This window comes from Falco rusticolus, chromosome Z (genome assembly GCF_015220075.1).
Source record: "Falco rusticolus isolate bFalRus1 chromosome Z, bFalRus1.pri, whole genome shotgun sequence".
Taxonomy (NCBI): domain Eukaryota; kingdom Metazoa; phylum Chordata; class Aves; order Falconiformes; family Falconidae; genus Falco; species Falco rusticolus.
The window spans coordinates 43,306,877-43,595,234 of record NC_051210.1 but is presented as its reverse complement, the minus strand read 5'-3'; the positions used below and the strand labels follow the sequence as shown (position 1 = coordinate 43,595,234).

Below are 288,358 nucleotides of genomic sequence, written 5' to 3'. Positions count from 1 at the left end.
TGCTACTGTTTTGTGTCTTGAGCATGCGGAGACTGATGTAATAGCAAAAATAAATTCGCTTCCCCTGGGCAAAACCTGGCCTTTAGTAATGATTCTGTGGCTGGGCAGGTTCTGCCAAGGGGATAAGTAATTTGGAATTAACAGGTGAGCAGATATAAAAGGGAAGAATAGCATACAGGTGGCCATGAGCTGTAGCCCCTTACCTTTGTGGGTTGTGAAGCTAATACGTATTCCACTGTTCTTCACAGTGGGTGGCACATACTATATTCAGAAGTTAGTGTTTCTTCTAATTTGTACTGCTCACTTCAGATACACTCCAGCTTAATTTTACGTTGCTGCTTAGTACTCTATGGTTCTTTATTTTTAGTTCTTAGAATACATTTAGGAGGCTAAGATAAATTTTCATAAGAATACAAATTTATGCATTTTATATTTTTGTAACAACCCAAACACAGACACTAATTAACAGGATTAAAGCTCTAACCGTGATTGAGCAAAGCACAGAAAACAGACCTGTGGGTGGTCCTATTTACTAAAACATGGCGATCTCTAAAGTTAAGTGCTTGCTTAAGAGGTTTATACGATTGTGTACCTTAACAGTCACCTCTTCTTCCAGCCTTGTTTTAAGTTTCTTTCTTTCAAAATGCTAATAAGATTAGTAACAACTTATACACTCACTGAGGAACACAAAGCATAAAACCCCCAAAAAAGGACAAAGCACAGGTGAACTAGAAGTGGGTACTTGACTTCACAGGCTAGTCACAAAGTCTTTGCTGCCTGTCACCCATCACCAGCATTTTGTTTATTCCACTGAGAAGTTCTTTGGAACTAATGCTTACCTTCCCAAAGAAATGGTCTGATATACTGATATAAAATCAATAAATCAAGTATAATAGATGTTTAAATCAAGTACTAAACCACTGGTAAATGTCAATGTGATACCTAACACATAATTTCCTATTTAGCGAATTCATTTTAACACCTGTAGGAGCCTGTTGATTTTTAAACCAACTGACTGTAGTGTTTTAAATACTCTGCAAGAAATCTATTGTTACGAATGTTAACTCTCTTGTAACTACTCCTGGAGCCAAGTTTAATTTTAAAGTTGGAGTGATTAAGATATGAGCCTAGATGTCCAAGACACAGAATACATGGTATGAATTTAAACAAGACACAAGAAGTCTTTGTTTTCTGGTGATGACAAAAAAGTAAAGTAGTGGTGAGACATCACAGGATGGCAATTAATGCCACCTGATACATGAGGTAGTATCAAAGTACCTGCTATTTACTGGCTCAGTCTCTGTTCACAAGGATGATGCCTACTTAGATTTAAAAAACCTGAACAGAATGATGAAGTGTGAAATTACACATGAACCCTGAGATTTATTTGAATCCTGAATTTCTCAGACTAGGAAGCAACGTATGTCACAACAAAATGAGGCATCACGGTTATGGAGGAATGGAAGTTACTAAGATATGAAAATAGTATTTTACAGTATTTAAATTGGTCATCTTTATGAAAGCTGACATTGATGTTCAAATGTTGAAAGCACTGTGTACCTTTGTAAGTATTGCTGAGCATCCCCAGTTTGTCCTGGCTGCTTAACTGGATTAATTTTCTTCCAGTATTAGATTCACATTATCAATGTCCACCATTTTAACATGAAAATCTCATTGCCAATGGCAGCAAAATAATAGATATGGCATTTCAGAGTATACCTTTTACACCTTCGTTAATAAATGCAAGAAGAGAGGAATGAGAGAATGAACAAAGCCTTCAGAAATCACTAATGAAGGGATTGGCATGTAAGTATAAGCATAGAATTTCTTGCCTGTAATAGAGAAGGCAAAGCAACTAACAAACCAAAGGTTTTTGTTATGGGTTCACCCATTTCAGCATGCACTGCCAAGTTCTTTTTAGCTGTTCACAACAGGACTGTTTGTGACATAGATGAATGATATTTTCATTAGCATTAAGGAATAGGATATTAGAAAAGTTATCCCTAACACTTCTGATGGATGTTTGCCAAATGTAATCATGTTCATTACAAAATGAGGATCAGTAAGATCAACTTCAATGAACAAAGCGGGAAATGTGTGAGATCTTCACAAACTGCACAAAACAAGCTGCAAAGAGCTATCTATTTTTAAAGGAGGTGTTCTTCATATGTTTATTGAACAGACTTGAAGAAATTATGCTGTATTATTATAATGGCTTAGTGTCTTGTCTGGAAACAAATCACAATTGGGTTATGAAGGGTTGAGTTCACAGTACAACGATATGGTGCAGACATACCTGCACTAGTTTCAAAATGGTTTTGCAGATTTCCCTTTAAGAGGATAATATTATAATTTCAAGTTGGAGAGCTATGATTCCTCTCTTCTGCCTAAATGAAAAGTCTATTTCTCCACTTCCCCAAAATGCCATAGTCTCATACACAACAGCTGTGTATGTGTGAAGGACATCATAATAATTGTGGCAGCCTTCTCAGTAGTAGACATAATTGAATCCCTTCAGGAAGAGGAGTTGAGAAATCAGGTCATCTGACTGAATTTATCTATGTCCTGCATCTAAGTATGCTCTGTATAGGTGAATAATAGCATTCTTTCACCTGTGGGCATTAGTTAACAGGACAGTAGCTACAGCAGTATTTCTGGAGTTACTATTTTAGAAGCAAAAGAATATTGAAAAAAACATTTACTGAATATGGCTTTTCTGGGAACGTTAATTTTGAAGACTGCCTGGTTTGAAATTCCTGAGCAAGCCTTGGTATGGAAAAAGCATCCCAAAGACCCCAATATCCCAAAGCATATGCTGAAAGACATTTGGAAATTTCTCTTCAGAAGTCTTAAGCACCTGTAGACTTCAACATTTTAAGTTAGGAGATAAGTTTTAAGGCACTGATTCTTGGATACCTAAATTTTATCTAAATTCCATTTTACACATTAAAGCCAATTTTGCATTATAGCTCTCACCTCTCTCTGCACTAAAGCCTTTTACTTCTAAAATGGGGATAAGTGTGCTTTTCTTCTCATAGGGATGTGAGCATGGTTGCATGAAATACAGTTCTTAATTACCACATCATGGGGTTGTGTAGCTGCCTAGAGTTTGCTTGCAGTTTCACCTGCAGACGACAATACACATAGCACTGCAATGTGTAAAAAATCTCAGAACTAAGATTATGACTAAAGCTTTAATGGACAACGACGGGTTTTTTTGTGAATTCAAATAATGTTTTACTTTTAGTTGACTTAGAAGTAGTGAAAAGAGCTTTATTTATAGTTCTTAAAATAATATCCATTGTTTATCTGCTAGTGGCTGGATAGCAACATAGCCCAGAAGGTGGTAATCTGATCATAATTTCATTTTTTATTCTGTTTTATGATACCACTCAGGAACTTCCCTGGAAGCTTCCTGCTCTTCGGTCTTATATGCTCATGCAGTGCTGTAGAAAGACACAAACATGTGGGAGGGCAGAGGATGACCTCTCCTCTGACAGGAGCAGACACAGCATTTGGTAAGGTCATCAGGAAACTGGCGCTCCACAGCAGAGGATGTCCCTCACATCTGCAGGAGCTCCAGGGAAAGGTAAGCACACGGTCAGATCCTTGCCAGCTACCCTGAACAGGGCAGTGCAAAGAGGTGATGTGCTGGTGCACAAGGTGAGTGGCTTTCCACAGGCTCTGCCAGCCCATGCTTCACATCCTTCAGTCATTGGTCCTGATCATGGAAGACTGCACAGTCCTTCACCTCAGAGCAATGGGATGACAAGATTGGCCTATGCCTCAGTTCTCACCTACAGCCTATAGAGCCGATGGGAGAAGAAGAGTAAAAGTCTTCCCTCCCTTCAGGGCCACGGTGGACAAGAAGGACAGATACTGATTCTGTGATTTCCCTGGTGGTTCTCCTTACCACATCACACATGTACAGGGCAGGAGATTCCCACAGCTGAAGCCTCATCAGCTTTGCCCTTGACAGCAGATTAAAATTTCCCTGGACAACAGTTTTAATGTAAAGGTTGACAGGAAGTGAAGTTGTACCTTTTTATACAGCTTACTGGTGTGTTCATAAGATGCCCGCAGGGCAGTGGAGTAAGCAGTAGGATGCAGGTGCAGGCAAAATCTCTGTTTTAGTAAATGATGGGATAGCCCTAGTCCCACAGCAGGCTCTGCTCATCTGAAACCCAGATGCAACGTTTGGCCTTTAAGGCACTCTAATTTGAACACTAGGGATGTCACATAGGTCATGTGCACTCCTTCCTGAGAATGAATGACCAACATTCAGTCTAATTTTGGTAGCTGGCACAGGAATTGCTACATTATGACAGCCATACCCTATTATCTGGTGATAGTTCTGCCCAGAAAATCCATGGTGTCTGAGATGTTATCCCAGCAATTCTAGTTAATTTTAGCGTCTGTAGACAGGAGCTGAAACTTCAAAGTATGAAAAGAGAGCCTGACTACATAAATAAGCTTTATAGACGCATGAAGTGAAGTGAGACTGAAATTCTAATTCTTTATATATTGCATCCAATAATTGGCGTTTTACACCATTTCTATCAAAAACAGTTTTTCTATTTTACAGTTTCATTGTAAAATATAAAATTTCATTTTCTCAGGCTTTAGATCCTTTTATAGAAGAGTAAAAGTATACTTCATGAAATCTCCATACACATTACACTCTATCCATAAAACCTCCATATGACAAAACCAATAAATAATATGCACCCAGAAATAGCTCTGCACCATCCATTTTCCCAGTGATTTCTCTAGGAGCTGCTGAGTAGGACTTTTGTATATCACAGCAGCTACCAAGATGCCCAAACTAAGGTCCTGGAGTCTTGCTGTATGGTATTGAGGTTTTAAAATCTTGCTCAAATTTTTTAGACATTTTAAACTGATACACAATTTACAATTACTCATATTCAGGCATTTTTGAGACATCATTGCAAAACTGAGAACAGTGTTCTTCCTAAAATGAGGAAGCAAAAGATTTTTGGTGAGAAAGAGAAGTTTAAAAGCCATTGCATGGGTGAAAAAATACAAATTAAAAGGTGTCAGTCAAAGTTACAGCTGCATGCAGGATAGCCTTAGCTGAAATCATGAAGTTCAGGCTACTTTAAATAACTTAAAAATATCAAACTCAGTTTCTTCAATCTGCATTTCATGGATAAGTGGTCTACTGAAATCAAGTTGTAACTTCATGAATGCATTGATCAAGCGAAGTTGATGTGCCTCTGAAATCCCATCTTCCTCCTCACCTCAGCTACTTACTCTTGCCCTGAATGTGAGCAGAAAGCTAACCTAGTAAAAACAAATCATTATTTTTCAACCAGTGTTCTGGCTCACTACCCAGCAAGACAGGGATGAGCAGCCAAGAAAAGAGAGTATATTGGACTACTTCTTTCAGCAGTAGTGACGACTTACATTATTTTTCAAATTATGGCCCTAGCAAATTTTGGGATAGATGCATCTCAGTCTCAACTGATGCAGACTTACAGCAAGCATTTCATTAAGGATTTCACTGCTTCTTCTCTGCTCCAGTGAAGGAACTGTGAACCCAAATACTCATCCAGTTCTCTCAGTGATATCAATGGGTCTCATGTCAGATGTTTCATTATTTTTGTTTATTATACCAAGAGCATGTAGAGTTTCAAAGTCAAGGCAAACGTCAGGTTTCAAAATTCAATCATGAAACCTCTGTAGTTTTGCTCCACATTAAAAAAGAGAGCAGACATGGTTTTAAATGAGAATGTGAATTATGATTTTTCAACCACATTCAACTAAAAAATAGCTGCAGGGGGCTTTAAAAAGTACTTACTTTCAGGCAGAGATAAAAACTGTAAAAAATTGCAGGCCCCAGAAATGAATGTTCCGGGAAGTCATGAATATGCAAAGACAAGTAAGTATAATACAGACTTTTTTGCAATGTTAAAAGTAGCAGGTGCTACCCATAAGCTTTCTATAATAATACAAAAACATTGGTACATGAAGAAGAAAATAATATCACTAGGTTTTTTAGGAAGATTAATGGCAATAATATTTATGAAGACAATTTCTGTATTACTCAGATTTGTAGTGCTCTTGAATACTCATTCAAGTTTACTTCAGCAGCTGCTGTCTGTTCTCTACTTAACATCTGCCTTTCATGGACTTGATAGTTGTGTGGAGAGTTTATTTTCACTGCCCTTCTGCCCCCATCCATACCCCCCACCCCTCCACCCCCTTCTTTTGTATGTTGTGGCATTCAATTTTATATTGTTTTAATTTGCAACATTAAAACATATCATAATTTTAAAAAAGCCAGGGTTCTTTCTGCCCAAGAAATTTGGGTAAGTATAGTGGTTTTTTCTACAAATCTATCTTTATATGGGCAGCAATGAACTGATTGGGCTGAAGAACTGCTGTAGGAGTATTCCTTCCCCTACAGAAGCAGTCTTGGGCCAGTGCAGAGGTGGAACTGAGTCTCTTCTCCCTGGAAATGAACTGCCACTGGGGGCCAGGAAAGCAGTGGTCCCAGTCTGTAAGTAAATGTTATGCAGATTTCAGAAAGGCATGATCACAAACTGAGGAAGGGGCTTTATGTAGAAGAAGGTCAGATCTGTGGTTCTTCATGGAGGAAAAAATGGTTTGGTGTAGAAAGATGTTAGTTACGCAAAATCTACAGCTGAATGAACTGTTACCCACCAGGTGACCCAGCTGGCCCAGTTCCTTCTTTAAATGTGTCAAGCCCCAAAATGCAAGGTGGTCAGTAGACTTCTGTAGAAAGGCTGCTGTGCTGAAACAGAGTGGTTTGAGATGTTTCCTTAAAAAGAGATATTTATATTGGCATCTTTTTCATAGCAAACCAAAACTAATCACTAAGCCCCTTTGGGTGTGGTGTTCAAATTTTCCTCTGCACTAGCTGAAGCTGAACTCCTCCCTATCATATTCCAGTGACTGCAGCTGCAGCAGCTTTGGTGACTGAATTTGTTGGAGCACAGGACTCCACAAGGCCTGAACCAGGTACTTGTAGATAGTGCAGAGAGACAGCCACTATTTCCTTTTTATACTTCAGATTAATGAGGCACTGTTATTTCATGAAGTTAAATGGGAGCTGTCTATATTTGACTTACATAAAATGTATTTGAGAATCCAGGTCTATCAGTACCATAACTTCCTAAATAGTTACTTCAAGTAAATGTGCCAGCATTTTGTTTAAAATTATCTTTTAAATAGAAAAATCTAGAAGATAACAAAATTATTACCAACTTGGAATGTGCTGTATAGGATCACTTTCTCTGCAGGAAAAGCAAGGATGAATCTGCGTGCTGCTTCCGAGTCTGGTCCACACTCTGCATTTGAGCATAGGTGTCTATCACTGCACTCTAGTGGACTGCTTTCATGCTGATTTAGATGATGGAAGATGTTTCTGCTCCCTGAGGGTTGATAGGGGGTCAGGCTTGACCTGGAACAGAATCCAGTGAGATACTGCAAACACATCAATGTCATTTGGTATCTACTGGTAAAACAGCAATCAATGGCCTTGTCAAAGTCTACACACGGTCACTGCACTCTAAGCATGGATGTAATTTTGGGAACGCTTTAACAGAAAGGCAAGGCTGATATGGAGAATTGTGCGGTATTAATCTTTTCCTTCTTTGTCTACTGGAACGAGTTTTCCATTGAGATATTTCCATATAATAAGAGGAACCTTGAACATATGGAACATATGGAACATTTGGTGTATCTACAGGATACTATTTAAGATTTTATTTCTAATTAAATTTTAGAGTGTTTGAACCTAAATCTCATTATTAGTTAACAGGATTTGCCAATTAAAATTACGTACCTTGGAAGTATTTCCTCCATTTTAAAGTGTAGTCTTTGTACATTGCTGATTTATTCTTGTATCTTGAATTTTTTCAGGGAATGGGGCTAACCAACTATATTTTTAGCAGCATTGTAATTTCATGCATTAAATTTATTCATTTAGTAGTTATTTTAATGGGTTGGACAATGAAACCAGGACAGACAATTCCATCATTAACCTGAGTTTTCAATGGTTTTGGTTTTGTTCCCTCATTAAACATTCTTTAAGAGGATTTCACTTGATTTAGAATATTTAAATCACTGTGCAATACATCTATTCTTTTAATGAGTTTATTCCTGTTTTAAGGTATTAATTAAAGCAGATTGTAGAAGAGGTAAATACAGTAAATGGATAAAGAAGTGTCCAGGCAAAAGGTTAAGGATTTGCTGTCATTATACAAAATGAAGCTCTTTCTGGAGTCACCTCATTAATGGAAAAACCTTACTCTCTTACATGCACCAACAAGAAGTTCATTACTCAGTGAACCTCTGCTTATCAGGGATTATTAGTTCCTTTTTATTTTAAGAAAGACTTTATCCTCTAGTAACTAAGACATCCATGCCTGTGGTATGAGCTTGGCTTAGCAGTGTGAAATAGTCATGGATTCAGATTGTTTAGCCAACAGATTTCCTCACTGGATGGACTGGGAGGCTGGAAAATAAAGGATAACATCAGTAGAGAGACAGATGAACTTTCAAAGTGAAAAAAAATCTTGCAAATTTAATTTGCAGACTGGGAATGGAAATGTCATTGCCTCACTCAGAGGGTTAATCACTTTCTAATTTAAACTGGCAAATTTTATAATGACAGTGTGAAATTAGCAGCATTTTATTGTGTTAATTATCTGCAGGACACTACATCATTACTTCTAATAAATGTAAATGAGATTGCCTCTCCTAGGACAATATAGAGGCAAGGTGAATTTTTATTGGCTATTTACTAGATTTGAGACAAATTTTTTCTTCCCCCCCCAATGTAAAGCATATTCAATATATTTTACTGCACTGCCTTGTTTTCTGTGCATTTTAGCCAATAAACTATACAGTGGATTTTAAAGGTCATTACAACTCCTTGCTCATTTGAACTAATTTTCACTTAAGGCAAGGCTGATGGTAAAAAATCATGTCAGATGTATTAGAATTAGGATGTAGGATTGTAGAGTCTAAGTATATCAATAGTTAAATATTCAACTTTTTTTGACAGACTCAAAATGCCTACTAGCATGTGCCTTTGTCAAAACAGATGAGAGTGCTTTTCCAGTAGGCCTGTCATTCAGCGTGCTTGATGCTGCAATGTAAGGCAAGGCAATGAATGACATAAGAGGCATTTACAAAACTTTACCAAGAAGCGAATGAGTGGAGTATTCTGCTTTGGCAGAAAACTCTTTTCAGCCAGAGACATATTAAGCTATCAGACAACAAAAAATAAAGGTTTCACACACATAATGTGCAAAATTCACAAATGTGAAACTAAAGTCAGAGTCCCTTTGTGGATATACACTTTTCTTTACTGAAAAACAAAACAAAATTTGTAATTAAGGTAATGAGGTGATCAGGTGGGTTTTCTTGTTTGTTTACTTGTTTATTACTTTCTCTTAATCTTTGCCATCATATCAATCTCTGTATCATATATAATTCTCTGCATTTAAGGACTGAGCATGTCAAAGGAAAAGCTAATATTTTCCAAGGTAGGATTTGTGAAGGCGTTTCTGAACTTTTAAATGTTTTGTTTGATCCCTCTGGTTACCATTCTTTTTGTCTGAGAATGGCTGGGGAAAAGAGCTAGAATCAGAAACAAGAAATCTACCAATCACAGAATAAGAGAGCGCATCAACAGCACAACCACTAAAAAAGTTTTTTTTCTAATTCTAATTTCTGGACCACAATCACTTCCCTCCACATCATTGTATTTAGATGATGCCACTGCAATGTGACTCCATAGGTTTGCCTGATTAGTGAGTAATCCTGTGTTGACACTCGGTGCACTCTCTGCAAAGACACCTCTAAACATAGATGCTAAACAGTGTAAGACTTGAATCTGCTGTCTGCTAATGATACTCATGATTGCTTTATTGATTGCCTGTGATAATAACTGGTCATGAATCTTTTGTGATCTTTTTCTTTTCAAGTGTCATTACATAGGTAAGCATTTCCCAAGTTGCCATGCTGTTTAGGATGGTCTCCTTTCGCCCACCCAGATGGGTCATGGCTCACTATACTCAGTTCCCCAGGAATAACCTCCTTAAGCCTTTTCCCCTTGAAAGCATTTGTAAGCAGTTGAAGGTCATGATTGTTCACTCACGAGATCAATATACCATTAAATTGTGACAAAAAGCACTACCAGACTATTAAGTCTTCAGTCATACTCTCAATAATTCTGATAAAATGATGAGCTATTTTAACCTCACAGTGGCTATTAACAGTTGATTGAAAACCCAACCCAGTAAGAATGCATTGAGATAAACTTTATGGAAATTCTGCCTTTCAGACAATTTTGTCCTGAACGATCCACCTTATTTGCTTTGCACCCTTGTCTGTATTGCATTAGAGCCACACAACACCACTCAAAATCGAGGCTGAGTACCAGGTTCAACAGGGGCCATTTTGATAATGTCTTATAGTCCTGGGCTAACTTCCTACTACTTTGAGGCCTCCTGTAACTAAACTAGCCTCTTCTTACTAGAAAAGTGGTAGCATGTGTAGTCAACACCTGAAGATGTCTTGGAATAAAGAGGGTTTTTGGGGTAAAGAAGAGGCCACTAATGGGAAAAATGCCATACTTTGCTCCCATGAAAAATCCTATTGTGGCACAAAATGAAATGCAAATATGTTCCGTTTGTTGCCTTTCCATTTTACACCATACCAAAATGAGCATGTTGGATAAGATACCAGACAGCCCACTGTCAATGCAGTTGTATTAAATAAGTCCCTAAAAGAGAAAATGAACACCTGAAACTGTCTGATGTTCTGGCAGCTGAGGAAAAGCCCACTCTCTTTAGCCATCAGCCCTCCCTGGCCAGATCTCCCTGGACATGTTAATAGCCTAAATGTAAGAAAAAAGGAAACAACAAAGCTTCACATCGGCTTCCACTGATCTACTAGTGTATCATATGTAAAGAAGGAGCCTAAAATCTCCTGGCTGTATCCTAGTTACTGTCTTAGATACGTTAATTAGGAAAAGAGACCCTGCTTTAACGGTACTAATAAATTCATCTAATTTATCTTCAGGTTTTTTAGAGGATAGGAAGAGGCAGAATTTAATTTCATTTGCACTTCCCTGACATTTCTAGTATTTCAAGTCATCAGTCTTTTACCCCACTACAATGCCAAGCTTTCCTGGAGCATGCAAGCCCTTCCATGAGGTAGGGTACTGTTTCCGAGAAAGAGTGAAGAAGGGGAAAGTCTGAAACAGTATTCTGCAATTCAACAAGCAGCAATACAATATTGAATTAATTGATGGAATAAATACACTTTCCACTAATGTGGAAGACAGTGTCACAAAAGGCACAAAAGACACTGGAGCTGGTCACAGGCAGAGGGTCTGCACCTTGCAGTTGTGCCTTGGGGAAAGGATTGGTCGCATTTGGTAGTCCGAGTTCTAGCCAACATTGCAGCTAATTTTTTTTTCTTCTTTTAATACACAATGGCTTATTTAGCACTCAGACTGACAAATGGAGCCAGAATGAAGCTCAACACAAGCAAAAAGTTACAATATTTATGATAATTATTATGCACTGCCATAGGGTTGATATGCCTAATGTAACTGCTGGGCTCTGAATTTACCATAGAAATCTTGTGTTTAAAATTATTCAAATGTATAAAAGAACTAATGCTAAGGATGCTGTATTTCTGCCTGTACAATAGCCCCTATACTCATTAATGGTATTATACATTACATTATATTTTGCAAAGTCCTCTTGAAATCTTTCAACAGGATGCCAAGCCAAGTATCTGGCTTTGGATTGTTTCTACAAGGAAAGCATTGTTTACAGATATTAGCAACCAAATTGCATAATAGTTTACAGCATTAGCCAGTACTGCTTCAATGCATGCATGAAACAGTTTTAAAAGACTTATTGTTTACTTGTCATTTCTTTCAATCAGCACAAGCAGCCAATTGTGAATGAGAACTCAAAAGTGTAAATTTATGCCATCCTTTGTTTACATGAACAAGAGTATATTAAAACTTGTCTAGAAAGATATTTATGCTTGTATATGGAGACCTGGCATACCAATTTAGCCAAACAAATTTTTTTCATAAGGAAAACAAATAAACTCTAAATAAAGAGGATATTTCTGCAGGTCACAAGTAATGGAAAATGCAGTTCAAAAACCTCCATCTAATCTTAATATAAGTGGTGTCATTGGCTAATATAGGAAAAAAATCGCTGCTTTGCATTCCTTAAAACTTAAGGCTTATTTTACAGGAAGCCTTACTGCACTAATACGTGTTAGTCAGGAAATGAAATAGTCCTGCTGTATCAGTAGTCTGTGAATACAGACAGTGATATTACTTTGTACCATGCAGTCAAACCATAATACAATAGAGTCAGTGCACTTAAAGCCATATTGTCAGCACTTACTTTTCTGCAGTCGTGGGTCCTTCTTCTAGTTGTCCCACGCTTTATCGTAGTTTTCTACAATTGAGTCTTGTCTCAGAAAGATGACACTTCCCATTAGGGTCTAAATTAAAAACAAAGAAATGAAATGGAAAATGGTGATGTACATTTAATGGATAAACAAACTCCTTTGCTCGGAACTCATTTCTCCCATTATGAGTTCAAACAATATGGTGTTACGATACAAATGTACTTTTGGTACAAGGACCCCACTTGGAGCACTGCATCTAGCTCTGGAGTCCTCAGTACAGGAAAGACATGGACCTGTTAGAGTGGGTCCAAAGGAGGGCCACAAAAATGGTCAGAGGGATGGAACACTTCTTCTATGAGGAAAGGCTGAGGGAGTTGGGGTTTTCCAGTCTGGAGAAGAGATTGCTCCAGGGAGATCTTATAGCAGCATTTCCATACTTATACTTCAAGGGGGCTTTTAAGAAAGACGGGGACAAACTTTTTAGTAGGGTCTGTAGTGATAGGACAGGGAGTAATGTTTTCAGATTAAAAGAGGGTAGATTAAGAGTGGATGTAAGGAAGACATTTTTTATGATGAGGATGTTGAAACTCTCGAATAGGTTGCCCAAAGAGGTGGTAGATGCCCCAGCCCTGGGAACATTCAAGGTCAGGTTGGATGGGGCTTTGAGAAAGCTGATCTAGTTGAAGATGTTCCTGCCCATGGCAAGGAGGTTGGACTAGATCATCCAACCCAAACCATTCTATGATTGATTCTATTTACAGCCTGCTAAAGCAGAATCAAATGATGCTTTGAATACATATTTTGTTAGCTTCATTATATGAAAGAACGCTGTGTATAGTCATGCAAACTAATCTTCATTTCCTCAAACAAGGGATTGGGTATTTGTGTTATTTTACTGATTAGACTAAGAATTGCATTCTAGCTCTAGCATAACAAGGCTACTTGAGCTGTGTTATTTGTTTATTGTCTCTGAACTGTCTAGGTTTTTTTTTTATTTTGTGTCTCTCACAAAATGCAAAGCTCAGTCCTGTCCAACTGTAACTTCTTTGCTGAAAGCACACCATTACCCCACATTTCTCTTTTTTCCCTGTTTTTCTGGAGCTCTGGGTGATATCTAGGAAGGAAGAACATTTGCTGCTGGTTCCCTTTTTTTTAGCAGAAGATCACCGATCACCAGCTTTGTTCTTGCTGTTCTGCAAGGGACGGGTAAGGGTCAGGTGAGGATGCTTAATGTGCAATGGTTCTTCTCTATGTCCTTTACCTCTCCTTCTAATGCAGAACAGAAAGACACATACCTGAGGCACCTTTCTCCTCCTTCAAAGGAGAAAGACACAGTGGCATCTGGAAAAAGTAGAAGAACATGAATTGTGTAACAAACCCCTTTTTTCTGTCAAATTCTCACCTAGAAAAACAGCCAGCTAAGAAGATAATATGATAACATGGATGGGTAACGGAATGGAAATGGGTAGAAGGGTTTTTAGGTCTATTTCTGTTAGATGTGGGTTTGTTCAGTTACGTTCCTTTTTGGTTGAACAAATTGTCATTATGCACCTTTTTAGCAGCAGGCAGATCTCAGAGTATTAGGGATTTTGCAGTATTTCTGAAAACAATTTGTGTAGGAGTGTCATTCAAAGCAGAGTCAGAGAAAACACTGCACTGTTTTCTGTTGTTGTGTGTTTTGTTTCAAAAGTAAAAAGCAGGTTGATTCTATGTATTAGGATAAGAGCTTCCATATGCTACTTTCCAACCCCCAAAGCTCTCTGTCTAGTCTAGCGTATGTGTGTCTTTTTTTGTATGCATAGGAAAAAAAATACAAAAAATATAGAAGATACAGCATTTATTTTTATTCAAGCATTCCCCCGCTTAATTTCCCATTACATCAATTATCTGTTGATTTTTATGTCAATTATTTGCATAAGAAATGGTGCATGGGAGAAAAAAAGTCTACTGCAATCAGTTGAATACCAAAGTACGCTTGCCTTTTTAATTTGAGGAAAACTTTTTTTTAAAAAAAAAAAAAAAAAAGCCTTTTTTCAACTTCTTTTTTTAAGGCAAAAAGAAGTGGCATTTTACCTGTCATTGTACTGCATCCATAACTACAGCCTACTAAAGGTGTATCATTTCACAATCTCATCTGCATTGCTAAACAATATTTGAAACAAAGCATATTTCCCTATGATATAAAATAACACTATCAACCCCTCCCCAAACTGTGAGCAGGTTCTTGTTTCCAAAAGATTAAAATAATTATTACAGTAACCTAAAAATCTGCTGACTCAATACTTGATTTGAATGCTGATTGGATCCCTAACGAGCTAAAAGTGCATCTTTGAAAACTGGTTATCTCTGAGGAAAGTAATTAACAAAAAAGATGTAGCTGTCCATACATTAGCAAAGTGCAGAACCCTGACTGGATCAATGCTGTGGTTGGGGGAATCTGCTGTGTAATAATATCAGCACACTGTGCTCTGTTTATTTAGAAGTTCAGAGCCTGCGTACTAAAGTAGGTGGATATCATTGACAAGTATCTGCGATCTAGCTCCTGCTGGGCTTGTTCCTAGTCCATCAAAAATCTGCAGTGCCACGTGGCAAAAATCAAAATGATTAGAGCTCTCTACTCAACAGAGTCCCAGGTTGCAATAATAGTGATACATTAGAGGTCAGGTCCAAGATTCATTTACCGAACTGTGAAGGAAGGTTAGCCTGATGTGTGCTCTACTCTGTGGTATATAAGAGTGAGTTTGCTTCAGTTAAAGTAAGAAATAATACAAAGAATCACCTCTGCTTTCAAGCCAAACAGGCAGCATCTGAAGACAAATTCCTGTCACAAAAGAGCAGTTGGTTCCTAGCCTGTCCCCTCTGGAAAAACAGCCGAGCTGCTGAGTATGCAAATCAAATATTTATCTATTTATTTATTTATTTATTTATTTATTTATTTATTTATTTATTTATTTATTTATTTGTAATGTACATAGTAGCCTACACCTAGTGTAAAATCTTCTAGTTTGGGCACTTTACAGAGGAACCATGTCACTTCTCTAAAACACAGCCATTCTGGGACTGGAATGTAGTCCCAGTGCTACAGTCCATTAGTTTATCTATGACATCTTTTCTTTTTGCTCTAGTCATTTTTGTTACACTTCTCTGCATCTTTCCTCTTTCTGCTATTTCCTCTTGAAGGTAAGGCAACCAGATGGAACACAGTCTTATAAGTGAGGCCATATTGTCAGTTTGTATAATAACATCATAATATTTTGCTGGATTTTTTCTTTTCCCATTTCTCAATGCAGACTAAAAGTTTGTTTGCATTTTTAAAACCTTTTTTCCAATTGGCTACATTCTGCCTGGTATGTAATGGTTCAGGATTTTTTTTCCTTTCACTGTGGATTGACTTGTGAGTTTCTATATCTACTATTGTATTGACTAATCATATATGTCCAATCTAAAAAAAAAAACAAACCCAAACGAAGAACACTTAAAGTGTGTCCTTCAAGTTAGTCAGATACCTTAAACAAATGGTGTGGGAATGACTTTTAATCATCTGAGTGAGAAAATAAGTGTATGAAAATGTTCATTATTTGTTGTTCACTATTTTACTGTTTACTCCATGGAGGGAGTAAAAAAAATGTTAGAAGCTTTAGACAACCAGTAAAAATATCACAAATAACAATTAGTCATATTAGAGTGTTCTCTTGATTCACTTAATAAACTGGAAATTATTCATCCAAACTATGTAAAAATATAAATATTTATTACAGCAAGCAAAACAAGGATCTGATTGCAACTTATTAATTAATTGGGGCTTTTCTGAAATCAAATATTTCTCAAATATATTGGCGAATTCTGCTTTTACCTTTTTTTTTATTTGCTTGGGTTTTCTCTCATTTGAAGTTTTAATCTTGAATTTAAGCACTAGAAAGATAACAGACATAAATTTACAGCTAAATGCTCCATAAATACACACTAATTCCCTAAAACTCTGTTTCTAAACTCAGTATACCTGTCAGTGCTCAAAATTGCTAAGAATCACATGAACATGAATCACATGAACACTACAGAAAACTTGGGTCTTTTCAACTTCATAACCTCAATACTGGAAGAAGTCTGGCAGAATCTTGCAAGAAAAGGGCTAGCAGAAAAGTACACATACTAAAGAAAAGGATTGTTCAATATATATATTACACTGATTAGATTATTCCAACACATTTCTCTGAAATGGTTGAGGAAGGTGAATATTCAGACCCTGTCAGATGGAGAGGGCTGTGTGAGGTTCAAATTGTGAGAATACTTTTTTTTTCTATTTTAATCATAGGAAAATGCAATATCAGACGTGGAATGAGAATGCAAACTAGCATAGTGAAGCACAACTAAAGTATGGCAAATTGGAAACCTGGATGTAAAACTGCAAAGAATAAGCACAAGCAGGAAGACTCTTGGCAGTCAAATATGTTAGATGTCTCCTTGAAATGCATGACAGTGTGTTAAGTTCTGCCCAAACGGGAATGGTTTGTATAAAGGGGTTAACAGGAGAAAGCAAGCAATGCTGAAGCTGGTAAATGGTAGCACACTCAGAATAAGTCACTCTAAATCAATAGTATAAAGCTCCATAAAAGTACTAAAAGACATACAGGGAGGTCTGCGTGATGAGGTCAGCAGAGAGGAACTTCAAAAGGCGCAACACGGGAAAGGAATTGAACAGGGGAAAAATAAAGGAAAAAAAAGCAGACTACCAGGCAGTGAAATCAAAGTTTACCTTAGAGGCAAAAAGAAATCATAATAAATGAAAAAGAAATAGAGGTAAAAAAACTATGTATGAAAAAGCGATGTCAGGTAAAGAAAAAGTCTAAGGTGTCTATATTTAGATTTGAGAAACATGACAAAGAAAATAACTATTGCTAGGAGAATATGTTCAAAGAATGCAGATAAATATTTGAAATATATGAGGGAAAGTTTTATAGGGACAGAAACGGGGAAAAGTCAAGTAACTGCAATCTCACATTTACACAGCAACGCATATTGCAATTGCAGCTAAAGTGTTCTTGACTTTCTTTTCCAAATCAGCGTGTCTGTGTACGTGCATATGAACGTGTGACTGCACAATCGCTTAAATGCAAAAGGCAGTGGAGCAGAACAGAGCAGCTATTTAGAACTGCACAGCGACGAGACATGGCACTTTAGGACAGGAAGTAAAGGAGAATATGGTATCCAACTGAAGCTGCAGAAGGGATTTTATGTCAACAGAATGCAATTACCAAAACTGGAGTATTTCCAGGACAATAGAACTAGCATAAGGGGATAATCATTATTGCCTGAAATTGAATATAATAAAGAAATTAGTTAGACAGAGATAACTTTTCAGAGAAGGGAACAAGATGAGATGGCAAAAGAAATTGGAAATGGTAGTAAAAGGCATGATCTCCTAACAATGAGAGATTGCAGATATAAGCTAGGTCATACTGAATAAAAGGATATGAATCCAGCATTTCTGCAGGCATTAAAATTATTTGAACTTTTATACTCTAAAGAAAGGTAAAAATTTGGGTGAAACCTTTCTCTCTTCACTCATTCCATGAGCTATGGATGCATAAGAGAGAAAACCAGCATCTGGCTAATAAGAAAGATCTGAGTCTTGCCATAACTCTGAGTAATGCATGCATATGTGACAGTAGACTCAGAGGCTGGAGCTTTGCAAAACAACCACAAGCTGTTTAAGTTTGTCATTAGATCTGGAGACAACCCCTGTTCACATCCTGAATTTCCCTGTGCACATTTCAAAGAAAAAATACACAGAGAAAAAAGTTTAAGATTTGAAAGTTTAAAAGATCAAATAATGCCCAATTGCTTTTCTTTGAAACAGAAGCTAGGGCTGACAATTCTCAAAGCTAGAACAAAACCCAAAATGTACAGCTCCTTCATGTATCTCATAATTTCATTTCAATAGCTTTATCAACTGGTAAAGCAGAGGTCCAATTTCTCAGCTGCTGTGACTCTCTGTAGCATCTCCAGTGTTAATTTAATCCAGTTGAGGGCCCAGGCAGGACATTTAGCTATGTGCTTCATTCTGCCTGTGCACGCAGCATTGTAAATGCACCTTTCAATGGAGTGTGTGATTATAAAGGATTGATAATACATGCAGTGTTACCCTACAATACCAGAGAATAAATGTGATAACATTTGCTAAAGTAGATGAGCTGTGATCTTTCTGAGTCATAATAGAAATCACCCTTTCCTAAGACATTTTGTGCTATTTTGCTTTGTTTTAATTCTTTGAAATCTTAAGTAAATTCTATGTAAATAATCAGAAAAAAAAAGAAATTAAAAATAAAAAAGAATGAGGAAGGCAAAACAGAGAGATGTTCATGACAATGGAGAACTGTTTGAGTAAGTATCTCAAAGGCTTGACAGAGGAAAAGCTACGGACATACTTTACTTGGATTTCAGCAAAAGCTTTTGATACAATGCCATATAGGAATCTAATCCAACAGATAATCATTAAATTTATTATGAGGTGAGCTACTCGACTGGATTAAGCCCTGGTGTGTGAGTTGACTTGGTTTAGGGTAGAAGGACCAGTGGAATTTAGCAAAGAAACAAGTCCACTTGGCGACAGACCTCTTTGTTCCTGTCCCTTGTAGGGAGGTTTAGAAGAGAAAAGAAGGTTAACTTAGAGTGAAATTTTACCTTTCTGCTGGCATATCGGTCTTCTTTCATGGAGGCATTAGAACAGTTTCCTGTGAGCAAAATTAATGAACCAAGTCTTGATTTTTCAGAAGCTGTATTTTCTGTTGTTTTCAGTAACAAACTTGTATTGAACTAGATGGTACCTGCTTACAGACTAATGCTTTTTTAAGGGGGAAAAAGAAGAAAAATAGGAATATAAAGAGGTTTTAATAGTTTTTTAAAAAAAATTACTATTATGAGTGCTTTAATTCATTTTTCTGTTACGGTTTTTCACTTTTCTCTGTGGATTTCTCATATAGTTGGCATAGCTACATAGCTACTGTAGGTGTTATAGCTGAATTTTATCCATCTGCAGAAAACCATACATGAAAATAAGTATACTTCCAAACCTATGAGTTTCCACTCTGAGCATTTATGGCTTCATTAAGCCAGTGGATATTCAAGGCAGGACTTTGTGGTTTTGCAAGTGTGTGAAGTCCTTCAAGCTTAGAATGTGAAAGTGCTTGCAGAGATTCCTAATGAATTATTCCAGCTTTTCACTTGTATTTTCAATACCTCCAACGATCACCACATTTTGATAGCTTTCTCATCACTTCTATGTCAATAGATTGCCACCTTCTTGCTGATATTTGGAGACATAAATGGCAAGCCTGTATGTAAACAACTAATTCCACTTCAGCTGGAATTCCTCACTCATTGGCTAGCCAGGTAATGTGCTCCTACAGCATGTCTCCTGTGAAGGTTGAACCGCTTCTTAGTTTCTTCTTTCTGACCAGACATGGGACTGTTTTTACTTTCTACTGTATAATTCACGTCAGTCAGTAGTAAAAATCATAGGTATATGGATAGGGTTATTAAAGGCTAACATTGTGTGTTAATGATAAGTTCCACGTTCCTTTGGGTTCAGATTCTACCCAGTTTGCCTAATCAAAGTGTGTCACAGCCAGAAGCTTGTGCTTACTACCTGTTTCCAGGAACTACAGTAATTAATTACTTCATGTTATGCCAGCTCCTGGGGTAATGATAAAAAGAGGTTTCAAAAGTGGTCAATTCTTTAAATCATCCATGTAGTGCTTCTTCTTGTATGAAGGAGTGACATTCAAAAATAAAACAGACTGAAGTATGTTACGTATTCACTGCATTTACACGTTAGGTATTTGTGGAGATTAAACAAAGAGAAAGGTGAAAATTAAAATTTTGAAATTAGCATGATATGTTTGAAGATAGAAATCAGACTCGATCAAAAATAAAAATCAATTTGGGATTCATTTCTGACAACCCAACCCTTCCCCAATTAATTTGTCTTTAACAATATGGCAGGGATTCTTCACATGTTGCAGGATGTGGCTATCACTAAAAACTTTGTTTCTTCCAAAACACAGGTGTGCTTGAATCCTGCTGACACTAAAGTGCTTGTTTTCTACTGTTCAATTGCCTTCATATTGACAGTCCAGGAAAAAAAGCAAAACATGCAAACTTGGAACAAGTGCAGCTTAACTCATGCTCTGCGGCTGGCTATAGCTGGCCACTGACATTAACGCTGAAGGGATCAGGCACTACATCTGGGGACACTGTCCTGCATAAGCTCAGCCATAGATCCTGTAATGGTCCTTCTTATGTGTTTGGATTTATTCTGTGCTTATGTGTTCTGAGCATAACTCCTGCAGGAGAAACACTTTCTGATACAGCAGGACTTGGCAGAAAAATCACCTCTCACTCACCTGTAGAATTATTAAACAAGTCCTCAGTCTTACTTATTTATTGCTGACACCTACAGTTCTCCTTCTTCCTGTTTCTTGACTAGCAAATAGACCTTTCTACAGAACATGAGCCTTGCAATTCTTTTTAGTGTGGAAGCACATATGTTTTATTCAGTTCTTATATCTTTGCCCAGAGCACAAAGCAAGTCCTTAATAATTTAGTCTTACAGATGACTCAGAATCATCATATCCCAGGCTTACCCTTAAACCAAAGCTATTCATGGTCTGAACTTAGTATTATATCTTTTAAATTCATGACTTTGGGAGCAGACAGTACTTATAAAAGCACATTGTATATATTTTTTTTGCTAAATGTCAAACTATTAAGGTTTGTATTTCATAACTTTTCCAAAGATTAGGAGAAATACAACTTAGTTGCTGTACTTCACAGAGCTGAGAAAGCCTGAGAATAGTTTTTATGATTTCAGCCTCTCTGCAGCAGTCTTTCTAATGCTGCAAGAAAATTACTTCAAAGTACTCTTTTGACAGTCATTCTTGGATACACAGCAATTACTGTCATGCATTTTATGCAGTCGATGTATAGCACTTGGATGTATGTCCCTACTATGGGGCTTTAGAAGCCAATTCCACAGTTCCATCAGAAAGGATCACTCCTCAAGAGCTGCTCTGCCAGAAAGATCTTTGAACAGATAATTCATTCTTTTCTGGCATAAATCTCTAACCATAATCAATTCTGGAATTATTAGGGAAATGCATAAAAACCATAGTGCTCAAAATGTGCAACTTTTTCAGTTGAGTGACATATTTCTCAATTGAGGGACATATCTTTTTCATCTGATCCCAGATACTGATCTGTTTATGCTGCAGAACCTGAAGAATATTTTTTCCCTACCACAAGTACATGCAGACATTACTCTCATCGTGTGACATTCTAAATATTTTTAGAAATATCCAGAAGTGTCACCTTACTGTCTTTACATTAATAATAATTAATAATTATAATTATTAATAATTCAACACTTTGCAAGTATTAACAACTGAATGAGTTCTACAGGTCAATAATGTCTGTCATTCAAAAGTGGGAAAAATCCTGTTAGAGAATAAGTAGTCAGTTTGATGGCAAAGTCCTGGAGGATTACAGGTATTGTTTCTGATTTGCTCTTTATCTCGATGTGCCTTGTGGATGAACTGTAGCAAGATTACAATCATGACCATTCAACCAAAGCCTGAATCTTTGGTGAACAGCTAACTTAAGCTTTATATATTCATATCCTGGAGAAATCAATCTTGTTTCATCCTTCCATTGCATACTAACAAGTCTTCTCAAGGTACCTTAGATGTTTTGTATCAGTGCAAGTTCAGAGGATCAAAAATGAACTAAGAAAATCTATTTTGAAATTAAACTCCTGTTTAGTTTGTCACTGTGTGAACTAAGGTGGATGTTTATTCTCCATAACAGTGGGAGGTCCTTTGTAAATGTCGCTGAAGCAAAAGAGAAACACAAAGAGAGAAGTTACTTTATTCAAGCTGTCTTCCTCTGTTTGCATAGGTGTGAAACAACCATATTTAAATAGGAGCTACTAATATAAGGCTTTTAGCAGGTGGGACGGCATTCATAAAACTTCTGATGGAACATGAAAGAGTATCTGCAGACACTGGAGTACATGATTTTGGCTGTGCATAAGACTGATATGGCTCAAACACCTGGGGCTAGAGCAAGCCTGAATATTTTTGCTGGCTGGTAGCAACTGAATGCTGTTTTGCCAGTACAGTTCTGCCTACAGTCTATAAGAGAGTCTTCAGAACGTGATAATGTCTTCTTTGACCACCAGAAGCTCAACCTTCCTCTTGCTGTGTAAGATTTTGTGTCACAAAGTGATAGTTTTGTTTTGAAATCACGGAACCATTTATTAGCTAAGTCTTGCGTAGGATTTTGGTCCATAGTGGGTGGATTTGATGGTGTGTCAACAGGCATCATGACTGATTAGAACTTTTATTCAGACAGAAGGAAATCAACAAACCACAATAAGCCTACCTTCTCAATCAGGTCAGGCTGAGAGGCCGAGAAGACTGAATGAACAGAACTGGAATCATCTAGTCCCTTGTTTTTCTCCAGTGGGTGAACAGTCACAGGAATATCACAGGATGTGACCTGCACTCAACAGGTGATCTAAAGAACTAAACCAGTAAATATCCACTACTTAAATTAGCCAGGTTCTGCAGGTCTAAGCTGTGATGGCTGTTTTCAGGAGGCATAATTCAAGATGATCAGGGGGTTACTTCATATACATGTATTAAGGTGATGTTGTAGATAAACACCCAATATGTACATACTGCTTTGCTAAGAGCATGCTTTGGTCAGTAACTAAAGTTGTTTGTGAGTTGTCTTAGGTGGCTTGGCCCAGGGTTAATCTTACCTGACATCAGACAAATTCACTGGTAAGTTCCTTGCAGAGTTGTCAGCACAACAAAATCATCAGGCATACGAAGTGCTGTCTGTGCTGTTCGTATTCATCCACTCATGGAGGTGTGCAGTATGATAACCAAACATTACTCACACAAATATGCTATGCCACTCAAAGCCAGTTTTTTGTTAAAGGCTGGTCTGATGGGTAAATAGTAAATAAATACCATGCAATGACTACCCCTATTTCTAGGCTGCATGGAAATAACAAGAAATCACCTAGGTTATTTTTTTAAATCTTTATTTATTGAACTCAAAGCAACTCATAAATTTAGTTTCATTTTATTAGCTCAGTTTCACAGTAATGAAACAGTTTCACACAACCTTGCAATTATTTCTAATTCCTTGTGTAGTACTAGGTGTGCCACTGTGTTTACCTCTTTACAAAAGGCAAACCCACACTAGTACCATACTGTCTAAGGGTCTAATACATTTATCTTATACTGTTGTATCCTTAGACTGTGCTCTCAAAGGCTTGCCCATTTTACTGTGTGATATACAAGCTCAGAGCAACAGAGGTCTGCCCTCCTAAGGAACTGAGCTTAAAGAGATGTTTATAAAACAAAACTGACAATAGTTGGTAGGTACACTCTGTCTTCCCCAAGCCAAGAAGCCAGACCAAATGCCTCCTTTCCTGTGTACAGAAACATAAATATCTTTCAAGAGAAGATCATTTTCAATGAGAGTAAGGTATACATATCAAAATATATCTTTACGTGATGCCAGCAGAAAGTTGAGTGACAAAATCCCTGATTTTCTTCCTGTGGCCTTTCCAGAAGAAAAAGCCAAACCAGGGGCTTAAATGAATGTCTTTAAATTAGTATGTCTCTGTTTGTTAACATTAGTTTTCTTATAGTTTCTTATAGCAATCTTTTAGAAGATAGTTCATATTTTGAAGGAAAAAATATGCTTACTATGTACCAGATTAGAACTGGAATGAATATATTTGTTGGTTATCCCTGAAAAGTTGAGATCAAATGTTTACTCAGGTAAAAAATAACAGTGGGCTTGGTGGCAAAGTTTAGAGCATGGTCTAATGAGGTCATTTCAGACCAAGGCAACAAAATTCATCACTGTATGAGATTTAATCTGCAAATTCTGATTATTCATGAAACTGATTACTTTCTGTGACTTTTGGATCCCCTTCAGATATTGCAAGTGCAATTTAGTTGACTAATCAAAGGTGAAGACTGGGATTCTATTCTATTTCACCATAGCCAAATGAATACACGATGTATGGCTGTAAAAAGAAGAAGATGGAACTGGAATACCTTAGTTTTTGCTGGCAAACCTTAGTTTCTGCAGATGAACAGCAAAGGAAATGATACATAGCAGTTGGCTGCTTCTGTTACCTCTAATTCAGGTTGGAGCTCCGATCAGGGTTCTTCTCTCTTGTGAATACTAAACTCATCTTTGGAAGGTGTAAAAACTGACTAAAACTCCCAAAGAGACAATTTTTCATGCTAGCTCTCAGCCTTGTGCTTGCCAGGTGGACTTAGGTTTTTGAATTTATCCAGAGTGAAAAGCTGCTGCTGTTCATCATTCCATTTATTCTTCTTTCCTCTTCCTTTTTTGGAAGCTAAATGAATAACCTGGAACTTAAAGAAAGGGAAGTGTGGGGCGCGGAGGAAGCACGCTGCAATTTGCTGTTCTCTCCCTTGCTCCCTACTTTCTAACAACACAATGGTTTGACTTATTTTCATGTTTTCCAGAATATATATCACAACCACAGCCTAATATTATTTCATAAATCAAAGGTTACAGCTACACATGCAGTAGGGGAAAATCTCACTGCCAACTGCGACATGGATGTGTATGCTTGTGTATATTTGTATGTGTGTGTAGTTGAGACTTTTCAGAATTGTTTAGATGTGTATAGTTATTACTGTATATTTATTTCCACTTACTCACTTATTCTTACCCATATCCAAATAGATGTATGGTTAATTGGGTATGCACCTGCGTACAATCACATAGTGACACCTTAATGAGATGGAGTGTCAAGGAGCATGTAAATGCAGAAATACAGCTGGTCTTTACATGTCCCTGAAAAAAAAAAAAAAAAAGATCAGTGATCTCAGTCAACTATTTTTTAGTCCATTTTTCCTCAAACCAATACAATTTTAAAGTACTCAAACATTCACTAGCTGAACCCTTAGATTTTATCAAAAATGAAACAAACTTAAGAATAATTGAATTCTGACAAAATAGGAAATGTTAGCTGTTCCTTAAAAAAGGGATAGTTTTGTTGATTTAAACAAAAAATATTTTTAGATGGTTAAAGATTTAAAGTCTGTCTGTCCTTCCTTCCTTTTCCCTCCTTCCTTCCTTCCTCTTTCTTCTCTCTTTCTTTTCTTTCCCTTTCTTTCTCTCTCTTTTTCTTTCTTTCTTTCTCTTTCTCCCTCTTTCTTTCTTTCTTTCTTTCTTTCTTTCTTTCTTTCTTTCTTTCTCTCTCTCTCTTTCTTTCTTCGAATGTATTTTATCGTCTGTCAGTTTTGCCCTATGATATGTCCTCTTAAATTGGATCTGTAAGCCCTTCATAAAGTTTAATAAATCTTCAGCATTTCACCCTAAGGAAATTATATTAAAAACCTTCAAATGTGAAGTTGGGCCCGCAGACACACAGCACTGGGAATTATATCACCATAATCAGCTTGTAATGAAAGCCTCTGTCGCTGTTCTCTCCCAGTCATAATCTGCCTGTCTTTATGAAAAAAGGGGGGTTTGTCTGGGTTCATCTGCAAGCTTTAATTGGAAGATGTCTTCATTTCATTCCAGCCTACTGGGATAATAACTCAGCCCCATGTTTAAACACAGGCCCTTGCCGCTGATATTTTTTCATTTAGTAAAGCATGTCTCTTTAAATGATTTAGCAAATCACCATGAATGCCAAGGCGCGATGATTGGCAGCTCATTGCTGGTGCACCATTTGCATGACATTTGTTCTTCAGCCCAGAAAGCTGCGGCAGGTAAACAAGCAGGCCCTGTACCAACTCCCTTTGAGTCCTTCCCTGTTTATTTTCTCATAATCAAATGACATTTATGGAGAGGCAAATGCAGCTGCACATATATGGAGAAAAAATGCAATCAGGCCAAACATGATGACTTCATTCAGGTGATATTTTGATTAGAGAAAGGACATTTTTATGGCATAGGGTTTCTTGCAAGTGAAGTCAGTCAAATTTCATTTTACAATCTATGTTTTAATATAAATGTTAGGTTCAAATAGTTGATTGCATCCAATGGCACTGTCAGTGTTTCAATGCAATATGTAGAAGTGAAAGTTTTTTAAAAGTGTAGGGATTCTCTTCTGCACCTTTCTGAGTAACACTTTTTAAAGGGCCAAATCTCTTCTTCTATATCTACAGCTGTTTCATTGTGTCACTGCAGCTCTTTCGGAAAAGAAATTTCAGAAAGGAAGGTTAGTTCTGACATTCAACATTCTAAACTTATTTCCTAGTATATCGTGGTTTCAAGAGACTTGGCAGAGAACAATTTGAAGAATTAAAAAAATTATATAATATACCATACACACACATATATATATTGCATCATACGGTACTTGTACAGCAACCAATAGTGTCCTGCTGCTACAGAAGTTTCACTTCTATTTCAAAGGCCTTTGAAAACAAAGAAAAAATGGCAATTATTGAACATGTGAAGGGGATACTGTGAGGGGATGCAGCTACCCTGAGGGATTACACTCCATTTTTTAGTGCTTCTTAAGGAAATATGTTGTCATCCATTTGCTGATGCTGTATTTGTCATGTTGTCTGAAGAAGATTTTAAGCGAGAGAAACCATGACATCTGGGAGGCTCTTCAGTGGCTGTGTAAAAGAGGGAAAGCAGAATCACATGGTCCCCACACAGCTTGACCCAGAAAAGTTGAGAGTAGAAGGCAGAATTTTTTTAGCCACTTTCAGTCCTTTTTGAAACTTCTTAAATAACAGAACGCATAGGTAAGTGTACATAGAGGGAAGGGATAATGGGACCATAGCAAGCTCTCTATATAGTAGGCTGTTAATTGTTTGAAAATCTACTGACAAAGGTCCCACAAGAGGCTTCTGGGGGTTCAGCATGTTGTGAAAATTTGGTCATAGAGTAAGTGAAAAATTTGCTTTGGCAGAGAGGAGAGCAAATATGTTCCATAGAATTGTCTCCATCTTACCTTTTCCCAGAACAAATTCTACTCATGTATTTTTGTGCTGGGTCTTTCTCCAGTTTTTTTGAAAGACACACTCTTCCAACTCTATAAAGAAATGGATGTATTGCTATTTCAATACTCAGAGCTTCATCTCCCTGGATTGCCTGTCATTTATTTCATCAGTCATTAAGCAGACACTAAGTAGTCTGCATACAGCATCCAAAATCAGAATTGCTAATTGGACTAATAGGGTTTTAGGTGTTACACTGTGCTCAAGGTCCTCATGAAGAGCAGGGGGCAACTGCTTAGGCACTTGCTGTATTTTTGAGCATCTCAGGCTTATGAATTCCTGTACAGAACAACTGAGTTTAGTGTAAGAAAACACAATATACAGAGTGCAGCCTGAACTCGAAAGGAATCACTAACGTGGCTCAAGAAATTGCTGGGCCAGGTAAGTGGTGGAGAGCTGAAATAACAATTGTGCAGGGGTAATTGGCCCTGCAATTGGAGCTGAGCTGAGAAAGCAACGGGAAATATTGCTTCTACTTGGTAGCTGGGAAACAGTGAAGGAAAGATGGCAGGGATATACAGAGAAGCAGATGTGACAATAAAACGGATTGATCAGGGAGTCATTTGGGGAGTCCAGCTCTGTCCTGCCCAGTGCTGAGAAGGTAATTCAGCCTCAGGGTTTGGGAGGGGTAAGGATGATGAGATTCACTGCTCAAAGGGGATGTGGCTTGGGAGACCAAATGTCATGCCAGCTCCAGCTGTTGCCAAAGAGAGACTGCAAAACCAGAGAGTGGAGTCAGTCAGGAAGATTAATTAGAATTGCCAGTACTCACTAGCTCTAGTCATTTGAAGTCAGCAGAGGTAGCCTAACGAGTGGAACTCTCAGGGAGCTGGGAAAACAAGGCACTCCTTGCCTGCTCTTCCTCATTTATGCATTAAGATAAGTTGCCATGTTTCCAAATGTGTTAGATAACATGGTCTTTCGAAAATCTCAAAGTAGGAGTTGATGCATCTTTAGATTTTGAAAAAAAAAAATCTCTCACTTATTTAGGGATCTTTTAGAAGACATAATGCAGCTGTCTATACTTCCTCTTTTTATCATTCTGATTTTGAATTTTAGGCAGAAGAAAAAAACCCTTAGCTTGTGTAGCTATTATCAAATTAAGGTAGAGGTTGTCTAATTTACTTCTTCTACTTGCTTTACTAGAAGCTTGATGGTGCACATGATTTTAATTGCTAATACTTTCCCTCTTTTAAATTCATTTCTCTAAGCAGAATCATGTGAATAGTTGTGAAAAGAAAGTCATCTGAAATAAGGATAAGAGCCTGCAAATTACCACTGCTTAAGGATATTTTCAAGCTGTGGAAATCTGAAGGCACTTTGCAAAATTAGTATGTTTAAAGATAAAAATTCCACTCCCACAGCCTCTTTATGCCACTTCACCCCATACAGGTGCCAGGAAAAATAATTTCTGGAAAAATACCTTAATACAAGAAATTTATCCAGTTGTTGCCAATGTGAGCCTTCCTGACTTCAGTACAGGGGTCGGAAGGTTACTGCAGAAACTGTTTAGATTAACTTTTTTATTAGCCTAGACTGTGATGAGCAGAAAAGTCTTATAGGCAGCTGAGTAAGCATCAACTCGGTGTTTGACAAGACTGACAAGACAGTCTCTGCGGAGCTGTTTTAGTCATAGCTTGAATCCACTTTACCTTCTCAGGTCGAATCTAGAAAGCATCAAAAGATCATTATTATCTTTGCTTGCTACCTGAATGAATGCTTTGTTCTCACAGATATTTGGGGAATGGCTGCTACTTGCAACTGTTTCCCTACTCACAGGTATTCATGGTCTGCTCTTAGCTATTTATTATGTACAAAAAGTACATCAATTGGCCAGGGAAGAGAAAAATATTTCTGATTTAAAGGATATGCCCAGTGGCACTAAAAAAGAACAAGTAAAAGTTAAACAGTGTGCAAATGCCCCATCGTTTTATTCCTGTTTGGTCAGACTGCATGGCAAATAGACATTCAGAAACAGCTCACTAGCTAGAAAGTTGGGAGCTAAATGTTACACAGTAACTGCTGGAAATGATTTGAGCACCTCCTGTAGGAAGAATGCACATCCTGAGTCACTGCCAAAGCAACATCTCTGTGATGTTGTATAGGACTGTTTCATGTATAGGTTTTGGATCAGACTCAAACATCTCCCAAAGATTAGGGCTAATTGGATTAAAAAATGTTATCAGGTCTCCTTAGATGGTAACAATGATGTCCAGATTTGGTCAGAACTCCACAGGAGGAGGTAGATGGAAGGGGAGAAGGCAAAAGAGGTTAGGGGAAATGGATAAAAGAAGACAAAAAAGTCAAGGGGAGGAGGAAAAGAAGGAGGAAGGGGGACAGTAGAAGGGAGCAGAGAGAGCAGGAGGAAATAGGAAAGGGAAATGGGAATGAGAATGGGAAAGAGAAAGGGAGAGGGAAAGCGAAAAGAATAGAGGGTTCCTCAAAGCTCATATTCTATTTCCTCCTTGTCTGTAATGAGAACAGGATTGTCCTCTTCCAGTTTTATATGGAACAGTAAAAAAATACCCTTCTTTAAGCTTTGTTAAATCTTCTGTCTCCCAGAGACTTAAAAAACCAGCAATGCAAACTGAATTTTAAATAAGGTTCTTTAAGAAACTGAATCATAAAAAGTAACTTTCTAAAATTTTAAAACTTAATTTAAAAAATTGTGTTGAATTAGGTTACTGTCCTTTACAGCTGGAAATATTTTCATTGAAGGAATCAATTTTCCCCTAAAATCTATGTATTGGAATAATTTTCAGTGTCTTTACATTTGGTTAAAACAGTATTGTCAGAGTTCAGTGTAAGTTGATTCGTATGAATTTTTAATGACTCTAAAAAGGAGAGGACAACCTCTTACAAATTAAGCAACTGAGACAATACGAATACGTCTGTACTGCTAGAAATTACTGTAAAAGTTATGAAAATGGAATTTGATAATTAGACATTTCTGCCTTAAATATACAAAATTCTAGTAATAGATTTTCTCCTCTCTAAATTTTTGTTTTTATGACTGTATTCTCCACATGAAATTTTGTATTCTTCAGGGAATCTAGGCTTCTGAATGTTTTCAGATTAAAAAGATGTGATCCACTCTTCATATTTTTTGAAAACAGTAGATGGCCATGTGTAAAAAGGGAAAGGATTGCAAGCAGAAATATTAGAAGATTCAGTATTTCTTTTGGAATGATATTTGAAAGGAAAGGGACTTGATAATGCTATCATGTGGAAAGAGTTCCTGGGTTACAGTTTTGGCTGGAATTCTTTGGATATTCTAGTTGGCTAAAGATCATGCTGAAATAAAAAGTATTCATAGTGTCTAAACAGACTATGTATTTCAAGCATTCTACAGAGTACAAGGTCATATATCCTTTTTAACTTACCATGGTATAATTTGAACACAAGACAGAGAGCCAAGGAGATTGGCAGTGGCACTGTCTGGTCTGATCTTTTCATAGCAAATAGAGCTGCTCAGGGATGTGTTATTGAAATATTTTTTTTTAATTTAAAAAATATTATCAGACAAAAGATTCATCATTTTTCATGCATTTTAAACCAAAATTTGTCTGAAATGTAAGAAATAGTCTTTGGCAGGATAATACTTCAAGAGTGTACCACAGGATGACTAGTAATGGCATAATCTAAAATGCAGAAAATTCTGGTACCAGTCCCCACATCCTAGACAGGTACATCAAGCCATTTCTTCTTCTGAGGCATATTTCTATCAGCTTCATATAATGGAGCTGTTCCACTTGCCTAAATAACTAAAGACTGAAAGAAGGGGTTTGTTTCTTCTGTAATTTCTCTACCAATAGGTTTTGCAGCCAATATCCCTGTCATTGTCATGTCCACCACCACCACCAGCTTTTGTCCTATAGTTACTCATTTATACAATTAAAATGGTTTCAGCAGAGAAGACCAAAATACCTCTTTTCCCTGTCATGCTACATCCATAATACCAAGAGACTCATATCCAGGTCATGCAGCCGAATTTGGGTAGCTGCTGTTGAAGACCTTGGATTGTCGGAGGCAAAACAAAGCCAGGGATCCAGTCCTCAGGAGTGAGCTGTGTGCTGATCGGTGGGTGTACCGACTCTCACAGCCTGAAAAGTCTGGGTTTCACTTAGCTAATGAGCAAGAAAATGTTTGACACCGCTCCACTGCAGCAGTTTGGAATACCTCAGTGGTCTTTCTCCTTGGTGATATGTAGTTGACCTCTCCTGTTACAAATCAAGCCCTGTGTGAAATGCATAACCTTTGCTTAGTCATTTATTTATTTCTTCATGACAGCTTGAACCACAGTTAGCCCATCCATTCTTTCATATTGATTCAGTATGAATATTTAGGAAGCAATATATGCTTCAATATATAGGCTCACTCACTTTTTTTATCGCTTGTGTTTGATACCATTACTTAGATGTCATATTCTACATATGTAAAAAGGGAAAATCATGTAAGAAAGCCTGGTTTGTGTTACCTCCTGACTAAGAAAACTGTGTTGGAATCACATTAAAGTTTCTCTGTCTCCATTTGAATCACTGTAACCATATTCAGACAGAGAAGATAAAGAGAAACAGGGAAGCACTGTTTATTACCAGAACTTGATTGACTAAACATGTTAATTCAAATTATGGGCAATAAGGAAGCAAAATCTGTAACAAACCTGTATATAGAAAAAGAGACCTCTGAATTCTGAAGCAAGACATAAGAAAGGGCCAAAATGCCCTTCTAAGAGGCTACAGGTCCAACTCCTAGAAACCGAGTTGGATTTGATTGGATGTTACACATATCACTAGGCAATTATTTATTAAATATCATAATTGTTCATGACAGCTCTCAGACAAATAGAACATACTGGGTTTGTTCTGCACTGAATGATATCAATGGCAAAATTTCAAACAAACTTAGAGGGAACAGCAGCATGGTCCTTGTGTCTGTCTGAAGGATATTCATCATGAAATTCATCCAGCAGTGTAAAAAACTTATTTTCTTCTTCAGTTTTGAAGAACTCAGGTCCAATGAAAAGAGCTCTGAGAAGCACATGAGGACTGCATGGGCAGAATTCATAACAATGACCAAGTCACTTCTCTTTAGTGTTTTGGAAGACAAAACTTACTAATTTCTTTAAAGTACAGACAGCTGGGAATCAGCACAGCAGTAACAAATCAAGAACATAATGGCCATGAGCACTCCAGTAACTTTTTAACAGTATTTTCAGCAAATTATGATTTAAACTCTGAATTTTTTACTAGTTTTGGGAACAAAGTTTTAACTTTTCTGGGTATTTCCCAGAAGTGTCAGGTCTATAGATAGAAGAGTCTTAATTATAAAACAGAATTAATTCAAAAAGTATTCTGTTCAGCTTGTGAATGAATGAAGGTTATGATCAAATAGTAAATATTGTCTCAGCAGAAGTACAACAAAAGAGAGAAGTACACCATCACAGCAAGCGCATTCAAGCTGATTGACATCTCTGGGCTTCCAAACCGCTTGTGCCCAGCAGCTTAAACAGTATCTACCACAGCACTGGTTTTGGCAGCTGTTACTACACTGTTTTTCTAGGGGGCTGTTTGAATACCTGTGCCACATAAGTCATGATATATGGGACCTGGTTGAAATACTGCACCCACACAGGGTTGTTGGCATCCTCACCTCCCGCGACACACCACAGTCTGCCCAGGTCCCCACTGGTGGCTGTCTGCCCCCAGCCATCCAACTGACTCCCCTGGGCTAAATACCCACAGCAGCTTGCCCAGGGTCCTGACCCCTTGCGTGCTGGGCAGGACTTAGGGAGGCGGCAGCACAGATACCGACAGGAGGATGCCTGGGAAGGATGGCTAAGACAGCCGACTGAGAGACTGAAATGTAGAGGGTGCTGGAACAAGGGGTAGGGAGGGGGATAAAGGAAGGGAGGTCAAAGCTGGGAGAGGAATATGGATGTGGCTGTTGCACCACCTGATTGTAATTAGGTACTGCTATAAGGTAAATTCATTGCTGTAAATACCTGTGTATTTGCAGCCCCAGAAATAATCTGTTGCTTCATGGTGATTGCTTATCCCCAGAGGCAGCCATAACCTGAAACAGCTGGTCAGCAATGGCAGTTTAACTCCATAAATGCTGAAGAGGACGGTTGAGCAGAAGTTATACACTGCTCCTATGTTGCTGCAGCTGACAGGTTGTGACAGTTTGCTCCAAGTAGTTATTAGTCACTGCCTTGAGCTAGACAGCACTGATCCGGCCAACAGAAATTTGCTCCTGATGGTAAGAATCAAATATTTCTGCCTGAAGTTTCCTGGAGTTCAGTGCTTTCTGGATGCATCCTCCTTCCTGAGCACCCACCAAACGAAAGTCTTGCTAACGGGCTGATGGCATCGATATGCCCGGGGCACTCTGGCTGCCTGGCAGAGCCATTTAAGCTAACCTGTGCAACTCTGCTGTGAAATGGACTGGAAGCATTCGCGCAGTTAGTTACTAGGTAACAGCTGAGAAGAAGCAAGGATCAGCTTCCCAAATTGTTTCCATATGCAAGTCTTCTGGGTAAAAGGTCTGGCATTCCCAAGAAAGCTGATTTAAGTCTTGAGGTCTGAGTGCTGGTATACTTCATTGGCGACTGCAATTACCCTGTGCTCAAGCTCCCAGTTATCATTTTAGTTTCAAGAGCATTTGCTGTGTGGATGCTTACAGTAGTAAGCCTTAAATTTCAGCTTGCTGGCCTATTGTGTCCATGCAAACATGCCTGAGCATTTGTCCTGAAATTCAGCTTGCCCAAACTAATAACTCCTTTCAGTTTATTCTGAAACTGAATTTTAATTCAACAGTTGCAATAGCCGCTATAGAGACAAAGCCACTTGCACATGCCGTCTAAACTGTAAGTCCACACATCAGGTCACTTTCCTTGCAGTATTTTTATCCTGATTGCCTTAATGACACAGACCACTAGTTCATAAAGCTTTATGTATTCCAACTCTGTACAGTGTTAATTTATATTAATGGAAAGAAGTTATGAGTTCTGTTAAATAAAACTTCCGTTCTGTAAGCTTACACTTTCTACTTTAAAATTCATATATGCCTAAAGGAAGGAAATGTTTCACCGATTTGCTTGTTCTATAGGAAAACAACATTATGCAACAGAATTTGTCCTGCAGGACAGGAAGAATTTTAAAGTGCTGAGGCTGTAACTTCTCTCTAGTGATTCCAGGGTGAAAGTATGAGCAGCTGCTTTCAGCCAGAACTTCAATGTTGTTTTCTATTGACAAGAATATAAAATGAAAAGAAACAATTGACAAATTATTGAGTAGACAACTCCAATGCTGTTGATTCCAATCATCATCAGATGACAAAAATGGAGCGCTAATGAGTCAATTTACTTATTAAACCAAAATGAAATTATTTGGAATTTACTAGCTGCCTCTTTGTCTCTATTGAAAAAAAAATAGGTGAAGTATGACAGCCCGTGAAGGATTTAAATAACTCAGTCTCTATATAGTTCTCATTATTTCCTGTTCTTGCTGCAGTGGCCCCATACTACCAGGTGTCTTCTCTGGTGTATTGTGCTGTGCAGGCGCCCCCTTTCACAGCAGGTTTTTCGGTCTGTTGAGAATAAGTTACATTAGTTTCCTATGTACTTATTTTTTATTGACAGAGAGGGAAATGATATCTCTGCTCCCCTCTTTGTCTGCTAGTGTCACACTCCACCTCCATTTGGTTCTTCCCCAGACAATAGGTTAAAACTTTCTTGTTCCTGTTGGAGCAATTACAGGTATCCTGTGATTATTATCCTGGGTACCAAAGGTTCAAGGTAGAAACAGGAACCCATCCTTCTGTTCTCTGGTACAAGGTGGTGTCATGTAAGGCCATGTGTGATTTTCTTTCAGAGGAGCATATTGGTGAATTCCTGAAGCTTCTGCTGTTCCTCATCAAGTGTTTTCCAACCTACCAGTGCTGATACCAGTGAAAATATCTTGGTCATCTCTTTGACCTGCATAACCACATCTGAATTATTTCAGCTTTGGTTAGATTAGGACCAAGTATTTTTGACACAAAACACTGCTCAGCAGGCATGCAAGTTTCCTCTGGAATTCAGTTGGTCCATAATTTTGATAGCAATCATTTATATAGAAATGACAATTGGTTCAGTACTAGGCTTCTTTCAGGAAAATAATCCTCAGCTTTTGGCTTCTTGTGTAATGTAACATTCCAATGATCATTTTTCTGCTTCTTTTCTGCCTTGCTGCCTGGCTTTCATTTCTTATTTTCTCTGCATCTCATTTTACTGTGAACAGGACAAAATGCCTTGCTATTTAATGAAAATGTGAACAGTTTTGACCAGAGGGAATTTGGAGAGGTTTGAAGTTAGATGGCAATGTCCACTTTACAGAGCATCTCTGTGCTATATTTTTTTTTAATTATGTTATTATTTTTTTTTTCCCCCAGAAAAATGAAGTAGCTAATGCACTGTGTTGAACAAAACATTATGCACTGATAAACCTATGCTCTGGGGCAGGTGTGTGTGTGGGGGGGTGGGGTGGGGTGTGGGGGAAGGGTACTCTCATGGCTCTTCAGTATATCAAGAATCAGAAGAATGCCAAGAATGACGAAGGTGCTATGACACAGAGGTCTGTGTCTTCTTACACCAGTACTGTAGGCATAACTTAGAAGCATGCTGGATGACATGAGTGCTTGTCATGATCACTTTTCTTTTTATTTTATTTTATTTTTTTTTATTTTAGTCCAGTCTGCAGAAGTGATCTGTGGCAATGGCTTGGCTAAATATTAGCACAGTATTGAGAGAAATGTACAAGGTATGTTCTTAAACAGCTGAATTGTTTTGGCTTTGTTATTCTGGAGCTAAGGAGCTAGAGCAAGATGGGTAGGTCATAAGAACATTCAGATTGCCTTGTGAGATAGCAGTGAAGGTAGAAATGGTAGGCTGCTTCTCGGAGAAAATAATACCAGTTAGTCAAGCTACTGATATGTCTAACTCCAGTGTAACACTCCTCAGTTTAAAACCACACCTCAAAGAACACCTCTGCATCTGCTAATCACAGAAACTATGTCTACATAGACATATCAAACAGCTTTTTGTATCCATTCCACGATATTTTTCAACTTCAGGCCACCCGTATCAGTTTGTTTTCTGATGCCTACTAGTGTTTTGGTGTGCCTAGGCAGTCTTTTGCTTAGTCAGCTTTCCTAACTTTTTTGAGCAATTAGTTTTGAAGATTTTTTAGACTGTGCTCATGTGAAAAGCCGTCAGGCCTTTCCTTTCTTTTTATAATACGTCCAACTGTCTTTTTGTTTGTTTGTTTGAACTGGTTTTGGCTAGGTGGAATTTCTTTGCATTCTTGGATATCACAATGCATGTACTTTGGAAAAGGTGATTTGCTTCCAGAGAGCACAGTGGGACATTTTGGACAATGTTTTCTTTTCTGGTTAGGTTTACATGGCATACAATAGGAATGAATGACAAACTGCTGCTCAAGGTGAGAAACTCTCTGCCCATGGAGACAAGGCTTTGCAAGCATGTAACTTTAGTACTTTGGGATCTTCTTTGAATAATTAGACCAAGCAGAAAACAGATGCCAACACATATAGATATATATTGGCAGAGAAATCAGTAGAGTGTTTGGAAAATTTCTGAAGTACATTCGGGCATTTGGATAATTTTAAAATGTGAATGTTGTACACAGGAGAGGTTGGGTAAAGTAGCATCTTCCTGTAACACCAGCTTTGAGAACAGAGTTTCATATATGACCTGAATGTAACATGACCAAACTACTTTGGTCCCAGAGACAGGTTAAAGAAATACCATCTCACCAGCACCCACTATCAGGCTTCAAAAATGGGTTCATATAGAAATGCAGCTTCTGGGAGAGTAAGGCAGGCAGGCAAATCTCTTAACTTGCTCACAACATAAGATTTCAGGATTTCCCCAGCTTCTTTACTAAATCCAGCCTGTCTGGAGAAGTAATATCTATGACTCAGAAGGAGCAGCTGATTCTCATAAGACAACAAAGAGCTTTTTCCAGGCAAGTGCTGCAGAGAATTCTCCATTTAAAAAACAAACAAAAAATTATGGCTTACCCATTTCAATGCAAGATTAAGCATCTAAATATTCAAAGGACTTTCATCCAATCTCTTTTATTTCTTGCCTTAAGTGTTCTTACAGACGTTCTTTCTGGATACCTGTTGGACAATCAAAATGAAACTACTAAGATCATCTTTGTGTCTGTTCACTTTTTGCATGTCCTGTGTGCCTGTAATGTTTAATCATAAGGTCAAGCTTTGTTTCCTCAACATCAGTAACCAACTAATCCATAATCAGCTTCATATGATTATTTCAAGTAGCAGCAATCCATGCTGAGTATCTAAATATGTTATGTGAGACATCAGGGTGGCTCCATACTAGAGAATTCTTTGGATTATTTTTTTATTATTATTGAGGAAATTGTTTTTTAAATTATCACTATACCAAGATATTGTACAGTATATATTGTATAAGAAACAGTGTGGCCAGCAGGACCAGGGCAGCAATGGTCCCCCTGTACTGGGCACTGGTGAGGCCGCACCTCGAACGCTGTGTTCAGGTTTGGGCCCCTCGCTGCAAGAGGGACACTGAGGTGCTGCAGCGTGGCCAGAGCGGGCAGCGAGGCTGGTGCAGGGTCTGGAGCACAAGTCTGATGGGGAGCGGCTGAGGGAACTGGGGAGGTTTAGCCTGGAAAAAAGGAGGCTCAGGGGGACTTTATTGCTTTCTACAACTACCTGAGAAGAGGTGTAGCCAGGTGGGTATTGGTCTCTTTCCCAAGTAACAAGCAATAGAACGAGAGGAAATGACCTAAAGTTGTGCCAGGTGAGGTTTAAATTGGATATTAGAAAAAACTTCTTCACCAAAAGGGTTGTGAAGCTTTGGAACAGGCTGCCCGGGAAGGTGGTTGAGTCACCGTCCCTGGAGGTATTTGAACGACATGTAGATGTGGCATGTAGGACATAGTTTAGTGGTGGACTTGGCAGTGTTAGGTTAATGGTTGGACTTCATGATCTTAAAGGTCTTTTCCAACCTAAGTCATTCTATGATACTACATTTGAAAACTGAGTTCTCAAAGGGCAGGAAATGATGATAAAGTTTCTTGCTTCTGGAATAATTGCATGGGTATATATTCTGATATGGTTTTAATTATATTATATAACGTTTTCCCTGGAGCCAATGCCCAGAAGCTAAGGATCATTGCAACTCTCAGTGTTATCCTTTTCTCTGAAAGCAGTGTAAACTGAATTGACCTTGCTTCTTGCATCTGTACAAAAGCCATAACGGAAAAATAGATCCCACTAAACCAAAAACTCTGTTGTATATGTAATTCTATGTTTATGGAGATATTGAAAGAATAAATCATACTGTATTCTTCTGGAAGATACTCAGGGACCATACCAAGAAGTCCAATATAAGAAATTCTAAAGGATGGATGTGGAAACTAACACTTTCAAATCACAGGACTTCTGTACTGATGGTGACCATGTGGGAAGATAAATTCCCACATTATGGAACCAAAATTTTCCCTTGTTATATTCAGTATATTCGACTGAAGTTGTAAAGCGAAATGTTCGGACTTAAGAAGTGCCAAAGTAAAGGTTAGCCACACAACTCTAATACATTTTTCCTCTCAAAGGACACCTGCCTCATTTATTAGTGCTTCTGAGAATAAACCAGGCTTCTGTGTGAAAGGTGACTTAATCGAGAAAAGAAACGAGGCAAAGTTTTGAAGGAAAAAGTGGTATCATAGAGAGACACGGCTGTCCTTCAGGGAACACCTTACTCCCTGTTTCTCCCAGTAAGTTTGTGTGTGATCTTGGGCAAGACCTTTAAATCACAGTTTCTCCAAGGGGTTAATTGAGTATGTCCCTCATTTTCTGATACTAATTTAAGATTCCTAGATCCTGATTCTTAGGCATGCTGACCACTCACACCTGTGATTGAAATCAATGGAACCTGCATTTTGAAAAAGCTGTGTGCTGTGGAAAAGCAAGTCATTCCGTTTCAAGCTGGTTATACCATCCTGATGCACATTTTGGTCATTTTGCCTCTACTCTCCATGTATCTTGATTTTTCAGTTTTAAAATCCATATGGTAATAATAACAGCAGCTTTGGTTCTATAATAACATATACATATTTACAAAATAACATTATATATATAATAACAAGAGCTTTGGTGCTCTTTTAAAATAATGACCTAATAAGGTCAGAGTTTCAACAAGTTACAGACCTAAAAATGTAGATCAAAAAGATCTTAAAAGTCTTCTTCAGATGTTTCACTTAGATTTTGAAACTTTAAATATACCATATAATATTGAAGGGATTGTTGAAAAAATTTGTTTAAATAAAAGCTTAAAATGTATGTTTTTTAAAAAATATTGAAAAATTTTTTTATTGGAAGTATGTTTCTTAGTAAGGGCAAAGTGCTAGATTTTTAAGAACTAATTGAGTTTATTTTTAAATGTCTTTCAATGGAATGTTTGTCTTTCAATATTTGAACTTTTACCAAAACCTCCAAATTTTACATAAAATATTTTATGCAGTTCTAGTGATATAGCACTTAACAGGAGTGCTGTGAAGTTTACAAGTGCCTAGAAATCAAGGGAAGTAGATCTGAAAAGTGTTCAGGGTTTTATTTTATTTTCATTGTGACTACTTTTTAACCTTTTTAAAGTGCTAGGGATGTGATCTGCTGTGAGCTTCAAAACAGAAAGTGGGACGTTTTCATGTGTTTTATCTCTTTTTGGCATTTTATCCAGACTCACCGCATAAATGAGGACCATGGATACCACAGTGGTGTATTCTTTCATGATTACCTGTTCCAGACAGTGATGTTATTTGTGGTGAAAGGTTTCCTGGGCACTCCTCTCAGTGACAAGTATGATTTAGGTAGCCTTCCCCTCTTCTCCCCCTCTTCTCCCTGTCTCATCTCTGCTGGACATTTCCTACCAAAATGGTGTAGCTAACCAGGGAAATGATGTGCCAAACACCAGACACTTCTCAGGGTTGTCTGAAACCATGTTTTCTTCCTTTATACCAGACTGTGCAAACACTGTGTTGGGGCAATTAAGGGGGCAGTAGAGAGGGAACAGTGGCTGAAGAAAACAGCTGGGCAGTGAACAGGCAACATGGACTGACAAATGTTACCTTAAATAAATGCCTGTGAAACCTGGGCCTAGCTTAAACCAGAGCAAGTAGGGTGTGAAGTTTATATCTTTCTAGGAATAAAGTTTACCAATTCTTTTAAATAATGGATTGCTTTAGTGTTGCTGGGCGGGGGGGGAGGGGGGGGAGGAGATATTGTTAGAGAACAGAGCTGTAAATACCCTCAGGCAATTTCATATGGAGAAGGGAAACAAAAACAAAATGAGAAGTCATTGGCAATATGAACCTCTACTGATTAAATCTGATCTTTTGAGCTTTGCTGGGAAACACACAAACTACAGAGTAAACTTGCTTGAGAGTAAGTCTCTACATTGAATAAAGTTCACAACACTATGAATGGTCTTACTAAGAGAATGTGAAACAGCACTTCCAAAGAACAAAACCAGCACACTCTATTTCTTTATTCCCATAATAAAACAAGCAAGAATTTAGGGCCCAGTTGTCCACGGACTCCTTTTGTCTTAGTAAATATTAATGGCTCATGTCACCTGGTAGGATTAGTATAAAGGGATTTTTTTCTTATGTACATCTTAAAGACCCTTTACCTCACAGTTCAAGCAAAGTTGTTTCCACAGTTCAATATTCAAGATGCCCATCAACTTGATATTCAAATATTGTCATTTAGTCTTATCCCCAGTAAAATATTTTTAATGGGCAGTACTGAGGTGCACAGCAGGCAGATAATCACCCTTCCTCTAAATATACTAGTGGTATTATATTACACATAGCTAAGAGAATAAACTTATTTGAAGGAATGTTTATTTCATGTGTGTTCATCTTTTTCCTGTGGAATAGAACCTTTCCAGACCTTAAACTGCACTAGCAATTAATTTGGGGACTGAGGTATCAAACATTCTTAAAATCAGTGTGTTCCTCTTCAGGCATCGACAACACACTCCTCAGTTGCTTCCTTTCTTTGTATGTAATTATTCAGCCTCTATTCCAGTCAATTCCATGATCAGTTTGCTCCCGAAAAGGGGCTGATCTTAACCGATGAGTCTGCCGTGCATTCTACAGAATTACTCTAATAGTTGTAGATCTAGTCCTAGGTTTAATTTAATTATTGCCTGTATTCAGGATAACATAAATAAGGTCTTGGCTATGTATTAGCTGCCTGAAGCAGCAGTCTGGGTTCCAGTGCAGCCTGCACTGGAAGCCAGCCTTGCTGTTGCTACTGCTATACAAATTAGCTGTAGTTTCTCTATCTCTGCAGAAACTACAAGCGTGCTTTCCAGCTGCAGTCTAGACAAGCTTCAGCTGGAACAAGGAATATCTGGATTTAATGCATCACATAGTCTCAGCTGGACTGTAGGTAGCAGAACCAGTATGAAGGTATGTGGGTAAGGGAAAAGGCTGTGGTTAGAGATATTGTGGATGTTTTTTTTAAAAAAACAATATTGCTAGCCTTCATTTATTGCTGCTGAGATGGTTTGATTATCCACTGCCTGCACTTGTGTAATGTGAGCACATGGATAGGTGATAAGAAATGCAAAGGATTGACTGCTTGAAATGTACTGGAGGGAAGAGTCACAGCTCCTTCTCATTTATACTGTTGGGCATAATACACATGGACAATTAGAGTGCTCTAATTCTATTTAACATTTCAAGATGTGAAAGCAACAATAGTGACAAATACATCTTCAAGTATTTCCACAGGTGTTCACTGAGAAATATCCTCCCAAAAGGCTGGAATACTTAGTTCCTTGCTCTGATGTTGACTCCTGGAATAATCAGGAAGCTGATTAACACTGATCTGTCTGTAAATTGAAAAGTTTCAGTGAATTCTCTGAGAAATGTGTAGTAAAAGTTAATTTGGTAATGTAGTTTTGAGATCCCCATTTTACATAGATTTGCATTACACAAGATAATGTAAAATCATTGGAAAGTATAGGATTTCATAGCCTAATATACCTAAGCATAATACAATTCCCATATTCTCTTTCTATTGTTTGTTGATAGAATTTCAAAAGACTTCCCTTTTGAAGGCAGCTGGTGACCTACCATATTTGATGACCCTCATTGCAAGACACCAAGTAAGCACTGTCAGAGATTATCCTGATCCAAAGAAATAACATGTAATGCAAATTGTCAAAGAGAAATTCAAATTGTGAGTGTTTCTCCAGCTGAATTTTTGATCTGCGCTCTGGTGTATTTATTCTAAAGGTCAGTAGGTAAACTTTTAATGAACACGTGAACAGTAACACATAAAAAGGTAGAATTCCTACCAATGCAGACACAGAGTCCTTTTCTTTATTTCATGGACAAGGCCAGATCTAGCAGCATAGGGCCAGAAATCACACCTATTTGAGCCAGAGAAACTTCCAGAGCTGCAGGAAAGACAAATCTGTACCGACAACATAAAGCATCACACACATCACTTCTGTAGATTTTCTTCTTTCATACAATCTTTCACTGATATAAAGTGCCAAGCTGAGTTGCTGGTTCATCCACCTCTCAGGATGTTTTTGATAGTGCCATCCCTTTCCAACATTCCTGGATCACTTTTCCTGTTTCCCTGGAGTTTCTGAAAACCTCTGTGCTGTCACCAGGCAGCTGGAGCCTTGCAGGTGTTCCAGCCTGGGGGGTATCATGGCTTACCATCAAGACACTTAGAGTCTTCTAATTTTATCGGTTTTTAAAAGGTGCGAGGGATGGTGGTGGTGGTGTGGTGGTAGGGAAGTGTTCTGCTTTTCTACTATTCAGACTGAAAATATCTGTGATGTGTCAATGGATCTTACAAGGTGTAAAACCAACTGAAAATACCTCTGCATGTTTGCATGAGTGTTATACTGTAGCTCGTATGTTGTACCTTAGGTAACACCTAAAGAGTTCTGTAAGAAGAAAAAGCTTTCTATGCAACCCAACCTCTTCAGGTTATGTAAAGATTTTTTTTAAATTCTCCAGCATCCTAACCTGTACCAGAATTAGAATAATAGACATATATTCTGCAGGGGTAGTCCAAAGCAGATATTTTCCTTGCAACTGGAATTGTCTTGCGCTTACTTCAATTGAACTTAATTGAGTATCTCACTGGCTGGGATTTTGTTTTATTTCACTCATCTAAAGGATCTGCTGCATTCAGAGGAGAGAAAGAAGATGGCTTCTTAAAATTGGGTGCTGTTGATAAAGTGTGGAAAAGTTCTCTTACTGAAAACAATAACCTACATCTAATGGTAAGAAATCACTAGCAAATTCCATTATGTTTGTGGGCTTGACATGTGGTGCTTATTAAATGTAGGAACAAAGTCACTTTATATATCATAATGTTCACATTACAAATTCACTGCTTATAATAGTGCTGCAAGTGTGTATGCAATTTTTCTGAACTTATGAAATATATTTCTGACACCTCAGGTATTGATGTATGCATGTGCGATATTGTCCCAGTGCAGTAAGGGAGACTTAACTGATGTCTGCAAGATTTGATTTATTACAAGTAAATATGATTGCCTTCATAATCTGATTTTATTATGTTCGGGGCTCTCGCAGGTAAACTTTTAGTAGAAGGAAGACCAGTTTTATTAAACCAGTCTATTTCTGCAAACCAAATTGTTTCTTGAAAAAAAAGAAAAAAAAAAAAGAAAAAGGAAAAGAAAAAAGAAAAGAAGGTCAAGAAGGAGAAGGAGATAAAGGATAAATTTTTTATACCAAACTTCATTCCCTCATTTGAATATTCCGGAATGCTGAAAGTTACTTTCTGCCCCTGTTAGACAAGAAGATAGAGACTGAACCTGTCCATGTCACTGAACCTCTGCAAGATTGACACAAATGCTGCCACTAGAACTTCTGTAGTTGCAATATTACCTTGATATTGCCTCAGAATGCCTTCCTGTAAAGTGTGGCATCAGCTCCTAGAGTATTTGGTTTGCACTTCATGATACCAGATCTGTGCAGGAGATAATATTCCACACATACTTTGTGGGGTTTTTTTGGTTGGGTTTGTTTTTGGGTTTGGGTTTGGTTGTTTTGTTTTTAATATGTAAGATGTGGCAAAATTGCAAAGGAGGCTTCCTATCTGAGTGGGATATTTGATTACATATATTGACCCTTTCATATTAAAAAATGAAAAAGAAACATTCATAGTAGTATTCTGTGTCTTCCCATGCTGGTAAGCCAATTAGGTTATATGCAGTCTTATTCCCCTGTGCAAGCTAAAAAAGGTTTTCTTCAATTGTCAAAAAGTTTTCTGTAGAACTAATTATGTTTTGTTCTCTTTTATGTTAATGTAAATACTGAGCAACCCACTGAGGTCAGTATAGTTGTGGGCACCTTATGATATGAACAGAAGATGGATGAGGTGACTAGCTGAAAGAGCTGTCTAGCCAGTGTTTCAGTAAGCTGGAGAGCATCCATCCAGCACAAGCAGGCAGCAAGTTAAAAGTTGTTTACTCACATCAGTTATTTGATTTGAGAGGATCAGTGATGACACATTAATTACTGTGAAATACTCTTTCCTAGCAAAATTCTGAAATCATGGATGTGCATCCTACTATGCAATGCTGTCCAGTTGCGTGGCTTTTAAGACTACATATGCACTTTTTGGCTATAAACACTTAGATCACCAGATTTAACTCAATCCTTTAACTTGAAAAAAAATATTTTGGTGACATCATGGAAAGAAATGTTTCAGAGAGCTGGCTTCTTTATCTTTCTGCTCATGTTTTAAAAGAGAAGGAAAAAAAGCAACATGGTAAAAACTGCAGTTTGGCTTCTTTGAACTGAACTGGTGCTTCTGTCCCATCTGATTATTTATCATTAGGCTCCTTTTGAAACATTTTTGAAAAAAATGGCACAAAAGATTGTTGAGATACTATCCACATCCTCCAGCATCTACTTAGCTAGGCTAAAGACACTTTATGGCACTTCTTGGAACAGTTACTAACTTGTAAAGGAAATTGAGCACTCTGTGTAAATGAAGAAAATCTGGATTGTCACAGTAAGATCAGACAGGTAGGTAGGTTTTAGAAATGGAAAAGGAGCTTTGGTTTTGCATTGTTGCTGATGTGGATAGTAGGGCTGTCAATCTGAAAGGACAACAGCAAAAGAAAGGAGAGCTTTATAGTAATGCAGCTTATGCATACTGCATCTCTGTATGCAACTTATTGCATACTGCTATTCAGTAACATTGTATAGAGATGATTGTTTCTCACTGTTTTGATTACTACTGTATTCATGACCATTTGTTGCCAGCAATAACACACAGACCTGTTTATAGCTGATGTGTCTGTTTCAGTCTTGGCTTAATTATTGCTGTTATTTCACTGTCCTTTGAGTGAGAAAGGTGGTACCTATACCTCTATAGCTAAATCAGGGACAGAGGCCTAATTCTGTTTCATCGTAAGATGATTGCATGTTGTTTTTCAGGGAATTATTCCAACAGCAAGTCCAGAATCACATTCAGAGAGTGAAAAGATGTAAACCCCCAGATGTATAAATCTAAGGAGCAAAAATTCCATCATATCCAGGGGACAGATGAACTCATTCCAGTAGCTCTCAGAAATGGACTAGGAAAAACACCACATTATGAATGTGTGTGTATGTGTGTGTTTACTTGTATGAAATACATATTTAGACCCTGCCAGTGGGAAATAAAACCCAGCAATATATCTTTTTATTTCTTCAATGACATTAATATCTTCAGTAAAGGGCAACAAAAAGTTTAGTTACTCTGTAGACATAAGTCTCTGATATGGTATAAATATAATATGTGATGGTGGACAGTGTAATGGAATTTTATTTTCATCCAGTAGGGATGACTGTACAGAATCCATTAGTGGCTTTGTTTTGCTCTGCCACCTGTGAGTTATACAGTCATTCCTAACTCATGAAAATGAAGTATGCTGTCCTTCCCGCCATCAGAAACCCTATATTTATGAATACACACAATGCAGAATATATTACTGTGTATAGTACTGGCTCATCTGTGGGCCTTCAGGCACATGTGAACCTATACAGTATGTTCTTGAATAGGTCTTAATGTGTGGCTATATACCCATAATTATATAGCTTTGAGGGCACCGTTTCTACTATATGAATGAATAATTTCAACAGAAGGTATGCCAAAAGATGTGTTTTTACAGGGAACTCAACGAGCAGGTACTTGCCAATACATGAACAAAGACAACACTTTCTGTTCTAAACACTTGAATTGAAAAATTCAGAATGTCACATAATGCAAATGACACACAGAGTCATAACAACACATTATTATCATTTATATTACTTCATTTCATGACACAATCACTGATAAATTGAAAGTAAAATGACAATAACATCGTGAGTTTCTCTTCACCACCACCCCCCACCCCCCACCACCCCCCTTCTTTCTCTATATTTTTTTTGGTAAATAGAATCCTGGCTAACGTTTGAAAGAATTCATCATTTCCTCATTTGGTAATTTTTTGTAAATTAAAACACTGTGTGACAGGAGATTTTCTAATATCAAAACCAAACTGTTTGAATAGAAATAAAATTGTTCTCTGTAAGGTGCTTGTTCCCTGTCAATCCAGTGCTTTTCATATGCACTAAATTCACTTTAAAGAGAAGAGTCCATGGGAATTAGAATTGAGTTCTTGAGGTGAATTGCTGTGCTTGTTTTTTAATTTCTCTATAAAATACGAAGCCCATCTAGGACACTTGAGCATAGCAGATATTTGATGGGATAGTCTTCAGGATTCTGTTACAGGATCCAAAAGCTGTAGCATAGTTTTCTGTATACGTGTCAGTGTCCTACACATACTTTAGCAAGCCCTGGGTTTTGTCAAAGATTTTAGTCTCAGGCCTTTCATAGGGTACCATAAACTACAAAATCATACATCAGCTAAGGAAGAATGCAGTATCAAAAATTAAGGGAATGAATATTCTTAGCAAATTTTTTACCACTTGCACATGAACGCAGGAGATGTATCATAGCTTTGATAGCAGTTCAGTGGTGTAAAGCTGGGTCATCTTGTGATGTCTTGTGTTTTGGAAGCTCATGATAGACTATGTGACAGTAAGTGGTAAGTGTGCCCAAAGATGTGGCAACGGGCTTACTACCGCATTTTGATTAACATTCATTGATGTCCTATTGACTGCTCTGTTTACAGCAAACAACAGCAGTATGGACATTGGAACTTAAGATTTCAGGAAAATGGCAAACAAAGGATGGCTTTTTCAATCAAGGGAAAATTACTGTCCCTTTGCTTGCAAAAGATTTCTCTATGCGATACAGTAAGACTCTGGTGTCAGCTTTGGGAAAGTCAAGAAGAGGAATGGGCTCAAATGAAAGTTTGATCTACATCTTCTTTCCCTGGATGTTCCTGTGTGCTGCTTAATTTCCCTCTCTTCATTGATTTGATTGAAAGTTTTTTGGATTCGTTGTTTTTGCACTCTTATAATAGCTCACTCAAAAAAACATGGTCTCTCTCTACAGCTAGGTTTGCAAACCAAAATTGACTAAAGTTAAGAAAACAATAGCAATATTTTCAAAATATCTGTAAGAAGAGAATGCTTTCAACATCATATGATTGCAAGCACATAGAATTTTTAATGTATGGGGCTGCCAACATTGAAGGGCACTGTTTGTCCCCTGCCCTCAACACAGGCTCCAAAAGTAAAAGGCAAATTTTACACAAAAGGTCTATCACAAAATGACTTGCAGCACTTTGCTGTAAGATAATTTATGTCTCCTCCAGATAACCTTATTCATTCTCTGAAAATGTAACATACAGAACACCTTAAAATCAGACAGGAATGATAGCTCTGTAAGTAGTAAAATCACCCATTTTTCTTTATATTGCAAGATCTTCAAGACCATATATCTTTAATAGAAATAAGGTACAAATTCCATGGTTTTACATGTTCTGATATACTGCCTTTGGTAATGATTGATCAGGGAATGATTATTAATTGCTATGAAATGCCATCATTTGGTCACTTTCAGCATTTTGATGATAACTTAAATGACATTGAGGAGCATGGCAAGAACATATAGTCATAGACCAGATGTATTTCCTGGCCCCATCTAAAAGCCACCCACCTTTTTTGTCCTAAATTATTACTGGGCATTATTACCTGGGATATGTATATATATATATGTGACTTGCTGACAGTGTTCAAAGGGGTTATTAAACCCCCAGTTTCTGAGTCTTTAGCTATTGAAGCTTATGAAAAGATGACACAAAAGGTACCATCCAAAGCATACAAGATACAGCTAGTTGTGGTTACTCCTGTTTCCAAACACACCCAGATACATTTATATTTTTCAAGCATCTGGAGAGAAATCTGCCTTGTTACATGGACTTTGAAACTGAAATGTGACTGGAAATATCTGCCCTGATGTCAATTGAGGTAATTTCTCTAAGGGATAATTTCTGTGGGATAGAAGAACTTCTGAGCTGACTGGTGAGTCCTACACTGTGAGGCTGGTGGATGGCTCATACATACCGTGAAAGCATTTGTTTGTGTGACCATTCTGGGATAAGAGTCTATGTTAAATATAATTCTATTTTTGCTTGATCTAATTAATCATATTTCCTCCTTTAAGGTAACAGTCTAATGCTATGTCCACATAGTCTGTTTCTCAAAGATATGGGCTTGCTCTGCACAAACTCTTAATTGACTGGAAATTTTGTGCATGGGTTAGCTCAGGAGTGAACACAAGCTAATAAAACCTGCCACAGATTCCTGTATATTAGACTGGGAGTTTTGCAATTCTGAAGTATTATCAGGGCTTTCCATTCACACTGGTGTGTGTCTGGTCAAGGAGTGCATGGACAGACTAAGCCTGCTAAACACTTAAAAATCTGGCCCTCATGGTCACTGATTTTTACATGCCGTATCTATGAACATTTTACATGTACAAAACTTGAGCCTGTCTTAAGCATGTGACTAATGATGTTCCCATAGCTTTTTGTAGGTTTGGACAAAGTAAGAGGGTACAGCTCTATGTTCCCAAAAAATACAGTGAAGTTTGAATAGCCAAACCTCTAGACCTCACTATCTTTTACTGCATTGTCCATAGGCACTTAGAAATCTTCTGTTCAGTTAAGTAAGAAAGATGGTAAGTGTCTGAGAGCAGGGACTTATAATGGAAAATGTCAAGCAACCTTAACTTGAGGTAGCTTTATGAGTACTGTCCAGGAAAAAAGCTGAGGATATGCTGTTCTTTCTTTTTAGTTCAGTGGAGGACGTGGTTATGGGGCAGAATTACTGGAGGATTCTTTGGCCTAGACAGTAGTGAAACAGTCTTTTATTTTTTTGCTGTCTGTACAGAAGTGCTCAGGCAGGGAGTTATGGCAAATTACTAAAAACCCAAAGCATACGTTAAGATCTGGATTCTTCACCTATACACAAAAGGATACAGAAGACACCTGATACTATTTCTTCCAAAAGAGCATTCATTCCCTTTACTGCAAAATGCAATACTAAATTCAGACAAAAATATAGTATTTATTACATGCAAGTCTCAATACTATCCCCTGTCCAGTGGAGCAAACAACTTCACCTGAAGATGACTGATGTCCAACACTGTGAATCATAACTTAAAACAGCCATATGTAAGTCAGTGGGACACAAGCAAGAAAATATAAAATTAACTCAGCCCTTTTAATACAATGGAGTTGCCAGCTAAAGAAGGAAATTATATGGTGGTTTTCAAAAGAACTACTTTGAAGGCGTTATTGATCTCACAGTTGAGACTGAAGCACAGAGATGATTTCTTCAAAATGGAAGACTTGCATCCTCAAGTTCCCACAGGCAAGGCTTGACATTAAATAGGTCCAAGGAAAATCCTGTGTAGTCCTTCAATCAGGGAAAGAAATTGCCTCACAATATATAGCAGCCTGCCACAAGGGGAATCAAGAACAATGGAGGAGGAAGTTAGAAGATCGATCCTAACCACATTGTGAAGGCATCTGCCAAGAACAAGCTTTCTATATTGGATGTTAATCCTCAAATACATTTCAATGTCCTTTTTGGGCCTGATGTTCCCAATGTTTTCTGAAACAGACTTTTTACATAGTTAACACATGTATAGATCATCAGGCCAACAAATTTATGCTAAGCATATTTGCCAAGGTAAGGAAAGGGAGTGGGAGGGACAGGCATTTGCAAAAATGTATACATAAAGACAACAGCAAGAAGTTGCATGTTGTGCTTCTAGAGGAAAAATGAAGCTTTGTGATTTTTTTCCTACCTGATTATAACAGGCCTCTGCTTCTTACATGCTTGTCTTGCTGAAAAAAATGTTATTTTCCATTTTTCTTTGATAGTGTTTCTCCTTCTTCCTTTTCCCTTAGTGAAACAGGAGGTTTTCTGGATCCTGGTTTTAATCTGTTATTCCTGTTTATACGGATGTGGATGTTTTCAGGACATCCCTGGACAGTTATTAAGCCACTGACTGGTGGAGGCTCTGCTACAGATGGATTTCATTCAAGACTGGTGCTATTATATTAATGGGTTTAATTTAAACAGGACTAGCCTTGCTAGCCAAATTACTGCCATTTAAATCAATTGGCTTAGAGGAAAAAACAGCCTGACCGTAGCCATTAGACTTCAATTTATTGCTATATCAGTTTTTAAACCGGGTGAGGCATATTGCTCAGTGTCTGTCCTCCTGTCCTTTGGTGCTGCTTCCCCTCCCCCCCTGCCATACAGTAGTAAAAGACCCACAGGAAAAAAAAAAAAAATCTGAAACATCACATTAATTTAAAGTCAATTTTTCATGAGCAAAGACCAGGTATCTTGTGAAAGGGACTCTCCATAGGATCCAATACTTGTCTTTGATGTCACCTCATTAAATTGAAATCCAAATGATCTAACAGATGTATTAGTTTAAAAAGACATTTTACTGCATTTTTTTAAGATATAAGAAAGTCACAATGCCTTTTTTTTTAACACATTTCAACCTGATTCAAATAGAAAAGCAAAAGGGAAGAAAATGCTTTAGATGTGCTCTTTTGATTTTTTCCAATCTTGCCTGAATAAAATGGAATGGGAGATCAAGAACACTCAATTAATTTCAACACTGGGTGTCAGAGGGAAAAGAAGGGAGGGGGACACAACATTATAGATGCACAAGACTTAAGAAATGCATAGATTGAAAGAAGGAAATGGGAGGGGGTAGGGGAAGATAAAAAACCAAGTCTGTATTTTATTGCACTTGGTAAGCTTTTCGCTTGTATTTATAGCTGCAATTATATCTCAATGAGGTTTGTCTACAGTGTTGGCTTCACGCTAATTTTCCCCCTCACTGCATTCTTGGAATAGGCTCGGACTGTTTATGAACCAGACATATTGACCTCATTTACAGCTAGCAGTTTAAATCCATAATTTTTCCACCCACAATCCCTCTTTGACATTCCGGCGATGCGGCCGGCTCACTGAGACTGAACTAAAAGTCTCACACTTCATTGAACACCATTATGCGGCTTTATGCTTATAAGCCTGTTTCCCTCGGCTGCCTTTCAGCTTTGCTGGAGATCCGTTTGGCCACAGGCCGGCAGTGATTAACTGGAAGAATCCAATAAATCAGCCTGTCAGCCAGCAGGCTCTCCTCACTGTGTCTACAAATCGACATTTGGATTTGCACTCTTTTTCCTCCCCCTTCGCTCTCCCTCCCTCCCTCCCTCCCTCCCTCCTTGCCTCCCTTCCTCCCTCTCTCCCTCCCTCTGCCTGCCTGCCTGCTTCTGTCCTCTGCCCCCATCCTCAGCTCCCACCCCTCCACCACCCGCCCTTCCTGGGGGCTGCAGTGAGTCTCTTTTCTCCCCTTACAAGGTGAACTTGAAGGAAGGCTATTGTCGGCATGGCTGGACCTTGCAAACAGTCCTTTGGTGATACAAGTTGCTTTTGGTTCGTGTGGTATGCCAGCCTGCCTTTCTTTTCCCTTTTCAGTTTATTTCCCCCCATTAACTCTTGCAGTTCCTTCCATCAGCAGCCAGAAAGGGACGATGATGATTAAATGAGAGGGAGGAAAGACCAAATCTTTTATGCTGCCTTCCCCATCTGCTGTTAAAACAAGAGGGATATAGGGAGCAGAAACCTGGGAAACCGGCACTGTCTGCCACTGAACACATGAGCAGTGGCTCTTCAGGCTCTGTGCAACCTTTACTGATGCTTTTATATTAAAAAAAAACATAATTAAGTCCACTGCTTGTTTGTGTGAGGTTTTTTCTTTTGATTTCAGCTTTTTGCTAAGTGCTGCACCCTCCAGCCAGTGTGCTCCCACATCGGCGTGCTTGCAGACATCCTACCGGGTGGCTCTGCCTGGCCACTGCTGTTTCACAGGGACACTTGATTCCCCTCCTCACTCTCCCCTCCTTTGCTTGTGTCTCCAAGCAAAGGAAACACAGAGCCCAAGTGCCTGCTATGTTCTAGGTGCTGGATGCCCAGTTAGGGCCCTCCTCTCTTCCAGCTTGCTCCTGGGTTTCATTTTTGGGCAGTACTGGGCTCTCCTCCATTGGTATTCACACCATGGCCACGCTCTTCTTCTCTCTGGGATTACTCCTGCTCTGTAAACACAAACATTTGCTTGGCATCCAGAGGTCAAACAAAACACGCAGGCCTGCCAAGCAGCTGGTGGGACGGAAGGACACTATGGTTTTTGATACCTCCTTGGGCAGCCCATCTTGGGGCTCTTCCTCACCACCACAGCACCACCACATCTGGCACAAGGGTGGCACAGAGGGGACAGACATGGGTTGGAGTTAATCAGTTGCCTTCTGCCAGCCAAGTAGTTGCTTGATGATGCTGTTGGTGACACTCTGGATGTGTCCAGCATCCCTCCAAATGGGTCCGGAAAACAGAAAAAGCTGGACAGACCTACCTGTCACATCTTTGGTCAAAACTAAAAAATTAAACCCAAAATGTTTTGGGTTGTTATCTTAAATTTATACTATTGGAATTGGAAAAACTTGCAGGTTTATTTCTTCTCTCCAATTCGGTTGGTTAGGGACGTTAGCCCTCTCCTACTGATGTTGGCCATGCACAAGACCTGTGCTGGGATCCAACAGCATATCATAGGCCCTAATAAGCACAAATACAGGCTGAGTGGAGAGTAGATTGAGAGCAGCCCTGTGGAGAAAGACTTGGGGGTGCTGGCAGACAAGAAGCTCAACATGACCCGTCAATGTGCACTTGCAGCTCAGGAAGTGAACCATATCCCAGGCTGCATCAAAAGACACATGATCAAGAGAGGTGATTCTCCTCTGCTTCTAGGCTCTCATGAGACCCCACCTGGAGTCCTGTGTTCACCTCTGGGGCCCCCAACATAAGAAGGACACAGACCTGTTGGAGCAAGTCCAGATGAGAGCCATGAGGATGATCAGAGGGCTTGAGCACCTCTCCTATGAAGAGGTTCAGGTCAGAGAAGGTCAGGCTCTGGGGACATCTTGTAGCAACCTTCCAGCACCTAAAGGGGGCCTACCAGACAGCTGGAGAGGGACTTTTTACAAGAGCATGTAGTGACAGGACAAGGGGGAATGGCTTTAAGCTGAAAGAGGGTAGATTTAGTTGATGTATAAGGAAGAAATTCTTTACTCTGAGGGTGGTGGAACAGGTTGCCCAGAGAAGCTGTGGATGTCCCACCCCTAAAAGCGTTGAAGGCCAGGCTGGATGGGACTTAGAGTGACCTGGTCTTGCGGAAGGTGTCCCTGCCTATGGCAGGGGAGTTGGAACTAGAGGGTCTTTAGGGTCCCCTCCAACCCAAAACATTTGATGTTTCTACGATTCCATGATTCTATTACAAATACAGGGCGGGAGGGGAAAGCAGTAACTCTGCCTGTCCCTGTTGTCACAGTCATGTATTTGCTGGCCATCAGCTCCATTGCCCTGGTCTTTTTACTCCCAGCATGACCTTCAACTAAAGCTGTCATCTGGCTTTATCAGAACAGATTAGGCTGACAGTAAAATTAACTGGGACTTGGATAATGGAGTTACACGCAGGTCCAGAAGCAAGAGATTTACAGGAAGCAGGTGGGACTGGTAGCTCCTAATTAGACCACCACTAAGAAGGCAGTATGTCTCCCTGTGGGAGATGGGAGCTGCACCATCTCCCACAAGCTGACAGGCAGAATTACTATGTGGGTTTTAAGCAGTGGATCCTTCTCAGCTCTTATCTCCTCAGATGGCAGCCAGAATAACTTGTTCAGCAAAAAACCACTACTACCATAATTTTCTCCTCCTCTCCACAGTTTCATGGGAAAAGTGACTGACTGCCTTTTTTCACTTATTTCATCACTTTATTAAACATGGCTGCAAAAACATGTGAAATGTCTTGCTTCAGGTCAGAAGATAATTTTATGTAGATCTCAAGCAAACTTGAAAAATATATAAATATATAAAATGAAAAAAGACATCTTCATTGAAGTTCAGTACACTATTTCCCTTTTTGCAAGAAAAAGTAAAAAGCATGTAGTTGTCCTGAAATTTATGTCTTCATAAGAGTACATTTATACTCCATACAACTTCTGGCTATGCTTATTAACCATGTAAGTGGCCGAGCTCAAGATCTTGGTGAGCTGTTGTAGTGATGTATTTCCACAAATTAATTACAGACTGAAGGCCTTTCTGAAGTAGCTTCATTGCTTTCTGTTTCTACCTGCTTTCATGCTATTTGGAACTATAAATCAGAGCTGATGATTTACTTTCCTTAACTTGTTCTTTGTGCTTCTGACTCCATGAACTGAATAATCGCATTTTGCCTTTACATAGAAGTCTCTCCCCAATTCTGTTTTGTCCTTCAGCCTCTTTTTTTTTATTTTTCTTTCTCTCACAGGAAACATGGTTGGCTAAACTTGCAGGCTCTGAAAATACTTTTGAATCAATTTCTGTTACGATGTGAACTTTTTGAAATAACTGTCATATATGAGTTTCCTTACTTTGTAAAAATTATACCACCAAATTATCTACAAAAATTATTTTCTTGTGGTATTTCTATAAATGTAAACTTGCAAACAATTCTTAACATATACTGTAGTCAAAAGTATCAGGTTTTGATCATTGAAAATTGAAAACTTTAGAAATGTAATTTATTTTCTCTGATATATCTCAAATAAATTTTCAGTTTTCAACAAATCCTGATTTGTGAATATTTCTATCTTTGTGTGCCTAGATATGGGATTTCTGATTGGCTCTGCATTCTAATTGACTTCTTTGGGCTGCATGCCAGTATGTTTGTTTTAATTCCTGTTCTCTTATTTTTAGTATTTCTCACCCTTCATTCTTAAGTCCGGTTTATATTTGGTTCGATGTGAAGATGAAATTTCTGGCTGGACACTCTCAGTTAGAAATAAAATTAATTTTATATTTCATTGAAACATTTAGACTGTTCTTAGAGAATGAAAAATTGCAGTTGTGATAACTAGACGCGTGTGAGGCCAACAGCTCTCTCTGAACAGTTGTATGGGGCAGTAGTAACTTCAATGTCTTGCTACCTGTGTTCCACCTCCTGGTGTGAGAGATACATGTAATCCATATATAGAATATATGTGTTTTTTTTAATGTTTAAGTATATATTACCACCTTGTTAGTTGGAGACCTGGAAAAAAACAGTTCCAAGAGATTTCTTGACTAGGCTGGGGGAAATGAAACAGAAGATTGATTGCTTAAATTGTACTTGAGAAATGCAAGCTGCCTTCCTAAAGCAAGAACACAGCAGAAAAACCAAGCTTACTATAAAACCTGACAAGCCAGGGCCTGGGATTCCTTCCCCCTCATCCCCTTGACATATGAGCTGATCCTTAGCGGAGATCATATTTGGTCAAGGTCTGCTTGTTGCGGCTGGGCAACCCCTGGAGGGCTGTGTGTAGCTGAGGCCACCCAGGTGTGTGTCAGAGGAAATTAAGCAGCTGGAGCTGTGGTAGATGTGAGCAGAAAGAAGCTGTGGGTTATTTATTCCCCACAACAGATGGGCAAATGCTGTTTTGACTCTCCTAGTAGGGAAGTCAGGGCTGCTCAGGATTGACCATGCCTCTGGTATTTCTGCTGTTTGTAGCATTTTTTAGCACTGCCTGCCCTGGGGCATGGCAGCAGGTAGGAAGGGGTCAAGCTACCAGAAACCTGTCCCTGCCAAAAATGAGAGCTTGTGTCTGTACCTGTTGCTGTGCTTCCAATCTGCATGCTGCTTAAACAGGGTGCAAAAAGGTATTTCTGAGTATTGGGATGTTAGCATTTGTGCAGTTTTAAACAATCAAAAACTGATAAAATTGACTAATTAATAGCAGCCACTTTGCATTACTGAGCCTGAAAACGTTGGTCTTCTAGTGTCTACTATGCTGTCCAGGAGGAGTCCCCTAGCCAAATGGACATTTCCATGATTAAAATAATAAAATTCTGTCTGATTCATGTACACCTTCTTGTTTTTAAAGCTAGATGTCATTATCCCAAATAGCAGTATGCTATTTCTTTCCTGCTACTAACTTCTATCATTGATTGCCTTTGGTGACTCAGTCAACAAATATGCTTTCATCCTGGGTGGCCTTTTAAGCCAGATCTGATGGACCTAGGTTGCATCTGAAAACATGCTTAAGTAAGGAATTGACTGCCTTTTAACTATGCAGCTGGCAAGCCTTATTATTTCTGTTATTTCTGTTTAGCATCAAATTAAACTGTTTCCAGCAGCTGCTGCTAAATTTGCAAGGCTTCAGAAGCAGCTACACATCCTACTCTAGTTTGGATAGAAAGTTAAACCGTTGCATTTTTTTTTTTATTTTTTTTTCTTAACAGCGGAGTGCCTTCAAGTTATCTCATTAAGTCTGTGTTTCCCAGCTATGATGTTGCCACTTCCCTCTAGGCCCCAATATCTTTGATCAGAGATCCAGCCTGAGAAACGGAGGCCAGAGGCTGAGTCCCAGGGATGCTCAGTAATGTGTGTTCTTGGTCCCTTTTCCTGAAGCAGTTCTGTGTAGCTATTGAGACTTTTCCCTGTCGCAGGGAGAAATGTCTTCCTTCCCCATCCTCTGACACTTTAATTCAGACTTGCTGTTCTGCCTCCTTCACTTGCACCTAGTGGCATTCTGGCTGTCTGGGCAAGAACTTTAGGGCAAGACTAGCAAAAAAGACAGCGTTTCAGAGGTCCCTCTGACAGCAGCGCCAACTACTATAAGACAGGAGCTGCAGGTTTGTAGCAGTGGTAGCAATAGGTAGAAACACAAAGTGCAGCCTGTAAATAGGGGAGCACGTGTCCCAAGCACCCTCCAACCTGGCTGGACACTTGGTGCCTGCTCAAAGAACAAGAAAGCCACGTGCTTTTCCTCTGCTTAGGCCTCCTGAGTGATGTTTAATTCGTGCCTGTATCCATCAAAAAATTAACACAAGCTTTCATGAACTGATTGTCTAAGCATATAATTTTGGATAGTATATGGGCTGCTAGGAAACCACAGGTTATCTTGTAACTCTGATACCTCTCTAATAACCTGATTGGGGCACCTGTAAAGTCTGAATACAGTCATGTATGGTACTTTTTCTAATTGCTAGAGTGAAGCACTTTCAATTCTTGGCAAAGAGACTTCTGCTGCTGACATTAGAAAACAGTAATATGTCTATACTGTAACCACTTAATTATATATACAGGCATAATCGCATAATGTGTCACTACCCTGTAAAAAAATTTCTGCCTCTGAAACTTGTACAGAGAAACACACAGAAATATGAACAGCACTGCATTGTCCCAAAAGTAATTTTCAGAAGTCGCTGAAAAATCATAGCTTCCTTCCTGCAGGGGCTACCCAGTATCTCAAAACTAGCTTTGCTCTGAGCTGACCTGAAGACAGAACATCAAGGACCTTCCTAGAATGGAATATTACCTAGGAAATACCAGCAATTAATGTAATAAGATGCTTTATTTTTGATCAATGTGAAACACTGTCTCCTCCACCACTATTCAACAGAATTGCCAAAACCCTCAGGAAAAAAATTGTATATTTTCTAATGGAAAAAGCATGATTCAACACTTTTTGTTGTTGTTGTTTGAAAATTAACTTCGTTTTAAAAAGAAGTGAGGTGCTAGCAGTTTGCTTTTCTATCTCCATTTATATTCAGACATTCCATAAATAAACAAAACTATGTTCTTATTTTTGTAGTGTAAAAATCAATCCAATAGATCGAATGTGGTAAGCTATTTGAATACCATTAAGCTGTTATTTCTTAAGGTACCTCTCCCTCTTTTAGTGTCACTTCACAGGAAAGTAGGTTGTGGTGGGGAGTATTGTGAGGAAAAATGATTTTCATTATATGTACACAAAATTGCATCCTCTTTGACCTTTATGAAGGGACAGGCTAGGATATGAGTGATACCATCTACCCCAGACAAGAAATGCAAACAATTAAATAATACCTCATACTTAGAAGGTCATATCAAATACTGTTAACAGCTTTAAAAACTAATAGCACCTGTGCTGGCACCTAATTTATTAATTTATATTTGCGCACCACTTCAGGAGCCAAGAAGGCTAGCCAAATGTGGGTGTATGCCTCACTGAGATGGACTGAGGAAACCTAAGAGACGCCTTATTTTCATTGCCTAAATAGTATTTCATTAGAGGGAAAGAAGAGATGGAAAAGGACATGAACCAAGCCTTCCATTGGAATCACTTCTGGTGTTTCTTCTCTCCTCCAGCACAGTGTATTCCCCATTACTGGGCTTTCCTTGAAAGAGTGGTCAAAAGTCACGTTGATCAGAATCTTAATTACCTATGCCATGATATACGCATTCACGGCAAGATGCACATAAATAGAAGGAAAATAATCAGTAATTCTAAGCATCATGGTGATGATGAGACACCTGCAGGATAATCATCCAAATTAAATATTTTTCTCTGCTTCTTCAGATGATCTGTCTCTTCTTGCAGCCACTGAATGGCAGTGGAGGGGGCTGTGCTGAAAAGCAAGGGCGCCAGCTTGACAAAGGCAGGAATCCTCTTCCTGCATGCAGCGGCAAAGCCTTATTTTCCTGTCACTATCATTATTTGCCTTCAGTAGCAGCCTATATGTTGAAGAGAATCAGCAGTCTTCCACGGCATGAAAAAGGAGAATCTGATTTACTTAAGGCTTGAGAACAAAAACTTCCACATTCAGTGAATTACACAGCTGATAAATTGGTAGAAACTATTTTTGTCTATATAGCACTTTCTGCAAAGGATACTGGCTTCCAAAGGCTCTCAGGGCATATCAATGTGTGATATTTCCCTTCAGAAAACTTTTTCTCCTTTAGAGTCTTGTTTAGTATTTTTTAAAAGTTTAATCAAGAAAAGACTAGCTTGAAGATAGGCCAAACATAGAACAATGTGTTACTTTTTCTCAGATATTTGGGAAAATAATTAAGTTGTATTTCCCACCCCACACACACACACACCCCCCCACACACACACCCTGCCTCACTCACTGAAAGGGCGTATTCATTGACTAGGTGTTTCAGCTGTGTCTGGGTTGGTCAGGTATATATTTTCTGGAAATTAGAGGAAATGCTAGATGATCTTGAAATAAGACATCTGAAGAGTTTTTCCAAGTGTGGCCTCAGTGCTGCCCTTCTCACCAGAGCCATGGAGATCTAAGGCAAACACACTGAACATGATTTGTTCTTTTTTTACAAAAAAGTAGAATTGGCACCATTCTGTGTCAACAAATGTTGCCACGCTAGAGGAAACATTTACATTCAGCTGTGGAGGATGCTTTCAAAATTCACAGGTTCACAGGAATGCCTGCTGTCAGATCTTGCCAAGGAAAACTGCTGAATCAATATCTTAATCTGTTTCCTCTCTGCTTTGGCCAGTTTCTATGGTTGTGATGGCCACCTTCAATTTCTTGGGAGAGGCTTTGTGTGCCCGTTTAGGGTCACTGAATTTTCTGGGCCTAAAATAATGACCTGGAGTATGCCTAGGTTTAAGAGATATTTATACATCCCACAGTGTGTGCCTGTTTTTTTTAACTCCCTCAGAAGAGACGTATCCTGCAGTTACATCATACGTGTGGGCTAGAGGTTTCAAAATCTTTTAGCTATTTGAATAATCACATAGCACTCAGCTGACTAAGAAAAAAAAAAAGGGTAGCAAGTAATTGCAGTTTTATCAATGAAAGAGTCTCACCTGGAATTTCCAGGTCCAACTTATTCTTGCAGCTTTGAAACTTCATGCCTGTATCACTACTTCACTGTGGACAGCAATTGCAAAACATTCTTGGTTTGCAGTCTTATCTGAGGTTAGAGATTCATGGATAAAATTTAAGCATTCAGAAATGTAGACAATGAGTAGATTTGTCATCTTGTCACTCTAACTCCCTGTATTTCTTGCTTCTCATGTGATTTAGCTGAGGACCATAAGGAGGAATCTTAAACACAACAAAACTGTACTCTCTCCCTCCCTCCTCTTTTTTAAATCCTGAATATCACATATATATATATATATAGTGGTGATATTTTAGATTAAGGATCAGAGAGATATGGATAATTCAAGTAACTTCTTGGAAACTTCTGCTGTTCTGACTGACTCCTGTCTCCAAAATTTCTGAGGTTCAGATCGTGACTTACTCATTGTTTTAGCAACAATGGCTAACTTGTCTTCTGATATAGCAAATCCTAGACAAGTCTCTTTCTTTTGTTTGTTTGGTTGGGTTTTTTTAGCAACAGAGAAAACCTTTCTAGATTGAACCATTGATTTTATGTATATGTTAGGAAATCTATTCCCTTCACAGAAAGAAGTAGACAGAACAGAACTGAGCCCTTTCTAAAGAACTGTGAAAGTTTTCCCTAAATCTAGAAATATTTTCCATTTGACAGTCTGTTAGGATATACATACTGCAAAATATTTTTCATCAGGTAGTGGTAAGCTGTAAATACATAATGCAGAATGAGCTCAAGGAATTATTTTTTCTTCATTTTGTCTGATGAACCATGAACCTTGTTAAAACTCCAGTTCCATACTACAAAATTGTTTATGATTTGCCACTGTGACAATGTGTGTATAAACAGTATCATTAAGCCAAGTTGTTCCAATGCCATGTACCTGTTTCAGAGTGAAAAGAAAAGGACCTCACAAAACGAAGCTATGCTCACACTCATATTTAGTTTATTTAGAAACCTGGTTGCATATTGCTAGCCCTGGGGTGGGCATTTGTTGTGGTTTAACGCATGGCTGGCAACTAAACCCCAGGCAGGTGCCCACTCATTCCCCCACAGTGGGATGGGGGAGAAAATCAGAAAAGTACAAGTGAGAAAACTCATGGATTGAGGTAAAGACAGTTTAATAGGTAAAGCAAAAGCTGTGCACGCAAGCAGAGCAAAACAAGGAATTCATTCACCACTTCCCATGGGCAGGCAGGTGTTCGGCTATCACCAGGAAACCAGGGCTCTGTCAGCTGTAATGGTTACTTGGGAAGACAAACGCCATCACTCCAAACATCCCACTTCCTTCTTCTTCCCCCAGCCTGATGTCATGTGGTATGGAATATCCCTTTGGACAGTTTGGGTCACCTGTTCTGGCTGTGTCCCCTCCCAATGTCCTGTGCCTCTCCAGCCCTCATGCTGGCAAGGCCTGAGAAAATGAAAAGTCCCTGACTCAGTGTAAACATCACCCAGCAACAACTAAAACCATCCGTGTACCATCAACATTGTTCTCACACCAAATCCAAAACACAGCACTGCACCAGCTACTAGGAAGAAAATTAACTCTATCCCAGGCAAAATCAGGACAGCAAGGTTTGTGAAAGATGTTCATATTCCTATGCAGGTAAGAACCTCACTTATACAACCTACATATTCTATGGATTACACATAGCTTCTTCCTCTCCCCTGCCACCTGGACTGTTGAAGTAGTGGCATAAATTCCTTTTACAGATCTTGTTTCTTCTTCTTTAGCTATAAAGCTGGCAGAAAAGTAAAATCTGTATGGTTTTTCTTCCCTTGCACATCATGAGTCTAGAGATAGATCAGAAGACATTATGAATATGAGTTAGAGTGAATGTGACAACAGCCTGAAGCCATACTTCCCTGGGCTGTAATCTTGCTAGCTAAGCAGCCAGACGTTTCCTGATACTTAAATGGAAGAACTCAGGTGTGTTTGGTAGGAATGACTGTGCTGAATTTGCTTGTTGATATGGAGTTAATGGGTCACTGCTGATGGCATTATCTCTCAGTCTGTGGCTTCTAAACACACTATTAGAAGAATGTGTCAAACTGAATCATGAACTTTAAAGGGGAAATCTCAATGCCTAAGAAGCACTTTAAATGTCACATCCCCACATAACTTTAGCAGTCATTTCACTTGAATTGATTATTAAATTGAATAGTTAATACTTTGTCCCCTTTTTTATGCCACACTAACATTTTTAGAGGAAGCTCTGCCTCAGTTCATGGGACCAGAGGTTTGAGATTCAAAAGAGTATTTTTCGTTGAGTCCTATTAAAATACCAATCTCTCATCTTTGCTTCTCAGATGTAGAACAGGAGAATTCAAATATGGTAATAAAGTAGATAATGAGAAAAAATATGTATATGTAGACAGGAACTAAGAGAATTATGAAAATTAATTTTACATGAGATCTGCAAATGAAATCTCATTGCTTAATACTGATCAGTGTCTGCTTTGGAATTCTAATGTGTCATATGCCCAAGTTTGAAAGTGTTTCCATCATTTTGCTCATATTCTTTCCACAAGAATCTGAAATGACTCTTTCTTAAAAGAAACCCAGAACAATTTCAGCTGTCTGGCTTTTGACTCAGTTTTTAAGCCTAGTTACTGTTTAATAAGCAATTATTTTAGAAAAGATAACATAGTTATGTGGATATGTCCCCCTTCTCTATCTGTTTGGCTTTTTTTTTTTATCTCCATCCTTTCCGATCGTGTCAAGAACTTTTCACTGGGGACCTGACTGCCAGAAAGCCTGGGGATGGTTTACTCTGCAAATTATTGCACAACATATTGTAGTAGTCCATGAAATGCTGATGTTGAAGAACTTTGCTCCAGGTGATAAGATGATGCACACTCAAGGTGATAGATTTAAACTACTGTTAAAGATGAAAAGACTTAATGAAAACCTAATCTAAAGATCCAGCAGGGTAGCATCGTTATTGCAGAACAACAGCAACAATGAAGCTTTGTAATAATTGATTTTAATCCTTGAGTCTCCTGAGGCCAGGGTGAATTATTTATTCATGTTCTATATGTAGACATATCTAATAGATGTATAGACATGACCTTTGATCACTATGTGTGCACATTAGATTGTAACGCTCTTCAAATTAAATTATCTTAATTATTTTTTAACTCCTAAAATTCCTACCATACATGGCATAATTTTAAAGCTCCCATCTTGTATTACATGACAGCTAGTCCATAATTCACAGGCCTTCACCTCTCTGACAAATACTTTTTTGACTGTACCATTGCACTTTATAGAATAACTTCAGACAGAGTAGATCTTTTTTGTTAATTGCCTGTTTTGTTAACTTTTTAGCTGGCGGATTTGGTCTTCTGAAGAGTACATTTTAGATAAGAATGGATTAAGAAGAGAGTCTGGAAGCTAGAGTAAATGAAATTTTCATAATCTCCACCAGATCCTGGGGTTTTCAATTCAGTGAGAATCCATGGCAATGTAGTTCAGAAGGCAGATAACTGAGTTAATTTTGTGTCTCCGGTTCCACTTGAGTTCAGGCATTTGAGCAATCTTTATTTTAGTTTCTGAACTGGTTCAGGTAGCCCATACGTTCATAATCTAAAAAAACCAACCCAAACCCAACCCACATTGGAAGTATTCATAACTCATTATTCAGTTAGTGCCTTGTTTTTACTAAATGATTCATACTGAATAAGCCCACATTGCACACTCACCTATTCTTCAAAAAGCTAAAATGACTTCATTTCTTCACTTCTCTCATGTCATCCAGAAATGAGGGAAAAAAATACTGTTTCTTTCAGGAAACAAACTTTTCTTAATTTAGAATGAAAAAAAAAAATAACCAATACATTTAAAAGATGCAAAGCAAGGTGCATTTTAATGATTTAGCATTATTACTTCAAAACTCCAAAGCTGGAAATAGTCTAAGAGATCTGGATATATATTTATGTTGAATTCAGCTACTGGCAAGAAAGCTGGTTTTGCCCTGATTTTATGTACCAGACTGCTGCATAATAGCTGGAGCCTCCCAGTGATCTGTTCATCCATTTGACTGAACTTTCTGAAACTAGCTAGGAGCATTTTTCCCCCATACTTCTCCCTGCATAATCTTCAAAATTTGAAAAGCCTGTAGAAGAGGGACATCTTTTTACTGGCAGTCCTTTGTTGACAGCTCTATACCACAAATCAGGTATGTTCACCCTTCTCCCCTCCCCACTGTCATATTGAATGTTTTTCCTGAGCATTCCTAGTTGGCCGTGTTCAGCCTGTTTTTTTAAGGGTCAGAGACAATGGCACTGTTTTGGCAGTTGCTGTTAAAAAAATATTCAAAATATTCATGTTTCTTGAACAAAAGGTATTTTCTTCACTACAATTCTTTAGCAAAAAAAACCATAAAGACCTTTAATGAATAGCTTCAAAACTTCTGAAACCAAAATCTTCAGAAATTCTTAAAGCACTTGAAACAAGATGGGTGGCCTGTAGCTGTAGCTCTGTAAAGGCTGTCTGGGAATGTTATTAAGCGTTGTGCGGAACAAATACTCTTAAGAGTTCTTCAGAGAGTACTTAGTGTGACAGGAAGGGAGGAACAATGTATGGAGAGTCTACAATGACACATTCTTCGGAAGTGTCTGTCATGAACCTCAGAATCATGCCTGTGCAGAGTTGTGTGAACCTGAGAAAACAGGCTTGGTGAACAAACTTAATTCCTCCCTGCTCTCCTACTGTCTGTGATGCCTCTTGAGCATAGTTCAAGAACTAGTAGAGAGATAAACCAAGAATCAGTGGCCTCCAAGACTGAATAGATAAAGCTGGAGACATTTTATGAAAATATGTGTTGAAAATACCTGTGAATAAGATAATGCTAAAGATGTAGGCATTTAACACTTTTCCTCTGTGGATTTGGATTCTTTTTTAGGCTAGACTATGAATGGAAATTAATATAGTGATCTCTCCCAAGGGTTTTATCCACAGCTGTGCAGGATTGTCTGTATTGACCTCAGTGACAACCTGCCTTAGATTCTTAGTCTCATTTGGACTATTTTATGTTTCAAAAACTGTGATATAATTTGAAATATTTGAAAATTACTGTATTATAGCCATCCAGGAATAGAATTATGGGAAGAAAGGGAGTTCAGAGTCTGAAAACATGAGCAGCATTACAGTAATGTTTATACAGCACTAGAGAAATTAAACAGTTCTTTTACAATAATTCCTTTTTAACTTGTTCCACTGCATATCATGTGAAGAGCAGTCTTGTGTCGTAAGTCTTTTAATGACACTATGAATTATAAAATTAGTTTAGATTTATCCTCCTGGAACTTTTAATCTTCATTATTGATTTAAAGAATCAAGGGCATCAAAGAGATAGAAGCATAAAATACAAATAAAATAAAATATATACAAACAAATCTACAGACACAAGCATCTAACTGACTCTTCTGATGTCATGTTTCCCTTCCAAGCTCATACAAATAAGCATGAGCCTGCAAGCTGAGCTTTCCCAGTTTCTACAAAAGTGTTTGAACTTTTGCATGCTGCAGTCCAATCGCAAGGATTGCCAAACAGCCAAAATGATCAATACCACACTTCACTCCTGCAATCTTTTCTTCACTGTTATGCTAATAGTTCTGTAGTTGCTCTGAATCACACAAGTGTCTATGTATTTTGTTCTTTCAAATTGCAAGGTCGTCTTCTTTGAACTCACTTATTAATATTTTTAAGGTTCTTGTGTTCTGGGTCAAGATTTTCTGTTTTCTGGTATAACAGGTCTTCACACATAAGCAAGACAAAGTGTACCTTCAATTAAAAGAAACAGCACTTTGCTGTTTGACCTATTCTCACAAGAGCTTAGCTTTTTATTTAGGGCAGAAAAAAAAAAAAAAAAAAAAAAAAGACTTCTGGGGCTAAGGCAAAGAATTTAGAGATTATTCTTCTGCTTGTCTTTCTTTTCCTCCCATCCTTGTGCTCAAAATGCAAAGTCTTTATCTTCTCACCTTGACTGATCACAGAGAAATTGGTAGGCAGAGGTGGAAAGGAGAGGGAAGAGGAGAAGACGGAACAGCTTTCTTTCGAAAAGCATGGTTCCTTCCCCAGAGCTGGAAATATCCCAGAACTGCAATGAGGGGCATCCAGCCTAGGAGGGGAAGGCAGCAGCAAGCCAAGTTCAGTGCCTTACACTTTGCTGCTCTGTTTCTACACCCAAGAATGGTTAAACTGCATGTGAAGCAGAAAGAGGGCTTGGAGGATCTATCCGATCAGTCCTTTCCCTTTTGCAGCACTGGTGGTGGGGGCAGGTGGGAACAACTGGGCTGAGCTAGCTATATATCACTATCGTTGCTTTTTTCTTCTTTTCTCAATGTTTAAGATTACTAAGAATGACAATAAAAATGCTCCTGCTCTGAAGTGTTTTTGGTGCTTGATTTGTGCTTGCTCTTCTCTTGGTTTCATAGATGCTTAAGAGGCTTAAAAGCCCTTAAAAGCAGTGTTTAAGAACCTGAGCCATTCTCTTTCTCTCCCCAATTCCCTTCTTTCCGGCCCTGCAGAGATGTTTCAAAAACAATGCTCTCCAGATAGTATTCTTTCTCTGTTTGTGTGGCACCCTCTTCACATTTTCCTCTATGTCCCTGACTCATTTGTCTTAACCAGTTGCATCTCAGCTGACTGCAACTCTGTTTTCTCAAAACTTGGAGCTGGTTTGAGTTTCCCAGTGGAAATTCAGAGTGATGAAGGTAATTCTATCCCATTTTCAGGGTTTCTCTTCATGATTGTGGCCAGCCTTACTACTGCTTGTTGAAGAGACTGCTTACTGAAAGCTTTGTGACAGCATGAAAATGTTGCATGAGTATGGTTTGTCTAAATGTGCAAGTCGTGTTGTTACTGGGAGGGAGCAAAGCTGAGGAGCGACAGCTGCAGACGGGTGGCCCAGGAAGAGGGTCCTGCAGTAGCCAGGAAATTAATTTGACAAACCCAGAAGAAGTGAGAAACTGAAAGGTAGGATTGTTAAAGAGATAAGAGAAAGCCAAACAAGCCTTGTGTACACCTCATGGATACAATAAGCCTCAGTGACTGAAACTGAGAACAGAGCTACAGATCAAGCATTTTGTTTATCCCTAGGTATATAAGATCTTGAAGCACATTTCTGGACATGGAAAAGTGTTGGCATTATTTCATATCTTACTTCCCTTAACTAACAAAGGTGGGGTTTCTGGTTTAGGCACAAGGAATCTTTTAGATGTATACTGAGATTTTAAAAGGAGAACCCCAAACTACTTCTGTTTGTCATTTCTTGATCTCATGGCTTTTCAGCACAATCACTTAGGATGAAAACAGACTGTCAGTGAAAGACCTGCCAGCACATGAGCATCTGAGCTTGGGTTAGTCTGGTGATTGACAGAATGGGTACACTTTTGCTCAATTTGGAGTATCTGTTGATGCCATTTTTTTTTTAACAGTGACTACTGATCACTGAAATACTCTAGTCTCATGTGAAAGGCAGAGTCCAGAATAATGTCTGAAGTTATTTTATATCCCAAAAGCTCAGAATCATAACAGGCTTTCTGAAGCTTGCTTTTGAATTATGCTTGCTGAATAATTGTTACAGTTTCAGATAAAACAGGGAAAAAAGAGAAATTCTGAGCAGGACAGTTTTCTGCTATCTACTCATAACTTTTTCCCAGACTACTTGGTAAATTATGGATTTTTACCACCTAGAAGTAATTTATCAGTTTTTTTAAAAAAATACACTTCTTTAGAGTTTTTCTGATTCTCTTTAAAAATAGAATTATTATTTTAGCATGCTCAAAATGCTTGACACAACCACAGAAAAAATAGTCTTGAAGCTTTCTGATCTGAGTGAAATTGTAAAATCTGTTTATGGAAATGAAAATGAAATCTAGAAATTTCTCATCGAAGTTCTTTTTTTACAAAAAAATAATAACCTTGTTAATGGAAAATGTTATGCCCTAGTTCCTTTTTTTTCTTTTTGTGATCTATGAGGAGAAAAAAAAAATGATCCAAATATCAAGATGAAGAAGGGCTAATTTGTAAAGTGTAATAATTTGATTCACATGCTCAGGCAGTGTTTTCCAAATTCTTCACAAGCTGGTTGCCAACCTGCAGTAATTCTCAAACACTCTGGAACATCATGGAAAGGTATGATGGTGTCCTTAAAAAGTTTGCTTATTATAGGTAGGTATAGAGACTTGAAAGCTTAGTGGCTTGCTCGGTATGATGATTTGTAGATAATTTGTAGAACCGCTATATAATATATTATATATAATTTTATATATTATTATATATATTATAATATAATATATTACATTTCTATAAGGATAGAAAAAAATCAGATTTTTTTTTTACTCCTGAAGATCACATTGCTTTCCAGAATATGGATTTGGGATACAAAATGGGAAATAATAGCTTTTGAGTGCTTGTATCTTCATTTATTTTTCCATTTTGATTATTGGAATAGGTACACAACTTCCAGCTCTGTGGATTTTGTTTTGTTCTATTTTTTTTTTTTGCTGAAACAACATTTAAGTTGAGATCTTTAAGTAGAACTTTAGCATCTCAGGTGCTTGCTTACATTGATTTATTGCATGGACTGAGCACCAGTAATTCACAGAGGTTAATGTGCATGCTACTAATAGATTTCTTTTGCATGTTTTTTATCATTTGGTTGCTACAGTCAGTTCTGCAGTTTGTAGATGGAGTATCTAGGAAGTTTGACTGTGAGTCAAAGATGCTTGGCTGGCTCTGTGTAAGGCACTCTGGTAAGAAGGAGACCATGTTCAGCCAGTCTCTCCCATGTACTCATCTGTTTGTGTGGTCACTAGCTCAGGAGCCTGTGCTCCAAAGTCAGCTGTCACCAATTTTCTTCTATCCTTTGCATCCTCCTTGTCCTTTCTTCTGATTTATGTGTACTTCATATGTCATATTTCTGTTTTATCCAGACGCTTCTCCTCAATTTTTCTGTCTAGCTGCTTATTCAGGGTAACAGATAATTGGCAATATGGAGGTGAAAAACCTCTTGTGTTTTAAAGAGCACCGCTTCTCCACATTCACCTAATCAGGGCTCCCTTGTCCCTGTGTGATTAAGAATTTGTCCACAGAATGGTTTTCACATTCATATGTCAGATGGCCTCAGCAGTTGTCTAAATAGGAGAGTCTGTGTTTTATTTTGGACTGTTGCCTTGGGATATAAGCATCACAGGCACTACAGTTACCATCCAATTATCCTCTCCCACCTTTCAAAAGGATCTATTTTTACACTAATTTTAAGGATGATTAAAAAACATAAAGAAAAGGGTGGGTGGGTGGGTGGGTGGGTGTGGGTGTGTGTGTGGGGGTGGGGTGGGGGTGGGTGTGTGTGGGTGTGTGAGGGTGTGTGTGTGGGTGTGTGGGGGTGTGTGGGGGGGGTGTGGGGGGGGGTGTGGGGGGGGTGTGGGTGTGTGTGGGTGTGTGGGGGTGTGGGGGTGGGGGGGGGGTGGGGGTGTGTGTGGGGGGGTGTGTGTGCAGAAAAAAAGCACAGCCCCCTAGCATCTCTCTATTCTAGCCACTGTAACTTTCTATAGTCAGCACTGAATGCCTCACACCCTTGCCTCTGCATCACTCCTGAAAGGACGGCAGCCTGCCATCACACCATCCAGACATCACATATTCCCCATTGCCCTTCTTCTCTATTTAACTTCCTCTGGAGACATCTCTGCCTTGTAATGGACATCTCCACTACATATGTTTGGATAGTGCTATCTTGACTAAGAAATAGTTGTTAAAAGCACCTCAGTAAAGAGAGAGGAAGTAGGCTTCAGAAAGGAAAGTAAACCAAAGGCAAGAAGACCTGGAGTAAAGATCTCCTGGACTCCATTCTAGTGTTACTTTTGGGAAAAAAGTCAATGCAAAACCTGGTATCTAATGCTTATTTGTTGAAACAGGCAAGCAAATTCATCATCTTTTGCTGAGTATAAAGTAATGAAAGGAAATGGTGACAATCTTTAGTAAATTTCATACGTTGTCTATGCTTGTGGTGCTGAGTTCAGGACAGAGCTAGAATGTTTGTGGCTTTTTTGTCACATCTTACTTTGTGATGAAAAGAGTTTTGAATATATTTTATTGAACATTTGCTGGATTACTTCTACAGAAACATGTACTTGCTTCTACATCCAACCAAATGGATAAAAATGCAGTCAGGGAGGAAACTGGTCTGTAAAGAGAAGAGAAGTCTGGGAGTTGTTTGGTGCAATGTTCCTTTAAAGCAAACAGTATCACAGCAGAGCTAGACCTAGAAAGGAGAAGCTGTCCCGTTTGTCCCTGAAAACACAAGCTTGCCCTAACAGTTTAATTCAGAACATCCTTTATGGCTTAGCAGACCAAATGAAGGCCATAACGAACAAGACCTTTTGTAGTTCTAATTCCAGGTGGCAGTTTGTACTTTTGTTATTTCTAAAGCAGCTTGTAAGATGCTTAGCATCTGATCTACAAGGTTTTATATGTGTCTTCATCAAGCTTTGATGGAATTTCTTATTTTCAGCTGGTTTATTCTAAAATTGTCCACAAAATGCAGGTCAGACTTCTGTCTCAATGAGGTAAGGGTTAAATCTGCAGTAACTTCCATGATGTTTTCTTAAACGACCCCAGCTCTAAGGAAATAGAAATCATGCTCAGAATTTCATCCCCACTGAAACTCATTATACCAATTATGTGATGGCAGCATTTGTCAGTGTTATTTGTTCATTACTTCAAAGGAGAATTACTAGGTACATGATGATGCAGTTGTCTTACATGTTAGGCAACAAGGAATAATTTAATAATGATGTGTTTACTATGTTCTTTAGCTCACAAGCAGAGCTTTTCTGAATCACATCCCTGAAAATCTTCATATGGGTTTAGGCAATATATGTCTCTGCGTGCATTTTGAATAACCAAATGTGGTTATATGCTTTGTCACATGTTGAAACGCTGCAGGGTTTTTCTTCATTATGTTTGGGACCTATTGGTAACTCTTTGTGTTCACAAGCATTAACCACCCATGGTGTTGGATACCAAGGGCCCTATCTTCATTGCCATTTGTCACAGTGTAGGCTTCCTTTGTGTCCTGCAGATGCATTCACCCTTACTCTTGAGAGCACACCCCTTCTACAGGGTGAAGGGTGAATGAGCCATTGCTCTGCTTTTAGGTTTTCCTTTAATGATGATCCATCGGTCTCATATAGAAAGAGACAAATATGGCAGTTTACTTGGCAGCTTCCTAACTTCCAAGCAGACTTGGAGAGATACAGATCAGGAGAATTATGTGACTTTGGAGAACATTTTTCCTGTAACACTGTTCAGATGAAGCAAGTTTTGTAAATGTATAGAACACAGCATAGTTCGATTAACTGGCATACTATTAATCCAGCTAATGCTTTCTGTCTGCATCAGCCCACCTCTTTTTGCTATGTTTATTGGGCCAGGGTGGGAGCTGGTCTTTGGTTTCGCTATTTTTGTGGCCCTTCTTACTGGTAGAAGGAAATGAAGGCAAATATATTTGTATAGCATAATTCATCACTGTTGCCTCAGATGAAAGTTTACCCTGAAATTTAAGATATGACTGAAATTACTTCAGTCTGTGAGTAAGACACCATTTGACCAAATATCTTGTTTACACATTGGGGATCTCAGAACAGAAGAAGTCTTTTCCAAGCATAGCACTGTGAGGCTTACAGAAAGTTTACCCTGAAATTTAAGATATGACTGAAATTACTTCAGTCTGTGAGTAAGACACCATTTGACCAAATATCTTGTTTACACATTGGGGATCTCAGAACAGAAGAAGTCTTTTCCAAGCATAGCACTGTGAGGCTTACAGTCTCTGTAACAGTGGACAGACATAGTAATTCTTTTTAGACAAAATCAGATGAGTTCCTCTGTAAAGGTAAACCAAGGTGTCACAAACAATTACATAGAGGACTACGGGTTACTTTGAGATGACCAGAGTGTCATGTTAATGTGATCATTTTATGGAATAATTGCACTTTATATCAGCACTTCTGGCAGCATGGTCTTCATTAGTGAGATAATTCCCACTACCAAAAAGGTGAAAGCATGTCAGCCCAAACTAAACTGCAAAATTGTAAAATCAGTTATATTGTATTAAATCTACTTTTTCTCTGCTTTCTCTCTGATCTTAGCATTGGATAGCAGTGCACTCTGCATTAAACAGAATTTACCCATTTGTAATCTGCATGCTATAATGTTTCTATAGTTCTCAAACACACAAACAGTACCGTATGACTGGCACCAAACCCAATTCAGTGTATAGGCAAGCTCTGGGCAATCATGCATTGAGGATAACTTCTTAAGCCAGGTAGTAGACAGCCCTATTAGAGGGGATGTGATAGTGGACCTGTTGGTCACCAAAACAAGTGAGTTAGTTGGAGACATCAAGACTGGAGGCATTCTGGGCTGTAGTAGTCATGCACTGGTGGAGTTCACAGTCCTGAGGGATATGGCTCAAGACCCTGAATTTTAGGAAAGCATACTTCCAGCTGATCAAGGATTTAGTAAATAAGACACTCTGGGAAACTGCTTTCAGGGACAAGGGACCAGAACAGAGCTGGCTGATCTTGAAGGATGCTTTCCATTGCGTGCAAGAGCTCTTGATCCCCATGCATAAGAAATAAGGAAAGAATGGCAAAAGACCAGCATGGATGAGTCAAGACCTGATGGCCAAACTAAAGGGCAAGAAGGAATGCATGAGCAGTGGAACCAGGGGCAGGCATCCTCTGAAGAATATAGGAATGCTGCCCAGTTGTGTAGGGATGGGGTCAGGAAGGTGTGTCTGGAGCTGAACTTGGCAAGGGAGGCAAAGAATAAGAAGCTGTTCTATTGGTATGTCAACAGGAAAAGGAAGGTCAAAGAAAGTGTACCCCTCCTGATGAACACAAGTGCCAACACAAGTTGCTAACAAAGGACAAGGAGAAAGCTGAGGTACTCAACAACTTTTTGCCTCAGTCCTCACTGGAAACCTCTCTTCCCAGACCTCTTGAGTGGATAGATCTCAAGGCAGGGACTGGGAAGCAGTGTCACTCCCGCTATAAGAGAAGATCATGTTCAAAAGCACCTGAGGAACCTGAGGGTACATAAATCTATGGGACCTGATGAGATGCATCTTAGAGTCCTGAGAGAAATGGCTGATGTAATTGACAAACCACCCTCCATGGTATTTGAAACATCATGGCAGGCAGGAAAAGTCCTCAGTGACTGGAAAAAGGGAAACATTGCACCCAGTTTTAGAAAGAGTAGAAACTGTGAACTACGATCCTGCCAGCCTTACCTCTGCACCTGGGAAAACCGTGGAACAGATCCCCCTAGAAGCTTCTGTTAAGGCATATGGAGGCCAAGGAAGTGATTCTAAACAGCCAGCATGGCTTCATAAAGGGTGAGTCTTTCCTGACCAAACTAATGGTCTCCTATGATTGAATCACTGCATCAGCAGACAAGGGAAGAGCTACAGATGTCTTCTATCTGGACTTCTGTAAGACATTTGACACAGCCCCCACAACATCCTTCTCTCTAAATGGGAGAGAGATGGATTTGATGGATGGACTTTTAGGTGGATAAGGAATTGGCTGAATAGTTGCATCTAGAGAGTAGTGGTCAACAGCTCACTGTGTGGATGGACATCAGTGATGAGTGTTGTCTCTCAGGGGTCCATACTGAGACAGTACTGCTTAATATCTTCAGCAGCAGCATAGACAGTGGGATCAAGTGCACCCTCAGCAAATCTGCAGACAACACCAAGCTGAGTGGTGTGATTAACATGCCTGAGGGATAGGATGCTGTTCAGAGGGACCTGGACAAGCTGGAGAAATAGGTCCTTGTGAATGTCATGAGGTTTAACAAAGCCAAGCAAGGTCCTGCACCTGGGTTTGGCCAATTCCAAGCACAAATACAGGCTGAGTGGAGAGTAGATTGAGAGCAGCCCTGTGGAGAAAGACTTGGGGGTGCTGGCAGACAAGAAGCTCAACATGACCCGTCAATGTGCACTTGCAGCTCAGGAAGTGAACCATATCCCAGGCTGCATCAAAAGACACATGATCAAGAGAGGTGATTCTCCTCTGCTTCTAGGCTCTCATGAGACCCCACCTGGAGTCCTGTGTTCACCTCTGGGGCCCCCAACATAAGAAGGACACAGACCTGTTGGAGCAAGTCCAGATGAGAGCCATGAGGATGATCAGAGGGCTTGAGCACCTCTCCTATGAAGAGGTTCAGGTCAGAGAAGGTCAGGCTCTGGGGACATCTTGTAGCAACCTTCCAGCACCTAAAGGGGGCCTACCAGACAGCTGGAGAGGGACTTTTTACAAGAGCATGTAGTGACAGGACAAGGGGGAATGGCTTTAAGCTGAAAGAGGGTAGATTTAGTTGATGTATAAGGAAGAAATTCTTTACTCTGAGGGTGGTGGAACAGGTTGCCCAGAGAAGCTGTGGATGTCCCACCCCTAAAAGCGTTGAAGGCCAGGCTGGATGGGTCTTCTAGCAACCTGGTCTAGATGAAGATGTCCCTGTTCATTGTTTTAAAGGTCCCCTCCAACCCAAACTATTCTATGATTCTACAGTTTCCTGTTATAAATATGAACCATGTTTTTGCTTTGTGATACAGATATCCATCCCTATGTGACTCTGTACCTTTTAGCGAAAGAAATCTGTCATCTAGATCCCCATAAGAAATCTCAAAATTCCATCTAAACTCTATGAGTCTCCTTATAAAGTGGACTCAAGTATTTTCATTAAGAAAAAACATAAGAGTCATTATAAAAATGAGTATGAGTTTCTAAAAGAGTTAGAGGCACAAACATCTAATTATTATTATAAATTAATTTGGTTTGTTCAATTTAAGTCTCAAAAGACAAGGGAAGGATATAGAAATAAACTTGCTGGACTAAATTTATTGGATTACATTTAGAGACTGGGGCACCCTTTTCAGAATGTTAGCAAGCAGTTTGTTGTTGTTCCTACCCAACTCTTCTACAAAAATACACACAATGTTGGTTTTAATGAGTCAGCTGAATTTTTACGGAAGAGTGCTGAATGGGTCAGTTGGATTTTTCTTCTGTCAATGAACATTTAAAGCATTCTTCATTTAAGAATGCATATAGGGAATTAGGATTGAAGAACTAAGTTTACTTTGAAATATCTGTCCCTGAAAGCTAGGTATCAGCTTGGATGGAGTCCTTATTTTGAGCTGGGATAGCAAATGTTTTTCATGCCAAATGCTGTCCTCTATTTAATTTCAAAAAAAAGAACCTAAGCTTTGGCTAATTGTAATTGGAATACCTGACTTCAAAATGTAGGTCCCCAATTTTGATACTGGAAAGTGTTAAAACAATCTTAGCTCTAAAATTCCTCACCAAACAGACATTCCTAGTATATTTTTGCCAGGCCAGGCTTAGAGTAGCATAATAACTAGAGCTCTGACCTAATGTCCAAGAAGGGTAGTACTTCTACACAGACTGTTGGAAATAAGGTTCTTTAAGACCTGGATCATATTTGAACACAGTTCCTGGGAGATGTCCCTGGCCATCACACTCAAGGATATTCTTATATTGTCTTGTCCTGTGTCAGCTTTTTTGGAGCACAAATATTTACCAGGAGGAGAAAAAGTGTGTTTTCATATCACTATGTGCAGGATTTCTGTGTGGGAGAAAGATAGGGATTCCAATTTCTTCTCTAATAAGCACTTAAAACCTAACCCAGAGTACTTAAAACAGTCAAGTCCAAAGCTCTCTTCTTCTCTTATTTTGTTTTTTTATTTCTTTCTTTCTGTGATTTCATATTCAAATTTACTTCTTTTGCTTTACAGCATTCATTAATTCCAAGTGATGAGTGAAGTTAACGAGAAATTTTCATCCCACTGTGGTGCAGATTTAATGCTTGCTTAACAACAGAGAGAAAGACTGTCTCATATTGAGAGCAAAGAGAATGTACAGGCTCTTCCAAAGGTAGGGTTATAATAATAAATTGCCAGCATCTTCACCACTGTGTTTCTCAGGGGTTGAGCTGCCACTAGTATATTATGCATGTTGTTTTTTTAAAGACACTAATTATTTTACATTATGTTTATTAAGCCCTCCAAATCATTGTTGTTCACCAGCTACCCAGTTTCCCCAAGTGCAAGCAAAAGAAATAGAGGCCATCCATGGCTTTGACGTGCTTTTGATGAATATGGCCTGTATAACATTTACCACAACTCAGAACAGAAGCCATTATTTCAGCAAAGCCTGTTATTGTTCATTAGTACAATGAAAGATTGCTTGGTTTACTATATCTTTGTCATCTAAAGCAGTTTCATGAATAACTACAGGGATTTGTCTTTGAATGACTTATTTGCTTGCTGCCTAATAAATAACATGTAATTAGGGTAATATATTGTTTCCTAGTTATGCTAGCAATGTAGTGGAGGAAAATAAAAGAATTATTTCAGATATAAAAGAATAGTAGATAATTTTAACACTATCCCTTAAAATACTTGGACTCATTATGTATGGCTTAAACTGCTGGGAGGTCTATGTGTAAAGGAAAAGCAGGAAATAGGTTTAATGAGTTCTTTATTACTCAGTTCATGAATTATTACACAGGTGTTATAAAACTGCAGGAACTGTTCTGCATGTAAAATTTCCCTCTGTTTGAATAAGGTACCCATGGTGACCTGACACTGGTGAGTGAAAACAGGCAGTGCTAGTTCACAAGTCTGGATGTTTTACTCCATCTGTCAACATTTTTTCAGGAGCTAGTACAGTGTATTTCAGGATCAAGCATGAGTGGGTGTCCATTCTCATCAGCTGGCTGCACTGACAATAAATGTTTGATAAGGTGCCTTGAAAAGACCTCACGGCACTCAGAGGAGATGCTTGTTTACTGTATGAATGTTGAACAGGGTGTATGCCATGTGTGTAAGAGCATTGACAAAAAAAAGCAGAAGGCAAAAAAAATTCATTGGATTTTTACTAAGGAAACAATCAATTTGAAACCACTAGTGATACTTTCATGATAAAAAGCTTGTTCAGTAATATGTTTGCATACTACCATCCTGTGTTACAAGAACAGATGTAGAAAACTTAGAGATGCTTTTCAGGATTTTGAGACAGTGTATGTATCCCTTATGCCAATTTTAGAATTCTATCAAACTCCCAATACCAAATCATCCACCATTTACAGAGCTCAGTATTAGCAGCAATGAGTAACAGTGGCCTTCAGACATCTGAGTAAAATTTCCTTAGTCATGTGTGATTTTTCTTTTCTGGTGCAAGTACCTTATTTATTCCCTAATGTAACAAGCTGAATGAATTGATATTGTTTCTTTCTATTCCCAAATGGGGTCAAATATGGAGAAAGATCAGATTTAAGCATGATTTGATTTGCAGTCAAAAACATACTCAGATAGTATCTCCAAATTCGTTTGTGCTACCAAATGAATTACAGGTGAGGTTTAAGTAATGGTTGTACAGATCTTCTACTGCTTTTCCTTCAGTAGCATCTTCTCAGTTCATGTTTGCTAAGTTTGTTTGTAAAAGATGTGACAGATTTAATCCTTGGTCTTAACCACACTGAAAACACTTGCCTGTGGAAATCATCACCTCAGACAATAAATGTTTTTCCTGATCCACACTTCTGAGTCAGCATGACCCCAGTTGCTGGCAGGGAGGCCAGAAGGCAGGATAATGTTGAGCAAATTGGTGTAGGCTGCCAAGGAAATTGACTTTCCTCAATAATAATGAGAATGGAAGCAACTATATCAGGTGACTGATGATGGACTGTATGTGTCCACACAAACGCTGCCCCTATCATCTGTGGAAGTGTTTGCTCCAGGGACGAGGGCTGACCTCATTGAAAGAGGCTTCGTTGGTGGGTTTCAGTGCTGGGTCTGGCTGGAATGGAGTTATTTTCCTTCATGGAGGCCCATAACCTGCTATGTTTTGGGTTTGTGAGTAAAACAGTGTTGATACACCCATTTTGGCTATTGCTGAAAAGCATTTGCACAGCTGTGAGGCCTTCTATTTTTTACCCTCTGTCCCTGAAGTGAGTAAGCTTGGGGTGAGAAGACACAGCCAGGACAGCTGACCCAAACTGACCAAAGGGATATCTTATACCCCTGGATGTCATGCTCAGCAAGGAAAGTTCAAGGAAAGGAGGAAGAAAGGGGGACGTTTGTGGTTCTGGTGTTTTTCTTCCCAGTTAGCTGTTATATGGGCTTAGGCCCTGCTTTTCAGGGAGTGGCAGAACACCTGTCTGCCCATGGCAAGTAGTCAATAAATTCCTTATTTTGCTTTGCTTGCATATACAGATTTTGTTTCACCTATTAAACTGTGTTTGCCTAGATCCATGAGCCTTTTCACGTCTCTTCTAATTTCTTCCTGTCCTGCAGTTGTGTGGGTGCTTGCCTGCTGGCTTGGGTCAACACACCATAGTTTCCTTGTAAGCCTGGGACAGGTAACATACATTTTCAGAAGAGTAAATCATAATTCCATCCTTACAGTCCTAGGATTTCTCCATCTCCTTTTGGTTCCTACTTGGTGTGTGTTTTGCACCTACAATCTGTTCCCAGCAATTTGAAAACCAACTTGTGTTCCTGAAGAGTGGCTACAGGCAACTAGCTCTGCACATACTGCTTTGAACATCTAGCCCTAAGGCTCTGGCAAATGCACTAAGGTGAGGAATTTTAGAGCTAAGATTGTTGGTTTTGTCCTTAATTCACCCCACTGGATTTACCAGCCACCATGAATCACTGTATGGTCTGTATCAGACACTGTTCTTCCAGCTTTGTGCAATGTCAGAGGCACAATGAGACCAGACAGGGAAAGCTGATCAACTCACAGTTTGAAGTGAAATGGCAAGCCTGTTCTTCTGTGGGCTTAGAGTAGGCCAGAGTAGAAAAATCTGACTTTGGTGTGCACTATGTGATATCATTTGAAATTTGCAGTGCACTCAGTTTGAGAAGCAAGGCCTACATTAACCCCTTAATTGCAGGCTATCCAACTCTTCAGTTTTTCATTTTTCCCTGGACTATTTAGTAAATGACTGATTCTAGTGCACATATAGCCTGCTTAATAATATTAATTAAAGTCGTGGGTTATTTTGGGTAAAGCTGTTACAGATTTTTAACAGGGAACTGCATCAAACCTCAGTTAAGACATACACCGCCTGATCTTCAATGGGTATGAATTGTAACTAATGAATAGACCATTTAGTGGAACTTACCCCTTATTTCTTGTCCCACTGCAAATTGATCCTCCATGTGTTTATCTGCTGACAAGGGTGTTTTAAGCATGTCTACTGAAATCCTCTAGCGTATTGTCTATTATAAATTTCACATGATGTCCTTTTAGATCATCTGTCTGCATAAGCAAATTTGAAATATATGGGTGTGCACACAAACACACACATTCCTGGCTGTTCAAGGCCAAGTTTCTAGGAACAGAAGAGTTTGCAAATCTGACTTTTAGAGCCCTTTCATTAGCCTCTATCTTCCCTTTATAGTTTTGCACATAGTGAGAAGAATCAGGATGACCCCTCTTCAGTACTTACAAATTCACAAGTTCAGTTCAGGGGAGGGATTGCTAGAGAAGTGCTGAAGCACAATGAACCAGAACAGGACAGAAGCATTTGCTTAAGTGCTTTGCTAGATGCACTTTATGCAGCATTTATATTTGCACCTGTGTTAACTCTGTATCTATTAGCTGCAATTCAACAAGGTTATCAAGTGAGGGCATAATGTAACACTGTGCGCAGCCCCCCTGCTTCATCAGCAATAGCTCCTAAGCTTGAAGTTAAGCATATATTAAACTACCTTACTGAGCTGCCTGTTTAATGAATATGTTTTATTTAAGCTTATCTAGAGTTATAATCTGGGGGCTTCCCCACTCCCCAACCCCCTATTTCAAGGCCAGGGAGTGCTGCATCAAGTCGTTTCCCAAGCTAAGGATTTTCCCTTCCCTCCAGTTCACAATGAAGCCATATCCTGTGTTTGCCGCTGTCCATGGAATAATTAGTTGGGGTGTGTGTGCATCTTCTAAGTAACACAGACAACATAAACAGAATAGTGACATTCCTTAGTGCAATAAGACAGCTAAGTGTTTCCTCTTTACTAGTGTGGAAGACACAATTGCGGAGACAGGGAGGAAAGCTTTCTCCATTGTGCTGGAGGGGGTGTGCACCATTTATCAAGCTGACTGCTCTGTCATATCAGTGGAAGGACCCTGGAGAGCCCTGGCCATGAGATTGAAGGTTGGTACCAATTTACTGCAACACAAATGCATTGAACAGGAAAGAGAGAGCTCCTAATCTCTTCAATTTTCTTACATTACCCTGAAGGCTAGGGAATTAAATGAAACAGTAGCTGGTGACAACTTTAGAGGGTCCTGAATGCATGACAGGAAAAGTATTAAAATAGCTCAATAGTTTTATTTTATATGTGTGTGTTAATCTTACCCCTGCATAAGGAACCAGGTTAGAAAAGACTGCCTCTTGGATATATGTCTCTTCGAGAGGACAGAAGCCTATTGAATTCAGTATCTGTCTGGTTCAAACTTGGAAGCAACATTTTAAAAAATATATTAAATGTTATTTTCAAACACAAGCAAAGCATATCCTGGGGTCTTGTCATTTTCTGTTTGTTCATTGACTTTGGCAAACTTGCACTGGAACTTTGATCTTTAGCAGTGTCAGTCTGTGCAAAATCATGTGAACATCAGAATCTGTTGTGCTGGTCAGCCTTCCTGCCCACCTTCTCCATTGCGCCAGTCTTTCCAGGAAAGGAGGAAAGAGATTCCTGTGTGGCACCAATGGGAAGCAATCAAGATCTTGTTGAAACATGTTATCTAGAGAGTGCTTTAAACATTAAACATCCAGCTTTATTTCCTGATTAGTCATTTCTCAGCTTGTATTAACTTTTGCAGTGCTGGGTATTTATATCTATATAAATGTCCATCCCCTCATTAAATCTTGCTTATTTCTGTTATTGCTGATTACTGGGTGGAATCCTCCTCTCTTCAGAGGAGCATTCATTCAGGAAAATATGAAAAGAAAACATTTATACAGCATCATCTCCTGTACACATTTAATACTTGTTCAAAATGCATAGCACCTTCCTTTACAAGGTTACCAAAGGAACAGCTGCATTCCAAGTGCCGCTAGCAAGGTATAAATAATAATACTACTACATGGTTATATATAAATGGGAATAAACTTAAGGCATCCCTATACCTTCAATTTAAAGGACTGCTAAAGGCCATTATTTCCCATTTCCTGGTGGGCTGGCAGAGTGGGTAGTCACACAATAAAAGGACATACACAATTATTATAGCATTACCATTTGCAATCCTAGAGTTAAAGGTCAGTGTGGTTTGCTACTGTAATATTTCCAGGGATTTATAACTTGCCTACATAAAGATTTGCTCCAGGTTAATAGTCTCTACTCGGAGTATTAGTCCGGATATGAATTTTATTTTTTTATTGTTGTTTGTGGGATAAAAAAAGAAGAAAAAACTTTACTATAGATAGTTCCAGTCCTGGGTTGTTTTAAATTTATGCTTATTTGTAAACATATACAGTTTAGACTTCAGAACACTGCTTTAGAAAGTGAGATGGGAGCAAGTGACCCAAGTGATTTCAGAGTCTGAAAATAAAACAAAGAGTAAAAATATTGAAGTCATCATTTGCAAGTGTTGTAAGGCCTCAAGCATTTGTGTGTCCACATACATATGTCATGTGTCGATTTTATTATTTAGAAAAGCGACATGTATTTTACACAGGTAATTCCTCTTTCATCACTTGAAAAATATTTGTGTTTATACTGTAGGAAATAGTTACATATTATCACAAGAAAAAATTCACAGTTCTGCAAGATAAGTGACATCTTCCTCCCAAGAGAGCCTGCCAGACTAAGCAGCTGGGCCTCAGATCAGTAAGGTATTTGAGCATGTTTTTTCCTAGGGAGCTCCCCTGCAGCTGGGGCAGGGGCAGGGGCTGGCAAGTGCTGCAAATCACTGCGGTGCATCACAAGGGCTTCTGCAATTAGCTTGGAAGGTCATTTTGGAAACTGCGGCCTCCCCAAGCCTGTGGCTCCCCCTCACTTTCACTTCAATGACTTGTGAGGACTTCCCAAAAGTCTCCCCACTCCCATCCTAGCCGTGGCTGAGGGACCAGCCTTCCTGCCTGCCACCTGGATGTGCACATGTGCCAGTTGTGTTTGCAGCCCCCTCGGCTGTCTTAGCATCTTCTCGGCAGAGTCACACTGCATATAATTTTAAATGCTGCAGGTTTAAAATAGTCTTCTTTGAAGCCAGCTTCCCATGATGCTGCTCCTTGGTAAGTCATGTTTCTTTGTTAAGAATTAATCAAGCAGATTAAGTAGCTTTCGTCCTCCCTCTTCACACAGTTTTAGCTTATCTCTTTTGCTAATGCCCCATCTGAAAGAGATGTACCCATACCAGAGTGGTGGTCCTGAGGACGAAGAACATGTAGGACATCTCTTTCAGTCTTTTTCCCACTTGATTTTTAACCCTGCTGCTTTCTCAAGAGAAATTCACGCTTAAGTGGTAAACACAATCTTCCCTAGGTCATGTGGCTTTGAAGGAAGGACTGGGGCAAGGCGCTTCATGCTTTGAATCCTGGGCATGGACATGTCTCTGTTGCCCTCCCTGATCCCTCATGCTCCTTGTACAGGAGAGGTTATTTGTAGACCTTTGGAGACCTAGGCCTTTGAAGATGTCATCTTTCTTGTCTCTCTTTTCCTCTGTCATTGTCATCCTCTATTTTTTCTCCATCTTCATCTTTCCTGGCTTTGCTTAGTTGGATGGTAACTCCTCTCCAGCATGGCATCATTCTCCAGTGCTGCTGTACATGTTCTGGCCCAGTCTCATGCACCTCTGCATGCAGCTGTGGACAGATCTTTAGAAAGAACTTAAACCTTTTCCTGTTATTTGAAATCATGACCTAGTTTATGTTTGTTCTTATTTTCTTCCACCTCTATGAATTAACCCTTTTTGTCTTTGTTTTGTTTTGTCAAATTATGTCATACAATGTTTTCCAAGGAAAAAATGTGTCATTTCCATTGAATCAATGTCCTGTGAGAATACCAGTTTACCAAATGTTTGCCCTCTGTTCAGCAACTCAAAGTCTTGCCTCACATTAAAATATGACCCAGACTTTAAGAAATAGGTTTAAATACTATTGCTCCTAGTTTAAATTCAAAAGGAAATAGATGACAACAATCTGCTAAATTAACTTAAAATAAAATAGGGTCTCACTGTACTAGGACTTTTCAGCTCTTTCTTGCTGTATATCAGTTTCCTGGTTTAAACTTTCATTCAACATCAGCCCACCTTTGTCCCACTGTAAATTGTAAAGCTCTGTGGTGGAGAATTATGATGGTGAAACTAAAAACTGCTTTTCTTACATTGGCTAAATTATTTCCACTTTGTGAGGAGACTTCTGCTTTGTAAAAGCTTGTTAAATCCCTTGTCTAGGCATTTCTTCTGTCCTTAAAAGGTAAATGGCCTTGCGGCATTTTTTTTTCCTTTCCCCATCAGAGGGATTTTCTTTCTGAGTGTTTTGTATTAATCATTACACATATTGTAAGATCTAATCCTAAGAAGCTTCCAAAAATGACAGAATCTTTTAAAATGCTATCTTTTTGAACACAAATGCTAAAAGAGTCTCTTTTAATGTGAGTGCAGTTCCTGATTTCCTCAGCTGCAGTGCCCTTTTAGGTAAGAAATACCATGACATTTGATCTACTGTCATGGAGGCATCTGTGCACTCTAATTCAGGACAGGTGAGAGCGATGATAAAATGCTTCTTTTATTAGGAAGGATAAGAATTAAATTGCTTTCTACAGAAAATGAAATTAGGATAAATGAAGTAATTAGCTGCTCAGCTTTTATGTTTGTGGGTGTTGAATATTTGGGTACTGCTCATAAGAAGTGGTGTGAGAAAGTTAACCAAGGGTCTAATCCTGAAGGAGCTCAGTGTTCCTGATTTCCACTGCATTTTTTGTTTTGTTGTGGTTTTTTTCTTTCTTTCTTTCTTTAGACATCTGTAATTCCAATGTCTGGAGGGTACACTTTTTATTATTGTAAAGCAGTAGCTGAAAGAAGGGTATATTCATAAATTTTTTTGAAACCTTAGAACTGTGTGTTTGTTAAAGAATGAAGTCTTTTTACCTGTGATGGATCTTTAGTAGGAAAAGGGATTTAGATATTTTGGCCTTGGTGTGTACTTGCTCACAGACAGGTTTGGGGTAGGTTGCTGTAAGCTGCATAAGGTGACAGCAAGTGGTGGTGCTTTACACATCCGTGAAAACTGCTTGATTCATTTAACTGATCCTTTCTGTGCAGTCTAATGTTTGAAGATTTAACACGCCATCAGCCTGACTAATTAAGCAGGGCAGAGCACTGGGCTGAAGCCTGTGAAGGGTTTTCAGTGCCTTATTGCCGCATCTCGCTGCAGCGTGCATGGAGAGCAGAGCCGATGGGTTGTGCATCCAGCTGGAGGTCATGGGAACATGCATGGTCCCCTGGCTCAGTGCAGAGCTTTAGGATCACAGTGCTGTAGCCTCTGTGTGTCATCACGCTGGTCCCACAGGCTCCAAGGACCTGCGGCTGTTTCAGCTGGAATAGGGGTAAGAGTTTACCACCAAAAGAAGATTGGTTCATAGGATGGGACAAGCCCTGTCGTCACTGCATCTAATTGCTTGCTAGTGCTGGTGGCCTTGTCTTCTCCTGGTCCTGATCAGGCCCAGCCTCTGGAGGAACCAGCAGGCAGTGGTCATTCAATCACTCTGCTAGGCTTTGTGGCAACTTTTTGTAGCCTTTCATAACACTATCAAAAGTAGTCTTCAGAGTCTGAGATTTGGGGGAAGAAGGCATGTGAGTGCATCAGGGAAAGCTGAACGAGAAATGACAACTGCACATGGCATACATGTGTGGGCAAGCTGCAGGAGGGTATGTGAGAAACCACACTGCAATCTGAATGCTTCCCTTGTTAATGAACCTTAAGAGGTGTTATGAGAAAGGTAGCTTAAAAACACATGGGGGTTTTACATTCACAAATGAGTTTAAATGTTTCTGCTGTGGTTTATTTCTTTTGTAAAGGCACGGTGGTAACAAGAGGTACACTAGAAAGCAAGACACTTAACAGCCACTAAATTAGTAGCCATGTTGTGGCTTGCAGAACCGAGTCTTTTGATTACTCAAATTAACCTACAAGTACACAATTTCACAAAATAAAAGCCAGCAGCTTTGGTAGGATCAGAAGGAGAGAAGGGAACTTTTATGCACTAAGGAACCAGCCCTGTTACTTACTCTGAGGCTTGATAATTTTAAAAAATGTGACAGCTAAAACCCACTGGCACATGCTGCAAAGAAGGATGTGATAAAATAATGTTACTCATCTTCAAGGCTGTCAGTTCAGCAATCAGTACTTCTATTCATCTCTGCGGCCTGCTAACTCAGTGCTACCATGTGATAGATAAACCCTAATCCAAGTGACAGCGTTCAAATCAGAACTGATTTGATTGTTCACATATGATACCACAAGACACCAGAAGCCTAAAGAGTTTATAAAAATGCACATTCTCTTGTAGGCACACTTCCCCTCAGAATCTCTCACAGTATAGGATACACCAGCTCTTAAACCTGGGGTAATTTGTAGGTCATGAAAATGCTTTGGTGGCACAGTCAGTTCTTATCATCATCTAACTGTAGCTGGAACAGGGAATGCTCAAAAATAAAATGCAGTTCAGACCTTGTAAAGACCACCTGTTCTGCTTTCAAGTCTCTCTTGCAGGAAGTGAAATCCTTGTCTTTCTCTGCAGAGACCAGACTTACTCTTGAAGAGATCAAACATGAACACATTTGTTTCCATGCATAAAGCACAGTACATGGGAGAGTGGTTTTATGGCACGTATGTCGGTATCTCAAAAGTCTCTGTTGCCTCTCAGGATGCAACAGAGGTCCTTTCAACAACAGTCACAACGGAGCTGCTCTTCAGACCTGAGGCAGTAATTGGGATTTTGCAGGTGTTCAGTGGGAGCATTACATTTAGGTTTTGAAACCTAATTCTGAACAAAACTCTGATGATACTTGTACTTTGCGAAGATTTCAAAGTTTAGTATGCCTTTCTTTTCTTATTTTTCACTAGCGTATCCTGAAGTTTTAGAGTAACAGGAGAATAATTGTTCGAGTAGTTCAAGAAGACAATAGCTATGGAGTAATTGAAGGCAAAATGTGACCTGTAGCTTTTCAAAATCGAGAATGAAAACTGAATGACTTTTCAAGGAAATTGTCAAAGTGTCTGAATATAAAGTGAAATTATGGGAGTTCTAGAGGCAATAGCTGTTCCTGTTATGTCCGAGCCATTTCACAAAACAAAGGGGAAAGTTCTCTTTGTAGTCTTCTGTTAAGGAGGACAGATGTCTCAGTTTAACAAGGTACTTAAGCCTGTGTCTAGTTTTGAGCTTATGAGAAATCCTTTAGCTGTGTGCTTTAAATACTCAGCTGAACTAGGATACTGAAGTGAAGGGTTTCTCTGCAGTCTGCACAGATTTTGTATGTATACATACACATACACATATTTCTATTTTTTTTTTTGTTTATTAGCAGGACTGTGTGGTTGTTTTCTTTTTCAAAGGGCATAAATGAGAAATAAATGTGCTTTTTGTATGTTTTTAATCTTTGATCTCCTAGCTCCTGGTACTACTATATAGTTTCTATTTATTTTTTTTTTCTAAGCATGGATTTAGGTGTGTATTGAATACTATTTTTCTAATGTCATCCTCAAGAAAATCCTAATTTACACTTGTCTCAACTACAGTATGTTTCTTTTCTTGGCACTCTGTTTATTTTATCTTGGGGTTTGCTTTTGTTAGTTTGTGGTTGTGGGGTGGATGCTAATGGAGAAACAGAGAGAAGTCCTGGTGAATTCAAATCAGGAATATGGAAATATTGGAAATATTTCCATATGGAAATATAACAAAGTTGTCTTGAAAATGGAAAAAGGTGCCACGTGGAATTTACAAAAACATGTAGGCAGCCTGTGTATGTACTTTTCTATGGCTTAAGTGGAATTTCTGCACTTACTTCCCAAGATACTTGCGTGACTTTTAGGCACTTAAAAGTCTTTTAAGCTTGATCTTTTGATTTTGTTATAGGTGGGTTTTTTTCAGTACTTTTGGTCACTGTTACAACTACTGTAGTCTCTATACTACTTGTAGAGTTAAACCATGGATCAAATTGTGAATTTACGTTATACTCAGAACATCTCACTTGGCAAGTTTACTTGTGTTAGTGTCACCCTCCTCATCACACCCATGTTGCATTGGACAGCTGTGGTCTCTGTTACAGCAGAGGGGCTTGTCCCAAACCGGTCACGTTTGTCTTGCTCTCTCTGTATGAAAAAGTTTCTATTTCCACATGTACCATCTTGCCCCAAGTTTTGATCTACCTGCTCCCAAATCATTAACACTTCAGTAGTTAGCTCATTGAAGATTTCCCACACTTAGCAACAGCATAATGTACCCAGGCCTAGGGAGTCAAATGCAGACAGAGCCTGCAAATCTGTGCGAGGACTGACTGTACCCGTGCTGAATGGATGCTGCTCATCCCAGCACTGCCCACTGGCTGGTGCCACTGTACAGGTACACTTGACAGGCCAGAAAGATTTAATCTTGCCTTGACAGTGCTACCATACCTGAGTATATGATACCTGTTGTGTGTTTTATCACTAGTGAAGGGATCAGAAACTGCTCTCTCAGGTACGATTTTCTGATTTTAAAATCTGTCAGAATTAATAAACAAAACCAAGCTGTGGCTATTCATCAGTGGTTTTTTTTGATAAAAACCCATGCTTTGGTATTGCTAGTTGAGGTTAAATAATAGCATTAGAGTTCATATAGGGTTTTTTATTGTTTTATGTGATAGTAAGGAAAGATATAACCTTGCTGAGAGGGTGACAAATTCTGTTACAGACAACCAGTACTTGGCAGGTTCTATCAGAAAGCCAAACAAGGGAAAAGTATGTATGCCCGCTACCAGCTGTTACAGTATTGAACAATGAATGTTTGATGAACCTGACCCGCAAATACACACATGCCTGTGAAAGTCAACTTTAAGGAGTGTCTGGGCTGACAAAATTAACAAAAGGCCTCTGTGGGTAATATATATAAGTATATATAAAAAACTTATTTATTTAGGTCTCTCGTGATAGAACCACATCAGTAAAATTTGAAATATAACTGCATTTTTGCTAAATGAGATGTGACAGAAAATGCAGTCGTGGTCTAATGGCAGCTGAGGATGGTGGAGCTGTGTTCTTTTACAGCAGAGATTAACTTGGTCCATGTTGTTTATACAATGAAAATCTCTTTTATTCTCAATGAATCTTGCAGATAGGTACAACCTGGTGAAGCTCCGAAGGTATTTTTTCAGTTTTAATAGCTTTGTCTGACTTTTTGCTAAAAAAACCCAACAAACGAACAAAAAAACAACAAACAAAAAACTCCTTGTGAAGACAACTTCCTCTAAACAGCAGGTCCTGAGGTGCACTATCCCAGCTCACTGTGTTCAGGCAAGGTTCCTCTTCTCTTGCTGTTGCTTTTACCTACTTGGGGAAGGTCCTTATAAGTCTATGTCCTTAATATTAGAATGCAGGTGCTAACAATGTTCTTCACACTGGAGAAGGTGCTAACAGGGAACAGAGCATATAGTACAAGTAACATATTGACCTAGTCACACTCCTGGGCAATAACTCTTTGCACTCATTATTTTGTTTTCCTTAGATACAGACATGATATAAAGTATCTAAATATACCAACTCAGAAACAATGAAGAGTTGAAAGAGTAGTAAAAAAAAAAAAAACCCAAAACCAAAACCAAAACAAAAACATCGATGTTGAGCTGCTTCTTTGTGTTTTGTTTTTGTTTTTGTTTTTGGTTTTTTTTGATTAGGAACTCAGAGTTTGGACCAGCTGTCCTAGGTATTCTCTAGGGCCTTTTCCCTCATACTAGTATTGAGACAAGCTTTATTTTGCATGGAAAATACAGCTAAGGACTGGATACTAAATAGCCCCCAAAAGTAGGAGAGAGAGGAAGATGCTCATGCCCCAGTTCAGGGAAATCAATACTTACCAGTCTAGGTGTTTTTGCCTTTATTCCACACTCTCTGACTCTTTTTTCTGTTTGCCAAAAGAAAGAAATTTAGACTCCTAGTGTTTAAATTACAAGTGACATAGGCAAAGTTTGTAGAACTTTTGTCTTTCTTTAGACTGGCTGATGTAGTCAGAAATAACAGATGAGCCCTTTTGGAAGACAGTTCTGCAGCTGGTCTGGTTTTTTTGCAAACATGTCAGTTAGTCTACATAACAGATATGATCTTTTCTTACAGAACTTGTGCTAATAATATTCTCAGATTGTTACAGCTAGAACAGTACTAAATCAGTTCTAGAGAAGATAACAGCCCATCTGATTAAAAAAAAAAAATCCCATAAAATATGGGATGTCTGATCCCTTGGCTACAAAGCAAAAAAAGCTGTATTTAAAATAACAAACAAGATACACAGATTCACATGTTTTGTTGTACTTGGCTATCACAATCTGAGAAAATCTTCAAGACCTTGTTTTTCAGAAGTTCTCTATCAGAAATGCTCAACCAATGCTGTATGATGTGATTCAAAACACACAGTTTTCTCTTGAAAAAGGCAGTAGTCAGGGACTACTATCTTGAGTTATGTTTCAACATTTGAAGGATATTAATATGAATGACTCGGTTTGGTACTGTCATCTACACGTCATTGTTCTGTGAGACCTTTCCTCAGCTGCTGAGGCCAGCATGAAAGTGAGCTGTTTGGTGCAATTCCACTGAAGTCAGTGGTGGTACCTTCCCCTCTAGGAATGTGATTATTTAATATATTATCAGAGGAGATGCCTCTTTCTTTTACTTTGTCTATTTCTTATGTAAAAGGCAATTTATTTTTTTTCCCCATGGCGATAATGAGAAGTTACATATATGCATGAGCATCTGGTTTGTCACTGATAAACAAAAAAATTTGTCCTTAACCTGTTCCCATGCAAACATGAACGGATTTCAGTGCTGAGTGTCAGGGAGAAACTTGGTGTCAAAATTATTTTACATCAATGCTTTTTTGCTATATCATAATGAAGGGATAATAAACTGCAATAATAAAGTTCAGGGGCTTTGATAATACAGCCTGCAGGTGGCTAGTAAGGATAAGTGAACTGGCCCACTGCCTGGCCTGGCATTTGCTTCAGTAGTTCAGTTTTGGCAGCTTTTCCCAATCTGAGATTAACGTCTCCCCCTTCCACCTCTGATTTAACCTTTAAATAGATGCGTGCCAGTGAAAGACCAGATAGTTGAGTGAAGAACTGAACTAATATTTATTTTTTTATATAATAGGGCCATTCCCAGGTCACCCCTTGCACTATGATTCCTAGTGCACAACACCACTACTTATCTTTGGCTGCAGGACCAAGCTGTGTTATTTTCTAAGTGTATTTCAAGAAAACTATTGAGCTGTACAGTAATTTTAGTAATTATATCATACCAGGTCAATATGTTTTGGCTCTGTTGTTCAAAACTCATCTCCTTGGTACTTTGGAGAACATCAGATTGGTGTAAGTGCCTGCTGTGACCTATATTTACTGGACTATTGAGACAGTATTACAAGGTGACAAACTTGAAGCGCTGCCTATTGATATGAAGCAGACTATAGGCTTGGTTGAGTGATGCACTCTCACACTGGCTTACTTTGTAGTTCTTCAAGTCAAGACCACATGTGCCATGCTTCCCTCCTCTGTGGAAAACCAGAGATGTACTCAAACTCTAGTTAACCCACAGCTATTCTTACAGTAGAGACAATACATTTAACTTCTGATAGAAGAAGCCTGATGCTGGTGTGTCTTTCATTGGTAAAATTGCATTGGCTCAGGCTGACTTACCTGTGTTTCACTAGTGTGCATGTTAGCTATGAATCTGACAAAGAGCTATAAAAACCCCAATAAAAACAACAGTAATAATCAATATATATCTATGAAATAACTATTTTTTTATATATTATGAATTATAGTTAAAATATTTGCAGTTATAGTTATTAATAATGCTCTGAAGCTATCTTACTAAGTATAACATTTAAGTGGATACAGGATTTTGGAAGAAAATGCTTCTGACTTTGCTTTAATGTTTTTCCTTCCTTTTTCTTACTTTTGGTGCAACTCATATATTCAGTATCCTTTCAGTAAGATGCTATGGTTTCACAGTGTGAGCATATACAGGTTCATATTACTCTATAGAAAATCTGTGATCTGTCACGTAAATCTCTTTTATGACCCTGACATTGTCTTATTACCAGTGGTTTTACCTTGCTCATGCTTTTCATTATTTTTTCCATTTACTCAGCATCTTTCCTATTCTGTCCCAGTTCTTACACCTACTTCTCCTTCCTTCTGTCACTGGCTCTGTCAATCCTTTTAACTAAACCCTTTCCTATCCTCTGTGTCCCTGCCCCCTCTCACTCTCCCAGAGGCCAGACAGTGCATGCAAGCTTGGTGCTGTCATTATGACTCCATGAGATATTTGAAGCTTACATCTTTTTGTCCAGCTTGGCCATTTACATTTTGGATGAATTCAGTAATGTTTTAGAGATAGGCCAACAGCCGGATAAATGTCGGTGCATCAGCTGGGCATGCTGGCTTAGGAAATGCTGCCAAGCTACCAGCCTCAGAGGCTTTGCCCTGCTCCCTTAAGGGGCTGAAATACTGGTTTGATATCACTGCTCATGCCTCGGTGCCTCATGGTGAGCAGGACAAGCTTCTTCCAACTGAAAGCCCTGTGGGGTAATAACTGGAGCTCTCCCGGGACTCCAGGATGCCTCTGCCATTGCCTTTGCTTGGGCTAAGTCGCATCTGAGTTTCATGCTACCTCCTGTTCAATGCAAAACTGTTATCCATTGCTCCCCCAGTAAGATGGGTACTTTCTGACCACATCACTCACTGCTCTCTTCCCTCCATGACCTGACATGGTGAAAGACTCATCTGCGGGAATGGTCCTGGTTGCTCCTGGGCAACTGTGTTGTTCATGGCATGACTGACCTGGGCTTGGCTGCTTGTGAATCTGGCTACTGTATTCTGGGTTTTGGTGCAGTTCAGCATGATGAAGAGCAGATATCTGCAGGGAATGCAGCGTTTGAAATCCCAAAATCCTGGAAGTGCCAGGTAAAGATAGTTCAAGAGAGACTAAGACAACTGCAGCACATAAAGTCATCCCTGTGAGATGCCACATTTACTCTGCATGCGAGATACATTGTTACTTCTGTGGCTTTGAAGTGCTCATGATGGGCAAAGTGCTATGCAAACATGAAACAAAGCCTGAACCATTCCTGGAGAAGATAAACATTTGATTATTGTCCTTGCACAATGGAAAAACAATAACATTTAACTCCAGGTTAAATATACCTTTCAGGTTATAAACTTTTATTGATAGCTGCATTGTTTACTTCTATCTTTATAGACTCCTGGATCAATGCTTTTATTTTACAATGGATTTTTTTTCTTTTTCTTTGATGGACACTAGCTCTTGAAATATTGACACCACCGCTCTGAGCAGTGGAAATAGGAGGTAACATCTTGTTCTCTGCCAGAAATTCTCCTCCTCAATCTGGGTCTTTCAGTGACAATAATGTTGGCAGCTCTCATTTTGAAAAGCCTGAGGTATAATGTGATTTCAGGCTATTCATACTTTGCAGGTTGAAGAGGCCTTTTCCTCTTTTTTCTTTATATTGCTATCACGCGCCCCACACCCCCACACCCCACACCCCACCGCCTTTTTTTTTTTTTTTTTAAAGAAGAAAATCTGTACTTATCAAATTCCTTTTTCCTTGACCAGGTTGCTATCAGCTGTCGTGTCATGAAAATCTTACAGCAAACAGAGAAGACATAGGCTCTTGTGCCACAGCTTTGGCTTAGGTTCAGCCTGTCCACACAGTTAGCACTTCCGTTCAATTGATACACTTGTAGGTAACATACTTTTGTCCATGTCTAGTCTTTGTTCCTGCACATGTAACCAACAGAACTAGAACAGTTTATACTGCTCACAGCTAGGAGTTAATTTGCTCATACCTTGCATGTAGGCTGTGGTTTTGATAGAATTTTCTGTTGTACCCTGAGTTTTCTATGGTGCTTTTCTTGACAACCGCAGTACTCTGTCACACCACCTTCTTCTGGTAGCTGGTACTTACCTTTTCTGTCAAGGGAAGAATGAGGTGAAGAATGGTGTAGAAAATATCACAATGGCAGGATCACAATTTCTGGGGTGCAGTAAATAATGTGGGTCAGGAATGGTTTGTCAAAGAGGACTTCAGAGATGGCTAAAGAGAACTGAAAGATCTACTTGAAGAGCACTGCCCATATGAAGATGGACTTCAAATAACTAGACCTGTTTACCATAAGAATGAGACAAACAGGTAGCTATAGAGAGTGGGAAAAAGAGTGGCCATCTGCAGAAGAACAGAAGGATGTTCAGAAGAAAAGTAATGTGTAGGCTTATTAGTGTGTGAGGCTTGTTATCACAACCATTAGCTGAGGCTTTGGTGAGGGCCCTTCTGTTTCCAAAACACATGTGCACACACAGAGGTATGAGTTTTGAATGAGAATAAAAACTTCCAAGCTTCAGAGTTATGTCAGTGGTAAAGAAAGAACTGTCTGTGGACAGAATATCCTACAATTTTAGATTTTTAAAATTGTTTCTTTAAAACATTTTTGAAGCACTATCCATTTAGTATTGAACTTAAACAGGCCATAGCAGTTATCATATTGGCTCAGACAAACATTTCTGACAACATGTTTTAAACCCAAATAAGTAAATTTTTATTCAAAACAGAGTTGGCTTTAAGTAACAGAGCACAGCAAATTGATTAGAATATGTATTATACCTTTTTGTCTCCCCATTTCAAAGAGTTGTCTGTGGCATTTTAATTAGGAAAAGAGAAACATAAGCTTCTGCAGTCTTGCTCTGATTTTGTTTTTTGTTACCTATATGACATGCTATATGGTTCTTGGGGCAGCTGTGGGAGGCTGACTTTGCGACTCTAACTTAAAATCAATGACAGCCACATGGTAGCTCTTTCAAGAAATATGTTTTTCAGAGAAGAGGCTCCCCAGTGTTCTGGAAAGACATGGATTGACTGAGGATTAAGAATGAATTGTCTCTTCCGGAAACATATCCTGCACCTTTTTTGGCTGCAACTTTTCAACACAATTAGAAGAATTAAACCTAGTTCTGCTTTTCCAAACAACTATTTGATGAGACAAAGCCAAGAATGTGGTAAACCTATTTCTTAGAGGGGGAAATTAAGGAACTGGAAAAGAAAGGAATTTTAGCAAAATGAAATTAACAATGTAAATCTGAAGTCAAATAACTCCCACAAATATCAGATAACATAGACAGCCCTTAGGGGAAAAAACACAAAATGACCTCTTTTTTAGAATTTAGGGTGAAAAATACCTAGCATAGTTAGCTGAATATTCTTTCCAGTTGAAGAGCTGTTTTGAGCAAATCCTGATTTTTCTTAAAAGCACTTGTAGTTTGAAATTGTTTGAATTGTGTCTGTTCCTCAGTGAGTGGTTAACCACCCAAACAGTAAGTTTTATTGCAATGGGACTATTCATAAATAATTGTATGTAAGTGGGAGTGAGAAAATGACAAATTTCTTCCTTTGCTATTTCTGTGAATAACATCTTTTTTTAATTGACTGCAAGTGAAAGCCTTTCTCTTTCATGATACAGTTCTTTTCTTAACTGCCCCAAGGATTGGGTAGATAACATTAGCGCACTCAAGATGATACCATCAGCAGCAGTCTAACCTGCTCCTCTGGTGAAGGCTGTCAGCCCTGCTGTGGATGATATCATTGAAATAACAGATTTGTGTACTTGCTGACAGTTTCAGTACAAGCTCAAGTTTGTGGTCCATTTGAAGTGAATATACTGGATCTTGAGCAGGAGTAGCTTTGCCACAAGTATGTATTGTACTCTTTCACTTGCACGTGGAAGCAAAAATGTATGGCAGTGTGACAGGGCAGACAGCACCAATGTCTTGAGGTCCTTCTACTAAATCAGCCAGATGAGTACACTATGAGCCCTAGCCACTTTACACATGCAGGGCAGGTTGCCAGCACTCCTAATAAAATTTGTATTCTACCTGGGTAACAACGATTTAATTGAATACCTTATGGGGGGAAAATGTAGCATTTTAAATCAGTTCTTTGCAAATCATAGGTGAATTCTCTTGATCTGTCTGAGACCCATGTATCACAGTTTGGGAATTACTGCCACAGCCTGATCTCCGCAAGGTTGCTATAACAGGTATTTCAATATTCAGCTATGAGTAGTTAGTTGTGAAAATAGTTAGGCTGAATACCAGTGACATATATTTTTGTTGCTAGCATGAAAACAACACTATAGTCACTACTTGATATTATCACCAAGTCAGCAGTCCAATCCCACCCCTTCTCCCTACTACTTGTTCAACATGTGCCCTGCTTCTGTATCTTGCCAGCACAATTAACTGCACAGCCTCGTAGCAAACCACATTGAGAAACTGATCAGCTAAAAATGCCTCTTGTCCCCCTCTGTTTAGTTATGTTTTTAGTTGGGTCATACTCCAAACCTTGTTAGTTTGCCAATGATTTACCAGCACAATGTAGGGATTAGTGTAAGAGCGGTAACAAAGGAGCAGCAGAACAGGGGTGGGGCTGGGTGTTGGGGCAGACTGGAGAAAGATGTGGACTTTTTTTGGAAGGTGAATTGAACTGAAACCTTAAAATCAGGCTACTAGTTCATACACACTCAGAATTCTTTTTTCCGTGGACATTGTTGCATTTTCATTTAATTCTCTGTTTTCCTCCAACTTTGCCACCAGCAAACATTCCTGCATTTGTTTCTGAAAACAAAAAATAGAAACAACAAAACCATATGTTTTTTTAACAATATCTTAACATTTATAGTAAAAAATTGATAACACTTGCCCAGATTTTTGCAGCTCTGATTAGTTCTATGGAATGATGATGGACTGACTTACCTAAGTATAAGATTTTGTTGAATAGACAAGTAGTGCTTGTGATTAGAACTAAAAAAACCCCAACAAATAACCTGCCTTTTTTTTCACAGTTCCACTGGGCTGAATAATAATCCTCCACTGTTGAAATTACTATTCATTCTTGTTTTGAGAGGAGGAAATGGGCTGGCCATTAGGAATAAATTGAAATAATCACTTTCTATCAAAGTGAATATGCTGCTATTGTAAAGCACTAGTAATCTTACTGTGTTTAAAAGCCATGCAAAAATTAGTAGTTTTGCACCTCCTTTTGGCTGCTTTATCAACAATGGATGAAACAGTGTAGTTTTCAGTTCCTGAAAATTTGGCTAAACAACATGACCATTACTAAGCACAGAAAATCAGTGTTTAACCTATTAGGTCATCTCCCTTTCCATAAACTTTTCAGCCAGTTTTTTACATTGTTACAGTAATATAAATACTTGCCTAGATTAAGTATTTTACATAAAAAGTAGAGATAATAAAATGCTGTATTATGTCTACAGCAAAATTCCTGTTATTCCATACTGGGATTTCACCCAAGAGGTCTAAAATAGTTTTAGAATATAGAATGCTTCTTACTTTGAAATTTAAATACATATACAGACACATACATGAGACCAGATTTGCAGATAATGTAAATCAATGCAATTCCATTGAAGTCAGTTATTTATAGCAGATGAAGTTCCGGCCATATGCTGGTACATATGTATATGTACTTACAACACACACACATGTATATGTACGTGTGTGTGACATAAGATCACGTGTGCATGTAACTATGTAATCACATACAATTGCTTTCTTCTGCCTGCAAATTTTCCATTACACTGGAAAAATGGATAACTGTCATGTACTTTAGAGATTAATTATTTCTGGTTGTGAAGCACACAGTGTTTCACGGTCGTGCTGTTTTTTAGGGTCTCCCTTGCTGAAAGAGCAGCAAGGTTATTTGTCTGAAAGTCTTCATGATAGAAATAAAAGACTTGGGGCGGTAGGAGGAAAGATGGAAGTTTAATTTCACTGAATTGCTCCATGTAGAATACATTCAATTAATATTATGACTTTTAAAATGTGGCTATTGAGAAACTGTTTATAAATATTTGATATATAGAGGGAGCCTGATACGTAAAATTTGCAGCTCTGTGGTTTGAATGAAGGAAAAAGACCTCCACTTTGCAACAGCTATCAGGTCTCAGGTAGGAGGGGGCTTATTTTCCTGCATCAGCTACCATTTCAAGGGACAGAAGATACTGATGGGGAGAAAATGCTTGAGCAACTTTAAAGGGAATGTAGTTGGTACCACCTGCAAAACCCTTTGAAGGGAAAACAGCAATTCATAGAAATTCAGAAGCAATGGATTGAAAGATGGAAGAGGTTGATAGTCAAAAGATTGGAGGAAGTATCTCAGGAAGCAGAATTTCCCTCCTGATCTTCTGTGTATGTACCCAAACAACTGCTTTTCCAGACAGCTGGTTTCATTCTTGAGTGTTTTCTTACCTTTTTTATTTCTTTTTCTTTCTTTCTTTTGTTTTTCTCTTTTCTGTTTTAGCATGTTTGTTTTTGTGCTTTATAAATATGCCGTGAATTATTCCCAAGCGGACAACAAGCCTAATTCTTTTCTCAGCTACAGCTTCATAAAACCAATATAATTCTGTCAAAACAAATGGATAGAATAGTACTGTTAGTTTGCAGAGTGTTAAAAACAACCTTGCTCCTGCAAAGGAAGGATATCTGTTTTTCTTTGAGCTTCCTATTATCTATATTAAGCCTCTAGGCTACTTATTACTTCTATTGTGGTTGCTAATGCTTGTTCCTGTTTAGCACTGGGATTTTCTGTTGCATGGTCTAAGCCTAGCTTGTTCTGTCTTGGTGTTAAGCGCTGGTGAAATGCAATCACATTTTGTACCTTCAGACCACCATAAGTGACACAGAAGGAGACGATTCATCAACGGGAACTGCTTTAATGAGCCTCTCCAGCTTCACAGAGTATTTGCTTTTCACCTGTGATCCACATATTACAATATAATCCTGAAATATGTTACTGAAGCATGAACTGCAAAATCTAAATGGAAAAAGGGAGGTCAAGTAAGTCAAGGAGTGATCCCAAAGCTGATTCAGACCCATAGCTTGTTTCCAACTCAGAATCAACATGTCTCCTTGTGCTCCTAACTGGCTTGCTTCTACTACTACTACCTGCTGTATCTTGACTTTTTCAGTATGACATTCCAGGACTGCTCAACACTTTCTTTAGTCTGTCCTTTGTCTATGTTTGAATGACTTATAAGACTTATTTCAACGTCATATCTTTCCATGGATCTTACTTTTCTTTTCTTTCTCCCCCTATCTTCCTCTTGCTTTCCTCACTATGTGTTCCTCAAGGCTAGGTTTTGCTTTTGTGTCTCACCATTTCCAACACCTTGTCACCTTCTCGTTGAGATGGTCCTGGTGTAAAATCAAGCATCGCTGGAATGTGATGCCTGCTGACATAACTGGGGACTGAAGTCCCACAGAGGGGAGGCTAAGTTTTATAGATCTTTTCAAACATTTTGTTTCTGGACATATAAAGAAATAAGAAATGAGGCCTAATGGAGAACTAAAAGGATGGAGGATGAAACTGAGACACTCCTTTAGGATTGTAGGGGCCCAGAGAGGATTCAGATTCTGTTGTTCCCATTAGGCAATGCATATGGTTTTGCTTCCTGCTATAGGGGGCATACTTCTGAGGAGGGTGTCATTTATGGGAAGGAAATATTTGGAAAAAATTAAAATGAGCCTAAGCAAAATGCATTTTTTAAGTACACCTCCTGTGAATAAAACTCTTTATGCCTGAAAATTTTCAGAAATCTTGAGAAAGTTTGCTGTAGCAAGACTCAAAAATTATGTGTTTACAAAAAAACCTGCAATGGTCTAGGCTTTGACTGTGGAGATATTTATTTATTTCACATTTTTGCAGCTTCATGTAAAAATTATGAATAAATTTGGTTCTAGGTAGTCATATATTCAGAGACTATCCTGAAGAATTTACAAGCTAAGCACCAAGGAGTGCATATGGATAGTCACCTCTTGAAAGGAACAGTTTGTATGAGCAGTGCTTTGCAAGTTCAAATTAACAGCTAAGATTGTTAGAGAGAGAAAATGTCATTTTACCCTCTTTACAAATTGGTTAATGAGGTGCCATTGGATTAAGTAACTTCCCAAAGGTCACATAAGTCTGTGGCAAAATGATGAACTGAAATTAGCTCTCTAATGCGCACAGTTTGACAGTGCAACACTGTCTTTATTTCCATTCCCACAGTGTTGTCTTTATTTAATCTCTGCTGGCATTGGTTAAAATTTCCTTATAAACCTAGAGAATATTAGAAAATCTCTTAAAACCTAAACCCCTTAAATAGCCCTCCTGACCTGTTTGCCTGAATGTTTTCCTGATCCTTCTGTTACAGAAGCAAATTGTATTATAAACATGTTTAATTGTGTTGGCTTTATTGTCATCAAAAGCAAGCAAACCTTCACATTAGGAAACCTGAGGGGAAGATGTTCAAAAGGGAAGACATTTCATATTGGAAAGACTTGCATGTGTTCAGCATTAGACAGAGAGCTTTAGAGAAAGCTCCTAAGAGTCTGAGCACTCAGGCTTTTCAGGGTTCCCCACCAGGGAGGTGATACTGCACTCGGTTAATATGTTATAAACACAAACTAGCTAGCAGTTGCTGTATTTACATTGCACATTAGAAGTTTCAGTTTCTATAGGGAATTCAGAATTCCTCCTCTTATGGAACTGCTTCTCTTCAGGGAGACTTTAACTAGTTACTGTTGTGATCAGCAACAGCATGGAAACAAGAGGAAAAAGCAGTGGCAGAAAGATTCTTTGCTCCACTCATTTAACCCACAAGTTCCGACTCTACTCTCCAATGTTCTATGCAGAGAATTGGTGACTGTAGATTGCAAGTCTTTCTTATGAGATCTGTAGGAAAGACACTGCGACAAGAGTCAAAATCTGTCTTCTGCTATGCAATATATGCTTTCTTACTGAAAACACAAAATGCTATTAATTTTTCCTAGTTCCTCAATGTGACATTTTAATAATAAAACTCTTCTGTGTTTCTCTTTCTTACTGATAGCTTTGCTGACAGACTCATGATTTTGACATCTTTTTTAGAATGTACAGCATAATCCTGTTGTCCTAAAACACGTTCTACAGCTGAGGAGAAAACATTTTTGTGAAAACCAGTTTTAAAAAGGGGACATTGCAGTGGAAGTGTGAGTGTGAAAATTTACATCCCTAAATCCTCTATAACAATTCTGACAACTGTTGCTGGACTGTTGCCTAATCCTTCCCAAACTCTCTTTTCAGATGGTTCCCATCTCATAGTTTCTGTGAGCTGCTGGGCATCCCATCTGCTGTGCCCATGTGATTTTACTGTCCCTGGGCACTTACAGGGTGTCTTAGTGCTTACTGGTAAGCTCCACGTTGGACACCTGAGTCAAGCCAGCAGAAGTTATGTGACATGGCATCTAAAACCCAAGCCAAGGTTTTCTGGTGGCTTTTGCCTAATGGGTACAACAGGGTCAGTAGCATGTGGCATCTGCCATGCCTCACAGCAAAAATCTTGCCCAACGCTAGCAAAGTCAGAAAACTTGGGTTTATTTATGGCTAAGGTGAGTTTCACCCTTCATCTCCAATTCACTGCTCTGTAAAGCTCATTAAAATAGCTCAGCTGTCAAAGCCAATGTAGAAACCCCGCATCACTATACTAATGTAAATTATTACTTATCTAAAATTTTTAAAAGTGTAAATATATGGCATTGCAAAATGACATTTGACAGCGAAGTGTGACTGCACTGAGTGATGTGAGCTTTCAGTCTGCTGTGCCTCTACAAACAAATTGGAGTGCTTTCACACATCTTCTGTCTCGAGGTCTGTTTGCGGTTACTACAGTGACTTCTCTTTGTTCTGTTCTCAAGTGCTATGAGTCAAGGGATCATCTGTCACGTGCTATAGATAATCTCAAAAACACCTTAGCAGACAAGGATCAAACCTCAGGGCTGTTTATATTCATGAAAACTTTTCCCCCTCCAGAGGTCACATTAAGTATGATAAACCAGTGTCGTCAAATATGCAGCATGCATTGCAACAGGGGTCTGGCACTGCAGGTTTAACACCTTTTGCGAGTTGCATCAAGGACCACTGTTTTTGTCCTTAGCTTGGTCATCAGTTTCAAATGGCCAGCACTCTTGTAGTTCAAATGTAAATGAGAACATGCCTTACAACTATTCTCATTTCTCATTACTGAGATTACTCTTACCTGATCACGTGATAGCTAAAGAGTAACTGATATACAGATCTCGTGCTTATAATATGGATATAATGAAACTGGCCTATTAAAATAAAAGAGCTGCCTGACAGCAGTGCTGCAAAGAACTGGTTTTCAGTAGTTGTGGGCTGCAATACATGCACAGAATCAAGTCACAGGTTGTATTTGTACCCACGCCAATGACGATCATTTATAAAACCCACACAATAACTACCTTTCCCCAAAATATTTTAGGACATGATCAGGGGAATGCCACTAGAAACCACTGTACATTTACTATATAGTACTGCTATTTTCAAAATTTAGCAGTTTCACCTGAAAATAAGAATCAGGCATACCTCGATATTTGCAATATTCTACACATCCTGTGACCAGTTTTCCCTTGATTTCAATGAGTTTTGGATCAGATCTTCTGTTGTTTAAAACTAGTTTGGAAGCTGTTCCAGTATATGCTCCTCACAAGTACACATATTGGTATTTCTGTTTTGTCATATACTATCACTGTAAATAACTTCACAGCTATCACTGATGCCTTCTCTTTAATTTTTAAATAGCTGAAATCTGAAATGCAAGTATATATCAATTTTCTAACAAATATTAAAGGAAAAGCATCTAGTTAAAACTTGTTAGAATAATATTAACAAATAATTTAGTGTGCATCTTTCGCCTGCATACTTGTTTTATTTTGCTAAATAGCCTATGTGGAATACCAGTTACTTCTCCATTAAAAAAAAACCACAATAATAAATCCCTGTTCCATTCTGTTTTGGTTTGTGGGGCTCTGTTGTCATTTTTATCCTAAAGCGCTGTTTCCTCACATTTGCATCTACCAGCCTTTTTAATGTGATATTCCATTTAAACTGCCTTTTAATTGTATGTGCTGCCTTGGCAGAACATGACTGATGTACTAGCGTTAATTAGGGCTCCAGTCAGCAGCCTATGCCAGCTGGAAACTGAGAAACAAGCGTAAATTATTCTGTCATCAATCAGCTCGAAAATGTTTGAATCACTAATTAGTTTGCAATTTGGGTGACAGTTTATCTGACGCAGGCGGTGTCAGAAACTTCAGATCTTAGATGAATAATTTGCCAGCAACAAGCACATATTCCCTGCTTTTAAATACATGAAGGTTTATCTGCATGTTGAAAGGTGGCTCAGCAGTCTTCATTAACTTCCAACTGGGACTATGTAAATCAGGAATCAGTGTGAGGCACTTCAGTCTGTGGTGGCTTAGCAGATGATATTTAGAAAAAGAAAGCCTCTTTTCTCTCTTTTTTTTATTAATAATTCATAAACTGATCGACGAGAATGTTTGGGCTTTAACAGCTTAAAAAAATCACAATGGTTAAAAAAAAAGGCAATCACCCCCTTTTACATGAAAATTAGTTGTGCTGCATCTTGCTGCTTAACTGATTTATTCTCCTCTGCTGTCATGTGTCTGGAATGTTAAGCAGCAAGTGATTAGCCCTTGTCCTTTAAAGCAGGATCATTATTGGGGTTTTATTAAATGGCAGACTTGTGTTTCCATTTAAAGGATAAGGGGGGGAAACAAGAAATTGCTAACAGGAAGCAGAAAAGGTTATGCGTGTCTCAAAAGGAGAAACTATTCAACATTATAAATGCAGTCAAGAGGGTCTCAACATCTATGTTATTCTTACCTATAAAAGAGATAAGTTTGATATCTTCCAATGCATACAACTGTTGTGTGGCCCATAGATAAAACAAAACTGTAGAAACAGTTTAGGGAGATACTGGGTTCAGAGAGACCGATGTGTCTTCTTCCTGTGCACCCGTCCTTCTAGATCTGAAGGATGTGGGGTAGATACGGGAAGGTGCAATTCTAGGAGCGGGGAGGAAAGCCATTAGCTGACCTCAGTGCCAAATACAAAAGCAGGTGAGGATACGATTTTCAGGTTCTCTGAGGCTGGCAAAGGGCATGCTCTCTGCACTCAGAGCCTCAGCAAGGTGATAGAAGTGGGAGAAATGACGTTGTGTAATTACGATTAGCTGGCACCACTCTGTAAGCACATCACAGCAGTAGCACAGGAGTGCAGCTGCTTAATAGGTATGCACAAAAGGATTTGAAGGATCAATGATAGTTTGGTGACAGACCTTTTCCCTTCTGTCCCATGTTCCTCAGCTCTTAGGTTCTATCTGCTATAGCCAGAACAAGTCTTTCCCTGGTATGTCCTGTCTTAATACCATATTCTATATCGGTTTAAACAACGATCTTAACAAACACATTACATTGGTTTAAAACTTTACTAAACTTTGGTTATTTTGATACATTTTTTCCATAGGTTTAGTAGACTTAAATAAAATAATTTTTTTTTTGAGAAATTTCTGGGAAAATTGAGTTTTCTGCTTCAAGGGAGAAAAAAACCAACAAAATTTCTCTTGCACACACTAAAAATTGTGATTCTTGTAGCTACTTCACTGAGAATCTTTAGTGCTTACAGGCAAAAACTTCTTAAGTTAAGCAAAATAGATAGTCCACATGACGAAGCAGTGCTTTGCACCTTTTTTATGGAAGGGGGGGGAAAAAAAAGAAAAGAAAAAAAAGAAAGACAAAAAGGCAAGGTTGGTCAAACTGCAAGACTCTTACACAATTTCACTTCACCAAAGGTCAGGAAAGATTAGACAGAAATACAGTGGATGTAGCCTTTAAAAGACTCCTGGCAGAGGCATCACGACAGAACTTTACACCCTGCTGCAAATGGGCTGTGCCCTGTGAAGGAATCAGTACCATGCAGGGAAGGAGGCTGCAGGAGGATGGCCTCAGACCACCCAGGGTAACCAGCCCTCTATCCTGGTGACAGCCACTGCTTCACTTGTCCAAGCTAAGTACCTTTCACAGATGGTCCTTAATTGTGTTCCTTACTTGTTGGGTGCCCAAAGAGGGGTCTGAGCTGGGAGGTCCTGACTACTGACTGCTCTACCTGCAACAAGAAGAGAGGGAGCTGTAAATACAAAAAGCCATGCATAAAAATAAGTAGCCTACAGGTCTGGTTTTGGGGATATCATATCAAGGACCCGACATGAATGGCACTTTTGGCCTTAATCCCTCTGTCTCAACTCTCTGTAAGCACAATGCAGGAAAAATAAATTCCTGTTTGTCAAGTGCTTTCATGAACTATATAAAAAGCACATGAAGAAATTAATGAGTCTGGCTTTAGAGTAAAGTTTGAATAGTGGAAAATAAACAAAGCTTTGGACCGCACACTGCAGAATGAAGATAAAGCAAACCAGTGAATAGCTGCTTACTCTGCAAGCCCTCCTCTATCTATATGTTGAGTAAGGCTGTTCTCTGTGTAGGGGAAAAAAAAGGGGGGGAGACACATGGGAATTTCTTTTGACAAAAACTTTTTTGCTTCTTTCTTTGTTTTAACAGAAAATACCAGTTTCTCAAAACTGCAACTTTTTATGGAAACACATGCATCTGCATGATGTTTTTGTCAAAAGAACTTCCATGTCCCAGAGGAGAATTTCTTGTCAAAAGCTAAGTTGGAGAGTGATAAATCGACGGAGGCAAACCCACTCCATAGTGGCCACCAGCTCAGTTGTTAGGCAACACTAAATATGGTGCCACCATGGAAGAATGCAGCTGTCCAGGAGAGTAGATGATGGCTGCGGGTCACACATCTGGCAACACCCCTCATCCTTCTTCTATATCATGGACCTCTCTTGTTATGTCCTATTTATTACAAGCAGAGCTGATGCTGTCTGTGCACTTTCTTGACACTTCCCATCCCACTTTCCACATCCCAGAGGAGACCTGAGATCATTCAAGCACTGGACATCTGTTCCTTCTCTTACCCTTTCTCTCCCTGCTTTTATTGCAAAAGGTCTAGGTTTTGTTCCTAAATGGAGTTTAAAACTAGCTGTGTTTTACTAATAAATAGCATTGCTGGACCTTAGAAATCTTTCTGAGGATCACACATATACTGTAATGCAAATGAACACAGGGGCAACAAATGAGACAACCTTAATTCTGGCATTTTCTCACTTTTGACTAATTCTTCAAATTTAATACGGAAAATACACACAGACATGCACATGCTTAGTCTGTAAACACTGACAAAGAGCAAAACTTCAAACTACAATACATCTAAGAAAAAAAAAAATCACCAAGTTGGTTTAAGCTAGTGCATATGGAATAAATATTTATATAGCACAGTAGTGACAAAAGATTTAAAAAAATCACTGTCCTATTCTATATACAGAATCACTGTTCTTGAAACCCTACAAACTAAATAGATGTGACAGATGAATGATGAGAAGGGAAACGGTTTCTTCTTCAAAAACAAAAATGGCAGCTAATACTTAGAGAAAGCGACTTATAAAATGTTGCACTGGAAACCTGGAGAGCATTGGCAGCTGAGCAGCAATACAATGGATCCTAGTTTAAAGCTTTAACTTCTTGATAATTATTTTTCTCTTTATTTGCATGAGGTGCAGGTTCACATCACATTAGCTTTCTTTTTAGAAGAGACCTTTTGTATATCTGAGTTCAACTTCTCTGAATCTAACTTATCCTAAAGAGGAATTATGTTTGCCTTTGTTAAGAAGCATGTTTGGACCAAGGAAAGGTAGGGGGTTTGCCTTTAAACGTTCAAACCTAGCTCTAGAAAACGAAGAACTGGGGGAGAGGTATTTTAAATTAAGATATTTTGTAAAATTTGTAAGATGAAGTCAGAAAATCCAAAATTATTCTGTTGTCAAAAGCTGGCCTCTGAGAAGTCATCCTGCAATGGGAGGAAGGCGCTGAGCACTAGCTCTGTGTGGCTCAGCAGGAAGAAATTCATTCCCACAGAATACTCTGTTATCTCAGGACTTGTTGCTGAACAAAACTATCATGACATCAGAACAGAAGGATGAGTTAAAATAATAGAAAATGGATTGTTCTCTATCACAGAGCTGAAATTCCTGTCACGTCATTTCTCGATGCCTCCTTGGCAGTTCCTTAGAATTACTTTGGATTTGCTTTTTTGTTCGGTGGGTTGGGTTGGGTTTATTTTCCATTCATTGTAATTATCCTTTTCATATGTTGATAGGGTGAAAGTATGGAATCTTTGTTGTTGTACATCAGCTGGCACGCTTTGTCACAGGTGAAGGAGAAGGGTGCCAGGAAAAGGGTTAACATTTTTTACCAATTACTGACACCAAAGTGACTTGCAAAGAGAACATGACAAACAATTTTTGAAACATTTCAGAACAGAGTAAGGTTTATTTAAATCGACCATGTTCCAAATGGAATAACATACAAGGACTTTTGTCTCCCAGTTTGTTCTCTTGATTCCTGCCACTTAATACATTTCAATAGACAAAATGTATGAAAAACAAAGATGGGGAAGAGGAAGTCCTTGATCTTGAGTGAATATCCTTAAAGGAAGTAAGTTCAGGGAGTATAATGTGAACCTCATCACAGAGACTGATCTGAGACAGCAAATAATTTAAGGTAAAAAATCATATTAATTCTCAGCAGACTGCTACCAGGGAAAGACCAGTGAAGACTGAAAAGGGAACATAGGTCTGGATGAGCTGTTCCTTAAAATGTTCAAGCTGAATTCTTCAGGTAGGAGCCTGCATGCTATGGAGTTCGTCCTTAGTCACTGGGAAAAGATAAGCAACTAAAAAGTGTGGTAAGTGGCTGGATTGTTTATATCCCCCTACTCATTACTGAGGCGGTGCGATTGGCATGCTCCTAAATGGAAAGCAAAGCCTCCTTAGAAAGCTAGGTTCCTCTGTTTCCTGCTCAATTCCTGCTTATGGTGAACAGAAGTACTCAAGGCTGTTTTCCCCTCCATTCCAAACACTTCTCACCCTAAAGGGCAGGTTGGTGAACATGTTAATTACAGAATTAGTCTGGAAATTTGAATATGAATTTTAATTATGGTCAGAGCCCTGTTCCCTCAGACAAGCTTATATCACTGCGAAGAAATTCCTACAGTTGTCTGGTGGTCCTGCAGCAATGGCTTCCTTTTCATTTTCCTGTACCTTTTCCAGGATGGGAGGAACCCTGCCAGTACCCTTGCCTGGTGACAGCTTCTTCCTGGTGAAGGGATTTGCATGGCTTGTAAACAGTCTGTGTCCTGGTGCCTTGGAGTTAATGGGGAGCATTTTCTTTTCAAGGAAATCTTGAGATATCCTAAAGCACTTGTAACCTAAACAACACAGCGGTAAAGGTGCAGCTGTCTCTTTCAGGGATATACTGTATATTAGAAAAAGTTTTCCACATCCCACACATTTTGGCTTTCTTACCTTGGACATTTATTAGCTATAATTGTTACGTAATTCACTGATACTTGAAAATATATACTCCTGGAAAACCTTCCAATCAACTGCCAACACTTTGGGCATGGAAGCAATCAGAGGTGAGTGTGTTCAGAGGCTTGGATTTTCAAGCAGCACCAAGGGAGTCAGTCACCTAATTAAACTGAATGTGAATAAGGCATTTATAGCTTTCAGAGTAGCTCTAAAAATCCCAGCCTTGTTTTCTTATGGGTTCAGCCACAGATGTTCTTACCTAATTCTGGATACTTTCCATTTTCTCTCATTTGGGTGCCTGGGAAGGGTCAATCTTTGTGCCTGATGTTCTTGGAGTCTAGGATCACCTCTCTATCATCACTTTTTCAACACATTTACTAATGGATTTTCCTCAGTTACCCTTATGCTCTTTGGTCAGAGTGTTTAAGGCAGGGCTCCTCCAACTTTTTAACCGGGGGGCCGGCGCGCGGATGGAGCGGCAGGCAGCCATCTGCGGCTGCTTGGTTTCCCCCCCAACCCCCGGCGGGGGGCGGGGCGGGGGGGCCTGTAAATACCGGGGGCCGGATTGAGGACCCTGGGGGCTGTATCTGGCCCGTGGGCCGTAGTTTGGGGACCCCTGGTTTAAGGCCATGGGGATGACTTGATCTTTGTAAGTGTGCTCCTTTACTGCTCTCTTTAAATTTTAATGCACATCCATTGGAACCTCCTCAGAGAGCTGTGTATTATTGATTGTGTGCTCTTATAATGCATTTCATATATATATGTATGTATGTAAAGAATCTCTTTAGTTCTCCCTTATCCCTCTATCCCTGCTGGTTTGAAGTAACTGTAAGCTATTAAATGGAAAATGGAGTTTCTCTGAACTGGAGAGCTATTTCTAGTACGTCAGTGTTAATCTGATTTACTGATATTTGTTCTTTATGACCAAGCCTTGTTTTATCAGCATGGTTATCAAAAAAACCTTCTCCTAATACTTCTAATGCAGTAGAAATTGGGGTGAGATTTGAAGTTGAGTATTTATTTATTTGGGATAGTGGGAGGAGGTTATGGCTCGGCAGTTTACCAAGATTAAACCCAGGACATTTAAAACTGAGAACTTAGAATCAATGTAGTTTGTTTTTTGTTTGTTTGTTTGTTTGTTTTTAAAAAAAGGAAAATTTCAACTCCTGTCCTCCATACTTCCCTTAGAAAGACATCTGAAACCTGAAAAATGTAGATAATTCTTTTAAAGCTGCAGAGTGAAAGAAGGTTCTTAGTACTTCTCAGGAAGTCCTTGATGACTTTCAGGACTGGGTCTTCCCTTGAGTTGTCATGAAAATTAGATATGTTCCTCTCTTTCTGTTATTCTATGATGGTATCAATGTTAATGACGCTTTCCCTGCTTTGCCTACTGTAGTATCTGCCAGGGGATAAAGTGAGATGATCTGAAACTCAGCTTTGTAAAACTCAGCTGGCTCTTCATCCTCTGAAGCTGTATCTCATCAGTGGGTAATGAAATCCAGGTTCATCCTCCCACTCACTTCTACCTCCTCTGCTTCTTCAAGACTCAGTGTGGACTGGTTTGGAAACTGTTTTGACAGTGTTACATTCCTATGAATCCCACTCACTTGTTGGACATGGTCTAAAATACAACTAGAAACTATTTTTCTACTAGTTTTTAAAAAGGCTTTGGCGCCATGATATATATTATTTCTGGTCACATTCTGATGTGCTATAATTGCTTGAAAATACCTGTTAGATGTAAATTCTCCATTATAAAAACATCATATTTTTATTTCTCTTAACATTGCTTTTATCTTTTTGCTTCCAAAGGGTAAAGCACCATCCTGGAATAGGACTTTTTCAGACTGCATGATTTATACATTTATACCATTCCTGACATTGTATGGTAGCCTGTTGACAGGCTTTCCATGAGGTTCATGGTACAGCATTTTAAAATTACTTAATCAGGAAGTCAAGAATGTAGTCTAATGTGCTTTATCCTCGTGCTTTTGTTAAATGTGTCTTTACTAATTAAACCGATGATCAATGCCTTCAGAAAAATGTATTCCTTTTAGACTAATACATACAATTTGGTCTACTTTTGTTCTTGCGTCCTCTTCGGAAGGCAATAAATACAAATGCAAAGAGGAAAGGCACATCTCATCCTCTAGCCTCAGATTGTCATTAAGTGCAATTTAGCCCACCTCAACAGTAAATTAGACACCGTGTGAGGATCCAGTCCCCATTTTAATCATATTTGAAGACCATCATTGGGGGAGGAGGTAGTTATAAGTATGTTGACTTGATCAGTCAAATAAGCCATTCAGCAGCAAAGTTCAGACTGATGAAAATGAAAAATATAAGGTGTCATGAAGTTTTAATGTATGGGAACAAAACCTGGTGCCATGGAGTGATGAAGTAGCTGTAAATAGTGGAAATAGGTCTGGAATGTCTTATATGAGCATTGTATGCATTGAGACACTATAGAGAACACAAAAAAGTGTAGGAAAATTAGTCAGGTCACAGAAACTGATAATAATCAAGACTAAAATTCTCAAAACACTACAATGCATTTGAAAAATTAATTTGGGAAGACTTTAAATGGTGCTTCTGTGGAGAAACTCCTTGCAGTATTTGAAAAATCTTAATCTAATTTTCTGAAGTAAGTTGGATAAGCGATGACCAGAATAATATATAAGAATAGCCTATATTCTCATACATGATGATAAATTCTAGATGGAAACAGCAAGATGGGCTAAATCCATAAAAGGAATAAGATGATGACATTCAAAACAGGAAAAAGGATTTTTTGTTATCTTTTTTTTTTAAACAATTACGTATTGCTCAGCCATAAAAGCTTATTACCTTCTCCAATGGATCTTCAACCATTTATCATAAGGTTTTTAAAACTAATTAAGACAAAATACTAGAAAATATACCACAGGAATCCTTCCTGCATTAAAGACGAGTAAATAGTGACTTATTAACGCTCTGTAGTAGCCAAAACCTCATTCACCTAGCTGGGTGTTCTTTCAAACACTGTAGCTTTGACAATTGTTCTGATAGTAATTTAAAAAAAAAAAAAAAAAAAAAAAAAAAAAAAAAGTGATTTATCATTCTTTTTTGATACTATTCTATTTGCAGTAATAGTAAACCCATACTGAACTTTCTTTCAGTTCCAGGTCAGATGGTCAACACCTTCACCCCCATTCCCGCTGCAGTAGGCTGTTAAAACCCATGAATGAATGTCACTGAAACAGATTCATGTGTGTGGAGTCAGAAGCACCACCTGAAGAAACTGGATTTACTGGATTTTGACTCAAACCAAATATCTAGGCAAAGCCATATCAAAGTATTCTGGTCTCTAGGGCATAATTTCCTCTTCTCTTGTAGGTGGGTTCATAAACATACCAGAGTATAACCATACTTTCTCCTTTCTTCTACACTGTGTTCATCTTTCTGTCCTCTCTGGAAGCAACTGTGTTAAAGCTTCACAGACATATTTGCCCCACTGTGGGAGATTTTCTTACCTCTTCTGCCTACAGCTCTGTCTCGGTATTTAACTACAGACAATAGCATAATGAGTACAAGAGAACTTCTTTTGAATTTCAGAAACACATCTGAGTACTTTGCAGAGAAAATGTCTCTGCTGGTCTATGGTCTACTGTTTCCAAAGTTCAAAAGTAAGCAAAATAATGAAGATTTGTACCTTTGTTTAATTGAAGAACTGCAGCAACTTTCATCTTTAAAGCTAGAAAGAGCTTTCTGCAAATCAACCAACTTGTCAAAAAGCCCTACCGTGACCATTTATAGACAAATCGGTATATGAAGATGACTGTGGCCCACTGAAATCCATAATGAAGCTATCAGTGAAATAAAATTGTTGTTTAGCCATACTGATGATTACTTTTAGTGTGATCAGGTAGGGCTTGCCTGTGCCGAGCTCTGTGGAGGCATTTGATTCAGGTTTTGAACACCCTATCTACCGAAACCACTGAAGGCAGCTAGATAGGTCTTAGCTTTTTCTCTCACTCTTTTGATTTTTTGGTTTGGGTTTTTGGTTTATTTTTTAGTTGTTTGTTTCTGTGTGTGTGTGTGTTTTTAAAGGGCAATATTGCTACTAGTCCTATTTAATTTCTTAAAACTGTTTAATTTCTTAAAACTGTGTTGATGTATTGGTCAGACAGGCAGTTTCAGCACTGCAGCATTAACTAAAGAATGCCTGCATGTGTTTCCTCTCCAGTGTTATGATTGTTGCAGGTATGCAGCTGGGCCATTGGTTGAAAGTATAAAGGAACTCATTCTAATAGTAATATATTTTGACTTAATAAAACTAAAGCAGTAAAATTCAGGTTGATGCATATGATATAAAACCTTTTTCGTCTTTTTCTAACAGCAAAACTAATTAAATGACATTTGTAGGTAGCTTACAAAGAAATCTTGCTTGCAGGCAGAATTAATTGGCAGAATACTTTGTGATGTGCCATTATATTCAGATGTGGCGAAGTGCTCCATACTGCTAGAGCTCTGCCACTTTTCCAGTGCCTTCTCTGTCTGCAAAAAGCTCTTGGTAGTATAGTGGTTTCCATTTGGTCTATATGTTTCAAAAATAAATTCTCATGCAATTTCTAGAAGCAAGATAAAATTATTTCAGAGCATGTACTTCATATTAAGGATGCAAAGTGAATTGTAGGCTTGAATTATATGCTATTCTACAGAAGAGGCTGTTCAGCATTTCTCAAGCTTGAGCCCAGAGCATCAAAAGTTTTCAAAGCATTTTGTAAGACAGGAACCTTCGTTTACTAGAGAGATGGCCCTGACACTTCTTCTTCTATATCTGCACACTCAATTTATGGCGGCAAGTACAGCAATTGCTTATGTAAAACACTGATAATCAGCAAGGTAATGTCTGTGGCTTTGCCCCTCTTTACTGTAATCCAAGGCAGATGGGAAAACTGCCCCATGCCATTAAACAAGTTTTGGTTGTAGAGACAAGAACCCTGCAGACTTCTGTTTGGGCACCTCTGCCCATGCTTCTCATTTTCTGTATTATTGCAGACCCACCCTTTGAAAAGTCACAGCAAAGCTTTCTACACCACCAGGTCAACCACTTATATGCTGATTGTTTCAAAATGGCTGAAAGGTTGTAGGTGTCCTGGCGTCATTTCTGACTTCCTCATTCAGAAATGCTATAAATTCTACTCTAAGACGTCCAACTGAGGAATGGGAATCCTGCTATAAAATGTACACACATTTAGGCATCCTATTTAAAGCTATCTGGCTAGCTTTTTTCAGCATAATTAGCATTTTGTATCATTTAATAGGTTCAGAAGATTGGATCCCTGACCTCACTCACAGCTGTGAATGCTCAGCACTTCACACTTTATTCAGTAAAGTCTTAAATTGCCACCCATAGAACAACAACGCACAATTAGTGGTTGCCTATGAAAACTTTGGTTTATAACTTCTCTGGAACAGCAAAGATGCCTGCAGCAGTGACAGGGCATGTTGTAAATGTAGATACTGCCAAAGCACTGCTTTCAGAGGTAGAGCTGTCTTCAGCCCTCCACTAGCCCTATTCTTCGTTCAGTGGTAGCCTTAGACTCCTGCAGCAGGTGAGAGAGAGGTCTGATCAGCATCCCCTCCATTACTTGGCAGCTTGAGTGATATGCCCAGACTGAGCTTTTTCTTTATACTATGAATGAGATGAAAATAAATATATGGTCATTTAATAAATATACTTGAGTGACCTAAATTAAAATCACTCTGATAACCTTAATATCCGTATTTCTTCTGAGTGCTCATGATCCCACCAATTATTCTTCAAGAGATTTCACTGTAATTTTCTAAAGTTTTAAGAAACATCATAAAACATTGGCTAGCCTGCCCTTTCAGTCCCTAAAAATCGCAGGGTACCAAAGTGAGGTGTGAAGGGCATTGCCTTCATGGACCTATGTCACTGGAGCCAAGCGGCAGCAATAGCCATTGTGCCTCTTGCTCTTGCTGGCAGAGAGGCTGTCTTGGGTCTGTTTCAGGCTTCAGAGAGGGTGAACAGGCACTGTTTCTTCTGCAACCTCTTTGGCTTGTGGAGTCCTGTCACAGCCACATCAGCTTGCTTCTTTCTCCTACCTCTTAACTGTCAGTGTCACATCCTCCTCTGTGGCCTAGTTTCTCTCAAATCCTGTGGATGCTTCTCCTCATTGCAGGCCCACACTCTCCCATCATGCTCACTGTTTTAGACACAGCCTAAACCTTTTTCTTCAAATGGTCTCTAACAACTGTCTTGCATTTTTTCCTCTTTTCTCTTCTGTGCTGTTGATGTCCCTTCTGGTCCATCCTGGCCAGCTAGCAGCACCGACTCCCTTTCCATAGCTCTCCATGAAGCCCCTATCTCTGTTTTCCTTGACCCTGTTTCTTAGTCCTAGGAGATTGAGCTGTAAGAGCCTTGAGCACCCAGAGTAAACAGTAAATGCCTCAAGCCTCTCTGCATTTTGAGAATTTTAAGTTCTGATATTGAAAAAAAATCTCTTCTGTTCACCTTTAACATAAGTTTTGCAAAGGCTTGTACATTGACTACATATGTTAGGTAAATTTCATGTGGATGCTAGAGTGTTTTCAGTGCAGACACTTCAACCTGCTGTATTTGGAGTACCTGGCTCAAAGCATTGGTGTTTCAGAGTTTCTTAAAATAACAGTTGCCAGTATTTTTAACACAAGCAAAAATACTTTTTCAAAAACACCCAAAGCATTTTGTCTGAGCTTTCTTGCCAGTGAATTTGTCATGAGGTGGTTAACGGCAAGATAGAATTTAAACCCCAAGTTGGACGATATTATCAACATGATTTTATAGTCAGAAGTATTAAGGAACTCTAACAATAGGAAACTGAATAAGAGCCTTCTGGCTCTTTCATCTCATTCCAGTGATGTGATTCTGCCCGTAGATTTACTGGAAGAAACAGGAAGGAAAAGGCAGTTGGTTAAAGGTGGCCCTATCATTCACCAGGTTGGCATTTGCTCCGTGTTGTCTATCTAACATGACTTAAATGGAGCAACCTCCACTGGCCACCAAAGGGGTGCACTAGCTGCTGTGTTAAACTAGGATTGCCTGCTGCAGGATGCAAAGAGAATTCACACCACACACCCATTAAATTGAGGGCTTTAAAATATTCTCAACTTTCACCAGGTATTTTGTTTATGCTGTCTTTAAGGATGACTGAGTTGAACTCAGCCTCAAGGTGAAAATTGTCCATGATTCACACTGTTTCTCTGAAGTGATGCACTTGAACCTCGGTTTACAACAAAATGGCTGATGCATGCCTAGTAGGAATAGTTTGTGCTTTAGAGAAAACTAAAGAGTGTTCCACAGTCATTATGCCAGGCTGTATACACCATGGAGCAAAACTTCTTAGCAGACACTTCCTCTGATTCAGGTAATTTCTCTGCACACCTGAAAACAAATTAATCTGTACTGTTTTTCTATACCAGAAAGCATTATTATTTTTTTTCAGGGGATGGAAAATAGTTCCTCATTCATCTTAGACTAAGTGTTGCATTTCTCAGCAGTCACAGAACATTTACTTAGACAGCATAGTTGTCTGATTTTTATTATTTGATGGCAAGTGAAAATGAGGAAACAACAGGAAACAAAAAAATTAGGAACTTTATGTCAGTTGTGTATTTGAATTGAATGGCAATTTATAGTTGTCTAGTACTGAAGGGTTTAATTATACTTTTTGTTTCAAAGCCAAGAAAAGTTAAATAATATTTTTCTGATTTAGTATGGTTAAGCAAGATTATCATCCAAGACACAATATTTCATTTAAAGGAAGTACCCTGGTGGCACTAACAACAATATCAATTATAGAAATGTTAGTAACAACAAAAACATTCAATTTCCCAACAAAGGTCAACAGTAAATCTATGTAAAATACATAAGGCTCGTAAAAGTAATGGGTTTGCAACTGTGATTGAAACAGATGTTCACAAAATCAGCATTTAAACATGAAGACACCATAAAATAAATGAAGACAGGATTAATTTAACAAGTTATCTCAAGAGCAGAATAAGGAAAATGAATGAACAGTTACTCATACAATTCAGAAGGATATTTTTTTTTTTCCTGTAAGGTAACTGAAAACAGAATTGAAAACACTGGGTCAAATTCATTCACTAAATAAGCTTGTTGACAGCAGTATAGGTCTGCGGGCACAACCAGGACAGAATCTGGTGTATTGTATCAGGAAAGAGAGCTTCCATTAATAACATTTTTTACCCTGTTGTTTTATTAGGATGGAAAGCAAGCCTAATTCTCTTGTGCAAGTTTCATATTGACTCAGCTCCTCCAACAGTACAGGTCCTTACCTACATAACTTTTAGGAAGACAGAAGTCAGCAGAATCAGATAATTTTTTGCAGAAGAGCCTGAAATATTTCACTGTCTTCAAATTAAATCCATCTGGCTTCTCTCTTGAGGATACCTATTATTTTTTTCTCCAAATGGTAAACAACAACTACAGAGGCAGCCTGTATTTTTTCATGCCCTCTTCCATTTTTTTCATTCCCTCTTTACTTCTGTATTTTTTTTTAGTTCATTCATTCATTCCTTTCTTCAGAAAGACAGATAGATGAAAAGAAAGAAAGGAGGAAAGGAAGGAAGAAAGAAAGAAAGAAAGAAAAGGAAAGAAAGAAAGAGAGAGAAGGGAAGGGAAAAAAAGAGGAAGAAGAAAAAGAAAAAAGACAGAGGAGGAGAGAGAAAAGGGAAGAAGGAAGAATGGAAGAAAAAGACAATGAAGGAAAGAAGAGAGGAAGGAAGGAGAAAAGGAAATAATAACTGTCGTTACTTATTTAAACTACATAACAACGTATTTGGAATACATTCTTCTGCCAGCAATTTCATCCTTTTCCATTCCCCTCTAGTGTGGCTATTTGAAGGGATAATCTGGTATTTGACTTCCAAAGATTCAGGAACTTTTAAGGACAGGACCAAGGTCTTGACTGAAGGTTTCTGTCAATTTATATCAAGATCAGGCTGCAAGCTTTTAAACAGGTCCAGACTGACATCTGAAAGCTGCAATTGGTTCAGAATGTTACAGAGTCCCACAAAATACTAGTTTTAACAAACTACTAATATACTATATTTAATAATAAACAATAAACTAATAAACTATGCCTAATATTAATTAAACAATTTACATGCACTACTGTCTCTTTTTGTTTCTTTTCAGCACCAAATTCAAAACTGAGGTTACATTTTTGTCTAATTGACACTTTCGACTCTGGTCTGATGGAATTCCAATAGGACATGCTGGTAGAATGGCTCCCATCCTATGCTTTTAATTTTTGAGATATATATATATATATATATCTCATTATGGGGATTACCAAAGAAGTCTTCAGGAATCACAAGAATCCAAGTACCGCTGTTTGAGAGCCACAGCACTGCAGTCGGTAAAGTCCATTTTTTTCTTAGTGTTAAAGCAAGAGTTCTGGCTTTAATGACCTACAGAATGATACATGCCTGATTAATTTTCATAGGAGAATGGTTACATGACCTGAGAAATTAATATGTCTTAGTACAGACTGCCACAAACCAAATCCACAAATGATGCAGAAGAAATATAAAGGTCCTTCTCTGGGCAAGATTCACTTAATCATGATATGGATCCAAGCCTACAATCCCCTTTTTACTGAGGCAGTGTAGATTAATGACTTGGCACATGGAATTTCCTTAGTACTGTGTTGGGCTGTGTCTGCAGGCCTCTGTTTATAATTTTCTGTCTGGTACATTGAAAATTGCCGATGCTGTGAGCTATTTCTTCATCTGTTGATATTTCTCCAATTTTGGGTAGTGTCTTTAGCATATTTTAATCTAAGAGGACTTTTTCTAAAGTAGTTCCAGAAATATCTGTCAAGAGAGTTTAAAGTTATTTCTTCATTAGAAGATTCTATATACCACTCAGGTCTTTTGAGCTTTATATAATGTACTTTGAAAAAGAGCTGGAGGTAGCAGAATATACAAAACCAAGCAACAATATGCTAATAGAAGGAGCACAGAAATATCTTCACCTTAGGAAGCAATTGCCTGCTTCAGTATTCAAAGCGTACACCTAGTGCATATTTATTGAGTAATTGAACACTCAGTGGATGAAGCCTTAATTTAACATCAGCAGTGGATACTCTCCAAAGTTAATGTCTCTTATGAAGGGGATAAGCATTCTTCTGAAGGATGTGCATCTATTGGCTTGTCTGTGATGTCAACTTGGTGTGTAGAAAAATAAAAATGCCACCAAGTGGAAAATGCAAACTGACCTGAATAAAAAAAAAAAAAAGTAGCTATTTCATAGGCTATTGACACACAAGTTTTCAAGTTTTATAGTCCCTCTTTTAATACTTTTAAAGTAATCAAATGTAAGACTAATTTTGAGAGTAATTTGCACTGAAGATATTCTAATAATATGGTACCTTTCCTCAATACTTTTGTCCTCCATGTTTAACACAGAAACAGTTTGTATTTACACTTAAAGAATTTAATTATTATGTACCTCATAACAGAAAAGCAACCAGAGCCTTCTGCTGAAAGCAGCTTATAGTTTTTAGCATCTAAAATGAAGGGTAGTCATTGATGCCTTCAGCCATAACTTCACAGTTCTTAGTGCAAAGTGTGTTTCAATCTTATGCCCATCAAAGCTTTTGGACACACCTTGCTTTTCTTATTTGAACCTTGGGAAGCTGAAGTTTATATATGTTTATGGTCACCACCAGGCTAATTGCTGGGATTTCTCAAGCTTCATTGGCAAGCATTAAATGGTTTAGTCATATGGTTTAGTTTTAGGTAGTCCTGCAAGGAGCAGGAAGTTGGACTTGAGGATCCTTATGGATCCCTTCCAACCTGAGATATTCTAGGATTCTATGAGTAAAAATGCTTGTTTGGTCTCTATGCTTTCTCCTTTTAATCCTTGGAGGGACAAAAGGCAGCAAAGGAAGTGTCTGAGGTTATTCAGTTCACAATATTCTCTCCTATTCCCCTTGGCCTCCAATAAAAATTTTTGAAAGGTCAAAAAGAGAGCTACAATTTTACCTCTGCTTCCTTTCCTTACTTCCTCCAGCAATGAGGCAGTTATTTTAGTTCTCAAACTTTCAGATTTTTTTCCAAAGATATCCTTTCTTCTCTGTAATACTAAATTATTTCCAACCTCTGGTCTAGTCTAAAACCCAGCCCTCACCTCCCTCTTCAAAATACCTGTTTCCACTTGAAATAAATCTGGCTGTGGCAAAGGTGACCTCAGAGTACTGCAGCGTTCTGCCTTTCCAAATCTTGAACCTGACTTCCAGCATTGACACCCAAACCGCCTCACTACCCCCTTGCCTCTTAGATCTTTTGGTCAGAACTCCTTGCATCATCCTTGGTTCCAGGTCCTGGTGTTCCTAGAGCCCTCCTCAGACCCAGTCTTTCCCACTGACACCCACTTCTCTGCTGTAGCTGTTTGTCCCCAAGAGCAGGGCTCCTCTGGGAAGGGGCAGCACATCCTTGCCTTCGTGAAGGTGGTTACTCATCACCTTCCTCCCCTCTTTCCCACACCAGTTCAGCCCTTGGATGCTGTTGCGCCAGTGAGGGGAGGTAAACTTGGCTTGTACAGCCAGGGCTCTTGCACGCAGAGAGCTCACCCTGAGCTACACCTGGGCCTGTGACTGTTTACCCCTCACTTCCCATAGCTCAAAATGCATAACACACCTCTATGAAAAAAAGGGGCGAAGGAAAAGCATGAAATGGTGAAGGGAAGAAGTCAGAGGCCAAGACGGCATTTGTCTGGTGCTTTTCACAGTATTTTTCCTCTTTTCTTACACATAGCCTGCACTTCCTAGGCAGAGAGTCAGAGTCCTGAAGCTATTGCTAACTGATCTGCACCTGAGCGAAATGAAGGGCACCATTCTGGGAATGGTCAGTCCTCCTTCCTCTTGCAGTGAGCAGCATAAGGATGAGTTTGAGGAAGGAAAATCTGGGTGAGGAAAGAGATATAAAGGGGGAAAAAAAGACAGGGAATTTGCAGGGAAAGGTTCTGCAATGACCTTTGGATCAGGAAAAAAAAGTCATTGAGAAGCCAGTGATGAAAATTTAGAGGTTAAGAAGATATATTTGGGGGCTGGGAGAGGGTAGCTTGCTCCATAGAAAGCCTTGCAGCACTGTAATCCCCTATGCCTTTTTCCCTGGCCATTGCTTCTGGCATTTGGTCTCCCCTGAACTACTGGAGACTCCTTGAAAGGGGACTGCTGGAAGTACTGAATCAGTGAGGCATTCAGACCTGGGCCTAGCAGAAATTCTTATTTCTCAGAACAATCCCTCTACTCAGTCAGAAAGCCATCTGGTAGCTTTTCATCTTGTCTTTGGATATTAGCTGTTGTTTGGGATCTTCTGATATTGCAGCTTTAAGAACATGTTGGTTCTAAGTGAAGGACTTTCCAGCCTGTCAAAAGATAATAATCCTGCTATTCAACAAAGTGGGCTTTGTAGCCTGCATAGTGACACAGGCATTTGAAATGAAAGCCTATTGTTCGGAAAGCATAGGTTTTAAAAGCTACTATACCTTCCTCATGCATTGTAAGAATTCAAAGTAAATTTTGGCATTTTGCACCTTCTCATCTGAAACAAAGGAAAAAGCTAAATCCACATCAGTTTAACTTCAGTCATGTAAAAGGTTAGGTTTTCTAATTACTTTTGTCTAGTGGTATGGCTTTTGTACTGAGGTTCTTGGCTAGTCTTTTTCTATAATTTTTAAGTTGTTCATCATCTTTCTTTTTCACTCATGATACCTTCAGAAATCACCACCACCACCACGACCTTTTAGCTAAGGAATATGTCTGAACATCTAAAAAAATGTGAAGCCTGAAATCTATGGAAAACATTGCAAGTAAACCAGGCTGGAAACAATTTTCCCTTCTGTGCATCTTACGGGGACAGTAGCTGTATCTTCTGTTCTTTACCAGTGTAATATCATCTTGACAAGTGGTCTGTTTATTTCTAGAAGTAGCCCAAAGTCAGGAATAATTTTTTGAACACACAGGACACATATTTGTACTCCTTATGTCCCAGATTTTCCCTGACATTGAGCAACTGTATACATCCTATGTAACCATATGCATACAAGACAATGGTGCTATCCAGAACTCTCAGGCTGGCTGTTAGTGTGTGTGTCAGTAGCTTTAAATCCCTTCTATATTTGATTTGGAGAAGTACGCTAAATCATGGCTAGCTCCCTGGTTTTTTTATCAGAAATTCTATATCAAACCTTAGCAGCTTATCTAGTGGAAAGTACAGCTGAAACCACTACACTCTGAAAGATCTTCTTGTGAGTATTGGATATTTTTCCACTGAAAAGCTGTTTTGCTAATGAAATGTTTCATCATATTTGATGCTGGGTTGTCAGATTGTTGCCCTCAAACATAGTTTTGTGGGGGCATTTGAGGGTAACAGCAAAGAAGAGCAAGAGGTAAAGAGGACAGTAGGTTTTTGTCAGTGTGCCCTAAGCCTTGAATGAATTGCTTGGAGTTATTTCAGGGAAACTTTTATACAGAGCCTTGCACAGTTTGGAATTGCAGTTTTCATCCTCACCATTAGTTCCCCAAAATAAAGACAGCTCCTCAGGTGGTATGAAGTAAGAACATTGTCTTTCCTCCTTACAAAAGTAGTTCGAACATTACATTTGGCACTCTCTCCTAGAACTATCTGCTTTCTAATACCAATTTGTTGTTCTGTTCAGCATGGGCTGTCATAACAATGTCAACATTATCAACTGTAAAATGTAATTGAGTGTGTGAAGTTTTTTCCAAAATAATGTCATTCAAGTCAGATCATCTGCTATGACAAACTGTATTTTCAGTCTCTTGGCCACCAGTGTTTTCATTCATTTTGGAATGCTTCCATTTGATCTTTGTGTCCTTGTAGCATCAAACATAACTCTTTGTTATTGCTGTATTGAACCTCACGTGCATGTCTCTTGGAAGTGGTGCAGACAGTTCCTTCACAGTAGTACAATACAACCATAACACAATAGCAGAACACTGGTGGCTGATTTTTGCATTAATGGTTTTCCAACAACTGGCTGGGTTTTGCATGCAAGTGAAATCTCATTGTTATTCCATGACCAAAGAAGCACCTTCCAGAATCCCAAAAATATTAGAAATTCAGAAACAGCTACTTTCCCCCAGAGTTAATGCTGTAGAGTGAATGGCTGTGATGTTCCCAGAAAAAATACAGCAAAAGATGTTTGAAACTAGTAGTTTTATCTAGGTATTTGTTCCGTGAAACTAGAGAAAGAGGGCTGCAAGCATACCTGTCCTGGTTTTCCAGGTATGGTATGAGTATGGTCTTTGGCACGGTTCCTGAGTTTTTTGAGATTGTAAAAGGATGGGGTTTTGCTTGTCTTTTATTTCACAGAATCATAGATTCATGGAACGGTTTGGGTTGGAAGGAACTTCAAAGATCATCTAGTTCCAACCCCCTTGCCATACACAGGGACACCTTCCACTAGACCAGGTTGCTCAAAGCCCTGTCCAACCTGACTTTCAACACTGCCAGGGATGGGGCATCCATAACTTCTCTGGACAACTTGTTTCAGTGCCTCACCACCCTTATAGTGAAGAAAATTTCATTCTAAATATTCCACTTGAGCTGTTGCTAATGTAGCAATCGTGCCCAGCAAATGTAACAAAGGCTGCTGAGCACTTCTCGTTGAATACAAGGAAGGTACTCTTTTGCTTATATCCAAATATAAGCGTTCCACTTGCTTATATCTTTTGGTCCTTATATCCATCTTAGCTTTCTATTTAGCTTTTAACCAATGGAACCAAATTTTAAATTTTTGGGTGTTTCCTCACTTGTGTTGGTTTTGGCTGGGGTAGAGTTAAAATTATTTTCATAGAAGCTAGTATGGGACTATGTTTTGGACTTGTGCTGAAGACAGTGTTGATAATAAGGGATGTTTTAGTTACTGCTGAGCAGGGCTTACCCAGAGCCAAGGCCTTTTCTACTCCTCACCCCACCCCACCAGCAAGCAGGCTGAGTCAGTTGCAGCTGGGAGGGGACACAGCTGGGACAGCTGACTCAAACTAGCCAAAGGGATATTTCATACCGTATGACATCATGCTCAGCATATAAAGCTGTGGAAAGAAAGAGGAAGGGGAAGATATTTGGAGTGATGGTGTTTTGTCTTCCTAAGTAACTGTTACACATAGTGCAGCTCTGCTTTCCTGGAGATGGCTGAACACCTGCCTGCTGATGGGAAGTGGTGAATGAATTCCTTGTGTTGCTTTGCTTGTGTGTGCAGCTTTTGCTTTACTTATTGAAGTCTCTTTATCTCAACCCACAAGTTTACCAATTTTACTCTTCTGAGTCTCTCTCCCATCCAACTGTGGGGGAGCGAGCGAGCAGCTGTGTGGGGCTTGGCTGTCAGCTGGGGTTAAACCATGACACCATTCTGAACTACTTCCAGAATATCATGTTCTACAAGGTTCTCATCCTCCCACTGAAAAAAATGTTGTCAAGGGTTCTTTGTCTCGTTACAGCAGCTCATTTTTACTTCTCTTGTGCCCTCTGCCTTTTCAAATCAACCAACTTCACTATCCTAGGCAGCACAATTATGAAGCAGCAGCATCCACAATGCTATGAAGCCCAAAAGGGGAAAATGTGACTTTGCCATCAGCTGTAAAAAAACAGACAGTGCAGATAGGCGTCTACATCATGTATTTGTTCCCAGTTCAGGGTAAGCACTATGCACTAAGCACACCACTTGTGCACCCCTGGCCCAGATAGACTTGATGCCGTGGGAAGGCCTGTGACTGTCCCTACCAATCCCTTGGGAAAAGGTAACCCCAGAGGGGCTTTTCTCCACTCCACTGCTTCTTCATTGACAGAGGAGTAAAAGACCCTCAAGGCATCCTACTTTCCTGTGAAAGCCATTCTTCAGCCCAAAGATACATGACTTAGGTCAAAGATACATGGTACCAACAGACAGCTTTTCTGCCTGCATCTGCTGTATTTTTGACCCGTGCTTCCAGCTAGCCTGCCTCCATGAACACTGTAGCCCTTAGCAAGGGCCCTACCCCACTGTGGCAGAAGTTTGTTTCCGATCAAGAAGGAAATAGTCTACAGCCTGTCCAGGCTGTAGCTCTCTGTCTGGCTTTAAATCCTAACAGAGGACAGCTCCTGCAAAGTGTGCTCATATTTCATTGGCAAGGAGCAGCAAGTATTCAGTATGATATATAATGCATGCTAGATCTTTTTTTCACCTAAAATACTGTCACACACTCTCATAATTTTATAATACACACAAGAGTATATTTTAGATGTGTCTAGGTGATAATAAAAGATGTTTAACTTATTTTGTCCTGCAGGAGACAAGTAAGATCTGTTAGGCCAAACCAAGGCTGAACAGGAAACATGTACAAAAATGCAACCACAAGCAGGATTTGGGGGCTGTGAGCTGCACGTTTATTTTCATTCAAGTAACTTGGTGTGCATGCTCCATAATAAGGGACACTAGTGGTAAAAGCTCTACAGCCTCCTTCAGCTCCCTGTAAAACTGTCTGTTACACAAAATGTATAACATTTTAGAAATTATTTTTCAGGAAAAATCTTTTATTCTAGCCATGTGTTTCTATGCAGACACAGGTAAGGAAAAAATGTGTTGCCAGCAATGCCAGTTCATCACTTTTTTTGATTTAGCCTTTAACATTTAGGGTCACATATCCAAATATCTTGTAGCAGTAACTGGTTTTATAGTTTTAAGGAACTGTCTTCTTGAATTAGTGATTTGACTTAAAAAATGCTTTAGGCATGGCAAAGATATATTATGAATTCAGCAGCTAACACACAAGATATATCATTGAGATAGATTAGGAGATGGTGAAGCATGTTTTTCTGTCATTACATAGTTCATGAACCTCCTGTCTCACAGTAGTCCCAGAAATGTCTTCAAAGTTACTTACAGCTTAAAAAATGAGCATCGAAATATGATCCTTTATAAACAAGTAGGCCGTATTCTGATACATTGGAAGTGGTCCTATAAGACCACTTATAATAAGATATCCTTTTTGTTTAATAGAGATAAGGCAAAGTAAAGCACTGCTCCACTGGCAAAGTTATGGCTCTAGCAAAGGGCATGTTTTCTCCATAGTATAGTCTGCAACCCTGTTCCCACAGCCGGCAAGATGAGAGGACCACTGGTTTTGTGTCACAGTTTTCTCTCAGTGGGGTTGATTTCTTTCCTAGAGAAGGCACGGCAAAGGAGAGGGGAAATCAGTGGGAGGTGGATGATGTACAGCCAAGCTTTATTAGGACAGGCCTAGGACATGTACTTGAATTTGGCAGCTTAAATGTGCCTTCAGGTCCCCAGCACAAAACACCACAAATCTCATGGCACATAACGTTGACTATGTCAGACTGATATGAAATGAAAAGCTTCTTTTCAGTTTGTCAGATCATGACTTTTTGATTTGGGCTGAGCTGGCCTGAAACAAAACATTCTGTTCTAATTTTTCTCATTTGAAAACAAACAATATTTCCTCCTATGGTAGCTTCTGAGGCTTTTTGCTATGGACATTTATTAAGCCTGTATTCTATCATCACCTCAAAAGAGTCAGTTAGATAGAAAACACCTGGCCACCTCTAGTTGTTGGGTTTTTTTAATTGTTGAAATATCTGGCTAATGTCACCGTAAGACATACATTCAGATTGCAAATGATGGCAAACCCTCTGATGATGGAAAGCCCTCTCCCCTGCCCTCTCTGACTTCCTGATGCCACAGAACATAATCTGACCTGCACAGCTTGACCAAAAGCTCAGCAGGCCTGGGGTATACATTTAAAATGCCACTTTGAATCAAATCCATGTACCAGAAGGTCCTCCCCAAATCATGCTGCTTTGTTCTTCAAAACAGGCTTGATAACAGTGTTGTTCCTCACTAAAACTGCAGTAGGGAAAACCCATACTACTGCAGTACAAACACTTTCAGCAAGATTTCCAAAATCCTTCCCTTTAAGACAATTTAGGAGGACAGATTCCTCGCAATACAAAACCCACTTCTGTTCCAAAGTCACTTGGGTACTACAAAACCCTGCTAAATTTGTGTAATTCTGCAACATATTTTACAATATAAATAGGAATATGCAGCCACATATTTAATCAGAGAAACAGCAAAAGAATGTGCCATATGTGTGAGTTGTGGCTAAATCAGCATTTTCCTAGGAACTGTCATTGGCAGAGCAGTATTTAAACTCAAAAAAATTGCCTCTTTTTGTTTCATGAAGCACTTCTGAACCCAGCTGAAAATATTCAAGAAATATTATAAGCAAATTATCAACATTCTCTAGGTATCTTCTCCCATGAAGTCTCAGGTGTTGGTGTTTAGAATTTAAGTTTTGGAAGTGGTCACCTATGTCAGGTTTGGTTTTTTCCTCTTCTTGGAAAAACAAGAGTATTTATTGATTAAATACCTTACTTTGATAACAAATATGTGTTTGACTGCCAGACCAGGCCATCTCCAAAGATCTCCACAGGCAAAGTTTAACATAGTCTATATTTACAGCTCAATAAAAGGCTTCATAGAACTACAAGTAATTGTGAAGACGTTCCTTGTTTGGCTAGTGGCAGATTCAAGTAATTTTTGTCTATACGGAATTCTGCCAGCTCTAGATTAAGTACATAAGCAATGTGGAAATGTGTAAAAATGCCACTTGGGTATAACTGAATTTGTATATTTCTCTAGAACTAGGAGAAACATCAACATTGCATTAGAGTCATGACAAATCCTTCAGTTCTTTTCTGGCTAAACAGCCAGAGTCTGATTAAGTTTTGTTTAAAGATTAATACATTCTAGATAAGTTTTGTACAATATCCTTAAAAATAATAGTATTATACTATAATCTCAGTCATTATCTGATTTTTCTCCTCAATAAAAAAGCAAAGTCTCCTAGAGTGGAGACATTATATAAATTGTACTGTTTAGTAATAGCAATGTTGATTATGAGAGGCTTAATTATGGTCATCATTTACAAAAAAATCAGTCTTGCCACAGAAAGCCTAATAATGAATGTCTGTTGTTTAAAAATTATTGAAACTTTATTTTTCTGAAGGTATGAAGTCTGCAGGGTGTTATCATTTTTTTTCCTCTTTGAAAGAGTTAATATTAATGAAAATTAGATTCCAAATAATTGCAAAATGAGAGTCTTATCACCGTTTGGATATGTTTCTTTATTTACACGGAAAACCATGCAAAATCCAAAAAAAATGGTACAAGAATAAAAGACAGTAATTTTTAGTTATGCAGGAATTATTTTGTACACAGGACCAAGTTGCACTCTTATTCACGCTGGTGCAAGTAAATGGCAAATTTAATTCTATTTCAATTTACAGCAGAATGGTTAGGAGCTCTCTTACTTCTATGGGCTGATACATAACATGAATACTCTAAATTATAACTTACCATGTGTTCCTCAAGGGAAGATGTGCTCCAGTGCTGGAGCTCCATGCAGTGCCTATGCAAAGGGCTTAGGTTGGGTTTACAGGTATGGGCCATAGGCAATACCTAGATTCATTAGGATAATTTTTAGCAAGTCAGGAGGATGGAAAGCAGCTTTTAGCTTTCAGAACTTACATTTTAATGTTTTTGCAGCAAGCCTTAGTTGATGTGTAAATTGAACCACATAATTTCTAAAATAAAGCAATTTGTAGTGAGCTCACTGACATTTTACTTGTCAGTTCTAATTCAGCAGCAGTAACTCTGAGTTTGGCAAAACATGGATTCTTCATTAGAAGAGGTATTTCGTCCTTAGCTAACCTGGCAAAGCAGATTGGAGGGGCATACTTTTGAAACTTTATCAAAGTTAGCCGGCTTGTGTTTGCTTCTTGCAATCAACAAAATAAAAAATATGGACTAAAAATTCTGGCTCCATCATACCAAAGAAATGGTCAGTTTGTAACCAGTTTTGCCTGTGAGGGTTGGCTGTGGTCTTTTTTGGGACCAGAGTCTACAAACACTAGGCTCAGGCTAGACGCAAAAATCTCTCACCCTTCCAGAATAAATTAGCGAACAAAAAAACTGCTGGCAAAGAAAAGGTTTTAAAAGCTAATGTGTTAGGGTAATTAAATGCATATTTCAGCAGTATTTATTTGGCATTGATTGGCCAAGGCCACTTACTGCGAAGAGTTGAATAGTTAATTCAAGTGCTAGGCATCTCCTAAAGGAGATGACCTTGGGGTCATATAATTGTAACAGTAATTTGTTTAGTGGAAGAAATGAATATGTTCTCAATTAGCTTAGCAGGCGTTATAATAACACTAGTGGGATTTATATTTGCTTATGTCACTCTGCTGTAAGGATAAAGATATTGGATCTGTTTGTCTGTTTTTAGTCTCCCAGTTCATGATTCTTCACAGAAGAGATGCGAAGGTTTGCTCATCCTGGTTAACAGGTGTCCAATCCTAATGCTGCAGATATTAGCATAATCACTGGAGGGACCTGAAGGACAGACTCCCAGCAGTAGTACTGGCAGGAGACAGTGTTACCCACTTAAATACTTCTCATGCTAATATGTTTGCCCTATTACGGATTCTAAGGCTTCTCAAATTTACCCCCTAAACTGGTGCCTGATCTGAGATTATTCCACCATTGGGGCTCTTGGAGGTTTATCACAGATATGTTATTCTGCTGGGATTTCCCCCCTCCCCCACTGTTTTAATCTGCTGTCACTATAAAATGGGAAAGCAGTAATTCATTTGACTATGCTCTACCTCAATACTGCTGCAATCCTCTGATCTAAACTTCTTAATGTATTTCTTTTAATTTTCAAATGCTGACACATTTTCACTGTTCACTAGTCAGGGTACATGTAAAAGAATGTATAATAAGCATAACCTACCTACCCCGCACTGCAACGTATGATTTATGGAAACTTGCAGTCTAGTGTTGTCCATTATCAGCAACTACCATCACAACTAAAGCAACAACCAGGATTTTGCAGGAAAGGCTCTGCAAGACAGATGGGGCAAAAAGGCCGTTAAAAACACAGGAAAGAGTTTTTCAGGTTCATCTGTCTTGTGGAAAGCCAGGAATTAGTCTGTAGAGACTTGCCATGGCCAAGGTGAGTAAGCTGAGCATGGCTTTCTGCACTCTGCCAGGAGAGCTCTCTGCAGGACTCGGTACCACAGGAGGTGTGGGGCAGAACCCCTCTGTGTGCTCCCACCCTCCCCCCTGTGCTACACCAGTCAGTAAAAGCACAGTGTGCCCATGATGTATGTTCCAAATCAACTCAGTCTCTAGCTGGTAGGCAGCTCAGTTTCATCACATGCTACCATTTATACAAATTAGAGATGGGTGAAGACATCCTTTAGTGTTAAGAAACAGATCAACCTAGTTGTTAAGACAGGGCTGGCTGAGTTGCTTTGCTTCATTTCTAATAAATAAAAATTACGTGGCCCAAGAAACAGTTGAGTAAAACAAAGCACATCTTCCTAGGGTTGACCTTTGTCTTATTTCCTAACTATGCAAGGCACTTACACCTGTGCTTTAATCTCCTATACACATGCCTAAATATATTATTGAGCAAAGCTGGCCGACACTCAGCCTGGGTAAGGAGGATAACTTGACTGCCTTATTTTCTGAACCCTGTGGAATCTGTTCCCACTATTTCCTTGCTCATGGAAAAGCTCTGCATGCACACAGCACTCCTACAAGTCAGGGGGTTTTGTGGGGGTCAAGGAAATTTGTGTCTTCTGAGTGGAGCTCCAGAGTGTATACCCTATAAAGCTACAGACTCCATATGTTATAGAATGTCTGGCCTTCAAAGTGTGCAACAAACCTATTTGTGCTTAATTTTCCATAATACTTTGCAATCAGTGATGGTGTTGAATTTTGCATATAGATGCAGGTAATTTTGGGGCCAGTGTCATATGAAGCTCATTTTTCTCCTTTTAAACCACAAAGTCGTGCAACCCTCTCTGCAGAGGCTTGGGAGAAGAGATGAGGAAATCAAAGAGATGCTTAGTTCTCTTCAGTCTCAAGCTCCCTATTGACTAGGAGAATTGATGAGAAGAGAAACCCAATGAGAAGTTTACAGGCATAATAGAAAATATTTTAGCAGCACTAAGCAGCATGTTTTCCATTTACTATTCAGTGTTTTGAAAGAAATTGATGACAACAGTGAACAAGCAGCTTTAATCAGGATAGTTATTTTGGTGTTGGAATATGGATTTTAGTGGCTATATGTGGGCACTGGGGCTTTGAAGTTGACTGTGATTTGCAAACAGGTTAAAACATGTTCTTTGTGCCTTGAGTCTATTACGATATTTCATTGCAAAAACATAATTTAATGCTAGGAAAATAATAATCCTAAAAAATGCCCTCTCTTTTCCAGTAAACTCTCATCCCCTCTTAAGCACTGTAGGGTGTTAGCAGTTTTCACTGTCCTGACTCATACTCTACTCAGTGTGTGAGGCCTCCTGTTGATGTTACGTCAAGGCCTTTGGGCCAACACAAAGCCTGTTGAATCTTACAAGTTAGTATGCACATCCACCTTCAAATTAATTGACATACTTGTAGTCTTCACAGCAGCAGTGACAGTTATGGCTTGTTGCACAAACTGCTGTATTTTATTGATGAAAGCACATTTTTATTCAGGTTTTCACCTGTTTAAATGGAATAATTTTGAAGAAGAATTCTTGTGTGGGTTACAAGTCCTGTTTTAAAGCAAGTGCCATAATATTGTGCAGAAGCAGTCTGAAACACCAAAGTTTACTGTACGGATTTTGCAGTGACTATTGTAATGTTCTGTGTGACTCCTTCATGTAACCATTTTCATTCTATCAAGCTCAACAGTACTGGAGTAGTGAATCCTCTAGTACCTATTCAGATCGAGGGTAAGCAGGCAGAGCTGCACTGACTTAGAGGAAATTGCTTCTACTGACACCAAATCTGACCATAGTCCATAGAGGTAACAGCGAATCTCTTTATATAAGCTAACCTATAGTCTATATGTAATCTATATGTAGAAAGCACATTTATTCTATGGTGAGCCCAATATTTTAACTTGTGTCAGAAAGGCTGGAAGAGTGGTAGAGGAACTCTCTTCTTTCCCTCACTTAACATGGGAAGAAGTACCAGACAACTACTAAGATGCTTCCCCACTTTAGTGTTTCTGTGCCCTGTCCTCCAGGGTCTCCCTACATCTGGCCACACAGCTTTGTGGATAACATCCCAACACCAGCTATCCTCATCCTTAGTCTCCCTCCCCATGACAGCAAGAGCTCTTTACCACAGCTTTTGCTTTCTGTCCTCCCCACCAAGTAAATCCTCTGGGCAAGCAACAATGGAAGATCTGGTTGTGTTGTTCAGACAACCCAAGGTCAAGGGTTGCTTGGCTTGGCTGGGCTTTTTTGTCCATGCTCTGTATTTGTGTTCATAACAGTTCTACCAACTGCTGAAAAAAACCTGTCCTTTAGGACTGTTGTCAACTGCAGGGACAAAAGGGAAGAACAGCAGGGAAATGGTGGAAAAATTATAAGAAAAACCTATGATGTTTGAGGTGAAGTGTGCACTGAGAAGAATCCTTAAGGACTAGATTTCCCCTGGTGCAGGTAATCTATTAGCGTTAATGGTGCTTACTCAGATGTGCTTCCTAGGAAAAAATACATACCTTTGTGTCCAGATGCATGACCAGTAATCTTTTGAGGAAATCTTCATGCTCTGTAGTTTAACAGTAGATCCCATGTTTCCCAAAGACAGAGCATGTTCTGCCTTTTGGTAGAAAAGAGGCCTTTCATCTATAGTTAAGACATGCCTAAGATATGGGAATTCAACACAGTAGTCTTGCTGAAGTGAAAGTGTCATGGGTTATATCAGTACGTTTTTAATAAAATTCTCTTACCTTGATCAATCTATGCCCTTCAATTTAAAGCTTAGATTAATTCTCCAAGACACATTATGGTACTGTATTAATACTTGAAATCGCCTTATAAATGCTTGCTTTCATATTTGGCATAACTATTGTACCACTATAGAAACTGCTTCTATTGACCTTTAGATTAAAAATATGTTGGATTATCATGATTGACACATTCAGAATGACTCATTCTTGCCAAACACAGCATAACAACTTTTTAACATTCCTTTTTCTTTACAACTGCTTCCACTTTCATTATATGAAATATGGCTGTATTATATACCACCTCTCATTGCCTAACATGCTTTTTTCAGAGTTCAAGAAGATTTACATTTGGAACTAAATGTTTCAGTGATTGCTCTGTTGGATTTCATTATACCAGTGTAGTTAATCAAAGCAAGTCTGGCCTTGCAACCATGATTCATTGTATGGTTTTTTGAACTTAGTCATTTATACTGAATGAATATACACATTATCACCAGACTACCAGATTTTCTTTAACAGCCTGCATGACACTGTACTGTAATGCCTTAGTAAACTCCTTATGCCATGTGCACATTGCAGCTGCTTTTTTAATTTTTTTTTCTTTTTTCATTCTTTTTTAAGGAATTCATAGAAAGCCGTTCTCTACGATGGGGAATGAGGGACTCACTGGGAGTGTAGTCAGTGCAAGGGAAATGGTATTCACTTGTGGTCCTAATGACTGCTGTTTCACTATACACAGGAATATTTTCAGATCTGCACACTTTGTCTATGCAGCTGGGTGGTCTGCACAATAGTCATTAATGAGAAATCCCCAAATAAGCCTAAAATGCTCAAGTTTGGCTGAGGTGTATTCAACCACATGCTTTACAGTGGAATTTAGTTACAGGCAAAAGAATCACTGGTTTTGGTGAAAAGGATTTTGTGGTTTCTGTTTCTTTCTCCTGGACAATCTAAAGTACAGTTTTGTCACCAGTATTGAGGGGGAAAATTCTTTTACCCACCAAAACCTGCTGGAGGTAAAGATTTAAGGCAATAGCCTGTGTTGGCTAATACTTCCTAGCTAACTATTTTGCAGAGTCTTATGCAGGCTAGAATCTGTCTTTAACGTGCTGGCAGAGTTGAGTTAAAGCCTCAGCAACCTCTTTTAAATACTATAAATCAAACACAGGGAGGTATTTAGCTGCCTAGAGGTGAAGATGAGTGTTTAGTAAGATTTACCTAAATGTCTAAACAGGTCAGGTACTTAATTCCCACCGAAATCGAATGACAGTACTTCAAATACCTTGTAAATCAAGATGCTTGTGCTTCTGTCTACAATGGATTTTTGAAATGTGTTAATACTAGTACCTGCTATTATCATACCTTTATCCTCTGTTTGGACTTAACATATGTGACAGTCACACACTTTCGGTACAATGTGGAACAAAGCATACTAATAAAACCAGTTTTGATGAGTCTAGGTAAAAAACCCTCTGGCACAGCTGACTGGTATCTGTCTTCCTAATCTCTGCTTATGCACAGCTGGTGCACTGTGGCATACTCTGTGGGGTTCACCATTTCCATCACAGACAAAACACGCTAGCTGTTAGGTGTTAGGTGTGACTGAGTGAGAAGCCAGCCTGTGTAAGACAACAGGGACTGCCCATTTTGGATGAGTTATTTAGACGAAGTACATGGGGAAGGCAGGGAGAAATTTCTAATTTTCAGTGTGTTATTGTTCTATGAAAACAGATGCCAGCTTCTAAGCTGGACTACAGTCATTTTGCACCTGATAGGTTAAATGGTTATAAATTGATTGGATTCAGTTATGGGAGATTTCCTGGTTAGAAGGGTCCTCTGCTTGTAAGGCCCCCACAACAGCTTCTCTAACCCAGCTCCTTTTACCCTTTGTCATAGAAGAAGTATATTACAAAGTGAGAAGTGATTTCCACCTCCTCCAGCAACCCTGAGGACAGTGGTTAGCCAGCACAGTGTGGAACAAAATCAATTTTGAGGATGACTATTGAATATCTGTTGCTACTGTCATCAGCCTAGTCTGTTACTGCCTAGGAACTATTTTTCATCTAACAAAAGTTACCCAACAGCATCAAACAATTACAAAAAGGGGACATACAGTATATGTATATATATACAGACAAACAGTATGCAAATATCTGCCACTGGGATTGTCTTTGTGTCCTCAGTGTCACTTATCTGCCCTGCCCACAGCATATTGTTAATTCATTCCCCTGTTTAAAATGAGATTGTATTTTGTGTTGGCTACATGATAATCACAATCCCCTTTTGTATTTGCTTTCTACAGACATTTGAATGATTGCCTTTTACTGGCACAAATGGTCATAGAACACATAGTCCCCTGTCACATGCAGGGGTATTCACTGAAACTAAATGTCATATTCACATGTATGAATATTTTTTCCAGAAGTTTATGCTTGTTGTTCTGGTGCATGAATAGAAAGAATACCTTGTGACATATCTGGCTCACCACAACTAACCAGCCCAACACAGCTGTCAAATATTTGCACATAACAGTTTTGGATTAATCTATATGGTTACATTTTAAAAAATAATTTCAAATAAAAAATGAATCTGGAAAACTATGGCCTGTTTGCAGATATTCTATTTGTAAAAAGAAGGCAAAATGTGTCTGATGAAATATTCATTGTGAATTATTCACCAGTCTCAAACTGTAGTAAGTGTTAAGATAAAAGATTTGTAAACTTACCAAGCATTCAACAGAATTCACCAAGCCTGCTAAATCTTTTTTTTTTTTTTTGTCATGGCATTTCTGCCTATGAAAATATATTCATGAATTTGAAAGATTCTACACACTTTATGTTTACTTTCTGAATTAACAATTATTCAGCAGTTAAAGCAAATCTACATTTCTATATTACCAATAGATCCGTGCTCTTCTGTTTTATTGCTTCACTTCAAAGACTTATTAGTGTTGCCATAGCTTAATACTTCCCAGAACACACAGCTTAATTTCTTCCCAATACACATCATTCCAATAGCAAAGGAGAAAACTATCCAGCCCTTTTGATATTCAGTAAAAAAAATACAAGTAGGAGGAAATATTATATATGTATTAATTTAGTTTAATAATCCTTTTAATTTTTTAGGATTAATTTGCTCTTTTATTTGACATAAAACAAATCCAAGGTACATGTAGAAGTGTTGTTAATTCTCCTAAGCCCTGATTTGAGGATATGCACTGTGCTTGTATTATTTGCTAATTGGCTATTTGATTTGGGCAAAATTTTACCTAAATTGCTATGATTTAAACATGTAAAGATAGCTCTAATAATGTAAAGACTCTACTACTACACATCTGGTCCCTACTGCAAGCAACTTTTGAGCATAATATTTTTTCTATTTATATAGTGGAATATATAATTGTTGACATTTCAGATCTAAAACAGCACTCAGTCAAATTGTTTTCTGCAGCAGAATTTTCACCACAAAAAGTCTGGCTACATAGTTTCCTGAGCTCTTTCCAGGAAGTGATTGTAGTTTATGATAGGCTAGAAAAGAGTTTATGGTGGTTAGATAGCCTTCTTAGATGGGTTTCTTTAGATAAGAAGTCCAGCAGATTGTTTAAAGATTGCTTCTTTAATAAGCAGTCTTGCACATGGTGAAACACTGACAGCAAATACAGGACAGATTCAAGAGAAGAATATCACCCCTTTTTGTAAAATATGCAAAGAATTGTACTGTTTGCTCTATGATATTAGTGAATAGTAAATAAAATGTGCTATATAATATGGAAATATATATTTTTAAAGCAATCCATTACAAATACACACCACTTTTCAGAATCCATCTCCCCCCACCCCCACCCCCAACGCTGACCATTAAAAAGAAGCAGGATAAAACCCTCTACCTAAATTTTCGGAAAGACGACGATAGTGTGTATACAAACCCTAAAGCAACAGTAAGCAACTTACCAGATGGGGATACTAGAAGAGGGCTTATAAGGCTTGATTTATTGTGTCGGGTGTTTGGTTATTGCCTTGTGTCTGTAGAGGATGTTCTAACATTTTACTGACAATGACAACATTGTCCTGGTGTCTGGAATCACTGGAATCACAATGTTTGCATTTACTAGGACAGATGGAGGCCACATTCCTAGATACATCCAGGATCTCTAACTGGTGAAAAGGCATCTTTCCTAGCCATCACAGTTAAATGCCAGTGCTAGCCGTAGTGTTTCCAGGCACTTGAGCACAGAGTGGATTCATCTCTTACTCACCCACGCATTCAGCTGTATTTATTTCATTACTGTCACCTACAAAAAACAAGTGCTTACCAAGTGCATGTGGAGACCTCAGGTAGGGTGAGTCACATTTACCCTGTTCCACCTTCAGTGATTCTGCTATTGACTCATGATAAGAAAAACAAGCCCCAATTACCAGAATGAGGCATGTGAAAATAGGCATCTAATGATACAGAAATGTGTCCTACTAATTTTGGATTCAAGGCACATGTATGTATATGAATGATCATTTCAGATGGTCTCATTTTCACTAAAGCTGACTGGTAGCAAGTTAAGAAAATGTTGGTTTAAGATAAAAACAAAAAGCTGAATGGCACATCCAGCACCACCTGTATTCTCTGGCTCACCACATAAAGAGGCAAGTACCTGGGAGTACACCTCAGGGTATTGCAAACAACGTATCCTCCCATCCACTGCATTTCAGTGTACTACAAAAGTCTTGCAGCTAAGACTACATCAGCACCAAAGTGAACAGGAAAATGCCCTTACAATTACTAGAGGTTTCAAAAATGAAGTTTTGAAAATGAACCTAAGTCAAGGAGAGATAAGCCATGTCCCTGCTATAGGCTGCATGTTGTGGTAAGTCTCTTCATCACTACCTGCATGAACAAAGTTGGTGAGTCTCCTGCCATTTTAAAGGCCACATTGTAGAAGTCTGGTTAATGCAGTTGATGAGACTGCAATCCAGCCTGAGCAATGGAAGGGTAAGAAGGGATGCACTGTTTTCTCTGAATTTTGGAGAAAAGGGGAATTTCTAGAGCTGCAAGACTTTGCTTGGAGGCAGTACAGTTTGAGGGTATTACCAGACAAAGACGTAAGGGCAGCTGCTTCACAGACCTTCAGTGAATCAGTACAACTGGGTGAGAAGACTGGCTGAGGCTGTGGCACGGTCGAGTGGGAGCAGAAGAATTTAACGCAAGGCCAGCAGGTGGGTGCCTCCTTGGGGTGGCCTCACAGATGACATGCCCTTCATCAGAAAACCACCCTTTGTGTATGATTTATGTGAGTTAATGGGAAAATTAATTTGATTTAATAATCAGCAACTCCTTTAATCCTTTCTTGAAATAGGTAAGAAGGGATACAGGGAATTGAGGATGCCAGAGAGAAAACAAATGGAGAAGCCAGAGAAGAAATTATTCAGTGGAATTATATGTTTTAGTTATTTTACCAAAACAAACATACAAAACCAAAACATCTTAAAAATACCTTACATTTAATTCTGTATGGGTTAGCTTTGCTTGTTTCTTATAGAAATAGTTTGTGCTGCATTATTATTACTACTAGTTCATTAGTATTATTATTATACTTTTCCAGGAACAGCACATTTATTTTGTCTGACCCAAGGGAAAGTACGCTTAAAGGTAAGCTATTCTGGCAATACTTAGCCCTTTCTGTTATATTCTTCTGCTCTGCTGATATTAACGTAAGTATGTAAGCTGCAAAAGGATTTGAGTAGTATGCAAGTACAGATTTCTTAGCTCACAATAAAGATTTCTACAATTGCAGCTAATCTAGCCCTCAGACCTCAACTTTCATAACAGCAAGTCAGCCCTTATAAGTAGAAAATTTAGAACAAAAAGCTGTCCGTGTGTCCCCCACCCTGTCTCCCTCCTCCCAATTTCTTAGTCCTAATAAAACACAAAAGAGAAATATGTCAACGCCACCCTCCCCCACCTCACATGTCTCATCGTAGACATCATCAAGCTGGTTTTACTTCTTATTTACCTATTTGTCTCCAAATCTCTTGGGACCTCTGCATCATTATCTTCAATGAACACCTTCAGTAAACAGGACATTTAATGTGTATTTGTGTTGTTCTGGCTTGTTGCAGTTGTTTACCTGATTGGATCACATGCTGCTTTGATCATTTAGAAGAGAAAATGTTTTTAAAGCAAAATATACTGGAACACTTTGTGACAGCAAAATAAGAAGAGACACACATTTATTGTATTTGTTTTCTCACCGATGTATCAGTTTTAAAACGTCTTGGTCATTAAAAAATCCTTACACACACACACACCTTCCAGTCATCTTGACTTTGAAGGTTCGAAGTTAATCACTCCCATTGCATAAAGAATTATGTTTTCTCTATGATGGAAAATCTTCTGAGGTTAATTTGAAAGGGCACTTGAGTTAGGGCCTGCCATGGAGCACCTCAAGTTACACCAGACATGATCTTGAACCATTAATCTTTTGCTTTAAACCATTAATGGTTTGCTGCTAGTTTAGGATAAGGCAATTGTATTCCTGATACACACAGCCAAGACTGGGGCTTTTTGCCTTCTTGCCAGTTTTATAACTTGGGACTGATCTGGTTTGAGTGTGAATGCACTGTTAACCATATGTAGTTTGCAATAATCACAGTAACTTGAAAATTCTGCCTTAGTGGTAGAAAGATATAAAGTGATTGTTTTGCACAGAAACCCATGCATACTTTTGGTAAAAAAACAGACTAGGATACTGAAGACTGGTTGTTCTATACCATATAGGGATTTCTTTATGACTCAACATATAGGAATGCAAATTGGATTAGGTAGGACCTATATGGACTGCCCACTGTAAATGGTCTGCCATTCCTCCCTTATTCCAACTATTAGACATAGATATTAGTTAGCTTTTCTCCCATAAAATTCCAATATATTAGTAGCTGATATGATATGCACTTCCAACTTGAGTTTTCTAATGAAAATTACATTGTTTTTATTTTAGAATATTGCCTCACAAGCTGGAAGAAGTGAAGTTTTAGGGTCAAATATTAAAAATCAGAAGTTGAAGAAACACATGAACAATGCACATTCTTTCTCCCATATGCATGTGGGCATATGGCCACCTGATTTGTGCTTACAGCTTCAGTAACACAGAGAGGCAATTTTAATCAGATGTCTATTTTTACATATGTTGACTCAGAGCCCCCACTATGAAATTCTGTTGATTGTACTCTGTGCACGTGGATATACAACTTATATTAATAAAGAATCACTTGAGCTTTCTTTCGGGTTGATTTTTGTAGTGTTTTTTGTGAGCTCCACATCTAAGAGTAGTGAATATGAACAATGTTAACAAATCCAGATGGTAGCTTTTTACACTAATTTTGCCTAGCTAGAAGTAACTGCTCAAGACACAGAGCCAGAGAGTGAATACAAGTGGAATTAGGCCTTCTTTTTGAGGAAGTCTTATAGCATTAATTAATTCTCATCATCCTGCTGTGTGTAGCTAAAGATTTTATTATCCCGATTTTATAGATGGATAAAATTAGTCACATAAAGGTTAAGTGATTTGTGCAAGGTCATGTAGTAACTCTGTAGCAGGGCTGAGAACAGAATTAGAAGTCATAACCTCTGTTACCTTGGGCTAATGATGAGTCCACATGCCACGTATTATCCTTTCATAAATGACACATACTCAGACAAGGGCTGACTATAAATTAAGTATTTAAGAGGTTCTTTATATGTCTCTTCATACTGTATGTATCATAAAGGGGTTCAGGTGCACCTGATGAAACATTGGATTCTGCTCTAGTGTTGAGAATTAGCCTTGCCCTCTTTAAGTCTATACTTTTCAGCTGGTGACCTGCATGCTGGCCAAACTCCATGGCCAAAGTGAACTCTATACCAAATGCTCGGTTCATCCCAGTGCTTGTTGAAAAAGACCATGTACAAGAGCCTAGAGAAGAAAAAAATCCACCAGATTAGAAGAGTGAAAACAATTTCCCTGGAAGCATCTGAAACTAAGTTCTTTATGTCCTTGAGTGACCATGAATGTCCTGTGTGTGCTGAAAAACAGCAACAGTTGCAGGGTTCGCAATGAGAAGTTTTTCCAAATCTCTGAAAGACTGCAAGTAGTTGAGGAAATCTTCTGTTGCTGCAAAACATTATTTCCTGCAGTTGCCAGCACTGCTGGAGCAAACACAACTCTTTGTGGCTGTCTTGCCTATATAATTCAGCAGCATTTGTATAACTTTTGGATACAGGCTACACTTCTTGTTGCTTCTGCTTGTCGTAGAATAAAAAATGGGTCTGTGTTAAATGACATGGCCGTGACTGGGCTTGTGGTTGTGGGGTGGGGTAACCATGACATTCAAGTCATTCATTTATGAAGGAGAGAAATTATGTTTGTCAGGTTCAGATAAAGCTTATTGTTTCAACCTTGAGAGAACAGACAAGATACAGATCCCTAATAACTTGGCAATTTAAAGTAAAACAAAACATGACAGCAGTAAAAACAGAAAGGAAAATTTCCCTACTTTGATTTTATTTAAATTGTATTTAAAATTAATCATATCTAGAACTGGCTGAATTACTAGTTGCAAATAAAGTGCCAGATAGTACCACTGAGTGAGTTATGAGTTAGAAATGTGACACGTTTTTCTAGTTAGCACTCTGGTGGTACCCAAAAAAAGCCATTAAGATAAGAACTGAGTGATAATTTTTCTTTTTTCTTCTGATGAATATTGTACAAGGCACAACGAAAAGACACAAGAGTGACTCCTGCCCAAAAGATCTAACAATGTAAAAGAGTTAGAGAGAAGATAAAAGGGCAAAGTGGTGTCTTATTGTTTCCATTTCCTTCACTTTCAAAAACTTTTATTGTGATTTTTATGACAGCAACAGGGAATGAGGTAAGTTGAAAATGGCTGAATGAGGTGAAGAAATGGCAGAATGTAAGAACAGAAAAAGAAGGAAAGAAGACACCAGGGTGGCAGTGTGGCAGGAAGGCTTAGAGGCAAAGGCAGAATGGGAGAGAAAGGATACAGCTTAGCTCGGCGGGCAGGGAGCCAGCTGGAGCTAGGGAAGTATGGGGGAGTAGATGTGGGGAAGGGGCTTTCCTCTAAAATTTAAAAAGGGCAGGGACTCTGAGGGGGTTTAATCTTCCTTCTGAGCTACTTTGCCCTAGTGACCAACACCAATAAATGTGTAACACCAATGAGCAATCCAGGAGAGAATGGCAGAAGTTGCAGATTAGTTTTGGTGCTGATGTTTTTTTTTCTGCTTGTTACAAACTACTTTGACCCTTCCAGCATATATACCTGCCCCCAAATCGCCTGCTTCTGTTATTTTTAATGATTGCAGAGATACTCTATTGTTGAGGTGATTTTATTTTGTTAAGCGGATTTGGTCAAAAATGGTGGGGGGAGGATGGAGGATGCTGGAGGGAAGGGAGGTATATATTTAATATATTGATGTGAGGCCTGTAAGATCTGAGATAAAGCACTACCATTACCTTCTCATACCTTTGCATTACTAGCCATTACTGAATGACACAGAGCAGAAAGGCTGCTAGAGAAGGCTAATGCCTATACAGCTGGTGTAATGAAGAAATGGGAGGTTTAGGTCCAGGAAACCACAGCTCCAACAGAAGGAGCTGAAAAGATATAGATAAGATTAGTGACATATGTAAAGGCACAGATAATGTGTGACAGAGTCTGCCCAGCTGAATAGGCTGAAGCCAACAGTAATAGGAAGCCCATGTTCTCCCTAATCCTCCCAGATAAGCTGTTCCATCCAGAATTATCAGCCAACAATCTTCAGGGTATCAGGCTGAAAATGAAGTTTCAGACTGCTTTGATACCTCATCCATAAATGAGAAAGTGCCTGAAGGATCTTTATTTATTCTCGCTCCCTCCGAAACACTCTTCAAAAAGTGCCAATATACTAGCAACAGATGCATAAAGCCTTGCTTACTTTGATTGACAGAACATGATATAAAGCAACTCTCACTTGACATTTCAGTTTCATAAGGCTCCAAGAAAGTGTATGTGTGTATGTAACTTTAAAACTTCACAAGGAAAAAAAAAAGGGGATATATGCAAACTTTGAGACAATGTTTCCTGAATAGAGTATAACTCTTCCCTTGTTTCGAGATCTTGTATGACAAGTAATTGCAGTATATTGTTTCAGCCCTGTGTTTACTGAATGTCTGCAATATTTGTACTGTTGGCTTTTGTAGACTTACAAGGTAATTGATATGTATGTCCCCAGGAAAAGTGTTTAATTTGAAGAGAAAAAGTACTTTAGAACCAACTTTCAAAATATGAATAAGCATGAAAAAGAATATGGGTTCATACCTTCTTTCAATTACATTAGAATTATCAAAAAGGTGTAGGAAGAATTCTTGTTGATTTTTGCATTTCTCTTCCTGATTATTTCATGCAGCGATGAAGGGAGAATACTGGCATCCACCTGTAGGGTTCCTGTTTTTCCTGATGTAACTACTTCAGTCTAACTCCGCTGAGGAAGTCAGCTGGGCAATGATTATGAGGAGTATTTGCACTACATCCTCATTAGCTTTTATGCTTTTAATATGGTTTCTTATTCTTACATATTGTTTGCCTTGAGCTTCCAATGACACTGTATTCTGTATATGTGGACACTCAGAACACTGACAATGCTTGGGAATTAAACCCGGAGAGAAAGGAAACTGCTTGAAAGGAACTATAACCCTCAACCCTCTATGATAGCATGCATCTGCTTTTCCTAATGAGGAACACTTTTCGCCTCTGAAGGAAAGGAAAAGAAAAATCTCCATGTGTGATTTCCATTGGGGGAAAGAACAGAACCATGATCAAAGGGAACCGGGCAATTTCTTACTTTTTATTTACAATGGACAACCAAGATAATTAACTAAAATATGACTACTGGAAGAACATTAGAAAAGGGAAATTGTTCCTGAATATTAACATGAAACTTTTCAAAGAGAGACGGAAGAAATGTAGATGAAACATTCCTGCTTTTCTTTCCTCCTGTTCTATTTCCCCTGCAATAAGCTGTAAATTACCTGCCTACAAAGCTGAAAAATTGCTGCTTGCACCTGTTAATCAGATGTCCAAAAAAGCTACTAATTTTAGCAAAGCTACTAATATTTCAGAATACTAGTTATCAGACAAAATAGTAAGTAGTTAGTATTTTGAGAAATGCTTAAGGTTTTCATATTTTGGAAGATTTTTAAGCACTAGCTTTTCCAACGTTACAAGCATTATTTTCTACTTCTTATTCCTGCTGGCTCTTATTTAATGAAACAAAGATAAACTGATTGAAATGTAATGTGCTGTATATACTTACAGGGAAAAAGAGTAAAGCCAAAAGAGTTTTCTTTTTAAAACTAATTGTCAAAATAATTACATTTCCAGAAAGTATATGTGAATTTTGAGAATACTAAGTACATCCCTGATCAGTTCTCCCATGAGTTTTGCATTTTCCATTTTTCTTTGTTCTTTCCACATGACTATAAAGAATTTATGTTTACTGTATCTTTTGGTTAATATATGCTGAAGAATGGTGGCAGGCCATTACCAAACAAGTTACAAAAGTACATACTAAAACCAACATTCCCATCAATTCATGCAGGTACAGGGCTAGCAGGAATCTCCAAAGCAAGGAATCCTGAGGGAAAATATGGGCGTTGGGGTGTGAGGTCAGCTAAAGCAGAGCTGGAAAGTGAAAGAGGGAAAGGTTAAAAGACATGTAGGTTGGGAAATGGATACTTCATCTTCAGATGCAGACATAATGTGCCTTTCTTGTCCTTTCTCCTTTCCTGTCCTTGACTACCGGACCATGCATAACTTTTCTGAATTCTTAAAACTGATAACCTAGAAAAGAGACCTGTGCCCAGCTTTTTATCACACTATCTTACAGAAAAACTGAAATGCAGTTTTGGTCCTTTATTCTTACCTATAAAAGAGTAGGAAAACTTTCCTGTTACTGGACTTATGTGTGCTGAAAAACAGTAAGAAGCAAAATAAATTCATATTTACAGCACTGCAGAACAGCAGCTGGTGAGTAATGTCCTCGTTCATGTTTGGAGTCATGAGACAAAATGAGTCCTCAAATGCAAGTCCCACCAAGGTCAGTGGGGATTGTCCTTACTCAAGCAACACTGGAATTAGATCCTTTCTACATATCTTTAGTCATGTTATAAACCCAATTACTGGATTTGAACAGTGACCTTTTTAATTCACAGGTGGCAGCACTTGTGAGTGGATGAAAGACAAATCTGTAGGCATCACTTAACAGTTTTCCTTGGCTGCAAATGATCCTATGTACGTTGCAGCTACACGTTTGCCTGTGGATATGGAAAAATGCCTTCAAGTACTGTATTTCTTTTTAAGTGAATAGTATTCCTCAGTCATGCTTTAGAATGGGCTTTGGCAGCCTGAGAGCAAAGCTAAGCACAGTTGGAAGATGGACCTTTGGGTAGTGAGTCCCTGCTTTGCCTGTACTTCAATGGGTTCAAGCATGTGAGTGATGACATAACAGAAAATAGAGATTGAGGGGAAAATGTGCTGAAAAGGGTAAGTCCTGTTGACTTTAAACAGCCATATCAGAGATATTATGCTGAGGACAAACAGGGTGTGGAAAGGATTAAGGAAACTATTGGGTTTCACAAAGCCTTAGGGGAAGGCTGTTTCCTTCACCCATGTGAATAGGTTAGGCAACAAGGTGAAAGCTGGTAAACCTCCACTTGTTTGTACTGCCAAAATTTAGTTAATGTAACTGATGTCTCCAGTGCCTTCCATGTAGTGCAAAATACTTACTTTCTGGAAGTGCTGACGTGCTGGCACCACCTGTAATCCTAAGAGAAAAAGAAGGGAAAAGACAAAAACCAAGAAGAGCTCCAGCAAAGAGCTAAAGGGTTAAAATTATTTCAAATGCCACACAAAGTGCTTCCACAGTTTTAAAATGTTAATCAGTTTTGAAAGTGTAAGTCATCCCCTGCTGATAAAGAAAATGAACACAGGAACAGAGGAAAAATTGGAGTTTCTGAATTAAGAATCTGTGTGGCTTTTCATCAACACTTGGTAGGCAATCCAAATACTCAAGCCTGTCATCCAGCAGACTGGTGTACAACTCTGCATTTTATATTATACATGCATTTAGAGCCTACCTGTGTTTTTTTTAGTAGCCATTTTTATTATGCATGTACTCAGGACTACAAAAGAGAACACTGAGAAGTCTTCCTGAAAGTACCTGAATTCACTGATTGCTTTCATTGCCAAATATCATGATTCTAAAGTAGACATTCCCAAGGGAACCATCACCTACTCTATATCCTTTGCTCTGGCTGATTGAACTACAGTGGATAACAGTGAAGGAACGTGGGAGGTTGTCACAGCTCTGTGGGTATTTGCAGAGAGAGCTCCTGCCTCCCCATCCTGCACACAGGTGCTCCATCGCAGAAGGAAGAGGGGGCTCTTTAGGTTGTATGTTCTCTAAATTACACCAGCTTTACCTTGCAACACAAGTGCAAAGAGAGGCCTTGTCACTATTTTGCAAGGGACAGGTTTCATTTGTGGTTTGTTTTGGTTTTTTTTCCAGGCTGACTTTGTCTTGGTATTGTTTGTTCCCAGGGCTTAGTTTGATAAGGTGCAGCATGAAGACTGAGGATGCTTAACGCTGCAAGGACCAAGCTGATGACAAACCCATTCAGGAGGAAAGCCCTCACTGTAAGAAGAGCATGGCATAGTTTTTTTGCATTGATCAGCTATTATAAAAAGGGTGGGGGGAGGGATAAGAATCAGCAAAGACTGAGCATATTTTTCTTCCTTTGGTGCAGTCAAGAAGATGCCTTAAACTCCTTACATAAAGACTAATACACACAAAACAGATTTTTTCTCATTTTAAACTGGCATTTGCCTTCTGCTTGTTTATTTTAAATATGTTGCATTTTATAAATTCAGCACTTGTAAGCTCAGAGCAGGATGCTTCTCATGGCCCTAAGCAAACATCTCTGATTTTAACATCTTATTATGCATGGATGAAAAGCTAAGCTAATAACTAATTTTCACCCTCACAACACAGGCATCTATGACAAGATTAAAAGCGATTGTCTTTAAGGAATGTTTACTAACATTAGCCCAAAGTGGACAAACGGGCAAGTGAGGAAGCAAAGTATGATCCTGCATTAGAACGAGGCAATTTTGGCAGTGCACATAAGAAAACACATAACATTCAAAAAAGGGAAACCACAGGCAGAGAATGCATCATATTAATGCCACATAAGATCCACTGAGGAAAATACTATGAAGGAAATGCCTAAATGATTGAAAAACAAGTATTTAGCTTCATGCTCCCTGTGAATATTGAACAATCTTTCTTTACCTTTTATGCCCAAACTGGATGTATTTTGCATCACCAGAGTATATGTGAGAGTATATGTGACAAATGTATAGCAAAGAATCTTCATCCAGGAACACATTAACATGAGGTCAGATACAACATGCAATACATACATTGTTGTAATGCAACAATGCAACTACCACTTTTCACCTTGATATACATAACCCTTTAAGGAGCTATCCATAGAAACTGAAATGCTGCAGGAAATGGTATAGCTGGTGATGCAGTTTCTTTGTCCAATTGGGTGCACTGCCCTTTAGTTAAGAGAAAACATGTATGCATTTGTGGTCAGTAAAATAGTGACTAAAATACAGTACTTTCCAAGGAGATGTTTGTGAACATCAGTGTCACGGCTAAATTGCAACTGGGTATTGGCTAAAGTGCAACTTGGGAGGTCTACCCAGACTTGTGGTATGCCTGATGATGCTCTCTGCTTCCTTTTCTCTCCTGGATGGCCATGTAATGCAGCTCTGTGTGGCCTAATCATTATCATATTTTGTCTTGTGCTATATGTGGCTGTATTTCAGTGGAGAAATTATAGATTTAAAATATCCCTCCATGTTTTTCCTGGTTTGGTTTTGTTTTGTTTTGTTTTCTCGAGGTGCTGTGCACCTTTAAAACCACACTGTGATAATGGGGCTATAAAAATTCAACTTTCTCTTACTTACTATCATTACTGGCAACATGAACAAGCTGTTTATGTAGCAAGGAAGGCTGCAAATTCTGAATAAGAGAAAGATACTAAGAAATTCCCCTGATAATCAGTGATGACTGCAGCTAAGATTTAACTGTAAAGTTGTCACACAAATTGATATGGGCATTACCAGCCACCATGTGAGTTGTGATGCATCTCTTAGTGGCAGAATAGATAACAAGATCAATTACTCACTTCAACTGAAAAGATGGGAGTGGCCTAGCAAAAAAAAAAATTTGAAAGACAGGGGATATCACATGACCAGTGCTGAGTCCACACTGTAGTACAAGATGTGACTGCAATTTGGGTCAACAAGGTTAAGCTGGATTTAAATTAACTCTGATCTCAATGGCAGTGTAGCTGCAGCAATGTGATTTTCAACTGGTTAAAGGCATGAACTGGATTAGTTTGCTCATGGTTTGCAGCATGAGCTGAACTCCAGAGAGGTACTGCAATACTATTTGTTCCCCAAGCAAGTTTATTCAAAGCAGAACCGTGCATTTCTGAAAATCCTGCTGTCACACCTGGAGTGTGACATTTTTTGCCTCTGTTTAAATGGTACAAACCATCTGGAAAACTAATCTAGCTGGCTTGCTGAGGATTCCCCGTTTGTTAAAGTATCTTTCCAGAGCATGGCCTATTATACCTGACCTGCAGTTATGAATGATCCCACAGTCTCAGGTAGTCAGAAATGATGGAAGAGTTTTAGATGTCTCCAGTTTATGCCAAACCCAATATGGCTCCTGCCAGTGCAAATGTAGATTCAAGCCACATCTTTCCCACCTTTCCTTGCAGTTGCGGCAGACAAAGGGCTTATCCAGCAGTTGTAGAGCTGAAGGTTAACTTGGAGAAGTCTCTTCTTAAACCTGGATTTAAAACTAAAAGAAAAATATTATATAGATAGAATGTTGCAGCTGAGAACAGAAATCTGAAAATCTAGGAAGAGCTAAGACTTGACAGCAACCTTAAATGTACCCTTTTTCCTTTGTTTATTTTTCCTATTACTGAAGGAAGAATCATTTCTCAGGGAACAAAATACACTTATTTATAACACAGTATGTAATCAGTTCAATCTATCCCCTACCCATAGCAACAACAAAACTTCTACTCAGAACACTGAAAAGGAATACATTAAAAACATGACATGAGCCCTTCAGAGGTTTTCAATTATTAGTTTTCTTGCATTGCACAAAGGTACAAGCTGTCACTGTATAGTGGCTTTTTAAAATGCAGACTATGAAATAGATGTGTTTCCTCCACATACAGCCTTCAAGAACAAGCATTACGAAATTTAAACTCTCCCTCTTTTTAATCTCCTTGCTTCTTTAATAACTCCTGAATACTACTTAACCCAACAATCAGAAAAAAAATTAGTTTGCACAGATGGAAAATATAACAATGAAAGGCAGCAGAGTCCACAGGACAGGATATGGATCTTTGGCATGCTCCATTTCTTTTCTAGGCTATGCCATTAGCTCCCCATGTTGCCACAAGCAGGTCATTCCATTTGGCTACTGCTGGTTCCCTGCTAGGCAAATAGCAACAACACCACTCGTCCATGTTTTAAGATCTTTTGAGGAAATAAACTTAGATTTACTTGTTAAAAACTTAGACTGATTCCAAAATTCAAGACTGAAATCTGTAAGAGTGCTTCTATGGAATATAATTCATAATAATAAATATTACTGCTAATAAGAATTTAAATGCAGATAATTATGTACAATTTATTTAGATCAACACTTCTGCTCAAGTGTATAAAAGACTAATACTAGATAAGTTTGTTTAAAGTTAACAGTAAAGCCAAATTAACATCATCTAAACTTGCTTCTCTTGTTAAAAGCTACATGTGTTTGAGATTCTGCTGGTGTGGTGATGGATTCTAAAAAGTGCCTGTTAGTATGGCATGTTTGTGGTTTTCACCCTGCACTTTACTATTTGTTAAGCTCTTTGGACTAGGGAGAACAATATAGAAGTGAAAAAACCTATAGCCTTTCAAAGAGTCGCAGATCAGACTACCATCACACAGAGTTTGGAGATTCCTACTATGTCTTTCAACTTGCATGGGCAAAGATGTGCTTAACCACAGTGACTGTTAACAGTCTACTTCTTCTCACTTCCATAGGAATTAGTACCTCCAGCATCAAAGCGTGAACCATCCCAGCTTATCATATGGTGTTTATCACGTAAAGTTTTCTAAAGATTGCACAGAAAGGAATAACACTGTGTCTGAATTATCTTGTACTTTTGTAGTCAGCCATTCCTAGGAATATGGTATAGGATATACACCTTGTTTAAAACTCATACGTTGTAGTTTATAAATGTTGGTTTGTAATTAGTACTTTCTGCAATTAATCCAGCAAGCAGGTCAGTGTCAAAGAAGTTCTTTAAAAAATCGTGTGACAACAGTAGGCTACTTAAAAGAATTAGTTCTTTCCAAAGCTGTCATAACTGCAAATAGCACAAATCTGAACAGTGCAATATATTTTGTAAAATATTAGTAAATGTGCTTCACAAAAAATCAGTAGAAATTGGTGTAAAAACAGAAGTACTATGCTGATATGCTTTCAGCCATATGTTATGTTGTTTTATTTTTCAGCACATGTCATCAACAGTTTTCTTTTGATATGATCAAAGAACCATACACACTCACTCAAATAAGGTATAAAGAAATCTGTGCTTCTATTTTTCTTTAGTTTTCAGTCCTTCATTTTTGTCTGTTCTTTAAACAAGAAAACTCGAGTGTTCTTATGGCTAAGATGTGTATCAATTAAAACTGAACTATTTACTACAGGAAAGCTAAAAACTTCATGACCTTTCAGATATGCATATCAGTGGTAGGAACCTGATTGCACTCCAGGGAGATACTCTCAGCTATCACAGAAACATTCAGAATTAGCGGTCTAGTGATTAGTGGAGAAAAATACATATATACATAACTGGATTAAATGGAAGCAACTAATTTTGGCTAGTGAACTGAGCCTGTAATGTAATTCCCGTACAGATTCTGGGTTTTCATTAGTGGCTAGAGGTACACATTATTATATAGACTTGTGCTTTTCTACTTCAGGGCTGGGCTACAAAACAGTGCATCAAAATGAAGGAACTTTCATTTTTTAATGGACTTACAGTAAATGATGCAACATCTCCTAGTGTCCACAAATGCCAAAAGTAGAGTTTGATGTAATAACCATACAGCCCCAAGACATATTGTACCAACTTTCTCCTGACCCCATCAAATCTCCTAGGATATTTTGTACTAAGATGGAAAACTTTTTAGGGATGCTTGCTGGTGATGATATTCATTATAGTGCGTTTGCACTGGAACATGTCTACCTTCTGCTCAGAGAGAAGAAACAGTTTCATAGAGACATATATCTTCCATATGTTGCAAGCTGAGCACCGAAAAATCATGACTTGGGCCCAAAAAGTTATCTACTTGCATAAAATATAATGAGGATTTTTTTGGCCTTTGTTTAAATGCACAAGAGGTTGTGTGCAAACTTCTTCTCTGCAACTAGAGAATCAAAGGTTAATCCATAAAAAAAATGCAGACACCTTAGTAGATGCACAGCTCTGGATCTGTTTAATAGTCTCTAGCACATGAAGAGGGTTAGAGGAAGGGAGCATGAGTCTGAGATGCTGAGTTCACACCAATCCCTAACTGTAACAGTACTCGACTCATCTGAAGCACTACCAGAGCTGAATTTGTACTGTGTTCCCTTATATTTCTAGTTCTGGCTTGGTAAGGTGGCTGTTTCTGTGCCTACAAGTAGAGATGTGTTTTGGCCATGACAATGTTCACAATAGCCAGTATGAAAAAGCTGTCTAAAAAAAAATCTAGTGGGAAATGCCCAAAATATCCTAAATATTGCTTCTCTTGGTAATTTACAGGTCCAGTTACTTTAGAAACTTCCAGGTTTAGGTGGAGAATGAATGTCATCTCGTCTAGATCTGCCATTACAGAGGTATGGCTTGGTGCATCTAGGGCAAAACTACAAGCAGACAGAGAGTGTATACAATGACCAGAACAACACGCGGACCTGAAGCACCTCCTGCTTTAGGTGTGCAAGTGCTCAGCTAATTGCAAGCATGGACTTAGAGACTAATGGGGAAGCAAGGTGCAAGGTGTGGTTATCTAAAATCAAAATCCACAAACACATCTTCACAGGGCACCAAACCATTTAGTTGACTCTGGGGCCAACACTATTTTGTAGATTTGGCCCTAGCACAGACCTTTTAAAAATGAAGTTGAGAGTTTCGTGACAACCAAGACTCAGAGCTAAGTATATAATAAAAATACCAAGTACTACAAGATTGGTGATAAAATGGAAAGCACTGACGGAGTCATGCTAAAACCTTCCCTTCACCAAGGTCAGTGAGAGTTTTACCAAAGACCTGACTGGCTGAGGACTTCATGCTATGTTTTTACAGGCAACATAAAACTATGTAAGTCCTGACCATATCTACTCCTTTCAGCCTCTCTACCAGAGCCCTGGAAACTTCTCAGTGATACCATTTCTAAACCGGCACCACTGTTTAAATACATTTTACTTAACTGCTGAAGACCAAGCATACCCACAAGTTCTGAAACACTTCTGTCCAGCCACTAAAACTGGAATTCACTTTAATGGGGCAAAAAAAAAATTAATTAAAAAAAATCAGATTTTTCTAGGAAAAAACATCAAATGTACAGCAAAGATAGACAAGAAATAGGATCTAATATGTAGCTTCTAATAAGAACAGGGAAGTTAACCCAAGGATCTTGGCTATGTTCCAGTTCTAATAATTGCATTTTAGCTCTCTAAATTCCCTCTGTAATTTCATACAGGTAGAGAATTCTTCAGTTCCTGTTCTAAGCTGTTGTGTAGGTTTGCTATTCATTAATGAACAATGCCATTTTCCAGTCAGCCAAAGCTTAAGTCATACATAAATTACCTGGATTTTATCAAATTAACTATTAAGAAAACACCCTAACTCCAATTTAGTCACAAGTAGTTTCACTGGTGAAAAGAATTATGGTCTTTCAGAGTTGTAATTCCTCTCTTTAGTTGAAATATCTAAGATTTTAATATTACAATACACAGCAGCAGTATTTTTGAATGCTATACTTTGAATAAAAGAAAGTACACTGTTCAGATGACCATAAAAGGAAATGTGTAACATGCATAAAATGCATATCACTAATGTTCAATAACCTGCATATCTACCAAAGCAAAACCAGAACAGTTTCTCCTGAATTTTACTCCGTTATTTGAATACATTTTTTCTGATGCTCAGTCTTTACTGAGTGAATTATGAACTTCTCTGGGGAGCAGAAATGTGTTTTTTAAGTAAACATTAAATGCTTTGATAAATCAAAACATTCAAATGAGATTACTATTGGAAAAAATCTAGTATGTTTTTAACTGACATTCTATTGTTTAGGATAATAATAAAACTCTTTATCCCAAAAGACTGAAACAGATTTTTATTCATTGTTGCCATACTGCACATTTCTTAAAAACTAAATTGTCATGTCAAATGTAAATAATGTATTCCCATAAGCTAATCAGAAAGAAGTAGAAAATGCCTACAGCGTACTGAGTGTTCAATATTTTAATGTGGTAATTAAAAAAGCAGCACTTTTCCAGTACAGATATTTCTGTATCACAGGTGTTCAGTGTTCTACACCTTTACCTATTCAATAGGAAACAAAGCAACCCATAGTGCAAATGAATCACTCATCTTTTGAATATTGACCTGACAGTAAATTTCAGACCACTGCTTGGAATGGTGCTGGGTAAAACACCAGAGGATTGTTTTTACCTAAAAAAACCACTTTTTGCTACTTATTACCTTATGTTGGTTTAAATTGCACCTTGGAATCTTACAGCTATGCAGAGATTTGTTTTTATGGAGATAAGCCCCAAAATACCTACTTTAAAGTAAAAGCCTTATTTTTCAGCTTTAAAATACAGATTACAAGCCTGATACTGCAAGACAATGTGCACTGTTCAGTAGTGCCTATTACCTGCAATAGGCTCCTTTCAATTAATTGAGACTGCTCTATAAGTGGAAGATGCAGTGTATATTTCTACATGCATTACTTACATGTTGTACTACAAATGGTAACACTGACATCAAAAAGTAGTATCGAGCAGGAGCCATATCTTCAAATATGTAAACTGCAGTAGTCTTATTGCAGTTGCCTGAGGCATTATGGTTTATAGCACTATAGGTTTTAGCCTTCTGTTGAGAGAAATAAAATGACTAAATATGAGCTACAAGACTATGAGTCATACACAGTAGCATTTGGAAAATTTAGATAACTAAACAGAAATTAGTCAATGTTTAGACAACATAAAGTACCTGTGAATACTGAGAGATCTCCTGCCCCAAACTGTCATAGAAACCTAAGCCCAACACCACTTTCAGCTGGACCACAAATTCTTAAATCAGGAGATCTGATCTCAGCAAGTTTTAAAGATACCTAAATCATAAACCTACCAATCTGGTATCAATCGATCCAGCAAGACATTTAGGCATGAGATTCATTTTAATCTGGAGATTAGCTCTACTGAATTAATTGCACAACTCATGGGCTTGAAGTTAAGCAAATGCTTAAAGCATTTTATTGTTTCTGTTACAACTATTAGATCAGAGCTTCTTGGGGCTGCTTCTCAGACACTGTCAGATTTGTTGTTAGGGTGAGACTAGAAAAAGTACTGACGTCAAGGAAACCCCTGCAATTTTGTAAAAGTCAAGGGGCACATGAATTGCTTAATTTTGCAGGGGTTCCTGGATTTACATGTACTAACCTGGGAATCTCTGCTTGAAATACAATAAATAGTTTACAGATTCCCTGTACGAATAGCAATTACAGCAAGACTTATCATATTTCCTTGCAAAACTGAAAATTGTCAAAAGCCAGGCAGTGAGTGGTGGAGCTGGTAACAGGCTTCTAATATCCATTTGTTTGCTCCCTACTTTGCTTTGGTATCTGATTCAAAGATCTAGACACCCTGTTTGACAAATCGGATTTTGGGCAGGGGTAATTGCATTTAAGCTAATCAGTCCTAGATGGAGGAGCTGTGAAATTCTTTTTTATTCTCTTCAGGCCTTTATTTGCCAGGGAGGTGCATGCACTTCTTTTTCATTTAGAAACATAGTATGAATTTATAGCTAAGGAGTTCCCTAATGTGAAAGGATGGGTTAGAGACAGTGTGTGAGTACAAACTCCTCCCTTCTGGTGCCAGCGACCATGCACATTTCATTTGAGGGGGCTGGGAGGTCTCTCTTTGTTAAGTATGCGCCTAGTTCTTCTCCATTATCAGAAATGCACGTACATCCTCATCTCTGCCTGCTCAAGATGCTGTTACTCCTGCATTGTCACAAGTACCTACATTCTTCTCAGTGCACAACTTGTGAACTCTAACACTGCAATATGAAAAAGCAGCCTAAACATTAGAATCCAAAGCACATCTTTATGAATTAATTAGCACCACAGTACTTGACCTCTTAACTGGATTTAGTCTGTAATTTGAGGGTTATCATTAGCAGCCCCTATAAAACTCGTATAATAGATGTGAACACTGCCCTCTAATTCAGAGTAATAGTCTTCCCACAACTGTGTTCACTGTTGTTCTTTAACTATGGGGAAGAAGAAATTTATCAATTCAATTGAATGAATCTAGTATTTATCTCTCCTTTGCTATATTGTATTAAGAAATTACAGAGCATTATTCATAATATCTGTTTGGTAAATATAATAGTAAAAGTTTGGTGTAGAAAATAGGTACAGTACATTTTAACAAAGATGTCTATGAAATTTGGTAGGTATAAAGCTTTTATAAAGTCTGGTGTCTGCTAGGTTACTGTATTAGAAGCCTCAAAGCTTCCTCCAGTTAAGGTTAATTTATTGTTTGTATTAGCGCATATGCCTTAACAATGTAAAGAGCATTTCCCACAGATCAGTTAATAAGATGCAGCACAGAGAAAGGGCCAATGAATCTGTTTGTTACAGTCTACTTAGTGAGGCTATGACTACAATGCTCCAGCGCTGAAGTCAGTGAAAAGACACCAGCACAACACAAACCAAGGAAAATGCAAGCTGATACAGCACAAAAGATTCTTTGTTTAAAAGCGGCAGAAATTTCCAGAAACTATCTGTACAAAAATGCATGATAGAAGAGAATGTAATTAAATAACAAAACAAACCCAAACTAAAGGAGAATCATTATAAACCAGGACAAGGACACTTTGTTTTTAAGTGCACACAATGAATTTTAAAGATCTTTCTTCAGAAGGGGCAATAAAGTATTATGGAGGAGTGACACATTTGATGGATAGGTGGGTTCTGAAAAAACACATTATCAATTACTTTTTCATGTTTGGCTCTGGTCCAGTAATTTTTATTTGAACAGGCCACATGCTGGCATGGTTTTGATTGCAGGAAGCGACTGACTGTTGTTAGAGAGTACTATTCATTTACTATCTTCAGCTTCTATCCCTCCTTTTTCTGATAGGGACTCTGTTATGGTAGGCACCATTACAATACTTAAGAGAAGAAAAAAGAAAAAGGAAAAAGAAAAAAATTTGTTTAGAAAACTACTCCGTTTTATTTTCAGTCACCTCACACCGAGTTCAACCCAATCTGTCTTACAGGTTGTTCATAAAACAAGTGATTTGATTGCCCCTCAAGTTTATTTCCCAATCAGCTTGACCCTGTGGGTTGTGTACCCCTTCTCTCTTTTACACCAGTGTTCATCTAAAGCACTAAAGCAGTGTCATTAAAACCGATGGAGTCACGTGAGCTACAAGCAATTAGGGAGTAAATCCTCATTCAATGTTTCCATAAGCAAACTTTACAGAAGTTCATGAGATTGCCTCATCAAAAGATTTACTTATCAGGAACAAAACGTCACCATTTACCTTTGAGGCCACCGTGGGATAAAGGACAGGCTGATACCTGGAGTGAGGCTTACTCCATGTATACCCAGTTACACAGATAGAAAAAGTCCTTCAAATAACAGCCATTTCCTCTCCTTTCTTTACCTGTGGACTGTGAAGGTCCATTTGCCATCACCCAGTGAAGAGAACTGCACTGTTTGCATTCAGCTTTCATGGAGACTAGACTGTGACCCCTACTATAAACAATACTTAGAACACAGGACAGAGTCTTGCCACTTCCAGAATCCATTTTCCTCTACTCCAGGAGACTGATGGCAGCTCTCCACCTCATAGAAGATACTCTGGACTCCCCATTGGGCTCCTCCCTGGTATTGGGGACAGGAAAGAAAAATGCGTCAAGGACAAGAAAGGCAAGGCTGCAACATGATGATGTGACTCACGCTAGGAGACCATGCATTGTCAGCTCTACAGACCCATGTGAACAGGGATAACAGAGAGGTAACCTCACATGGTGTTTTGACATAATATGATGACTTGGCAGTATATCTCACATCGCCTCAAAATATGCATATAATCCACAAAAGCCTATTGTTGACCATTTTCTGAAGAAAGGGTTGCTGATGCCACGGTTATGTCCGTGTCCATTTCCATACATAGGGTCACTGTACGTTAATCCATTAAACACAGAGATAGAAGCAGAATGCATTCAGTAGTTCTTAAAAACCATTTACTGTTTAAAAGTTCCAATGCTGAAATACACTAAAAGTTCAAAACTGCCTGGACTCCTGGAAGACAGCAGAAAGTTTACATTTCAACTAATAAATTTACTTCTAACACATAATTTAGACTACTTCCAACCTGAATAATAACCAGAGAGGACTTATTCTTCCCATTTCTTAGGAAGGCAACATGTATTTAGAGAACAACATTGGTTGTTCATCAGATGAAAACACAGTGCCATCAAATTAAGTTTTCCATTGTTTTAGAAGAATATATGTGTATAGAAGCTATTTGTTAAAATCAGTTTCCACTGAACACATTAATCTTTTTATATAGTTCTACAGCTACTTAAAGAGGTGTGTACATCTTACTCATGAATAGTGCTCCTAAGGAAGGTGTAAAGAAAATAAAACTGTTTCACAATACGCAGCATCTAAACTCCCAGTTCCTTGTGCTGGCTGAGTCTGCAGTACAATGACAGCATGCAAGTCAACCTCAACATATAATTGAAGATCAAAAAATAAATGGTGTGTTTACCCTTTCAGAACAAACAGGAAATTTGCAATACATGATATGGAAAAGAGAAGTTCAAAATCTTACTAACACTCTGAAAATAAGATTAAAATATTCTTTGAGTTATCGCCCTAGAAAATGTTTTTGTGATGCTCAGCTTACAGACATGCTAACGAGTACAGAAATGTTAATAGGGTCAATATAAAGAACATTCAACTAAAGATACATATTTATTTTTTATTAATTTACATTAATTTTAATTTTTTTTTGTTGTTCTCTTACCCTTCATTACAGCTTTCCTCAACCCACTTCATGCACCTTGAACTTGTAAAATTAAATTTTTTGGTTTTCTTGCATGACAAAATAAAAATAATTTGACGTTAATTTTCAAAGAGTGATTCTTCCTCTTTTATCAAAATTATGTACAAAAATCCACTTTTCAAATTAATACTTACTTTTGAAAAGCTGAAGTTTTAAAAGATGTGGCATAGTATTTATTGCACCTAAGAAATCTTCAGTCAAAAACTTAACTTAAAGAACTGGATTTATTCAGTAATTAATACATGCTAGAGGCTAAATAGTGACTTTAATTAATGGTGTTGCAAGGGCTGGGAGAACTTTCTTTACCTTCAGGGGAAGGGACTGCATCTTGGGTAGCAAGTAGGCATGCTAAATCCATTCTCCTTATCTTCTAATATTGCTAGCAGACTCCTAACATTGCAGTAAGCACTGAAACCTGGTTAGAGAAGTTGAAAGGCAGGGTAAAATGGTAGGCTGTGTGTTTTCATACAGTCATGACTCCTGAAAGGAAAATCCTTGTTTTTCTTATACTGGGGGTGAACACAAAGGAGGCTGTGTCATGTGAGTGTGTGACTTCTTCCTTGTTACAACTCTGGCTTTCAGCACTTACACCAGCGCCCATATATCTTCTTGTGAAATCATTCGATTAATTTTTTGGAAGCTAAGAAAGTTTTGGATCCAATGCTGCAAACAAACTGGTGGACTTTAAATTACTGAGATTAAAAGTGCACTGAGAAATACTGTATTCTTGCCAGGGGTACAACTTGTTATCTAGCTACAATGTGACTATAAGGTATAATTGTGTGAAAACACTTTGTTCAGGTCCAGCTTTGTCAATTCAAGCTGTATTGCACTCATTCCGGGTTTATTGCAAGTTAGAAGAATATTGACACAAAATGTGGGATAAACAGACTCATAGCTACATCCATTCAGCAAATGTTGCAGGTGAGCCTCAAGACTAGAGTCACTCCCTCACAGCAGTTGAGGGGTGACTATGCAGCACTCACATCCCAAACATGATAAAAAGGCATAAAGTCAACTTCATGACAGCGTAGAAGTTTACAAGACTTCTCTGAGGGAGTTATGTTTTCTTCTAAAGAATTTGCCATGGGGAAAAAAAAAAAAAAAAAAAAAAAAGATACTCCTTACTGCTAGTACTGCTAGTTCATGGATTTTAATAAGAAAGGGAGCATTGCCTAGGAAAAATGACTTTAATTTCAAATATCTGCCTAATTTCAAATATCTGCCTAAGCCATTATGCTCTGCTTAGTAAGTTTGCAAATCTAGTTTCCAGCATATGACAGGCCTTAAATGGTTATTCTTGCTTCCGAAACAAAACCCTTCTCAGACTTTACCAGAGGTTTCCTGCCATATCCCAAGTGAGTTTCTTATAAGTGGAGTTGTGTCATTGTAAGAACTTTGCAAGTAAAGAATCAGGCAGGAACAAACAAAGACCATGAAGCCAAAACACCACCAGCTATAAAAGAACTAAATTTGGCAATGTTAAAGAAGAATGTAAAGACTTCATTGAAAAATAGTTTGGAATATGCAAAACTCTTCCTTTGACACATAAATCACTGTATTATACATAGTATCATAAATTCTCTTAATGTGCTTACTAGTTACAACATATCCCTAAGATCACTAATGACTAATTTAAAATGTTGTAGGTAGGGAGTGTTTTTAAGATGTACTGAGACAGGGTCACTTGATAGCACTTGTAAAACACAAGAACATAAACTGTGTGTCATGCTGTTACACTCTTCTACCAGTAAAACCTGGCTGAACACTATAACTAAAAGTTTCAACCAGAGAGAACTTGATGCCTATTCAACTGAAAACATCAGTAAGTTTATTTTTTTAAAGAACCGTACTTGTTACAAACTTAAATATGTGTACTGATGTAAGATTTACTGTAAGGCATTTTTGAACTGATTGATTTTTCAGTTTATCACTTTCTTTTTTTGAAAGTGTATATATGTCTGTGAGTATACAGCTGACAAAGTATGGTGACCTAGTAACTTGGTCCCAAAATAAACCATAATAAGTTGCAGTGCTAGACACAACTCTGGTAGTCTTCAACTACAGTCATCCCAGACATGAAATCTGTGGGATTACAAAAAAATGGCCTCAGGATTGGACCCTTTATTAAAGGTCCACTGGAACTGATAAATCTTCTGTGTTAAGGTTACCACTCAACTATTAAAATAAAATAAAATAAAATAAAATAAAAATCACCAGAGTCTGAAAGTGGGTTAGAAAAATCTTAGCTGGAAAATAGTTTCTTTTTCACAAATCCTGTAAAATCTATATATGTATAAGCACACATTGTTCTGTCCATTTCAGACCTTAGATTTGGAATGTAAACAAAAGCAGACTAGTTTTGAATTAATAGAACTGAAATAACCAGTTGCTTTTCTTGATAACAGCAGAAAAACAATGGATACCATGTTTTGCATCCTCTGGCTCTTCTGTGATATTTCATAAGGGTTTTTCTACACCAGTCAAAACTCAGCACACTTACTGTGCATATAAAACTGCCTAAATATTTCATGCAGTCGATTCACTTATGAGAAATCTTTAGCAAGATGTGTAAAACATTTAAAAGCTACCTCCTCCACTTGCTAGATAATAGTACATGTTATATAACCTACCATAAAAGATTTTTCATAAAAGGAGGAAAAAACAAGGAACTTTAAATACAAAACAGCCTATATTTAAATCACGGCTGTGTCAGAAGTGACAAAAGATAGGAAAATAGAGTGACATTGACATTCTGATCACAATTCACATCATTTAAAAGTGGAAAGTTATAGCTCACTTTCTCTTAAAACTTCTCTGTTTTTTCTGGATCTTGCCAGAATGCTGCAAAGCTGTGCAAAAATACACAGTGATGTTACATAAAGAGTTAAATATACAGATAGATACATACCTCGCTAAAGCTTAGCAAACAAAACTCCACCCTACTTCTAGCCACACAAATTCACTGAAGACTAATGATCAAGCAAGAGTAAACTGTGATGAAGCTTTGATGAACATTGCTGGTAAATTGCCCTCCAAAAGAAGAGGGACTACTTTGATGAAAAAGCTATACACCTTTGCCTTCTAAGGTGTTGAACACCTTTCTGTTTGGAGCTCTGTACCTCATGGCAAAGCGATGCAGGGCAACAACGAACAACGAATCCTGCTGTTATTTTCAGAATTCAATTTCTTCAGATATAGTTTTTATTTTATAACTGGACTCGTGCTCTTCCAGGTTGTGGATTTGATGGTAAAATATGCTGAGCTCACCCATCATGTTTCTGGGGATGCTTGTGGCTCTGCAGAGTTGTTCTGTTCTTGACAGCTTTCAAGTACTTGGGTGACAGGCATTTAAGCATTTGCAGATTTGGCAGCCATACTTCTGAATATCAAGACTTTATCCTAGCACATGGTGAACATCCTCAATTTCAGATGAATTGGATGTGCTCCGCTGCCTAGTGAAGGCTGCTCATGACCAATCTTTTAGAAGCATTTTTGGTGCTGGAATATTTAGACACATGAGAAGCAAGGTTTTTGTAATTAGGCAGGTGTTTTATCTCTAAATCTTCAAACAATATTTAGAAGTCTAAATCCCACTGGAACACTGATTATGAACTTGGTAAAGATGAAAATTTCAGTAGAAACGAAGTATGCAAGTAGGCTGAAGGCTGACTATTGCAATACCTAACCCACAGACATTTTCTGTGGTATAAAACCAGGTGATAAAGACATGTTTTGGTCCATTTCCCACTTGCCATTTTAGGCAAAAAAATGCTTCAAAAGTATTGAGAATCATTCCCACAGACTGCTCCAGATACTACCAGTTATAGCACTCAACATGCAGGAAGCAGATTTTGTTTACAGAAATCTGTAATTTTTTACTTCAGAAAGATGGATTTCCATCCCGCACCTCCGAGCCCTAGGCAGCGGAGGAAGATGGATGCCGTTACCACCCACACCAGCACTACCGCTACTCTGCTTCAAAGTCCTGAGCTCCTGACTGCTGGACCAGTCCTTGGAGGTCACCTAAACAAGGCAAAGCATTGGTGGCAAAAACCTGGGTGACATATCCCATCAAGGCCTCGAGGCACTCAGCAGGCCTTAGCCAGAGAGAGATCTGTGGCCTGTAAAGAGAATCTGTGACCAAAAAATCAAAGTATGTGTAATTTAGCTGCCATTGTTAGGGCATTAATTGCTGAGTGCAAGTTTGGAGACTACAGATCTGGAATACAAGCATCAAAAATGACGGTACTAAATTGCATCTATTTTACATGCAGGTTTAAACTGCAGCTCATCAGGAATACAAACTGCTTGAAGGCAAATCTAAGCATGACAGGCGGAGAGAGGACAAAAACCCCAGTCGGAGCCTATCCCTCACGTGTGCGTCACTGCGTGGCACTGTCTGCAGTGGGGCTCGGCAGAAAAACTGTTCCGGGGTCTTTTAGGACACAGCACCACTAGGTGCAAGATTGTTTTGGGGTTTGTTTTGGTGGAAATCAGGCGTTCATGTTACGGCTTGCCAGTGGCAGCAGTGCAGGAGGCATGGGACCCGCTAGCCTGCGTGGACGCTGTGCAGTCTGCAGGCCACCGAAGCCACGGCGGCCGCAGCAGCCGAGCTGCTTGTGAGAGGGAGCTGTGTTACCTTCCATTCCACGGGTAGTTTCCAGGCGTGTTTATGGCACCTTCAGACACCGGGTCCCTGCAGCCCTGCCGCCCTCCTCCCGCCTGCCGCCGGCAGGAAGCTCCCCGTCCAACGTCAACGTACCTTCACCGTGTATCCCCACTTGAAGGTCAAGGCTTCAAGCCTTACTCCAGCCAGCACCCTCCCGCTGCGACCCCTTCCCACAGAAAAGATCGAGGCCCTCAACCAAAGCCAGTGTGTGTGGGGAAGCCTTAAATCACGTCGCGCTCAGCCGCCGTCAGGCGGTACCGCTCCGCCTGCCCCGGCCGCGCCGCGGGGCACACGCTCCGGGCGCGGGAGACACCAAACCGCGGGGGCTGCCCCGCCGGCACCCGCCCCCGCTCCACCGCCGCGGCGCCCTGCGGGTGTACGCGCTCTGCACCGGGCAGCTGCGAGAGGAGGGCGGCCTGCGCGGCCCCGCGCTGCCCGGGAAGGCGAGGCGAGGCGAGGACGGGAGGGCGCCCGCCCGGCCCGCCGGTCTCTCTCCGGGACGCCACGGCAGGCAACGCGGGGAACGCTCGCCCGCCTGCCGCCGCCAGCGGCGCCGCTTCTGCCGACCGGCCCCGCGGCGGGCCGGGGGCCGCGGTCCCGGAGGCGGCGGCCCGCGGGGATGTCGGCACGCCGCGCCTGTCTCTTTAAGGCGACGTTGCCCCCTAGTTAGCGCGCGTCCCTGGCGGCGCGGGCGGCCGGTGGTGGCCGCGGGCGGGGCGCGAGGCGGGGGCGGGCGCCCCCCACCGCCCCCCGCTCCCCCCGCGCCACCGCCCCGCGCGGAGGAGGCGGCGGGAGCAGCGGCGGCGGCAGCGACAGCCGACACCGTCCCACGTTACTTTGATTGACGGCTGAACAAATGTTTCCCCTGTTCGAACGCCGGCGCCGCGGAACGCCAGCGATCTCGAGGCTCCACCTCGGGCGGCGGGCAAACGGGAGCGGAGAGGCAGGCAGGAGCCGCCTGATTGGCTGCGGGCCCGCGTGGCGTCAGGCTCCCACGTGGGGGCCGAGCCCGGGCCCATCCCCCCGCCCGTCCTCCCCGAACCCGTCTGCCCATTTGTCAGCGGCGAAATGATGGGCATTAATACAGAACGGCGATTAATGTGCGGCCGCCGCCGATTGGTCGCCGGCGACGCCCTTCATGGGCGGAGCGGCGGAGGGGCGCGCGGGAGGGGGCGGTGCCGCGGCGCCCGACGGGAGGAGAAGTCCCGGGCGCGGCGGTGTGCGGGCAGGGCGGGGAGCGGGGGCGCCGGCAGGACTGCGGCTCCCAGGGTGCCCCGCGGGCGGCGGCCTTCCGGCTGCCGTGAATATGTATCAGAATGCTAACGACGAGCCGCCGCTAAATTTGGTCAAAGGAGTCACCTCGCCAGAGCGTGCTGTGGGAGCGGCGCGGAGGAGCGGCGGCGGCGGCGGGCCAGGCTGGGCTGGGCAGGGCTGGGCCGGGCCGGGCAGGGCCGAGCCGAGCCGAGTCGAGTCGCAGAGCCGAGCCGGGCGCGGGGCGCCGTTTTGCTCCGCGCGGCGCCGCCGCTGCCGCCGCCACTTCCCAGAGTTTCGAAAGGCGAGGAGGGGAAAAAAAGAAAACAAAAAGACGTAAATAAATCAGCCCGGACCGCGTCTGCTCCTTCATCTTCCGCGCTCTCTTTTTGATTTTTTTTCTAATTAAAAAAAAGCCAAAACAACCCAGAACAACCAAAAAGAACAAAAAGAGAGCGGCCGCGCAGCGCTGGCGGAGGAGATGCGGTCCGGTCGGTAGGAGCGAGGACCGGCCCCACCACACAAAAGGGCATCGCACCGCACCTCCGCGGCGGCAGCGCCCCGCAGGGCAGCCGTCCGCCCGCCCGCCCCAGCCGCCTCCCCGCCGGGGCGCCCCGCTCCGCTCGGCGCCGGGAGAGCCGCGGCAGCAGTAAAAGTTTTGCAGAAGGGGAGAAAACTGCCGGCGGGGATCTCTGGCGGAGCGCGCACCGGCGCCGGCGAAGGGGCTTTCCCCGCCCTCCTCCGCCTCCTCCTCGCCCGCCGCCGCACGGGGGTCGCAGCCCGCCGGAGCCCGCGGAGCGCCGGCGCTCGGGAGAGCCGGTCGGCGCCGCCCGCTGACCGCCCCCGGGGGATGTGGCAGCGGCCCCCGCGCGCCGCGGACGTCGCCGCCGCGCCTCGCTGCTGCCGGCGGTACCCCGCCAGCCCCGGGGCGGCGGGGCCGGGGCGTCCCTGCCCACCGTCGCTGCCGCCGCGCCTGCAGCCCTGATCCCCGCCGCTCCGGCCGCCAGCGCCCCCCGAAGCGGCGTGGATGATCCGCGACCTGAGCAAGATGTACCCGCAGACCCGGCACCCGGTGAGTGGCGGCGGCAGCCCCGCGGGCAGCGCTCCGGCGCGGGCACCGCGGAGTTGTAGCCATTTTCTTATTGTTGTCCGCCGCGCCGCTGCCGCCGCCCCGCGCCGGGGTTGGCTCCTCCGAGTTGCCCCCGCCCGGTGCGGGGCCGGCCCGGTGCGGGGCAGGCCCGGCGCCCACCACGCGTCCGGTGGCTGCGGCCGGTGCGGGGGTGCTGAGCGGGCGACGCCTCCCCCCGCGGCGGCGGCGCACCGCCGTCAGCCCCGTCGGGGCGGCAGCCCGGGGCGCTTCGGGCATCGCGCCGCTACCTCCGGGCGGGTGGGGGTCCGGCGGCTGCGCCTCCGCGGAGCCCGGGAGCGATGGCCGCGGCGGGGGATGGAGAGCGGGAGGGCGGCGGGAGCCGCGGGCGGGTGGGCGAGCGACAGGGGCGATTAAAAGACCTGCTGTTGCTTGCTTGCAGGCTCCTCACCAGCCAGCGCAGCCCTTTAAATTCACCATTTCCGAGTCCTGCGATCGGATTAAGGAGGAGTTTCAGTTTTTGCAGGCTCAGTACCACAGGTAACGCTGTCTACTTTCCACGAGCGGGCTCGCTTCTCGCCGCTTTCCACCGCCGGTGCCTGGGGGGGGGGGGCGGGGGGGCGCCGGGACAGCCCAGCGGAGCGCGGGCGCGGGGCGGACGCACCCGGGCCACCCGCCGCATCCCGCCGCCACTACCGGCCCGCGGGGCGAGGGGCTGTCGGGGCCCCGAACCGAGCGGTGCCAGCGCTTTTTCTTGCTTTCCCCACGCTCCAGTTTGTACGGCTTGTGGTGGGTTTTTTTATTGTTGGATTTTTTTGGAGTGGGTGGGGTGGGGTTGATGGACAAATATGTGGATGGCTGCGCTCGTCTTCTGCTTTTCTTCAAAATGCCGCTCAGGACGCACATCTTGTCTTGGCTCGGCCCCCTCGCGCCTTTCATTGACATGTCAAGTGCTGATAACCTGGAAGTGAGGCGGCGAGCTATTTCATTATCCTTAGGTGGAAGAGCGCTGTGTCCTCAAAGTGACAAGTGAATTCTGGCAGGATTGCCTAGCGGGCTTCTGAAAACAAACAAAAAAACCGGCGGAGGTGTTCATGTTTACCATGGTATTCCTTAAAAAAAATTACCTGCAGTATTTTCCTTGCAGTTCTATCATCAGTAGCAGCACAGACAAAAAAAAATAAATAGTAAAATCCAGCAACTTTTTGCTCCTTGAAGTTGTGATAAGTGTTTCATTCCTTTGTGGGTTCAGTGAAAGGAAGAGGTGTTTCTGAAACTCATCTAAATAAAAACTGTGAAAACCAAATTGTGGATTTGTAAGTGGCTTCTCAAGCTTAAGTGTCACAGGTATGAACCCCCCCCCCGTGCTGCTTCTTGTCAACCAGTTTGTCAGAGAAAAATACTCTCCTGTATACTGCGTGCAGTTCACTTAGGAGATGAGGATGTTGCAAAGTATCTCTCGAAGGAAGAAAATTACAAACCCCACCCTGAACTCCCAAGCAAGAGCTGGAGTACACATTTCTATCCCTGTGTTGGAGAAATGCTTGAAAAGGGGAGTAACCTGTGCTCAGAAGAATGCCAGTTTTGTGCTATGAAGTATCCATGCTTTTTCCTTTTTATGTCTTGAACAGTTTAAAGCTAGAATGTGAAAAACTGGCCAGTGAGAAGACAGAGATGCAGCGGCATTATGTCATGGTAAGCAAGCTGCGTAACAAATTCAAAATGTCTATTAGCTTGGTACACAGAGACCGAAATACATTCGGGTTGCTGGAGGCGAACAGCAAGATTATAGTAGCAGTGCTGTTGTTGAGGTGACTTCAGTGCTTCCATTATAAATCCTTAATTTCAGGGAATTTTAACTTGTTTGCAGTGGTTAGTTTCTGTGCAAAACCTCCTTTTTAACCTTTGAAGTAATTGGGGATATTTCTTCCAAATGCTAGCAGATTACTTGTCAGCTCTTTAAAGCTGTGTACAACTTCCATAGCGTACCTGGGGATGATGTTTTCACTTTGCTGAGATCTCCCAACGATCTCTGTAAAATGGTTTGGGATAACATTTTTAATGTGATGGGAATAAGCAAAAATTAGACATATATGCATACAAACTCAAAGCCTGCTTCCTAGAAGAACTGTTGCACCTGGGCAGCTGGTTCATTGTTTCACTGAATTCAGGATGGCAGGGTTGTCAGCTGTGAAAGGGATTTCCTCAGTGGCTGTGGTCTGCCTGGTTAAGTAACATGCGTAGAAAGACATCTCTAAATACATAATTGCGTGATGGATCATGGTAACTCCAGAGGAGCTCTTGCTCTCTGTTCTCTTGTACATCAATGAAGGATTAGCTGTGTCCCATGTGTACATGACAAATAACAATTTTTGTATTCACAGAAAGAGTAAATAACCTTGAAAAGCTCTTAACCAAGAGCACAAGCAAACATTAAGGCTCACAGTTGCCTTTCTCGTGCCTTATATGCCTAAGTCGCCCAATATGCCTAAGTCTTGGAGATTGTTTGGTACTAACGTTACGGACTGAACTGAGTTTTCCTTGCAATACTCGGGCACAACAGGGCATACTTAGATCGGTGTATCTGCTTTGGCTCTGAATTGCCATGCTCTTTCATTTTTTTGCATGCCTGCTATTTAATTGCAGCTTCTTTGTGTTTTTTATTTAAAATACTGAATAACCTGTCTGTTACACACATATAAATCAATGATGTCTCTGGCTTCAAGCACTTCAGGTGGGTTTTTTTTTTGGTGTGCTAAGGAATACAATTCTGAGCATTTTCTGTGTGGCTTTTTTCTGCTTCTAATCTTTAACTGTTGTTGTGATTCCTTTTTGTGATTTTTTTTGTTGTCTGTTTTTTCCTTGTGTTTTGGCTGTTCTTTGTAAATTTAACAGGAAACAATGTAGATAAAGCAAAAAAGCCCCAAAAAAGAAAATAAAAAAAGGTTGCTGTGAAATGCTCTTTCTAATTCCAGCTCTTCAAGGCCATTAAGTGTTTTAGTCTGTATGTCTTTGTACAGATGACATTTGAGTCAAAGTGAATTTTGGAATAGTTTTCACAATTGCAAGGTCTAACAGAGGAATTTTCTTCTTTCTTAGTACTATGAGATGTCCTATGGGCTGAATATAGAGATGCATAAACAGGTAGGTAGATAATTTGTTTTGTGTAAGAATGCTCTGTGTAATTTTTCCCATCAGTTTTAAAATGAATGTCTGTTGTGTGTGACTTGCTTTAATTGCATGCTTGAGTGCATTGGAAAATTTTTCGTACTTAACCTGGCCCTGAAAGTTCCATCTTGTGTATGGTATATGGGCTCTGTGTAGGTTGTGGTCTCAGCTACCAGTTGTACATTACTCGGTTGACTTGCCACATGCAGTTTCCATATGTGCAAGTGGTCCTGTTCTGCACGGGGAGGTTGTATGTCATTAGGGATGGGTATATGGGTTGTACCTTCAGATCTGTCTGACCTTGAACCTTTGGGCTTTACTTTTTGGGATGATAGTTACATCACAAATGCATATCAGATGTCGAGGGCGTTGTATTTATGTGTTGAAAAGACTGTTCTCTTCTGTTAACCTGAACTGATTTAAACTGGAGCTGCAAAAGCAATTGATGTACAGCCATGTTCCTGTTTCCCTTAGGGACCTTAGCCCAAAACCAGTGTCTTAGAACCTCAGGCATAAAGGAATAAATGAGCTTTCTGTGTTAGTGTAGAATCATAAAATGGTTTGGGTTGGAAGGGACCTTAAAGACTCATCTACTTCCAACATCCCTGCCATGGGCAGGGACACCTTCCACTAAGAGAAGGTTGCTCAAAGCCCTGTCCAGCCTGGCCCTGAACACTGCCAGGGAGGGGTCATCCTCAGCTCCTCAGGGCTACCTGTTCGGGTGTCTCACCATCCTCACAGTAAAAGAATTTCTTCCTAATATCTAAACTAAGTCTGCCTTCTTTCTGTTTAAAGCCATTCCCTCTTGTCCTTTCACTGTGTGCCCTTGTAAAAAATCCCTCTCTGGGCTTCTTGTAGGCCCCCTTTAGGTACTGGAGGGCGGCTGTCGGTTTCATGCCTTGAAGTCTAGCACTTAGGCCAAGATTAGCAGATTAGTCAGATGGAGCAGGTAGTATAAACCAGAATTTCTTATTCAGTAATATGTGTTTTTAACTTTCTCTAGAGGAGAATGAATTTTCCAGTGAGGAAAGTTTTATATGGTGGAGTTTAATACTGACAACTCATTTTAGCAAATGGTTGAGCAATTTGCCAGGGTTGCTGGGGAGTGTAAACAGCAGAAATAAGGAAATGGTTGGATGGGAGAAGAAAGACCATCTGAAGATTGGTTTGTACACATTTCTGTTCACAGTTAGGGATTTAGAACTTCTCTGGGTTGTGGAAATAGGATTTCTTTATCTTGTTGAGAGCAGACATACAAGTCAAATGTTTTTTTGTATTATTTATTATATTTTGTATTCCATTAGCATCACAGTGCCACAGTACTGATTAGGGCCATTTGCACTGCATGGCATACAAAGACAGTGGGATTTGCTGCCTCAAAGTGTTTTGCCATCTGCAGTTCCAAACTTATGAAAACTTGTACGTACATGTTACTTTACAGGTATATATAAATTCAGATGTCCTCCTTGCAGGTATTGTGAAGACTCAACAAGTGTGTTTAACAAATGGTTGAGTGAAAAAGGCTGTGCTTGCTGCTGATCAGATCACACATATGTGGTGACTCTCTGGACCTGATTCAGGTCACGGGTGCAGGTGAAAGACCAGACACTGCCTCTCAGAGGTGTTGAATGTGTTCTCAAATGAATAGCCAGATGGTTTTAGGTCCCATTTAAAAAAAGAAAAACACACACAAAACCCAAAAGAACCCCGCCTCCCCCAGTCAGTAAAGTAGTAGGTATGGAAGTGATTCACAAAGACCAGACTGCTTACGGGCGACCGGCGTAGCAAATTCTTAGAGCTGTTTGAAAGCAAGCAATGCAGTCAGACTTGTTCATATTTCTGCGTAACCTGGTTTTACAGCAGTTAGTTATATGTAGACCTACACTGACTGCACAAAATTCTGTGGGACAGAATTTGCTTACAAGGGCAATGTGTAATTAAATTGTTCTAAGCAGGGGGGAAAAAACCCATAGCAAAAGCCCTTCTAACTTTTAATTTCTAAATGCTTTACTTGCGAAATTGTATACAGTTATGGCCATGGAGTAGTCAGTGATATTCTGGAGAAATAATACTTAGTTACCACTGAGTGTGGGATTACAAAGGACTGGGGTTTAATTAAACACTTTTTTCCATTACTGTTCAGTCTGTTAAAATTAGTACTTTAAATATTGTACTCTCATGCAAAACACAATTTTGTCAGATAATGATTCAAATTACCTTCAGCTAAGGAACTTCCTTGCTATCGTTCTTAAATCTGATATAAATTTTGTATCTTATGTCTCCCCTTCTATTGACATAGTGTTTGGGGTTTTTTTTCCCCCCTTTTTCCTCTTGCTTCAGCAGTTGCAAATTATTTCCTGTCTTGCTTTATGATCACAGCGTTAGGGTCCAATTTGGTATATTATATAGACAGTGCTGATTGTTTCATTTGGTGTGTGCAAAGCTTCTTTAGTCTTCCACCTTAAATTCCCTTCTCTTCCATCTTCAAATTTTACTCAGCTGAAATTGAGCAATTCACCGTTTTTCTCTCCACCCTGCCCCCCCCCTCCCCCCGCGCTTTCTAAATTCAATCATATCAAAAATCCTGAGGGCAGTTTATCACATTATGAAATACAGACAGCCCTGCAAACCACCTACTTATTATATTTTCTTTCTTTTTTCACTGTAGCACAGAGGCATATCTGTCTTTATTTGTTTTTCTGGGCAGACAGCCTTGGTTCCTCTCAGGTTCTTTTCCAGATGTACTCACTGGATGCCCTTGTAATGGAAAGCAGGCAATAATGCAGTGAAGTTGCCCTTCGGCGTAATTGGGCCTAGTTCTCAAGATCAGGTTAGGCTTATTCACTTATTAGATTTGCGTCTCAAAGGGTTCAAGAGCAGGACTCCCTGGAGTCCTTGGAAGTACCCTAGTAATTGGTGGCCCTGATATTTGAAACCTTTGTGTATTTTTCTTTTAAAGCTTCTGTTCTTCTTGGCTGCTCCCAGCCACAGAGTATTTATTTTTGAGAAATTTTTCACTGGAACAGAAGATGATGGCTGTGATGGAGTCATGACTCTGTGACTTAGCAAATTGATAAAAGGATAAACGTGCAGAGAGCAGCGGTAGTGAGTGTGCCTGTGTGGCTGGTGAGGGGGAGAAGGAGGGAAGAGCATCTCTTTTTTCCTACACCTCATGTGATGCTCATCATCAGTCATCCTGTGTTGATTTTGATAGAAGACTATTAAAGTGAAACCTATGGGGAATTTGTCATTCTGAAAGGAAAGCTAATGTAATTAGTACCAATTAAAGTACATTTAGTAAATTGGATTTAATCTTAATTAAGCCTGCATAATGTTGCCAATTTTTAACAATTATGTTTGAGAACATAATTAATTTAAATTTTGGTAACTGAGTAAATAGCATTAGGCTGGTAGAATTAGTCAATTGTATTTTTTTTTACAGACAAGTATGGGGTATGTTGTGACATGTAGTGTTATAGCCTAAAACGCTAAGCTAATTTTTGGTATTTCTGTACTAGGATCAATAGAGCTTCAAAATACGCATTCCGGGGAAAAAAAAAAAAAAGGCATTGACTTGGGGTTTTTTGAGTTGCGGTATGAGCAGGTATTTCCCTGCAGTTTAAAATTTCAATATTTGCATAAATATGAATGTTTTGGGTGTGGTCTGAAGATGCCCATTTCTTACTAAGTTGCTTTTCTAAAATTTGTTTTTAAGAGGCTCAGACAATTTATGAATGAACAGTTGATGTGCTGCTGTTTTTCTAATATACTATTGCTACTTGGTGTGGTCATTTGGTTTAATTTCTGAAATTATGCTGGTTTAATGTTATGTTAAGTTTCTTTGAATTGCTGTAATCAAATATGGTTGCTGAAGGTTTTAATTCAGAATTCTAAGTATTGCTTAAAATAAGTGTCTGTATTTGGCTAGAGACAACAGATATTTGTGAATGGGACTGATGGAAGGCATAAATAGGATACAGCATTTACTTTTTACTTCAGTTATGCTTTTTGGCGATAGCAATAGATAAATTCTGAGTCGGTCTTTTTGGTTAGTACTCTGTCTTTGAACTAATTCACATGCTAGAATGTTGGATTTCAGCATTTTTGAAAGAAAATTCAGGTCTTTTAAGAAGCTTGTATTAAAAAATAAATGAAATTACTTTTTAAGATCACAGTAAAAAAAATAAAAAAAATCGTGCAATCCATGTAAATTTTATTACAAGACTTGGGCAACAACCATTTGAGTGCTGCTAAAATATTAATTGGATAGAAATGAAAGGGCTCTGCTAGCTGATAGGATATCATAATCATAGCTGCAGTAGTCGATGGTAAATGATGATAAATGGCATTAGGAACCTTTTAGCAAACTGTAATAACTGTGAGGAGGGAAGCAGTATGGATTTGCATTATATCTGATACCCTCTAGTACCAAGTGGATTGCCAATACTGCTTGTTTAGCATTTTCTAAGGGCAATAGGATATTGATTTCTGACTTACAAGGAACGGCTCTATTTTCACCATTGAAAAGTATTGCAGGTTGTTAAGAAGAAATTGACTTGAAGAGGCCTGACTGCTGCCCATCATGGAGCAAATAAAGCAAAACTGCCGAAGCATGGTGGAGCAGCGAGATGGGGCCCTCAGCAATTTGTTGCTATTAATTTACCATGCTCGACAGCAAATCAATTGGCATCTACTTCATCTGCTGGAGAAAATGCTGTCCAGGGCAGATAAAAGGCCCTGCGTGGTACACGGAATAGACTGGATTGGGCAAACGGAGGCTGCAGTTAATGTGTAAATAAGTGAAATCAAGGGCACTGTTGCCAAGAAAGCTGTTTTTAATTAGGTTGGGGCTTTACAGTGAGCTATTTAAGAAAGTAGTGTGGAGAGTAAGGGGAGATTTATTGCTTACTCAGTTAATGTATGGGCTGTATGACACCCCAGCCTTGAGTCTGCTGGCTTCTTAAGCCCTAGTAAATTATTTTGGTAAAGGGGTAAAGATGAGAATCAATTTGTTTAATTTAGGGCTGAGTTTTGAGCATTTTTCATCTTCATGGCCATAAAATGCATATATCACAGAGAAGTGGTTTGTATATGCACTACCTGTGTAACAGAAAAATAGTCCTTGTCCCCGTCCCCCGTCCCCCCCCCCCCCCCCCCTTTTTTTTTTTTTGGTAGTGGTCTGGGCTCAGCATGAATGTGTGTGCATGCATATGTGCACTTTTTATTTTTAACACATTCAGTAGTTGAGTGTATATTGTCTTCCATTTGAAGAATACCTGGAGAGCCAGCTAAAATTACACCAACTGAATTTGTTCTCCATTATAAACAGTAGGAAAGGTTTAATAGAGATACAGGCAGTGGGTAGTCAGAACTGAACTGGAAAACTTCAAAATGAGAGAGATTAGAAGTAAAATCTTGAAGACTGCAGCTCACACAGGACTATTAAGGAGGAAGAGAAAAACAAGTGGCTTTTCCATCAAAGTCGCAAAATGTAAAAAATAGGCTGTCAAATCAGTTTGACAGCTGAGGCTTGTTTGTCCCAGTTTTAGGTTATTTAGCCTCTGAAGCCAGCAGAAAAGCTTAGAAGATTGTGAAAAGTTAGAAAATGTATTACTCTGCAGTTAAACCAGAAGCGTTTTACTTGGTAATAGCTGCTAAGTTCTGAAACAAGAGTCTGTGCTTTCTTTTCCTCATGATACAGATGTTAGACAGCCTTCCTGTGGAGAGATCCTGTTAATTACTGAAAGTTGGTTGTTGCCACATCTCCACAAGTTACTGTTGAAATAACCTTTCCCCCGCAATTGCAGAATAACTTGCATGAGGAGAAGAACTTGCATTTCACCCTGTTTTTGCTGTTTATAGGCGAAGGAAAGCGTCATTCTCTCCCACTTGTTTTGGCAGTTCAGACAGATGCTTAAGACACAGGAAGTAGCACAAAACATGCTGAGCAAATTTTAAATTAAGACATATGCTCTGTTTTTACTGGCAAAAGGCTGTGCTCTACAGTGCTTACACATAAAAGCATTTTTCTGTCTTTGAAAGATGCTAATTGCTGTGATGCTGTCTCACTGACGGTGTCAGTTTATGGGCTCACTTGTAATTACAGAGGGGGGCAGTGGTGACCCTGTAGTTAGGGTTGCCTAACACTTTTCCCTATAAAAAAATTTTGCTTTTTTTTTTTTTTTAATAAATGCAAGAAACTTGCCAAAAGGGACACCTTTCTGGTGAGAACCCCCAGCTGCTTTGGGGCAGCAGCGGGAAGCCCACCTCCAGCTCTTTGGGTCAGCCAGTGTGGCTGGAAATACAACTCTGCCATAGGGCTCCTGCTGAACAGTCAGAACTTGGTACCCACCAGGAGAGGGAAGCTGTGTCACCATTTTGTATATAGTAAGTTGTGCACCATTTGGTGTGATGAGACTTGCCTTCCTTTTGGGGGCAAAAAAGAAGTGCTGAGGTCATTCAGTACAGGAAAAAAACATTAATTAGCAGATGGGTTTCGAAGTGGATATCAGGATGCTGGGATGCCCAAGCTTTACAGCATTTGTGTAAGCTTGATCCTGCCCGATTGTGTATGTGCATTGTGGTGCAGGTTTTAGTTATACACTCACTGATCTCATTACCAGTTTTCCTAGAGGACCTCTTTCAGTGCACAAAATAGACATTATGAAAGTAGAATTAAGGCTGCAGAGGCGATTGTAAATCTGGCTTGAAAATGTTTGGCTGCTTGGCTTGGCAACTGAAATAACTTAAAGATTCAGGCATGTGAAATAATTGCCATTGTAAGCTCCTGGAGGCAGGGGTTCTGATTTTGGTTTAGGTTACAAAAAGGGAAGGGGTGCTTACACAGGCCAGCTACAGTATATATTGTGGACTTGGTGCATTAAAGCTGGGAAACAATTTGTGACTTTTAACACCAAGGCTGTCAAACATTGAGAAGCCAGAGTCCTCAAACTGGGCTTACTTTTTTTCTTTCTTTTTTTTTTCCCTTTTCTTTAATGAGATGTGATGTACTATTTGTGAAGCTAATAGAGAACTGAGTTCATCACAGACGTGGGCCAGTTTGTGAACAGTGCCATTATAATTGTTACGGAAGTCACTTCTTTTGCTGTCTGCAGATCAAGCATATCTGTTACTACTGACTTTCAAAAAACCTATTTAGCCAGAAGGCACTACAGGAGCAGAACAAAGATGGGGACGTGAAACACAGGCTGTATAAACCCATACTTGTATTAACTAACAGATGACAGTATACTTTAAGCTGAACCTATCCATACTCGAGAAATGCTATTCTATGAAGGAAATACAACGTTTGAATTAAGAATTAATCTTTATTTTAAAATACAAAAATATGAACTGGTTTTGAGAGTGTTTATTTGTGTCTCTTTTTATCTGTATGTTTTTAAAGGTTTTGTCTTTGTTCAAGATGATATTTTTACAATTCCACTGGTACCTTAAAGTACTACTTCTGTGAATTTTTTCCCTTGATACTGTTCCTCTTTGTGGTGGCACAAGCTCTGTAGTTCACCGTAGCAGAAGCATTCTGGCATGATGTCAGAAGCTGATGTACATAAGTTTTTGGGGTTTTTTTGGTTTTTTAATAGTGCTTTTTAAATATAACTGAAATATGTCACAAATAGTAAATAGAACTCTAAACAGTGCTTTGTTGCCTGCGTGGATAGCATTTAGACATAAGGAATCATCTTTCCTAGCCCAGGACAGGTACGTAATGCTCTGGTATTGAACACTGTGGTGTTATGGCTAAGACGTTTAAATGTGCAAATGTCAGGCAAGTGGAAGTTATAGTCCCAGCAGTAAACCTGAATTGGTCTCTTTATGGTTATGTATTTGTGTGGTATGCTGTATTGTCAGTGCCGGATGTTAAATCATGCCCATCCCCAGAAAATCATGAGATTGGCTTAAAATTAATCATGAGATAAAAGTAATAAATTTGGGGGTATTTTTATTTCCATTTTAATTTTAAGCTGTCAGACTGTGCTTGGCTTGTGCTTCTTAGTTTTTCCTCCAGTATTCTTCTATAATTGTTCTTTGCAAGTAAGGAGTGAAAAATCCCAAGATTCATGATGAAGTCAAGGGAGCTGGATATGAAATAGAGCTGGCAACTTTTGTCATAATTTCCTATTCTCGGAAAATGCATGAACTGTACTCTCCTAAATAATAATAATAATTATTATTATTATTTCTGGAATTGCTTCTTAAGTTTTTTGGATTATATATCATAGGGTTTTTTTCTGAATTATATATTGTAAAATGGCACAGATATGCTGGTGGTAATTCCCCTTTATGTGTTAGAAGAGGAAACACAGGACACAGTTTTGAGTGGCCTCTGTCTTTTGGTCTACTTAAATGCTTTCTTTGCAGGATCTTACACTGCCAGAGATTTCTGACATTTGCTGGAAGGGATTCAACTTCTTCAAAGGAGGAAAACTTTTCGCTGTTATGTTTTGGATGTTGAACATTGGCAATAAGAATGTATGCTTTTCTTTTTCCTTGTGTTTGTTTAAAAACCTCAGCAGAGCATCTCACAGTTGAGCAGAAGTCAAAATCTGTCCTCTTCGTGCTATAAAGAATCTGCATAACAATAGGTCCTGCCACTAGATTTTGTTTGGCATGTGTCATGTCGTGTACTGTGTGCATGTTGTGCACACTGAGATCACTGAGAGCATTAATTTTTTAAAAGCTGCTCTTTATCCCATCTTAAATACAATAAACTTCTCTTGTATTTACTCTTGTCTGCTTATGTGCGTGGCTTCTCTTAGTGTCTTGGTTGCAGAATTTGGGAATGTGAAAACCTGTCTGTGACCCCATCCTGGTTTACCCTGGAGAGAAATGATTGCCCTTAGGACTGAGTAGCACTGTGTAGAGGGCATGGTGAGGCTGTTGCTGAGACATCACCTGGGTTTCAACTACAGGTGTAGCTAGTGATGCAGATTTACTATGGCAGAAGAGTACTTTGGAAAGCAAAGGGGCCCCTTTCCTGTTGTCTTTCCTGACTTTGAACCCCAAATCAACAAACCAAAATGCAGGAGGGCCAAGACATGCTCTGCAAATACTTAATAAAACATTGTGGTAGCTGTAGGCAGTGACGGCAGATGCTATTGAAATTTAATGCTGACAAGTTTAAACCCAAGAACCACAGCGAGAAGGTCTAGCCGGGGTCTGTTGTGTCCTCAAGGCAGAGAGCTTCCTCAAAACCCATTATGGGATATCCATGGGGTTACAATGACAGGCTTAGCAGGAGATAAGGGAAGAGCAGGTAACTGAAGCCCACTGAGCTGGCGCAGTGGTGGGATCCTCAGGCCCTTCCTTGCAGTGGCTCAGAGCAGGCTTGTGTGATGGTGCGTAAATCTCAGTGTTTGGAAAGTCTGGGTTACAGGATGTTCTTCTTGACAGTTGCTTAATGGCTGAAGCTGTCATTTACCATGTTAACATGACAGCATTATTTAAAATTAATCATAAGGCAACTTTGAGTGTGGTTGTAGGTGGGGGTTGAGGGAGAAGGTGGCATTTTGATTGCTCTTTTTCTTTCTCCTGTCTCTTTGTTTTTTGGTGGGAGAGGGGGCACTTCATATTTACTCATCCTTTATAACACAGGCAGCTAACTGAGGGCTTCCAGGTTAAAATACATGGATATCCGGTTAACCTGTGTGTCTTATTAACTTCTGTTCAATGGTCAACCTGTTACTCCTATTTAGCATTTGATTCAAATTTTACTTTTTAAAGCCATGGGGAAAGTAGAGCAAGCATTGAGGAAAATTTTTATCTGGGACAACCACTTTTTCTTGTTTCTAACCTTTCACAGGATGAATAAGGAGTTTTCAGCCATTCCTCACAGCTGAAACACTTCTAGACTTTGTTTTGAGAACACAGTGGTGTTTTCCTGTTAAGTTGTCCTATTAACAAGTGCAAGGGAAACAAAAGCACTGTAGTGCAGCCTGCCTGAGGCTTGGGGAAGGAGCCACGATTGGACCTGGCAATGCTTGTGTGTGTGTTTTCATGAAAGCTGCGTCGCTGTGGTCTGCGCAGGGACTGGTTTCTGTCCGTAGCTCTGGCAGTGTCTCTGAATGGCTTCCTGCCTGCTTTGGGAGATGCTGCGCTAGGGCTGAGGTGGACCAGCCGTCATCTGGCTGCTTGAGGTGGCAGCGTGGGTTCCACATGGGCATTTGAATCGAGCAGCTGAGCCAAGCTATGTTGTGGTTTTGGCTTTGAGAGGGATGTGGGGCTCTGCTGGGTTTCTGTTGCAATGGCAGGATGAAGGGGCGTGAGCGTGATACCTAACCTTGGTGAAGCACCGTGGGTTTGCAGCGAAAAGTCAGCGTTGGTACCTGCTCTGTTTCCTGCTCTGGATACCTGCAGGTGCCTACCCAGGGGCTTGACTGCCTTGGGTCTGGGGAAGAGGCCATTTTTAATTTAAAGCATGTGACATTGTCAGTTGTGGTTTCTCTGACTGCAAGCTTACACCCTGGGGCACTTTGTGACAGTCTCTTAACATTTCTGTGCCTCTGTCTCCCTCGCTGAAATGGTGATGATATTTACATGACAGAGAGTGATTTAAGTTTTAATTTGTTAACATCCATTATTAGATGAGAGGCTCTAGAGAGTCACAGAATATTAAATGAATATGTATTTGCTGTGGAGGGAAGAGGGCCCCTTCCAAACCCTTGTCTGCTGTGTCACGAGGTCCAGCAGTGCCTTAACTGCTGTGGGATTTTCTTTGTTCTTATGACCCAGAGGTTTCCAGGAGGTAATGCTAAAGATACTTGAGTTGTCCTCCTGCCTGCTACTCTTGTTGTTTGGATGTGGAGGTGGAAGTTGGAAATGGAGGGGGCTGGTCTTGTGATAACATTTGGAGAAGGAAACCAAAGAGAAAACACACTGGATTTTTGGTTAGAGGGAGGAGGCAGAGAACAAGGAATGATTGGAGGAAGCTCATTAATTGGTTTTCTTCTCACATCTCCTATTTCCCGGCAGTACCATTCCCTCTGTATGACAACCATCCACTTACACAGTGCCCCCTTTGAAAGATGGCACTGTGCTGGTGTGTAAAAGAGAGTCAGCTACAACACCACTACTGTCTGCTTTCTGTAATTTTATAAAGCATGTGACCAGATACAAAGTGGGTGCCTCTTCTTAAAATATCAGTCCATAGTGTTTGAATAACACAAGAAGATTGGAAAGACTTTGTGCATAAAATATAACCCGTATGTTTGTGTCAGTGTGTTAACAAAGGATAGATTGTGTATTCTTATACTCGGTTTAACCAGTAGGCTTTCTGTCCTTGTTGCAGAAAACTGTTGCAGCCTGACCATGTTGTTTATTTGCAGGTTTTATCAGTACTTCTTGATGTGTGGGGACAAACTGTATGTTTTCTTTTGCAGTCTTGACCTAAACAACAACTGCAACAACAAAAAAATTCAAGCATTGATGAGAGGTTTTGCTTATTTGTTGCTCTAAAACACTATTGGTGGAAGAGGCACCAACTTCTCCAAATATCAGAGGGCTTTTTATGTCAGTTACTTGTTATGTATTTGTCCGTATGTGAATATGGAGGTTACTCTTGAAAATCATGTATAAGCTCTTGGTTTAATTCATTCAATAGTAATGTTGTGCTGCCTTTGCATCTCTCCTCTTCCATGTGCTTCTAGAGACATCTGTTAAGGAAAAAAAAGCTAATAATATGTCTTTAGCATGGACAACATGAGGAGGAAGACATTTTCTGTGCATCTCTACAAAACACTTCTTTTCCCCCTCATAATGTTCTGTTGTTTATCTCTGCAGACTGGTGACACCAAAACATGCATTCTGTTTCACTTGTTGGCAGCATAAGAAAAAGTCTTACAATTCTGTGTCTGTGGCATCCTGGAAATTTCTGGAAATGGCTTGTTTCTGCCATTTTTTCTAAACCCACATTTACTGAGAATGACAATTGTTCTTGGATTTGATCATGTAGATAGAGATGTAAAGAGCAACATCAACGCAAGATTGTACAAAAATAGAGCCCGCACAAGCACACATGTGGGGTGTGTTTTTTCTGGGGTTGTAGGTTTCTTCAACTTTGAAAAGATGAGTTTTCAAACATGTATACAAGATGCTCAGCAAACTAACATTAGCAGCTTTGCTATTGTTTTCAAAACCTACCTACATCTGAAAGATGTAAGACTTTGCAGATACAAATGTCCAGATTCATTGCATATGCAACATTTTGTTGAATATGTCTTCAGCCAAATGGACATATAAGCCTTGCAAATGTACAAAATGATGATATGTTGTCCTTTGTTTAGTTGCTTTTTACTTAGCTCTGTTTTCTGCCGGGAACTTGGGTGTGGTTTTTTTCTAAAGCATTGATTTTTAACAAGTCTTTTTTTGTGGGTGTGAGAAGAATCCTGGGATAATCTTAATTTACACATTTTTAAAGAAAAATGCTGGTGTAAGTATGCACTGTATTAAGGGTCATGAGATTTGTTTAAGCCTGCGATAGAACCTGGAAAGCCTGAAAGTCTGTAGACACAGGAAACACCTCATTGTATTAATGTGAAGCAAAGCAGAAAACTCCCAGGTGGATGAGGTGTAGCTGCCAAGGTCTGGGGCTGGGGGGATTCAGGTGCAAGTTTCTGGACTATGCTGTCAAAGGCTTCCTGTGAGACCTTGGACAAGCTACTTTGGACACTGTGTGCAGTGAGACAGGAGCGATGCTGTGGGTGCTTTTGCACCACCAGGCTGCAGGGCCAGCTGAATGAGGGCAGAGTGATTCTTGTGGTGCGTGGGGTGAATTAAGTGATTCAGCACATAGCCAAAGAACTCCAGCACATACCTGAGGGTAGCTCAGAGGGAAATGTTGAGGTTGTGAGTGTGTCTTAAATCTCTCACTTGCATGAAGGCTGAGGCGCCAAATCTGGTGCTGCCAGGACATGCTGCCTTGGCTCGGTAGACTAAGAATCACTTTTTGGAGAGTGACACCTCTCCAAAAGTTTATTTTAAAATGTAAGCACAGTGTGGATTTTTCTTAAATAAGAAACAAACAAAAAGGCTGGAGAAGGCAACACTCTTGGTTCATCTCAGTTCAGCTACTTTTCTGTCTACTAGCAAGACCCATGTTTCTCCTCTCCCAGGAGAATGACCAGGATACCCAGCAGAAAGCTGTCTGGTATGCATGAGACCCTTAATGGTTCAGTAGAGCTGAAAGAGGAGAGATGTGTGCTGTGCTGTTGCTCTGGAAACTCTAACCAGCTGGAAGCAGTTGAGTTAGGTTGCAGTCCATGCCCCAAACCCATTTACATGCTTTAGCCCATGGTCATTTTTCATGTGGCGATTCTAAGCAGGGACTGGAAAAGGGACTTTCCTTCTCCAGTGGAAGAACTGGGAATATTTCCTTCCCAGAGTTCAGAGAAGCCTGTTAGACAGGGTGTTCTCCTAGGAGGTACTAAGGAGAAGAAAAGAAAGAATTAAAGTTATGTATATAATGCACTGATTAAACTCTTCAGCCACTAAGGTGTTACATAGAAGTCATCTCTGTTCTCCATCTTGTTGTTTTGTTGTTTTTTTTAAAAAATGTGATGTATGTGGGAATAATTCTGGCAGTGGTTCTCAGCTCCCTGGGGGATATGGGTGGAGAAGCATTGAGCTGGGGGAGCTGCAGGGGGGGGAGGGGAAGGGTGTTTGAAAGGCTTAATTGTGAGTTGGACTCCAAAGGGTTTGATTTTGTCGAGCCAAAGACTCTTCTGAACATGTCTGGAAAGGGGTCTCAGCCGGGTTAATGGGGAGCTCAAGTGATGGAAATGGGTACTGTGTGCATTTCTGGTGACTTAAGCACTGCATCATTCCTGAGTGAGGAGGTAAGGGGGTGAAGGCTGTAGTTTGGGATTTTAATGCCTAAAGTCTTGTGGTGTTCCAGCCTTTATATTTGATGTGACTTTTTTTCTGAAGATGCAAAGGTACATTTACATACCTATAGGTATGGGTAGGTGCCCCCTGTGCCTAGGAATTCTTGAAAATCTTACCAAGCATTTATCTGTTACTGACTTTCTGCCTGAAATACATGTCTAGTCTGCTTAGGTGTTTTTAGCTATTCCATTACATACCTTCTGCAGACTTGAACTCTGGCTTTCAGTGCTTCAGTTCTCTGTCTGGGAACTGGAAGTAATGCTATTTCCTGAAGCATAGCCGTTACCACAGAGAAGTGTTTGGAGAGCGGTATGTTAAGAAATGGGAGGTGAGATCTAATTACCTGGGAGTCACTTAGAAGTGGCTGTGTTTATCTTTCTAGATTATAAGATGCTTGGGGCAGGATGCTTTTTCCCAAGACACTTCTGTCCTCCTTTTGCCTCCCATGTGAATTCTGCTGTCTTTTCCACCCCAGCTGCAATTAATGTGCCCTGGTGATGTACCTTTCAGTGGAAACGCAGTCAATGCTTTGATTTTTATTAAGGAAGTTTGCCCATGGTAACTTATCTTCTCAGCCTCTATTCTCCATCTGGAAAATGGGATAACACTACTTTACATGGTGGGATTTTTTTTTTTTATTTGAAAAAACAGAACAAAGTCTCTTACCTTGTGGTAGCATGCCCTTGCCTTCTTCCAGCATGCCCAGACCTTGGCAAACGCAAGAGGTGATGCTAGTTGCTGTATCTGCGGTGGCTGCAGCATGGTAGGATCTTGATTCTCTGGTACAATCAATTACATTGTAAAGTTAGGGAAAATACCAGAACTGTTAAACTATTCTGTGCAGAATTATTCTGAGGTAGGCTCTTTGGTGTAGATCTAAAGTAGCTAGTTTCCCAGTCTCTTTTTAACCTCATTTAAATTTCTACCTGCCTATTAAACAACAAATCTGTACAAGGCTCTTTCTTGATATTTTTGTTGCAGAGGCTGAAGGTACATAATGGCAATGTGAATTGTCAAAAGTTTAGGCAAACCAGCTTAATATTCAGGAATGAGGATCACAGCTTTTGTTGAGTCTTCACTCCTCAGTGTATGAATACCTCACAGATGTGAGAAGCTGTAAATGTAGTTTAAGCATAGATGGAAGGTGGACTTTGGAAAAGAAGTACTAGTCTGAGGGCTGCCTTCAGCATAATATAGGAGGGAGGTTTGATATCTGGTGCTCTCCAGTGAAACACTGCTGTGCTTTTCCACTTCGGTGAAGCAGTGGGATTTAGATGGTAATGTTACTTTCTCTAGCCATGCATTCTTTCTTGGTTAGCATTCCTCAGAAGAGTGCCAATTTTGATGGCAGAAGAGCTGTGAATTTAGCAAGACTGTAATATCTGTCAGTGTACAGTCTAGCTTAGCCAGGAGAGTCGGAGAAAGCCTAATATGCAACCATATCAAATGAGCTCTACACAGGTTCTGTGGTGGATATCAAGGGTAATTTTGTTGCTTGAGCTGCATTGGCAGAAAATGGCATCTTTTTTTAAAACTTTGTTTACAGGTACGGAGTTAAAGTGCTTTTTGGTGCGTGTGGATGGTGTTCAAGAGCATGACTGAAGTACTCACAGGTGTGCTTTAACCACCATTGAACAGACTTGCTCAGGTCCTGAGAATTCGGCAAGGTTTTACTGTGCTGAGTATTTCTCCAACTTCTTGAGCAGTTCTGCAGATAGTTTAAGGCAACTTCAGTTTTGTGTTCATAAGCTGAAGTTATTCTTGTGATGGTAAATTCACTGTATCCCTTGTCAATGACTGTTAAAAAATAAACTTTTTCTCACTTCTTATTCCTTTGCTTTCACCTTCACAACATGGTATGTTACAGCAGTGAAAACTGACTTATTTCAATAATGAAATAAGTCATTTTGAACTGCCTCCCCTTTATGTTAAAGGTTAATATTTTCCAACTTAATCTTTTATCTTCACTCAAGCTCACAAAAATGAAACACAGTCTGAGCTATCCACCAGTCATCAAACCTATTTCCCTTCCTTGTCTCCCCAGCTTTTTCTGTTGTCTTTGTGAAAAAAGAGATAGCAATATTACACAAAACAGTTGCAAACAGTCAGTAGATAGTTCAGTGATTTTAAGGTTTCCTTTCATGTATTCTGGCAACTTCTAATGCAAACAGAATAGCACAACGAAACCTCTAATTGTCATGAGAAGCTGCTGTAATGAAAAGAAATAATCATAGTAGTTTCTGCAAAACATATTCTCATAAACCAAAACAGATACAACCTCTGTGTATTTTTGTGGCTAAAAATGTTAGGATTTGAATGAGTGTTCTTCAAATAAATGCTTGCCTGAAACCTTTTTGATTAAAAGGGTGGCAAGATTACAGATTTAGCAAACTAAATATGAAATTAACAAGCCCAGAGACTGCATTTTGGTAAAACATAGTATTACTCCATGGCAAAAAGCCAGAGATCCATTAAAAAACCAACCAAACAAACAAAAATCCAGGCATGGAAATATGGTTTTGCTGTCTGTCATGCTGTCTGGTGTAACTGAAAAAAACCCACATTGTTTTATGAGTGTACTTTTTTCACAGTTTTGACTACAGCATTTAATTTCTTCATCTGACCACTACTGAGCTAGTACATCCACCAGTAATGTACACTAGTTTTTATTTATTTATTGTTTTTAATTCACTATGCAATTGGGTTTTGGTGATTTGGTTTACCAGATGATCTAACAGGTGACTCTCAAGACTGGTTGAAACTGGCAGCTAAACCAGATCTTTGTGCTAACCCAAGAGGTGAAAAGTTTAGAATGTGGTTAATAGCAATTTGCCTTGGTTGCAGGGTAGTGGAGGAAGTGAAACGGAGTGCCTTCTCATGCCCAGAGAACTACTGTTATCTGGGTGTGATATCATCTACAGGATGAGCAGCTTGCCAGAAGTGCTGCTGGGTGGTTTGATCTCTTAGCAGTGCTCTTGTTTTCTGACTCGAAGGAGTGTTCACAAAAAATCTCAGCGTAGAGATTTTGTGTGTCTGGGACTGTAAAGTTTTCTGTGCACTTCAAGAGAGCAGAAGATATTGATAATGAAAGGGAGAATCCCACATTTGGGTTAACCCTGTGGTAAAATGGGTTCTGGGATGAGGCTTGTATTTAAAAAAAAAAGATAATTTTGGAGGGTGGGGCTGGGTTTTAACTAGATTAGTTAGGTTTATTGCTTAGTTCACCACATAGCCACAAAAATGCTAGCAGTATGAGGGGGGTGTGAGCAGGAGTAGCTGGATTAGGGGGGAGCCTCTCCAGTGCCTGTTTTTATGGCAATTTAAAGTGCATGTGAAGCTACAGCAAAAGCCTTCTCTCTATCTCAAGAGCAGATTCAACATAATTGGTGGGTGCATAATCCATATTTCTGGCTCAGTCATCTTTATAGGGGGGTCATGGATGTGAAATTGGACCAACTCCATGAAGGAATCCTGTTTGATGCCTTTTATGGTAAGAACACATTTAAGGAGAAATGTGGTGTTGTTATTATTGCATGGTTAATCTACAGAGTTGTTTACCCCTTTCATTTGCTTACAGTTGACATACTTCCACATTCTAGAGGTTTTTATTAAAGTCTGTAGGTGCAGCATGATGCAAAGTGCACTTAACATATGGTGCATCTTGAGCATTTGTCTGAAATTAATGCAGTTCATAGTACCTCTCCAAACAAAGTGTGATCTCACAGGGAGTTACAGTACTAGAAAAGGTTTCGTGAAATGTGCATTTCCCAACCGGAGAGTTCTCCTTTGCTCCATGCCTCCTGTTCTGTTTTTATGGCATGTTCTTAAACCATGTTTTTTAAAAATGTATTTTATGTTGGAATCCCTCTTTAATGAAGGATATTTGAAAGCTTCAATAGCGATGATGTAATTTAAAGATAAATGCCATTTAGTGTTGCTTGACTCCAAGTCTGTCCTGGCAGGAGTTTTAATGGGGGAATGCCATTCAAATGAATTGAACGTCAAGATGTAATTAGTGTATCCAGCTGTCTTGGACATATCCTGAACATATTAAGCACTCATGTCTTACAAATGCCCTAGCATTTGCTTTGCAAATGTGTCTTCTTAGGAAGGCTAAAAAGAGAATATTTTTCTGCCTGATTATTTTAGATGTACTTTACTAGTGAAACTACCACTTGTTAGATGTTCATATTGGAGGTTGAAATTACCTGTTCTTTCCTTGTCCTCCTTCACTTTGCGGAAAAATAGCAAGAAACCCCAGCTGCAGAAATCCTGAAATCCTAATAGTTATTTTCAGCAGAGATAGTTACGATCCACGATGGTTGAAATTATGAGCAATGACAATTCATGTCAATATTTTCTCCTCAATAGGAGTCAGATTTACAGACTTTTTTTTTTGCTGTTGCTGTCAGGAAAGCAGCATTCTGCTGCATCAAGAATCCCTTTCCATTGAGCTAGTCATCACAGCAAGTGTTTTACTTAAAAAATATGAATATTAATCAGGATTATCTGAGTGGCAGGAGAGATGTGTGAAATGCTGGAACTTCCAGTCTCGTTGGATGAATGCGTTCAGTGCGCCAGCTCCGCTGTACTGCCTCTCTTACTCTCAGGGCAACCTGCTCGAGAGAAAAGGAATGGGGATCCTGACTGGCTGTGTCATTGTATGTGGTATGGTGTAAGCCCTGAGTGACAAGGCTGGTGATGGTTCCTCCTAGGGTGCTGCAGTGTGGAAGTTCAGGGCTAGTGCTTCAGTAGGAATGTGGATTTTTGCCATCTCAAAGCATGAGGAAATAATGAGTCAGCACCTGAAGTTGAAATTTGCATTTAAATTCAGACTAAAAGAAAATGTGCCCTAGTTAAACACCATTAGTATTTTAAAGAATTTTTACATGTTGAGTTTTGATTAAAAAAAAAAAAAAAAAAAGAGCTCTTTAGGTGGGAAAGGGAGAAAGGTGTCTTAAATGCAATCTGATTCTTAGATGATCCCTTTATTCCAGAAACTGGGGCTAGATTAATACCACCAAGGACTATGAAACATTTATTTATCTTCAGAAAGAATTAACAGGTGTCATACCATCTCAATTTTTAAACCAAGTGGAAGTAACATGCCTTATTTGAATTTGTGTCGTTGCAAGGGTCCAAAATTGAAGTATTACTGTAAAATCCACTGCACTATTCTTTCATCTCTTTTGGGGTGTTGTTAATATCACACTTTTGTGTACTGGCTTAAAAGGAACAGGGATTTTGTCTTATGTCAAATTATGTAAAATACAGTAACCTGTTACCTTAATCTACAGAAATTGCATCTAAGTATTATTCATTTTTATAGTACAACAGGTTGTCACAGTGGAAAAGGAGTTAAAAGTGTTGTTTCCTTTGTGGAGACTACTTTTCCCTTAAATACCAGGTTTTTTTTGCTGGATTTCTTAATCTAATTGATAGGTATTCACCAAGTGGCATGAAATTGATGGGTAGGAAGAAGAGGTGAGAGACTGAAGGTGAAATATTAACAAGTTTTCAAACACTGTAAGAATTCTTGTAACCAGACCTTAGAAGTCCACTGAATAGATCAGTGTGCTGATTCCTAGTATTTATCTTTTCTGGAAGCAAACATAATCAAGTGTGATTATCAATGAATCAGACAGGCTATTAGGGGCTCCACCTTTGGTGACCTGGAAGACTGAGGCAGGAAGGCAAAGGAAACCAGAGGCAGAAGAGAAGAAGTAACCTTGTTCCTGATACAGAAGGGCTGATTCCTGGCCTCCACATGAATCTGGAAGAAAATAAATAAAGTTAGGCAGTCATGCTGCAATTCCTGTTTTTAAGGGGGAGTTCTGATTGCTGCTTTTGTAAGTTCATTGATGAGCTTTATGTAGTTCATTAAAACCTGGAACAATGCAACAGTGGCTGGAGAAACTGAATTTTCTTCCTTTTTTTGTCAGACTCTTACATGTTACCATTGGTTGCAGGGTTTTCTGCAAGCTTCAAGACTGAAAGTACAACTTTGTAGATGTAACTGGAAATCTGACACAATCTTTGCAGTTTTCAGCCATGATAGCATATCAGATGCTCAGTGATCAACATTTGGAGCATACTGCTCCAGAGTAAGCACTGTAGCCAAAATACAGAGAGTGGATCTAGGGTAATGGGTGCCTACAGCTACTTTTGAGTCTTTCTTTCTGTGTATTTGTAAATGAAAGGTAAGAGCTAGTGGGGATCAGAAGTGGACAGTGACAGCTCCGTTTTGTAGAGGGAAAATTATTTTAGCATTTATTTTGCGGTAACATTTTAAAAAAGTGTCAGAACCCCCTTTCCTAAGCACTGTATATGTAAATTTTAAAAGCATGGTTTCTTTTAGATTCACCTGCTAGAGGTTTTCATTTCCTGAATGCTGCCTCATTAATATTTTTCCAAGGAAGTTAAATACAGTTAAATAAATGAAGTTAAACATAAACCTACTGAGAGCTGACTTTGACTATCTCTTACCGTTTTTGGGGGTTTTTTTGTGGGTTTTCATGATGCACATATTGGAACTACCGATCTGCAGTACTTTGTTCAGACTATTTTTCCTCCTACCCGTGAGAAACAAAGTACGAACTTGTGATGTAAATAAATAGGGGACTTTCTGCATCCAATTAAATTAAAACTGTGCACTACTATCACTGTATGCATTTAGTTGCAAGGGTAGGCTCAGACCAGCTTGTGTCATTTCCAGCAGGCGCAGAAGAACTATGGTCAGACTCTTTGGAGAGGTGTGTGAGGGCGGGAATTGAGTAGTATGAGACTGGTGGTTGTGCATGTGCTGCTGTGTTTTGTATGGACCTAATTGCAGCTAGGGGACAGATGCAAGAAACTGAACTTGGAGCTGCAGCTGCCTCACTGCGATGCTACAGGTTTATAAGCTTAAAAACAAGGGGGGTTTTTGGGGGGTTTTTTTGAACTATGAAATCAGATTCCTTCAGTTGGTAGAGAGTGGTGGAAACTGTTCTGCCCTATGCTATGAGGCCGTATTTCACAAAACAAGTGTTGCTGTGAAATGCTGAGGATTGCTGGTAGGTGAAGAGATAGTACCTTACAGAGGACTTCAAAACTCTACTGATGGAAACAGCACCTCCTGTGGCAGTGTCCCCTTACTCATTTCTGTCTGCTTTTTCAGCAAGTTTTTCCTGCAGCCTTTCAGGAAGGGAAATTGAAGCCAGTCTCTGCCATTTCAAGTTCCGCTTGCAGCCTTTCTTCTGGATGCTCTGCAGGTGCTTGTGGCAGGGCAGGGCAGGATGCAGCTTGCTGTGTGGCGGCAGCCTGAACAACTGAAGGACTATGGTGATCTCTAGGCTGTGCATTTCTGTTCCCCTACTTGATGGTAGAAGTCAATATTAACAAAAAACATCAACTTCCTCAAGTGACAGGCTTAAAGTATGTTTATATGTCACCTTACTTGAATTGCTTTTTATTGTCTTAATCATGAATGATTCAATATGTATCCTTACTTGCTCAGTTGAGCTCCACATGGTTCTTGAGACATTAAATAAAAGCCATGTCTTACCAGTGCACTTCAGCAGCCCATGGGTTGGGATGTACATTAGGAAATTGATTTTGAAAAATCTGCCACTGCGATTTATTGCTTACGTTGCTGACTGCAGTATTTTCTGCAAAACAAGCACCTAAATTAACTTACAAAGGGTAAGTATCAAATTTATAGTACTTCATGAGCTTAGCTGCGATGTTTGGGAAGAAGGTCGATAGAAAAATGAAGTGGAGAATGTACCTGTGATTATTCGGCAGAGTCTGGTAGTCCCACTTGTGTTCAAGTCATACAAGAACATGCATTGCTCAGCTTAAATCTCCTGAACTTGAGCCATTGGCTTAGTGAAGAAGTTTTCTGTTTAGCCTTCTTCTCACCAGAGGACATTTCCCTTCACTGTCTTTGACTACAAGACTAGTCTCTTTGTGGCTCAGTTTTCAAACACCATTCCTTTAGGGCTGAAGAGAAATTTTATATTCAGGGCTTGCAGTAATTCCTGCAGTTCTGTAGAACTGGAGTAAGCACTTCCAGACAAGAGTCTGTGATTAAAACAAAACACATTCTTCTTTATGAAAGAAGAGTTAATTTTCTGTGAAATACTAATCTTAGTTTTTTGCTTGCTTTATTCAGAATCGTGATATGTCTCATACAGTGTAATAATGTTTTCTGTTCTCACTAATTTGTGAAATGCTTGTTTAGATATTATGGGTGTGTGCATGTGTTCTTGGTAAGCACTTAATAAACTAGATTGATCTTTTTGGCACAGGCTGCATTATGTAGAACAAATTAAACCTGAAATAACAGTTGTTTCAGATTATTTTTCTGAAATTGTAATTGCATATATTCTTTTTCCTACTGACTGCTGAAATGGGTTTCCCAATAGTGTTTTATTATTCTGTTTTATTTCAACAATACATATATAGTAGTTTTGTTTCCACTCCACTGACAGACCTACAGCCTCCAGTGGTAATTCTTTACCAGCAATTTTTTGTAATTGTAATAACTATGGAACTTTGTGAAATATAGTGGAAATATTTTCCTGAAGTTTATATGCTATAAATAAGATCCCATTTCTCTTTTTTCCACCAAAAAAGAATGCAAATTCAGATTTTTAAGCAACAAATTGATTCTGAACTCTCTGCATATTAGAAAATTTCTGAATGTTGGTGTATCTAGAGTTTCTTTGACTCTTATTTCTCTTCTAGTTCCCATCTGTGTGAAGAATTCGGACATATGCTAAAATACTTATCAAGGCACTTAAACATCTTTCTGTATTTTACCGTGTGTTTATGTCCTATTTCAGCTGCGTGAGGCAAGGGTAAATTGAATTAAACCCCTATGTTGCCACCCTCAAAGGGATTTAGGAGTCTAATGGTCTGTCACATGCTCCCCTCTGCGTACTGCTGGTTGCTGCAGGACTGTAGTTGTACCCCAAGGACCAGCTTTGTTGAGCCCTCTTCAGAGGCTGAGCTACCTTGTGGTACCTGAGGTGTAGCCCTGCCCACAATTTGTCGGAATGCCTTGTAGGCACTTAGGAACTTAAGGGTAAGGTTTGTAGGCGTATTTAGACAATTAAGTATCATTTAACCATTGGCTTTGGTCAAAAAGATTTTGTTTGCTGCATTGGGGACCTAAGCTGTTGTATCCCTGCAGTAGTGCTGAGGAACTGTTAACTGACACAAGTTCTTCGTTGGATGAGATTCTGGCACAGTGATTTTATTATTTTTGCTTTATACACGTAACAAAATGAAAAAGTTATTAATGTTGTAGTTAATAACTATTTAATCATTCTCTCTTTTTAAAAAAGATGCCACGTAAAGGCTTTGAAAGAACTCAAACCTGTTAAAACAGCGTCCTTTGTAGGAGTCTTCCAAAGGATGTGAACAATAAAAGCTTGCATTAGATAAGTAAAAAGATTCTGGCCTGAGCCTTCACTGCCTGCCTCTGCCCCATCTTTTCTGGTTCCATGCTGGTGTGTTTTTACGCAAAACCAAGTATCTTTTGTGTTTAGGAAAAGGAGTAATAGAAGTGTCGGTGTTTGTTAACGTATTTGACAGACTATGGCAGCAAAAGCTATACTTTTTATATTTTGGCATGAACAATCACCCTTTTATTGGACCATTAATGCTATTTCAGAGCATCACGCTCTACCCACAGGCAATAATTTAGCAGCTGTTTATCAGGAGCTTTCATAAAGCTTTGAATAGTATTATAACATTCAGTAACCCTAACAACAGCATTTCAGAATCTGTGCCGGTTTAAATGGGATATCCCTGAATGTAGTTGTTCAGGGATGCGTGACCCACATAACCTATAAATTTGATTGGAAGTTACAGTGCTGGCATAGGCTGATGGATAGCAGATTAGAACCCTGATTAACCATGTGATTCACAGGCTGGGAATATATTGTCCTAAGAAAGATTCATCAGATGCAATCAGAATTTCAAGTAGTCAGATGAAATTCAGATGCGCTGTGTGCTCTCCCCGCCACACCCCCTACCTCCTTTCCTTGTGCTTTTCTTCTTAGGTTGCCCTCTGATATTTATTTATTTATTTATTTATTTTGTTTGTTTCCAGAGCTGAAAAATACTTCTTTGATGAATCTGTTCCTCACCCTAAAGCTGTCTGTCTGTTAGTCATCAGAAAGCAGGTCGCAGTTCAGTGAGCAGAAGAAAAGATTTTAATAGAAGCTGTGCCAAGGGCTGTAATGCATCATTTTAAGGCCCTAATTACATTACAATGACAAATATCAATGGTGACAACAGCAATAACCTACATCCTTTAATGGCTATGCTGGAAAAGGAGTTTGGGCGCTGAGCCATCAGATTAGACTTGGTTTCAAGACATAGGCTGTTAGAAGTGTGTGTGTCCACAGTATTGTTGACTGATAACTGAAGCCTAGTGGAAAGGCCTGTAAATAAATGATGCCTCTCTAAAGCCTGGTCCCGTGGGACAAAAGAGTCAAAATCAGATGACCGCAGAAGCAACCGTGTTTCCGAGGCAACTTTGGCTTTCTGTGTGAGAGGAATTGGCTGCCTGATTTTATGAAATCATACTTTTCCTTTCTCCTGCCAATTAGGTTGATCATGAAAAACCCATTGACCTGATGTCTAAGAGAAAAGAGAAGATCCTGAACTGTTTCTTAAACATAGGGTTTTAAAAATCTGTAGGAGCATAGAAATGTAAAGCAGACTTGTGTTTTATTTTGTGTTTGACTTCATACCTTATGTGAAGAAGGAGTTTTGAGGCCCCCCCCAATGGCAATAGGAGTAGGTCTACTGAGATGCTAACCTAAGACATTGGTACCTACCCCTTCACGTTTTAGGGCGGCAGGGCCAAGAACCCCCCTCTAGATAGCTTCCCTCCTCTTGTGTGCTTTGTGGTAAACAATCAAGCCGCACTGTTGCTGTGGTTTTATCCTGTACAGTTAATTACAGAAACAGTTGCAGTGTTGATGGAGAGGGTACTCTGTATTTACTAGGTGAAAATGTGTGGTTTAAAATTTTTTTGGTGCAGAACTTGAAATGTCCTTTCTATCATTTGTGCCTGTACCCACTGTTTTCCTTCATGCCTTCCTGCTGCCTGTGGTCCGCAAAGGTAGACAGTCCATGTCTCAGTCATGCTGAGCCTCTGCAGTCCACTGCTGCGCAGCTGGGCTTTTTACTTGCTGCCCAAGCACTGAAAGTGATAAAACATAACTGTACACACAGCCACAGAACTGGGGATGCTCGTTGTTAGAGGAAGTGAAGACCGTTTTAATAAGGGAATAGTGTAAACACCTGCTTCAGTTTAGCAAGGGCTTCTCGGCTTTGTTGTAGCTGGCGTAGCTTTGCCTAGCTGAGAAATGCTGCTGGGGAACATCCTGGCATCTCTTGACGCTATGGGTGAGCTCTGTTTCTTCTCTGTAGGCTGAGCTGGATGCTGTGTCCATCAGCTCACTTTCTTATGTACAGCATGAAAAGACTTGCTGTTCTGCACTCCAGTGGGATTGATTTCCAGAGGTTTATTACAGTTGTGTAACTGTTCATATTCAGTCACCTGTTTTCAGTTATTTACAGCTTTTTGGAAGATGGTTTTTAACTTAACATTTTCCAGGCTTAGAATCTGCTGGAGGTCAGTTTTTGTTTAAATACTGAGCAAATATGTTGCAACCACTTTTTGGCCTGAAGAGCAGTAGAAGAGAGACATACTTCTTCTGTTGGGAAGTGGGAAGGGAAGTGATCAAAAGAAAAACATCATAGCTGAAATAGCTTGAAATAGCTGGGTTTGAGTACCTTAATTGAGAGAAATGCCTCAAAGTGAATTGAATAAAAATATTTTTGTTGACTAAGCTATATTCTAGCTGAACTAGAATTTAGGTTTTCATGGAGAGGCTGGTGAGGTTTTATAGCCTGTGAGGAGGTCAGATAAAAAAATCTATGAATCTACATATCTTCTAAAATTACACACTGAGCTCCTGCACTGCACTTTGAGCCAGTTTTATTCTCGATTCCTAAGTGGTGCAGTGGAGGCATCCAGTTGACATAACTGTGGTGGAAGAATGGTCTTCTGCTGAGCTGGGCAAAGGCTCCCCCCAGAAGCTGCGCAGAAGGTGGGAGAGGTTGTGACAGGCATTTTAAAGATGTGTAGCAGGAGTTGTTTTGTGGCAGAGGAAAGCATCATGTGCCTTATTTTACTGAGGCACCTATGTGTGTTGTATAGCAGGTCAGAGGGGCTTCAGCAGAAATAAGGTAGCAGCACTTTGGAGTTTTCATATGGAAGAGTGTTGAAGAGCAGGACATGTAGTTTTCTCTTTGGTTTTAAGGCACTGAAGAGATTCCTTTACAAAAGAAATAACAATGTGGCTGGGACCCAAAATTGGGAAATAGCTGAATTAATGGTGCTTGAACTACTGCAGCACAGGTACTTTGCAGCTGTGCATTATATTGCGATTCCTTAATCAAATATTGTTTCTCAAGTAGTGCCATTTTGGATTGTGCAGCCTCTCTGGCTGAAGCTTATATGCATACATCTTGTTGCTCCCTGTACTGCTTTGTGTAACAAGCAGTTCATAAATCTCTGTGTCAACTCATATAGGGAACACTGCCTATTTAAAGGGGTACTTAAATTTTATGTTGTGGGATATGATATTATAGGTGCATATAGACCTTTGAAATTAGCAGGCAATTTAGCTCTGCGATGAACAGAACATATTCTCAAGTGTCCTGTAAGGGACCTGTGCTGCTGAATAAACAGAAAAGGTGTAGTAGATGAATGTAAAACATGTATTAAAATGCATAACTTTAACAAGATGAAGACTTCCATAAATAGTGAAGACCTGTGAGAAGACACTGGAACAGAGTAACATAGAAATTGCTGTATAAATATCCTTCAGGTGTTGAGATGGATTTCAGAGGGATGAAGAAACAGTATTGCAAAGTAGTGTGTGTTGAGTGTGTCACAGCACGCACAAGGGGGCATAGTGACTTCCACATGTACCTTTACCTCTAGCATACCATGTCTTCTGGTTATGTAGCTGTGTAACTGTGATATTCCTTGAACCTGTATTTACTTTACATGTGGTTCTGACTTTTACTGCTAGTTCTGAGCCTTTCTGTTTTATAGGTTCTTTTTTACATGTTTGCAATGTAAAAGACAGCATAGCAAAAAGGCTGGAAAGAAGGAAGCCTAAATTGCACAAGTTTATATGCCTTTGTCATACATAGTGACTTTGCAAGAGAAAGAGCATTCTCTACTACCATATAATAAGGAACTGTTCCTGATTACAATTTATTATAAGAAAGTTATGATTTATCGTAAGAAAGTGTATGTGGCTTTAAATATCCTGTTTCTGCAGCTGTAATTCTTGTGTTCTCTCTCCAAATCTCCTCCATCTCTATTGAGATTCACAGATTAAATACATAGAATAAGAATTGATCTCCAGTATGGAAATAAAGCATTGTACATTAGTTATTTCTGATCACAGTTACAACATGAAAGTAACTATTAACCTCAGGTTTGATAACAGTATAAATAGGATATAAGACTTTCTAAAATACATGGTAGAATAATTATCGGTGAAGTTGTGTATTTTGTTGCTAATGTTCTCATGATATGCAGTGTTAGTAAAGAAGTAGCTGGTTTATTTGTTCCCTTTGTTTACAGTGGCATTGCTGTAATTTGAAATAAGCCTTCTTCTTGCATCTTAGGAGAGAATAGTTCGATACACAGTGTTTTGTTTATCTTTTTTGTTAACATCTCCTGCATATTTTTTTCTTTAAATATCTTCAATTGCATAATCAGATGTAACTTTTCTTTGTGTCAGTTCTGAACTCTGTTTTATATGGAAAATATTTTAGCCAGAAATTACTAGCTTCCTAAGTATTGTTGATTGGTGTCCAAATACTTCTGTTATTTTGCTAATCTGTCCTGGCCAGAGGATAACTAGAGATGAAAAAAACCATACAAATATATCTTCTGTGTTCATTGGTGACAATCGCATCTGAGAGTATATATAATTGAACTTCTTTCTTCTTGTGACTTGCAGGCAGAAATCGTCAAGAGGCTGAATGCTATATGTGCACAAGTCATTCCTTTCCTGTCCCAAGAGGTAGGTAGTAGTTCTTACTGGTGCTGATCTAAACGATTGCCTCGTTGTATCTGTTACAGAAGTGGGGCTTTGTGTTGAGACTGTTTCCGTATGAATCTCTTGGTGCTTGTAGATGACTTTGCACTGGTCTGTTCTCACTGTAACTTCACTATCTTCTCCAAGTCCATCATAATATCATTTAAACACATTTATGAAATGGAAGATGTTGTAATGTGCTAAGCTAAGTTTTAGTTGTTTAAATATTTTGCTCTCTTGTACAATGCAGTTTTTCTCACAATTATGACTTCGTTGGTCTGAAATCAGAGGACAGCTTGCAAAAACGCTAGAAAGGCATGATTTGTGCTACATTCTTGGCAGCGGTCATTAAAGTTCAGCAGAAACTTCTCTTTTCGTATAGCAAGTAGTGGTGTTCAACACAGTAGGCATACAAATGCATCTTTTTTTCTGCCTTTTTTAGCTCTGCATTCCAGATTACTTATTACCTTAAATCCTTTTATGTTTTCTGTGTATTTTGGGGAATATAGACAGAAGATTGAAACCCTCTGTGAGCTAATTTCTCTAAGTACTAATTTTCTTCAAATTATGATTTGCTGGTATTATCTTGAGAGCATTGTAGATACTTTGAGGGGCACTGGGATTTGGGGGAGTTAGTAGGAGCTAGCAAGGGAACCTTGGAGCCACAGGCACATGTGTAGTAAAATGAAAGCATGGTTCATGAAAGGAGACCTCAGGTGCATAACAGCTTTCCCTGCCCACCCCACTGGAGGAAAGGGCTGGAGACTGGGGTCTGCTGGTACAGGCTGGCATGCATCTATTTAATGCATGGTTTCATTTCAGTAGAATCAGTAGCTGAGCAGTCAAAGCTGGAATGTGTATTCCTCTGTGTTGCATCTGTAAAACATCATGCCTGAGAATACACTCCCACCTTTTCAGTTGTTCCATAAAATGCCATTGTTTTTCAAGAGAGCTGCTCATCCTGCTGCAGATGAGAGGCTGTGTACTCAGTATTGGCATTCAGCTAACACACTGCGTGTGTGCACGCGCGTGTGCATCTGTGTGTGTTTGAAATGAGAAAAACACTATCAAAACTAGAGCCTGACAATGTTCATGAGTGCCGCTGTACTCTCTGCTTATAAAGATGGATTTGTGGAAACTAAATGATGTGTAACGATCAAGTTACATTGCTGGGGGACCAGAATTCAAGTCCTGCATGGATCTAAAATGCGTTTATGGGGTTTTATTTGCTGTGCAGGAATAGCACAGCATACAAAAACGAGGTGTAAAGCTGATTCATACTCATGCTAAAGTGAGCACTAAAATGACGTAATTTTGAAACAAAGGCAGGGGTGAGTACTTGGCAGGCAAGGCTGTGATCGTGGCGAAGACATGGCATCAGCATTTCCACAACAGAGACATCTTCTCTAGAGTATGTGGTACTATGTTTAGAAACTCTGTACCAGTATACTACTGCTGGTACTGGTACTGCTATTTTCAGCTGAAATGCTAAACAAGACCTTATTACCGTACACAAATAAGTCACACTGCTCTGCTGGCTCTGATTCCACAAACACAGCCCTTGTGCTTTCTTGGAGTAGGTGTTTCTTGCCAATTAGACAAGCAAAAGGATTACATGGGCTTAGAGTACATTTGAAGAAAGATGCGTTTGATTCACAGTGACTGATAGGTTTTGGCCTTTGATTTCCAAAATCCTAGCCTCCGCCCTGTCTACATGCTCATATGGAATTGAGAAAAAGACAAAAAAGGCTGTAGATTTTTGAGCTTTGATGTTAATGGCGTCCCACTCAGGTGAGCATGGGCTCTCTCCTTTTTCTGTGCTCCCTGTGTATGGTGCTTTTCTGTCCCTGGAGCTAAATCTTTCTGGAGTCATTGTTCTGAAAGCTGGTATTTTAAGTCCCTGCCTTAGAAGGAGAAGGCACTGTGCACGTTGCACACTGTAGTTCATTCTTTTCTTCCACTGAGGACAATTGCCCATGTGGTGTTCACATGCTGAAACTTGTGAACTATGAGCCAAAGGCTGTGATTGCTGTTTAACAACCTCCTGGCCATCAAGCCAGGCATGGAGAGCACTTTTAAAGTAATTCTGGACTTAGCCATTGCAGTAGCTTGTCACTAATACATTAGTTATAAGAAATATCTAAGTAGACAACTAAGGTGATCCAGATTTTAGATTTACAAAATGATGTTGTCCACTTCTGTCATGGGTACAGTACCACCCAGTGAGGGCTGAAGTGCACCAGTGCCAGTGTACTTAATGATAGTTATTTACTTTGTTAGGCTTTAGATCAGAGCTTTGAATTAAGCGGGTTTAGATCTGCAAACAGGCTCTTGTACAGCTTCTGTGCTAGTGAGCTTCTGCTTTCTAAGTCTGTGGCCCATAAAGCTTTTTTCACCTATTTGCACATCTCGTTTACCAAGTCTTCCAACTCCTCCTCTGTGCATGTTGCATGGTGTCAAAACTCTTTGGGCTATAGAGGAGATGGAGGTGTCAAAAAATTCACAACTTTAGCATATTTATGCATTGTCAAAAACAAAAGGGAGCACTTGCAAAAAGAAGCATATTGAGTGGAGCATTCATCTTGAATGGAGGCAAGTATGCTTTGTAGTTCACCTAGCAAGAGGGGGGAGAGAGGGACTAGACAGCAAAGGGGTTGAAAGGAGAAGCACAATAAACTTTTCACGTCTCTTGACAGTGCCACGGATGGTGATAGTTTTCTTGACAGTGCCACTGATAGTGATAGTTTTCATATTAGTGTTAGGAATATATTGGTAACTGAGCTCTGTTAGTAGAAAGACTTATTTAAATCAATTTATATTGGCATGTGCTGGTGAAGCAAAAGAGAACTGATCTCCAGATTTGAGTATTCTGCTAGTCTTGGTTTCTATCTAATTTGTGCCTTTAAAAAGTGAATGTCTTAATGCATATCTCTTTATTTCATTATCTAGATTAATAGAGAATTGAATTGCAGCATGCTTTTGCTGTTTATGCATTTTGCATACAGTCTAACTGTGGAGTAGTGGCTGAAAAATGTGATCAGTCTCCTTTGTATTGTGCCTGAGGGAAAAATGAACAAAATACAGTGGTTACATGCACTGATGGCAACATTATTGCCTCATAATAGCACCAGGTTAACTTGTCTTATTGCTTGTTAACTTTGTAAGGAATCAATGGCTTGCAATAACTCACTTAGAAGTACAAAATCATGGCCAAAATCACTAGAGATCTTGTGAAAAGGATGCAATTATAATGTATCACCCTACTGTGTACTAGTGTCTGCTTTGTTTCAGGGGGCAATCCAGTAAAGTATTTCAGAAATTCTCTGGGCTTCAGTCAGTTTTACTGTGCTGTCCATCATCTAAGCATATACAGAAAATAAAGCTCCTAACCTGCCTAAATACAGCCAAGTCATACCTTGTTTTTATATTGACTCTGAGTTAGGCAGACTGTAAAAAACACCACCAAGAAATACGAGCTTCCCATTTTGATAGAAGAGAGTGACTTTGTGGTTGAGGCATGAGATGGACTTCAGGGGCAACATGTGTTCAATTTCTGCTGCGGTTGCAGGCTTCCTGCATTGCAACAGTCATTTTCTGCCTCCCTGTGATGTTGTGAGACACTAGTGTGCTCAAAGTAGTCTGTGTTGCGTAAGGTGAAGGGGTGCCTGCAACATTGTAGGTAAATACTTGGAGGTTGTTAGCACTCATTTAACTTAGTTTTGATCTGCTGCAGCTGGTATAGATTGATGTTTGTATCATCAAATGTTACAATTAATTTTGGGTCTAAAGGCATAGATCATGCCTCTGCTAATTTATGCTTCTCAATTGAATTTACCAGTTGCAGTACAGTGTGAGACTTGCACAACCCTGTGTCTTGAGTTGGGGCTGGTTCCTGTGTCATCAAGGTGGGGTGTGTGGCTGGCTGCAACCTGCGACTGTCACGGGACCCTCTAGGCTATAGAGGGCTGAATGACCTCCTGTGCTGGATAGTGGGTTTTTTTTCAGTGTGGCTGGAGATACTCATGTATTGCAGTTACTGTCTTTTGAGTAAATATTGATTGTGTTTATATTCATGAGATGCATACAAGCTGGCTGATTTACAGCTAATGATCTAGTTGTGGCAACCTGGAGCTCACCACAACCTGCAAAAGTTGCTCGAGAAGCCAGACAAATGTTCACGGCATTGGCCTCTGTCAACTTTCATGCCACACTGCAAGCATTACGTAGGCTGGAGGAGGCTGTAATAAACTTTTTCGGAAGGTGTACTATCCTTTCCAACTGCCAGTGAAGTAGCTAATAACAAGCTAAAAGGATTGCTCTTTAATAGGGATCTTCAGTTCCATGTGCACAGTAAGGTGGTCAAATAGACTTAGAAGTACAATCAAATGCCAAGTACTGGCATACATACATAAACCCAAACATACAAAAAGGAAGAGCTATATCCAGTCTTTCCTTTCAAACACTTTAATATTAGTTGATGGTTTTCCTTCTACAAGATAGATATGGGGCATAATGTGCTTGCCCTTCTGTGTACATATATTCCCTAGAGGTGCTTCTAAAGTTCAGTAAATTTGGATGAAGAGTGTGAGGTCTGTTATACAGAAGCAGAGCAGGAGTCCTTATATGCTGTTCAAAAGGAAGTAGTTGTTGGTTTGAGACGTGGGAGGCTGAGAAGTCAAAAGTTATTTTCTTCCATTTTAGACTTGCCGCAGACTAGAGATGAAGCAGTAAATACAAGGAAGCTGTCAGGTATCTGTAATCCTTCTACCAAGGAAGGCATCTCATTAGCAATTTATGCATATCTTGCTAATAATGTTATGTTTTTATAAAGTGGTTATTTTGTCTTGTCTGAGTTACAGTGCCTGGATGCAGTGACCCTGCTGGGCCCTTTTAGTTTTCTAAGCCTGTGCTGTAATCCACAGTAAATACGTGATTGCTGTTTAGTTTTCACCAGTGTTTTTGGTGTGGCCTTGTTTCATTTATGCTGTCTCGAGATCAGGCTTTTCAGAATGGCACTGCTGCAGTTCATAAGCAAGACCTGGTCTGTACTCCTTCTAAACCGATAATATGCCAACAAAATAGTATGAATAAAACACAGGAGAGCCCGCTTGCTTCTTCAAGTTCAGTGAGTTTTGCTTTGGGTGTCATTGTTGGTGCTGGAGACAGGCTTGAATTGGGCATTTTAAACACCAGCATCTCTTATGCTAGGGGAATTTCAGCCCCTTGGTTGCTGTTAGCACAGCTGCCCTGTCAATGGGAGCTGTGGGGAGCTCTGACATGGTATAAAAGGCCCAGGTATTTTCCACGGTGCTGCAATGCCTGTGCAGGAGCCAAGGCTAGGTGACAAGACAGTGTGGTGAAACAAGGTAATGGTGGAAAAGCCTACATTCTTGTGGTCTCTGTTGCTGCTACCTATCATGAGACGAGGTGATTTTCCAACACAAGGCAAGTGCAGACACACTGCTTATTACAGAAATCAAAAAGGGTTGAAGAGAAGAGACAGGGCAGAAGTTAAAAAGAGGAAACGATACTAGTCTGTATGACAGGCAGGGCAGGGTATTGAGTTCATTGCTCTGGACTGTTAAATGCAATGCAAAATACTGTTTTCCCCTAACTGAAGGAAAGGGTCTGTCATTTGCTTGCCTGCACAGAGGAAGGCTAGCATTAAATATGTGTGAAAGCTGCAACTCTGTGTCTATATTTGGTTGGGAAAAAAAATAACCCTTTTTTTATTGTTGTTGGTTTTACTTGGCTGTAAATCGCTGTGTAAGGCTAGTGTGTGGTGCTCGGTTTTAACATAATGCTGCTTGTAACCGGTGTGCTGGCCAGTGAGGGCATGCAAGCATGTGCTAGGTGCTGGAGCCATCTGTCCTTGGGTGCCTGCATGGGCTGGGCAACCCGCCAGCCACTGTCCCGCTCGGTGGGCCCCTCAGATCCCTTTGTTTCACGTTGCAGTGGGTCCCAGGAGCCCTGTCGGGCTCCTTCTCTGCCTGCAGAGATCTCCACCCGTCACTGGAGCTGCTGTTGGTAATGTGGAGCCCCGTGCCCGCCTGGGGTTTAGAAAGGCTTGGGGCAGGCGCTGGGCTCTTCACACCCTGCACAGCCCTCCACCTCGCTGCAGGGTGACTGCTTTCCTCTGTCTTTATGCATTGGAATGTGTGGCTCGTGCCTGTGACTTGCAGTAGCCTTGGGGTCACGTGGGGCAGGCCCGCTGTGGGGTGTCCTGGAGCTGAGTGGGGAGTCTGCTGCGTTGCTGCAAGGAGGTGGAAGTGATGGAGGGGCTAATTACAGGCCATCTATTTTGGATCTTCACATGCTATGCCTCTGAAGATTAACTCAATGTTAAAGCAGCGAGCAACAGGAGAGTTTTAATTGTCTCTACTGTACATAATTTAGGTTCAGTATTAGAAGGCCCATGGGTTTTCTCGACTCTGAAGGCTTGATCCGAAACCTATTAGAATCAATGAAAGATGCCTTGTGTGGCTGCTTAGGGAATTTCTGTCTTACAGTGCTTTCCAGCAGAAATCTTAAAGTGAGATTTTGGTACTCTACCCCTTCACCTTCTCTTCCCCTCACCTGGGAATGAAATCGTGTTTTTCCCAAGTACTCCTGAGAGCCATTCTTTGTACGTTTGCTGTAAAGGAAAGGAAAACATTCTACTCTTGTTGAGTTGACTTATTTTTCCAAAACCCAGATGAAAATTGGAGTAATTTCTACAATAACTTTGATGTTTTCAGGCCAGCTTTCTGTATGTCCCTCAGAAGTTTTTTCTTCTGCCTGTGGCCCTGGGAACAGGATTTAAGTAAATGGGTGTTGGAATTGAATGCTCATATACACAAATCAAGAGCTAGGTCCCTCTCCTTGCCTCAGTGCAAAAAGCATTGGCTAGGAAACAGTAGGAAAGCAAAGATGACTGTTAAATTCTCAGTAGATGATTATTTTTATTTTTGTTAAAATAATTTTAATGATTTGGGTTTGGTGAGCTTTTTTGGATGACTTGGTCAAAAATGCTGTGACCCATTTTTTCGTGTGGCTTTTACACCAGAAAACAGTGGTGTAATTTTTATGATCACCCTGTTGCAACATAGAGCCATGTGTCACCAGGCTTTCAGCTACATATTCAATGAAACTGTACCTGCCCTTAACATGGGATGACCTGGAGATGATAACACATAGTCTAGAACTTGAAGGTTGAGTATCATAATTTCCTTTTTACTGGTTATCTGTGATGGTGATACACCACTGCATTTTTTTATTTTTTATTTTCTTAATGGCAAAACCACATTTGCTTATATTCAGCCTGCCTGTTGTTCTTTACATTGTCTGCTTATAAGTGATAGATTTGGTTTACATTAGCACTGTAACTTTACAACACTGAACGGGACTGCTGTGATTCTGGGTGCAGCAGTATGTTATTTACTCTCCTGGCATTTCCTTCATTTAATTCTTTGTTTAAAAACAAACAAACCTTAAAACCATTTTCTTCCTTCCAGGAGTGTATCTAAATTACCACCTCCATTATTTGCATTTATCCATTTTTTGTAGTCACGGTCAGCATTTCTTATAGGTAGATTTTTTAGATTTGCTTTTTTTTACCTTGAGGGCTTTTATGAGAGAGAGTTTATAAGTGAAAATGCCATTTTAGTTTGTGTGTTGCACTAAGAACCATCAAAGCTGAGACTGCCAAGCTCCCGAGATAGCAGAGCCCTTACTTATGGCCCCCTTTCCCAGCAGGGCTCAGGGTGCTGCCTGGGGAGTCTTTCTGATGCTCTTCACCGACTCTTGTGTTGGAGGAAGTCTTGAGGATTTGGGTCCCCATCTTATTTTATGCAGCTCTCTGCCTCTGGTAAGGAAGTATGGGAGGTGTTCTGTACCTCTGCTCTGCTCTGTCCATATACACAGCCATGGAGGACAAACTGGAGGCTTTAAAGAGACCCTCTCAGCCCTTTCCTTAAACTTCGTGCCAAAGAACATCTGGACGCTGGTTTCAATACAGAGCTGATGTTTCATTGTTACAGTTTCAGCACCTCCTGAGTTAGGCAAGAGCTTGCTCCTCCATGTTCAACCTGTGGCTATAAATCAAAAGATGACTCGCTCCCAGTGCAGATCACATAACCTACTTGCAGTTCTCCCTGACCCCTCCTTGCACCACTTTGTTGCCTGTGTGATCCTGATCGTGCGAGTCTGCCTGTGCAGACAAATTTGCCACCAGTGGAGCTCTGGACAGGCACAGATCTCGTTGAAAGATGAGGACATTCTTTTATTTGTAGCTGATGTTTTCAAATAAATATCAGTCAATTTTCAGCATACAGCAATTTTGAATTTACTGCAGGAATGCAGTATCACTCAAACTGAGATAATGTAACCACTGAAGCTTGTAAACTGTGTTGTTAATTAGACCATGTGTTTTTGATGGACTTTTTAAAGCTATTGAAATTTACGTGTTGGGGCTTGAAATAATTAGTTCTCTTCACGTGTTTGACAGAATTGTGAATGGCATTTTAAATTTCTTTCTTACGGTTGAGCTGCTTTGAAATGTACCTAGAAGGAGAATCTGTATATCCTTCAGTGATGTGGGTGCCATGTGCTTGTTGAAAATAGATACCAATAGATACTTTTTCAGTATGCTGCGCTTTTTTCTTTTTTTTTTTTAATCAGAAAGTTTCCATGGCTGTATGGAAAGTGGCTTGCATTTTGGCATGTAAATTCCAGAGCACAGTGTGCTGAAGAACAAAAGGAACACAGTTCCTCGTTTAGCCAGGTTGTAAAATAGCTGTTTGGGGAGCAAAGATGTAATTCCTGGCAAGTAATGGCATAAAAAAATCCTTGCCTTAACTGATACTCTTGGAGATTGACACAGAATGTGTCTGTCTGTTAAGAGAACAGTTATTTGAAGCCCTGCATGTGTTTGAAAAACAAAGGAAAAAGATAAAAGGAAGAATCTGTGTGTAATAATTTAGAAAACAAATAAATTTATTCTGTTTCTGATCTTCATTTATAGCACCAGCAACAAGTGGTGCAGGCTGTGGAGCGTGCCAAGCAAGTGACCATGGCAGAACTGAACGCAATCATTGGGGTATGTGGTCTTTCCATTTTAGCTCTAATAGTGTTTGTAAATAGCTTTTCTTTTCCTTCTTTCTTGTATGAACTCATTTCTGTCAGTGGGCAAAAGTTGTGGGTAGTGGTGAAGTTCTTTTCACCTGCAGACTTTTGCTTGCACTGTGCTGAGAGGACTGGTGGGGTGATTAATGTCTGTGTTGTACCACTTCCTGAAGCTGGGTCAGTATCTGGGTTTTTTTTGTTGCCCTTTTAAAGTAACTTGGCTTCCTTTGCATACCATGTGCCAGTCTGCTTCTGCAGCCAGTGTAGCAGGTAGCCTTTGTACCACACACTGTGCTTTAGGAGGTTTTTTCCTGTCCCTTGATGCCCATGGCTTTTTCTGGTGGTTCAAGACTCTAACATGCACCACACTTTTTATTGTTACATTTAAAAATCCTTGTTACTTTTTAACAAAAAACCTCAACAAAACAACCAAAATTGATGGCGAAAGGACTCATCATCAGTGTACTGATAGGTGCCCTGCTCCTAGTCATCTGGAAATACAGGTGTGTGGAGCCTTTCTTGTAAAAGCTTTGATGCTAGCAGTATTAGCCCGGTATAGCAGTCCTGTGAGATTTTATGGGTGTAGACAGCCACAGTGTTTACATTTTACAGCTGGAGAGGAAAGGCATAACAACAAAACCCGTGGCTGTTCACACTACATAAAATAAAGGTGAGAAGTCATTGCTTAATAGCACATTATTCACATGTATAATTATGCAGCTGGTGCAAGCAGTTGTTTAAGTTATTCTAATGAAGACACTACAACTGTACTTCCCATCTTCTGCACCCTCCCAAATGCTTTTTCTTTTGTGTATAGATTATACATGAAAGTCTTTTCCTTTTTTTTATTCAGTGTATCAAACACACTTTGAAATGCTAATTATTCCATTTACTTTCATTAAAATTCAAATTGCTGAGTGAAGATGTGGATAAGGGTCGCCAAATAATCAATCTGAAGTGAAGATATTGCTTCAATTATGCCTCTGTCTTTTAACAAGGAAATCGGGACTCTCTGATCATTGCTGATGGTAGTGTAGAGCAGCGGTCTGATTGTAGCTTGTTTTTAATAGGCTGTTTCTAACTCTATTTTGTATCCCTCTGACCACAACAAAACACTGGTAGTCAATTAGAAGATATAAATGGAAAAGAGTAACCTTTTTTTCCTCTGAAGTGCCTGTTAGAAGGAAGGGGGTGAATCAGAGCGAGTCTTGTAGAATCATGAATAACATTTGTTGTACGTCTTTTACGCTCCAGTGAGGAGAGTGGGAGATAAATAATTTCCCAATTAGTTTTCATTACCTAACTAAAAATATTGCCTTCTATTAACATTTTTTGCATAAAGTGAGTAGCTAAAGGTTGGCTTCTTTGTTACAAAAGTTTTTATACGTGTTTGCTGCATGTGCGTATGTAGCATATGTGTATATGTGTGTGCACGTACCGTTTTGTGTATGAATACTTCAGAATCTACTTGTGTACATTTTTGCCATTCACCTTTGTATGTATTAGGGAGACTGCAAAAAGCAATTTGCTTTATAGTAAAGAGTAAGTTGATGTAAAACTTGTGATGTTATGGACACTGGCTATTGCAGTCATTATTTAAGCTTATCCTGTGCTTTCATGAATCACTAAACCACACAGAATAAATATAAACAGACTGGACACTTGTCTGGGAACCTGGCAGTAACTTCTGTTGGTCTTCCCCCACCAGACGAGTAAATTTTCTGTTTCATTTGTTGCTATCTGATTTTATCTCTCCAAGTCAGCTGAAATTCTGTTGCCTGAGATTTTCATATCTGAATTTTAGTTTTGTGCATTAAAAATAGACAGCTCCCACCTCCCTCACAAGACTTTTACCTCACTCTATTGACTTTTTCACTCTCCTGTTTTGTGTTAGGAAATGCTGTTTAGCCCTCTCTGCAGCTTTAGAGAAATTAGAACAATACGGACTGAAAATTTTGTGTTCATCAGGTTTAGAGAGAAGTAATCTAATCCAATCTTTTAGGAGATGAATTTTAAAAAATTGAATAAATAGGATAGCAAGTTATCAAAAAAGCTTAAGTTCTAGTTGCATGAACACCCACAATATTATGTCTGCACTTAGATTTGAAGTCTGAAAATGTAGCATGGGACAAAAAAAAATGCTTTCCATACTTTCTAAAGTGAAATACCAATAAAAATAAAACAAAGAGCATAGTTAGGAGCCATGTTTTTTCTCTATCTCTAGTTCTGTTGTGTTCTTAAAAACTTCTTTTTATTACCCATTGAGCTGTGTACCAGATGAAAACAGAAGCAGTATCTGAGCTGTTGAAGTACAACCGTAGGTTAAGTTTCACTGTGCTTGGGGGGGACCCTATTCAGTTCACCTCATTCATGTTAAACCCCTTTGGTTTGAACGGAAGAATTCTGGGCTTGAGTTTAAGATGGATTTTGCCAGAATGGAGGATGGCACAAGAGAAGAATTGAATGTGCACAAATCATGTCTCTCTTTGTGTTTCACATGTATATATTTTTGTTTGAATGTGCTCTGATTTAATGGAATCTGATGAAGCATCTTTTAACTTTGCAATATTATTCTAGCTTCATTGGTAAATGAACCTAATCACTGATCCATGCCGTTTAAATGCAAAATACTGAAGTGAGCCTGGAACCTGGAGAGACTGCTTGTTCTCCTGACAATAAACTAGTTGTGTTTAATGGAATGAAACACAGTTATAATGACTTCTTTCACAGGTCATGTTCAGTTTAAAACTGTTGACGGGCTGAAACAAGTTAAATATCATCTATCTTCTTCAGGAGAGATGCAGGGAGAAAGACTAAACCAAACCTAGGTATCATAAGCATGCTTCAGGAGGGCTGTAAATCTGCAGGCATCCAGTCCCTGCATCTGGTGTTCACCATGGACGGTACAGTACAGCATTCTTGCTCGGAGCAATTTGTAGTGCACATCCAGAGCTCCTTTCCAGTCTGGGTGTATTGGGAGCAGTGTGATGTATCCAGTTGAATCTTGTCCTGTGTCGTAGCTGCCGTGTTTTTAAATTAGAATCTTCAAGATCACACTGTTGGAACAACACACAAATTGTAGCCTTAAATCAGTAATACAATCTGATTAGGAGTGATGTTTTCATTTCCTGTATTATTAAATTGAGTCGTCTAGCTCTCTTAAAATGTTTTTGGGTTGTTGTTGTTTTATTTTTAATCCATTATACTACATAATCGGAACATGCTGTGTGAATGTGGTTACGTTTTAATAAGGGAACCAGGGAATTAACTTGTAATTTTATAAGAATTGTATCAAAGTCTCCCCCCCTCCCCCATTTAAAGTAGTCAGTTTTCAACTGCAGTTGGGTAGTAAGGCAGAAATGGAGGCTACTGCTTGTGTGTCTGTTTATCATACAGAGAGATAAATGTACCAAAAACTTAAGAACAGGTATGTGATGGTGTTCAAAGAAAATGCAGTTTAGCACAAGAAATGCTGAACCTCAATTTTTAGCAGTGACATTTTAATGATAGGAAGTCTGCAAAATTATTTGCCATCAATTGTGAAGGCAATAACAAGCCTTGGTGGTTTTTCACACCCTCTGTGTTAAGTGCTTTCAGAATGACAGCGTAAACTGTGTTGGAGAACTCCAAGGAAGTAAAACTGATTAAAATGTTCATGCTTGAATGGTGCTGATGGAATAGTTCATTTGGACTTTCTCTACCTCCTGCAGCTCAAGCTGAAATATTAAAATTCAGTGGATTTAAATCTCTCTTCCCTCAGCTCAGGAAAAAAACATTACATTTTAATAGGTTTTAAACTCATAATTCATTGGTTTGGAGCAGCACTATTAAATCTATTTAAATATTACTTGTATTACTAAGGAAATGATTTAAATTATTTTTTCTTTACCATTCTATACATCTAAGTGAAAAAAAAAAAAAGGCTTTGGTTTAATTTTTAAGCATTTTGTTTTATTATGTCACTTTTACTGTCTTTTTAAAGAATAAGCAAATGACAGTTACTGGAAGAAAGGACTCCTGTATTGTCACATGTAATCATCGAGCTGTAAAGTTCCTTCTTAAGTACACTGCTTGTCACAATTTCTACCCATTTTGAGGCTGAGGTGCTTGTTTGACCCATCTCTAAAGATTGCTTTCAAGCGAGTAGTCCATTTTACAGCTGTGGAGAACAATGCTTGTTTAAAAAATAACAGTATGCCATTGCAGGTGCATAAACCTTTGAAAGTGGTGCGGTGTGGCTAAGTGCACACAATTCATAGTAAGAACTTGGCATCAGTGCATGCTGTTATTGCTGCGGTGCCAGTGGTCCAGGGCTCCATCCGCCAAATCCTCAGGTGCTTTTTTTGCATTGGTGCTTAATGTGCAGAGGCATCTTCCATTCCTCACAGACGGTGGGTTGTTTCTGCCTCTTGTGTGTTCTTGTGCTGTGAGGAAGAGCGAGGGGTTTTCAGTTGAGCCAGTGCTGCTGGGGGGAAATGTTTTGATTCCAGTTTGGCAAAGTCATTCCTGGTAAGTGTATGTGTTCAGAAACAGGAGGTTCAGGGAGGATGGGGAAGGGCGGTAGAATGAGCAAGTGTGTTGTAGCACTGGGGCAATAGTCACTTGTCTCTCTGGCCCTTCTGTATTGCTTGTTCAAAGGAGTATTAAGTGGTGGTTGAAGCTTACAATGCTGTTGTTGGCCACCTGCTGTATGTTGTACACAGGTTGTTACAGTGGGAAGCAGCAGAGGAGCTTGACTTAATGGGTGCATGCTTTGAGTTGTGTTTAATTGTGTACCCTGAAGAAATGTTGAAATTCACTCCTCCCCATTTAATTACTCTTGTTTTTTGTTTGTATATGGAAGGTATGTGATGATATGGCCCTGCAAATTTTTTGATGCTACCTAGTCCCTGAAATTCAATTGTGGGAGGAATTGTAGATACAGAAAGCTTTTGGGTGAGCACTGTTGGTTTTGAATTACTCATCTGAAGTCTGGCTAGCTTAAAGACACCTGGTTTTTTGAGGGGCAAAGAGGTATTTTTTCCAGGATTTTTCTTCTTCTCCCCTTATTCCCAGGTGCCAAGTTCAGGGAGAGCCTTGCAGGTGAGACTTAATTTAAATAAATCTCTTCCATATGCAGCATTATCCTGATTTAAAGAAGCTGAAAATGAGGCACAGAATCTTTTTAGGGATTTTTGAGGTAATTAATTAGAATGTAAATAATTCTAGGTTCCATATTTCCTGAAAAAAAAAGCTCTGAGGACAGTTTTTAAATACTGTTGCTACACTTGGAATGGGCTGCCACTGTTGTCATCTTTTACTTGTATTTTCAGTAGCTGTGGTAGCTCCTGAATTTATATTGGTCTATCACTATATGAGCAGTCAGTAATGTTGCAGTGTGAAGTGCAGACCACTTACTACATCTCACTGCCAATATGCTGATGCCAGAGGCCGTGCTTGTTATGCTTAAATAAGTGCATATGACATGAGTGTTACGGCTCACATATTGTATCTGATCAGGCAGAGAGCTGACTTCTGCCTCTGTGTTTCTCAAGGTTTTCTGGATCCTGGCACCAAAGCTATGTGACCACTGTTTCTTTTTTTGAATTACAATTAATCAGTATGGGTATGAGGAGTCATACAGAGAATTTTCTTCATGCTCTTGAACATATACAATATTTTATTTATGACATTTTTATATGCTCTCACTTCACACACAGTAGAAAGGGGAAGACACTTGGCAAGGTGATCCGTACTCCAGTGTATGGAAGCTCTCTCCAGCCAAATACAGATTTGCCATACTCCATTAGACTTTTGGTCTGTTATGTGTTATATATTACCTTGGGTAATGTCCTTATACTGGTGCTTTGGAAAAGAAGAAAGAGTGTATAAAGGATCTGTTTGCTATTGAAGCAAAGAAGGCAGGGGTTTCCCAGGAATACTTCACTGCAAAATCAGTGGTGTTTGTGTATTCAGTAGAGATGCGGCCCATTTAAAATATGTGCCCTTACTGTACAATATAGCCTCAAGACAGTTATTATTGTGTCATGGTTTCATACCACAGAGTTCTGTTATCACCCCTAAAGAGGTTTGTATATTTGTCATCCAGGCTTCTTCCCAACCATACGTTGTAGGCTGTTGCCTAAAGCTGTGAATGAGGACCAGGACTCCGTACAGTGCATCAGTTAAGCCTTTGCTTTTCTTCGGGTATTTGGGTAGTTCTTTTGGTGTCTTCAACACATAGACACTGAAGTACTGCATAGGGAAAGTATTTCCACATGTTAAGTTTATCCATGAAGGAGGAATTTGAAAGGTCTTAAATCTGTAAGTTGTCTGATATTGCAGAATGTTTGACTCCTGTTAGTGAGACAGTTCTTGCTTATTGTTTGGTGAATATTTCACAGACACTTCCTTAGTTTATGAAACATTGATGAACTTACTGCAGTAATGTTTCTGAAGCAAGGGAGTACCGCTTTCCCTGTTCTACCTTTGGAAGAGACTAAGCCAAAGAGAATAAGTGGTCCTTCCACAATCTCAGGGCTGCTTCTTAAATCGAGGTGATTTGATCCTTGTCAAGGCCTCCCTTTATCAAAGCTGCTGTAACTGGGGAACTGTGCTAAGGCAAAAGAAATTGCTTTTAAGTTTCAATTATTTCACTAATGGGCACTATATTAGAGAGATAGAACACTACATGTCTCAATGGAATCTGCTTGGAGAGAGATAATCCATGTCCTAACACCTAACATTGACTTATGCGAAGACGCTGCTTACCACCTAGAAGAGCAGGCATTGCAGTGCTCTGCACAGGACAAGAGCTGCACCAGAAATGGCAGTCTTCAAAGATGCAGAGTGGGTTGGAAAGAATGGATCAATCCAAGCAACCCAGGTTTTCATCCCAAGCAAAGACAATTTGCTGAAATCCAACACAGCGCATGTGTCTGTGTGTTATAAGCACGACGAAACACTGTTAGCACTTACAGTTATGAAGCCTGTGCTTCTCAGTAATTGCTGTCCAGATATTTCACTTGCTAAGGACTGACTTCAAAAGTTAACACACATCTCTTTCGTGCTAGCACTACATGGCTCTTAAACTATTCCTGTGAGGAAGCTTGGAGGTATTATAGTTGCCACATTAAAAGCTCTGGTGATAGAATTGCTTATGGATATAGCAACTCAGATCTCTCTGTAATTAGTGTTACTTAGTTTTTGTTCTAGCTTTTATCGTTTGATTCATTATATATGTTAGATGGTCATTTTTTCACTTTTCAGTCATGTTTACATAGCCCAGGATTTCAGAAACTTTTATGTGAGGACCCTAGAAGAAGGTTATTTAGGACTCTGCTGGGAAAAGCATAGGTATCGGTCTCATTTTCTAGTTCTAAAGAAAAGGACCAAGATTCACAAGGGTACAAGTGGAACAGCGTTTTCCTACTGTCAGTCCAGAGGATAGAAGATTTCTTCCCAGTGTCCATGTGTAGGACATGAGTGGAACACTTGGTAAATAAGGTATTTCAACCAGTGTGCATCTCTCTATCCAGAGCTGATTTTTGCCATCTCTTCATCTGTAACAGAAGACACTCAGCTGCTGCCGTTGTTACTCTTTTCTTTACCTTGTTTTTTGTGAAAAGGTTTTGAAGTGGAGGTGTGGTATGTGTGGCACATTTCATACCACTGGCCTCTGTATGGTAAGACCTTGAGCTTACTTGCATTTGGTGCTTTCTGCTGTCTCTTGCAGGAGATGCAGTTTTTTGTTTCCTTAGCTAGTGTTTGATGAGGCGGGGGCGGGGAGGAAGGAAGAAGAGAGCCTAAGTGGCATGACGTATGCAAACATTTCTGCCCTTTATTAAATGATAATAGAAAGTGGTTTGAAAAAGCCTAGTTCTTCCTCCCTCCACCCCCAGTGGAGAGGAATCCTGCAGGCAGAATGCAGCACTACTGAACTCCAAGATTCTGGGGGAAGGTGCGCTTGAACTTTTGCAGGGGAGTAGGCTTTTCCTTTATTAAACTGCTGGCCTTTTTTACCACAGATCTTTTATTTGCTGGTGTGTTGTATTAATTTTTTGTTACTTTTGTCCTCTATCTATGCTGTTTCACTGAGTGAAAAATAGTCATAAGGGGGGAAGGGAGGACAAATGGTAAAAAATGTATCCTGACAGATGTTCCTATATATATGATTAAGAACGGAAATGTGCTCTGCATATATTGCCTTTCATCCCAGAATATGATTCAAGACATGACTTTTTGTTCCTAGATTGGTTAAAAAGATCTTTGAAGCAATTTGTACAGTATGATTCTGATAGTTTCTTTGTTACTTATGTAGGTGTTCTAAATGCTCCCCTTCTGATTAATGACAGCTATTGATTTTTCTCCTTGCCCCCATAGTTTTCTCAGTGGAGCTTGCTTTCCTTGTGTAGAATCAGCATCCTCAAAGGCAGATTCTCAGAGAGCAAGAAGCTTGGCATTTGCTTTTCTTTAAAGTTTTTTATGTTATTACTGGTCTCCTTATTCTCTCCCTTTTTTGTTATTTTTCATTCTTTTTCCTAGATTTTGTCTATCCTGTGCATTCATTCCCCATTGTGAACAGAAACACTGGTTGCGTGTTGTAGCAGATCAGCTCTGACTTGAGTGTTTAAAGTTCCCGCCAATATCTGATACCTTTCTGTCACACTGGGCACATTCATTTGCACAATGATCACTCTCCTTTAGAAGAATAAGGATAGCAGGTTGCTACACCCTATACAACCTTACCAAAGTCTCTTCATGGAAAACCAGCCATGGTATACATGCATATAGTTCCAGGACCATTCTACTGGAGGAATGACCTGCATGACTCTCTTTGTAAGCTGTTTTGCTGTGTTGCATCTTAACATCAGAAAAGCCTCTTTTGTAATGGTGTGCCAGCAGAGCAAGAACTCTACAAAGGAATTACAAACAGTGCATGTTATGCCAGAGGTGAAAGCACGCATGACAGATAAAAATTCATGTCGTCCTAAGCACACTCATAAGTGTGTGTGCCAAAAGACTTCTTTTTCTAGCTGGTCGTTAAACCATTGACACTGATAATTGTGTATTCTTGAGCCACTGCTTTAATATCTTTATTTTCTCTTCATCTTGTTTTATCTGTATGCTGTCTCACTAATGATATACTCTGAGCCATCAATGACTTCACCTAAGAAATTTCAAACAAACAGTGAAGGTATTTTATCCAGATTTTTGAGGTCCCCTCCCAGCAATACTGCAGGTGTGGGTAATGCAGGTATGTGTGTAGCTACAAAATATCTTTTTGAGACATTAGTTTGTTAACATTAGAAATGTCTTCAGGTTAGAGGACTATGTTCAGGTTGTTTCAATAATGGCTGTGAACTTTCCAGGTCTGTAAGAGGAAAAATGGTAGATTATTGTGCGCAGAGCTGCTTGGAAAGTATCCACTAAAAACTTGAACCTTTTCCAGGAAAATGGGCTTTGAATGTGCTGACTATAACAAGACAGCATTAGAAGGTAATTTGTTAGTGGGTTTATTATCACATTTTGCTTTAAATTTGATCTCTTAAGTTGCGTTGGGGAAAAAAATCATGTTAAGCATCAATATTTAGTTGAAAATATTAGTGATACTAAGATAAGAATCTTTTGCAAAGCTTTTTTACCCTTTGTTTAGATGTGGCTTTGGAGTTACTTTACTCCTTACTATTGACTGCCTAGAGGAATATACAGAAAATTATAAAAAACAAAACAAACCCAAAAAATTCCAGATCAGTAGCAACCAGATGTTATCTTTATTCGACATGTGTTAATATGTCTTGAAGGTTTTACTTCAATTTTTATTATTGAGCTGATTTAAATTATCATCTTCCTAACTAAACCTATTACCAAAAAGAATGCAGTCTTCTTTTTGGCTTCTTTCTGATTGCTGGGTTTACCCTTGCTTTTATATTTTTTTGTGTTGGATGTTTCTTAAAAACATTGTGATCTGTTTTGCAGTTCTGTAGGGCATATTTCTTGGTAGCTAACTGTTGCTGTTGTTTTTTTTTTTTAATAGTTCTGGAAAATTTACAGCGTAATAAAGCCTGGTGTACTGCCATTGCAAATTTTCACCTATTATGCATTGATGCTGAAAATGTATGCTTGACTTTACGCATACTGTAGTCAATTGCGATGCGAATGTCTAAAGTTAACCACATGCTAAGAGTTCATAAATTACATGACTAAGGATAACAAATTAAAGAGAAGATGGAGAAGTGGGAAGTGAAAGCATTACAGCAACATCAAAAACATTATGTGATTGCTCAGTTGGCTCATTTTCAGGCTTTCCTTGCAAGTCTTTAAATTGTGTCAGATTTTATGATCTAAATTCCTGGTATAGGCAGAAACAAATGTAAACTTTCTTCCATAGTAGAATATTTCCGTGGTGGGAGAATAGCTGTCAGTTTTATGGCTCCTCTGTATCTTTGGCATTTTGGTAACTAGGGGAGACCACCTTTTTTTAGCACTTTGTATCACTAACTAGATGCCCAGTGGGTTAAGGAATTGAACATGTTTTTCTATCTTTCCCTGTAACCAAGCTGCTCTGTACAGGCCACCTGGGAAGCTGATGCTCACCCATGACACCCACAGGCAATGGAAAAGCAAAATCAAGCTGTGGATGTTGTGGGCATTTGAATATAGTAATAGTGTCAAAGGTCTGGAAATGGCAGTTAGAGATGTGCTGTCACTTTGTCTTCACTTACTTGAGTATGCCTATCAGGAAACAGTGCTTAATTATGCGATCTTATGCTTTTTTCCCTTTTTCTCTTTGATATTGTAAGAGCAAAAGTTTGCCTAGTGTTTCACTTGGGTTCTTGTCATTAGTGGGTTTGGAGCAGTGCCTGATTTTTGCTGTACAACGTTGGTTATCGTGTTGGAGGGGCTCATAGGCCCTCCCTATACCAATACAATCCTAGTCCATGATCCTTCTGTTGTTGAACTCTGAGCCCCAGCCCAGTCTAGCAACACGCATGTTATCGTGTCTGTCTGGCACAGGCATATGGGGCTATACTGGCGTTTTGGGTGTTAGCTGAGATTTATTTAATAGTCTGGTTTTCATACGAAAGTGTTTTATTTGCATCATTACAGTGTGCCTAAATTGCACCAAATTTCAGCTGTATCTGTGAGTGACGCTTTTGTGACTACAGGGATCATGTTCTTCCCAAATTTCACATTCCCATCACTTTCCATGGAAGAGCTTGGTCTCCTCAGAAAAGTTCTCCATGGCAGGAAGGCTGTGTGTGTTTGGGGTTTTTTTCCCTACTCTCTCCAGTTATTTTCAGAGTGCTCTGCAATTCAACTTGCAGTGAAAACACATCAGCTCTTGGCCAAGAGGGACCAGGCCAGCCATACTGTTCAGGGTGATCTGAAGCTGATAGATGCTGAAGTATCATTGCCCGTACTACTCTTAATGCCCATATTATGTCTGGGAGGCATTGACAATGTTCAGTACATGCAAGGTGCAGTCTGGGCTTCTGTCTTGCTGAGCTGTGTAGAGAGGTTCCCAACAAAAAGCAATAAAAAAAGAGGATTGCATTCACAATGCAGTGTTCTTCAAGCTCTTTGGAAACCATGCTGTATCCATAGAGGAGGTAACATAATGCACATTGTGTAGTTCAGTAGGCACATCTGTACAGAATGTACAGGACTGTGCAATGAGTGTCCCTTACCTGGTACACTTTTGTTGATAGTGAAATAGTTAACTAGGGGAAAGCTCTGTCACTGCTGCTATTCTCAGGCTTTTCTCAAAGCCTTTGCTTCAAGCCACTGGCAGATTCAGGCAGACATCTTGCAGTGGTTTATAGCACATTCTCAAACAGGAACAGGAAATTCCTTGCTTAAAATGAGACTCCAGAACACAGATTATTTTGTCCATTCCTTTTCTTTCCCTCACTCTTCTCCTCCCGCCCCAAACCAGGCATGCCAGATTGTTTCCTTGCTATAAGGCAGCCCCATTCAAACCCTGAAGCTAAAGAATACACTGTTGGCTCTTGCTTCATTTCATTGTAGTTAATTTAAATTTCTGAGAACTGAAGCATCCCTCCATAAGAGCATCAAGCAAGCAAAATGTGTTTGATACTTTCTCAAAGAAGGAGTACCTATTGGAATGACAGGGGTTTGCAAGCAGGGAAAGGACTGAACTTTCTCTCTTCCACCTGGAAGATTCTTCTTTCTGATTTTTTTTTTTTTTTAAACCCCACCCCCACCCCCCTGCTTTTTTGTATTATTTTCCCTCATCTTTCTTTTGGGTCATTCCCCTCCTTTCCCTGGCACTGATATGGGTTGGATGGCATGTGCGTGCCACTGCCAGTCCGATTCCACTGCCTGGGTTGTGTTTCTAAGAGGAAGAGGAGGATCTGTACTTTCACAGGGGCGTGTTGAGGGATGTGTGTGTGCAGTGTGCTGCACGAGTTACCTAGCGTGCTGTATGTGACTTGCAGTCTTTTACTTTCAGCTCACCCACATGTAAAGGTTCATGTTAGGGAATTCATTGTCTCTTGATTGAATAAAGAGCTGTGTAGCGAGGGTGGAAGTGGATTTAGGTTCAAATGAAAACCAAGCAAAAGTAGGACTTGAATCACCATGATTAGGAATTTAAATTGCAACTTTTTTATGCTAAGTAAGTTAAGTTCTTCTTCTTCCAAAGCCCTGTATACAGATGTGCAGGGCGGAGAGCACAATCCTAGAGGATTCCTGATTTGATTTACCCTAAGTCCTGAGCAGTGACTGCTTGAAAATGAAAATAAAATTTCAGAGCTAATCTAGTATGAACAGAAATTAATTGGATGGTTGGTGGGCAAGCCTTAGACCTGAACAGATCTCTCCTGGGATATAGTTAACATAACTTTTTCACCTGTTTGGGGGTTTCCCCCCCACCCATACTAACCTCACAATGGTTAGTATAGCACAGAACTTGATGCAGCCCTGGTTGAGGTCAAGCACTCCAATTCGAACCTCTCAAGGGCTTTCTCTATGTGTTGCCAGTGTACTGGTAAAAATGACTTTAAACTCTTGTCAGTGCAGTTACTGGTGCATGCATCACAGTCCCACTCAAATAAACCTGTCACAACACAGAGTCAGCAGCTAGAGAAGAGTACAAGGGCAGGCCTCTAGCTTTTCATTCGAGCATCACTAAACGTGCACAGAGTGCCCAATTATTTCAGCATTATTGAGCAAGCCTACAGGAGGACCCAAGCCTTGCTACATTAGATTTTCTTTAGTAATTTGCTCAAGTACCGCTGAGGACACTTAAAGGGCTTAAAACGGTGGCTGCAACCAGTTTCCTTTTCTGGATTGTTAATTCAGGTTTTCTCTTTCAAATTAACTCTCACTGCATGCTGTGCAGTAGCGCTGGGAGAACTGTTTAACACTAATTTTCTCAATTTTCAGGGGTTTTTTTTTTCATTATATAACTGCTTTTATATAGTTACATATGTTTTCATTAGATGTGTACATGGTGCATTTTTGCTGCAGAGTAAGATGTAATACCTCTGTCAGAGAAATAGTCACCAAAACTACAATATTACTTTCCTTTTATTCTTTTTTGTAGATTTTTTGTTGTTCTTTTAATTCAGCCTGAAGTTTACTGATTGTGTTTTGTCCAAACGTGTGGACATGTTTAAAACACCAGGACGTTTGTGACAGTTGGTATCTGAATTGATCAGATGCATTGGTTGATCTGATTAATTATGTCTGATGTACAGGATCAATCAGACAACCCCTGGCTTCCTGAACAAATTCAATATCTGTGTTTCATTTTTCACAGCAGCAGCAACTCCAGGCCCAGCATTTGTCACATGGACATGGTCTTCCTGTGCCACTCACTCCGCACCCCTCAGGCTTGCAGCCTCCAGCCATCCCACCCATCGGCAGCAGTGCTGGTCTCCTGGCACTGTCCAGTGCACTGGGGGGGCAGTCACACCTCCCAATTAAAGATGAGAAGAAGCACCATGATAATGATCACCAAAGAGGTCAGTGCTGCCAGATGAGTGTGTGGCTTCATTACCTTCTCTTTTCTTTTTTAATTTTCTTTTTTTTTTTTTTTAACTCTTCCCTTTAAGAAAAAGGGGCAGGGGGGAGGGGACTTTTCACAAGCATTCCTAGCTAATTGCTTTGGTATTTATTACCTAGTGGTAGCCAGAAATTGTGTTCAAATGTTAGAAGTCCAGTGTTATAAATCTGTCTGTACAGTATTAATAATTAACTGTATAACAAAGTTAACATATGTGCAAGTCATTATTTAACAGACATTAGAATTCCTTCTACTGTGTATGATAAATTAGAATTTTATGTAAACTAACTAGTACTTTTTCTCTCTCACTCCCCCTGCCCATCCCCTGCTACTGCTGCGTCCTCTCCTTGCATACTGGGGCTGCTCTGCATGCAGACAGAGACTCCATCAAGGTAGGACTCCATTTCATAGGTGTAAGAGGTGGCTTGAAAGAGCTGCATGCTGCATTTTTCTGAAGTTTGGCATGGAGAGGTGGAAAAAGTCACAAAGTGAAACTGGGTTGTAATGCTCATGTTGATTAGCATAGCCCTGCATTGACTGTGTATCACGCTTGAAAAATGCCTGGTAGTGGGGCAGCTAGGATTGTAGGTGACATTCCAGCCAGTGGGTTTGGTGGAACAGCATTGAAGCTATTCCTGGATGTAAGAAAAAGGCTGCACAAGCTTATAAGACAGAAGAAATTAGCCAGTAGGTTTAAGTCATTTGGAGGCTCTAAACTGTCGTTCTGATATATTGCAATAATGCAGTTACAGAAGGAGGGTTCTGTCACTTGCAGGGGAGAGGTGGGGTGCTGCCTGCTGTCCTTGCTGAAGCAGCTGGAGAGCAGTGAGCTGCCATTCCCTACCACAATGAAGGTGGTGCCTGCACTGAGGATCCTGCCTTCCTTTTCCAAAAGTTAATTTTCAGGCTCTGAATGACTCTGCACCATATGTGTGTGCACTGTCCTGCATGTGGCAGTGTTTATAAGTAGATGTAATACACACCTTGCAGCTGGTGTGATTTTGAGCATTCAGTGATGCATATGACTCTGATTCAGCGTATGTGCCTTGACGCTTGTCCATATTGGACAGCCACCAGAGCCTCTCGGAGGCTCCTGGGGTTTTAATACTGTGAGTGGGGACGTGTATCTTGGCTCTGTCCTCTACTGGATCAGTCTGTTCTCCTTGCTGCTGCTGGTGGTTTATCAGTTCACAGCAGACTCAGTTGTTGCCAGCTACACAGTTACCTGCCCAGCTGTGGGTAGATGGATGTAGTTACAGAGTAGAGCCTGAGTGGCTTGCACAATTTTCAGGAGCGTAAGAGTAAGCCTCTTATAAGTGATGGTGAGTCTGAAATGAAAGATACGCTTCTTTCAGAAAGGGCAAGACCTATGCTCACCTGACTCAGCACTTCCAAGCTATTTGTCAAGATTTTAGTGGTGCTTTTTTCAGGAAGATGTAATCTATTTGTGGGGCTGGGCAAAAGGCAGAAGGGGTGTTCCCAGCACGAGGATTACCAGGAGTTTGCCAGGCAGATGTAACTGGTGTGCCTTAGACAGCATGGGGAGAAGCACAGTGCTGGGCATAGGCTTTGCCCCCACCAGGGACCTGTCAGGCCAGGGCTGCCATGGAAGGGGCTATGCCTTTGCTTCTCTGGCAGCTCCAGGTGGGGACGTGTCCTGCAGCCTTCCCCAGCACACCTGTTCTGCCACTGGCAACTCTGCCATGTCCCAGCCGAGTGCAACTGAGCCAGTAGTTGTCAGTTTTGCTATTACCCACATGGCTCTGCATAACAACCAGGAGCTGACAGCAACTGTCAGGTTTTTCTGTGAGCAGCAAAGGCACTGAAGCTGTCTATCTGCTGACATAGGATAACAGCACATTGGATTCCACTTCAGCTTCATTGTCACAAGGGCTAGAAATGGGGATTATTGCTTTACGTGGCAAGGCTGGGTGCAGATTAATGATGATTTCCCAAGAACACCCTGTTTGCTGTGAAAAGATCGGTTAAGTCCATTTTCTTTTTTCCTGCACCCAAACAAACAAGTACAAGTAGGGCAGATACCTAAATGTGGGAGTACAAACCCGCCTGGTTTCTTCATGAGTTTGAATACCTCTGCAGTTGAAACCAAAAGCGTTTCACTCAAGAAAGTGAATGAAAACTGCTAGTATATGCCAATCACTGTTTTTAAACAAAATACGCTAGTCGTGTTTCTGTAACATCTGTGAGATGTTGGGGTGGTTTATGCTGGCATGGGTGTTACTGGGAGTGTTTATACCAAAAAGGCTGATTTTGTCTCGGAATGATTCAAAGGACTGTTATTCATACGGCTTTGGAGGGTGGGGGGGGGGGGGGGGCGGGGGGGAGGGGGGAGGGTGTTGCTGCTTTGTGCCAATTTACTTTGAAATGATAAGTAGATGTTTGTCTTGCACGGTGTTCAGGTTGTGAGTTGGCTTGCGTGTCAGCATTATGGAGCTTGCTGCCAGCTTTGCAAGGTGAAATAGTTAGCTAATTTTCTTAAATGTTTTCAGTGATGCCCGGAGTAGCAGTTAGTTGCTTGTTCAATCGATCTGTCCTCCCTTAAGTGGCTCCTGGTTAAGAGAGGCTTTTTATGATTGTCTGCTGTGTGACTTGAGATGTTTTTTGTCAGCCGGAATGTGCCAGTTGCCAGCAGCTGGAGTCTGTGTACTTGTATGAAATAATTTATTCATGCAGGATAATGCTCCTTAACATTTAACAGGTAATGAACGTGACATAAATTTCCTTCTTGCTTTTAATCTTTCCCTTTCCTTTTCCAATGTGCAAACAGGCAGCTCTGGTACTCTAAATAGTAAGTAATTTTTGGCCATCTGTCAAAAGGAAATTTCAATACAAATTTAAATTAATGGTGCCTGAAATTTTTTATAGCTCCTCTAAAAGCCTCTAATGTGCAGAAAATTCTGAATCTGCTGGTAGTAATTAGTGTAGCATGTAATGAGGATATGGGCAATGTTATACAGCCCCAGTGTAACGTTTTGGTATGGTAGCAAAATTTTGATTTATACAAGGTTGTGCCTAGGTTTAATTGTGAGAGACACTTTAAAGTGTTTTTTTGCTGATACAGATTATTAAGCAGGGCAGATTTTAGAATAGCTCATAAAGTGTAAATTTATGCTGTAGTGTACGATTCAGATAACTAAGGTACCCTATCAATTTCTACAAAGAAGTTTGGCTGAAGTGTCCCACTTCTTGTCACCATTTCCAGGACTTTGGATTGGCTGGGCAGTTATGAAACTTGCTGTTTGTAGCAGTGCTGGTCCTGACCCTCCTCCTGGTTCAGGCCAGGGAAAAGGCATTTTTTATCACTTTTTTTCTGAACATGACGTTTTCTGCCTGGTAAGTCAAACTGGGCTTGCATCCTTCCCAGCACCTTGCCGGACCGTTCACTGCTGAACCTGAGCAGTCACCTTCCAGATAACATGAGGTTGTCCAGGAGCTATTCCTAAATAATAGATCAACGTTGGCACAGCAAGCTCTGTGAAGAAGGGTGGCTTTGGGAGCTCTTTGATTTTGTGTTGGATTCAGTCCTCCGAATCCCTTGCGAAGTTTGAAGTGTGGGAAAATTAAGACACAGTAAACTGGGTCATAGGAGCAGTCTTTGTGCAGCGGCAAGGCTGCAGAGCAGACAAAGGGAAGGAGAGGGTGCCAAGCACCAGGGCTGTGCTCAAAGTGCAGCCCTGGCTTAAGGGCTCTGAGGGAATATAATGTGTTTAGACAGAAAGACCAACAGCTCTACAGTTAACCGAGCAGCTTTTCACAGAGGACTTGGTGTGTCCCCTTTTCAAAGCAGTAAAACTTTTTTTAGTAAAATAATAATTAAAAAAAGGATTATTCTGCAGTGGATTCTTGCTTGCTAACTGCACCCTGCAAGGATTTTTCCATCTCCTGCAAGAATGCTGGTGCAAGGAGGCATGTCATTCTTCCCATCCCTGGTACCCTCTGTGGGACAAACGTGGCAAAAGTTTCTCTGGTCCCCAACAAAGTCTCTGCTGTAAAACACACCCTGTGAAGAAGCTAAGGAAGCATTTTGTGTTCAAAGACACCACCTGGCAAAAAGTAGTCTAATGCTAGTAGCAGCAGTCTCTCCCCACGGCTTTCACTGCAGCAGCTGCAGTGAAGGAGCCCCCAGGTGCTAGCTGGGTTGCAGGGCTGCTAGAGATAGCCAGGATGTGCCGAGCAGGTTGTTCGGGAAGGAATCTGAGTCTTCTTAATCGCTGCCTCCTGCACAGGATTCAACTCATGTAACTTGTTACCACATCTATCGTTAATCCAGAGCTGTTGTTCTTTATACTCAGGTGGTGCATTGCCTTTTTTTTTTTTTTTTCACCTGAATTGTAAATTATCTGGGGCAGAGACCATGCCTATAGTAAGACTTGCCCATGCAGTGGAGACTTTCTTCATTTTGATGCTGGGGGTTACTGTTTCAGCACCAGTGAGTGCCAATAATTAAAAGCTGGAGTCTTGTGGCAGAAGTAAACTCGCTTGTTTGAGATTACTCAGGGGTGGGGGTGTAAAAGAGCTTTAAATGAAAGGCTCCGAAACAACACATCAGATGCAGGTTTGGGGTGAATTTCTGTCCCGCATGCTGGTGAACTAGGACAAGCCTGTTAGGGCAAATTCAGCTGGGTTTAGCAATAAGATTACTTTTGCCTTAATCTCTGTGAAGGCTAATAATTACACATGTGCCAGATGCAGGGAAAGTAAATGGGTGTGATTCCCATGTTCGATTCACATGTGTGGTGGCAGGTGCTCCAGTGCTTCTCAATTTAGCTTCTTGAGCTGTTAGCCGCTATGAAGTGTTCAGACCTCTGTTCATTTAATACATAAGAGTAAGCTGCTTACTCCTGCAGCTGTAATTTGATATTTTTAAAAATAGTTGTACGAGTATAATGCTTCTGGAAAGAACAAGGTAGTTTAAAATCAAAATGCCCAACATATAAGACTTTTGGATATTACAAAATATAATTACATTGCTTGACTTTGTTTTTCTGCTGATAGAGGAACACCCCATAAACTGTCAGTTGTCAGGTTTCTTTTAAATGTGACTTCCTCTAGTGGCATGAGTGTCCAGCCAAACATCTTTGCATTCAGTATGTATTTAAGAAGCCAAAGAAATGTAGTTATCTCTTACATGCCCAAATAAATTTACAGAATTTATTTCCTGATATTTTTTCAATTTTATCACTATAATACCATTCAGTGAAAAGCACTTCACAACTTCACAGGCTTGTTAAAATCCAAACCTTTCACACTTGTGTCATTCTGCTTGTGCCTTTCTCCATTTGGAAGCAAGGCGTTGCATGTCTTTTGCTTTTTGTAATGAAGAAGTGGTAGTTTTAAGCTGAGCGTGTTTGAACTAAACTTTGCTTTGCAAGAGCTGTGGTTTTGATCTTCATGGGTGTTTTGGGGGTAGTGTTATCAAAATACAGTAACTTCTGTTGGCTTACGATACAGTAATTTTTTTCAGTATTAATTGATATCTGTGTCTGGGCGTGTAAGCTATGCTGAATGTAACAGGTGCCCTAATTCCAGAAAATGTGTTGTAATTGTTTGTTTGTAAAACAGATGAATAAGTATCTGTGGGGCATAGCTGGTCCTCAGGTGGTGAACGTGAATGGATTAATGATGCGATTGGGTGAGACATGCTTGTTTGTTGCAGTCTCATCCAGTAACTGTCTGCTGAAGCAGAACAAATACTAATTACCAGGGTCCTGTTTGTTGTCTCAGTCTATCTTACGGAGCTAATTTTTTGGCACTGATTTTTTTTTTTCCTTAATAACCTTTTCATGGCTAGACTTGTAGTGCATCATTCAAGCCCTGTGGCTTTTGACAGATTTTTAGAACATGAAACTGAATCTCAGGTATATAGCTCCCTTGTATCTTCTTTTCTATGCTTCCACCCCCCCACCCCCTGAGTTTTACATTTCTTTCTTTCATTCATTGTCATGTCATTTGCCTTTTTAATGAGCTCTGGGAATTTTAATTTAGTGTAGACTATTCATATGAAAGTAACAGCATGTACTTGAGAATCAAAGAATTAGCTGCTTCTGCCATTTTTGACGGCTTCACCTCCTTTACCCGATAGCTTTTTTCCCGCTTCTGTGTATTAACTGTACACTGGCCTCTTACCTTGCACTGTTTTGCCAGTTACCACAGAGGGACTCATACTTGGTGGTGTACACACATTTGGACAAACTGCTGCCGTGCTTCTCACTATTGAACTTTATTCTGCCATTTAGTGATTTAGGGTAACTCAAATGTTCTCTCTCCAGATGCTCTCTTCAGCCAGGAGGCACTTAGATGGCCTGTAATTTCTAACCTGAGCAGTCATGTCTAATTATTTCCATGGCAACAGACTGTGATGTTGATAACACAGGATTATGATGACTTCATGTCATAGAGTAGGAAGAGGAAGTTTGCTGGGGTGAGGAGGTGGTGAAAAGGTCTTCTCCAGCGCAAACACTTTTGACAATGTAATAGCTGGGGGAAAAGAAGTAAGGAGAGGGAATGAATTTGTTTATTATCCCTTTTGAAGTTTTCCTCATTCTAAGTGGGCAATTAAAGTCATACTTTGGATGCTGGCATTCATGGCTTACACCAGTTTACTCATGGTGAACATGTCTAGAATCAATAACACATTTGCAGATTGGGTTAGTTAGATGTTAGTCAAAGTAATGGGAGAAAATAAACAGTACTTGCCACTTTTTGTCAAAGTGAGACACAAACTAGATGGCTGCTTTTGCCGCCTTTTGGCATTGTTTTGTTGAGCCTTTAGTGTTTTGATGTTGAGTTGTCTTTTAAACCCTTACATCCAAAGTAACTTGGAACATCCCTAATTTTTATGCAAATCAATGGACTCCTTGGGCATGCTGATTGTCTACTAAAAGGGAGGGAAGGAGGACAGATTACCTTGTAGAATCAGTGACATGGAGGACATACTTGGAAGTTTCTGTCCTGGCTGAAGTCACCGAAGGCTAGTAGGAAGTTAATATTTGTATTAATATTTGTATTGCTTTTCCTGTCTCTTCCCCTGGCACTGGGAAAGAAGTGTATTCCTAGTCAAAGAGTTGTCAGTCTCTTAGGGTGATTTTAGAAGTTGAAGGAAATAAGTAGTCTGACAGATTCCCAAGTTGTTATGCAAGATCATCGACTGCATCATGAATTACAAAGTTTTAGCTGTGCTTTGAGGGAACAAGCAAGTGGGCTGGCCAGCAGGAATTGGGCACTGAGGGAAATTTGCAGGAAAGTTACACTGTGTCTACCACCTCTCTCCAGTACAGCTCTAATTGAGTCAAATAATTATTAAAATATCTAAAGCTCAATTAGCCTATTCTGCATAGCAATTTGAAAAGTTCTGTGTTTCCTTGAGTGACATTTGGCCTTTTGAAGAACAAAAAATTGGAAATGCTAATGTTTTTCAGCCAACTAAGGGAAGAAAATAAAAATGTCTCCATAGCAACAAAGCTTCTTTCTAGATGGCTTCCTAAGATATGCCTGAACCAGGAGCAGATGTCTGATCTGAGAATCTTGCCTCCTTCATTGTAAACAAGTAACTTCTAGGCAGGTGTTGGAAATAATATGGAAATCCTATTAAGGGGCCCTAAGTTCCTGTCACTCAGGAAGCCCCTGCCACAAAAGGGTTGGTTGTCTGAATAAAGGAGGCAGAGTAAATTCTCGTTAGGCTTTAGCTTTTCCCAGGAAATTATTGTCTCTGTGTGCTCTTTCTCCTGCAAGCCTGAATGCAAGCCATTTCTTCTATTGATCCCCTTTGCCACCCTCGCTTTCTCCTTCCTCTCTCCTGCTGGATTAGAGCTTGATGTCGGTGGTGGCTACTGCTGCTTGGGGCGTTGTGGCATTTGTGATTTTAACCCCCGTACCTCCATGTCCAGCCCTGCCTCAGCTGTTGAGCGGACAGCCAGAGGAAATGCCTGACACCAGCCTGGAGCAAGCAGAGGAGGGGCGGCAGATGATACGGGAGGCAAAGCAATTTGAGTCCTGGGTGGCTTCTTGCTCCAGCTCGTTTCTGTGAATTTATAGATGATGCTGTAGCCCTTGGCACTGCAAGACCGAGTGTCATCTGGACACAGGATTTTCCTTTTCCTTTTTCACAGGGACTGCAGCTTTGGAGGGGCTTTGATAAAGGTTTTGGTGTGGCTGGCTTGCTGGTGTGACGTACTGGGATTCAAAATGAGTGTGTGTTTTTTCTCCTAAGTTGTCTAGGAAGTTGGTGTGCCTTTTTTTTTCTCTTCTTTTTTTTTTTTTTTTTTAATTCTAAGTTACAGAGAAAACATGTTGTGCCCACCATCAGTAGTCTGTCATTCTAACAGGACACTTGTGCTGCCTTTGCACTTGCTGATGTCAGTTTTGTCCCCAGACCCTGCTGTGCTGAGACCTGCACTATCGCAGCCAGGGGACCAGCTTGCCTGTGGGTGAAAACTTCAACGGCGGGCAGGCAGGAGCAAGCACTGAGGACATGTTTTCCAGGGTTTCTAGGCTGGAAGCAGCGACTGTGTCCATGTCTGTCCTTGTGCGACCCCCCCCCCCCCCCCCCTTTCTGCTTTCCTTGGTGCACCAGACGTGCATAGTGATGCTCTTAATAACACTCAGAGGGTTAAACGTGGATAAACACAAAACAAGGCTTTTGAAAAGCCTGACGATTATCATGCAGCATTTCTCGGACTACAGCCCCCGAGACGCACTTCATAAAGCCAATAAAGCGCACGCTGGTGGTCTCCCGTTGCCCTGGCAACGGACCACAGGGCACCCTGTGTGTGAAATGCATGAACATCTGCGAATTAATCTTTTTTTAGCTTGTTCTTCCCTTGGCAGCAGCGGGGGCTGAGCTGGAGGGTCTCCCAGGGATGCCCCGAGCGCCTGGCAGAGGGGGCGAGGATGGGTCCCTCCCGGCAGCAGAGGGAGCTGGCCTGGCGGCGCACCCGCTGGGATGCCGTTAGCTTGCTCCTGGCTGCACAGGGGAACAAATAAAAATAATTTTCTCCTAAGCTGAGGCGTTACTGGGCTTGTCGCTCTGCCGTGAAAAACATAATCCGAGGGGAACGCTGAAATGAGCGCTGCTGTCCGCGCGGCAGTTTACCGGACTTCACCGCTCCTGTGCTCTGCTCCCAGCGGACCGCAGCGGGGAGCGGTCGAGGGGTGGCTGGTCTCCCGCGAACCGCAGCGTGGAGACGTGCCGCGACGTCCGCGGCGTTACAGCCCGCCCGGCGAGGGGCGAGGGGCGCGGGCCCGGGGGCGGCGGTGGCCCGGGGCTCCCTCGCTCGGCGGCCGCGGGGCGCCGGGCTGCGGGCGCCGGGGCTGCCCCGCCGTTCCCCGCCGAGTCTCCGGGAGGACTGTAGGGGGAACACTGTGTATGTCGGATCGTCAGCGGCTGCCGGATGCGATCGGTGTTTTAATGAAGTATTGGAGGTGAAACCGCCGCGTTAATCCGCTGACGGCGCTGAGGGGCGGCGCACACCGTCCGTGCGGTGCCGCCGCGCTGCCCGGTGAGGTGCCGCCGGGCGGGGGCCGCGTGTTCGCCGGGAGCGGGGCGGTGCAGCGGCCCCGCCGCGCTGCTGCCGGCCGGGAGCCGCTGGGGGGTTCCCCGATGTGTGCGATGAGTAACTGGGGCGGAGGGGCGGGAGAAGGGAGAAGCGAGAAGCTTCAGCGCGGTTTGCCCCTTTTTTCGTTCACCCTCGTAGCTCCTCCGTGCAGTGAAGCTGGCGCGTTTCAAGCCGCTCTATCTTTTTGAAAGAGTGTGTACGGTATTTTCTTTGCGGGATTAAGCTTGCCAGGTCTAAGTAAATAATGACACTGACTTTGCTGGCAGTGCCGTCTTGTCGGACTGGCGTGTGCTGTGGAGGGGCAGCGCAGGTGTGCGGAAGAAGGGCCGAAGAGAGGCGTCCCCAGGTCGCAGCAACCCCCAGTAGCAGCGTTTTCCACAGGGGCATGTGGCACCAGCTTGGCACAGAGCACACACAACACAAAACTTGGCAGCTACAGCAATGTATTTCTGAGTCCTTTGCTCGTTTTATTTTAGTAACAAAGTGGCCAGACTATATAGAAATGACTGCTTGCGTTTGAATTGAAAAGCCAGTGCTGACCTAAATAACATTAGGTGCTTTGCCTTGTGACGTTACAACACCAGGCATTAGGAAATAATTGTGTTTGTCTTGCAGTACTTATAGCTGTGTGTTTGTATTTCTTGTCTCCCCCTGATATGTTTGCTGAAATTGTACCTGTTGATGGCTGTAATTCTGTCCCACCTCTTGATTTCTTTAAAAATACCAAAATGCTGGGGGTTTTAGCTCTTGAGGAAACGAATGTTTGCCTTTTTCTCCCCTGCTTCAAGAAAAGAGTTTCTTTCAATGACCTGCAGATATTATTTGGTAATGAGCTTTGCTGGCCCATACTGCAAAATATGAGAGGAGTTCAGTATCTGGATAATTTTAAAATAATCCCTTTGAAATCAATTACAGTAAACCTTGTGGGGTGAGAGAAACCCTTTTTCTGCCATTTCCTTGAAGTATGGTGTTTTTCCAAGTGCCCTGTCAGGATGCGTAATCGCCATTAGAATAGCAAAGGCACCCTGCATAAAGGCAGCCTGTCCATGGTCAGTTTGGTGCCTTTATAAAAAGCACTTTGTGCTCACCTAGGTGAGCCTACCACCATCTAGGTAGCCTAAAAGCTTTATATCACACTGCAGGTATTTGAAAGCAATTAAGTATTTAGCAGACCTTCTGTGGGACTCTTGCATGCTTCATGAAGGTTTTCTGACAACTGTGTTGCCTCCAGCCATTTTTTGCACCCTTCTTTCTTCTCCAGGGCCTGAGGAAGAAGAGACATACTTGTGTGGTTTTACCTCTCTCCCCTGTTCTTTTTAGAGTACCTAGCATCAGACCGTGCAAGTTTTCCCCAGTTAGTCAGTGCAAGTTGCAACCCTTTTGATAGGACATGTTTTCTGTGCTACAGTACCTCTCTGTAGCCCACAGACCATTTTGCAAATACTGCTAATGACTGTAAGAGTCCCGCTAATACTGATAAGCAAACTTAGCGTTGCAAATAGTAATAATTCAATTTACAATAGTAAATTTAACTGAAGTTTTCCACCAAGCAGAGTAGAGCCGATATGGGTGGTAACAGCTGCCGGTGATCACAAAGCGGTGGAGCTGCGGCTACTTAGTAGACAAGTGTTTCATAACTGTTTTGGACAGAAAGAGGAAGGAACCTTTATTTGATGGAAGAAGGCTCTTTGTGTTGACAACACACAACTCCAGAGATTGCTAGAGTGCAATCACTGTAAAACTGCTTGTTTTACAAACAAAATATGTTACAGATTCTAATTATAAAAACAAAAACATGTGTTTTAATTTGACATACAGACAGAATTTCTCTTACTATTTTGCTAAGTCTTAAAACTGCCAGGGATTCTCTCTGGAAAAGTCGTTATTCAGCATGCACAACTGCTACTGTAGATGTCAAAAATAAAATATTTTTAAGTGTGTTTGGTACTGTGTCTGGCTCAAGATATGCATCTGTCCGATACTGCACTGTATATGTAAACTGGTCTTCAGGAAAAACATTTGTTCGTATCCAGGGTTGGTCTTGCCAATAGTGAAATTAAATCAAAACAAGCACCACTTGTTATCTAATTTGCCCGTTTTCTTAAAGTTTATTTAAAGTTTAAAAAGAATATGTAAATGTAATGATACGGTTGTGACAAAAGCCAACAAAACTGAGGAAGCAGACATCTGGAGGTGGCTGTTTCCCACACTAAAGAGGCAATTGAAGTAAAAGATGTAATGCTTTAGCACTTGGGTCTATGCAGTATGACTAGTTTGCCCTGCTCTTTAAAAGTGTAAACATTAACCCTCGTGAAACCTCTGGAGAAAAGCAGGCGAACATTCGCCTTGTGGCTGCAGTGAAAGAAAGCTTAGGTGGGTCATCAAGAAGAGATCAAATGTGGGAATAAATGAATGTTTCCTCTCTGCATCCACCTGACTAACTACTGTGCTTATTTTTATCTACATTTTACATATTCTCTGGAGAGAACTCTTTTACAACTCGCATGAAAAAAAAGAGAGAAAAATCCTAGGCAGTACTGTTGATTATGCGGTATAAAGATCAGGCAGCTGTTAGGCTGATGCATGCCTAGCACACGTTATATTGAAAGCAGTTTGCTCTTTATATGGCGGTGACACCAGAAGCAAGGTGTAGGAGAGCATTAATCTTCTGAACATTAGTACTTTCCAAGATCACAGGTTACCATTGTCCTGTTATGTTAGAATTTGCCTAATGTTTCCTTTTTTCCTGTCTGACATCTGGTGGTTTCTCAGAAATATTTGAAGAGCCATCATTAGTAGTTTATGGGGGAGGGGGGGAAGCCTTGAATAATTCACACAACAAATGATTAGGCAAGTACTTGTCTATCTAACTGAATTATTCTGCATGTTTGCTGAAGCAGTTAAGCAGGAGAACAGCATTTCCTTCTCCGGAGGGTTTACAGTGGTAGTATTGACCCACCTAGTTATTGGGTTTCAGCCTTTTGTTGACACTGTTGTAAATGAAAGCAGCCTGGACAGGCACTGAGCAGCTGGGCTGGATAATTGTGAAGGATTCATGCTTGTTGCTGTTACCCCCAGTGTTTGTAGTGGGTTGTTTGCTTTGACTTTTGTTGAACTGTTGACAAAAGCATTAGATACAAATGGGAACAAATAAAGTGGTGAGATGCCAGGAGGGCTTGGCAGTAATGATGGTTTTCATTCCGACTTAAATGGGGAATGTTGAGTTTATCTGGATGGGGAATGGAAGGTGTGTTCAGCATTTGTGTGTTTCCCTCTCCCCTTTCCCTTCCTTTTCTTTACTGTTAAATATGTTTTGGCAAACAAGTGAATAAAAACAGCAGAGGTGATTTCACCATTGCCTTAACTCTTTGGCACCATGTTTTGAAGCTCTTTCTGACTGTGAATGTCTTGCTGGGCAAATCCAGTTCCTGGCATGAAAGGATTAAGTATAAGAAGGCAAGGGGGGTGGGGGAAGGGGAGAAAGAAAAGAGTGGTGGTGGTGGTGGTGGTAGGAGTAGAGTTGCGAAAAGAGAGGATTAAATAGAACAGTATATACTAAGTAGTATAGCCAGCAAAATTGAAGTCATTTACTGGAACGCTTTTAATTTGGTTTAAACAAAATACTCTTTTGTATATTTAAATGGGGAGTAGCTCAGCTGTTGTGAAGCCAGAAAATTAATGGTATTTTTAGTGAAATAGCAAAAGCATGTCAACAACATAGCTGTGGATGATAATGTTGGCATTTTATTCATGAGGAATTATCAATGCAGGTTACTGGACAACATAGTGTGACTGGAATGATTGAACACAGGGGGGAAGCAGCTGTCCTTCTGTAAGATGATTTCATTTTGCACTTAGTCTTTGAGGAAGAGAAGAAGGAGAGAGAGAGAAAGCATTTTAAAATACACGTGTAAGATGCCTATCCTTGTGGTTTCTGGCTCACAAAGACTAACCTTTGTACCTCTGCCTTACTCATGGTTTTGTCGTTGCTTCTTTTTTGCCTGTCGTCATTTTCAAGTCTGTCTTGCGAGGTGGCAGAGAATAGAGGCAGAAGAATAGAGTCGCATTAGGGTATCTTTGCTGAAAAGGCAGTTTTGGCCCTGAAGGAGCTGCGAGGTTGTTCTAGCCTTCTCTAGCTCTGAGTGTTGTGCCTGAGCATCGTTTCCTTGGGACCCTTAATGCAATTAATGTGTTGTGAAATATGGTTACCTTGACCGGTCATGGAGGAAGTTAGTGGATGATCTGGAAGGTCTTACCACCTGGCAGGACAGATGCTTCAAATTTGTTGTTCCAGCTGTAGTTTTTTGTTGCAATCAACCTCAGAGTGTTGTGCAGGTCAACTGGAAAGTGGCAAATAGAGTTCACAGGGGTGAAGACACCACTGCAATGAAAGAAGACACCATTTTGTGTTGCTGGTTGAAGGCATACAAAGGTATTCCTTGTACTGTAGTCTGTGTGTCTGGTGGTTTCTGAGGTGCCCATAGGGTTTTGGAGCACCAAAGTTGTTATATGCAGGTATTTTTTCTTGTCTGCCTTCATGCAGCTTCAAGTTGTGCTAAAATCAAACACCATGAGTAGCGAGGTAGTCGTGGTGTTTATGGACCCACTTTGAGCAATCATCTGTGAGTGTTTTCTTTATTCCTCTTTGTTATGGTTGCCGTATTGTTCCTAGTCTCCTCACAATAAGAAAAGAAGGGAAGCTCAAAAAGAGATAAGAAAGAAATTGCCTTTTCCTGCTGCCATTACTAAGGTTTCTTGTAACATGCAGCATGTTTATTGTGCCAAATCACAGCCCTGTGGACGTCAGCAAGAAGCATTTTGCCCAGATGTTAAATACTGTGGGATCAGGGCCTGAATTTGTTATTAATCCTACAGATATTAAAAGAAAGTGAAGAAATACCAAGCTATTTCCAGCAAACGTACTGGGAGTAGCGTTACTGTAAATATCAGTTTGTGCATGATGAATCCCCAATTCTTTTTGTCTCCTCCTTTGGGGAATACACTGAACAATTCTGCAGGGGGCTAAAGAAATTCTCATAGCAAATTTCAACCTTGAATGAAGGAAAAGTGAGAAATCACTGAAAAGTAGGGACTTAAAGCACAGTCAAAACAAATATATTCCTTAATCATGTCTGCACAGCATTTGGGAAATCCAGTTTTGGATCATCTAAATTGTGTGAGAATTCAGAAAAAATAACTCATGAATGTTCTACAGCATTGCCCGTATGCTTCTTAATCAAGCTTGGATGGTGTTCTGATTTCATGTGAAATGCACTTTCCCCTGTACTTGTTCACACAGAGTTAGCTCTTTAGGCTAATCTGCTTTGCTTGCAGAGCTGAAAGAAGGGCCCCAAGCTGTACTTTACCAGGAGAAGGCACAAGTTATCAGGAATCCGAGACCTGGAAGATGGAAAGTGATTCTGGAAAGAATTTGCATTGGAGTAACAATGGTTTTGAATGGTTACAGTAGCAAGGAGAGAGAGAAGTGGCATACTACGCAGGCTGAGTTTGGATTGGATTTGCCCAAATTGAAAAATGATTATGTATCACGGGGTAAGATTTTTTTGCATAATCTGGTATCAGATAGTACGAAAATGGAGTGCTAAGCTAGCCAGATAGGAATGAGATTGAAGATGGGAAAGAACATTCGTAATATAGCACAGGAAACAGTAAAATAATGAGACAGAAGTAGAAGTATGACAGAGACATGATGCCCTAAATCAGTGGTGTACAACCTTCAGAACAGAAGGTCTTTACTGGCAACTTGCCATGAGCCAGTGGGCTGCACCTATTTTGCATATAATTTACATTCAATTTTAATCAGATAAGCACACACCCTGTTTGTTTTTCTTATTTATGGAGTGCTGTAAGTGCAAACACTGCATAGCACAAAGCAATAAAAGACTACTTGGTGGGTTATAGTAAAAGAAGTGATGATGGGAAGCCTGGCTCTGCATTTTTAAAATCAGAGAGGTTTATATGACATCTGGCTGTCTTTGAGAAGGCCTTGCAAATTCTGAAGTGCAGGTTTGAGTTTATTAGGCAGTAGGCAGCTGCAGGTTTGGCTTTGTTCACATTTCATATACATAAGGTTAATTTGAGAAAAATCATTTTCAAAGACAAGCTTGCAGATAGCACATTTCCTGGTTAATTCTGTTGCCCATGGGTAATTTAAAAAACACCCCCACCAGTATTTTCTTCCTGAAATGCTGTGCAGGGTATTAAGTTAGTTATGTCTCAGATGTAGTGGCTTTAGGCTCTCATGAGTTTAGCTGAATACAGTTTTACATATGATGCAGAAGTGTTTCCTTTTTTACATTTCCAATGTCAAGCTAGTACTTGTAGACATACTAGTTTCTGGAGTTTAATATAGGCACTCTGATGTAGTAGTTTGATTGCTTTAGTTGTGTTTTTGCTGATACAAGGAAGACTGATTCCCCCTGCCCTCCCCCCCCCCTTTTTTTTTTAATTTATCATTTCGGTCTAGCGTATTTAATGGATCCATCCCTCTGATACTGGAGTATCTCCAAATCTTCAATACATTAATCCTCACAACAACCCTGTAAGGGAAAGAAATGCTCTCTAGGCTTCTGAAATTATCCCTATTTTATAGATAATGAACCGAGGCATGAAGAGGCTTAATTGACTTCACACAATCAGATGAAAGAGCAGACTACTGAACCTAGATTTCCCAAATAGAAACAGTTTTCCATCCTTCCTGGTTTTAGGGTTTTTTTGCTCAGAGATCAGCATTACCTTGTGATCCATTTTCCCCTAGTTCTTCCTTTTAAAACAGTGGATTTGAGTCCAATCCATGGCAAGCATATGCACACTGCTTTCTGGTGGCAGCTTGTGTGGGCTAGTTTCCTTTTGGGCTAATTCCAGTTTCAGTTGACTACCTAATCTCTGTATGTTTTTTCAGAAGAGAAGCTTTGCTTGAATTTTCATCCTTCCTTGGGGTTCGATTACATTGCACTTGTGTGTGGTATGACTCCTTCAGTACTGTGCAAGGTTGTAGATGTAGCAGGATTGCTGGAAGCCCACCGCACTGTTAGGAGGGTCACAGCAAGGGTAGTTACATGTGCAACATCCTCACTGGGCTAACCAGCTGTCATGCAGCGTATATACACTGTGCCACGAAGCACACCACTGAAACCCTGGGGCTGATGCTAGCCCCTCTTCGTAGCACACCACCCACCAGCAGCATGACTTCGACAGCCCAGCACCATGCCTGAGCTGTTCCCCATTGCGTTACCTCTGGCCTGCGGCCATGGTAGCAGGTTTCTGCCTATTTCCATATGTGGAGCAAGGTTGTTCAGCTGTGGATCAGGGTTGTCAGCACAGTGCTCTGCTGCCAGCCAGCAGGGTGCCCAGCGTGGGCTGCTGCACAGCTGGAGGACTCTCCCAGGCTTCCTCCAGGGCTGCTATCTGGAGGGAGCAGCCCCAGAGGTGGGTGTGGGAATGTGATTTTTGTCAGTAGTGAAAACATCCTGCAGGGAGAGCGTGTAGGCAGGGAAGAAGGATTTCGATCTGCGGGCTGCAACTCTGGATACAATTGTGCCTGCTGTGAAAGAGCTTGTTACACTTTCTCACTGTAAGGGCTCCATCTGGTGCTCTAGGTGTTTTTAAATGGAAATTTACATTTACTGTCAGAACTAAAGTCTATGCCCAATGGGCAGTCTGATGGTCTTACTAGTCAAACAAATGCCAAAAGCCTTTTCTTCACTTCCCACCCTGTTATGTGGTGGGACAGGACTGAAATGGAGAGGGGCAGGCTGGACAGGTTCAGAATTTGTCCTCATCACACTAGGAAGCAGTAATGAAGACCCTTTTTAAAATTCAAGATTTTCTTTGTCTTAGGACAGGATTTAGCTCATTACTGACAGTAAGCAAGGTGGCGTGGCGTTACAAGGAAACAGAGTTTGCTGTTGCTCAAGCAGCCCAGATGTTGGTTAGTAAACCGTGGTGTAACTTACAGCTCAGCCTCTTAAATTCTAGCTAGAGACTTGCTAGTAGTGCTTTGTGTACTTGATGTAAAGCCCTCACATACTCATCAGGATACCTATATAGTGTACCCTACATAGATGTCTGATCTGAAGATGGTGTGTGCAGAGATCATCATAGTAGTCAAGCCTTGCATTAGGGAACACTTTGCTACCTATTCTCACTTCTGCCTTGAAAAGTCATGGTCTTGGCAGCTCAGGAGAAGAAATGCACTGACAAACTGCTGCAATTTGCGATTTAATAACCCTTCCCTACTGAGAAACCCGTTTTACAAGTTATCCTGTTCATCCTTCCCAGCTCATTTTTTGCCTTCTCACCATCTAGCTGCTTCAGTCTCATCTGGATCAGTCTTTACAACTAAAATAATTCCTGACTGTGCATAAAATCAAGCTGCTTGGTTAGGTGCCCATTAAAATATGGGCGTTGGTTTTTAACGTACTCCAAAGCAAGTCCAAAAAAGTTCGTCTTCGCTGTTGCGCTACCTGAGTGAATGGTGGCTGGAGGAAATTTTCCATATTGAGGAAGCCTGGGCAGACTTTCCCTCAACCCTCTAATTCCTGGTTTTATACTGCTGCTTGGGCCTTTGATCTCCACGCTTTTAATTGGCTCACAGGGAGGTTATTTACGGTCAACAAGAAAAGTAACTTGAACTTGTCATTTTAATAAACTTGTTACTTGGCAGCTTCTCTAGAGGCATCCCAAATGGAAACAAACTCATTTTGTTTTATAAATAAATTTAAAAAATGGTTTCCTAGACAACCTTGATGAAATGTCAACTTCTCAGCTCTAAACCTACACCATAGGTATTGTTATCTCCGTCCCTGCTGGGTAATTTGTACACTGCAATAGTTTGTTTGAAAACATGTTTGTTGTTCTCTAAAATGTACTTAATGCTAGATTAGAGGACGTAAGACCTTTTATTTTTTTTTTCTCCTATTTCCACCAGCTCATTTCTAAACCATTTAAAATAAAGAGCTTGAGCATGTATGGTATTTAAAAAACCTTTCACATGATGTTTTTAAAACAGATCAATTTCAGCATTAAAGTGTTAGGAATTCAGCCAAGAAAAATTCAACTCAGGATTGCATAGCTATAACGATAATGTATTATACCCTTCTTCCTTGAAAATGATTATAACAGTGGAGTTGAACATAGTGAATTACATAATTTAGGAGCGTTTGCCAGAATGCTGTTTTAGGGGGATTACTGTAGTCTTTCCTTAACAAAAGCAAAGGGAAAGATGGATTGTGTTATGAAATACTTAAATGAGAGAGAACAGTCTTCACAAATTATCTAAGATAACTTATTTGAACAGAACAGAAGGTCATGTGTGTGCACGCCAGTTATCACACTTAACTACTTTGCAGAGTGTGGGGGAGTACAAGAGGGAGATTTTTGCTTTTCCTGTCCTCTGGCCTGAATTAAAAATGTATTGGTTGCTCATTGCTGACATCAAAACATTTCCAACTAGCCCGAAGTTAGTATTTGATCGTGCTTTTATGTTTAAAAAATTAACAGCATGGCCTGTCTAATATAAATAATGAAAGGCCCAAAAACGTAAAAGCTACTGCTGCTTCTCTTGGCAAAGCTTGAGGATGTTCAGGAGTTGTAATGCATCTAAAAATCTGGCAGAAAGGACTGTGTCTTTTATTTTTCAGTCTTCAGAGTAGGTGTTGTACATACAACATGCTATTATGTACTGATGTAACTGCTTTAAGGCTGACTGCAGGATCTGTGTTCCCACCACTTCTCCATCCGTTCCACTTACCAGGGTCCTTGATTTGAAGAAGCAGACTGGCGACAATTATTTTTGCAGCAGGCTGAGGTCCAGATTCAGGGTAGTGTGCAGTAGGCATCTAAAGTTCAGCACATATGTACATTCCTCTGATTTCTTTATCTGCCTTGTGACTTCCCTGAGATCAAAGTGTGTGCCTCAAATCTGGCATCTGCTCAAGTGCTTTTCTGAATAGGAAATGCGATAATTTCCTGAACAAGGGTCTTGGGAACACAAGTGAGTGAGTGTAGATGAAGTGAGGCAGATGTAATGGGCTTGGATGCTATTTGGGCAGAGAGGCGAACAGTAGTGCTCAAAGGTTGCTTTCTGAAAGGTATTTTTATAGGTAGTTGAGAGAATGTTTTGCTTCAGAATCAGCATGAACTGGAATTTGCAAATATTTAATAGCACCTGGCCATGTTTTACCCACCTGCCCAATTAAGAGACGGGTTGGATAATGAATTCTGTTTTCACTGGGAGCTTAGCTGTGGCTCTGGCTTCCTTAATCAGGTATAGTACTAGAAAAGCATAAAATATATCAAGTCTTCAGAAGCCCCACAAAGTCTGGCAGGGGAAGAGGTGAGTGAATTGCCAGTCTCTTAGTTAATACCTGAGAAAAACATGTGAACATGTTTCTGCTGATTGAAGCAATCAGGATGTGGAGTGAATGTTTCTGTTGAATTTTAGGGTGCTTTTTGTAATCACGGTAGCCTCTTGAAGACCACCTCTTTCCCATCGCTTTTCTACTGATCAAGTCAGGAACAAATTAGATTAAAAATGAGGGTAGGGAACAAGTCAGAAAGTGTGGAAAGAGATCATCAGCTCCATCTGTGAAGTATTCAGTTAAAACAATAATTTGCTTTGTTTGCATATCGTCTCCTAGGTCATCTTTGCAGCAAAACAACTATAAAATCTTTTAGAGACAAACAGACAGAAGCAAAGAAAATGAAAGTGGTTTTCCCTGAAGGGTTAGTACACATGGATAGACTGGAAGGGAACAGAAATGTGAAAACTCAAAACTGATGACTTTGCCATGAATATAGCCAATGGTAGATGTAACCAAAACTAAAAATGTGGGGCTCTGGGACACACTGAAAGCAGCTAAATGGGGAGTCTTGTGGGACTGCCTTCAGACGTGATCTCTGTGGTTTTAAAGCAAGAAAAAAAGGCTAATTAGTGGTAGGTTATATCCTTCTGGTCCAAATGAAGAATTAGATGGGAACATAAATCCCAGGAGAAAGTTGTTAGGACCTGTCACATGTAAACTGAAGCCATTTAGCTATCCCTGGAGAAGGTAATGCTCTAAAGCCTGATCATTACTACTTTAACATGGAAAATCTGGGGGGTGTAGGCGTGTGTTTTTTACCTCCTAACCTCTGTTGCCGGTACTGATGAGATTTTTATAACCCCTGTGGCTTGAGCCGCTGCAGGAAAGTGTTGTGTTCAGCTTGGCTCAGTGCCGTACAGTCCACTTTAATCGCTGTGCAAAGTGAAAGGATAACAGTTTTACTGTGGTGCTCAGTCTGAAAAGAGGACTCTAAGCAAAACCCAGTTAATTCTTCAAAGGGTTTTTGTGATTCTTGCAGATACTTTTTAACAAAGTGTAAAGCAGGCTGACACAGGCCTTTAATGGCTGTCATAAACCATTCTGTCTTTAGTGTCTTCTTACTATTCTAAAAATGAACTGAATTAACTTGTATGTTCTGTTTAAATTCAGTCACTATGAAAAATGTAATTAGTGTTAATATTCTGGAGATATGTTGGATGTTGGGAATTTTCTGTGTGCATCCGTCATAGGCTTTTGAATGCTCACGGAACGCTGGTGCTTTTCCTTGTGTCGTGGCACGCTGTTGAATCAAAGCCTGTAATGCAGGCTGGTGGTTATCCTGCTCTCTCTTTTTCATGGTGGGGAGCCCACAATTAAATTGCTGCATTGAATGCTCTGGCTTGTTAAGCTTTTTTTCTTATCCTGTGATTGCATGCTCTCCCTGGCTCTTTCTCGCTGGTTAACTCCCAGTATTCTCTCCTCTGTTTCTGTTTCTCTTTTGGTAGAGCTGCTCAAACTGTTTCAGGTCTCTGCTGAAGGAAATAGCATGAAAGATCAGTAATTGGAACCCCAAATAAATATTTGAAGAGAGAGCTGTAGTGCTGTATTTCCTTGGCACTGCTCTGTTCATCAGATTTCCGAAGACGATTATATTTACCCTCAGTTCTTCTGAATCTCCATAACTTCCTGGCCTTTGACCCCTCTGTTTTAGTGTGTCAGATTTTGTTTAAGGTAACATTTAGAAGTTTGTATGCCGTGATGACCAACATGCAGCTTTGTCTCAGATTTTGGCATTTATTTTTTGAATTGCCAGCAGCAGGCTTGCCCTGTTTGGTACTGTTTCCAGCTTGAGCCCTTGTTATCCTGGAGCCCTTATCTTTTCTGGGATCATTAGGGACAGAATTCCTTTGCAGCCTGCATATGCCCTGGGGCTCACCCTCAGTATTGCCTATACCAGTTGCAATTTGTGCCTTAACACCTTGCAAATCTTTTCACTCCCTCTAAATTACGTGCTCCACTGTGTACTGAAGAATGTGGCCTTAGTTTGGGGTCTGTTCAAAGGGGAGGAGGCTGAAGGGAAGGGTGCTGAATGGAGAATGGATCTGGTGATTTGCTCTGTGGATTAAAGGGGAGGATGTTTGACAATGCCTGGGTTGTGTTACCATCAATTAAATTCAATATTTACGAGTTGGCAGATGTGGAGAGCAGACTTGATGGTAAATGTAATCTGTGAACTTTGAAGCTTCTGTAAACGTATCAGAAGTGTTTAACTCCTTTTCCTGCCCATCTGTTTCTTTTTCTTTTGTTCCCTGCTGAAACCAGGTCCTTTGTTCAAACTGTCTTGCTTACCAAAGGGTGCTTGTTATTCTTGCCACACTCCTTGATTTTTCACTACCTTCATGTGCCTGTGCTAAGATATACTTTAACCTAAACCTGCCTTTCCTTTTTGCCTCACAGCTGTGTTCCTCTACTGCTTCATTGCTTGTACTTAAGCTGCATTGGTTCTTCTCTCCATCATTTAACCCTCACAGTGTCAGCAGTGATTAGGCCTTATGTGTGTTATGTTCTTCTGCCAGTGATTACTGGAGAAACTGTATTTTAAAAGATTTATTGAAAAAAAATCCATCTGTGAAAGGCTAGCCAGCAGCCCTCACCATTGCTTTAAACACCTTTTCTTGCCACCACCATGCACCTGTACACCAGGAGGGGCCTGAGAAACAAGAGCACATGCTGATAGGATTATACGTCAAAATTGCTAGGTATCTCCAGCTTCTGCTGTGTGGCTCACTTAGCTTTTCCAGCAAATTGGTAAGTGTATGTTGAAATACGTGACTGGAATTAATGTATGCAACCATAGTGGTTTATTGTTCATTTTATCATCTGTTTCATAACATATAGACATTGATGCTTTTAATTAGCTTAGATTAAATATCACAATGGTATCACCAGAGCAAGCAGATCACCAGTGTAAACAGTTACACAGATATCTTTGTGTGTGTGTAATTTCTTTAAATATATCTGTATACAAACGTACATATCTATACTTCTGTGCATATAAACTTTTGAGAACACTTGTGTTTTGAAGACTTAACTGCTGAGCCTACACATTCTCTTTATTCTGGACTTATTTATGGCTGTCTCATACTGCTTTTGCAAAAGCACTGCACATCTAGACTTTGATGTTTTTTATAACATGCTTATCAACTAATTAACTTCATTAATTTTGCAATTTGTGAAGTTAATTAGTAAAAATGCTATATAAAACTTGAAAGTTATTTTAATCTTAAGTTTGTATTAAAAATTATTATCATGCTTTTGATTACTAAACTCAATCCAGTTAGCTCAGACAGGGTTACGTGATATTAAAACCAGCTTTGTTCTGCATCTTTCCTAGCTAGTTAGTAGCATTTTTCACTAACAATTACTGTGACTTTGTCTGGTATCTGAAAATGCAGCTACAGGGAAAAGGCAAGGAATAAGAAAAAAAAAATATGGTGTGGCGAAGTAGAAGTTGGGTTTCAGTTTGGGTTGCTAGAGAAACAAGTTGGAAAAAGGGGAGGTGAAAATATTAAAAAAGTTTGCCTTGACATGGTAATACAGGTGAGAACAGTACTTGGCTACCAGCCTCCTCTCCTTTGGTGAACCATTTTGGAGGAGATGCGCTACAGGCTGTACTACCTGTCAGCCTGATCACAACCCACTGCATATACCTAAAGGGTATGATAAGGAAAACCTGCTTGCCTAAGTAAGGGCAGCAAAGAGGGGATGTTGGGAAATTGCAGCAAAGAGCACAAAATCTGTGAGGCTGGAGTGGATACTAGGTTCTAGTAATAGCAATAATAGTAATGTAGTAATAGTAATAATAATAGCAAAAAGGTGTAGTAGCAGCATAGGTGTGGGTACCTCAGGAGCACAGCCACTATGCAGACACTCCATATGGTGTCTACAGAGCAGTCCACAGCGTTTACACCTTCTCCCTCAATGTACATGTGCCTACAGGTGAATGTAAATTAATACATTTTTGTGGTCAGATGGGTGTTGCCTTAGAGCTATGCAGAGGGTTTGCTCTTGGTTACATGTAGTTTTTCTCCCTGTGTGCATAGTCTCTGTGGGCTGCACTGGACTGCCCCTTCTTCTCGTCCCGGTGTTTCTTACACTGTGTCCTGTCACCCCTCTGGTGGGACCTCTCCCACTTCATACTGCTCATTACTCACCAGAATTTGTTTTTAAGCGTACAGTTTTGTCTTAGAGAGCTCAGTGCTGCAGGCCTAAGCCTGGAGCAGTGCCTAAGTCCAAGCTCTGGCAGTGGTACATCCATCTACAACACTGGCACCAGCCAACCAAGCAGCATTACTGCCTGGTCATTTCCCTGCAATGCATATTGTATCCATTTTTATAGTTTCTTTTATACTTTCAACAGACTTTATAACAGCAATAATGTCATTCAGACAATTACACCGTAATTGACCTTAGCGTTGAGCATCCTTGGCTTTTACTGCAGTTTGCTTAATACTTCAGGATGGTCAATTATCTCTTAATTCCCACTTTGTTGGGAATTATTGTTTTAATTATTACACTCCAAATACATAATTTTGGAGTAGTAGTAAGGGTACGCTGGGGAATGGTCATATTCGTGAGTGCTTTAAAGAGTTACCAGCTATATCATGTGGGAGGGCTTTTCATGCTGTCATCTGTAGTCATTACTTTTAACACTGATTTCATTTAATTACCACTTAGTCTGCTCAGGCCAGGTCTTCATCTGCAGAAGCCAGCGTATGAGGAGTTGGGGCCGGCAGGATTTGAGAGCAGTTGGATGGCTGTGCAATCTGACCATATTGATTTTTCTGCCCTGTTACTGTGGGAGTCATCTATGTTAATGCAAGTAACTTCCAGTGGAAGTCGGGGTTAAAACGGTGACAGTTTTTTTTCTTTTCCTAGCAATCTGAAGTATTAATTATCCCAAACAGGCAGTAAGCACACTGGAGTTTGCCCTGTTACTGGTGAGAATTTTGGTAATTTTAAGGCTGCATAAAAGACTTGTATGGGCCTCTATGTTCATTTAATTTGTGCCTGTGTGGCACTAGTACTCCACCAGGAGCAGCACCCTGCCGGTGTTGGAGAGAAAACAGCGCGGTACTTGTGGTGGGAGATCTTTTCAGTCAGCACTGTGCTTGGCACTGCCCCAGATATATACTGAACTGTGTAACATGCCATGCTTTACAGCCTGGTGCAAAAGATACTGCGGGTCCTGCACTAGAAACACACTGTCCCATGTCTTAAGCAAACCACACGAGCAAGGCAGCATTCTCAGCCCTTCTATAAATGTGTATTTCAGTTGGGTTTTGTCAGCATTTTGTCATTTATTTAACGTGAATAAAAATGTTCTACCCAAGCATTATATTAAAAAGTGGTACGTTTTGCTAAAACAGAAACCTACTTTCACCAAAGAGTATTTTTTCCTATGTGTGATCTAATCATTATGTATGAGCAAACTCAGTGTTGGTTAGTAGGAAAATGCTACTCTCTAGTAGATTAATGCATTTTATTGAAGAAAACAGCAGCATGGAAAGACTTTATTTCTCTATAAATTTTAATAGTTACTAAAATCAGGACTTTGGCCCATTAAGTTACAGCCTGCCAAGTCATAATGCTGAATCACTTAATTTCTCTAAGTAGCTATCCTGTTCCAGCTTCTTAAAGGCAGCTGTTAGGAAAGCACTGATGTTTTAATCAAGGAACAGGGTGGAGTCTGACAGCTAAACAGTCTGCTTTGATGGAGGTTTTCTTGCACTGTCTGCAAATGTAAGGACCTCTCTTGGAGTATGTAGACTTGCACGCTCAAGGACCATGGTGTGGGTGGGTACGGGATTATATTCCAGAATCTGATTTCAGTGGAAACCATGAGGACATTGTTACATCCCGGTATTTCTCACTGGAGATAGATCCTTACAAATGTTTATAGGTTGAAAAGCTATTGCCAACAATAGTGGGAACTCAGTATGGCTAATAATGTTGTCCCTTGCACACTGGAAATAGTACATTAGGTCCATAGGAAGATCTAGACCATAGCTCATTGGCTATGGCCAAGCAAGATCTTTTCGTATTGGTATCGGGTCTGATCCATCTTTGAAGCAATAAAACCATTAAGCAGTGTGCACCCAGTGCCCAATGTGGTGCTCATCCTTTATGTGCTAGTGATAATTAGCTATTTTATCATTCTAGTAGGGAGCTTTAATTTATTACTTTATTAAGCAGTGAAATCAAAGATTAAAATGGTATCTGTAGCACATAGCTAACTAGATAGTGAAAAATGAAACTATATTGTTTCAAATTTATGAAAATAAACATTTCTATTTAAATAAGTGCAGTAGTTTAGTTCTTTAGACACCACTAATTTGTAGTTTACTGGTGATTATTTTTCTTCATTTTAAAGTACATTGCTGTCTGTAGGGTGAAGTTGAGAAATAATGAATTAAATTCACATTACAAGCTACTGCCTCTCAAACTGTAAAGGAATATGAATGAAATAGGAGCATACTATTAAAATCTTTCACAAAAGACTATGCTATATTGTTGCAGTAAACAAATACATCTTCCCAGCCATCAGTTCATCTAATACTACATTTCTCCTTGGCCTTTATTTTAAGGGCTTCTGTGCCTACTGCCGCTACTGTCTCCAAATGTCTTAACACGTGCTGTCTCTTCAGAACAAAAAATAACATTGTTAGTTTGTGTCATTTACTATAATAGTTGATTAACGATGTACTTAAAATATAAATCAGTAAATGTATTTTAAGATGTATTTGCTCAGGATGAGAAATCCTTGTCTACCTATTTTATACTGTCAGGGAAAGAGCGAGAGAGAGAGAGAGAGCGAGAGAGAGAGTGGAAGGCGGGCAGGCTGGCAAATGGGAAAGGCACAGGCTGTGTTCGGCACTAGCTTTGTTCTAAAATGTTTATTTGCACTCAGTGTACTTAGAGAGTAATTAACAGTTACTAATCAAAAAGATGGAAGATTTTTGCAGATTCTACCTCTCATTAATCTGAGCTGCTGTTGACAAGAATTGGGAATTTTAGAGAAGCAGAGAGGAAGACCTGAGTGTCCCAGCCGGCAGAAATGTTCTTTCACATAACTTGAGCAACAACCATAGCTTAACTTCTGTGGTTAAGTGTTCTTAATCCTTACCAGAATTTTGTGGTATAATAAGGAAAAGAAGAAATTCAGTAATAGGAGTGGAACAGAATTTGCACAATGTAAACGCTGATTTCTTGGTTTGTGTGTGTTCCTGGTAGTAGCTGTAAAATAATCCCAGGGAGGTGTGCACTGAAAACCCCAAAACCTGGGGTGTGCACTGAAAACCCCAGTTCTGCTGTGTTGTGTGGTTTTATGTGGAACAACAGCTGTCCATAGTGCATGGAGCAAGAACTGCAAAACCAGTGTTGCAGGATGAATGGGAGGATCCAAAATCTGGCAGTAAGACCTTCTTTGGTTGTTGTTCCTCCCACCACCTTATAGGAGGACAGAGAAATGGAGACAGTTTGCAGGGTTGCAACTGAGAATTACTTTCATCTCCATTCCTGTCAGCTCCAATTCTGCAAAATGCCTGAACACATCCTTAATTATGTACGTTCAACTATTGACTTCAGTGTGAGATAAAGTTTAGTGCATACTTAAATGCTTTTCTGAACTAGGGCCAAAAGCTGCTGCTGCTAAAATCAATCCCAGAGGGAACTTTGCACCTTCCGTTACTTCCTTTTTTGTATACCAAGATACAGGCTCCACCAAGGCTTTGGAAATATGGTAGGAGTTTATAGATGTCACCTGCCTTGTTTAAAGGAGTAGGGCAGAATTGTTGGATGACAGTGCATAAAGTACATACTATTTTCTTTCCTGCCCGGTACATGCGCTTTTTAATGATCTTACTATGGGCTGTCGAATGGCAAGAGACTCACTGAGCCACTGTGTTATGTTTCCATCTACTGTAGGTAGTAGACTGTTACTGTAAAAGGTGCCAAAATAAAATGAGTTCAGGTGGTTTTCCTGTTCTTTCCTGCTTCAAGACAGTTTAGAAGCTTACTTCTCTCTTTGCTAGAAATCTTCATTCAAATGTTTGCTGTAGTGTGACTTACCTTGAGCCACTCTGTTCTTCTTGATTTATACGGCAAATGCACACACATATGCACCCACCATCCCTCTTCTGGGAGTATTGGTTTAACCCTGTATATTTGTAGAGGAAACAAGCCGAAACCAGGCAAATGTATGGTTTTCATAAAATGGTCCAAAGTAGCTCTACATTCATCTTGTTGACATTGAAGATAGCAGCTACGATCTATCAGTTGATCACTGGTTTTTGTCTCTTGCAACACATTGTGCACTTCTAATACAAGATACTTTGCTGGGTAGCTATCACTGATTAAAACCCAAAGTGCTATCTGTGAGAACAGCTCCAAATCATTATCAGGTTAAGTTGTACTGAGGGATAGTTACAAATGGACCACTGTTTTGAATGAGTGACTTGATGGTATTTTCTTTGTCTCTTCTGGCTGCAGAGCTCTTCTGTATCTCCCTCAGCCAGTTTCAGAACAGCAGAAAAGCACAGAAATTCCACAGATTATTCTTCAGATAGTAAAAAACAGAAGACGGAAGAGAAGGAAATAGCAACTCGTTATGTGAGTAAATTGTCTGCACTGTGCGTTGCCAAACTTAAGTGTTCCTCTGTAATTTCACCTGATTCCTGCCACATAATTAATTTTAAAATTGAGGGGCAAATGTTGAGCAGGTTCTTATTGCCTGCCTCTAACATATATGCTGGGTGGAAATTTTTTGGTGCCAACGTTTTATAGTGTTTTTAACAATATAAATACAGAGCACCTGGAAGGCATGTGACAAGAGGACTGAGCATTGGTTAGGCTGAGACGTGGTAGATCTGGACTCTAGCTTGGCTCCACTCCTCGGTGCAGTGCAACTTCGGATGAGCATTTTCATCCTGCTCACCACTGTGAAAACTGGGAAGAATGCTGTAGGTGTGGCAACTTGTTAAAGCAGAAGCTCTATGGGTGACCTAAATATTATACTTGTATTACCACATAAAGCTTGGTAAAAGTAAACACTATGTTGCATAGTTGTGAGCAGCCTTGCATTTCATTGGTTTATTTTTTCTCAGTACTTAAGAGATGTTGGGATATTAAATAAATGTTTTTAACACATTGTGATTTGTCATTGCAGGACAGCGATGGTGAAAAGAGTGATGACAACTTGGTAGTTGACGTTTCCAATGAGGTATACACAATGGTTGTTTTTCTGCCTTAAAGGGGGGGGTGGGGGTGGGGGTGTGTGTGTCTTCAGTGGTTTCTGTGCATACTGAGTATGTGAATAAGATGACAGCCTTTGCTTTTGCAAAGGAGCCTGAAATTCCCCAGTGAACCCAGACAAGTCATCTTTCTTTGGAATGCAAATCAGATTTGTAACACTTATTTCTATCAAGGACATTCTTGTATGAACCAAAAGTCTGCTTGAGATACTTGAAGCCAGCACACAGCAGATAGGATACAGCTTGTAACAGTATCTGTGTTTTCTTTCACTCTGGCCAGGGCTTCATTTGTGAACTTTAGCAGGTCTGCCAAGTGCCTCAACTCTTTTCAGTCTGTCACCTGACAAATGATATTTACCTGCCTATTTGAGTATCCATAGATTTTTAACATTATTTTTCATGGTTAATGTCATCAAATTTTAAGACTGTTTTTAAAAAAGAAATTAAAAAGTAGTCTTCCATTATACATCTTGATTTTACAATTTTATCAGCTAAATCAATTAAGAATGGAAGGAAGAGGTCACTTTTTATGACACATCTTCGTTCCAAAGTGAGAATTGCTCAAGACAAGCAATAGTAGCTAGTATGATGTTTTTATACTAACCCACGTTGCTGATATTTAGGATCCTTCCTCTCCCCGGGGGAGCCCAGCACACTCTCCACGGGAGAATGGCTTGGACAAGACTCGACTGCTGAAGAAAGATGCACCAATTAGTCCGGCGTCTATTGCATCCTCCAGCAGTACTCCTTCCTCCAAATCCAAAGAACTTAGCCTTGTAAGTGCTTCAAAGTGCTCCTGACCCGTGATCATCTGCTGAAACACATGCTTAGCAGATTTATGTCTGGACACAATTTAGATTCCCACAGCTATCAGTAAAGCACTATGAAGCATCAAGTTAAAATTTGTTTAATTTATCTCTTCAAGGGAATTTTATAAAATAGTAAGGAGAAAGTCCACAGCCTTTTTTGGGGATAGGAGAAGGTTATTTTCACTGGTGGTGTGGGTAGGTGATAGATGTGCTGTACTGAGAGATGTTTTTCTCCTCCCCCATATGAAAAACTGTCATTCTGAGAATAAATAAAAGTACACAGGGATTTCTTGAGCTGTTTTCCTCTGCTGTGGTTTATAGTAAATTCAGTTCCCTGCTTGGATGTGATTTGGTTGTTAGCTTTGTTTGAATTACCAGGCCATATACAATAACAATAATTTTTATTTTCTACCTAAAAAGTAATCTGTCATTTACAAGAGCCTTCCTTGACTTGCATCACAAATCACAATGCAAAAGAGCGAGCTGCCTGCAAGTTGGGGGTGTTCTTTCCTTTCATGTTTGTGACCACAGTTAATCACTTTCCTGAGCTGCACAGTAACTCCCTTCTCAGCTCTTCACAGGTCAGAGTACATGATTATTTAAAGAAATAAAATAAATAAAGAGAAAGCTTAAAGTGAATGTAGTGCTCAGGAAAGGTTATGGAATGACAGGTTCAGGCCGGCAGTCAGTGGTTTGTCTGATGAACAAGTTTGTCACAAAAGTAACACCGCACAGTTCCTGACTTTATATCCATCACTGTCTCCATCCTGTGTTTGCAGCACCATGTTCGGGCAGGAGTTGTTGGTCAGTTGTGGGTTTTTTTTCTGCTTTTCTCATCCACCCGGCAGTGGCCTCTTACAGAAACTCATAATCATAATGGGAGCAGGTCCACTGTGAGCAGAGTGAGACCACCAACAGATTTCACGTATGCTGCCAATGTAATTGTCAGACGACAATGGTTTTCAGTCATTGACCTCATTCTGAATCATACAGATGCTCCTGATGAGGAAAGCTGTGAAGGCTGTAGTTAATTCCCAAAGCCATTCTGCCTTTTTCAGTGTCTCTGCAGCTTCTCTTTATTGCCAGGGACTGTTGAAACCCAAAAGCTAAATATCACTGATCATGCACACTCTGGTTTCATCAGCTATCTTTCCAACCACTAGCTAAAAAGGTAAAATAGCTAATAAATTTTCTTCCTTTTTCCTTTTTCGTGATTAGAATGAGAAATCTACCACTCCTGTGTCTAAATCAAATACCCCAACTCCACGGACTGATGCCCCAACTCCAGGCAGCAACTCCACTCCCGGACTGAGGCCAGTGCCTGGCAAACCCCCAGGTGTGGACCCACTAGGTTAGTGTCCATGTATTTTGATGATGTGGAACGGTGGCCATTTGTCCCTAACCAGCTCCCTTTAAATCTGCATTGACGAGGCAGTATATTATAGCTGCCTAAACTGGATACTGAGCTGGTTCTTCAGCACTTCAATACAGCATGCACACACACACACACACACACAGGTATTGCTGTTTGCCAAATTCGTACCTCATCTGATGGGTCTGGGTTGGCTGTGTGACCTCTCTTTTTTCCCCTTAATAGCTTCAGGTTTAAGGACACCTATGGCAGTGCCGTGTCCCTACCCTACTCCATTTGGGATCGTGCCACATGCTGGTATGAATGGGGAGCTGACAAGCCCTGGAGCTGCCTATGCCGGTCTACACAATATTTCCCCTCAAATGAGTGCAGCAGCTGCAGCAGCAGCAGCAGCAGCAGCTTACGGGAGATCTCCAGTGGTAAGTGTTGGCTGCTAGTGTGTTTGGTGTTGAGAGCAGTTTATATAAAATTTAAGACCTGCAGGGTTAAATCTAGTTCCATCTCTTTGTAATTTGGGGAGTATGCTATCGAGAACATGAATTAAACAGTCATCCTTTGCCTAACTCCATCTTTAATACACGTTTTTGTCTTGCTTTGGGGAAACTACAGGTTGGTTTTGATCCCCATCATCATATGCGAGTCCCAGGCATCCCTCCGAATCTCACAGGCATCCCAGGAGGAAAACCGTGAGTATTAAACATTCAGCTTTAAAAGTCAGTCATCTGTTGAAGTTGTGTTCTCTAGCCGGCTGGAATTCCACTTAGCTACCTTAAACTATTGTGTAAATAGAAATAAATACAGCTGTTTGGCAAGGGCAGGAGAAACATTGTTTAATCTTAATGTTGCATTTGTACATTTGTTTTGAAGACTAATAGTGGTCAACAAGAACTGGGTGATATAAAGGAGACAGAAATAAATGGAAAAAGGAGCTGAGCTTTGAGGTCTTCTTACATGCTGAATCTGACTGGTTGGTCTTACATGGAAATGCAAACTGGAACAGGTCTTTCCATCTCTGCTGTACTGTGCTTCTCCGATTAAAAAAAATATTTCTTTGTTCACAAAAGCCTTGCAATTACTTGCAAACTTAGAAGGATATAAACAGCACTGTGCAGAGAAAGGAACACTGAAATGTTTTGTTTGATTGAAAACACTGGAAAGAATTATTGTAGTGTGATGTTCAGATTCATCCTTGATGGAACTGACTGTAAAAGGTGACCTGCTCTACCAGGCTTCGCTTGTTGTGAGCCTTGGAAGAATTACACAGGTATGAAGAACTCTCTGCTCACATCCCTCTTGAGTTAGAGAAGGGAAAGAATAAAACAGCTATGTATACCATATTGATCCAGACTTTACGTAAGGGTCCTTAAGTTCCACTTCTTGCATGACATTTGTGGGAAACTGTGACCATCTAATACTGGAGAGTTTGAAGGGCAGGTGATGTTTGTGCTGTTCCTTCTCTCACCCTGGTAATAGGAATGTGTTTGTGGAGGAGTGGTTGGGGAGCAGTCACACGCTTTCATGCACACATTTACCTGACAGTGAGCTTGAAGACATGCAGGATTAATAACAAACACATGTTGACAAGTAGTCAGTCCTAGTGCCTGTAACTCCTCTTGTACATATACGTCACACAAATCATAAACCACGTCCAGCTCCCTCAGACATCACACAGTAGTTGCCACTTCAAGTTGACTTTTCTGCTAGTTACACTGCCCTGTTATGTGGCTGTGTTAAGGCAAGTATGCAAACTGGTGTGCAGCAGCTTCCTGGACTAGCTGTTTGCATTAAAAATTCTTCAGGGCACAGATCTTCATCCTGCACAGATGGAGCACTTGGAAATCTCTTGATGCAATGTTTGAATGTCTGCTGAGTTCAAGTTCATCTTTGGTGGAGTTGGTCACCTGGAAAAAAGGTGACCAGCGCTACCAGGCTTTGCTTGGTGTAGTCTCAGAAACAACAATACCAGGGGTGCAGAGATCTCCTTGCTCACATCTTTCTTAGAGATGGGGGAATAAAATATGGGGAAAACTGATATCAAATTGCTTCAGTTCTGGTACATCTCCAAGGGTTTGAATGTTGTTGATGTATTGGTGACTGGTTTATAAAATTTATAACATTGTAACATATTTAAATGTAACTTTCATTTGTCTGCTTTAGGGCCTGAAACCTTTGAAATCTGTGGCTGTTTTAGCACAATTGCATTGTTTTTTCTTCATCTTAGGTGGGGCACTTTTCACAGCTGTCATTCAGGATTGTTACTTTCTCATTTACTCTTCTCTTAGAGTAAAACTTGTGTAAATTCTCTGCACTGTTGAGTGTTTGTTGAAATGGAGCAGGCAGTGTGTGGCAGGGATCTGGCCTCTGATAACTCTCGTTCACTTTGAAGTTATATCAAAATACTTCTGGAGTTATATCAAAACACTGAGGATTATACAATATGTAAATAGAAAAGGTAGCTGATGTCAAAAGAAGAAAAAAGTGCTGGACAGGTGTTTATAGTGTAAAATATTTGTAAGATATTTAGAATACTTCAAACAGGCAATGTGCAGTGTTAGTTCTCAGAGTGAAAAAAAAAAAACCCCTCAACCACCACAAAACCAAACTAAGCAAGAAACCAGCAGTTTAATTATACAGGCTGGTATGGAGTAGTGAATAGAGTGAGAATAAAGGTAGCCACAGATCACTACAGACCTAAGCTTTATTTCTGTAATTGTTAAATATATTCCCTGTGTACTTTATAAACATGCTAAAACTCACATTGGCTGATAAAGTATCATACACAATGCTCAACAGGGCTTTGCAGAGTGGCTGCCTGCGGAAATCAGAAAAGATGCTAATGAAGTTCCACTTGTTTTGTTAGATATTTCAGGTGACCATCAGCTGCTTTTTCCAGTACATTACTGCAGCAAACAGGAATTAGGAAGTTAATGAGGAATATATTTCAGATTTCTGTGGTGATAATCAAACCCAAATTCTACTCCTCATATAGGCAGTTTGCTGCTTCTGACAACCACAGAAATCTGTCCTACCCTTTCCTGAATGTGTTTAACATCAAAAAATGGAGAATGAGGATATGATCCGTCACTCAGACCTGCCAGAACAAGAAACAGCTCAGGATGTGAAGTGTATAAAGCTCTGGGAATAGGGCAGAAAGGTGAAAATGCAGTTGCATTTTGTCCCACTGAAAATTATTGTTTGAGTGTTAATGCACTATGAATCTTAAATAAAAAATTCAGTAATTGAACTCTGAAGACTGCCTTCTTCAGTGACTTTAAAGCAACAATTAAGGAATGATTTAAGTATTCTCATAAAACAATTTCTTTTTGTGAGCTCTTCTCATCCCACCATTGTGACAGTGGATTTTTCATCAGTGCTGTGATGAATTTTTAGATCAAAGGGAACGAAAGCCTTCTCTTAAGTATACCTTGGTATGTGTAAGTGAGCCCTCTTATAAAGTTGGTGCTCTTGTAACAGATATGATGTGTCAGGTAGCATCTCAGAACAAGACAATTTCACAACCTAACTGTTCTCCCTGGAAAAATTTTGATATGAAGCTGTTGATAGGTTATTCACAGGTGGCATAACTGGCAGTCACACAACGTGTTCTTTCTCAGTGAGAGCCCTGATTCTGGCAAGAGAAATTGGGATTTGTAGTTGTTGTGTCAGGTCCACACACAAGGAAAAAAAAAAAAAACCCAAAACAGAAAGAAAGAAGAGAGCAAGCCCAAAAGGAGCAAGGAAATTTGAGTGCATTTCTGCTGACCTGTCATGTCAGATGTCAGCAACCATGCCTTGAGGACTTAACTTCTTGATGGTGGAGGTTTCACTGCACCCTTAGGGTACAGTGCTGGGCAGTTTCACTGGAGGGGTGTGGGACCCATGGCACATTGGGGGCAGTTTGGCAGCAGTCCAGCTGAAGTTTGCACATTGGAGTCAGTAAGGGGGCAACCAAATGTCCCCTGGCCCTCAGCTACCCACCATGCTCTGCAGCAGCCAGCCAACTATTTCTGTCTTCCAGGGGGCCCTGACCTGACCTTCTTTTCCTCCTCTGCATGCAGTGGTCTCCCCATGCCCCAGGTGTAAGAGTAGAGTTGTGTATCTTCACTCATGCCAGAAGTCCTCATTGCATGAATTGTAAAAGCTCATTTGATTGATAGATGGTGCTTGACTTTCCACGTTAAAAGAATAGTACCTAAGTTTGTGCTTTGAGGATCATGCTATAGATAAATAAATAATTCCTTCGTCACATGATTAAAAAGATTGCAAAAGGATCTGAGTGTGCAATCTGAATACCCACAGTGGAAACACACCTTTAATTCTGTTTCCTTAAATAGGCTTGAAGAAAAACTTCTTAAATCACGCCCTATCTTTTTTTACCTCTTAGAGCATACTCATTTCATGTAAGTGCAGATGGTCAGATGCAGCCGGTTCCTTTCCCTCCTGATGCCCTCATTGGTCCAGGAATCCCTCGCCATGCCCGTCAGATCAACACTCTGAACCACGGGGAAGTTGTGTGTGCGGTTACCATCAGCAACCCCACGAGACATGTGTACACGGGTGGGAAGGGGTGCGTGAAAGTCTGGGACATCAGCCACCCTGGTAACAAGAGCCCTGTCTCTCAGCTGGACTGCCTGGTAGGTGAACAGGGGCGTGCAACAGTGGAATAAGGTAGCAGGTTGTGTTAAGATTGAAATGACACTGTTACGGTACAATAAATAGTGGCAATTTCAACGCTGTCATTGGTATCAAAGCTTGATATTTAATTTATAATTTTGGTGGCTTTTTGAACTGAGTTTGAATTATGTTCTTTGTCATACTTGTGATTTCCCCACCCCCAGTGAGTCAAAATCTCTTCAATATCCTAAAATTGTATCGATAGGGGGAAAGATCAAAGACACCACAAACATCGTTTATAAACTTTAACATTTGTTGGCAATCTTAAAGCTTGCTATCCTATCATGCTAAAAGTTGCTCTCTTGCAGCTATATTCTCTGAGAATATTTGGAGATGATGTCACATATTTTTTGTTTTGTTATGTGTGTGAATTCATTACCCTGTCTTAATGTGACAATTAAAAATATCCTCGACTGTTATTCGCAAATTATTTGAATGTGCTAACAAGATGAAGCATTGTTAGCAGCTTTTCTCATGTCATTTACCAGTTCATGATAAGATGTTGCTTCTTGTTACAGGGGCAGTAAAATGAGAACCGTAGCTTGTAGTGGCTACCGCAGCTTGTAGTGGCTACACAAGCTGCTACGCAAATAAAGAAAATTGCCCAAATATTTTCCTGTGACATCTCCTAGATGATGGCAGCAAGTCTCACTGGAACAGAGTGTGGGGGAGTGTGCAGGGAATTTGGTACTCCCCCATGCCAAGAGGTTAATGTGCTGAAATAAACAGAGTATGAAAATGTAACTTTCTACATAAGCTGTCGAGTACAGCTAACTTGAATTGTTTTGGGCTGGGTTCAGGTCTTTGCATTTTGATGCTAATTAAGATTAAGTATCTCTTACTACTGAGTTTTGTAGATCAAGTTTAAGTACTTCCCTAATGTCATGTAATTTTCTGGCATTAGTACACTTTATCATTGTCATAAGTATAAATGGCTCATTAAAACCAGGAGGGAATACAATACATTTATGGATTTCTGCTCTCATGTTAATGCTGTTTTCCTTTCCCCGTGAGTAATCTCTTGATGGCTTCTGTCTCCACAGAACAGAGATAACTACATCCGTTCCTGCAGATTGCTCCCTGACGGCCGCACCCTGATTGTTGGCGGGGAAGCCAGCACGTTATCCATTTGGGACCTGGCAGCACCAACTCCTCGCATCAAAGCAGAGCTGACGTCTTCCGCTCCAGCTTGCTATGCCCTGGCTATCAGCCCCGATTCCAAGGTCTGCTTCTCTTGCTGTAGCGATGGGAACATAGCAGTGTGGGATCTGCATAACCAGACTTTAGTAAGGTAGGTCGACAGAACTGGATCATCAGGTTGTGAAGAATTAATTAGACATGGCCTTATGTACTCTTCTGCATACATAAGCTATTTTCTCCATGGAGTCTGCCTAGCTGCTACCAGTATTTCATTGCTAGGCAATGTCATGGTAATACCTTGACAAAAGTCTATAAAATTGTTTATAGGTTTTGAGGGCTTCATAATTCCAGGCCTGTTGAGCAGCCTATAAATATAATTTCCTAAGATCAGCGGGTGTTGACACTGCTGTAGGTTCTTTGAACAGATGGTTTTCTTTGTGTCCTTGCAGCACACAGTGCTCACACTCCAATCTCTTTCATAAGTGCTCCAGCAAATATGTCTTGGGTAAAGATCTGTGTAAATTACCTCATTGCAAACTTAGCGTCGTAGGAGTTCGGGTTGCTGCTCAACTCTAATGTGCAGTAAGCTGGGACTCAGTCACAGAGCCTCTCTGCACACTGCACAGTGTGTGTGTTGTTATGTGTAATATAAAATAATATATGTAATCTTGAAGGCAGGCTTTTACTCCTTGATGTTCCCACTTAGACTGCTCTTTTTTTCCCAACTTTGTTGGTCACCTGCAGATTCTTATTAAAGTGACTTTTGAATGATCATGCTCCATTCCTTTGGGAGGAGGGGGGTGTTTTCAGTTGAATAGTGGGTATCAGACAGTCAGCAGCAAAGATCCCCAGAGTATCTGACTCATAAAATGTGCTTTTTGAAATCAAATTAGCACTTGGCTGTCTGGCCTGATTGTTTCATCAATTCATCACAAAACTCACGTGGTTGTCCTGGAATTTATATTAATCTCACATTGCTATTGGAATCTACGTTACTGTTGTCTGTAATGGCTGTGTGTCGGGGACTGAAAGAAAAAGGAGCTATTTGTATACATGCTCAGAACCAACTCTTTCCTGTGTGAGAACATGTGTATCTTCTTTCCATATTTGCAGGCAATTTCAGGGCCACACAGATGGAGCAAGCTGTATTGACATTTCTAATGATGGCACCAAACTATGGACAGGAGGCTTGGACAATACAGTCAGATCCTGGGATCTCAGAGAAGGGAGACAGCTACAGCAACATGACTTCACATCACAGGTTCAAGCTTAGAAGCTTTAGCATGTTAACAAAAATCTGTCATGGTTTTCTAAAACAAGCATTTTTGGATTTTGGTGATGGTGGTTTTTTTAAGTAAAGAAGGCAGGCTCAAAGAGAACTCCAAAGAATTTTTCACTTGATCTCACAGTTTGTTTTTTTTTTACTTTTTTTTTTTTTTTTTAATTTGATGTGGCAGCTAAACATCTTTCTGGATTGTGACTATTTGACAGATTAGTACTTCTCCTGTGAGAATGGTGGAGATTCCTTTTTATAAAAGAACTGCCAGAGTAAAGTGTTCCTGTTGCTGTTTCTGTAGATTCTTGTTCAAAAATATTTTAAGAAACTATTTTAAAATGCTGTCAGATAAGCTAGGACATTAAATTTTATAGCTTGATTCAGTGCTTTACTATTACAGTTTTAATTGAGCTTTGTTTACATGAACTGATGTATCTTGATTGCTGTAGTAATTGGATTATCACATTTTTAAAACTGTAGTAGACCAAAATGTGTTTTTGCATAGTGTTAACAGTGTAGCAAGAGTTGGTGTTGAATATCGCAAGCTCGTTCCTTTACTGATTGCAGCATGTGCTGTGCTAATTCCAGATTTTCTCACTGGGCTATTGTCCAACTGGTGAGTGGTTGGCAGTAGGAATGGAGAACAGTAACGTTGAGGTGCTGCATGTTACTAAGCCGGACAAGTATCAGCTGCATCTTCATGAGAGCTGTGTGTTATCACTCAAATTTGCTCACTGTGGTAAGCAAATGTTTCTATGCCAGTGTTTTCCCTCCTGAGAAATTCTTTCAGGACTACCTTTAAGTGAAAGTAGAGGTATAGTTAAAAATTAGATGTTACATTTAAGTATTAACATTATTTACAAAATTCTACATGACTGCTTTTTTGTGGGAATTGCTTATGTTGTGATTGAATTTGGTAGTGGAACCAGATGAAAGCGTGACTGTTCTTTGGATATGTGTGAATGTATTGTTTTTATGATTAATCTGTTTCTTGGGGTGCATTCCTTGAAAACAAAATGCAACAATAACATTTAAACAATCTATTGCAGGCAAATGGTTTGTAAGCACTGGAAAAGATAATCTTCTTAATGCCTGGAGAACACCTTATGGAGCCAGTATATTCCAGGTAATAACCTCCTAGAAGCTGTTTTTCACATATATCGTAGTGCAGTAATGCTGCACATCTCAGGGTCTGTCATTAACTTAAGGAGTTTTTAAATGGAAATTCTTGGCTAATTACTATCTTCCTTTAAGACTTTGTAATTAACAAGATACGCTTTTGTCCTTTCTAACATTTGAGTGATTTAGCTCTTACAGTAAAAATTTAGCTTTTAATCCAAAATTGTTTCTAATACCCTTCTTTATCACCTTCTTGTGCATATTGCTGTGATATAGTACTCAAGTCTTGTTGTTAGATGAGCATTCACTGAAGGTCCAAAATGTAGCTAAAAGTGAAATTCATATTCAACACATGTATTTCTCTTGGATGAGATGAAAAAAGTTAGTGGATTGAACAGGCACACTTCTGAGCTGAAGGCTGTATCCTTATGGAGGAGCTCCATGGAGTGTAACTGGAAGTTGTAACCTTTCTATAGTATTTATCCCTCCGAGCCCAATGTTAATGGCACTTCAGTGCCATTAAAGGAAAATGGGATTTTTGCATGTCCTTCTCTTTCACCCACAGGTACCTCTAGGCTGTGAATATTTTGTATTAACTGGTGTTCTGGTCCAAATGGTCAGGTCTCACCTGTACTGACACCTGTTGTGTCTCTGCTTTTGGGGACAATGCAGTTTGCCTTGACATGAGAAAGCTGAGGTCAGAGTTTTCTTGCTGGAGGATATTTAGTTCCACAACCACCTCCCACAGAAAGCCCACATGATCCTAACAAGAGCACATCACCCTTAAAAGTGATGTTAAAACCCCAGTGCAGCTTTCTTAATGAAGGGCAGAGAAAGAAGCTTTACATACAGTGCAGCAGAGGTTGCTTGGCAAAAACTTGGAATGACTGGGAAGTGTTTAGCTCTTGCAGTGAATGTGGACATGTATTATGTAAAGAAAACATGCACTAAAACAGCAAGTAAAACGTGGCAATACATACACATAATCTCAGAAAAGACAGAAAAGCTGGGAGGGACAGAGCTACTGTGTCCTGTTGTATGCTATCTCCTGTTCAACTGAAGTACACTTGTGCATCCTGTTCCACCACAGTATCTTTTCATATTTACATCCTCCCTGATAATGCCTTTGTGCAAGGATTTTGTCTTCTGTGTTAGGGAAATAGTGAGAGGAGATAGGTACTTCTGTGGGGTCTCATCGTTTTACACATGTGGGTGGGTAGGGCTTTGTAGTGCTTCTCCATACGGATTTCTGATTTAAAACAAACAAGGAAGGGAAGAAGAAGAAGTTGACTTTTCATTCATTTTATGCAAAAGCTAATGTAAAAAATATTAATAAATGCTTGCTTGTAAAATATATAGGAAGGACTGCTTCTTTTTTTTTGATTACTAGATTATCTCTAGGTACATACCATTCACTTGCTTTGCTGCTGCTGTTTCTGTTGCCATAGAGCTTTAGGTGGAACAAGTTTGGAAAAACAGTTATGTAACAAAAGCTTCTGCTATGGTACTGATACTTAAATAAGCTTTCGGTGTCTTCCCTCTCTATAAACTCTACAATTAATCTTCAAGCCTTTCTGGATTGAAAGATTGGAAAACCGTAATTTTCTTTTCCCTTTTCTCTTTTGTTTTGTTTCTTGTAGTCCAAAGAATCCTCATCTGTGCTTAGCTGTGATATATCTGTGGATGACAAATACATTGTTACTGGCTCTGGGGACAAGAAAGCTACAGTCTACGAAGTTATTTATTAGAGACAAATCTGAATGCAGACAGAACTCCTTCTCCTAGCACTTTGCTGTATATTCCTTTTTTTTTTTTTTTTTTTTTTTTTTTTTCCTTTCTTTCTAAACTGAGAACTTAAATGCTCATCACAGTTGTGGAATTTATTTTTACCTTCTTAACTTGCTGTTGATTTGTGAATGCTTATTAAGAACTTGTGATACCAAATTGTCAGATATCTACTTGGAAGAAGATGGAATAAGCATATTTAACAGTGAACTTGACTCTTTAATTATGTATTATAGCTGTAATGTATTTATTTTGTTTAAAGAAGTCTTTCTAACAATGAACTGACTAAATAAAGCTGTCTGGCCCGGCTTTAGTTTGAAAGGTACATTGTATACTTTGTGTTTTTGCAGGTGAATAAATTGGGGATCTTGGAGAAGGATGTTCAGGAGATAGTTAAAAGTTACACTAAATAGACTTGTAGTTTCTATTTAAAAAAATAAACTTTGTTATATTTTTTAGTCCTGTTCTTGGATGAGACCTCTAAGTGTTATTACAGTATAATTATTTGGTGGGAAGATGCTGTATCTTAACTATTTTAGACAGTCTTGGAAACTTAGAAAATTGCAAATTGTAGCCAGTGATCTACATGCCTGTGATGAATGGCAAATTCAGTTCACATCTAAATTAAATTCACTTTAAGTAAGAATGTGCTAATTTATATATTTGCAATGTTAATATAGCATCTTGTGTACAGATTTGTTCTCAATGCTTTTCTGTTGATAAACATAAAGCATTTTGGTGTCATGCTAGGTTTTTTAATATAAACACCTCTCTTTGTTATATTGTAGAGAGTACAATAAGTTGCCTCAAAGAATCACCTTTGTAACTTCTGGAAACTTTTGCAATGTTTCCTTGAAAATGGGGATATGTGTCTTTGGGCAATTTTTCAATTACAAGATATTATGAAAAATATTTGATATGTTCTTTGGAAACTGCACTGAAATAAGAATGGATGCCTACCAATATACAAACTACAAAAGCAATGACCTCCGAGGTAGGATTTGGAAGAGTACTCATTCCGACATACAAAAAGGAATGGATTCTTACTGGGATAAGGACTTGCTTTGTTCGCCAGCAGTTCAATCCAAGTCTTGGTTGGATGTCCCTAAAATGGACGCAGACTGAGCCATTGTGCCAGAGACAACGTGTTACCTTTTTATGTTTGTTGTTGTTGCTGTTAAACTATGATCTGTGACTTTTTTTTTGAATGCTTTAAAAAAAATCTTTAAGTCTGTGGATCTGCTGATGTACAGTGCCTTTGCTGCTATGGATCAAAATCAAAAGACCCTTGTAGATAAATTTTATTGTATAAGTAGAAAATTACTTAATTTCATACTAGAAATGGATTGATGCTGCAAGTAAAAATGGACTGTTCATTGAAGTTCCAAATGTGGTAGCAAAAAATGGTGTCTTAAGTGCTTAGTGTTTGATGTCATTAACAGTTTCGTAATACTCTACATTGTAGAAAGATTTTGATACTAAACTGTGTCATTGTACATAGTTCTAATGCATTGTATTGACCACCAGTACTTCTATAATGGTAGATTATTGTTTGTGCATTCAGACTTTTAAGCATTAAACATAAGTAACTTCTAAGATGCATTTTTCTTTCCGCCCACCCCACCCCCTACCCCTGGCTTCTTTTTGTGTGTGATAATCTCAGTTATGTGTGCAGAATGCTGCCTGTAAGGACAACAGGCATTCAGTTGCAGAGCATGCCACTACAGATACTTTGTGATTTTGTCACTGAGGGACAATGTAGAGTTTCATAAGTTTTCTCTGAGCTAGCAAAATCAATTAATTTAGAGTTTCCCCGAGTTGCCTGACTGCATTGATTCTGAATTCTTGGAGGCATCAGCCACAAGACTTCGGCCATGTAACTTAGTAGTTTGCCACCTCCCACTTGTGTAGTCTCCTGTCTGATACAAAGCTTTACGTTATCCCATACCTTGAGGAGAGGAAACTGGGGACAACTCCTGCTCCCACACCTGCTGAAATATGGGGAGCTCAGCAGGGCATGGGGAGTGATGTTGCATTGCAGCATCACACCCGGTTTTCCCCTTCTAGTGCTAAAACCTGTTCATGTCCCTGGAAGAACTTTTGACTACAGTTGGGTTTAGATCAAGAATTTAACCCAGCTTCCATTCAGACACAGGTTAAAGTGAACTAGGGGAAAGAAATTTATACATTGTGGGGGGGAGGGGTGTGGGGGCTTTGTGCATAACAGCAGAAATGGAAAAAATCCAAGAGGAAATTGGAATTAAATCTTTCTCCCGTAACCCATTTCTGAAAAGCAACATTGTGCATGTTGGAAATTCCCAGGCACGTAAGCCTGTCCTGATGTGATGTGCCAGCCTGTGGTGACTGCCAGTACATTAACCCAGGCTGACAAATTTTTTGGTTTTGTTGAAATGCCAAATCGAGGCTTAAGCTGATTTACTTGGACTGTGAGTGACTGGCTCATACTTGGGGGAGGGGAGTGTAAAGGCAAGTTTCCCTCAGAGCTATCAGTTTCTTTAGAGTGTATGGTAAAGAGTTTTCCAGATGTCCCCCAGAATAATCTGTTTTCACTTGTATTGAGGTTCTGTGATATTTAGTACAATAATGCTTCATAAGGTAAACATGGTGCAGATACTTTCTCCTGTTACTCTTGTCTGAAGATATATAATTTGCCTGTATTATAATAATTGGAGACACCTTTTATTTTCAGAAGCATTAAAAAATTTAGAAGGTTAGAGTGTACTCCATTTGCTAACAAAAGAGAAACCACCTACTTAATATTTGTGGAGGATGTTATATTTTTATGCAATAGTTCAGGCATAAGAGTTTGCTTAAAAACCCTAAGATAAAGCCTTCTTTTAAAAATAATAAAACACTGCACACTCCTGAATTTGTACCAGAGCTAGTTTTGACAGCAAAGTAATATACATGGCAGGCTGCTTTAAAAGTATATGCTTATTAATGTTTGTATTGATTGTTTGTAAACACTCTAGGAATTAAATGCTTTAATCCAGGATTACTGCAGTTAAATATGTAATCATCCAAATTTTTTTCCCCTTCAGGGTTCAGTGCAAGTGAGAGATGGTACAGAGCTACTTTCTGGTTTCCAGTTAAGCATATATAGGGTCATCTTCCTTTTTCATTCTTTAATTTCTCTCACCACTGCAGAGCACAATTTTATGCAAAATGGTTTTTTACAGATTTTTTGTGCCACAGACATGCGGCCAGCATACTCCATATTCAAGGTACAACCATTGCTTTCTCTGTATTCTTCCGCTCTCAAATGTTGTTTAGTGCAATGATACATCAGGAAAACCATTTCTTTCTAATCTTTGTATCCTTTCTGACTGGCTAGTGTAGATGTGTTTAAGGGGAGTACTTTCCATTAAAATAGTATTTTCTGAAAACATGCAATATTAAATAGTATTTCCTCTGCTTGTTCTTAGCTGAAAGTGATTTTTCTCTCCTGTCTCTCTAAAGCTACCCAGTTACATAAAAAAGAAAAAAAAGATACATTTTACTGCATGTGATGTTCCTGTATGAGGGATTTTGAAGTTGTATTGGAATAGTTCAAATTGGATTTTTGTTTGCTTTTAGTCTGGCACCAGAAACACATAGGAAATTCTTTTTCCTGAAATGTTGATGGGAGTGTGAGAGAAACAGGAAGGTAGCTATGCAGGACCACATATGTCTGGAGCATCTTCTATAGTGACACAGCTCAGATCCTTTGCATGAATAAATTCAGCATCTGTGCTGAAGACAGTTATGCCCCCATGGCTTACAACAGCTGAAAAATCACTGTTACAGGCATAGAGGACACAATCAACCCATTTGGACTGGGGTTTTGAGGGCTTTTTTGCTTGGTTTTGAGGTGTGGTGTGGGTTTTTTGTTAAACAGTTTCATCCTTTGAGCCTCTTCTGTTTTTCTACTAGATGTTGATTTGTGATCATCCCTGCTGAAGTCCCGATGTGATGGGCTTCTACTCAAGGATTTATGCTCTGAAAAAATGAAAAGCAAAACGAAAATTGTTAAATAAAATATGCTCAAGATCTTATACATGCAGGAGTCAGGAAATTCAAAGCAGTAGCTTGGACTGCAACCATTTCTCATTTGCATTGAATATACTACGTCTCTGTGGCACCAAATTGGCATGAATGCAGCAATACAAAATAGGCTTTAGAACATCAAGTATGGCTACTGAGAAGAATGCCGCTTTGAATTTTTCAGAGCCAGTGCACTCTGAAGAGCTCAGCCAAAGAATTATTCTTACTTGGGGTACGTGGAATGAGGAGTTGCATTCAGTACTGAAGACCTTTTCTGATAACATTTTGTAGTGACCACAGTGGTACGGAAGAGGGCTGGGCAGTATGGGCTTGATGTGCAGCCAGCCAGCAAGTTCTGCCATAGATTTACATGAGAATCCCCTTCCCAGGCAAAGCAGGAGATGAATCCTGGGCTAGTGTGCTGTAGAAGATCATCTCTGACAAGCTCTTAAATAATGCACCTGCTGCGCCTGCTTTTGAACCAAAAGTTACTGAACATAACCCTTGAGATTTCACGTTTCTTCCGGTATTTGGAGTACACCGTTTCCACCTCACAGCAAGAAATTTTTATGTCAAAACCAATAAATGTTCTTACTCTTACCAAATGATTTTCTGTCCTGGTTACAAGGAAACAGTATTACAGTGTCTTTTTTATTATTAAAAATGGTGTAGTCTGACATTTACAACACGTCCATAAACCTGCCATCATGTGCAAAGAAGCTCTTCTGAGGGGTCACTTTGACTCACACGGTTACTACAGTGTTGTAGCAGAAAGAATTTTTTTCTTGGTTAGGTGGGCTTTAACCCATGATATTGTGTGCATAGTATACATGCTAAAGGAGGGACTGTCTAGCAGTTATTTCTGCAGCTGTGGTTTGGACTTTGCTGATTACCCCAGAATGCTAAAATGCATCTGAAGGGTAAAATTAATAAGTACAAATATTTAAGGATTTTTTAAAAAAATTTGCTGTTCTACAGTAATTATATTGACCCAAACTGTCTTTTAATGTCATATGAAGGTAAGCACTTGTATTACACCTTCTTTTCATGTTCGAATAAAAGAAGGGGTGGAGGAATTTAAAGCTAATTTTTACCTTTCAATCAAATCTGTTCTTTAAAAAATACCCCAGTGCTTGTGCTTGGAAGAGCAATTTTCTTGCGTTTATTGTCATTATTCTTGAAGAATTTTATAACAAATGTGCAGTGGCACAATCTACAGTAATCCTATGAATGGGGATAGGTGATATGGCTGCTATCCTATGCATTTCCTGAGCAAAAGCAGTATGGATTTTTGGCAATATATTTGAATGCATTTAGAACTCTGTCCATTGTGGCTTAGGGAAACTGAGAGGCTTCAGCAATTTTGTCTTGATTTTTTTATGTAATTTAGGATGCATTTGATGCAAGATATGGTGTATAGGTGTGAGCTGCGTACAGGGCCACAGGCAGGAGGTGCCATGTGGAACAGGCTGCACCACCTCTGATTCCAGGCTCTGCTCTGTGCTGCCTGATGTGTAGCGAAATGATTTGCATGAGCTCTCTGTAAAGTGTTTTTACGTTATTCTGTATGAAAGGAATTATCTAAAGGCTAGATAGCTGTTATTTAGAAAAATCTGTCACAGCTGTATTGAAATATAGGGAGACATTTTCAGTTGGGGAAAGAACAAGGAGGACCTCTGGGGAATCAAGAATTTCAACCTCTTATCAAGCACTGTAAATGTGCAAATCAGGCAGTTGCACCACTGTGTTATAAACTGTCAGTCTTCTGCTGGAGTGGGGAGAAAAGAAATCCTAAAATACATGGTGTAAAGATAATAGACTTCCTTGTGTCTCAGCATGGCTTTAAGGTTTTAGGTATGAAGTCCAATTTACTTTCATTTTAGAATAAACAAACATGAATTTTCTTGTGATATTAATGATGGCATGGCTAGCCATCTTACAAAAAATAGTGACTTTGAAAGAAGGAGGATAGTTACCAGGCCTTCTCCTCTCTTAACACATAAAAAAAATTCTAAAAAGATCTGCTGATTTTGCAGTATAATCTCTTTAGCGTGGACAGTAATGTTAATATTTCAATGAAAATATTTTTTCCAAAGCAACGCTAATGTCATCCTCTGATTTACTACAGCCACCCCTTTGCCTGACTAAAAAAATGCCTACCTCTATTGCAAATTAGCTTATTTCATTGAGGCTTTTAAAAAACAATCAGAATAGCTTCAGTATGTCATATCAGTTTTAGGGCTTTTGGGGGTTGTATGTGACTCCACTGCTATTTTCTCATTCCTTCCTCCCCTGCTGAGAGCCTTCCTGAAGCTGGTGTTCAGTGCTCAAGAGATGCTGTTGCTTGTGCCTTGGTCTTGATCTCAGGGGTTGCTCAGCAAATGGGGATGGAAAGTGTTGGGTGGATTTGGCTGGCTATAACCACGGCTGTGACAGCTGTTACAGACTCATTTATGCCTCTTTCTTCCTCTGAACAGTCTTAAAATAAAGAGATGCAGTAGCTGACCCTTCTGCTTTACAGGTACTCATCAGCTGGAAATGATGGAGGACGAGACAGAGTTGGGAGTCCTAGATGGGCTCAGAGTACCAGCGGGAGACAGCCATGAAAAAGACAAATGTGATCTAGGATGTGTCAGGAGAAGCATTTGCAGCAGAGATAGGGAAGTATTGCTGCCATTATACAAGGCACTGGCGAGACCTCACCTGGAATAGTGAGTACAAACCTGGTCACCCCATGTTCAGAAAAACGTAATTGAAAACGGGACTGATAGGGAGAAGGGCCTACCGAGCAGAATGGAAAACCAAGGGGATGGAGAACATGCCAGGTAGGAAAAGCCTATGTCCTTTTAATCTAGCAAAGTGGCAGACTGAGAGCAGACACAAATGTCATCTAAAAGTGCTTCAAATGTCTATTCATCAAGGATGAAAAGGTATTACAACTGAAAGATAACGCTAGCATGAAAAACAAGTGGGGAAAACAGTGTAGCCTGGAATTAAAGAGGCTCCTGTTAGAGCAGGGAGGCCCTGGAGCAGGTTCCCAATCCAGAGACGGCTGAGAAAAAAAACAGACTGCTTTTAAGATGGAGCATGATACTTTTACGAAGAGGTTCATGTGATAGCAGGGCACTGGTGTCCAATAGCCCGCAGGCCCCTGCCACTCCTTCCTGCATGCTTGGCCTGCATATGTAAAGGATGTGTAACGGAATGAAGGAACATTTACTCTGAAAAAAAAATAGTGTGAGGGAAGGAAGGGAGGAGGGTGGGTGAAGAGAGAATGGGAGAGAAAGGCTGTCAAACAGAAAACACTCATTTGAAGTGTTTCTCTACAGCTGAAAACCAGGCACTTTTCCCTAAGTCCGTTTATTATGATGCTGCTTATCTAAAAACAATAGCTAAAAAGATGACCAAAATCTCTGACAAAGTGTGCTCCAGCCTGCTTAGACTCGCTGGCTTTGTCTCCATCAGCCCAGACAGATGATCTAGTTTCTTTCTTAAGTCAAAGTGTCTGGATTTTTTTCAGCTTGGTGATAGGGCAGATGCCTCTCCTCCAGTCTGTCACTGGTTATGTCCATAGCACTTGCATTCGACGAAGTATCCCAGACTGCAGCTACACAGGCTGGTAGCTGTAAGCTGCTCAGAGTAACAGCAAGGGAAGAGAGGGAAAATGGTTTTGGCTGCACAGGAGGGAGGCAAGAGGATTACATCTTGACATAGTCAGTTGTTGGCTGCTACTGTGTGCTGCTGCGGGAGATGTGGCTTGAGGACAAGGATGGCTAAGGAACCCTTCGCTTACCATGTCAGAAGAGTAGGGGAAAATGGTATTAAAACCAAAATTGTTCCATGTGAAACACAGGCAGCCTTCTTAGACAAGGCTAAATTTTATCAGCCTTGTCTTCTAAATCGTGTTTTTCTTTTCTTAATGCCTAGCAAAAGGAAAATTTCTGATCCTGCCATTTGTATACTTCAAGCTGGGCAAGTCTGTAGCTGGAAGAATGTGAACATGCATGTACAGGCTTGGTGGATCACTGTAAGACTTCTTTCATATCAACTACTTTCTTTTTTCCATTTGTTTCTTTTGGTGTTTGTTTTTTTTTTTTTGTTTTGTTTTCAAACATAGTATTTTCTAAAGCTGAATGTTAGTCCACCAGAGAAATCATTGTTGGTCATCACATATAGTTTTTGAAAGAACTTGTTTAGTGTACCAATGTGCAATAAGAACACAAGAAAATTTTGAACTGTTTTGTGTGGCCTCACACCAGATTTAGGTATCTAAAAAAAAAAAAAAAAAAAAAAGTCTCATGCAATTGAAGGTAGGTTCCTGGACTGGAGTGTAGTAGGTCAATAGTAGGAGAACACACAGAAGAAATTAAACAGATGGATGGGTGGATTTGCTAATGCATAGTTATGAGCTGACTGTACCAGCTGTATTAAAAAAAGAACAATACCAACCAACAAATCAAAAGAACAGCCCCCTGTTTTCCTGCATCCTGAAAGTACATAGTAGAGTGCAGGCACCTGTGCTTAGTCACTCCTGTAAAAATTTTCATCACTCTGTTGCAATGACTTATGAGAAGAGACTGCTGAGTACTTTTCTGGGGACCTAAAAGGATAATATGATTACTGATAGCTATGTGTTAACACTTACTCCTGACATTTATAGCAGTTTTCCCTTAGGAAATCACCTAAAATAACTAGTGACATTTATATAGCACCTTTGTCCAGTGCACTTAACTGGAACAGTTGAGTGAAAACTTTATTTACTGCTAAATTCAAGCTGTTCCTGGACTGGTGGGGGACAGCTACTTAGCAGAGGAAGCATATATGCTAAAGGATAAGTAACTCCATATTCTTTTGAAAATACAGGATAGCTACATCTTATTGGGAGTAGGGATGTGTTCTATGATGCACTTGGTCATGTGAGCAGGTTTTGGTAATCCCTCATGATTATCATCTGTTTGCCAACCCAGTCATTCACACTGTAGCAATAGATTTCCTGAGAAGGAAGGACATGAAGTGATCATGGAACATTTAAGTTTCTCTTGTTATCTGTCATTGAGATACTGACCCAAGTTGGTGGCACTGAAATATTTGAGACTTAAGGAGAATACCATCAGTCTTTTCTTCCTGGTGGTCCTAGCTGTCTGGGTACAGAGAAACTCTGGCTTCAGGAGCATACTGTATGGCTTTCACCCTCACACCATCTGGTGATCTCCTCCCACTGCACCTCACCTGCAGCTCTGTGACTTCCAGCCTCAGGGGTATTCTCATAACTGTGGTAATGGCATGAGAGGCAAGGAAGTCTGCTTGTGCCCTAAAGCATCTAAAACAGCTGTGGTCTGGATGGGCTGTAAAATGGGAGCATTCCGAGTCCTCACAAAGAGCTTTTCCCTTGCCTCATCTGAGATGCCCTTCCTCTGAGCTATAGTCTCAGTGAGTCAGGAAAGGAATTTTGTCTTTCATGTTGCTTCCTGATAATATTTTTCTATTGAAAAAAAGAAAAAGAGAAAAAAAAAAAAAAAGAGAAATGAAAATATGTAGGCCCTTCAGCTCCTTTGGACAGCTTGTTATTGTGCCCAACCAAAGCCTCTCAGCTGCTTGGCAGTTTCTGGGCTTGCTATACTTGCAGTTCAACAAAAAGTAGAAATCTTTTTCTTATTGTTTTTTTTTTTTCTTTTTGTAAAGACTGGCATAATTGAATAATAGCGTGTAAAAGAGCAAATTCCTTTAAGAATGTTATTTTATTTGTTCAAGAGAGACGGGGTTGGAGGTAAAGAAAAATATTTCGTCTTTCTGCCTTTTATCCCACATCTCTATGTGGCCCTAGCACAGTGTTGGTTTATGGCAACATATTCTTTACGGAAAAGAATGAGTTCCTGTTCCAGACTGACTGTTCAAGCTACTTAGTCACCATGTGTATGCTGCATAATCCTATTTACTAGCCCAGCTGGATGAATGTTTGTCCCTCTGTTATTGGTCTTTTACTTCATTTTACAACCTTTTCTTAATAAAGGAAAGGTTTTGTGTCCAAAGGAGGACAAAAAAGATGGTTAAAGGACTAGAGGGTGTGACTTAAAAGGAGCAGCTGAGGATAATAGTTTTTTTCAGCTAAGAGAAGAGGAAACAGGGGTGACGTCATTACTGTCTGTCTACAGCTTCCTCATGATGGTGAATGGAGTGGGAGCTGTTCATTTCCTTTCTGTTGTCTGATGATAGGATGTGAAGGAATGGCTTAAGTTTACCAGCAGAAGCTGAGACTGGGTATTAGGAAAAGATTTTTTTACTGAGAAGGTGGTCAAACTGTGGTACAAGCTCTCCAAGGAAGTGGTCATGGACCCAAGCTTGTGGGTGTTCAAGAATTTCTTGGTTAACACTCTCAGATACATGGTTTAACTTTTGGATTGCCCTGTGTGGAGTCGGGAATTGGACTTAATGATCCTTCTGCCTCGGGGTATTCTCTGCTTCTCTGATTCTAAGTTATAGCCAGTTAAAAATTTTAAAAAGGAAAAAATAAAGTCCCTAAACAAAGTAGAAGTACCTCGTAAGTGTTATGTTTTTGATTCATGGAAAACCTCAGATAATGGATACTAATTCACTTTTTAAATTTAAATTTATATTTTAGATAAATTTTCATATGGAAGCTTTCTCAAGACTCGGAGCCCAGATTCTGCTGAAATGATGAGCTCCCTTCCAGCAGGGCACCCCGGGCATGACTCTGGTGAGGTGGGTGGCTCATGTTCAGTCCCCTACTCTGCTGAACTCAGAGCCAGAGCCTGTGCGCTGGCTGTTGCCAACATCTCAGGCTATTGACCTTAGCCGTCAGATATGTATCTGTGTGTCTTGTCTTTTTTCTGTCTTGTTTCTTAGGTTGCAGCGTTTTTGAATGTGAGGATTGCCTTCTTTTCCATGTGTACAGTGCCTGGCCCTCTCTGAGACCTTCGTGCTGCACCAGAACACAAAGTTGGGTCCTGGTTGCTGGTTCTAGATACCTAGATTGAACCATGGGCCTAAAGGTGCCTCTGAACTAATTGCCAATTCTTAATCTGTTTTACAGCTAATTGTTATAATAAACTTACCCATCAATTGGTTATGGTTGTTCTGGGACTCTTTGCTGTCTTGTGGATTAGATCTTGTGGTATCAGCCCCTACAATCCTATTCTGGCCAAGCTAGAGGATCTTAAGCATGTTTGATGTAACATTACGTATGCCTACAACTGTGACTTCATTTGGAGTATGGGATATTAGACTCTGATCTAAATCTTGTTTCTTTTTTCTGTAATGATAACGGATCAATTATTCCACTGTGGCTCCTAATCAAATATTCTGATAATGTACTCCATTGAAACCTATGGAAATTTTTCTATGAAGCTGCTTTAATTCAGCTTTTATCCCTTATTAAAATATAGTTTATAAATATGCTTCTTTATGAGACATTTTGATATCTATAGATTAGAAGTTGGAAGTGTAACTATTATCTTTTGCTTAGGGATTCATTTATAAACTATGTAGCATTATTTCTGTGGAAGAATACATGAAGGACAGAAACATATTTTTAACATATATGCTTTAGGAAATTTGAGATTAAAAGACAGGCTAGTGTGAAAACCTGACACATGTATAGATATTCCTGAATCCAGAACACTTACATATTTTGTTGCATTATGCAACCTATATCATGTACAAAATTAGGTACCTCCCTAAGGGATATCATAATGTATGTCAGTTGCTATTTGCCATACACTATGATGTTATTCTTGAAGGTACTGGTTTCTTAGGAGGACTTAATGTAACAGGGAGGCTTGTTGTAGTTTCCCAGGCAGACCAGAAACTTAAAATATTAAGCTTACTCTGAGTCTTTAAACACCCTTCTAATAAATAGATTATCACAACTGGAGTCTCATTTCTCCCTTTCTGAACTCAGATTCTGGATGGGTGGGTGAGCTTCGACAGAAGACTGCAATGTAGTTGAAAACCTCCACTGTTACGTGAATGGAGGGCACGGAGCAAGTGTGTAACTGTATCTCTTCTTTTGAGTGCAACCTTGCTTATCAGTTAAATAACAGGTGGTGGTAGTTATGGAAGTCTGGTTGTTGTATGATACTTGGAGTTCTGTATCTTTTCTGTTCTGCCAGGGTAAATATGGCATTTTCTGTGAACGGATATGACTGTAGGTGCTTGATGAGCTGTAGGAGTTGGAAGATGCTTCCATTAATTTACACAAATATCTTTGTTTATATTTCTATTCTAAGTCCATCTTTATATGAAAATGGTAAAAATATATTTGCTTTTGTTACAAACAGTGTTTATGTAAGGATTTGAGACAGAAATGGTGTCAGTGGGGTAAATATTGTGCAAAAGTTAAGGAAACACTGAAACTTGCTAGAAACAGTGTTTTTGAAGGTCCCCTGCTACTGAAGAGTTTTAAACAGCCTTTTAGTAACCATAGGAAAATCTATGATTGTTTACATAAAAGCATTTCAGACTCTTCTGTTATTGTAAATTTTATCAATAAATTGTAATCTTTATCAAGATAAAAGGTAAAAAAATATTTGTAATTTCCTTAAAAAGTATTTGGTTTTCAGTAGACGAAAGATTATGAAGTTATTCCTCTAAAGAGACCTATATTTCTTGACAGTTGTTAAACCACAGTCAGCTGTATAAAAATGGTTAGCCTATTTGAGTGGTTGACCTATCCAATAGTCCTTTTGGTTGCATGCAGATAAAGTAAAAATGAATGACACATTTAAACCAAATATTTTATCCTGCACAAAAAAAGCTATGGTTTTCATTTGGAGACACCATGTATAGCATTCAGCTTCCATTGTTTCTTGTTTTTCTGATTTTTTTTTATGGCTGAATAATTTTTTGTAATAACTGAAACATCACAAGGTCGTGTTTTTTATAATTATAAAATTTATGTTATTTAAATATTATTATATAAAAATATAATTAAACAAGTTAAGGTAAAATATTATTTTCTGTATAAGCATCTGTAAATTTTAATGGACATAGGTGTGAGCTTGGACACATGGTCTATGGGTAGCTTAGACATTAGTTCGAAGACATGTCTGATATTTGAAGAATCTGGTGCTCCTTTGTTCTGAGAAGTAAGAAAATCCCCAAAACATTGTCATCTCTTTTTAAGGATACAGTCTTAACCTGCTTCCCTCTTTCCTGCAGGCAACCTTATTTTTGCAAGCTGCTGCTGGGAATGGTATTTCCTCCTGGAAAGGAATGTTTTGTTCCCCTTTGATTTTGCCTTGTTTTCCACTGGACATGAGTTTTACTGAATAAAAACCTCTCATCAGTGCAGGCAGCTACCTGTAAAATAGGATGGTGAGTACAGCTGTTAAGATCCTCCCAAGACACTGGTAAGACCTCTGTGTAGCCTGTCAGAGTCCTGACACTGTGTTGTCATTTATCCCAAGCAGAGCAGTTCTGCTGCTAGATAGCAAAATGGGGTTGAAATTTGTTGTTGCTGCTTTTCATGTTTAGATCAGTGCTGTCCAAGGGACTGGTAATGTACTTACCTCTGCTTGGCCCTCCTGCACCTCACAGCTTTCAAAAGATCTGCTGTTTGATACTGAAGTAATTGACACTGTAACTGTCCTTTACAAAATTCTTTTGAAATGAAAAATGAGCTAGATCTCTCAAGTTGGGTACTATTACATAATACATAAAAGGCGACTATGTATAATAATACACTAGATGTGTTCACTCATTATGCTATAATTCATTTCATGAATATATGTAACTTGCTCAACTGAAGCACAAAAGTGGCAGAGGTGTAATGCAATCATTCAAAGTCATAAAGGATGATACATTTTTCTTAAAGGGACAGTCCTTTGATTTCCATCTACTCTCACCTGAGCAAATTACATTTTACTCCCAGGGAGAAAGCCTCAGGTCTAGAGCCAGGATGCAGTTAGGCTTTGTAGTTGCACTTTTAAACAATTTTGCTTATATGGCTCTGCAACTACTACCTGGGGTATGAGGATGCTTTTGAAAAGTAGCCTCTTTGAATTCCAATATGAACTATCAAAGAACAAAAAATCCACAACCCAACCTATTTTCATCTTCACAGAACAAAAAATGATAGAAAGCTGACTCTGACCTTTATTTTGTTCAGAAACAAGTCAAATGTGAAGTACAGCGTAGGTGGGAAAGATGATGGTAAAAAAACCTTTTTTCTCTTATAAATATGTTGACGAAAGGAGTGCTAAAAAATAATCCATATATTATGCAAATATGTGTATGAAATGCAAAGATACAAATGTGGGGATAATACCTGTATACAAAAAGCTAGGTCTGTACTCTCCAGAAAACAGGTGAACGTTTAATTGCAATCAACAGCAATGATCTATAATGTTAAAAATAACTGTTACTAGAATTGGACAAGTTGTAAGGCAACCAACAATTGTCAAGACAGTTCAATCTGTAAAACTACTTGCCATGAAATCCTTGAAATACAGAATACAAAAGGGCACACAGTTAAAGAAGGAGATCTTTGTTTAAGCCAAACAAGACTGGAATAGGATTTTTTTGTGTATCTTCTCTTTTCTTTCTAATGTCCAAAAAAACCTGGTAGATTGATATGGTTTTGAAGCTGCCTTTATTAAACGTTCAATTTTTAAAATAAATACTGCAGATAAGCCTAAGTGGGTGAAGGCCTCATTTGGTAGGTTCCCCTTGAAGTATAGTAACTGGTCATTTTTTAATAGGCTGTTTTAAATGTATTGTTTTGTGGTGATGGAAACAGAGGAAGAAAAAGAAGAACATGAATAGCTAACAGGTTTCACAGATGTATTCTTTTCTTCAGCAGAAGGAGAATGGATGAATGCCACTTACCTGATCTGGTTCCCTAAGAATTCCTGACAAAGGTCTTAAGAGTAGTCTGAGGTTTTTTATCAGCATTCGAACATCTACTTACTGATTATGATACGGTGTTTTGTTGGGTACACTCACCAAGAAGCTTAAACTGAAATGCTTTCAGGTCACATCGAGTAATTCACAGAAACAGCAGATCAAGAGCTAAGCCATGCAAAACCACACTTGTGGTACAAGCGGCTGGAGCTTAAGAGAATTGAATTTGACTGCAACTATGCTTAGTAGGAAAAGGAAGTTTCCCAAAATTTCTTGTCCTTTTCTTGTGTTGGGGCAACAGAGACCTAATGATGGCTAGTGATTCTGAAGAAATGCTGAGCAATCTTCCCAAAATATGTACACATGCTTTAGAAGTCACCCTGAAATCTTGATAACATATCTTCTGAAAACCACAAGAGTTATGCACATTTAAGACTCTTGCCAGATGCTGCCAAACACTGGGTCATGAGTTGTAGCAGTAATCTGCCCATTGGAACACCAATAAACAAGTGTAAAAGGTATTTTCTATCTCAAATTGCTCTTCACCACCAGTGAAAGAATCTTTTCCCCAGCTCAAATACTACCACATCACACTTTTTTCTTCTTAAAAAAAAAAAAAAAAAAAGTCTATTCCTTACTAATGCACTGTGGGTGTGAATAATCACGTGGTGTTTTGATTTTCAGCCAGTATTGATGGCTGGAAGAGGCTCTTAGGGGAAATGAAATGTGAAAGCAGGAAGAGGCAAGAGGCATTCCACTGAGAAGGTGGACTGGGTGAGTGAGTACCTAGCCCAGGTGTTTTCACTGCCACTTTCAAGGAGACCTTGGAAAGGGCCTCCTGGAGAGAGAGGATCATCTTGCAACCCTTTGAAAGCTTCAAAACCTACTGCTGGCAGGTGTGTAAAATTTAAAGCAATGTATTACAGCATCTCATGCTTAATTTAGAGCTAAAGCGTGTTTCCAAGAATGCGCTGACTGTTGCAGAAACCACCAGCACAATGCTGAGAAAGCTCCTCTCTGTGAAAGCAACCATGTTACAGAACAGATCCTACTATGGGCTTAAAATCAGTGCTGGCTGTCTGCCAAAGGGCAAATGTTTTTAGCAGCTCAGGAAAAGAATCCACAAAAGAAAGTCTGTTACCACAAGAAATACTAACACTTGCCTCTGGAAATACCTCCTGGTTTGTGGAAAACGAATTAAATACAGTCGCTGAATCCTTGTGGTGTTTTGTGGTTTTAGTTTTTTTTTTTTTTTTTACTTTATTTGAATGGATTATATTAAGGACACTTCAAAGTGTAAAAACTATTTTTGCTAGTACAAAATAATGAGATTCTTCAGACTCCCTATAGGTTACAAACTATCTTATGCTGTTCATATTGTGCAAAAATATTTACAATATACTCTGAAAGCAAAAAAAAGGAAACAGTCCTTTACCTAAGCTTAGACACTTACTAGTTTTATAACAAGTATTGGTCACTTACAAGACATAAGAAGTATTACTCATGATAAGATTTAATTAAAAGGAAGCAATTAGAGGGGATACTTTCAAAGGCATCTGGCTGCCTCAGATCCATCAGCTTACAATGGAAAATTTGGCAGCTAGAGTACCTTACTCAACTGTGCTTTGAGACTCCTTCTTATTCCTTTTTCAATACCAGGATAAAAGCGAAAGGGCGAACGGCTTCACTTGAGATTTTCAAACTTTTTGGACCTTAGAGATCTGAAACAGCCTAGGCTGGAGAGACTTCCAGTACACCTTAGGTGCTGACTTTAGTCAGGGCAATAGACTTCTTTGCTGAATATAGTTGAGTTTTGATTTTGGTTTTATTTTGGTGTTTGCTTGGGTTTTGTTGTTGTTGTTGTGTTTGTTTATTTGTTTCCAGAGCTGTGTGTGTTGTTCAGCTTGCAGCCTACAACAGAATTACTAGACATTTGCATGCAGTTGACAAGCACGGCTTTTGCTTTCTTTGGAAAGCTGAGCTGCATCAGGCCAGTTGCGTAGTCTGAAACCATGCTTTCCTTGAAAGTTAGGAAGTGTCTTTAACAGGGGTGTCAAGCAAGATTTGCTACAGATGTATGTGAACAAATACAGCCGTGCCCAATTCTTGATGACAGTGATACTCCTTCTGACTCTCTTCTAAAGGAATAGCTTAGATAGTGTGGACTTCTCACACCATAGAAGGATGAATGTGCTCTGAAGACACCTCAAGCAGAGACATCCCCAGTCTGCTGTGACTGCCTAAAGCATTTAGGGTTTTGGTTTTTTTTGTATAGGTGTCAGTTTTAACCAATCAAGTTATATGTCTTTTTCAGCCTTTCTGATGGCTGTTTTTTGCCTTTGGCTATTGGCAAAATCATCTAAGTTTTTTTAAGATATGAGCTTGCTGATACAATTGGTCTCTACCACCTAGATCCTGTTCACCTAGCTCATGTATGCAATGGTTTAGTTTTGTTATTTTGAGAGATCTGTATACTGTGCAAATCATATACCATGATTATGAAACTCCTTTATTTTCCCTCTTTCCATCCCATTTCTCCCTTTGAATCTTTGGAAGCTTCTTATTCAGCAGTGCAATAAATGAAGATTACTCCTAGCTCTTTGGTTAATGTTTTTTAATACTTTGGAAAGCCTGGTAATCAAACTGGTTACCTTACTTGGATAGAGGAAGGAATGCTGATGGTATGTGAAGTTCATAATACTAGTTCAGAAGAGCTCTGATTCAAAGCTTGAAATGTAGGTTACTTTACTTTACTTTACTACAAGTGAAATCTTTACTACAGCAGGTAGCTGGAGCTGTGTGAAGGAGATGAGTTTGGGAGGGATTTCTGTTTGTCACTTTCATTGAGACTGTGTTTTCCAAACTAACTACTGCCTGAACCTGCCAGTTGCTTAAAAGGGTCCTTTATATGATACATTTCTATACCGGCTGAGATGTAATTTATATCAGTTTTATTCAGCCAATATTACTAGTCTTCTTTTTTAGCTAATCCTCATTTTCATTGCTGTAATTTGCATGAGAGCACATAATTGTTGTATTGTTGACCGAAAGTGTGTGTGTGTGTGTGTGTGTTTCAGCTGTGTGGAACATTTTTAGATTTTCTAGACTTTTGCCTGATTCTCTGGTTCAATCATTCTGCTCCATCTGTTGCAAAATGAAAGAGTGAGTGAAACATTTCAGAGAAGAGTTGTGTCTTAGATATCTAATTTCTGTAATGTGGTGGCACTTGAAGTTCAGGTGAGCCTGAAGTGATTATAGTCCTTAAAACCAAAGTCCGATCTTAATGAGAATCATTGAGTATCAGGACTTTTGTGTTATTTTGGATAAAGGAGAAAGAAGATTTCTTTATGTTAAAAAAAATGTAATTTTGGTATTGTATCTGTTGTAACAGAAAATATCTTTTTTTTCTTAGTAAGAGTCATCTAAGACTCAGCTTCAGGAAATCATGCAAGCAGATATTTTGATCCTTTTCTGTCCAGGGAAAATCTGTATTTACATGTCAAGGAAGGTTTTATATGTTCTACAGAACTTGCCTTGTTATAAAACGCTCTTTTTGCCTGGCAATTATATTTGTTCCTTGTTAGTATATTGTAGGACTTGTATACCCTTTGTAAATATTTATGTAATCTCTCTCTTAGAGATACAAAAATATCTTGTAAATGAAAAGAGATATTTTACTTTGCTCCTTTCTATTTGGAAATATATCTTAATTTATAATATTCTACAGTGTAAGTATTACAAGAAGATATATTGGGAATTTGATTAATTTCTACCCCTTCTACCCCCCAGACATCAATGAGCAACTTACTATTGTTAACTTTCTCAGTGTGAAGACTTCTTGATTTTCAGCAGCTCTTTGGAGTTCTTTAGAGTGCTTACATGACATACGTGGCTGAGATGATTAAAATGTATGGTCCTGAGTGCTTAACATTACTGGAGTTCTTGGGACTGCAAAACTCAAAAGCAAATGGATAAGCAATACTGCTGAAATCTTGTCTAGTACTTGTATAGAGTGTGACATTCTGGGAATAAAATCAATTTTCTTCTGATTTGGTGAATAACTCTAAGTGCAGTTTTCAGAGTTCAGAAATCTTAATTTATCTGAATTACAGCCCTGTTCTTTTTCAGTTTGAGAAAGTGTTCATGACTGTTAAAACAAGAATGAAAAATATGGGCATGAAGCAGATGTTACTTTTCTCTGCCAGAACAAGAATTGGCTAACACTGAATATACCTCTTTCTACAGATAATGCAATATTTCTGAACGAAAAGGGTGTGGACTGGATTTTGAGAAAATACTTTTAAATACTTAGATAAATAAATGGACTTTTTAATTCTTAGAATGGATTCAGATGGGCATATTCTTAGAGTAGTCTGCTTTTTCTTTTTCTTCGTCAGTCAACATTCACTTAATACACCCTCAAAATACTGCACGCTACTGGAGTAGGTGTTGGAAAATAGCTCCCCCTGTGGACATTGTATCCCTGCTTTGTGAAAATGTTATTTCCAGAATAAAGTAAAATAAATAAACATGCCATTCCAGAAATGAATGCTGAGGGAGGGATGGAGGGAGGGAGAGGGAGGTGTCCTGCAGTAACTACTCCAGTGCTTTTCCCAAAGTAGAAGGCCTCTGGTTTTCTCCAAGTGAAGATCAGTCAAGAGCATATCTAAAGAATGCCAGCATTTCTGAAGAATGATAAAGCCCAGCACTGCCTTTGTTACTAGCTAACAATCTTGAGTGTGGATAGTCAAATTAAAAGACACTTTGCACCATGCTCAGCTACTTGTTTGATGAAAAGAAGTCTATATTTCTAGTAGGACACTGGTTGGAGACTCTTGACACAGCATTTGCTCTTACTGGTGCCAGGAATAACCTCAAGCAGATTGCTCAGGTCACATTTTGGCAAAGGGTTTGAGCACAGATTTATGTCCCAATGATTGCGAGACATGTCTTTCACAGAACAGAGAATAATCCCACCGCTACTTCTTATGTGAAAAACTGAGGAAAAATACCAACCTTTTTCCAGCCCTCTTTTTCTGTGTGGTCCGATTGCATTGTCAGCTTTCCAAGACAAGTATTTTCTTTCTGTGGAAATACATCCTATTTGTGATACACCTCTGCGAGGTGAATTGGTTCATGCTATCAACTGTCATCACAGGCTCCCTAGCAGTCATGATGTTTCCCTGAAATTTCTTGGCACAGATGTTTGGGTGAGCATTCTCTAACCTGTTTCACCAAACGACAGAAAGACCTACTATTCAGCCTGTTCTTTGCAGCTTATTTGGATAATTTAGGCTCAGATGAGATGGTCACCCAGGAGCAGCAACACCATCTGGCAGCATGTAATACTGAGAAGCAGGGAGGGATTGCATCTTCTATTGGCACAGCCATAGCATCTTATGCATCCAGAGCTCTCTTGTAGGCAAGATAAAACACAGTGCAGCTCTTTTTAGAGATCCTTATATGGTACAGCTATAGAAAAAGTCTGTCATGCTTTCTTTCCTAATGGTTGGTCTGTCATTAGATGAGTTAAGTAGTCTTAGTTTATTTGTGCACTTATGAAATCTCTATTTTTTTGTTACATTTGAGTGTCAGAGGTTTTTTTGTCTTTTTTGTTTACGGTGTGCCTTATACTCAGACACATGAGATTCTGGCAGAGTTACGTTTGTTATATTTGAACACTTAACCAGAGTATTTTAGATCTCAAAAACATACATATAATTTTCTTCTTTAAAGCCATAGGAAGTTATTTGCCGGTCAATCAAAATAGAAATGTCAGAAATGCTAGAATTTTATTTTCATGACTGAAGCTGCTAACCCCTCTTCCAAGACAGTAATATTGCATTTTCAGTCTTACTAGCTTTCTTCTTTACCATTTAAAAATGTAATTCATACAGAAAACATATTTAAGAGCAACATAAGGTTGCATGATTATGTTCTGAAGTCAGGAAAGCTGAATGCAGCATGCAGGGCACTTCAACATATAGACAGCCCTTGCTGTAGTTACACCCAGATTTAGGATCTGCTTTTCATGTGGATCTCCATTTGCATTCATATTTATATCATTAGCCTTTGAAATGGGAAATTAAACTAAATGTTAGATCTCTGGGAGGCGTGGGGAATAGACAGGTTGCTCTTGGTTTCTTTCATTCATTCCATCTGTCCTGAGCCAGACCTTTCATCTCATTCTCCAGCTAAAGCACTTTGCAGGAATTGGTTTGAAGATTGCTGATGTTTTTTTACCTTATAATAGACAAGGTCTGTAACATTCATGCTTCTTCCTTTTAAAGTTGCTATGTAAGATCTGAGCATAGTCATCTGCTCTCAAGTTTCCCACCAGCCTTTTCATTCCAGATGGTGTTCTATACATAGGCCTGGTTGGCTATCACCACATTTTTTTTGGTATTGCCAACTAAAATTCATCTTTAGGCAAGAGATATTGAAAATCTCTATGTCTGTGCATTTTCCTCCATATTCTGTTTTAGTGTTGACAAGACATGGCTGTTGCACGTTTTTACTTCAGTTTTTGGTTTAGATTAGGCACCTGCATCGGATGTTTCTCACTTGTCTCAATGCATTCATTACGGTTGGAGTTCAGTTTTGTTTAGATTTTTTTGACAGTTGATCTTGTTCTGAGCTTATTCCCATTTACAATTTTTGGCTTTCTTGAAGTTAGCACTTATGTACAGACATATACACATACTACTTTTCTTAGCTTTGAGTGAGTAACTTTTAATTTTAATACTTTCAAACATGTACTATATTTTGCATTATCTTTTGTTCTTTTTGAAGTTTCCAAACCTTTACATGATGTATCATATGCAAATTTCAGTTCCCTTAGCTATTCCTCTTCATTCAGTTGATTCCCATCTACTCTGTTCTGCAGTACCTCCATATCACAACGGCTGATCATGGAGACACAAACATGTACTCAAGTGTGCAAGCTTGTGCGTGTACATCACACACAGACCTGAACATGGATCTGCTCCAGTTCCAAGTATCATATCAATACTGATGAATCATTTTCAGTCATCTAAAAGAACACATACGTATGTATTTTCCAGATCAGAAACTAACATGACAGGTATTAAGGAAAGTTATTTTCACCTCAAATATTATTTCAGATCCTTGAAATGAAATAATTGTAATTTTCTTTAATGTTTTGCTATCTTTGTTATCTACAGAACTGGTTATTCCAAATAAAACCACAGTATTATATTTTTCCAAGAGGCTGTACGTAGAGTGGGGTAAGTGTGAAAGACAGAGGAAGACAAATGTGAGGCCTCTCTATAAGCTGCTCCAACAGGGAGAGACATAGTTGTTCCCCTGCCTGTACTCAGCCTCATGTCTTTCTTTCCCCTCCATCTGGAGGTTCGCACCTCCCATATGGCTAGAAAAGCTGTTTATGTGAATGGTCGGTAAACTGCTTGAGTCTAAAATGCACCAGGTTAGCTAAAATGGTAAAAAGGGTAGCTGAAAAGTAGCTAATTTGATTAATTTTGAACATGACATATTAGGAAGCTCAGCTGGAAAATTTAAAAGGATTGTAACTTTCAGTGGGAGGAGGTGAGAGTCAGCCAGGGGAAGCTGAGCACAGTAACTTCCCCTTCAGCGCATGTGGGTCTTAGGCCCTCCCTATAACTTAATCACATTTCATCTTAGAAAGCAGAAGCACTGTTTGTAATTTTTGTCATTTCTACAAATTCCTTTAAATTCCACCCCCCCCCAAAAAAAAGACAAAAAAAAAAAAAAAAATTGAAGACAAAAATAGTGCACAGAGATTCTCAAAGATTAAAGAAATTAACAAGCTAGACCCCGAAGAATCATGCTATAAATGTTGAGTAATTGATGCTGACTTTTTTTGTGGTTTTTCTGGTTTCTGCTTTGTAGTGCTTGGGTTTAAGCATTTTTTATACTTTCTCTTTTTCTTTTAGGACACTCTTGGCCCATGTAAATATATGACTAGAAATTTATATTTCTCTTAAATGTGAGATGAGTTTGTATTCAGTGACTGGTGTTAGGTATGCTGACTTTCAAAAGAAAACAAGCCAAAAACCTGCTGATTATCGAAACAGTTTCTAGTCTCTACTACTTTTGGAGAAAACATGAAATCAGAGCAAGTGATTGCATAATGTCTTGACACGTGAGTCTCCAGTTCTTTTGATATAGGTATAATTAATAGCATAACAATGGTGGTTTCATCAGTGTAAGATTTCTTTTCCCCTTAACAGGTAGGAGTACATATTGTTAATTGTATGAGTCAGAATACAGTGTTTGGCTTTCCTAGGGCTGCATGCATGTGGATATGGGGTTCCTATATGATTTCTGGGCAGAAAGTTGAAAGAAGCTGAACATGTTCATCTCAGTGTTACTAAATTTAATGTGATATTTCCTGTTAGTCTGGTGAAATTCGACTGGAGCTTTGTGTAAACAATAATCTAAGACCTGTCAGTCTACTTATGATAAAACAAATCTACTATGCAGCTCTAAGTGTTTTCTAAAAGAGAAATAACATGACAAACATCAAAGGGTGAGCTGACACTGGTACATAATCACCCATGAGTTCTGTGAAAAACTGCAATACCTATCGGTTTCAAACATGGAATGTGAGAAAATTAATTATTTCAAATCACCTTCACCTGAAATTGAATTTTGAACCGTATGTTTTCTATTTAAAATTAATTGTGTGGAAGCTCTTTTCATTCAGTGTTAGTGAGTTTCTTTATTTTGAACTGACTTGGTAAGAATACAAAGGTTAGCCATCTCTGCTAACCTGCAGGTCCTCTGCTTCTCCTAGCGAGTGTGGGTGCATACTCTGTTGTCTTGGATTTATAAATATTCAGCCTTGTGCAACCTTACTTATGCAAGTTATCTTTAAACAGGGAGTCACAGGGCAGATACTTTTAGTTTGTAGAGAGCCCGCCACATCTGACTCCTGTTCTGCAAAGGAGTCATATATATCATATATAATGATATGCTAGTTTTGAATTCTTGGATCCTGTGCACATGCCTGAGCACAAGCATAAGTACATTGCCTAAGTTTGTCCTGATATGAGGCTTGATCCTCCTCGACTTTCAGATGACCATTGTCAACATTATAAGGCTCTCTTTAAACTCCAAATGAGTAAGCTCTCCTTGTAAAAGTAAGTGTTTCCAGGACTCCACACCTGGAGAGTGTAACAGATACTCTGGTTTCAATCATATTCCCTGTATGGGACAGTCATATAGCTAATGAAACAACAGCCAAACACAGTATGTCTGGAGTTTTGATTCTACTACCCTTCTTCTACATATAAGACTGCAGCACAAAATGTTACATGCTTGAAATTTTACGTCTTCAACACTGTGCTATTCCAGACACTAGCTTGCTTGACCAAACATATGAAAATAAATAAATAAATAAACAGATTAGTGTTACACAATAATGAAATAATGTATTAGCCTTTTTCTCCTTTTCCACAGGAGAACACGTGCCTTAATGTAAATATCCTGCTGCTAAATTTCTGAAATATCTCTGATTATAATTCTAACACTATATGAAAAGGAAAATAAAAGAGAGGTTTATATATACTTTATATATTTTAGAAAAACATATTAAGTGCACCTTTTTTTCATGGTCTTGGTGTTTCTCTGCATCTGATAGTTCAGCATAGCAGTTTATGGACTGACATCAATGCCATAAAGTAGTAAATCAAACTACGACTGACAACTGCTGTCTTCTAACACTGCTGCCATTTGCTCTGTACAGCTTGTAGGAGGTGGAAAAAGGCCAGAGATTCTGGACAGTGCACAAAATCCAACACCTACCCCCTCAAAACTGGGACAGAGATGGAGATATTCAGCTCTTCCTCAATGCTCATCATCTGTCACAATCCGAATTGCCGACTCTGGGTCTCGAAATGTGCTAGGTTTTGTGAACCCCTGTGGACAAATAAAGGTGAAGTGTACACCAAGCAACAGATAAACCCAATTAAACTTTTATTGACTACCCAAAAGCAATGACTTCGTGGTCAAGAGTGCAGTCTTAACTGTTTCATACTGTAGGTTATACTACACAAGGAAAACCGGAAGTTCTTTACTGTGCATTATCAGTGAGGTTATACTACACAAGCAAAATGGAACTTTCTATACCGTATGTTATCAATGGGTTAAAATAGGTTAAAGAAGAGAAAAGGCAAAAAGAAAGGAAGAGAAGTAGAGATGATAGGAAAAACAGATATCACCACTCTTGGATCCTGCATTGGTGATGGTGGGTAGGTCAATTCTTTGGTGAAGGGTGCACATGCGACCTCTTAGAGCCATGCTTTTTATAGTCAAGTCTCCACCTCTGATTGTGCCAGTTGTGCTGCTTAAAAGCTTATTTATGTAACTCTTGATCTTCTGTGCAGGTGCGATTGTGGGGGGTGGTTGTGAAGGGTCTTTTTGGGTGGTCGTGAGCCCCTTCCTCAAATGAACTCTGTATGGCTTCTGACCATAAATGGTGTATTGCTGTGATGGACCTGTCAGGGCACGGAACTGTGTGCCCTCTGGAATGTCCTCTGTCCTCCCTGTCCATCCAGTGTTAGCTGACTTCTTATCATTGCTATGCCAGCATGACTTGTCTTGCAACAATGTTTGGGACATCAACACACATTAACTCTTTCAGTCCCTCGCACTGTCTTCCACCACTTGCCAGTTCTGCAGGTTTGTAAAAGCAGTTTATTTAAGGCTTACCTCATACGTCACGTATTATGTCCATGACATCATACGTGGAGCTAAAGCACTTTGCATCAGCATGTCTCTGGGGTAGAATCGTGCATCCAGGGGCAACCAGGGTACAGCCCTCCAAGGAAAGGGGGCTTGTGTTTGGAGGGCATCAAGTGTACAGTGCATTGCAGCTGTGAGGGTTTGGACACGCAGGGATGGGAATGGTAGCCTCAAGAGAAAAGAAGCTGGAAGGGTAAGCCGAGGCCATGGAAAAAAAAAATGGTTTCCAAAACATATAGCAAACCCTTTCCCAGTGGTGAGCAGTGAGGAGCTCATCTCAGCTCTGGCCTGGTTATATGAACAGCCAGAGAGTGATAATGTTACTATCTAGAAGATATTTATGCTAATATTGCCTTCACAGTTAACAAGCTAAATCTGCCAACAACGAAGACTTTTAAATATTTACTACTTTACTTCTAAGGCAATCAATTCTGACAAGCTAGGAAGTGGCATTAAAGCACTATGCAATATGGTTTATAATCCTCTTATATTTATCACTCATATTTCTGGGGTCAAAGATGATGTCATTTTCCAATGGTTGCCAGCAGCCATATGCTCTGAAATTACAAATAGTGCTAACAGAAACCTTAATTCATCAAAAAAATAGATTTTTTTGCAAGTGATTTCTCTATATGATCTTCCAGAACACCATTGTGTCCCTCATAAAATAAATTCTAAATGTTAATCCTTTTACCCTTGTTAATCTGTGCAGAGCTGTATAGTACTACTATTACTGTCCTCATTTATTTTTCTTCCAAGCAGCATGACAGGATGCTTTTAAAGGATACACGGACCCAGTATTTTACCTATGTCGAGGATGTTTTCTTTATATTAATTAATTTCCACCATTAAAAATGAATGACAGCAATGTAAAAAGTATCTGAGTACACATTAGTAAGATATTCTTGTTCTTTGCAGAAAATGTAACAGGTTGTGAGCCAGTGAAACAGACAACTTCACTTGCAAAATCTCTTCAGCATAACACTTAAGCATGCACCTAAGACACTTCGCAGTAAGTGCTTAAATTTAAACATGTGCTCTACTGTTTACTGAATTTGGTTCATGATATGCACCCATGAGTATGTTTATTTAATAAATAATATTTTTTAATGCATGTTTTCCTTTCCTGTAGCTCACCAAGCCTCATTCATTTTAGTTCCCTCTATTAAAATTTGTTTGCTTGTTTTGTTTTTGTGGTTGGTTTTTTTTTTTTTTTTTCAAATACTCTTGCTTTAGGAGGGACAGAACCTTTTTTCATACTGTGATTTTTTGATTGTGAAAATTTGGTTTCCAACTCAGTAAATTTTTTGAGAGCTTGCAATGTTAGCTGCCTTATTTTCAGTCTTTTCATTTTAACTTGCATCTAGGAAAAGCCATCTTTATAGGTAAAATGGATATAAAATAAAGGTGATCCTGAAGTGGAAGATAAGTAGTAATTATAAACATCATGACTGTTTGCACTACTTTGTACACAGTAGATAAACTGCTGCAAGGTAAAGAGTAATTTGTTTTGGAATTAATAATCCTAATTTTAAACAGGAATTAATTACATCAGTGTATACCATTTTGTATCAGTCTATCAACGCTGTATCAACTGTGGGGATATGTATTTCACCAGTGTGACAATATTTGTACAGAAATTCTCGTTACAGACAAATCTTTAGAGGCTGTCCTGAAAGTGATAGGCAGCAGACTTGATACGGATATATGACCCAGTCCGTTTTCTAGTCTTGTGCACTGGAGGGGAGGGTAGATAGTTGGGGTGGAGGGACCACTGCTATATGGGTTGTAGAATCAGGACAGACTGATACTATATGGCTATAAACAGGACGTGGCATATGTTCCCTGGTGCTGACCATTGTCTCTCCAGCTTTTATCCAACCAGCATGTAGGACTGTGGAGATGGGGAGAGGGCAGCCATGGGGCCGTTGTGTAAAGGCACCGGTGTCCATCAGGGCTGCAGGGAAGTGGGCAGGAAAAAGGACAGGTGTATCCATAGCAGCTGGCTTCTGAGGTGCACAGTCAACAGCATAGCTAATGCTGGCCAGTCAGTGCAGCTGTGCGCCTGGAAC

The 288,358-nt window shown here is 39.7% G+C and overlaps 1 protein-coding gene and 1 long non-coding RNA gene across 8 annotated transcripts; one reads left to right on the top strand and one right to left on the bottom strand.

Annotated features, from left to right (window-relative positions):
• Positions 1-139,891: 139,891 nt before the first annotated feature.
• On the bottom strand, positions 139,892-163,246 carry LOC119141594. Of its 5 annotated transcripts, none has more exons than XR_005101984.1 (4): positions 158,241-163,246; positions 157,896-157,963; positions 156,525-157,165; positions 139,892-156,026 (listed from the first exon to the last, which is right to left on the bottom strand). It is a non-coding gene; the product is annotated as an uncharacterized LOC119141594 (long non-coding RNA). The 5 variants fall into 5 exon arrangements; XR_005101985.1 differs by having other exon boundaries at positions 156,525-156,745; positions 158,241-163,237; XR_005101982.1 differs by having other exon boundaries at positions 157,896-163,244.
• Positions 163,247-164,037: 791 nt separating this feature from the next.
• Positions 164,038-262,238, top strand: LOC119141579 (transducin-like enhancer protein 4). Of its 3 annotated transcripts, none has more exons than XM_037374034.1 (20): positions 164,038-164,929; positions 165,387-165,484; positions 166,576-166,639; positions 168,044-168,088; positions 196,060-196,122; positions 205,139-205,213; positions 219,005-219,209; positions 219,626-219,642; positions 247,701-247,820; positions 248,377-248,430; positions 249,085-249,237; positions 250,489-250,606; positions 250,868-251,061; positions 251,252-251,328; positions 255,027-255,276; positions 256,360-256,607; positions 257,570-257,717; positions 258,321-258,471; positions 258,782-258,858; positions 260,492-262,238. In XM_037374034.1, the coding sequence occupies exons 1-20, from the start codon at positions 164,885-164,887 to the stop codon at positions 260,597-260,599; spliced, it is 2,310 nt and encodes a 769-aa protein (XP_037229931.1). In that variant the 5' UTR covers positions 164,038-164,884; the 3' UTR covers positions 260,600-262,238. The 3 variants fall into 3 exon arrangements, with proteins under 3 accessions (XP_037229931.1, XP_037229929.1, XP_037229930.1); XM_037374032.1 differs by having other exon boundaries at positions 250,489-250,621; XM_037374033.1 differs by having other exon boundaries at positions 164,039-164,929; positions 219,008-219,209; positions 250,489-250,621.
• Positions 262,239-288,358: the final 26,120 nt, after the last annotated feature.

Coding starts and splice junctions, on each gene's coding strand:
- LOC119141579 (XM_037374032.1), top strand. CDS start 164,885: ATGATCCGCGACCTGAGCAAGATGTACCCGCAGACCCGGCACCCG. Junction 168,089..196,059: donor ATATAGAGATGCATAAACAG/GTAGGTAGATAA, acceptor TGTGACTTGCAG/GCAGAAATCGTCAAGAGGCT. Junction 251,329..255,026: donor GGCATCCCAGGAGGAAAACC/GTGAGTATTAAA, acceptor TTTACCTCTTAG/AGCATACTCATTTCATGTAA.